Below are 240,376 nucleotides of genomic sequence, written 5' to 3'. Positions count from 1 at the left end.
CCGGATGTTCAGTGAAGGGATAAAGCCTGACAGGATGTACCTTCAGTTCCCATTATATATCCATTTAGCAGCAGCAGGTTTCCCCTGGTGTTTGTGTTTCCTCCACAGCCCTTTATGTGTGTGTGTGTGTGTGAGACTCTTCATTTGGGCTGTGAAATCAGATTAGTTCTCTGTGTGGTGTGCTGTGATGTGTTTGTGTATGTGTGTTTGATTTGACAACTAAGTGTGTGTATAAAGGTAACATCTCCATAGAAAGGACAGAGCACCTTATTCGGAAGACAACTGAAAGTGGGTGTTTGCATGTACAGGTAGTGGACAAAATAACTAAAACACCAAATAGTATATGATATGAAGTATAGCGTTCCCCTTCAAAAGAGCTTCACGTCGTCTTGTGCTGCTGCTGTACAAATCCTGAACTGTGGGTAACAGGATATTGGAGCTTTCTGTAAGAAGGAAAGCCTTACGTTCTCCCCAGCCTAAACAGGTTTAATGTTGTTTAGCTCTGGTGATTTGGGAGGTCATAGGAAGCATTTGAGTGCATTCTCCTGTTTTTAACCATGGGCAACTGCTGCAGGGCCCAGGATCTCGAGGCCAAGGGGCTCTGAAAGCTCCAGGCTTACTGCATGTCAAATAGATTGTGCTAATTTAACTGAAAATGGCTTGTTTTAAGAGCTTCATTATTGGTATATTAGTTTTGTATATATTTAGCATACTTCCAAATTTATATTTAATCAAGTTACCACACAGTAAACCTGGGGCTAGTATTAAAAGCTATATAAATTGCACAGAGAGTGAAAGGAACAAGGGCCCAACCGCTCATTATTTTTGCCCTTAGGGCCCCTAGCAGGTTAAGCCAGCCATGTTCATCATGATGAACAACATTATTTTTCTTGTAAGGGCTCCGGGTTTGGCCCGTTTTTGTTCTGTTCTGACCAGCACAAATACATTTTTTTTGTGTAATCAATTAATTTGTATAAAATGCTTTATTCCTGTTGATGAAGTTAGACTTGTGTCAGTGGATCTATTTTTTTCCCGAGATTATTTTTTGGGGCGTTTTTCGGCCTCTATTTTGACAGGACAGCTGAAGACATGAAAGGGGAGAGTGAGGGGGAATGACATGCAGCAAAGGGCCGCAGGTCGGAGTCGAACGTGGGCTCGCTGCGTTGAGGTGTAAACCTCTATACATGGGCGCCTGCTCTACCAACTGAGCTATCCGGGCGCCTGCGTCAGTGGATCTTTTATGGCAATGCAGTTGGACACAGTTTGACTTTTGGCAGTTTAGACAAATGTTGAGACTCCAGTGCGCCATGATAATTCTTAAGCACAGATTACACTATGTCTATTGAATATCGCATAACAGGATTAATCTGAACAGTGAAAAACAAGAATTTCTAACAGCTTTAATAATAATAATAATAATAAATTGAATTTGTATAGCGCTTTTCAAGGACTCAAAGTCACTTAATACTAAATGTAGATGCAAATGATGTACATTTTGAAACCCTGTTTGAACTGAACAGCAGACGCATTCCAAAAATAAATAGTGCCCACATCAGTTATATTAGGCTAATATTATCAGACCTCAGGGCGGCCTCTAGCTCACCCTATAACTTACTTACTTACTATAAGAGCGTTTGCCCCACATTGCCTGAGTCCTGCCGCGGTGCGCGTTTGAATCCGTCCTGCTGCCCTTTGCGGCATGTCATCCCCCATCTCTCTCCCCCTTTCATGTCTATCCACTGTCTCCACTACTAATAAAGGGAAAAGCCCCAAAAAATAATCTTTAATATTGTCAGACCTCTTTTACAGCCAACACACACCACTAATTGGTGCACTGGTTACTTTGCTGTGCAGCTGACCTTGTAATTATGATGATGTGACGATGAAAGCTATTTCTTTCATTTGAAATGTTTCTGTTATTTTGTCCACCTCCTGTGTTTACTTCTAATTTTAATTTCAACGTTTCATTACTTCTCTGACTTAAACCAAACATAAACAGCTTTGCAAAGGTTGCATTCTTTGCAGAGATGTTTTACTGAATTATACTGTAGAGGCTTAGAGGTTGTTTGACATCAGTTCACACTCTGTTTTTTCATGTTTCCCTGATAGATCATTACTTCTGGCATTCTTTTTCTCGTTAGCATACACTGTGCTGAAAAAGCAATATTATCCAAAATATGACTGAAATTCTAGCAGCAAAAAGCTGTTTGTGTTTTATTTTAATACAGATTAAATAAAATACCTTAAAACACAGTTATGTAAATGTATTCAGTCAGCCAGCCTATCTCAAATACAACTACATATTTTGAAGTAAACCGAAACTGGGAAAGTAGTCCCTAACAGTTTAAACTAACATGGTAATTTCAGCAAATTTGAGCAGATGTTACATAAAAGAACTTTCTTAACAGCCACTAAAACCTCTGTTTTTTCAGTTTTTGACTTGTATGCACATAGCATAGAAAATACAAAAGTGTTATGAAGTAGTTCAATCAAGGACACATGGCAATTTTTATAGACGATATAATCTTAACAGGTAAGAGCGCCAACTAACTGGTGATGTCCTTCTAAAATGGTGAATTAATTTCCCTCCAGTTTAAAAAGGTAATTTATTGCTCTCTATAGTTAATCTGGCCATGATGGAATTGAAACCTAAGAATAACCTTCAGGTGCTTTATTAAACTGCATTTTTAGTTGGTTTTATGAACCAGGCTCCTATTGAGAGGCTCAGTTACCAGGGAATCTAACCAGACTGCGACACGATTCACTGGGGAAAAAAAAAAAAAAAAAAAAAAGAGGTGAGAGGCAAATGGTCAGAGGGATAAAAAGATGAAGCAGAGAGGAAGAATAATGAGGGGAGCATGGAGGAATGAAATAAAGGGGGAGGGGAAAGGGGAAAGTCCCACCATGGAGATACAGAGGGAAGAGAGAATAGAGGCAGAATTGGATGGGACAAAGTGAGGAGTGCAGCGTCAGCTCTGCTTATCACTCATTTCGTCATTTAATTTGCAGAGGCTGCAGGGCGAAGCATGTTTAGTTTTTATATCACATCAAAAGAGGACCACTGGTCCTGGAGTTTAGAACGGAGGGAAAAGGGACAAAGGAGGAAAGACAAAGAATTACACATTTTATTTTATAATAACACTTATAGGATGATCATGTACTGTTGGTACCCATCTGATTTAACAGGAAAAAAATGAAAAGAGGGATAGGAAGGAAGAGAGTGTGAGAGCATGGGGCATTTCCTCTACATCTTCGCTAGGTCATGGACTTCTAAATCCTGATAATTACACACACACACACACACACACACACACACACACACACACGCTGTTGTGACATCTGCTGTGGATAGGGCCTGTCACACTGCAGTCTCTGCTGGGGCCAGCCGTCACAGATGTTCTCAGCGAGGTCCTCCCCTCCAGTCCATCCCTCCACCCTTGAGAGAGTTCTGAAGGGCCACCCGGAGAGACGAGGAGACAGGAAATCTGTTCTTTTTCTATTGAACAGGCCAGCGGATCCATATTACACACACACGTCAGACCTTACAGCCAAATTAAACAACTTGGATTTATTCAGGAGTGTGTGAGTGTGTTTTATGAATGTTCTGTCGCATGTCTCTAGGTAGGAGTGTTTTTTTTCTTCTTTTCTGTGTGTATGTGTAGGTGCAAGTGTGTAGGTGTGTGAGATCAAGATAGAAATTGTGTTTGTGTATCTGATATGTGTGGGTGGGATAATAGGAAGAGGGTGTGTGTGTGTGTGTGTGTGTGTGTGTGTGTGTGTGTGTGTGTGTGTGAGAGAGAAAGAGAAGGAGAGAGAAGATTGTGTAGGTGTATGAGATAAAGTGCTAACGTGTGTAAGTGTGTGGTTTAAAATAAGGGGGAAAAGTGTGTATTTCCTTATATTGTGTTTGTTGTGTGTGTGTGTGTGTGTGTGTGTGTGTGTGTGTGTGTGTGTGTGAGAGACAGCCTGGAGATCCCTGGTGCCTGCTGGTCATTAATAAACATGGTCATGAATGTTTAATCCGCATCAGCAGGATGGCAGGGGAACCCTCGTGGGTGATATTGACAAAGTCACACGCGCACACACACACGCGCGCACACACACACACACACACACACACACACACACACAGGACAGATTGGAAGAGCGGCAGGAGGGAGGTTTGAAGCGCTCAATGCGGGGTTAACTACTTGTGAGCGGGACATTGGCTCTCTTCTTCTGTCTTACCACGTAGGAAGAAGAGAATTTAACATGTTTTACTTTGAATCAATACATTTTGGAGATCAGGATCAAGAGAAAAATCTTCTGACTCTCAAAATGACATGCTTTGCTTTCATTATTATGCATTGTAGGGGAGATTTTGAGTGTCATTTCCACTCGAGTAGTCTATTAAAACTGTTGACAGTGTGTTCTGTGCATGATCAAAAGTAAATGGGTCATTGTTTCTGGAAATAGATAATGCTTGTTGAATTTTTTGAACACAATCTTTCAATTCTGTGAGTGCCACAAATAAAATCCCATTCATCTAAATTGCAGTACATCTCAGATCACATCTCAAAATCTGTGCAAATAAAACCCAAACTATTTGAATAGTCAGACACATCTTTTTTTTTTCTTTTTTTTTAAAAGAACTTCATTGTCTGCCTTCAAAACCCCCAAGTCAGTCCAACTCTACCTCAAACATCTGATATGACTCCATTTGGATTTAAGTAATAAACACGGTTCAAAAACATCAGTAAAAGACACCACAGGGTTTGATCACAGTACCTTGATCCTTACAAATCTGTCAACTCACCCCCCCCCACCTTCTGCGTGATTCTGGTGACTCAGGAATTTCCTATCTTTTTCATTTGACACCGTCTGCTCTGCTCAGTGACGCCTCCGACTCTCAGGAGGGAATCTGTTTCTTGCCATCGTAAATGATCAGGCAGACAACGAAGGTGCCTTCAGGGCTAATTACCAGCTAGCTGCTGCACCATGCTAACAAACAGCATGGGGGGGAGTAAAGCAGACTGGGGGCGAACAAATGGAGTCATATATGCGGGCAGGTACAGGTACACACACACACACTCACTATAGTACATAATGGAAACAATGAGGCTTGTTTTGCCGGTTGATGAACCAGGTGTCACATCTGCAGGAAGAAGCTGAGTCAGCCTTTAATAAGCAGCTTTTATAAGGTCTTCTTTCCAAATTATTACAGACCTGTGGAGTCTGTGGACTCTAACTGCATGAGAACAAAGAGGATATCAAATGTATGCCAAGTAATGAGGCTGTGTGGATGTGTGTGTTGTTGAGGCCTTATCACACACCTTCTGTAGCTGAGCGCAAGAATGAGACTTAATCAGAAAAGTGATGTAAATGCTGTGGGAGTCGGGTAAATGACTTGTGTATGACTGCAATATGTGCATGCACCCACTCTCATGACAGTAGCGCTGATGTAAGACCGACAGCAGGAGGCTGCAGTCTGTACCTGCCTGTCTTTACTGATTACATTTCATGACCCCCCCCACCCCCATTTCCAGGCACATTGTGCTGCACTGTCAAATGCATGCCCTGCTTGCTCAGCATCTTTGCACACCTCCCTCCCTGCATATCTCCCCTCTTACCCCCCAAACACACACACACACACACACACACACACACACACACACACACACACACACACACACACACACACACACACACACACACACACACACACACACACACACACACACACACACACACACACACACACACACACACACACACACACACACATATATCCCTTGTTTTTGTGTTGGCAGATTTAATAAGCTCCCTTCTCACCCATATTACACACAACACTCCTCCTTCCGTGATCCTGTCTGAAAATGGGGAAAGGTGTTTGTTGCTCGTTGTCGTCTCCTTGACTACCCTCTCCTGCATTTTCCCAGACTCCTCCCTGTGTCTTTGTGACCTTTGACCTCTTATGCCCCAATGACCCAACACTCACTCCACGATAAGTGCAGACAGTTTGGGACAAAAAGCAGAAGCACTAACAGAGCTTTTCTAATGAGACATTTTTTGGCAGATAGTCACATGTAAACAGATGATGTCTGTTTACTGATATTTGTGTTTTGAAATGGGGCCACTATCAGGAAAGATTAGGGACTAACAATGTTAACAATGACAACAGTTGCAGACATCAATCCTAAAATGTGAATGTACTGTCTCTGCCTGTGTAAACCCTGTTCGCACTAATGGGTTTAATTCTAGTTGCAATGCGGCACTGCTGACACACTGCCAACACACACACACACACACACACACACACACACACACAGCGTTAGTTATGTGTGTAGGAAAAGGTATTCAGTGACAGGCATGTAGACCACTGATAACGCAAACACACGCATGCACACGCATGCACACGCACACACACACACACTCTCAGTATGCAAATAAATATATACTACACAGGCTTTCTCTCGTCCTTCTTCTGGCATGATGTAAAAAAGAAAATACTTGCTACCAAATTTTTATTTGCCCCAAGAGAGGATGGTGAACAAAAATGAGACACATTGCTACCTTCAAAAACTATCAACGGCATTAGCTGGAAATAAGTCTGGATTGGATGAACCTCTTTTTTTTAATAATTTTTACCATGTTGTGAGCATTACAGTGTTATGTCACATGTGGCAGTATTACTTTATTTGTTTGAGGATGGTAATGTCAGCATGTTAAATTACTTATGAAAATTAGCTACTTAGAAATACATGTTTAATTTTAGCTCTAGGTATGGCAATACCAGTCTTTTGGTAGATCCTGACTTTTCATGTAGCGCCACCAGCAGGTCACTTATCCAGTGAGATATTATAATATATACTGGATGGATTGGCACATTTCTTTATGTAAAGACATTCGTGGTCCCCGGACATATATTCTAATGACTTTGGTGATCCCTTGACTCTTCCTGTAGCCCCAAAATAAGTTTAAAAATATTTGAGTCTCTGTCAAGATGAATAGCAGTCAGTTTGTTGATCCTCCGACTTTTCATTTAGTGCCAACCATCGGGGTCAAAGCTTTCATTCGTCTGAAATGCTGTTTTATGACTAAATGCCTGCGAAACTGACATTCCCATCAGCCTTAGCTGCACTTTTGTGTTAAGTGCTGAATAGCAAATAACATTTGCATTAGCATGCTGACACGCTAAACTAAGATGGTGAACATGGTAAAACATTATAGTTGCAAAACATCAGTCAGTAAGCATTTAGCTCAAAGCCCAGCTGTACAGCCTCACAGAGAGCATGGCTGTAGACTCTAAGTCTTGTTTCTGATTATTTAGACATGGACGTTCTATATTTCACATCATTTTTGTACAGTTTTAAATCATCAATGAAAAGCAGTACTAAAGGCCAAGTATTGTTGTGACGGAGGTGAATGTAAATCCAAAAATGTCTACCTCATGGAGGAACTAGAAGAGAAGTCAGCGGGTCACCAAAATCATTAGGATCCATCCTTTAAGCACCATGGATACATATACCAAATGTAATGGCAATCCATTCAAGAGTTGTTAAGAAAGATGTCTCGGCTACTAATACTGTGGCTAATTAAAAAGAACTCTGATGGATAAGTTTAGGAAGACCAAAACTAAGGGAACTAAAGAGGAGTTACATTACCATTATACAGCACACTTACAGAAGCAAATGACAGCAGATAACTGTACACACTGTGTATATGGGCTTCTTTACCAAGTAAAAAGCTGTTTTTGATGTTTCCATTAAAGAATACAGAACAAGAACATAGAATAGTCTGACTGAATGACTGAGTGTCAATCACCTGTTACATGTTAATTTGCTGTTTGTTTCTGTTTTTGATGAAGGCCATAATGGCCACAGCATCAGCTTCACATATCCCTGCAGTGTTAGGCCTTCTTTCCTTTCCTTTCTTATTTTAAAAGTCTAAACAATAATCTCCCTCTGGCTGCATGAATTAAAAGTCCTACTGAAGCTTCAAAGAGCCGCAAGTGAGAACCTGAAGTCCCAACGTTGGCAGGTACACACCCGGCTAAAGTGCCAATGAGCAAGCCACTGAATCCCCCAACAACCAGCTCCAGGGCTGCTGCTCTAACTTCCTACACTCACACTTCCCCTGCCTCTCTCAGCCAATTTGCAGCAGGGTGCAGCCGGCAGGGGGGACTCATGAGTAGGCTAAGGGAACTTTGGACACCTCTGCCCAGTCCTAAAGAGTCTGCTGGCCTGTGATAACGGGGAGCCAGGCAGACAGTGATTTCTTGAAGGTAGAGGAAATGTACACACACTCCCACAGTGGTGAGTAATTACTGTGGCTGCAGAGGGCAGGCTGAGATATGGGGATTCCTCTCCTGCATAACAAAGTCGACAGAAGATACTGTAGATGGCTATTTTTTTTTGCTCGTGCAAGCAGCCCCGGCAACGCTCTCCTCTTGGCGCAGAGTCCACCATGTGCAAATATGAAATCTGGGATATTTAGTCATGGCTGAGAGATAGAGGCTGATTTAAGTCCGGAGGCTTTAGGGGGCCTAATCAATAGCTTTAATCAATTAAGAATACAGCAACTGGGAAGCTGGAGAAACGGGCCAAGTTTCACACTAAAAGAACCTCATTCCATTTATCAAAGCATTCCTGTATCGATCTGGAAAAGGTATGAAAAGAGGTATCTGACGAATTAATTTCAGCACGATGGCACCGTGAAGATTCTGCACGCCAACAATTTTCTATGCCCTTATCCTTATCCCTGAGTCTGTTGTCGTTTCGAAGGAGGAAATTTCATGTGTAGCTATACATGGCCATGGCACTGGTGGGCTTTTATTTGTCTCAGTGAGAGGGAAGCACAGAAGGTAAGAGAGGTGAGCACTGCAGATTGTGAGCTGTCGCACTCCAAGAACCCCCGTCTGCACAGGGTAACACTCCTCTGTCTGCCATAATGGTGAGAGCTGCAGTACCACACTGACCTCAAATGGTTAGACGTGGTACTGACGCTACCGATGCACAGACTGTGGTCCCTTTTAATGGCAACAGGAGAACAAAATCGGTTGTGGAAATGTACAACTAGTGTTCAATATAACAAAAAGTAATTAAAATGCTCCTTGTAGAGTAAATGATGCCTTGAAGTTGGACATATTCAAGCAATATCAGACTAGGAGATTTTATGATTTCCCCACGTCACATTAAAACTCATTTACAAGCTAAATCTTAACCCTCATCACCCCGTCTAATTGACTTCCTCACAACAGGAAACTTCTCGGTCCCTGACCTACAGCAATAACCACACATTAGCACTACCACATGGGCAGGCACTGGCAGTGTATTATTATCCGATGCCATTATGGTTTACATGCGCTCATTAGCTGCCTGTGCTGGGGGTAATCCTCGATTAAAGTTCAGACCCCCTTTGCTTTGTTCCCATGGGCTTGACTAGGGGGGTTATATGGAGTAAACATGGCAATGATGTGCAAATGGCTTGGCACAGGACCAATATTAGATTCATAGTGAGTCTGGACTGTGCCTGTTGGTTATAAGGCTTGCAGAGGAAGAAATGCACCAAATCAGACCCTAATCCACATTGGCAAACAAGCTCTTTATTCTGCCACAGATTAAAAAAATTGAAGGATGCTGGCTCTCCGTTGTTGTTTTTTATTGCTGTCCGAGGGCGAGCTAGCCAACTGCTGTGTACACGTACGTCTGTTTCAGGACAGATAGTGGTTGATTCAAAGTCTCAGCCTGTCAAATCTTTCTGTGGGGAGGTCAGCAGGAGGCTCGACCTGGCTGACTGCTTGGGCCTTTGAGAGCTAGAAACGTATAGACCGAGTCATACTAAGAGACACACAAACAGAATGGCAGCCTGGCTTTATCCCTTAACAGGTTTCTAGATGCTAAATCCAGAGACCAACTAGGAAATTTGTTTTCTGTGTATTAGTGTTTGGATTAGCAGGCTAAGCTCCAGTGTTTTCGGAGGTAAAGGCATTATGCAGCACATCGAGCTGCTCTTCTCCCATTGTTTTCTCTCTATACAAATAAAAAAATGCTGAAACTGCATCAGTAGAGATCATGATCTAGGCGACCATTTAAATAAATCCTCTAGCTTGTGTTTTCTGACACTAGCCTGGCCATAAATGAGTATAGAGAAGTGCTCGCTGCTAGCATGTGCTGTGTAAGCACTTCCTCCAGCTGTAGCAGCCGGGGCCGACAGTGCTGGTTGGGGGGTGTAAAGGGGAGGCCAGCATCTTCTACTTCCTCCACACCTCCCTAATTTGTATATTCCCTCCTTACCCTTTTGTTCTGTTGAGGTAAGTGCCAGATGGTCGCTTTATAGGATTTTTTTTTTTTTGTGTGCCCTTGCTTGGATTCAGCAGATTAGTTGACGGTTTTAGAAGGAGGGGTTTTGGTAATCATCTACACCTTTATTATTAGTTGTGGGATATTGTACATTGCTGTGTTTTGACAGTGAAAAAGACCTTTGTTCAGCATCTTAGGTCTAATGCTGGCCTATGCTTGTCTAAAAGTACGTGAACCATTAAAGTATCTAAAAAAAATCAGTGCCTACAGTAGATGGTTTATATTCTTAGAAACATAGAAATAAGTATATGTGATGTTATCTCAATACACAACCTGGTATACTAGATATGCATGTCCCATAATCTACATTTTCATTGGTCCAAATTACTAACATCTATTGGGTCTATTATCTCAGTTTGAAGCTGCAGTGTTGGTGTTTGCAAGAAGTCATCTGATCGGCCTGAGTCAGGATTCATGACAATAAGAAGGGTAAAAATCTGATGCACCTTGAACTTTTATTCAACATCACAACTCCTGTAGTAGACATTTGGTCTGAGAGAACAGCAGACTATGGGTTTCTAGTAGTATGTCTCAACAGAAAACCACTACAAGTATGAAATGACAAAAGGGAGACAAGAAGGTTAAAACATGGCTCTAGGCCAGCATGCACAGAACGATGGAGTATATAGACTTGTTCTCTGAGTGCTGTACAAACCGGCCAGCTACTAGGGCTGTAACGGTACGTGTATTCGTCCCAAATGATCGGTTCGGTATGCAACATTGGTTCAGTAAGTCTTGTGACCCAAACACTATTTATATCTACTACTTGCACATGTGGAACAGAAATTGCGGAGCGCAAATTTTACCTGGAAAGTTTTGGCAGTGCACCAGTTGCTGTCTATAAGCTGTAGCATGCTAGTCAGCTTAGCCCAGTTAGCTGGGTTAATCAAGCTCAATGGAGATTGATTTGTTTTAAACTCTTTGCCGACAGTGTTCAAGTGGCGTCGGCTATGTCTGCGGATACACTTCAAACATTTCATTTACGACAGCATCATCAGTGTGTTGATTAGCAGAACGAGACAAAAACTCTCAGACAACCCCCGCCCGATTTGGACAGTGCCAATGTAATAACTAACGCTATGGAGTGTTTATTGCTGCCAATATGCGACTGTAATCGGTCGTAGAGAATACCGGATTAAGCATATGGCGCCAAAAACGTGCCTTCAAGTGTGCATTGTAGGAAGTCTGTTGTGCCTGTAAACAAGCACAAGAGGCAGACCAGTTCAGGAATTATCAACAGGTCAGAGTCTTTTGATGGAGCATTATAGCATTCATTCATCATTTATTTTAGTTATTTATATTTTCTCACTGACAAAATGGCAGTATTTGAATGCCTTAATGAGCCACTGTTGAATGATAATACTTCTTAAAATAAAAGAAAATTTTTTTTATTTAATGCATTGCTTTTGTTTTCCCTTGTTGTACCAAAAACATACTGAACCATGACCCCAAAAACAAGGTACATACCGAACCGTGAATTGTGTGTGCCGTTACACCCCAACCAGCTACCATTCAAACGGTAGGCCAGTCAATTCTGTGCAGGTAGCATTGTGTTCATAGAGCTGTCTGAAACTGAGTTGCACGCACAGTCTGGTGTACATCACACAGTAGTGTTGGGTAGCATCATGAACGACAAATCCATTCAAAAAGGCACAATCCCATCCTCAACAGTCACCCAGCAAAAGCTTAGGGAAACGTACAGGCTGAAGTCATCAGAAACTAAAAACTACAAGTTCCACGGTTGCATCCAACAAAGTGCTCTGTGGATGGATGGTATAGCAGCAACTTGAGTTACGAGAACATCAAATCGACTGAAGTGACAGCACACAATGTTTACGAGTCTGTAAAGCAGTCTTAGTTTCCCCTGGTCCTGGGTCAGAAAACAGTCCTAAAGCATGTGTTTTTTTTTAAACAGACAAAGCATGTTTATTTCAAACTAAAACAATATGCACCCAACATGAAAACATCCCCGTTCTTTTTCTTCCCCTTGGCATGTTATTTTATGTTTGTGTTCACTGTATAATTGGAAACAAATTACAGACATTTATTTTGGGGATACAACATTTTCGTGTTTTCATTTAAAAAAAATGTTCCTTTTTTTCCCAATTATAAGCAGCTGTACTGGTCTCACTGTATGCAGGCTATTTTTTCTGCGTAGAAACTGAAAGCATTGTAGGACACCAGAAAAGCATTCACTGAAAACTTTGCAGCAGCATTTAAAAAGAAGAGGAGACAGGAATGGGGCCAGCAACTGCCTTTTTCAAGTATTGTGTGTAACTGTATTCAATCCATTGTTGAACAGCCAGGATGTTTTACTCTCTTCCATAGGAAGGTCAAAGCGCATTTTCCCCATATACAATTGAAACATTTTGGTAGGCAATTCAATAAAATTCGCCAAGCTTAGATTAATTAAAATGGGTGGGGTGGCATTACAACTTAAAAAAGGAAATAAAAACACAAAAAAAATTGTCTATCAATAAATCAGCTATCGAGCCTTCTATTTAAGTACACTGGTATTGGTGAGAGATAAAATCATGAGATCAAATCATTTGTTATTGATTATAAGACAATAACTGATGTGAGTCAGTATTCGCCATGTCCCATGTGGTGGTGGTTTGCTGAAATGAGTACAGATAAGAAGAGACAACTTTACAAAATGATCTTTTACCTACTGAGTGATGATTATGTCCCCTCAGTGTCTGTGACAGTGTCTACCACTGGCTGACTCGCAGCTTCCTCCATGGGCTCACTCTGTTCATTGTCTACGTCCTCAGGAGAAGCAAGCTGCTCCGGTTCACTTTCAGGGAGCACAGAATCGGGAGAGGGCTCTTCAGTGGGCTCAGGAGAGAGCTCAGGAGAGGCCTCGGGTGTAGATTTGGCCACAGTGCTATTGTCCATCCCAGATCCATTGACCCACTGGGGTTGGGGTGAGGAGGCGCTCTCTTGTGACTCTTCCTCATCCTTCTGTGGGCTTTCCTGCTCCTCCAGAGAGTGAGTCTCTTCAGGGGGGCTGTCAGCTTGTGTGAAGGCCACAGGTGAGTCCTGGGATAAGGCCTTAACCAGTGGTGAGGCTTGGTTTGGGGCCTCAGTGTCCGGAGAAGCAGTGGTGTTGGAGGGGGACTGGGCTGGGGACTGAGATGGCGATTCTGTTTGTGGAGGGGTCTCAGGTTGTGGGGACGACCCGGCCTGGGTGAGAGCCTCATTCAACGAGCTCTGACCTTTGTTGTCAGATGACAGGTCAGGTGATTGGGCTGAGGGTGGGGACTGTGCCTGAGGTGTCTCAGACAGAGCTGGGGTTTCTGACTGGGGATCGGGCACAGCAGCCTCGCTGTGTGGTTGAGGTGGAGACTTCTGAACCTGAGGCAGTGGCTGATTCAGACCCAAGAGAGAGGGCTTGGCCTGAGCTTGAGGCAGGAGTGGGGACTGGAATCGTGGGTGAATCTGGGGGTTCAATTTGAGTGGTGCAAGCAGCTTGCCGTGGTTCAGGGCCAGATTGGGATTAAGAGGTGGAGTTGGAAGCAAAGGTGTAGGCAGAGGGAGAAGAGGTGTCCAGCTCCCACGTTCACGTTCCCTCTCGCGGTCTCTCTCTTTGTCGCGGTCTCGGTCGCGTTCATGCTCTCTGGGGCGGTCTCTGCCTCGCTCCCTGTCTCTCTCCCTCTCGCGTTCCCGCTCTCTCTCTCGGCTGTGGCGGTTGCCATTCATCTCCCTCCTGAAGTCAAAATCTCTTTCATCTCTGTCTCTTTGCCTGTCCCATGGGCGCCTTCGCTCATCTAGGTCTTGATGTAGTTCGCTGTCAAAGGGGGCTGCGGCACCACCACTTCGGTTCCAGGCTTGTGGCCCCCCAACAGCTCCAGTGTTGCCCGAAACTCCAGCTGCTGCTGCTCCTCCTGCTGCTGCTGCTGCTGCTGCTGCTGTCCCAGGACGGCTCTCAAAGCGGTTGGGGAAGTTCTGCCCAGGTGTGGGCCGCTCCTCCTGGAAGCCTTTTGGACCGCCTGGGGCCTGTAGGCCTCCTCGCATGGCATCTCGTTCATCAAAGTCCCCTCTGGTCTGGTTCCAGCGGCTGTCAGGAGTGAATCCCGCAAGAGCCTGCAGACGTCCCACTAGGCTGGTTCTGGCTGGCTGAGTCCCTGGGGTCTGGAGCAAGGGAGGCCTGCCTCCTCCACCGCCTCCTGCTCCGCCACCACCTCCAAGGGGCTCCCTATGCTCTGGTGGAGGGGTCCTCAGCAGGCCTGTGCTCTGCTTTTCCATTGGAGGGAAGCGGTAGTCCTGGTCTTTGCCCTCGTCAGCTCCAGAAGGAGACTTATCTTCTGTATTGGATACATTTTCACTGGTAAGGTTGGGGGCCCTGTTAAAGGGGTCCAGCTGAGAGAAAGGAGCCCTGGCACGGGCTTGAGCCTGGAGGGAACTCTCAAGGAGGCCAGCAGCCTGCTGGATGGGCCCCTGCTGCATGAGGAGCGGGAAGCGGGCGGCAGCCCCAGGTTGCAGGAGGTTGGGTCGCACATCCAGAGGTAGCAGGCCAGGCATTCTCTGCCCAGTCAGACCAGACTGATGCAGCTGGTGGGTGAGCGAAGCTGTGGGGTGCATACCAAGGAGACCCATCCCACTGCGGACTGCATTCTGCATGCCTGGGGACAAAACACAATGACAGAAATAAAAGTTAAAATGATTCTCAGTTCAACACAAATAAACCTTTATAACTACAAATAAAAACATTCTAAAAGAAAATACACTACAAGATATGATCAAAGTGTCCACCAGAAAAACATGTATTAGTCTCTTTCATGCAGGAACACATTAGCATTGCCTCACCTTGCAGTGTAAGCTCTGCAGCAGCATCCATACTCTCTGCAGACTGGGATGTTTTGTCATTGGCTTGATGAGTTTGGATTCCCACTGGGTTGAATACACCGGCCATGAAGCCGCCAGGCATAGTGCTGGTCGGAGGAATCATAGCACTGAATGGTGATTCCTTGACAGCTTCTTGGCTGGTTACCACTGAAGACTGCACTAGAGCTATAGGTAGGTACAGGAGAAAACAACAAATTTAATCCAAGCTAATACATTCAAACTAAATGCCTTGAAAGGACACATTGTCAATTTTTAAAACTATATGCATGTATTAGTTATAAGGGTAGCATGTCATAAATACTCACAAGCTGCTGCTGAGGCCATGGCTGCTGTCTGTCCTGCCTGCATAAAACCTGACAACAGAAAATATTTTGGTGTAAGCTTGTAAATTTATGTAGGTCTGATTTATATTCTTTACATGATTCTTTATATGACCGTTTGCATCATTTACCTGGCGGAGGATGTGAGGCATTGAAGCCAGCCCTTATGAAGGGTGGTGGCGGTCCATAGCCTGGTGGGGGTATGCCCATGGTGACAGGGAAGGTAGGAGGCACCAAACCTACTGCATTGGGAACAGCCTGGGCAACTGGGAGCTGGATGAGAGAGATATGAGAGAGTGTGCATCCAAAACACAGATAAGTTAATGATGTAATGGATAAGTAACATGGTACACAAGTTCCTGACTATGTCCCAGCAGCTGCTAGGGTTAGGTACCGTTCACATTTTTAAAATCGGTACCTGAAATTCGGTTCTGGTACCCAACGGTACTTTCCCTTTGTAATTACTAAAAAAAAAAAAAAAAATTCCAAACCTATTTATCCTACTTACTTAGAACATTATGCTATTTATTTAGAATATTTTACACTCTAAAAAAATTTAAAAATAAAACCCATCCCTCTCTCCTCCCAAACCCGTCCCTACAACCTATTAAATTGAATAATTATTAATTTCTTACTTACTGTAACTTTTATTCTTGTATTTGTATATTATTCTTTTTTCATCATGACACATCACGATGGTGGCACCCTTTGTGCACTGTACTGTTCACATTCTATTCAGTGATTGAGACAGACCCTCGTCAGTACCTGTACAGGCATCATGGTGACCTGCTGGTTGTAGCTCTCAGTCTGGGTGTTCGATGCTGCTGTAGTCTCAGCGCTTACCGGCTGACTTGTAACTTCCTTGGCTGGCTCAGCATTCTTGGCTGCTTCCCACTCTGCAGAAAAAGACATTAAGATAAAACAAAGTTATAAACTATCATCCAATTCTTAGTTTGGAGAGTTTAGCATTATTTTTTCAACTTAATCTTTGCCTTAATTTTTATTGAGGATGGAGAGTTCCCAGTGGGATTTCTTAAAGGATTTGGGGCATTACCATAAAAAAACAAACAACTGAGAGAATGGGGTAGAAAACAAATCCACTTAGATGATTAAATGCTAAGAACGGCAAGCGTTTGGATATCTGGGTTGTGTTTTCATCATGTATGTACAAAGCTGCCAGCGTATCCTACTTATATCTAAACAAGCATTGCTAATGTGTCAACAGACAGTGTTTGTTTGAAAGAAGTTAATAAGCAGATGGGTTTTCTTTTCACCATCATTAACAGTCTCCTGGTCAATGATTCCTCCCTCAGCAAAGTCATCCAGGTCATCCAGCTTCACCTTCTCCCAAGGTATGTAGGTGACGCCCAGGTCCACATCCCAAAACTGCTTGTACTCCTGCTTTACCCCCTTGTTAAGAGCCCATGCAATCTGGAACAAACACAAACACACAAAAAAAAAGGTTAAGTAACTGCATTTTACAAAGTCATTTCTGAGAGCATACAAGGATCCATGTGCCTGCAAACTGTCTCTGAGGTTTCATCATTAGAGGTCAATGTAAAATTCCGTTAGAAGAAACCGCAAGGAGAAAGGAAATACAATCTATTAAATTATAAAGGTAATGTGTACCTTGATGATTTTGGAGCCAATCTTAAAGGAGCCAGTGCTGAGCTTCTGGCGAGCACGGTATGCATCCTGTCTGTGGACCATACAGATGTATGCACAGCCTCTGGGAGGGATCATCTGCACACACACACACACACACACACACACACACACACACACACACACACACACACACACACACACACACACACACACACACACACACACACACACACACACACACACACACACACACACACACACACACACACACACACACACACACACACACACACACACACACACACACACACACACACACACACACACACACACACACACACAGTGAGAAAAGGAGAGGGCACAAATGTGTAGGATATGGAATGACAAAGAAATAAAAAGACGGAGGCCAGTATATGACAAATTGAAGTTCATGCAAAGGATATCCTTTTAAGATTCTGGAGATCAAAGAACTGGATAACATGCTGTAACTAAATTAGAGGGAAGGAAGTCTTCTTACATTGATAGACTCAATCTGACCAAACTCTTCAAATAAGTTGGTGAGGTCTTGCTGAGTGGCCTTTTTGTCCACCTGGCCCACCCACAGAGTTGTGCTGCACACTACGGATAGAAGGGAAAAGTATCATCAGAAAAGCCCCGACAGAAAACAACTATGAACACATTCTTTAAAAACAATGACTCTCATAATATCTTCCACTCGCCACTTAGAGTCTTGGATCGTATGGGAGGCAGTCCTTTCTTCTGCCGCTCCTTCTCTCGCTCTCGGGCGCGTCTTTCACTTGAGTAAGATCGTGATGACTTCCTTTTGCGGTCTCTGGAGCGTGAGCGTGATCGCTTACGGTGTTTCCGTTTCCGTGACCCAGAGCGGGACCTGGACCTTCTCCTCTTGGGAGACCTACAGAGAGAAAACACCAAAACATTTAGAAATTCTTTCCAAATTCTTTCTTTTGAGCATCGACACCTGTTTTCAAAGTTCAGAATTGCATTGACCATTTTTCCACTTCTTAATGCCCTACTGTGAGCTACTAGCCAGTGCTTGACATTAAAAGGACTATAGCAACCTAATATTACAAGCTTGTATAGGCAAATAATCGCCACTCTGCGTCCTCTATTTGAAAATTCAATCATGCACATTATTTGAGTTTGAAAACACAAGACTGAACTAGACTGAATCCAGATTTGGTACCCATATCATTTTCTGTTATAATGTGAAGAATAACAAGAATTATCGCCTTGCGGTTGTATGCCTTTGCCAACCAGTCAAGTTGCAGTTTAAATCCATGTCTGTCCAGACCCATATACAATTCATAGTGAAGACTTTGAAGCAATTTAATAAAAAACAGGTATTGAGTGCATTTCTTAGCGAAACATGAATGCTTCACACACATTTTCAACCCAGCAGCACAGAAGATCTATACAATCACCACAGTTTTAAAGGTGGGCACCCAGGATTAGTGTCTGCAATTCAGTATCCAACCAAACGTCTCCCCCTTCTGTTAATTATGGCGTTGAATGAATTTCTGAGCTCTTGTATGAATGCATTTATTTCTTAGGCCAATGGAGGAAACACAGGTGATTATGTTTGAGTCTTATGAAGTAAGAAAGTAAAGCTGTTTTACATATAGTAAGGAGTGGAAATATCAGTATGTTTTGGGTATTTTCCACAGGGCAGCAGTCAGCACTTTTCTAACGAGGTTAAAAGATCATAGCTTCTTTAACTTATACAGCACACACTTATTAATATTAGCAATATTTCAGGCACGTTTAGAACATTTTGTCACAAAATAACATTTCAGAAATAAGAGGGACTGACCTAGAGCGCGACCTTGAGCGTGTTCTGGAGCGTGTGCTTACATTCTTCTTCTCCTCTGCCTCAAAGATCTCCTCCTCCATACCGTCCAGGCCCTCATCTAGATCCATGTCCTAAAAAAAAGACGGTCATTTAAATTCCTCTCTACACAGAAATGCAAGGTCAGGTAGAAAATGACCGGAATTATGATCACATCACATCTAAACCTACAGCTAAACAAACACACTTAGTGCAGCCCTTTTTCTTGAGGCACTGATTCTACTTACAGAAGTAAATAAATAATACCAAGGAATAAATCAATATGATTTACTAGTTTTGTTAATGGCCCACTGGCAAGGCATACATACCTGCTGTTGGTTGTCCATGGAGTCATCCACCTTGTTATCTGGCTCAGAAAGCTGTGGCTGGCTGCTGCTCTGAGCAGTTGAGTTCTCTTGACCAAAGATTGAGTCCTGCCCTTCCATGCTCATTGCCTGGAGGAATAAAAAGAGCAATGTACCTATTATGTGTCATTTATTAAAAAGGAATCTAAACAGGCAAGTCTAGGCTTATTTATCCATAACTGTGATGAGAACACAACCATTTTATTTTCACATTTGAATTGCAGGCCTGAAAGGTATGTTAGGGACATAGTGTGGTGTCAGAATGAGACTAAGCCTACTGGATGTGCAGGTAACACTAAACGAGTTGATCTGATTTGAGTCATCTATTTGCACACCCGAACGTTATTTAGTTTGTAAAGCCACTTAAAAGGTATTTTTGGGGCGACTGTGGTTTAGGGGGTAGAGCAGTTGTATACCAATCGGAAGGTCGGTGGTTCAACTCAAGTCAAGCTCCTTCTCTACATGTCAAAGTGTCCTGGGGCAAGACACTGATCCCCAAATTGATCCTGATGCTGCACCATCGGTGTGTGAATGTGCGTGAATGTTCATCTTATGCGCACTTGGCACCTGGTATGGCAGCTTCGGCTACCAGTGTATGAATGTGTGTACGAATGGCGCCTGTAGTGTGTAAAGCGCTTTGAGTAGTTGTTAAGACTAGGAAAGCGCTACGTAAATGCAGTCCATTTACTACCTGGTATGATTAACAAAATATGTATCTGTTAAACCAGATCAACCTCCATCCGTCCTGAAAAAACAAACATTCTTTGAGAAATTGTAATCTGTGTGTGTACAGTGTGTGTGCACCTACCTTCTGTTGGTGCTGCTGGTGCTGCTGGTGCTCTAAAAGCTGCTTCTGAAACTGTTCCAGGTTCTGCTGTTGCAGCTGCTCAGCCAGCTGATGGAAGATGGAGCTGTTGATTGGCTCCGACACCATGGGCCTGGAAGTAGTCAATTAAATCAGTGAAGGTGCTTGACACAGTGAAAGGACTCAGGGTCACGATTAAGTCAGTTTTAGTGTTGGAGAAATAATACCCTGATTATAAAGCACAATGAACTCACAGTTGAGATGACGAGGAGTCCTTTTTGGATTCTTCACCACGTTCAGAATCATTCCCAAAATCAAAAGGACCCAGAAGCTTCTGCAAGGAACACAGCATAATCCCATTAGGAGGCAACAGATGAAGAAAAGAATAAAAAAAATGTTGCTGACTTCAACATTACCTTATTAAAAGAGGAGACCCTCTGCTCCAGGGGGTTGAGGCTGTTGGCAGTCGCGGCCGCAGTGAGTTGAGCTGTCAGAGCTTGCAACTGCACCACCAGGCCAGCATCCAAGGCCTGCAGCAGGGACGGCTGGGGCTTCTGCTGCTGCATTTGTAGACTCTGTACCAGCTGCTGCAGCTACAACGGGTGACAATACACATATGTGACACGCTGAAACGCCAACAGCTACACAAACTATTATTGTTTTACTGGAAATAAAGATTCTTAAGATTATTATAGTTACCCATAACCAAATAGTTTTGCCCTCTCCCTTTCTCTGCTTCTCCTAATAGTCGTCAGATTCATCTACCAACCCTTTGTACGCTGGCTCAGGTTTGCCTTGGAACAGCTCTTAGTTATGCCGCTATAGTTTTAGATTGCCGGGGGACTTCCTTTGACACACTGAGCTCCTCTCTCCTCTGTCTTTCCCAGTGATGCTTGTTACCAACTTAGCTCCGGGGAGCTTATTCTTCAAAATCATTATGTTTTCTCGCCTCACATTTTTTCTTGGATTGGGGTGGCACCCAGTGTTGTAGTTCTTGAGACCGGTCTTGGTCTAAAAAACACTTTTCAAAAGGTTGCAGTCTCGTCTGGGAATCAACCATATTTTTACTCTGCCTTATCTCGGTCTCGGATAAAGAAGACTTGGGATTTTATTTCAAGACCGGTCAAGACCATAACTTCAGGGATATCACTAAATTGCCTGTGTTTTGTCTGAGTTATGTCTTAACATCATTACTGTGATTGGATGTAAAACTTCCTGCTTCAAATGCAGCCATTAATATGCACTCAAAGTGAATTTGGCTGGCAAAACAGTCACAGTCCATACATTACACAATAAAAAAAAAAGTTATAATAAAAAAAATTAAAAAAAAACATTTTAAATTAAGAGTCAATGTAGATAACATATTACAATAATAATATTAAAATGTTACAGTGAATCATTATAGAAACTTGCTATATTGTTGTTACTTTGACCAGGTCATTGTCAAAAAAGCTAACAAGCACATTCATGATTTTGTCCATATTGAGATGAGTTGCTTCACGTACAGTGAGGAAAATAAGTATTTGAACACCCTGCTATTTTGCAAGTTCTCCCGCTTGGAAATCATGGAGGGGTCTGAAATTGTCATCGTAGGTGCATGTCCACTGTGAGAGACATAATCTAAAAAAATAAAAATAAATCCAAAAATCACAATATGATTTTTTTTTAAAACTATTTATTTGTGTGATACAGCTGCAAATAAGTATTTGAACACCTGAGAAAATCAATGTTAATATTTGGTACAGTAGCCTTTGTTTGCAAGTACAGAGGTCAAACGTTTCCTGTAGTTTTTCACCAGGTTTGCACACACTGCAGGAGGGATTTTGGCCCACTCCACACAGATCTTCTCTAGATCAGTCCGGTTTCTGGGCTGTCGCTGAGAAACACAGAGTTTGAGCTCCCTCCAAAGATTCTCTATTGGGTTTAGGTCTGGAGACTGGCTAGGCCACGCCAGAACCTTGATATGCTTCTTACAGAGCTACTCCTTGGTTATCCTGGCTGTGTGCTTTGGGTCATTGTCATGTTGGAAGACCCAGCCTCGACCCATCTTCAATGCTCTAACTGAGGGAAGGAGGTTGTTCCCCAAAATCTCGCAATACATGGCCCCGGTCATCCTCTCCTTAATACAGTGCAGTCGCCCTGTCCCATGTGCAGAAAAACACCCCCAAAGCATGATGCTACCACCCCCATGCTTCACAGTAGGGACGGTGTTCTTGGGATGGTACTCATTCTTCTTCCTCCAAACACAGTTAGTGGAATTATGACCAAAAAGTTCTATTTTGGTCTCATCTGACCACATGACTTTCTCCCATGACTCCTCTGGATCATCCAAATGGTCAATGGCAAACTTAAGACGGGCCTTGACATGTGCTGGTTTAAGCAGGGGAACCTTCCGTGCCATGCATGATTTCAAACCATGACGTCTTAGTGTATTACCAACAGTAACCTTGGAAACGGTGGTCCCAGCTCTTTTCAGGTCATTGACCAGCTCCTCCCATGTAGTTCTGGGCTGATTTCACCTTTCTTAGGATCATTGAGACCCCACGAGGTGAGATCTTGCATGGAGCCCCAGTCCGAGGGAGATTGACAGTCGTGTTTAGCTTCTTCCATTTTCTAATGATTGCTCCAACAGTGGACCTTTTTTCACCAAGCTGCTTGGCAATTTCCCCGTAGCCCTTTCCAGCCTTGTGGAGGTGTACAATGTTGTCTCTAGTGTCTTTGGACCGCTCTTTGGTCTTGGCCATGTTAGTAGTGGGATTCTTACCGATTGTATGGGGTGGACAGGTGTCTTTATGCAGCTAACGACCTCCAACAGGTGCATCTAATTTAGGATAATAAATGGAGTGGAGGTGAACATTTTTAAGGCAGACTAACAGGTCTTTGAGGGTCAGAATTCTAGCTGATAGACAGGTGTTCAAATACTTATTTGCAGCTGTATCATACAAATAAATAGTTAAAAAAATCATATATTGTGATTTTTTTTTTTAGATTATGTCTCTCACAGTGGACATGCACCTACGATGACAATTTCAGACCCCTCCATGATTTCCAAGTGGGAGAACTTGCAAAATAGCAGGGTGTTCAAATACTTATTTTCCTCACTGTATATTCATTGTAAACTTTGCATTTAGCTTTCAAATAAAAGTTGTCTAAACTCTGGGACAAGGCCATGTTTGTTTAAATAACTGCCATGCTCATTTTAAACAGACAGCTTTGTCCAGACAGATTTGTCTTCAGATAGCTTTTTACACCGTGGCTGGGCCATCATGAATGACAAATCGCGTTCCGCTATGAATGTACACACGCGTATTTGTTTCATCACAAACACGGTTAGTCATTGAAGGCGCAGCAGTAGCAGTCGTTGAAAACAAACTTATATGACAGAGTGAACGGACCAAAGCTATGTGATCAAATGATGACTTTCTTACTGCTGCTTGAACAGACGCTGCAAAAGCAAGCACCTGGCTCCCTTAATTTGTGGCACCAAGTCCTGAACGGCTTCCCATCTCCACTCTTTTCCTCTATCCATTTTCAGCGGCATTTGATTTTACTCTTTTCTCAACTAAAGCTGTATCTTCGCTAGGTTTGATAAATGTTGCCTCAATTTTTTAGCCGCATTACCACAGAGACCATACCCCACTGGTGTTTCTTGGCCCTACTTTGCCCTTGATTGGCTAGAGCTTGTTTCAGTGTTGTGTAGAACTACGATGATTGGTTAAACCCAGCGCAACAAAAACAAATCCCATGTGGACTTTCACACCAAATGCTTGCTCGTGGGAAATTGTGGGGCATTTGTAAATTATAGAGTGTGGTCTAGACCTACTCTGTAAAGTGTCCCGAGATAACTCCTGTTGTGATTCGACACTATAAATAAAATTGAATTGAACTGAGATGCTGGATGGACATGCTTACTAACCTGTTGTCCCTGGGGACTCTGTAGGATCTGTGCCACAGCAGCCACAGTGTCTGTGTTGGTAATCTGGGAAGCCCAATCAGGCAGACCCTGGACTAGGTTAGCTGGGGTAGCCGGAGTAGCTGGAGTGCCTGGACACGCAGAAACAGAGGTGTTGTAATATGAACCATGAAATAAGCACATCCCAAAGTTGTGTTAAACAAGTTATCTTGCCACATTATCAGAGTGTATGGTTATGTGTGTTTCACTCTACTCGTGTCTACTTTGACTGACCAGGTGTAGTGTTATTGACTGGAGCAGCACTGGGCATTACAGGTGTGATGCTGGGAGGGGCAATCCCTGCTGCCATGTCCAACAGAGGCTGGATGATGTCACTCTTGAAGACCGCATTCTTTTGCCACAGGTTCAGGACTCGCACTATCTTACTCTGGAAACAGATAAAGATGACAAAAGCAACTGTGACATAACTATGACACTATGAAAGCTGCAGCCTAAAAAAGTGCCCAAAAATCACTATTCAAAAACAAAGGCTTTATCAGAAACATGATTTTTTTTCTTCAGAGAGTTGCATATTTCCTTTGTCATAAAAAGGTTAACATGTGCCATTTACTAGTTTTTAACAATTTGTCATATTTGTCCATGATAATATGGGACAAAACCAACTGCCCTACACACATTGAGTGATAATTCACTCTCTTACTCCAACACTGCAATAAAGTGAGCCAATTGCCAGTCCCCGTTCCTGTGAAACTGAGGCATGTATCAAGGGGTCTAATATCAACTCTCATGAAACCATGACCAGCCACAGAGAGGAACACAAAACCTATTAAAAACTGTCTGACCTTATCATCCGAAGGGCAGCGGTACAGGTGCTGGAACGTAGCGATGATATTCTTGCTGAAGCGTGGGGCAAAAACATCCTTCTCCGTACCAAACTGGTGCCGCGACTGTCTGACAATTGAGTCGATGACATACAGCCCAGGGACCTTGTATTCGGGTTTGCACTGTCGATACAGAAACAAGACAGCTGGTGTTAGGACATATTAATAACAGTGAAACAATCATCAAATATGAAATTACTGTCTAGCCTTTTATGTATTACTCAAGTGATAAATGTACCTATTTACCGTGCTCTACACTTCAAGTAAATCACAAGCAATTTGGGAAACTTATTTGCGAAAGTGTGAACACTGCCTTTACATTGAATATATAAACTATCAGGATCATCTTCTTGCCTTTATCTACATGCCCTTTGTGACTGGTTTAGGGAAATCTAACTTTTGACTGAATTCACCTCATCATACTTAATGAAATGCCCTGAAAGAGTTTGTACATTGAGTGTGTTTTAACTCCAAAATCTTATTGCACTTGGCTGACAATCCTCTATTTAAAATATGACTCACCTTTTGAACAAACTTTTCCACACTCTGGACAACATGTTTGTAGAACTGAAAGAGAAGCAAAGGAAAAGAAACATTTTCAGTGATGGCAGTTTTATGAACTTTAAGAAATGTAAAATTAGCTGTGATTTAGAAAGTTCTGGCAAAGGACATATCATCAATGCTAAAGCAAAATTGTCAATTCTGGAGGGTGTAACAGAAAGATGCAACATTGGTAGTGGTGGCCTTAGCAAAGTGTCTTAAGGACATTCCTCAAGATATGAATAAGAAAACTAGTCTACTAAGTGAGGCTTGTTCCAGCAAGACCTTTCTTCTAGTCATTGTAGCCAGATATTTAACAAACATTCAGCATCCACCTGTGTTTATGTAAGCAAGTAAGAAAGGTAAAAGTATCTCAATTTAATTAAAACACATCTAAAAAGACCAAAACATCTGACACAAAAGATCACTTTCATTAGGTTGTTCAGTCAACAGCCCTGCTACATTCAGTCAATGTACTCTTTAGTCGTAGGGCCATTATAGGGGTGGACGATATGACCTAAAATTTATATCACAATTTTGTTTTCTTTGCGGTGACAGTATTATATCACAGTATTACAAAATTAAATGAGATACTCCACTCAAAACATGATTCTATTTCTTTTCACTTTATTTGCAATGTAAAGGAACATATCTTAAAGAAAAAAATATATATATTTTTTAAAAGCGGATGCGTTTATTTGGAGTTGGATTCATGTTTTGTCTTGCTGATTTAACTGTAGGCTATGACGCAGGGTTAACACAGGATTTGGAAGCGCTGCGATATATGTCAATTCTTGCGCGAGCAGAAGTCTGGCCGTTTACACCAGAAGCGCATTTCTCTGCATTGGTCAACAAGTGATTCACAGCTGAAAAATATGTGAAAAACACAATTACAAACAGCAGTAATACTAGGCTATTTCTAAAAAATATTGTGGAGGGGCAGATCTTGAAATTTCACCACGTGTGGGGTAAAATTGGGGTGAATTGAAACTCCAGGAGAACAGCAGGGAGAAGGGCAGGAAAATGCAAAGGGTTGGCAAGCATGGGATGCATTTTTTTTTTATTCATTTATCAGAATTGGATCATTTTTAAGCATGCAAAAAAAATACACATTTATGTAGTTCATATGAATTTGGATATGGTTTATTTAGGTGCCTACTACACTGAAATTTCACTGCTGCGCCTTGTTTACTACTAAAAGACACGGCTCAACACATTTTTGCCTGCAGAGCCAACGTCTATAAAAAGGCCCGTCAATGTCAGGAAATGTATATTCCTACTATGTACTGTGGACAGGTAAATATAATAATGACAATCACAGACAGTCCTAGTCAGTAGGCGATCTCCATGACTCCATGACTACACATGGTCCGCAGCAGAATGACTTTGTGTCAGGTTAAGCCATTGTTTGCCTTGCAAAAGCACCACCTTGGCTACTGTGCACAGATGCAATTGTCTGTACCCCTGCTACAAATATTTGGCCTTTAAAAGGTTTGTTCAAACAGTTTTCATCTAACTAAGAAGCTTACATTTGGGGAAAAAATACATAAACTAAATAGCTCTGCTGGGCTCTTGTGACTCTGTGAAAGCTAAGACCACTTGTCCAGTTAAGCTAAGTTCACACTACACAACTTTCCGTCTTGTCATCGTGAGTCTTAAAGTTGTTGTGGTTTTCACACTACACGACTGACCGGCAACAGGGGGTCACACACTACAAAATCTTTTACAAGGAGGAATCCCTAATGTGTACATCTGGTCTCCAAACTATGTTTGATCATGAAAACACACAAGAAGTGACATGGAACATAATACCATGCGCTTGACAGGATTGTTTTTCTCACGTGGTTTCGACATGTCAACACTACTTACAGCCTGTTTTCTCTAGGTGCAAAAACAACTTTGGTCCGTGTTGCAAAAGCAACACATATAGTAAAGTCCCTATTGTTACAGACGACCCCTCCCCCAGGTTTCCCCTACACCCATGTCTTGCGCTCCCATTGGCTCTTGCCTGACAGGTCCAGATATTTAGCCTGCTTGATACTTGGAATGCATCTCTGTGAAAAGTCTTTGCTAAAGTTTTATATTAATATGCACAACTAAAAGATTGCATATTTACCCTCTTCTTATAAACAGTAATTTTTTTTTTTTACTTTAAATACTTTGACTCAGATGGCTGGAGCACTACACATTTGGATTTAAACAAATAAAACAAAGTGTCTTTAGCCACACCCATTGATGTTGAATGCTATGACAACATCTTTTAATTAAAAGCTTGAGATTTACAATCAGCCAGTAGATGGAGTTAAAGTACAGGAGACAAACTAGACAGATTTTATGGTTCTTTATCACAGGAACCATATGAAGATAGTCTTTTAAAGTAAATAAAGTTAAAATACCACAGATGAAAAGTCTCAAGGAACTGCAGGCACGCTTGCAACATATTATGTATGCCTAGGATCACATATAGGTGAGGTATTACCTTCAAAATCAAAGCTCACTCTACTTAAGAGGTAGTTCTGTATGATACTGTTACAAACACATTCCAACTGTCAAACAGCAAAGCATAAAATATAAACAGATTTCCCTAATATTAGTTATTTGTATTTATTTATGAGTCCTCACTAAAATAAATATATATAAATATGATAATGCAGTTTAAAAAATAAACTTGTTTGTTTTATTGTCACAACAGAACAGAGGAACATCAAAATATATTAAAGTTCTGATAAATAAAATGTATAAAAATACTTAAGGGTTAAACACGAATGTTTCCAACAGGGACGTTGTAGAGCGCCCTCTCGTGGACAAACTATGCAAAGCCAACACTAATAACATGGTTGAAGGGTGTTTCGTCCGTTTTTATTAAATTTTTTAAATATTAATTTATCGCCATTATAAGTGCCAATACCGATAGTTTGGAAAATGCCTAATATCGGCCCGCTGATATATCGGTCTGGCTCTATATATTACAATAGTGAGTAAAATTACACATGCCATTCAAAAACAAAAAAGCATTTGTAAAAATGTGTTTTCAGTCAGTTCAAAGGAAACCATTTTTCCAATCAATGCCATTGTAGGTCTGTGACGGTATGGGTTCTCTCTTACAGGGGTATCATGGTACATGCGGTTATCATCACAGACCTCTACCATTGTCAAATAAATTCCATATAAACCCATCTAAAACGCCTTGCACAGATCTCTTTAGCTGAAGGAATTGGAAATAGTAATGATAAGCTTTTAACTATGCACACTCAAGGACAGCAGAATAGCTCAAACAAAAGCATTGACAATGTTCAGGAATTGCAATGCACCACTCATAAAATCAAAAAGAAACTGGTGTTTATATAGCCAATAACTCTTGCCCCACCCTTCAGACTATGTTGTAGTTAATATTTCTTTGTAATTTATTTGCATTATATTTACAAAAAATGTAATCCAGCCTAGAAACCATAGAAACATCTCACTTGCTATGCCATTTAAGTCAGAGACAGCTATGTCTATATTAAGGCTTGTAGTGAACATTAACAGTGAGAAACTGATTTGTGTGAAAACACTATTGACAATATAATATTTGGAGAGAAAGTATCAGCTGCCAACTTGCTGGAAAAGCAAAAGCCTGTTGTCACTGAAAAGATCTGAGACTGAGACCAATGACTCAATACTTTAAAGAACCCAACTCAATGACAACATAAGCAAAATGAGCCTTAGAAAGTATAAGTTAAACCCATCTCAACACAAAGTGCATCAGTAGTAGGGTTTGGTACCGAAACGCGCAGCGTCAATAGGGCACCGGTTCCGACGTAAACAGTAGTAACGAGAAGAAAGCAGAAGCATCGCTGCACGGGATGCTATGTTACCGTTAGCTAGTAGCTGGATTAAACACAATGGTTAAAATGCTGACAGTTTACGTTAAGCGGTGTAAAGTGTGACTGTATTTCCCTGTCGAGGATTCCAACACCGGGATGTAACAGTCTGACTGCAGCTGTTGTGCATTTTAGGTTATTGTAAAATACCCTTTTCCCATCTGGTGCTGGTTTTTGTGTGTGTGTTTGTGTGTGTTCAGGCATCGGCACCGTTTTAAAAAAAGTATCGGTTTAGCACCGGTATCGGGAAGGAAAAAAAACAATATCCAACCCTAATCAGCAGTCCCAGTAACTCAATTACAATATTGTATTTAACACTGGCTTTAAACACTGGGGGTTTAAAGACCTAACATTCTGTTTGAACTGAAGACCAGAGGAAGACCAGTTGTCTCTTTGCACTTCACTAAGTTGCGGCTCTTTCACAGTAGAATGTTGGGGATAACTTTACAGGATTAGTATGGGCCAGCACAAACACCGTCATATACACCTGTAAAATGTTTAGAAGATATAAAAAGATATATACTGCCCAAGCCTAGCTCACAACCCATCTCCGATAATTAGCCCACTAGGTAGGTAGAATGTACAGCCATGTTTAGCTAAATAAAAGCAGGGGCAAGTTGCGGTGTCTGTGTACTTTGTGTATTTACAGACAGGGTGCATGAAATTGGCTGAAAGGTAAGGAGGCGACTGCTGACAACACCACGGTCATGACAAGCCCACATTATAAATTAAAATGTGATATAGAATATTGGGCAAAATGCCATAATGAAAAAAACTTCATAACAAACACTTTTGACAAATTTTACATAGTGGAGTAAATTACATAAGTTTGATCATGATACAATATAATTATTTGGACGATACGATATTTGCTGATATCACAAAGTCAATCAATATGAGACAATATGCTCATTTAACACAATAAAGTTACATTTATCAACTCACAAAAAACAACTAAAATATGATTTGATAATTTTATTGCTGAGCTCTTCCAGACATAAGAATAAGTATAAAGTGGGAATTTCAAAATAAAGGTGCATCTCAAAGATTATATTTATCGATATTTACACTTCGTATCACTGCTCTAGAATCAATATATCGATCCAGATCGATGTGTCGTTACATCCCTAATTTTGAATAAAAATAATCTATAATGAAATAAAAATAACTCAAATTAAAGTCTTTTATTCTGAAAATTATGAGTTTTAATAAATTCTTAAATAATCCAGTTAGTGCATGTAAAAGCACTGAGTCACAATGTGAATTATATATTGAGAGAAGTCGTGACTGATGAAGAAATGAGGCAAATTTATTTTTATTTTATTTATTTTTTAAGAGGACAGCTGCACTGACTATTTAGTTAAGAGTCCAAATATAAAAATTTATGTCAGGAAAAGCCTAATTTCTTTAACTGAATTTTTTGTATCCCACCATATCAGGATCACAAAGCTCGATGATATATTGATAATAATGTTATTGTAAATGTGGTCATACAGTGAAAAAAGAAATGGAAATCAAAAATTGAGATGCATCGAGAATAAGGTTTTGAAATGAAATCTGTTTGTGAGATTCAGAGATACTGGGCACAGGCACGCCTCTCTTACACAATAAAAACACATGCTCATACTCTAGTTACTGCAGTGTGGACCTTTCTGTGGGCAAGTGATCTAGCATATTGCAGAGCCTGATTGAGTGTGCAAAGGATAAGAACTTTGCAATATGTACTCCTTAAGCCCAGTTCAGACCAAAGAGAAACTGTTTTAGAACGTTGCAGGGAAAAGTTGCAGCGGTCTGAACCGGCCCTTCTCAGCTCGACTCAAGCCAGCTGATGGTTTCGCTGCGACTCAGCTGGTCAAGTCACAGAGGCTGGTTTTAGAACGTAAGGGATGTCACCAGTTTCAACAGCCAATAGAGAAGTCAGCTGGTAGAGTCAGCTATAAACTATAGAAATAAAAATGTCCATAATCCATTTTATTTCTTATGTTACAAGTGCTGGTCGAAATGGCAAGAGTTTTAGATGGAGCCTCAACGACCGCCCGACAGCACGGTAACGTCATATGGTCAAGTGAGATAGAGAGAGCGTGCTCAACGGCGTTAAAACAAAGCTGTGAATCAGAGAAATAAAACTTGTTTTCGCCATTTCATCACTAGAAATGCAACTGTAGTAAGCATCTCAATATCACTAACGTTATCCACATTCATATTTACATGAAACAAATGATATATCTAGCTACAAAAAAGCCTAAAAGTCTGAAGTTAAAACGGAAGTACAAAGAGGCATTGCTATGGAGATGATACATTGTCTCGTCTCGTTGCATTGGTGTGACCTGGCAGGTTTCAGAACGCTGCACATTGGCTCGTTGTTGAAGTTGCAAGTTTCAACTCGCGAATCTTTGGTCTGAACTGGGCTTTATTATGAAGTATATTCAACAAATTATTATGAAAATTAGCACATTCAGCAATGTTTTTACCATTATAAAAACAGACACATAGGCTACCTTATACAATCTTTTGGTTTTACATTTCATTTTTGACTATTATGATGAGAAAAACAAATATCTAGACAGCAGCACAGGTAACAGCTGGCCAAATAACTTCAGGCACTGGTGGGATCCCTCTTCAACCAAGTGGGATTCTCCCAATTCTCAAAGTGATTTTAATGTAAAGCCTACCCAAGGCACCGCTTTCAGTTTAAACAACTAGGGATTTTAAAACTGACATTGGGCAAACCTCTTTCTACATAACTACTTGGTTAGCCTGGTATAAGTATTGCTACACAATAATCAATAAATAAATAAACTTTACATCTACAGGTGGTGACTCGAACAAAGAGAGAGAAACTGAAATGAGCAAAATGACAAAACTACACAGGTGACTGTGATAACAGTAACATAAGGTCTAAGTTGTCAGACAAGCCGACATGACATGATCAAATGAAACATGCAGTTTATATCCATTTGAAAACTTGACTTCATTCTCAAGCTAAGTTATTTTTGTAGCCTCATCAAAAGCTCAACAAACAGTAATTGATATCTGAATGTGTATAGAAAGAGAGTCCTGAGAAGAGAATAATCAGGCAAAATAAGTAAAAAACATCTGTGTGGGTGTACTATAGGTGTTTAATGGCAGTTACACACCAACCAGACAGCCAACCGTCGGCAGAAAAGGCAGTCGGACTGATCAGTCTCCCGGAGTTGGTCCAATAAGTGCCACAAAACACACCAAAGAGACGAGACGTAATACGTCTCCATAACAGCAGGTGGCGCTAATCTGTATTGTTGCCCAAAAAAGAAAACCGGCAGCTGATTGGACGAATGCGTCACATGGGTTTGTTTTCTCTGGAAGTTCAAAGCCAGACTGCCATGGTGGCTTGTTCAGAATACGATCTCATCCTGTACTAAAATAGTTCACTGAAACATGTTTCTGAAAACATTTTAAGCAAGAAATAGGCCATGCAGTTGCTGAATCTGTCTTCATTTCAGATCAACAAAGGTCAGTTTAAAAGATTTGTCAGATTTTGAGAGACTCTAGTCACGCTCATTCCGCTCGCCATTTCCAGGTGAGTCCCGAATGCCCTGTCTCCAACTGAACATGTCAGGTCGGCCAAAATAAAGGCTGACGACCCCTCGGACGGACGACGGCGCAGAACACACCGAACAGACTCGAGTCACTGACCTCGCCAGACTGTCCAACTGCCGATTATCGGGTTAGTGTGTCAGTGCCTTAAGGGCTCTGAGGGCTACACATACATTTCTTTTCCAACTGAGATGGGCTTTAAGGACTTGGCCATGAAACCTTGCTATATTGTGACAAAAAAATATATGTCTATTGGACCATGACACAGATGACAACCATGTTCAAATCCATTATGTCCATTTTAAAAATTTTAAACAAACTCAACATTATTTTCCCAAACTGTGAACGGCCCTCCAAAACCCCACAGGTGTTTTAAGTTATTCTGAATGATTAGGCCTATGCCTTGGCCAAAAGTGTGTGGTACTATGCTGAGAATTATGTGATGTTCCCAGACATCATGCACTAATAACAATAATAAAGATGTAATATTTCTGTCCCAAAAGGTGCAGTCGGAACAGATTTTTACTTGCTAAATGTACTTGCATGGTGTGGTGAAAAGCAGGTGGACAGAACAGCGCAAGTAGGATGTAGGCATTAATTGCAGGAACTAGCCTGGCTAGTGGGCTCTCTACAGCAGTCCACAATGTTGGAAATTATACCACTTTGTACCACAAACTTTGTTATTAACCTCTATCATTCACTCAATGCAGCATCCCTCTTTCTCTGTTCCCTGTACTATGTCGCTGAGCTGAGTCATATGATCAAGGACAAAACAATGTGTTACTTATAACATTAACAATGTCTTTGTTCTACCTAAGTGTGCTGGTATAAAAGTGAGCCAGCATGCACAACTCCAGGTCCCTGTAAATGAAGCAGCTAAATGGAGTTGAGCCATCATTCATTTCATTATTTACACCTATGCTTTTCCTACAGTGACGTGACAAAATTTCCGCTGTAAAAAAGGCCTATCAATATTTTCTAAATTACGTAAATTCCAACCCACTTCAAGCCCCCCCCCCTCAAACTGGCTGGCCATTGGAGAGGTGTGCAATTTTGCGTGTCAAAGTACAATCAGACTGAACTCTGCGCAAAGTGAAAGAGAATTTGTGCCTCGATAACAGGAGAGCCAGGAAAATGGCAATAACTCAGTCTGTACATGCTAACACGGTCCCGAGAAAAGGTCTAATCAGCCTAAATAAGGGGGAACACCTGTGGGGATGTACAATGGGAATGCAGCACCTTTATGTTCCTATTATATTATGGACAAAAGTAACAATTATTTTTAAGGGCTTTTTTCAAGAATATAGGAACTCATTGCTATTCATCTTAAATATTTAAATTGGGTGAAAATGATACAAAAATAAAATTAGAAACTCTAGAGGAAATGTTTAGGGATGCACCGAATATTTGGCCACCGAAGATTTTCGGTTTTCAGCCGAAATATTTTTATCATAGAAACAATACGGCCGAAATGTTGTGATGACACAAGCAGAAACCACGACCTGCAAGTGTGTCAGTACGCAATCTGTTCCACCTGCAAAGTGTCTCCTAAGCAAAGAGGTTGAGACGGACCACAGAGTGAAAACAATGAGAAGTACGCTCTTAGTCTGTCAGCACACGTTTCAGTGAGATCTATTCGGATCCTGTGCACTTCATCGCGACTGTACTTGATCCGCGTTATAAAGACCATTACTTGGATGCGGAAATAAAGCAGCGCGCACGAAAAAGGATCCAGGCCGCATGGAGACGGAGAAGCGCCCAGCACCGGAGGAGGAGATCAGAGTGCAGAAAAAAAGACTTGTCTCTCTGCCCCAGATGAGGGGCATGCACCCTTGATGTCTGATATGTTCAGTGAAATCCTGCAAGAAAGTGCCTCAAATAATAATAATAATAATAATAATAATAATAATAATAATAATAATAATAAGTAAGCTATTCTGTTCTTAGGCTATATACTGTATGTGACTATCATATTGTAGCCATATTACTGCTAGATATGTTTTTAATTAAACTTTAATATTCATTTATACAATTGTAATGCCTTGATTTTAGTAGTTAGTACACAGTCATAGCCATAAATGCAATGGTACTAATAATTGGCATAATTTCTTTCGGTGTTTCCGTTTCCGTTTTTTGGTCTTGGTTTCCTCTTTTTTGGTTTCGGCCAAGAATTTTCATTTCGGTGCATCCCTAGAAATGTTTTTGCAGCATTTAAAAAAAAAAAAGCATTTACTTTGAAGGACTCTGGTAAATAATCAGCTGGTCATTTGCACTTTCCCTACGTTTATCACTTCACTTTCTATTACTGATAGCATACTTTGAGCTGTCCTTGCAGCGAGAGGATCTCGTTTACTGTATGTCTTAAACATTGTGCATGAGGCCCTACTTTTGGATGCACAGGAACATCAAATTCTCTGATCAATTTGAGTGTGTCTTGAGAGCGCCAGTTAATATATTTTCAAACAGAGAATGTGAAATACCCAGTCAATCATCACTATTTGCCCTCATGTATTTAGTCAATAAACGTCACACTGGCTTTTAAAGTTTTTCCAACAAATAGACTAAAACAAAAGGAACAGATGCCCCTCATCCCTGTTGACAGCTCATAATACTGCTGCTGGTACATGTTAGAGCGGTCATTACAGGGTATAACTCAGGGAACAATTAAAGTACATCTGGAAACAAATCAAAACATAAACTGCTTTTTATGGTGGGTAAAAATGTTTGTGAGTCGAGTAATACTACCTTTTAATGTACATAGAACCTACATTTAGGTTAGATTCACCTAATTATGGATCCGTCACAGACTATTTACTTATAGGCAGGGTCCGAAATTAACACGTGCCAAGCGCCAAATGCCGGTAGATTTTCCGTCTGGCAAGTAAATCTTGTAAGGCTCTCCGTCACACTGGCAAGCACCGAGTCAAAGTTAATTTCGGACTCTGCATATAGGTTTTTTTAATGATGGTTGTTACAAAATGTACGGTGCATCAGAACAAGGAAAGATTTGTTCTTAAAATCTAATCAAATATCTTCATAAAACAGAGGAAATTAAGGCCTATAATAAGAATCCCGATTCTCTCTTCAGTTAAGCTCAATAAAGGCTCTGGACACTATTTGATAATGTATGGTAATTAGCTTATCTTTCAAGTAACTTGGGGACAGTTTTTATTAAAAAAAAAAAAAAAAAAAAAAAAAAAAAAAAGACAATTGATGCTAGATGAGTTCTCATACTTTGACATTGAAACTCAATAAAAAGCCATTTGCCAACACTAAATTTCAAACAAAAGCCAGACACTATATCGTATTAAGTTGCTGTGAGCTGTAAATTCACAACTTCTAAACAGAGGCATCACAGCCTTCATCTTTCCGTTTGCAGAAAAGAGGGAAGATACATAGAATACGGACCAGACACACAGCACACAAAAACAAAAGATACAGCCATCTTCAGCTGAAAAGCTGTTAATAGGAACTGCGTCTTAGGTCACATATTTCAACGGACACAATATACATCTGAGTGGCACATAGGGGTACTTAGCAAAAGGTCAAGGCCACGCCTCTTTTTGGGGGATAGAACACTGAAGGCCCTATAGATAATGATAATGATTTATTCTATGCATTTATTTCTTGTTATAGACAGGTCTAATAATTATTTTGTGACCTTGCCTGAACCTGAGGCTGGATATTGCTTATCTGGACATACAGGGCTCTAGACTAACTTTTTTTACTGGGAGCACTGTTTAGGGGCACAGGCAGAAAACTTAGGGATGCAAACCTTTGATCCACCTGAAACGCAATTTTTCACATTTCCCCCATTTTATTACTGATAAATGCCTTGGTAATAAATACAGAAACTACAATCTGCTGTCTTATTTTAGTTCACAGTTGCATCTTAATTCAATGGTGCTTAACAAATGCACATTCAGAAATGCAAAAAAAAGAAGAAAAAAAAAGTACTTTTACTGTCCATGTACTGTATTATTGCCTCTGCCTCAGACAGGCTATCTTTCCCTCCGCTCTGTCTTTTTTTTAACACTGAAATAGCAATCCTATCTAAAGTGATTAAACTTTCATGGAATGGGGAGTATCTAACTATCTAACATCCAGTGTGGGAAAGAAACTGATGAGCAAGCCAGAGAGAGAGAGAGGAGGTCACGACACTCACACAAGCACTATTTGTTTTTATGAGGTAAATAGTTATACATTTAGCAGCCAAGATGTATTATTCTACCATAGAAGTATCTGCTCTCTGCTGTCACACTTCTACTTCTCTGTGAGGGAGCAGTACCGCAGCGTTGATGTAAAAATGCAAATACATCAGTGAATGCACAGGCAATTAAGTGATATCCCACAGTAGTGGTGTTGAAATAAAATCCTCCCTTTTTGTCTGAGACCGAGACAACACTGATTAACAATGCGGTCGATTTTGTGACGAGCCGAAACAGCACTGCCGAGGTCTAGCAACACAGCTCCGCCGACCGGAAGTGCACACAAGCCGGGTTGAGACCGTAAACAAAGTGGGATGAAGAGAGGATGACTAACGTTAAGCTTAGGCTAACTCCTTATTGGCTATCACCACGCAGCATTTTCCTCACCAATGTACACTATAGCAAACAAAATGCACGATCTCCGGCTGCGCATCACCACTCGTAAATGTATTTTGGAATGAAACGTCATGATTTTCATGGAAACATGGTAACCTGCATGTGCGGACGATGAGTTTGAAGGCACGTAAGCGAGACACACAAATGTAATCACTAATCACTCACAGACACTCACCCTCTCACACACATTGGCCAACTCTGGCAGACTCTCTTCTCCTTTTTCCAACATGAAATAAAAAAAAACATCAAATTTGCAGGTTGCACATGTGCGAGTAGAAAAAATACTCGCACTACAGTGTTTCCTCTATGTTGATATTACCATGGCGGGCCACCAGGGTATCAGAAATAGGGCTGACGCACAACAGGGTTTCCGCTATGTACACCTCACACTGCCGCTCCTGCAGCTGTTTATGAAAAGTCATGAAGTTGCAATTACAGGACTTTGCAGAGCCGTGTGCTCAACTGAACTCAAGCAAACTGTCATCCGCTCTCCCGCAACTGGAACAGCGACAGGGCGTCATCACTCGCGAAGTCATGGCAACCAAATAAACAGGGCGAGTACACTTGTCATTCAATCTTAGGCAACAGCCGCGACATGAAATTGGCACTCATGCAGGTCACGTTAAATATGACAGCTACAGTTTATTGGAAAATAGCATTGTGAACACTGACTTTGATGAATTTACTGTTTATCGGACCCCAGATGAAACAAGAAGCTAACGTTAGCAAACGCTGCGGTGACAGTCCCTCTGCCTTTGACTCCCCGCTGCAGGAGACGCTGTATTAACGTTACGGTTTTAAAACCGTTTTCCAGATTAGTGGTCGTGCATACAGCTCAAAACAAACATGAAAAATGTAGCTAGTAACGTTCACTCAGCATTTTGTTTTGTTGTTAAACTGTGTAAAATGAGCGGAGACGTTAAATCACCAGTTTCAGGTAACGGGCACCCTGCGGTACCATCTATTTGCTGGAAGGTTTCAAGGTAACGTTTGGTAGCTAACATTAGCAGATAAGCCCGTTGACAGTGACCTTAAAGTGACTGAAATTGTGATGTGAGATGCTAAAAAGAAACTAGACGCTGTTTTCAGGTAAGGTTACTTTTTGACGTTCAACACCCTCCCCAGCTGAAAACAATTCTAGAGGAAACACTGCACTCTCTCAAAAAATGTGTCGCAAAATGTGGCCATTTGGTCAGTATGTCGCCCTGCTATACATATTTGATTGAATCAGTATTGTTTAATAATAAAGATGTTATTACTAGCCAACTTTTCTGTCATCTCTAGGCTGAGATTCAGTTGAAAACAGTCAGATGCTACTACTACTGTATATGTAGCAGCCTCCCACTTTAACGTTAGCTATCCATCAGTAGTAACTGTCACCATCATTTAGCGATTTACCACACCGACTGAATATTCATGTTCATCTTATGAGCCCCAAACTAGGTGTGAAAGTCTTGGTTAAACCACTAAACAACAGCTTTTCTGCATTTTCCCGTTTCTCTCCTGATGTTACAGAGCGATTCTTTTCCCCAAAAAGGAGCCTTGGCAATGACGCGATGTCGGTCTGGTCCATAGCTTGGAGCCATAACAACCATCTACCAGGACCTTTTTTTAGGACATGTCAGGGAGGAAAAGAAATCGGAGATCAGCATTTTCGGATGTAGTGTTGGTGCAACAAACTACACCAAATCTTCGGCAGAGTGTTATTAAATAAAAACGGTTTGTTTAAAAGTAAAACTTTGGAGATATGTTTAACTTCCTTTGTTGCCTTTTTACACTGCCTCGTGTGAGGCCACATCAGTTCTACAATATACTTTAGGATTAGGCTACGTGGGTTGCATTCAAATCAATAAAAAAAAAAAAAAAAAAAAAAATGTTAGTTCTCATTCATTCAAATTGGATTTTTTTTACTGTGACAGCCACAATTTATTCAGCACCTGAAATTCTGTCTTAAATACCAAAACCTGATCAGCAGATTTGACATCTTCCAGTCGTTTCACAACATATATGCCAATATGAAAAACACATCCACACTGTGTGTGCAGAAGACATTAACTCTGCATCACTGCTACTCTGTCAAAACAAACATCCAGGGTTTATGCAGTGTGAAACATACAACCCTCAGGGAATGAAATTACCATGTTAATAAATATTGTCATATTAATGTGATACTAACAGTGGCTTACTCTTGAATGATTACCACATGATTATAACTCTTGAAAATTCCACATAAGGTGTGTTTCATGAAGGCACCTCAAAAATAATATCCATCTTAAAGCAGTCCACCCTCATAAGCCTATGCCATATGAAATAAAGTGTATATATGTGATAGCCGTTGTGTGGAGGATTAAGCACTTTAAAAGAATTTGGATCCACAAGTCCACATTTTATAAATCCCCAATGGCAACTTGTCTATTTGCATCCTCACAAGTCCTGAATTTAAACCCAGCACCAACTAAATGATTGCTCAAGCTCCATCAGTATGCAGTATGAAGTGACTCAGGAAATGTTCTGACTTCAAGAAAGAAAGGTGCATCAATTAGACCACAACAAAAATTTTGTCATGAGACAAAAGAAAAAGAATGAACAAGACTGCACCTTCGACTTCCAACACAATCAAAGCATAAAGCCAACATCGACCAATGCATGATAACCAGAGGGGCGAGTATAGCCCACAGTGGCAAAAGCAAAACCCCCGCTTGTCTGGGTGTGTGCGAGCAAATTAGGTTTTAAAATTATTTTAGTCTTCTTCCATCTTCCTTGTGAAACAACCCATACTCCTACCTAAGCTGGTTAGGGATTTTCTTATCTCTTTGTAACTCTCTCCACCCCATCCTCCTGCTTCACTTTCAGTGCTTTGGGGGAGCTGGGAGAGCTGCTGAGGGAAGGGGAAACGGGCGTTATTCACAAGCAACATAAGGCACAGTAAAACCAAAAGCACATCAGTTCAAGAGTACAAACAGGACAAGGAAACAAACTATAAGAGTTATCGACTGTTGTCCTGGACTTGTGCTGTCAGGCCTTGAAATCTTCAATTAATTCACATAATAAATAATTCACATAAAGTATTAATTAATAAAAAAAAAATATAAATATACATTTGTTAAGCAAAATGTCTTCACTCTCAGCCTGCATCCCTTTAGCATCTCAGAAGAAAATGCTGAGCAGTATTGCATTTGAGGTGAATTACAACCACAGATAGTCATAGGGACTTGGTCAGTTTTGGTTGATCAGCCTTTTAATAGGTCCAGGTTTTAGGAAACCAGCCATTAGTGTAATGTAGTCGCAGCATAGGAGACAAATTACAGAAAGGGTCTTTTTGTCAAAATAGAGACAAATCTTGATTTAAAAAAGGAAAACTTGACTGTAATCTTTTAAAAATCACATCTATAAAACTAAATAAAAGGAAGCAGGATTTCATTAAGATAGTTTTTATTGCAGGTGAGTGCAATATTAGAAGATCTTATGATGTGAGCCTCTATTAAAATCACTATCCTTTTAAACACACCCTAGTTATGTCACGGTTTAGGAAAAACTTGGCAAACAATGTTGGGCATTAAAATGTTTCTACGTGCCAACAAGTGATTGAGTTATGGCTCATACATTGGTGTGTGTAGTTACTGACTCCATGCAATTGTGTCTCACATTTCTGTGTTAACTACTGAGAATTTTAGACAGGAAATAAAAAGGTGAAGCAACCAAAATATCAAAATCTATGGACAACTATTATTAAGAGAGTAGAGCAGCGCTTTCGGGTTTTTTGGTTTAATCTAACGTTGGTCTTAGAACAAAAATCGGTTCCTCAGTTGGGTAGCATTTTCAACAAGACCATTAGCAAGATTCAAAAGGGCAGACCATTGACTAGCAACTACATTTTTAGGATCTTTGAAATATTAAATACTAACATTAAATATTAACAACATTCAAACCATAAACGGATGACTGATATTTTTACCACCAAATGGTAGCAGTCACATGTACAATTAATTCCACTGTTGTTCTTTTGTCTATGTTGATACAGTTGGCCATTATGAAATCAACCAATCAACTCTAACATAACATTGAGCCTCTAACATGGCTTCCAATCAGAGTAGTAGCTCAAGTCAAACTCATTCAAAACAATATGTTCAAACATTAGAAAGAAGCACTGAGATTTGACATGTCACAGTAGGAAAAGCACCGGTGTAAATAATAAAAGGATTGATGGCTGAAATCAATTGGTTTCAATTTTGCCGCTTGGTTTCAAGGTCCTGGTACTGTGCACGCTGACTCACTGTTACCCTGTCCTGACCTAGTTGGACACTTCAGCGATCTATTCATGGTAGTCAAAATGTCTGCTGTGAAAATGGCCCTTTGCTATAACTAAAGCTAAGGGATTTATACTTGTGGTGCAAAATAATAATGCCATTTAATGCAAATTCAAATTTCCTTTTGGCATCATCCACTTTAGTTTATTTCTGATTTTCTACAACAGCATAGCTTACAAAAGATTTTTGTGCAGCAGCAGACTCTTAAGTGCCAAATGTTAGATCTTCCAACCAGCATGTGAACATGGCAGACTTTTCAGAGCGATCTGAGCCTTCAACTGCATCACGATGCACTGATAAGGCAACACGCTATAGTTAATATGAAGTCCCACAGGATCTCAATCCTGCTGCAGCCCTCTACCTAATACCCCCCAACGCATATGATCTGAGGTAAGCAAAATTTGTTGTTAGTCCAGTTGTATGAAAAATTGTTTGTGCAGTGCCAACATGATGGGCTCTTCTCATGGTCTGGCATAGTATAGGGCTGGGCGATTAATACAATTTTATTTTTAATTATGATTTTGGCTTCCAACGATTATGAAAACAAGATAATTGAGATAAAACTATTGTGTCGCATTCAGTTTCACAATGATGCACTCGTTTTGTCTTTGTATTTCTCATTTTTTTAATATGTTTTTCAGTTTAATTATAAAGTTCTAGAAAATCCACTGTAAAGTTCAATAATTGCATGATGTTTCCAAAGTCAAAGAGTAATCGTGTTAAATAATAGTGATCTTAAAATTGACTAAAAATAATCGTGCTTATGATTTTCTCCATAATCAAGCAGCCCTAGTGTCCCATATGGAAATTGGGTATTGAGAAAAACATACAGTACCTGGACTAATACGCATCATGCTTACATGTTTGGCTTCCTTGCTCGTTTCACCTCGGATCTAAAGTCCTTCCACTAACCCATCAACGCTTTTTCACTGCCTGCCGTATTTGTAAACCTTCCATCTACATGCTGGTGTGACATGAGTTTCAGTCTCAAGGCTTCACATAAAACAAAGAGGTACTTGAAGAACAACAGATGCATTTGTACTACTTTTGGGTTATGCAATCAGTGAATGAGAAAGTGTGTCCAAACTTTTGACTAGTACTGTATTTGTGAAAGGAAATAGTCATCAAAACTTGATACGCTCATACAAGCCCTTCACAGTCTCTTACGAGGCTGCATTATTTAGCTGTTATTAAAAAACTGAATTATTTCCTAGATATTGTACACAAGTTTTCACATGGATACAATTATGTAAAAAAAAAAATGAAATGCACTAGGTTGTGTGGATGAGTTTATCTGAGCGGATATAGATTTGTTATGGATCAAATCACTGCGATAAGGAGATCAGCAGCTTGTAAAGTACTATGAGGGCATACCGCCACTAGCATAATAATTTTAGTGTTGTATAATTGACATCACCCCACAGAGTCTACATTTGCATTTTTTCTTATCCTAGCTTGAGTTTAGTATTTTGTATTTCATCAACAACAAATTGGTCCTTATAAAAAGGTAGTATTTAGATGTTATTTGAATGATGTTTAAAAAACCTTGTGACATATGATAATGCAGTTTGTGACTTAAACACGTTCTTTGTTGGGAATAAAATATCTGTTTAACATTTTGCTTACCGTCTTCTCATTTATTACTCAAAAACAGAAATGGATGCCTTTAATGTCTTACTACATATTGAAAAACAGAAAAATAATGCCCATAGCTGGATGGTTATGCATATATATTTTTCTTAACTTAAGAATTTGAGAGCATTTCTTTATTCCCCATTACCTGCCTCATCCTTTAACACTACATACTTACTTTTATAGCTTTGATTCCAGACTTGGTGATCTGGGTCATCTTGGCCTTGGAGATTGGCGGCTTGTACTCGTTCAATGAGTACAGCTGAAAAATGAAATGAGACAACAGACAACATATTTTGTCATTAAATGCTACTATTAAAATGTTCTCTTAATGGTCTTAAAACGACTAACAGTTATATGAACAAGTAGTAGTCCAAAGCATCATGCCTCTAGTCTGCAAGCTAGAAAGAAACGCATCCTGACGTCACGCTGCAGTGGCCAATAATGTAACCGGCAATCAGACTTGGCAATCTGTTTTGAGGCGGTGTGAGAGTCCCATACAGTTAACAGTAAACATCACTGTCTCTATCGCTGCCAAAAGAGTTTAAAAAAACCATATACAGGCACTTCACTGCCAATGCGTTTGTGTAACAGCTGATTGTTTCCTGCAACAAGCTCCAGCACAATGCACTGTCGCTGATCTCGTTTATTTCTCTGTGAAATTAAACTGCCTTAAAGTGCGTTCGGATATATCGAGATCATAAAATGATCTGACGGAAAACATTAATTGTGAAATTATAAGTTACTTGTGCTACATTTGGGGGTTAAAGAACACAACAGGACGTCACACAAATTTAAGTGATCCTCTCACCGCTGCACAAGCCTGCGGCGAATCGCCGGACCGAGCTTGAAGGAACATTTTAAGTCTTTTGGCATAATAACGTTTGTTAATGCCGACAAATAGCTAGGTGCGCTAGCGCGACTAGCTTTATACAGTTAACTTAACGTTAGCTATGAAGCTATCTATGCAATTATAGTACTAGCTTATCATAAGTAAGGTTAGTTTATATTCTGTGCAACAGTTACGTTACACTAGGAAGCTAACGCTAATTCGGCCAGAATTGCATGGAAATAATTATTTGGCAAAAAGGCAGTGACTGCGAAGTATTTCACCCACGTCCATATTAGCTAGTTAGCTCACCAAGTTATCTCGCAACTGAGGCGGTTTTGCTAACTTGTAGCTAGCTAACGTTAGCTAGCTAGTTAGTTACCGTTAGCACCAGTTTGGGGAAAATATTTGCTCATAGACTTGCAACCAAACAGGAGATGTGTTAAGAAACATAATCTCTTAACAGCTAGTCCGTACAGTCAACATGAATTAGCTAGACACATAATGATTAAACGTTGTCGCTGTATTGTTGTGCAGACAGCGGCCTTGTGTGAGACTACCCTCCTCCCCTGCTACTTGATGCTAAAGTTAGCATACTGGCTACCGCAAATGTGAATAAGACAACATTTTCTACCATCAATGTGTTCAGAATTGTGTAAGGGTTTCAAACAAACCTCATTGTTAAAGTGTTTGACGGCCTCCATAGTTTTGCTCGCAGTTGGCTGTAAATATTTACAGATATCTCCTCAATAACCGGTTAGAGACATGCATGCTCGACGTTTAGTGAGATGGAGGAGACTGCCAATATGGCGCATAACCTCAATAGGAAATCTGCAGAGACCGACGACTCCTAGCGTCAGTTTCGGGACACTACAAGTAGTACCAAAATGTCTTCTCTGTACACAAACACACACTCATCTTTGGTGACATTGACCACATAAATAAAGTGGAAAATGTTCATTCTTGTGAAAACACTTTATTTCCCTGTATACAAACAAGCACACTGACTTTCATACCATAATCGATATCAAAGATCCATACACATCCATGTACAACTATTTACACCGAGTTAAACATTTAACATGCACAACAGATGAAATATAATTCAGAAAAAAAAAAAACATCTTTGTGCCTGGAGCTTGGTTGAGCCCCTACCAGTAGGTGTTGATGTCAGATAACCCTGCTGGCCATTCCTAAGCATGTTGCTTTCTGGAGCTGTGGCTGTGCTCCAGTGTGCACAGTCCCATTATGCCTGATGTCTGTATCTGAATGACCTCCTAATTATCTGCTTATGTGTAACTAGTACAGGGTTTGGGCCTGTTGAACTTGTTTGTAAGAGCCTGGGGTGGTCTGCCTTCAGGAACAATATTAGATTTTTTTATCCACCATCCATCCTGTTTATAAATGCAAACAAATACTGATACATCCTGCCTTAGGTCCAATAGACTGCATACCATTGTTTAGTAATAAGGTATTTTTCACATTTGCAATAAAATATAAATTAAGTTGTCTGTTACGGTCAGTGCTTGTGTTCAAAAAAAGTCCAAAGCATGTTCACATTAAGGTTGGAATTCATCATCTAAAAATAGTAGCCTATGCTTTGGTTAAGTAGAATAGATAATTACATAGCATTTTCTACTGAAACTGAGGTGATTTCTTATGTCTTGGCTTTAAATTACATTGCAGTAACAATGATTTGACATTTTGACTCTTAAAATTAAAATCTGAAATTATCATGACTTGTGACCAACATTTATTCAGTTCGTGCAGGCCCTGGTGTTCAGTTTGGAAAGTCTTAATGATGTAGTATTATGAAGCATTATGATATAATTTTTTGGGTGAACAAACGCACCAATCATTCAAAACAGTTGCTGTAAAAACCATGTGTAACAGGCAGTGATGGTGCATGGCACCAATAATTGACTGAAAACAGTTAAAATGTGTTCAGTGATTAAATCAGATCAATCAAGTAGATGGTAGCTACTATAAACACAAATGTTTCCATGCAGAGAACAATGGATCAATTATTACAACACAGTCCATCATTCCAAATATTAAAACAATTTATGCATATATTTATAAAATTACAACATAGAACAATCATTTGTAAAATGTGATCTTAGAAAACAAACTGTAAAAGTAATACTAAAACACATTTCACATTTTAATGTGACCTGCTAATCATATAATGTCTGCATCATCTCCATTTAGGAACTAAGAAACACTCTTCTTCATTCATCCAGTTACTTGTTGAATAGCTGATATGGAACAGTAGTCTCAATTGAAAACAGCAGTGGGTGTGTCCAAAGTACGTCAATGTGAAAGTCCTCCAAGTCCGGACACCAGTCATGAGGAGTCTTTATAAACTGGTCTCGACCACTGGAGCAGCAATGACTGATGCTGCAGCTTTTGTGGCCTTTGATGCCACCTGCTGGTCCTGTTTAACACAGATCTCCTGCACCAATGGTACATTGGCCTCCTTCCACTCTCTGAACTTGCCTGAGGTAAGCCCCGGGACCGACAACACCTGCTCTATTGCCTGTAGGTCTGCCTCTTTTGACTGCACCAGAAAAGAAGAGAGAAAAATTTAATAATTGCAGCTCTCCGAATCTAAAGAATCGACATAGTTGTGCAATTCACACACTAGCTGTACTGTAACCGTGTAGTATAAAATAAAAAGTGGAAAAACAAAATATGTACCTTTAATGTGCTGTTGAGAGTCCTGATAAGGTGCAATTTATCATTGACAGTGTTGTTTTTACAGCGTTTTATGAAGGAGGCCCTAAATTCCCTTTTCGTGGATGGTTTACGATCTCCTATTGGCGAGAGGCTGGCCTCTTTTAGACGAATATACAGCTTCTCCATCTCATCTGAACTGTTCCCATGACCCCCTGCAACAAGATTAGGTAATATTATATCATCACCACCATACACATCACAAAGATTTCATTGAGTAACTACATGTTCTGCAGGGATGAAAGGTTCCTCAAGTCATAGAGACAGCAACATGCATTGATCAGGCAAAAATATAACAACACTGCTTAACATAACACAGATAGGTCACAGACAAAGGAGGCAGGGTACAAAATATACTGTATTAAATATAATGAAATGTGCCAGCAAATACATTAACTGACATATCTTCCTTTGCGCAAAGATATTAATCAACGTTTTTAAAACAGGAAATGCTCTCTGCTATCATGTTTCCTTACGAGTGGAAATGATACAGCAGATATTAGAATTCGCAGTCTCCTTTATTTAAAATGAAAGTGTGATCAAAAACAAAACCAACTGTCTTCAAGTTTTTAAAAGTATAAAAGTCACAAAACCACAACCGATCAAAGGAGCAAAATAAAGTCTCACCTTCATTTTCAGCACCTGAAACAACCTCCTGTGACTCCCCCTCCGCAGCAGGGCTTTCCTCACTGGATCCCGCTTCCCGAGGGTCCGGGCGAGGCGAGCTCTCCGACGCCTGGAGGTCGTCCTCTTCTTCCGTTTCCTCCTGCGGAGGTCGATGTGAGTGTACTTGAGCTGAGCACACCACTGCCGTTTCCCCAGTGGGAGGGGATGCCTGCGAGACCAGGTCCAACCAGGACTGCCGGTGCTTGGCGAGCGAGGAGGTGGAGCTCTGTGACGTCATCGTGCTGACGGGAGACGAGAGCGAACCGTTGGCTTCGCTGGGGACCGCGGAGGAGTAGGGGGGAGGAAGGGTACCCTGAAAGACAGATGCACTATGGTCAGACGTAATACTGTACCATCAATTAAAAAAAAGGGTTTTGTTCAGTCGAACACGGCAGTTTTATTACGTATGGAAAGAAAGAAATCTTGTGCATTTTAAAACAAAAATGACCAGCTCCGCAAGAATAAACATAGATGGGACTGATGGTGCGGTGTCGACTGCTTGTAGAAGAGACATGACTGACCTGATGTGTGCTTCCAGGTGGACCGGACGCATCCACGGAGTCCCGCAGGGTTTGTTCAGAGTATGGTGGAGGGGGAATCTCTGTGCTTTCAGCTTCTTCATGGTCACTGGCTTCACTATAACACTCTGCATGGGACACACACACAGACAGACAGACAGACACACAATATATATTAACACAACACATACAACCAGAATCCAGAAGAAGATATTTAAGTTTAGAATTAATCTAAGCAGAGAACTCTCATTAAATAAAAAAAACGAAGAAGAACAAGGCGGCTTTTCTTCGTTACATTAATACATTTCTGAATGACATGGATGCTCACCGACGGCAGCGTTTCGTTCTGTTGGCTCATAGTGAATGGCGGCTAGCCCAAGCTTATTCAACCATCTGAAAAATAAAAAGAACCTTCAACTCAATAACATTTGACAGAACAAGACAATATATATATATATATATATTTTTTTTTTAAAACCTTCGAGAAATACATAGAATGTTGTACTTTAATGTGACTTACAAGTTCATCTCCTCGTGGCTCTCAGCGGCAAAATAAAACATCATGACGTGTGGGTGGCACGCTTTGAACGCACTGCATGAGGAAAAGTAAACAGAAAGCAGTTAAGACAGAATGAGAAAACAGTTTCTACTGAAATTTATGTAAACTTTGAGTTAAACTGTTTTTTCGACTTTATTGACCTTTTTTTTTATTTTATTTTTTAAGATTGTTTCAAGACTATACGCTTCCTTTCACTGTGTTTGGGAGCACATTCTATGTCCTAGTTCATTTTTTTTAATTCAAACCACTGGTAGTGTGTCTTATCTGAGACGTATGTATATGAGCTTACTGTTTCTTCTTGCACTCTATGGCTCTGTCGATCATGAAGTTGGCAAGGTCAATGTAGCCTTCAGCCTTTTCTGCCTGCAACGCACAGATTGAACAACAGTGAGCATTACAAACAAAAGGATGATGTCAAACCACTTCCTGACAATGACACCTGCAGTTGGATTGCAGTAGGCTCCTTCTTCTATTTTGTCCTGCCATGTAATGGTGACATAGAGTAGATCTGATTGAGGTCATCGTGCCAGTAAATCAAGCTCGTCAGTTATACGAAACACACTGACACTGCTTGGCGGTTCCTGCAGTGACCGGCTGGCGGGGAGACAGCTGTGACAGAAACAAGTATGACTCATCTGCAGCCGCAGCCCTGTACTTCTGTGACTCAATAAGTGTTGAAAACGATTAATGCCGTTTTAAGATTCAGTTTCATTTGGGTTTTGTTCCATTTCGCTAAAAAATAACTACTGTAACGCAAAAACTAGAAGTACTAAGAATAAAATTACATTGGATCCGATTACAAATGGATGGATCTGGGTCTACAGTTTTTTGATCGTTGCTTAAAAAAGGTGCAAATGATTCACTGCAGTACTTCATACATATGTAAATACAATGCACTCTGACAAACTGTGGTCCGAGTTTCATTTTGAACATAATGATGGCTGTTGTTTATAACATTTGTTTTTAAACCACATTTTCTTTAAGTCTTTCTTTCAGAACCTTGTATAGGATAAACATAGTTAGAAATATCTCCCTTCCCAATATTTTTAATAATAATAAAAAAAGAAACACAGTCAACATTTGACTATTTGTACAGATCCAAACGTATTTGGTTTAAATGCATTTCATTGCTTACGTCATCAAAGAGCAAACAGAAGTAAATTTATAACCATTGTGATAAGAGTTACTGAACTAAACACTATCTAAACCGTTTTTTTCCTGCTACATTGCAATACCCCTATCGTTTTCCAAAAACGATTACAAAAATATTATTAACGCACACCACATCTGCTGCTGAAGAAATGCACTTACATACATTTACTCCTGTCCAAAATGTTTGCTAAAAACAACAAAATAAGTATATTTTCAGGATCTGTTTTTTGAGCCACAGACAGGTCGAAAGTATTGAGAGACCAAACAAAGGCATTGTTTGTTATGGCCTTTTTATAGGATTTGTTGACATTAACAGAAATATTAAAAAGGTGTTTTGAATTTGGAAAAAAAAACAAACATGAATATTGCAGCCTTATTTTCTTAAAGCACAGCATAGAGAGAGGGAGAATGAATATGTCAGAGCATTTCACAGCCTGAGGTAAAACCTACATTCTACGTAAAAACCAGCGGAATAACAATTTGATTATAATATACTACAAAGTACAGTGCCAACCAGTACCAGTTAAGCAAATTTGAATTTGAGACAGAGAGCTTGAGAGTGTGCACAAGTGAGCAAATCATAGAGAGAACTTTACTTTATTGGCATTTATTTTGAGTACTTCTGAGTAGCTCAGGATTTGCAGAACTACAGTTGCTAACTTAAGTTTCTGTGAACAGTGATGAGCTTTGACAGCAGGTGGACATGTGTGCATCATAAATGGGTCCTGATAAAATGGGTGTTTTTACTCACCAGCTGGTTGTGGTACCAGTAGAGAGCCGTCTTCTTCAGCACAAACCAGTACTTCTTCCATTTGATACCCAGGAAGCCTTTGCTCTCTTTCTTTCTGTACAGCCAGCCCTGGTGGTCTGGTTGACCCAGCTCTTTGACCGATATTCGTCTTCTGCTCATTGTACCATTGCCTGTGCACAGAAAACACATGCAGATGAATGCACTGAGACCTCCTCCCCTTTGTCCACAGAGAAGAAAAGCCACAGTTAAGCGAAAGTACAGCATTAGAGGAAACAAGAAGTTGCAGAGTCTAAAATCCTAACACAAACAGCCCAAACTTTTCCATTTGAGTCAAAATAGGCCAGTGCATTTTAGATTCTGCAATTTCTTGTTTCCTCTAATGCTGATTAGAGCAATTCACCAAATGAATTCTAAAAATAACACTGAACAAACCCACACAGCATCCACATTTCAAAAGGGGCTATTCCACATTCAGCCTACCTGTTACAGTTATGAATCAGCCTGGCGTAATGATTATTGACAACAACTTAAAAACGAGGACTTGCGTTAGCTTCTAAGAAAAATCCAAGGCATTGTCACACAGAGACAAAATAGGGAAGAACGTAACTGAGCATTTATTGTCTAAAGCCCTCTGCACACACCAATTGACCTGCCACTTCACACACGCCCACAGAGGGTCCAAATTACAGTTGAGGGCACACACAGAGACAACGTGATGAGAGCTTAACAGTGACAACTTACCTCCTTGGGTCTTCTTCTTGGATTTGTGTCGGAGGGAGACCTTTTAGGAGAAGAGCAAAGGAGGCAAACGTTAGGTCAGAGGCAGCAGAGGAGAGGAACGCATTAGTTCTTCTCCAGACCCCACAGCTTAGAAGAAGAGGCTGCCTGGAACATCCTGTTTCTCACATAGTGTCACATGCATTTTCTCTCTGCTGTTCTCTCTATCTCTCCACATTAACACACCCCCACGCTGCTCTCTAACATCCTCCTCTGTAACTTGACTTTCTGTCTTTTGCTTTGTCTCTCTCTGCTCTAGTTTTCTCGTAACTTTCAAATAAATAAATAATTTAAAAGTAAAACCCAAAGAGAAACCCAACTAGACAATAACCAGCTAAGCACCCGGGGTGGATTATAAACACTTGTTGCTATAAATACTTAACTTTGTCATCATAAAATAGGGGAAGCAGAAGTAGTCCCCCCCATTAAAAAGGTTTGAATTCCATCGATTGCGAGAACAAAGCAACCTCGGCCTGTGTCGGACACAAAAAAGGAAGAAACACTTACAGGGTTGTAGTCATCAGCAGCCATAGAAGGGGGCACTGATATGGGGAAGGCAGCCTGTTGAAAGAAACCAAAAGATACACCTTATCCACAGATGTGTAGGTTGACAGTATTACTTCCCACAGATAAATGGGCAGAAAATTCTCATCAATTATTTGCCCGAATGTGACAAGAGGAAGTGATGTCATGGGCAAACAGCACAGACAATGTTTCTCAATTTTTTTTTTTCAGAGTGAAAAAAGGGAGTAGAAAAAGCAGCAGAAATACCTTACTCCTTCTATGGAAATTAATCAGTCAGAAAAAAGGCTGAAAACTGAAAAGGTTACTGCTCATGAACAGCACTTACCCACAGCTAGTGGCAAGATTGCCACTCTCAGCAATTCAGCGTATGACACATACCCACCTACACTACCTAAAAGTACTGACTATTAAAAAGCTTATTTGCAGTATCACATTTTGTGATGTCAAGCACAATGCAATGTCTCAACTGAAATGACCAGTGACATGAAAGGTATTGAGAAATAGTTGCCATTATGGACTAACTTCCTCTGCATACTTAAGTTCCTTATTTGTAAAGTGACAAAGCTTCCTAAGAGAGACAGAGGGAATATCACAGACAGACACACTATAATATATCTATAATATAGATGTCTATAATATAGACAGACACACAAAAATCTGGGTATAATTTCACAGAAATTAAGACTCTCACCCACCCATTATACTTCTGTGATTTGAAATATCTGCCCAAAAGTGTCTATTTACCATACAATGTAGATATGATACCTTGAGATTGAATGCTATACAAGAAAAACAGCCTTGAGGTCAGGACATATAAAAGCACAGGTCTGGTCACAGGGTCCCGAGTTCAAGTCGTGCTGCAGTTGTTCGCATTCAATCACTCACCACAAACTTCATCTACAAATGTCCACAGCGAGAACAATAGAAGAAGAGAGGAAGACACATACCTGGTACTTTAAAACGTCACTAATTAGTCCAAACACCACACACAGGTAAGTACAGTATCAGATCCTCTAAAAGCTTACACAATGACAGTAAACCATAGCCAACAGCTCTTATCTAAAACTAAACCGTTGTGTGTCAGTGTATCAATGTATGCCTGTGTGTCTGTCTGTCTTGCACAACACAAATGCATCAGTTTGTTTTCCGGGTTGTGAGTTAACTGGCTGTGGCAGCTAGATGATGATCACCACAGAAACCACAGCACAAGTCTACTTACGAGGGTGTTGGTGTTTGTGTTTGTGTGTGTGTGTGTGTGTGTGTGTTAACTTTAAGTTACAGATTTCCAGTTTCAATTTGTAGATGTGAAAGGTTATGTGTGAGTTCCTGTTGGATTTTTTTTTTTTGCAGATGTGAAAGTGTATTTTTAGTTCTGAGATCCATGGACAGGCTACTGAACAACTGAATCGGATATTTCTGGCTTCAGTCAGTTGGCAGCTATCTGCTAACCACATACACCTACACAGTTGTTTTTTTCAGTCCAATGATACCAGAATATAGTTAGCTTTACAGAACGAGTGGTAGGTAGGAACCGAAACATCACATTTTTAGGTTGTGAATGTGAATACAAAATAGTAAGTAAAATACATTTCACAAATTTAAAAAATGGAAAACAGCTAACGTTAAGACATAACAGGTTGTATCGTAGGTTCATTTTAAGTAGCCTAGATTTTTAAAACCAAAAACACGTTATTTTTAAAAAATATTAAATAAGTTAATGCAGACCTAAATGTTTTCAGTATTTCTAAAAACAAATTTTTTATCTGTAATTTAACCACTCAAACGGCACTTAAAATACCTGTCACTAACATTCAAATGCAATTTTGCCGGAGTTAAAAAACAACCACCTTAAACCCGTAAAAAATAGCTTGTAGTCTGGTCAGTCCCGTCCATAGACAGTATATAAGGTCCCGTCATGTCAAACACACGTATATGTTTTTTTTTCTAGTGGCCTAGCTAGCCAAAAACATCGCCTGTGAGCAAATGAATTAGTTTCGGAAATTTTAACAAAATCTATAATGTACTGTACCTGCCAGCATAACCTGAACGCCTGTAGACTGGTCCGGAAGCTCTGCTCAAAGTCTGCCCAAACCTTGGCGAGCATGTCGGAAAAGGACAAAGAAGTAGGCCCTAATTCAAAGAAAGCTCGGCTGGTTTCAGGTGAGTTCAGGACCTCTTTGGGTGTTACCCTCTTTCTTCACCTGAAAGTAACACCCAAATTCAAATTCGAGTGACATATTTTTTATTTATTTATTTTAATTTAAACGCAGCAACAACTTCTGACCTATTGATGCATCGTTATTGTAATTGCACTCAAGTGAAATTAATAGTTTAGCTCAGGAAGTCCTCGCAGTTCCTACCCATGGCCTCTAGGTGTCGCTAAGTTACCGCTATGTAACAGACTTTTGAGCCAGCAGAACAATGACAAAAACAAAAAATTGAGGATTAACTTTTTGTTTTACTCTTTAAAAACTAATTATTTGTGTTCCATTCACAGAGTAATAATAATAAGTTTAATGTCACGTATCACTAATGTAGAGTGTTAAGGTCAGGACCCAGCTGGATGGGTCCTGTATTTTTTCTTTTCTTGAATTGCTTTGAGACCAATTCACAAAATATACTATGGTTTCCTCTAGAAATAAGGAGAAAAATAAGTGTTTCACATTTAAAAGTCCACTCATGGCCCTAGGAGGCTATGGCCTGGGTATCAACACCCTTCACCGGGTTTGTAGCCATAACATCAATGCTCAAGCTGTATCTGTGCAGAAGCCTGGATGTTCTGGTTCTGTGTTGGCCTGTGCTGGGATGGCGGTAAACCAGCAGACACATTCTTGAGTCCTGCATTATTATAGTCTCCATTTCATGTCTGCTTAAATAGACAAGGGCCTCTTCTCTCTCCCCACTTGCTATTGCACTGCAGCGAGTGGAATGAAGTGACTATGAAGAGACCCCCTCCCTTTATATCCCTCACATTCACACACTGTAGCTTCCTCTCTACCTCCCCTCCCATTTGTCACCCTATCGTTCACATCCATATCAATAACTCCCTTGTGTTACCCCTAAACCCCCAAAAGCTTCCCCTTTAACATTTCAATTAAAAGTGTTGAATTAAATAAAGGATTTCAACACAATTCACACTCTTCTTGTTTCTGTGATGAAGGAAAAAGTCTCAGCATGCCACTTTAGGGTGATTTAAAGGGGCATTTCGCTGAAGCTGTGTTTGGGTGGAAGTGAGGTAATTTTGCCTGCGACTCATGTCAAAGGCCTGAAGGATTCACGGGAATGCAAATTGGTCACACCATTGTAGCGCTCAATCTCCCATCACGATCCATGCTGAGAAGTGTCACAGCACTTAGCTATTGCCCCAGAAACTGGGGGGGGCGGGGTGGGGGGTTGGGCAACAGAGTGACTATTATTCAGCACGGGTATCTCACACAGTGTAAAGGGGGAAGGGTGCCGAGCTGGAAATGATATCAAATTCTAGTTTGCTCAGTTTGATGTCACTGCATGCCCCTCACTTGCTGTTGGTGATAACTGCCCAGTTGCCCTGGCACTGGTCACCACCACCTCAGTTTAAATCATGCTGCATGTGCTCACTGAGTCATTATAGCTCTAAATGCACTATTGAATGACAGTTAATGAGGATTTGACATGAATTCGTTTTCTTCTATGCAGCAATGTTATCTGTCCAGGTATACACATAAATAATCCAAAGGAAACAAAAGCAGTAATTAAAGTACTCCATTCATCCCTGTATTCCTCCTTATATGCTGTATAGACTCTGACGGGGGGGTCAATGTTTTCTTGTTTGGTGCAACAACAAGTCACCATTGGACCATAAATCTGTACAAATTTAATTTGTTCACATGCCACTACAGACTATGTGCCATCTAACTCTTGTGGAGGTGTATGTATGTACCACTACGGGATTGACAGTGACTTATGGTACTACTGCGGTATATGGTCTCTATGCGTGTGTAAAGACAACAAAGAGATCCTTAGTTTACATTTGTGGTCATTTCATTTTTTACATCTGCCACAGCCAATAGATGCTGGATTAATTTCAACTTGCAACACAAGATGAGGAACAAGACAAAGAGTCTACAGCCGTGCTAGCAGCTCTGTGAGGAACTGCTTTGAGCTAACTGCTAATGCCAGCCTGCTAACATGCTCAGGGTGACAATATGCTGATGTTTAGCATCTTTGCCGTGTTCGCCGTCTTAATTTATTGGGATAACATTTGCTAATTAGCATCAAACATAAAGCAAAGCTGGTCCTGATGGGATTTTCAGTAGTTGTGTAGGTATTGGTAATTTTGAGCTAATAAAAATACGGCAAGATGAAATGTTAAGGAATCACCAAAGTTATTACAATTTATTCCAAGGGCAACATTAATGTGAATATCTAATTTCATGACAATCCAGCCAATAGTTGGTGAGACAATCTGGTCTGGACCAAAGTGGTGGAGTGACTGACAGACGGACATTGCCACCCATAGAGCCTCGTTACTAGCATGGCCAAAAAAGGAAGAGTTTCGGGCGCCTGGGTAGCTCACCTGGTGGAGCGCGCACCCATATACAGAGGTTTACTCCTCGACGCAGCGGCCGCGAGTTTGACTCCAACCTGTGGCCCTTTGCTGCATGTCATTCTCTCTCTCTCTCCTTACATGTCTTCAGCTGTCCTATAAATGAAGGCCTAAAAAATGCCCCAAAAATAAGGAAGAGTTTCATAGTGTTGATTCAGACTGACCGAGGCCTAATCCTCATTTAAGACCTGCATGTTGCATTGCTGTATGTTTGTGTCTGATAGAGAGCGCAAGAGAAAAGTGTGTATGTTGTCATATCTGTATGTGAAACGTAATGGGCCTGTAATTGAGGCACTCAGTTTCACCTCCTCCTCCCGAGGCCAGAGGCATTCCTCACAGTGCACTAACTCAGTCACTTGCACATACGTACATCCATTCTTTCATCAGCAGGATTGGTAGCGTTTTCTTTCAGACAGACTGACCCAACACAATATACTTACTGCTTGAGAGAAGGACCAGGATCGTATTTGTGGTTGATTATATCTGGAAGAACAAATTAGAGACGGTAAAAGTCAACACTTTAAACTGACCAGTAAAGCTGATGTCAAACAGTACCAAGAAGCTTCACGTAGCCGTCATACTTTAGATCAAACATAAGTGTGAACATTTCCAACACATACACATTGCTTCCCAGCCATGATCTTTATCTAAGTTCCAATCCAACTCACATTGATATTATGGCCTGAACAAAACAGATCCCATGGAGACTGTTTAGGAGATGGCATTTAGTTGGTGTACCAGTGGTTCTGATAATGCACTTGACAACCAGCCACAGCTGCATGGTTAGACACGAAACTTGTTCCCAAGGCTCAAAATACATGATTTCCCCTAAACCGGGCCTCTCCCTGCAATTTCAGGGTATGAAATTGTCTCTTGTTTTCCTGCCTTTCGATTGCTAACATTTTTGGTGCTCTCCTCCTCCTGTCATCAATCAATCTTCACGTTGTCGTCTCCTCCTTAAATTAATAGTTTGTTAAAGGAAATACTGATGTTTTTTGCAGGTGTTGCAACTTCAAATACTTCTGTAGACACGCTCTCCCGCCCACACATTCTGTTCCCCCTTTTTTTTTTTTTTTGTGGATAACCAAATTGATGGTTTTGACAAATGACATAGGAATCAAATTGATGCACCTTCACATTTTATGCTTTGTCATGAGGAAAAAAATGGGTTTGTTTTTAACGGATTAACACGCCAAAATTAATATGACAGTTGATTACATTTGCCGTCAATCAAATTCCATTGCCTGCATCAGCGTTGAACGTTTATAAACCTCCACCAACGATGAGTCAACTGCGAGATTTACAATAGCATCTCTCTATATATTCTAAATGTGAGTAATGTGTTTTGATCGAGCGTGTGACAAACACGGATGCCATGTGTTTGTATGCAGCTCTTAGAATAGATCTGCTGGGGAGGGCGGGGGGGTATTGTGCGAGGCATTTTAGTCATCGATCATGGTGTTAATGTGGGGAGTCACACCTCTTCAGGCCCTACATCCAAGACTAGAGCAGATACAGGGGCCACGGCTAAGGAGCCAGAGGAACAGCAATCCTCGGATGACGTCAAATTTAGCAGTGGGATGTGGTTATTTATAGTTGGAAGCGTAGAAGAATCCAGATTTGTCATAACAGTGACATTTCTAAAGATTCTGCAGCATGTGAAGGTGTCTTGTGGGTGGATGTCTAAGGATGGACATATTGGTGTGTGGGGGACATGTTAGAACATCCTGCATATTGGAGAGATAATGTCTCAAAAAAGCTCAAAAATAATGTAGCATTCAAAAGGAGTGAAAAGGTTGGTACTGCTCCAACATAAGGGCCATAATCTATCTGCAGAGGTTTGATATTGATATTATAAGTTGATATTAGTCAATTTTTATACTACAATTTTAAATACTAAGCATGGCTCACAAAGCACATTTGAGGATTCTTTGCTTAGAGTACATAGGGAAGACTATTAGGGAATAATTCTTTATTTTTGATTGTCAGGCTGAAGCAGAGCAGAGATACTTTGTCTAGGAAATTGCTTCTAAACATGTTGTTGTAGTTGCTAAAAGCCACAGGTACAAATTGACCAAGATTACTTAATACTCTACCTTACCATTAAACAATTGGTATACCGTCACACATGGATAGTAACTCTCTGGTTTTTACCCTACAGCTGTCACCATCTGTTTGTCTCTCTCTGTGCCCTGTATGAATCTCAGCCTGGTTGTCTTTGGGATATTTTCCCTGATCATAAAAGCAGCTCACCCACTGACCCTGCACCCTGTGGCTTGTTTTAAAAAGATTCCACGGTGCGTCACTGTCACTCCCTGTAGGAAAATTAGACCCACCCTGGTGTTATGTTTCTCATTTGGCCTATAGACTAAGCAACACAGTGCTTATACGAATGTGTGTGTGTGTGTGTGTCTGTGTGTGTGTGAGAAACTCACCGGTTGAGGAAATCACTGCTAGAGTGCCAGTCAGGTCCCTGTGATACATAAGATTCACGTGTTAACGCATGTTGGAGATGGAGTCAACTATTCTGGTGTAGTTGCTCTGAAAGCCTTAGTTGGATTGAGATATACGATCATACCCTCAAAGCTGCTGCTGATCAGTGCTCATTTTAGGATTATTTTGGTGTATTTGCTTCTAGTCATCAAACATATGACTTTATGTGACAATACTTAAATGTTTACTGTAAAAGTGCAGTATCTTATATTGTGGGCAGCTAAATTATAAACAAATGTAATAGTATGTGCTTTGAATCTCTATTACAAACTATTTTTTGGAAGTCCCCTCCAGAATAGGTAAAAAAAAAAAAAAAAGAAAAAGAAATGGAGAAACATAACATTCTGTCTCCATTTGTGATCATGATTAACTATTTTTTTTTTCCCCACATGCACAATCTACCAATAATTCCGCCCATCATTCCCGTATGACCATTTGTGTGTGCAGGCATAACATGTTAGTGGTTAGCAAACTTAGCAGTGGGTTAAACAGAGTGCAGGTAGTGTTTAGGCATACCACAGGTTTTCTGAAAGTGCAAATTAGTGAAGACCGCAGGCGACTATAGTTTGGCAGGCTTGGGCAGAGCAAGACACAAGGAAGAAGAAGTGGAGGAGAGATAAGAAAAAAACTCAGTTGATTCATGCAAAAAGAAACACAGGCAAAGAGGAAAGAGGTGAGAGTGGTGGGTCGTTCTTGACAGCAGTCCGATCTTCAATTCCATGATGAAAGGTGCTGATCCGTCTCAGGCAAACACTTTTTCAAATCAATGAAAAATCAATGAAAATGGGTGAATAGTAATCCTAACCTGGCTTTTAAATGTTTAAAAAGCAACATATGTGCAGGAATAAGATCCCCTGATGGAAAACCTGCTTTGACCATATGGTCACCCAGCTGGAATTTTAAAGTTCATCAAAGAGGGAAGTAGTTGCATAACCATCACCATCTGAGATACAGAGAAAAGGTAACTTGACATTAGCTATCCTGTTTCACCAAATGCTTAAAAAAACAGAAGTGTTCACCTCAAAAGGTCAAAGCAGGTTAAAAAGCCAGCAGGCTCAATAGGTTGGTCATATATTCAGTGGGAATTAATATTGACCAAACCTGCAATTGACTGACAGATTGTTATGATAAAATGTCATTTTTAGGTATGTAAACTGATACTAGAAGAGCATAGTTCACCAATGTAGTTTTCAGAATAAAATATCCCTCACGCTAGATTATAGTTAGACATTTAGCAGTAATTCCACATCCAATGGTAAAATAAAGACAATACAAAAGATCACTGACATGTGCTGCAATTTTTAATAAAACGCTATTCAAAACTTACAAAAGGCAGATTAAGCAACAATAGACACTTCTTCCCTGTATTTTCTTAAATAATACTGTCATTCTGTCTCATGATCTGTGAGCTAATAGAAGGCCATTTGACCAGTATGTCCTCAAAGATTGGTTCAAAACACTGGCTTAAAAAGACCATTTATTACAGTCAACCAGCTGCATGTATAGAGGCCCTTTAGGTGGGTAATTGCAGAGTAAACTGAAACTCAGGATATAAGTTTACTCAATAGAGTGCATAGCTTTAAAACCAGCACAAATATTTGCCAGTGACAAGATATAAACATCCTTTTACCAACTGATGCAGCATTGTCAACTACAGTGACTATAAAAAAATCTATCTGAAGTATATGCATAGCTTACAGGAGGCAACCTTTGGTAGAGGATAATGTAACTAACTGGTCACAAAAGTTTCATTTGAGAAAGAAGAAAAACAACATGTATATTTAAAGCACAGTTTAACTAACAAAATATGCTGTATTTTTTTTTTATAACTTATTTATGCAAATAAAATCAAAATCAGCAAATAGCTGAAGTGATATCGGGCAAGTTTTCTGAAGTTTTAAATAATGGTACCAGAGAGCATTTCAACTGAAACATGACATAGCTTGATATGTACAGAGGCGTCCATAGACAACACACAAGGCCAAAGTGTCCTAAACCTGAACAAACTGTTATCTTCTTGAGGCAGAGATGGGACTTGTAGTCAAGAGAAGAGGAGGGGTTGTGGGCAGTGTTAAAGGGGTGATGATGTAATGTAGTGAGTACTACAAAAGCAAGCCTTGGTTGAGGAGTAGTAGTTGGTAGTGGTAGTAACACCAGGGAAATATGGAGGTTGGGGAGAGAGGAGTGTGAGAAAGCCCAAAGCCAAAAAAAAAAAAAAACAGCTGGATGTTAAAAATCAAAAGGCACCGAGGAAGGACAAAAGACAGGAACAGGAAGCCCCGGACAGGAAGCGCATCATCAGTGAGTCAATAGCTTAAGCCGCGTGATCCAACTGACCAGTAGTGAGCGTTCTGCCGTTGCACGCTTGGAGGCGGGGCCTATGGGGGCCTTTTTCATGTCCTCCTGGTAAGGGATGGTGGCGCTGTTGTGGAGGTCTGAGTTGGAGTAGTAGCGGCTGCCCCTGATGTGGTCTACTCTGACGAGATGACGTTCCCCTGCAGGCCTGTAGGGAGGAGACACTGAGGGGACCTCCTCTGCAATAGTGGGGATCCTCTCGTTGCTCAGGTAACGGTACAGGAGGTCTTCACCTAAAGCCCAGAGACAATCAGAAGTCAGTTTATCAACAGCATTAAAAAAGGGAGGCACTGGGCGTTTGGAGCTCTCATTCTCGTACAAAAAATTAGATAATAGGATGAATCGCAAATTTATAATTGAGAACTGAACTTTTGAGACTAGAGATCTAAAATAAAAATGAATCAACAAGCAGTCAAATTTACAAAGGCTTTTAGCATATCTTGCCTTCAAATACAAATTCAGAACAAAGCAGTGTGCAACATGATCAGCGCTGTGCTTAAAGGGTTAGTTGGACATTTTGGGAAATACATATCTTAATAATCTTAATGGCTTTTCTTGCCGAGTTAGACAAGAAGATCGATACCACTCTCATATCTTTCGGTTCGATATGGCGCTGGAGAAAGCAGCACGTTAGCTTAGCATAAAGATTAGAAACGAGGAAACAGTGAGCCTGGCTCTGTGAATTAAAATATTGTATGCTTTATTAATTTAAGCATAATTTAAACATGATCTTTCATGAGATCATATAAGGGATGCATGTATTTGTCAAGGACTGCTATATATTTTTGAAAGTCCTTTTAATTGGTGGTAAATGTACCATTATTGGTGGGGAATATGTTAGAATTTATATTCTGGACTTGTATATTTTCTCTTGACAACTTGCTCAATGTGACGTGTGGGCAAAGTGATGACAGTGTAGTGTGTCATGCTTCTCAGTTTGTAGCTTTGTTGCTCATAATTCATGTGAACCATGAGTATGAAATAGTATGCTTGTCAAAACAAAGACGTAATCCTTCAAGTGATGTTTAAACAGGAAACTTGGAATAACAGGGGTTTCACCTGAAAGTGAAAGCATTGCTTGTAACATACCTTTCCTTCCCTGTGTCCAGGGCTTAGCATAGGGATCTACCACTCCGACACAGGTGTCCACTGGCATGGACAGGGGCCGGGGCTTCCCTGGAGACAAAGGGTTCACATTTATCATTCATTCATTTGAGATTATATTATTCAATATCCACAGGTTGATTTATTTTATTTTTTTAAGATTTCCTTGAGATGAGAGATTACTGACCATGCAAGGACTTGTGCTCCCTCATTCTGGGCTGGATCACGTTGGCCTCGATGGGACAGCCAACGCTTTGCTTGTCATAATCTGCGATGGTGCAGCGTCTTCTGCTCTCCTGGTCCAGATAGAAGTTGGGTGACTCGGAGCCCTTTGGTCTTTTACTAATGCTGCAGAAGGAGTCTGTTCTCCCCTCTCTGCATGGGGGAAAAAAAAAATGCTCATTTATTTATTACAACATCCCACTCCACAGTTTAAAGTACAACACCATCACCAAGGATGATTTGAAAGCGAATAATGTTATGTTACTGTAATTTCAGTGAAATAAAGATGCCAAGGCTACAAACTTCATTTTAAATTCAGTCTCTAGCATTTTAAGTGAATGTGACTACGTTCTCTCATCTTCCTGGAGGTGGAAGATGAAACAGCCTTTTGCATTAGGACTATAGTGGGACTGGTGGGAGCAGAGTGGGCTGAAGACAAGCAGAACAGAATGTGCAGTAGGAGGGGAGGGAGGTAGGCGATCAAAGCCCGGGACGCCTATTTCTTATACTCTAACTTTTAGAACTCAACTTCCAAAAATAAAAAGCACATAAAATAGCAGTAGCTCAGTCTGTAGGGAGTTGGGTTGGGAACCGGTCACTGGTTCAAGTCCCCGTATGGACCAAAGTACAGAGTGTGGGCTGGTAGCTGGAGAGATGCCAGTTCACCTCCTGGGCACTGCCAAGGTGCTCTTGAGCAAGGCACCAAACCAACCCTCCCCCCTCCCTGCTCAGGGCACTTGTCCAGCAGTCGCAGCCCACTCACTCTGACGTCTCTCCATCTGTGCATGTATAGGACCAGAGAGTGTGCGTGTGTGTGTGTGTGTGTGTGTTTGTGTGATTCAGGCCTGTGTGTACTGTAGTGTGTTTTAACAGAGTGTCAAATTTAAATTTTCCCACTGGGGTTTAATAAAGAGTATAAATTATTATTATTATTATTAAATGGGACAGCTCACCGTGGCGTGTACGGCATTGGAGGAGGAGGGGGGATGTACAAGTCCACGATAGCCGGCTTCTCCTTTTTGGTTGATCCATTAGCTGAGCCGCAGGGAGACTGGGCTTTGGTCAAGGAGGAATGGTTCTGAAAAAAAATGCAGCACAATATAAGTTTACTGTTGAAAACAAATGAATTCATTGCTCTCGGTTTCTTAAGACCAAACATGACTTGCTGGCAACTGGGAGGAGTTTACCACATGTGGGGAGACATTTAAGTGCTTGTGTGTGTCTCCTTGAATATAAACCTTCTTGTTTGAGGTATGGAAAGATTGTAAGTGAAGTCCAAAATAGCCCGCGAGACATGTACTTAAAACTGTACTCATTTACCACAGTTATGTTTCCCAACACTCAACAACATTGTGCCCTTGACTAGATGTACGACTCTTATCCAATGCCATTCTCATTAGACCTAAATGCTATGTCTGATGATACAGGGTAGTAGATGAAATATAACGACAAACTAAACATCCGATTTGGGACTATCCCCCCCTTTTCTTTTCCAAATAGCTCCCATGTGTACAAATTATACAGTATTACAAAGCCAGTGTCATTCATTCCTGAATCAGGGTGTATGATTTGTCTCTGTTTTGCCTTCTGGAGCCGTATTATCTCAGATAAACTGAGATGTCTAACTCTGATACCCCTGACTACTTGTTCAAACAAGATGCTGGCGATGATGTTGACATTGGCCAGCTTTGTGTTGAGAGGCTCTTTGTTGTTTTGAGAAACCCACTCTTATCTGATATCTTCTCATCTTGCCTTCTCAGGCTATAAAACAGGCTACGCATGACAAGACAATACCAGAGCCTGAAATTTGGTAGTCCCAGTTTACAACGGGCTAATTGTCTCCTTGTCTGTTAAAGGGGACTCAGGTGCAGAGATGTGGTTAAAAGCTAAGTTAAGCCTAATGTGTTCACATGAGGGAAAACAGCAAATTGGGTTACAGACATAACCTTATTAGCACAAACAATGTTCAGCTACCCCTGACCTTTCTTTGGACAATAGACATTTGGGGCGTTTGCGCTTTTGAAAAAAAAAAAAAAAAAAAAAAAAAAAAAAAAAAAAAAAGAGGGTGAACCCAGATAACATGAGTTTTAGTCCCATTGTCTTCTTTTGATGGCAACATCTGGGCAATTTCTGTCCTATAAACCAGATACAATCTAACCAGACTCCAACACTATAGGCTGCCAGCTTTATCGTTATAGACTGAATGACATCATGGGACTTTGTTTGCCTCTGGTGTTGTGCACAAAGAAACACTCAATGTTCTATTACATTCAGCCAGCAGCACTTCCAGGGTGGCTCTGTGACACTTGTCTGAACTTGCTGTTTTAGAACCAACTCCCTAAAAAGCTGATAATTGGTTGAAAATGACTAGACAACACAGGCTTTTGTTGGTCCTCCAAAACGAATGGAGGAAGTGAGTGAACTTGTGTGCATTTACCTGTGGTACTGGGGGCTTCCAGCGCATGTTCTTGAGCGGGGCGGGGGTGAAACCTGTTGTGCCTGTGGGCCTCTTCTTAAGGAGTAGAACCACACCTTTGGGGTCCTCCCTCAGTTTGACAACCAGGTTTTTCAGCTGCCAGCCCACCTGATTGACAAGAGTAGAACAAACACACACACACACACACACACACACACACACACACACACACACACACACACACACACACACACACACACACACACACACACACACACACACACACACACACACACACACACACACACACACACACACACACACACACACACAATTACTATTCCATTAACATGTATAGTGTGTACTCAAATTGACAGCATGTATGGTCAAATAGATATCCAAAGACAATAAAAAGGTTCCTACCACTGTCTGCTGGTTGACCTGGATCACCTCGTCACCAGCATGTATCTTCCTGGTCAGGTCTGCTGGTGACTTAAGAACAAAAAAAGTAAAAAAAGGTCAAAGCCTGATGAACCACTTTTATAAAACACTGACACTTGCTAACACACAACATACTATTTACAAAACATTGTTGAAATTGGAGCTACTTTAGTGCCACTACTGTCTGATTTCAACGGAGTCTGCCTTTAAAATTCTCTATCCAAAGAGCAAATATCTGCTGAATAAACAGAGAGTCCAATCCATGAGAAAACACAAACACTATCTGCGTGTATGAATATCTGTTGAATTGTTTTTACTGTTGCACGGATGTCAGACTTGATTAACTAGCCATTATTGGTGATGATTCAGGTCCTGATTCACAATTAAGGCATGGAGGAGTGAGGATTCAACCGTGGCAGTGATACTGGTGTATTAGTCACTAACTGCTTGTCTCAGTGTGGGGAAAGTTAGGACTTTTTGTTTGTTTCTGCACTCCAGTAACCAGTAAATATCACAAACAATTCCCTTTATGGATGAGCAGTTCTTAACTCCTTCAGATAAGTTAGTGTGCCCTCAGTAGAGGAGGAGGACAATGAAGAAGATGAGGAGGAGGATGAGAGCAAGGTGTTTTTTTTTTTAAGCAATATCAGACGCTTGTTCTTAAGGGTACAATGGAATTTCTAAGTTGGCCATATAAAATGAGAAAAAAATACATAAAATGGAAAGGGACTGAATGTATTCTCATACTTACATGTTCTGTGGTTCCCGTGATGACATGTAACCCATCGTAGGTAGACTTGATGTACATCCCCTAAGGGCAACAAGAAAACCCACAAGATTCTCAGTAAAAAAATATAATATTCCCAGAGGGAGGAGAAAAATGTATGACAGCGATGTGAGGGTCACAATTTGACACGCATTGCCTGCATTCCTGGCCTTGCAAACCCAGAAGGCAGACATTTGGTTTTAGGGCTGGAAAAAAAAAAAGGAAGAAAGAAAGAATCTCCCAGCATTCCTTACCAGACCCTCTCCCGGTTTGATATTGGTCAGCTGGACTTCATCCAAGCAGGCCGACTGGCTCATCAGGGGGTCAGAGGTAGTTCTCACGGTCTGATCACAGATGCTGTTCAAAATCTTAGACTGCAGAGGAAAAGGCAAATTAAAATGCATCAGTGAATGAAACAAGAAGCGCAAGACAATTAAACGTCTTATTCCAGTTATTACAAACTGTGTGCTAAATCCTCTAATGGTGTATTGTGCCTTTAATAACCATTGTGGGTTGTACAGGTTGGAACAAGTCAGGTTACACGGCTTCTCGTGACAATCATCACGCATAGACCTTATCCTTAATCAGTTGGTTGTTTTACTCCCTGTGTACATGCCCTCTGTGTGTGTGTGTGTGTGTGTGTGTGTGTGTGTTCATGTTTTGTGCAAGACTTAATGGGCTGAAAGGGACCATTATTGTGCTATTAACTGGACATACCAGTGCACACAGAACACTGAAATCAGTCCTTTTGCACACTATTCTTTCTGCTTTGTTCCTAGCTTGTCTCACAAAGAAAAACCTGTCATTTGTCATCATTACTTTTCTGTGACGTCTCTTCTCAGACACATGCATTTTGTTTAGAACACATTGTGTACACTTAATGTAGAGGTGAGCATGAAACAAAGACAGGGACAAAGAGATGCTCGGCTTTAATTTCTTCACTTGGACTTCACTTGGGTAGTCAGAGAGAGAGAGAGAGAGAGAGAGAGAGAGAGACAGAGAGACAGAGTGCTAGAGGAAGCCCAGTATTAGCCCAAGGGGTCTGGAAAGTGTCAGGAGCAGGAAACACTGATTGATGGCCTGGGCGTATTAGAGCCGCCTCCTGTGCTGGCAATCCTATAGACCTCTTTGCTCTATTCAATCAAAAAAATGGACCTCACCACTGAGAGCATGTCACACAATCTCTTTGTAAAAAAAACATTTACCCAAATGATTTACCAGATCTTTCCCACTATATAGGAACTTCAGGGTATTATTTAGTTTACATTATGGGAAACAAGGAGATACAGTATAAAGTATACTTACAACTTCCAGGATCTTCTCTTCCATCTCGTAAACGCTGCAGTCCTGTTACACAGTAGACAGCGATGACAGATTAGGCATGTGAGCAGTAAACAACAGGGAAAAGGAAGAGGTTATTGAATGGCTAGAGAGAAGAACAAGTATAGGGGTTGGGTAAATACGATATAATCAGCATTCCAGATATAGAACTGAGAAAAATGGAGAACAGCCTCAAATAAACAGCTTTTAGATTCAAATTACCTCTCTGCCTAAATTCTGGGGGACGCTATAATTGCATAATGCCCCGTTTGGGTCGGTAAACTATATTGAAACGTAAATACCATGCTAACACTCATATAGTAACAATGTGCAGATGACATGGTGAGAAACAACTGGAGAAAACATGTAATGATGTTCAGAAAGCCATCCTCCAAATAGTGCTTGGGTGATCGGCAAACATTTGGATGCATCTCTGCTTTTCACAGTTGAAAGTGGGTGGGCTAGTGGAGGCAGGGGTTTCTGAAAGTCAAATAAGACACAGTAGCTGTGTTAATGGTTGTTTGGGGGAAGGAACCAACAATAAAATCTGCTAAGTCAGCTGGAAGACTGTCCACCGTCCCATCCCAAGTTTACCAGCACAGCACTCATAGACTGCAGTTGGACTGGCCACAGCTGAGGCAACAGCCTCCCCTGACAACTGTGTTGTTGGCGGTGAAAGGGCCCCCCTGGCCAGGTCGGGGAGGGGGGTTCACAGTGCACGCGGGGTGGGGGGTGGTGGGGGGTTATGAAATTGGCTTGAATATGCTTGAAATGCCCCAAGGGGAACCACACATCAAAACACAGGTGAAATGCTTCTGTCAAAACTAGAAACAAGTCTACTTTAACAAGTCTCTTATATCTCCAGAGCCCTCACAAGCCACATGCCTTTGTCAATGCAAAATAAAGGGATACTGGTGTCGTGGCCCTCACAGTATTAGTAGCATGCACAGGCATGTGCCACATACAAAGCCAGCTCTGTTGCTCTTTGTAAATCCATTGTGCAGACAGCGAATGGGGGTCGAGCAAGTTTTTCCATATTTCCATAGCTTGCACATTCCACTGGGCTAAAGGGGAGCGACTGTTTTCAAATGCATTTGGCTTGTCATACGGTTAGTTTGTTTGCACTGACAAGATTTGAATGACTGTCTGTGGCAGTGAGCGATGGCTTCACATCAAAGCACAGTACATCCTAGGCTACCTAAATATTATTTTCCATCTGTTTGAGTGCTTGTTTGAGGGAGTAAGCGCTTTTGGTTAAGCAATATACATGACGTGACTTTTCCCCATTTCACTTACTGGGGGGAAAAATTAAAAACCAATATAAAACATTAAGTAGGAAAAAACACAATCATAATAGGTTTCATTTGACATATATTGGTCCTAAACTCTTGTTTCCCTACAATATATTTTTTAAAGTCAGCCAAGAATATATGGTGGTTTCAGAAAGAATTTGGCATTGCTTGCATAAACATGCAACTGCATATTTCCTTTAGTGACTGGACCTTGTTTGGATGACTACACTGTTGACTGAGCCAAGAGGGATGAGTTAAAAATACATATTTTGATGTTTAGAGGTCGTGAAACAAAATAGTATCATTAAAAGCTGCAGACATGGTTTGGCATGTCTCCCACCAAGTTTTAACATTTATGGAACATTTTCTCTCGTTTCATAGTACCATCAAATCATGTGAATACAATATCGCAGATAATCCCTCTGAGATCGGTCCGTGATATCCAAATGAATCCAATATCTTTGTCAAAACCAAAGTCCTTTTAGTAGACAGGAGCCAGATCGTAACTAAGAGCTGAGAGAGGCTGAGGCTGACAATTCCCTGGGTGTACTGATCCCTCACGTTATAGACTTGATCCCACAGCCGGTGTGGATCAGATGACTCTGTGTGCTGCTCTCTGGGGCTTTGATCTGCCATCAGAGCGGATTTGCATGGTCGAACAATGAAGTGGCCCGAGAGAGAGGAGCGCTGGCACAGTGCAGGAACCTAGAGTGTACAGGTAGCCGTCTTTGCACTTGAGTGAAATAAAGACTTGTCCTGTTATTCACAAGGTATCAACATATGATGGATACATATGTTAAAATGCAGTGTTTGGCATACATAATGGAATCTTTGTTTTGTTTTTCTGCTAAGAATAGAGAGATATAAACTTTATATCTCAGCCAACAATCCAGGAGTGGAAATCACGGATAAAAGACACGGGGGATTGATGAAAAATGCGTTCTTTGAAAGAGAATGACCTCTACGCTGACGGGTCAGCCAAGATGGGTGATTTGTTCACAGTTTTATGGCCGTGTCCCATTGTGTGTGTACACACAGGCTTCATTCAGGCAGAACACATCAATTTTGTGATCTGAAAAGCCCTAATTCTTGGTTGAAGTTCATGAACGAGCAGGGCAAACCTCACACCATCCTCCCCCATCATAAAACTAATCACTGTGGCAGTCTCCTGTGCAACCTATTTTATTAACCAGTGGCTGGACTACATGTTATGAATAACAAAGGGAGTCTAAATGGTCCAAAGAAATGAGAAAGGAAGCCAGCGTTTGAAGAGTCTTCAAACGCTGTGTCAGTTTGGATACTTAAATGATGTGATGAATTGGAAATAAGCCTCCTCATCAGTGTTTCTGCAGTTATATAAGTAGCTATGAGCTAATGTAAAACCAAAGGAAGCCCAAATAGCATGTTTCCTCCAGTTGTTGGAGGAAACTAATCTCTCCAGTCTTACAAAACTCTTTCAGCGCCTATCAGGAGTTCATTCTACACCACAACCTCTCCACTTCACATGGCAGTGTGGGAAATGTATACCCCCACTTTTCCTAGATGACCATGACCGAGAAACCCACAGTAAATCACCAGAGGCGCTGAAATCACTGACTCTGGCGAGGAAATAGGCACTCTGGGAAAGGAATTTATTTTGATGCAATAACCCTCTAAAAATGACACCTGCAGTCTCAGCAGACATTTTCACGGGCAAAAGTGTAAAATGAGTTGCTTACCGGGCTATGATTAAGTCAAACAAGGGAGAACAAATTGTACATACAAGCTGATGGCTTTGATACTGAAGAAAAGGCCACTCAACAGCTCCCTTTGTTCAAGATATATGTATGACCAACCACTACTGGTTGTATGAAACTGACAGAAGTAGACACCCAAGTGTACCATGATGCAATGCAAGAGCAATGCTCTGCAGAAAGTTGTGAAATATAGTGGTTGTACGCTGATGCTCGGTTCTAACTATCTATCTGGCAGTCAGATGGACCCCCTTCTCATCTCTGCATTAAAACTACACACAGGAAGCGCTTTCAGACAGTTTTGGTCTCCCACTGTGAGCATCTTGGAGAAGCAAAAACAGGAACCACATGGCTGAAGGAGTACGGCAGCCTGGGGAATGTTGGCAGCCACCTTTTAAAAGAGCGGCAGTGGGTTTTATGAAACTGGAAACACAAAAGCGACGGTTACCATTAAACGTCCCCGCACTAAGGGGGTCTCCTCATTAGCCAGCATGGAGGAGGAAAAGATCCCAAGAAAAACATCAGCATTTACTCAGACTGCTGGCTTCAGGCTTGTGTCATGGCTGCCAGACCACATTTCCCATAACTCTCTTCTCCTACACTTTATCTTGCATGTCTGTGCCCCTGGGCTGGTATGTCCTCAGTGAAAAACCTATTGTGCGTGTCTGTGCGTAGCTACATGTGTGCTGTTGAGCTAACTAGCGTGCAGACCTGTTGAACTGTGGTGGTGAGCTCCAGGCACAGCTGAATGATCTTGTTCTTGGTGGCTGTGAAGTCACTGATCCCTGTAAGAGGCGTCCTGCAAGCAGACAAAGAAGGAAAGGGAGAACATTAGGAACCAGTGCTGGGCTGCAGAGTTAGGTTGAAATTTAGTCATTCATGCACGGCCGCATCATTTTAAAATTGAAGCACATAGCAACAATATTTGATATTGATTCACTTTATTATTAGGGACATCTGTAAAAGCTCAACCATAAATTCTACCTTCACAAAGATAATAATTTTCATGTTTTGATTGACACTATCAGAATGGTATTCATTTAACTATATGTTTATTACTGAAGTTGTAGTTTGCAGTGGTGTTGAAGTAAACTGCTTTACACTGAGAAGTGTTTCTGACATTTTGCCCACCCCATTTACAAACACGAGAGAGCAAGAATATTGGAAATACATTTCAAGACAATGCAGTCCTGTACAACACCACCGCTAGCTGTGTCTTCAGTAATAAACATATAGTTAAATTAACACCTCTCGGAAAAAGTTTTAGGCTTCATTAGAAATCAAAATGTGGCAGAGCTGTTTTAGGTGGCGGTATACATACAGGAAGCGTATGCCTCCGTTTACTGCGGAGTCAGCGAAAAGCTACTAACCCTATACTTTATAATAGACCCAGTGAACCTTGCTCTGATTGCTGTGTTTGGGTGACTGGCCACGGACAGACTTGGTTGTAACTCAAGAATGTCACCATTTTGGCGCCACTTTATCTTCTTTTGTGTATTTTTATCCCCCCCCCTCCCCAACTCCATCTAAAACATATGAACTTTCGAAATAGCTATCCAAAGATCAGCCCGCAAGGACTCATGCAGTCCTTCAAATGTGTCAGTGTGGCTCATCACATTATAGACAGAATACCAGCTGAGATCAGTTGTATTGTTTTTTTTAACCAGGGCAGCAGTTTTCAGATTACATTATGTGCTTACATAATTGCAAAAGGGTTCTCCAATGTTTTCTCGGTTAGCCTTTTAAAATGATATCAGATTAGTAAACAGAATATATGTTTATGTGTGTGTCTATATCTATCTATCTATCTATCTATCTATCTATCTATCTATCGTGCTCTGGTACAACTAGCATTACTACTAACTATGGTCTGACAGTCTGAGCAGAGACCATCAGCTAGCATAAAACAAAGTCAGAGGAGTTGTTTATTTGAACAGTACAAATACATTGGTGATAATGATCGAATTGCTTTGACATCGACAATTGCCAAAAAAAATCCATACACAGCATTAGTCCAAAATGACTTTTGAAATCTTTTTGTAAATTTATAAATAAAGTATAACTGTGAACTACACAAACGTTATTTTAGCAAAGAACTTTTAAACACCGTTATGCTGCTCTCATCTCAACATCACAACTACCATTTAAATCGTGAGGTCATCTCACCTGCTTTAGGTGAGCATGCCACAAAAAGAGAAGCCTGCTAACACCTAATCCTGGCAACCTGCTTAATATGCTCTGCTTTTATGGTGTGATGTGGAGCAGGTCACCAAGAGAGCACTGAGGACTCTGCCAGCTCTGCTCCTAAAGCTCACAGGGGGTTGCATTTCTGCTTTAAAACTGTACATGTTACCTTGTCCAACAGCATGCATATTCCTAACTTTTTGAAATTTCTTTTTATGCCAAAGATGAATGCCCGTATCTGCTTGTCCATCCTATCCACATAAATACATGTATTTCCACTGTTCCAAATCTACAATAAATTCAATTCAACAAGTTTATTAATCCCACAAAAGGGGCAATTAGTTAAGAGCATATTAATAAATATTCAAAAAGTCGATTTTATCCATTTAAATTGCAGAAGGGATAAAAGAATTATAATGGTGATTCATTTTAAAAGCAGGTAAAATATAACAACGTCTTGATGGCAATAGGCCTGCACGATAAATCTGTGATTTGATTTTTAAATTACTTTTTTTCTCCTTGAATTAATTTATTGAAAGCATTTGACAATGACATGTTTTAATTATGTTAAGACATGTTCAAGGAGTTCAGATAGAGCCTGTATCAGGGTAATATTTAGTTCAATGTGTTATATGTCACTATTTTTGGTAGCCTACTGTACTTAAATGGCCAGTATGTACTTTATTTTCTTTATTCATTGTCTACAGGCTTGTGGTGATGCGCAATGTGCTATAGGTGCCAACAAAAAAAATGTCCATGTTTGGTACTACCAATTTTTTTTTTTGTCATGGTTCACGTGTGCAGTAATAATTAAAGAGAATCGTGATATCAATTCTAAGCTAAAAAAAAATCGTGATTCATGTTTTTCCCAGAATCGTGCAGACCTAGATGGCAACAGAGAAAATTCACTCTGAAAAACATGATCTGAAGAAGATTAAAAGCTTGTTGCTTTACGCAACATTTGTTGATTACAAAGAGTTACAATTTCTTGGTTTCACACCAATATTTTTAGAGCCGGTTTAGAAATAATGGAGGAGCACCAAAAGTCATACCCTCAACATTAAAATTAGGTCTTTTATACGATATGACCCTGCGTTACGCTGTATGGCAGAGAGGATCACAAGTTCAATCCATGTAATGGCATATTGGTGACAGTCAAGGGCCAAGAAAATTTTTCCACGTAGGTCCCTAAATCACAGTGAAGCTTGATCAACAGCCTAACGAGTTTCTGTACCTTGAGTTTCTACTCAAGGTTCTGTCATTTGAAACAATTCTGAAAACTCCTACAAAAGATATGGAGAATAAAGTTTCTCCATAAGTGTATGTGTGCAGCTAGTTTAAGTCGTGGTCTTACAGCAGCCCTTCTGATATCTGGTCTGACTCAGAGTGCACAGGTAGGTGATGGTTTAAAAAAATAAATAAAAATATTGTTATTACCTGTCAAGCCAAGCCAGGAGGCTCTTTGCAGCGCCGATCAGCTCCACCACAGAGGTGAGGAAGTCATTGGGTGGCTTGCGTGAGATACTGCCATCGTACGCGGGGCTTTTCCTGCGGTCAGATGTGGCCATGTGCAGACTGTTGGTGGCAGCTCTCATCCTCACAACCAGATTCTTCAAGTTGTCCGTCTCTACCCCATAGTTCTGAAACAGTAAAACAATACACCATATTAATTACAACTGATGATTGAAGCTGAAATCATTTTTATTGCAGAGTAGAACTCAAGATCAAAGCAAACAACCCTTCTACACAATCTTAGACCTGGGAGGCCATCATTTTTTTTCAACAGGTGAGTCTTATTCACAGGAAAACATGTTGTTTCTTGTACAATGATGAGCTGTAATCATTTCTTTGACATATATGATTTAAGCGCACTTGTCGGTGTGAAGAGCTCTGGCATAAAATTTCCCCTCCAGTCTCCAGGTTTGTTCCAGAGCGTGCAGGGAGGGTGTGCACATGTCATCACCTGACTCCTACCAAGCAGGGCAATGTTTGCATTCTTGAGCCTGGGTTGTTTCCTGCTTTTGCATTCCTCCAATTTATTTGTTATTTACATGCACAAGTCTCAAGGGTCACTAAGTACACTATAGACCCTGCTATGAACTGAACTACTCCAGGGTACTGAGCAGCAACAGCATTCACATTTCTTTTTTTCTTGGGGGGTAAAGTGCACCTCTGAGACTGTGCATGAGCAATATGTCAAATATTTGAAAGAGCTTGTTTTAAAGTCTTTGTTTTGACTGAATCAATTGGTATGGGAGTAATGTGTTGGTTAAAAGTAAGCAGCCTGGCTCTTGTCCTGGTAAATATTAGCTTACGCAGTGTTGCATTGCTGCCAGCAAGGCTGCTGTATGTGTGATGTGCCAGTAGCTAAATATGCTTAGCAAGGACTAAAACAGCACGTGTTTGGGAAATAACGGAGATCTTTAAGTAGTTAGTGTCTGCTTTTATTCCACTGCCTCTCTCCAACATGAGTTAAAAAAACAACAACCATACAAATCATTTTACTTAGTCAGTTCTCAACGAGTCACTGGAATAACTGGTCTAATCAAACAGTAGCTGAAGGCAGCCTTACTCATGGCACACTTAACGTGAAATGGATTGTTGAAACATCATAAAAGATAAGCAAACTCTGGTAATATACAGAAAAAAAGAGATTAAATAATTTGATGGTTCGGTTTCTCATCCAGTCTTCCACACAATGAAATCTGAACTGTAGCACAAAGGGGCAGTGGGAGTGTTTTCTAGATCAAACACCTCTCCTGGCTTTTTCATTAGCAGGCTAATCACACAGTCACAGCAGTTCTAACTGTCCCACAGATGTCCAGAAAGCTTTTGTCCCACACTGCCAGCTGAGTTAAAAACCATGTCTGAGCTAAATCTGGGGTTCCAGTCAAATGCAATTTTTCATTCTCATAACAACATTTCAAGCCAAATTTATGTTCTTTTCAGTGCCTTTCTATAGACATTTACAGTAGTTAATCTAGAAAAAAAGATTGCAGAGGCTTTTTTTTTTGGTTGGCTCTACAGTAGTTGGGGCTCGTTGAAGGGATTATATACTGGTAGAAGTGTCCTCGGGAGAAATGGAGAACGGCTATCACAACACAGCGCTTCCTGCCATGGATCTGACTTGACTATAAAAGATACAAATGCCTGTAGCCTAGACAGAGTGTGTGTGCATGTGTGGGTGTTGCTATAATGTGCCATCTAAGGTTAAGTGTTACATTATACCTTGGGACAGATTCCCCCCTAGGCGATGGTAAAATACATTTACAGCAGCTCTGCGACTCTGGACCAGGCGAGAGGATGCATCACATACCATATGTTCAATGGCTGCTGATTGCTAATGTGCGTTTGAATTTCATGCAATGCTCGTCTTAGTGCGGGTCGCTGGGGTCTGAGAATAAATTAAGAAGTGTTGGGTTTCAACACTGACTCTGCACAAGACATCATGGCTCAGAGAAGTCCAGTCAAATGAATTGAAATGTTCTCTCTTTGTCCCTAGACAGCAGTTTGCTCTTGATAGATTCCAGGTGGAAGAGAAGCATGAGTATAGAGGTTTCCTAAAGGGCTGTGGGGTTGTAACGTTAGGACCTTGGTCATTATGATATAGGTTCAAAACTACTAACAGGACAGCTCAGGTCCCTGATATACGAAAGGCCAAATCTTTATAATGCGTGCACATGCTTAAACGTTTAAAATTCAAGAGCAAAGCCTAGTAGCAAGGTGTCTCAAAGATGAATGTGACTGCAGCAGCAAGAAGTGTCTGACCTAACAGTAAACAAAAAGAGAGAAAGTGGAGGGGGGGGGGGGGGGGGGTGTGAGAGCTTGTGGGGGTTTTCGGGTGCTGGTGGCCTGTGTTTCTGTGGGGAGCAGTGACCTTGCCTCGGTTAAAGCTAATTGAATCGGGGGCCTCACTTCCTCCCATTCTTAATAAGGAAACCCCTAATGGACAAAAAGCATTTAGCCAGAGGTTGCTGAGAGTCCAGCAATCCTGGCCTAAAGTTCCAAGGGACAGAGATGTGCCAAAATACTCCAGTAATAAATTGCTTAAGACTAAACGGTGAAACGCACACAGACACCGTACTAAAATCTAACAGCTAATTTGGATGGGAGAATAAAGTTCACGTGCAAGGAAAAGGGTTCACTTAAATTTAAAAAAAAGAAGAAAAAAAAACATGCCGAGGATGCACTTTGGAGGCCAGATTTACGAAGCTGCTCAAGAGGAAAATTACTTGAAATTGTACTGCCATGATGTCAAGGTTTTAGGAATGAACAAAAATCTGGGCCTGCTTACGTTTAGGAGTAAAAGGGGTCATGGACCACAGAATGTACCATATGGTACATATTCTATGATGAGTAAATCTATCAAAACAAAAAAGGCACCCATGTATGTGCCAAGTGCTTCCAGGTGTCCACTTGCAGTGGTTGCATGTAGAGGAGATACTGTTAACAGGTGTAGGACAAGTTGCTCATCTTAGCTTTTTGCAGAATGAGAAACAATGGAAGAGTGTATTGATTGGGCAAAAGTTGGGTCTAAGGGAAGAGATGAATCAAATCTTTATACCCCTGTCCCAGGTAAACCTGTACACTGTCTGGTTTGACCTTGGTCATCAAAAGATACCCAAGCATAGATTTTAAGACTGTAGCTACAAGCTGCCATGTAGACTGTATGTTTTATGAGATGTGAGCAATGATGAGAGTTGTTTGCTAACGACACACTAAAATCCCACTTTCTGCTTCACACAGGATCTGAGGAATTCCATGCATGACTTCGGTGTGCTGAGGTGGCAGACCACTGACGAAAGAAATCACATTTAAAAAAAACTAAATTTGTTGATCCAAACCAATTTGACCTACAGCTTTCAGATCAGCATCAATGCAAGATGTGGCCTCGTGTAGGAGCGAGAAGATTGAACTTTTAAGTTTCTTCAGGGTAAAAATAACCATGCCCCAAACAATTAATGTAAAGCTTTTAAGAGAGCATAAATGCAGAAATGCTGACACTGATCAAAACGCAGGGACGACAATCTGGGACTTTTATAGCACAGGAAGTGATAAAACTCTAAATCGATCCCATCTGCTGGAAAACCTGGTTCTCTTTCAGTTAGAGCATGGACGGTTTTCCTCACTCTTTTCATGCTCACTATCTGAAGATATATACATACATATATACATTTTTTTTTTTGGCAGTTCTTCTGGGAGCTATGAGCTATGATGATGGACAAAAGGGCAACTGGTTCGCTCCCAAAGTGACTAATAAGAGCCAAACAGAGGATCTACATTTGAACGTAGAGAGATCATTTGAGAATGACCTCCCCATTTTTTTTTTGTTTAAGAACAGAGACCAAAAAACAAATATACCTTGTGTTTGTATGTATTTTGTGTGTAAAGGAGACTTCACCTGTAAGGGACAGTATGGAGAGAGTTCTTATCTATCCAATAGATCAAACAGTCACTTTTTGCTATATGATTACCATTTACTGCCTCTTATAATCTCACACAGTTTTTAACTGCCAAATCCAGCCCAAGGTCCCTTTGACCCAATCTGTCCTCTTCTTGAGTCACACTGCTGTTCCCCAATGAACTCAGGCTCCTTTGTGTGTTGCGGTGCCTCCCCACCCCGCTGAGCAGTATGGGAAATTATCGGCCTTTCTGCATCGCTGGTTCCTTTAGTTGCCGAACCAAGAAACTACAGGCTGTTTTTTTTGTATTTTTTTTTTTAGGGAAGGCACACTGAGAGCAACGGGGAGGGACAGCAACCAAAAAAAAGCTCCTGTTTTGTTACAAATCCTTCCTGAAGATACAGTCGTGTCCCGCGGTTATGCTTTTACCTATTTATCCATGCTACTGTATCTGGAATACACATCACATTAGCCACACACACACACTCGCAGCGGAGGTCTACTGACCAGAGCGCAGAGCAGATCGACAGCCTCCAACACCAGTTCCTGGTGTCCAATCCTGGCCACGCCAAGCTCCTCCAGGTCTTGATGTGTGATCTTCAGTAGCTGCTCCCCACTGATCTTCTCCCGCTCAAAGTTGCTCACATACTGCTGCAGGCTGTCATCCAAACCTGGACACACAAGATAAAAAAAAGGCAAATGGAGGGACTCATTAGACATTTAAAGAACAGATCAGTCTGCTCTGCTACCGTAGACAGTTTCAGTTCAACTGTCATCTGCTAAATTTATCTGCCCCATTGCAAAACCAAAATTAATTCAAATAGTGTGAGTGTGTGGATGTGTATGTACAGTGCAGATAAGGAACAGGTGGGAGTGCTATCTTTGCTAGACAAACAAACCAACAACAGTAACGGTTGAGACTTTTAGGGCTGTTGGTGGGTTAAACAATGGATGGCTATATTTGTGAGTGTATGGGTGTGTGTGTGTGTGTATGCGGGTGTGGGCGTTTCAAAAAAACGTAACAGTGTCAGGGGCGTCCCTGTGCTACTATTTGGAGCACCAATAACAAATGAGATAGTTACACTACCAACTGCTCGGGTCATTGAACATTCAAGGATGTATCTCACATAATTATACTGTGCAGTGTAGTGAACTGCAAAAGGCTTTTCTGATACTATGGAATACGTTATATACAGTGTGTGGATCTTCAAGTTAGACAACAGTGTGTCGTTTCTGTCAGTGTGTGTCTAACTGTGGGTGTAGAAGTAAACACCATCTTTCTTTCCATCAAAGAGCGCACAGAGAAGGGCAGCTGCAGATACATGGCCCTGCTTTTCTGAAAGACCTGTCAGCTGGAAAGACACACTCGCTCCCTCTAATCGTAACACACACACACACACACACACACACACACACACACACACACACACACACACACACACACACACACACACACACACACACACACACACACACACACACACACACACACACACACACACACACACACACACACACACACACAACCTTCTTCAGTGTGAGACAGGGTTGGCCAATCCATTTTCAGTTTGACATTCAAGCAAAAAAAATAAATAAATAAAATAAAACCTCTACTTTATTATGAGCATGTAACTTAATAGCAGATAACTGCATCCATATAAAATGTATGCCATGTAGTTATGAGTGAGGACCCACTGGATGTGTTCTGTGGTCACTGAGCCATTTTTGCACATGGCACCTCATATCTTTATGCCTCTGTGACACTCAGTCTGCATGTGTTGCAGAGTATGCAAATAAGGTGATACTGTGTGTGTGTGTGTGTGTGTGTGTGTGTGTGTGTGTGTGTGTGTGTGTGTGTGTGTGTCAGCATCAGGGTATACATAAAGGGTACACACTATACATACAATCTACTTTTTTTTTTGTTTAACACCAAATAATGCAGCACAAATCCTATATTCTGCATTGATTAATATTCTGTTTTGATAAGTTGACAAAAGAAGCACATGAAAAAATACAAATGAAGGTTTAGACAAACTGTTATTAGGCTTTAAAGGCCCTTATTTTACTCAATCAGCTTCTAACTGTGAGTGATGGACACACTATTTTCTGCCCATCCTGGAAGATTTTGATTATTTCATATTTTATTAGATATAGAGATTGATGCATTTTTTGAAAAATTGCACATGCTGAATAGATTTCAGCACAGTGCAAACACGGCTAAACAAATAAAGAACACAAGCCATGTTACTTGCTTTACGTTCCTCAACATTCCAGTATTGCAGTCTTTTGATATCCATTTTTTTGTAGAAATTGACATCACAGTAACACTACACATCTGAATATGCTGCATTGTGTAGCCCCTGGGCTCACACTACAGACTCCCCTTCAAGGCCATTAAAATTCCATTATGGCATCAAAGTTCATTAATGACAGCATTTTCAATCCTTGAGAAAATATCTGTGAGAGCTCAAGTCACCTCCACTGACTGAAAGGGAAATTCCATCATGGCTTGTTAACCATTAGCCTCTACACAAGTCAAGTCTAGTTAAGCTCATTGGATTTTTCTCATTCCTTGGCATGCTAAATCAGAAGCAAGACTTTGGAGAATTTTAAGCTTAACCCCTGACAGGCCAACAGTAAGAGAATCCACTTCACAATGTAATTAAGTACTGGCCTGATCCCACAACAGCACAAACAAAAGCCAAACACAAACACTGTCCCTTAATGCCATCAAATGAAAAACAATGACTTGGATCCAGAGGGGGCAAAGTTTCTCCTTCCTGCTGTGTTAAAAAGGCATTTCCTTTGAAAGGGTGCCACTCTCCTCACCCACAGCAAGAAGAAAGGGTAGAAGGAAAACTTGTGGTTCAGCTTACAATAAGACTTGCTGAGGCATTACACTGTGTGTGTGTGTGTGTGTGTGTGTGTGTGTGTGTGTGTGTGTGTGTGTGTGTGTGTGTGTGTGTTATTTTTAGCTCGGTTGTTGTAAACCACACAATATCATCCAGACAGACGCGCTATGGGAAAACAGTCTGGAAAGAAATGGTGGGAGGAATGAATCTGCAACCGCTAATTGATGAATAAGGGGCCTATCCTCTCCTCTAGGCTGATTTTACTTTCATTCATTCACTGGCAAATGTTTTCTTCTCACATATCCTAACCCTTAACCTAGAAGTCTGACCTCAGAGAGTTAAGAAATTCCAGGTCACTCCACTGGAACAATTGTTAAGTGTGTTTACGTGCATTAGAGAAAGAGAGCTACTACCTTAAGAGGCCCTAAGAGGAAGGTAGGACAGCAATCGTTCCCTCTGGACTCAACCATTGACACCTTCTGAATAAACGAGGGGTGTCTCTACCATGGGGCTTATAAAACATTTATTGGGCCTGGATCAATGGCAGCTGGGGTGTGTGAGACTATCAATTTTCATTAAAAGGTAGAGTAACTAGTAAAGGAGATGTAGTGTCACGTAATTGTGAATTGAGCAAAGTGGGAGGCACAAGGGAGGACTGTGTGAATGCTTTTCAAAAGCCTGCACAGGATGAAACGCTTAGGAGGAATTTTATGGCCTCTGTGAACCATGTGGCAAAAGTCCTCAAACTAGAGAAAGTGGGTGTGATTGTGTAGCAGAGGCACAGACACACAGTACCAATGTCAAATGCAATCACATTGCCAAAAAGCTGGACAAATATTCAAACCAGATAGCAATCAAAAGGCTGCAAAATCCTTTCAATTGACTGTATTATTTTAACAGTAGCAAATTAAATCCATAGATCTGGATCCAGATCTGAGCCAAAACGAATAGCCAATCAGTTATTACGTCAATTGACAGAGAATGAATTGCCAACTATTTTGATAATTGATTAGGTCAGTTATGAAGCACAAACGGCACAAATTATATCCTATTCCAACTTCTCAGATGTGAAAATTTGCTGTGTTTTCTCCAGTTCATACAATTAGAAATTGAATATCTGTTATGGATTTATTAACTATTAGTATGACAAAAAGACTATTTGGACTATGTTCTGACATTTGATAGTCAATTTAGAATCAATTAATAAAAATTATAAATCAAGAATGGTCTGATAGTAGCATTGTACAAACTGTACAAAATGGAACTATAATCAATTTGATTGCATTCCATTATAAACGTTTTCACATATGGTTAAAAAAGACATGCATGAGGAAGAAGAGGGCATCTGAATGAAATCTGTCAAAGTCTGTGACCAACAAACACAGAATAGGAGGTGACTGGCAAATGCCAGTATCTGTGTCTCAGTATGGCACCTGCCGTTCACTGTGGGGTCTTTCTTACCACATACCATCTCCCATTCAGTGAACATTGATTATGTGGAGAACAGATTATCAACGCAACAGTTTCAGTGTATAGATGGATACTCGTAGAGACACAGGCATATTTCTGGACAGCTGGGAAAGCAAGAAGCCCAGATTCTGCAGCCTGGATGCAACAAGTGCAACCAGATCTGTTGGAGGCCTTCGAGCTCTACAGCCTACTTAAAGGCTGTGTAAGCACACATTTTGGCAATGTAAACAACAGGACCCTTCCGCTTGCAAATGGATGAGCTATTTTTGTCATAAGCTCTAACAGCTCCCATGTGTACAGAAGCAAGAAAAACAGCAGATTGTGTTTTATATGGCCAAGTGTGTGAGAGCTCAGGACCCATTGAGTTTGTGTGATGAAAACGTCATTAGAACAGGTTTGTTCTATGATCAATTGTGATCAACAATGCTCTCAGTGCAGCTTTTGGTTGCCAACTTTTCGTTCTCAGGGGTTCGATTACACCAGAAAAGAGCCAGCAGTCTTTCACCTCCTACAGAAAGAACGAAACCAGCTCCCTCCTCTTCACCTCCCCCATCTTTCAACCCCACCCTGTGCTCCCAGTGGGAGCTTCAGCCTCCCTGTAACACACAAACACACACACAAATATCCCCACTGGGCTGGCAAGTGGGAAAGCTACTGGGTGTAGAATAGCAAAGCCACTGTAACTCTGCTGTCTTTATTTGTCAGCCCGGCCTCCAAACCTGCAGGGAACAGTCAGGAATTTGACTCATTGTTCTCCGCTGAGCAGCTCCATTGTGGGAATTCACAGCACCCTGGCACAATGGTCTCTGGACGGCCCAGGCCGTGCTGTAATTAGAAAAAAAAGAATCTCTCGGCTACTGCTAAGCTATCCTCTAATGCATGACTTCACAGGAAAACAAAGCCTGTACACACACACACACACACACACTGGGCTTCCAATGGGAACTGGGGATAGGAGTTACACAATGGTGCTCTACATCTCTCCATCAAGCATGTTGTGTCCTCATCTGAAAACAGTAATGTTACAGTCTTCTATCAGACTCTTCACTCCTAATCATCTTGTTTTATGGTTGATTTTAAAATCAGTTGTTTTTCGAATAGTACGGCAAAGTTATGCGTTATTGTGCCATGTTTCAAAATACTGGCAGCTGTTTCCGTGATATTCCTGCAGCAACTGAAACTGCACTGGAGATAGGTTTGGATATTGACAATAAATATCTCTGACAGCTTAACAGGCTATGACCCTGTGTGACCCATGTTTTAATCTTATCAGTGCTTCCTCCAGCTAACAAAGAGTGTTTCACTTCATGTACCCTAATCTTAAAAACAGACAACTACAAAAATGGCAGTGACATGTCCCGAGTGGGATGCCTAAGTGAGAAAAAGCAGCTGAAGTTAGTCCCTGCACAAGCAGACAAAAGCAGCTCTGTCTCTTACAGGGTGATGGACGATGACTGATGAGAGAAAGGGGGGGAGGGATGTCAGGGTTTGCGGGGCTGTCGTGGTTGAAGCACATCAGCAACTATGAGTGCCAGCCCCTGGGCTCAGTTAATCCCCAATTCTAGCAGCACTCAACCCCAATCAAATTGCTGGTACCCAGTCAGATTTCCAAGTTTGAGGGGGTTTTGGATCGCTTAGTTAATGTTGGCGAGGTGAGAGGTGACGTCTGGAGGCAAAGCAGATCAGAGGCCCACGGGGAGGTCATTAAAGGGTACTTTGGCTGTCACATGACCTGATACATGATGACTTCTGGTCATAAACAGATCAGGGGAGAGAGGGAAAAACAAGGTAGAAACCGTAGAAGAAGAGATAAAGCAGACTGCTGCAGGCACATTATTGACTGTCTTTGCATACCTGCATCAACCAAAACCGTTGCTTAAGCTAAGGGCGTGGAAAAAAACAACAAAAAACTGGTTGTATGGGTCGATGAGTTTGCAACCCAATTCATTATTTGGTTTTCTCTCGTCTTCCTGTCCATACAGTTTCTCAAGATCAAACATGTGGCTTGTCATCTTTTGCCACTGTTCACTAGTAATGGTATGTATTTGTTTGGTATGCCTTCGGTCTGGTACACCCGGTGACCCAAACAATTACTGTCAAATTAGTCTATTAATGTCTACTTTCTGTGTGAAACGGAAATTCTAGATTGCAGTTTTTTTAACTGTATAGTTTTAACACTAGCACCAGTTGTTGACTATCAGCAGAAGTCAGTGTTAGCCAGGTCCATGTAGCCAGCCGGTCAGGCTGGCGATCAGATCACCCATCTGCGATCTCAAGTGACCACGATTGGACGATTAGAAAATGTCAGCGATGGCCCAAGTCTTCTTCACGTTGTGCCTGCCCTGTATAATCGAGTGCGAGCTGCAGAGTCTTACGATAAAAGCATTACATTTACATTACAGGCATTTGTGATATTTTGGTTTTGTATCGTCTTCATGTAGTCGTGATTTGCATACTTATAATTGGTGGTAAACACAGACATATATTTGATTTATTCATGGGTACATCAGCAAAGGGATATTCAAGGACAGGTTGGTTAAGCTGCATGTAAACAGCTTCCTGACTATGACATGAGTCAGTGTCAGAGATACCGTGTGCAGGTTAGCAACCCAGTGCTTACGTGTAGGACAGGGGCAGGGGTTGGAGCAATAACCTCTCAGGCCAACATAAACACATATCACTCTCCAGCCAGTCGGCCGCCTGGCCACGCTGCAGCTCGTTACCACTAGCGTAAACACCCACTAAAGAAAGCACCATACTCACCCACCACAGTCTTTAGTCTTTCCTGGCCCCTCCAACGTTCATATTGTCGTGGTTTCGCCTGTTGAAATCTATCCCGAGATAGTCACAGTCCTTGTGTCTTGAAAGCGCACAGTACAATAGAGACTGTCACTTTTGGAATCTGGGAATGGTCTTGTGTTTTCCAGTTTTAATCCCAATAGGTGTTAAATTAGAAAGCAATAAGGACACTGACTCTGTGTGGCCTGAGCGTCTCAACTAAAATGGGATGTGGCATAACAGATTGCGCTGTCTGTGTGTCTACAGAATCTCTAAAACACTCACTTTGCTACAACCTATACACCATTTCCCTAAGACAAAAACTATAATTAAAGACCGTCGTTCTGTATAAAGAGACAGAGATGGAGGGAAAGAGGCCAAAAAGCGGGGGAACAAAAGGCAGAGACAAAGACAAAACAGAAAATGACCACTTTTAAGAGTAGACATCCCCCATCAAAGTGAACCCATAGGTCCAAAGTCATAGCCTGTGAGACACAAACATGTCACAGAAAAAAATAAAAAACACAGGGAACTCAGTTAAGTTCTTTTATCACCATCACATGTATGGATTATGACCAGGGTGGCCCTACACCCTGATTACAGAGCAATTTACCAGCACCATAATAGCTGCCTATGGAAAAACCACAATTAAGATGAACAAGGTTGGGTGGAGGAAATATGCCCCACTCGTTTAGTTTGCCATGGGAATAGTGTGCTAGCACTACGTGTGGGCATATTTTCTTGTAGAGCCAAACTTAACTTTGCATCTATTGTGCTATTATGTTGTATGATAATGCTTTTATTTGGCTTTTAAGAAACTGAAAGATATGACAGACAAAGATAGCTTCATACCGCCCCTGTGGCTGATTGTAGTACTTGCTTTATTCCTAATGTGGATCCCTATAAGCATCTTTGGATAAGAACCTGCTAATTGCCATAAATCTCCCAGAGGGTGACTTCCCCCCTCAAAGCTTGTTAAAAAGCCTGGCTGAAAAAGTAGAAAGAAAGTCCACCGCCAAGCAGAGGATTTACTCGATTAAAACCGACAGCGGGTCTATCTCTGACCCTGGGACAGTGGAGGTCCAGGCCTGTCCACACGCACATCTTTCTACCAGGGCTAAACCCAGCAGGAGCACTTTGCTGGTGCAGCGCAAAGTGCTACTGGTGGTCACCCCCTCAGTCATAATGGTTGCCAACAAAAAGCAGAAGCATTGGCTGGACCTCTAAATAAAATTAAGGTTACTCTGGTAACAGGGGAAGTGGGAAGAGGCTGGCTGGGGGGGGGGGGAATGAAGGTTTGAGAAAGTTAGAAGAGGCTGAAGGGGGGAGAGAGAGAGAGAGAGAGAGAGAAAGCCGAAGGCGAATGAAGGCTTGTGGAAGTTAGAAGAGGCTGAGGGAGGGAGGGAGGGGGAGAGAGAGAGAGAAAGAGAGGGAGAGAAAGAGAGAGAGAAATCCAAAGGCGAATGAAGGCTTGTGGTAGTTAGAAGAGGCAATCCAAGGATTTATAGCTGGCTTGTGTCCAGGTCAGGGGACGAGGAGTGGGGTCAAAAAGATTGAGAGCATCATTAGTCCATCTACCCTCTGTGTAGAAGACCAATAAAAACAACAAAAACACACACACGCCTCACAAAAAGACACTCCATTCAAAACACAAATCAACAAAGTCAGCTTTCCCACAAAAATTCCCAATGACTAATTTCTCTTAATAAGACAAAAAGGAGCAAATATAACCAAGAATTATGCAATGTAAGACATAGGCAGCCTACGGGGCGCGTGCAGCGGATCCCGTTCTCCCAGCTGTGAGGGGGGTCGGTGAGTCATCCTCAGTGAAAGGTAGCGAAGAGCGTGTTACCCGCAGGCCAGGACAGGGCGCCTGTGACGCAGCACCCAGACCATACAGTCTTTCATTCAGACACACTGCATGCTGTGCTCACTCTACTGGCTCTCCGACTTTCACGGTTTAAGATGTGTCTCTACATTTATTTCATTTATAGAAAGGACAATGCACATTAAAATCTACTTTTCTGTAAATGTGCCAGTGTTAAGTGGCACATTTTCAACTGTAGATGTTTTGAGACCAGAGCATTTAGTCTTGATGCTTCCTAAACAAATGGATTATTTATAAAACACTCAACAATGACCACCCACACCCACCCACAAACCCACCCACCCACCCACACCCACACACACCCACCCACACACACGATTAGCGAGCTTGCCAGCACCTGTTGTGCCATGACATGTTAAGAAAGGGACAGTCATGTTTCTATAAATGATAAATGTAGTGTTGACTGGAAAGGGTGCCACATACAAAACAGATGGAACACAGGTGAGAGGGTTTTCCCAGGTGTCTGCACCAATTTAAACAAAAAGGACGGAACAGAATCTCCTGTCATCGTTTCTTCAGGTCGAGAAATTTCTCAAAGAGGAGCCGCCACACCCTGCTTAAACAAATTCAAACCACACATTTTGCTCTTATATCGTTTGTACAACTTATTGAATTGAGATCAAGGGAAGAAAATTGTTTTGAAGATCTTTTTCTTTATTCTGAAATGACAGTGGATAGACACGAAAGGGGGAGAGCGATAGGGGATGACACGCAGCAAAGGGCAGCAGGCCGGACTCGAACCCGCGCCGCCGCAGGACTCAGCCGACACGGGGCGTATGCCCCCACTGGGTGAGCCAGAGGCCGCCCTGGGGAAGAAAATTGTTTTGTTTGGAACTTTCTAACTTTCAGAGATATGACGTGACCTTTGTCAACTTCCAGCCTTCGGCAGAAACCTAAGTGGTTTTCAACTTCAGTGGTTTTCAACTTCAGTAGGTTGAGAGATTTCACAACAAATTCCAAATTTGACAAAGCACGTCAGGGTGGATCTACCACAGCTGACCTGTACCCTGATGAGTTAGCTTCATGTTAGACGTGTTGCCCGTTGGAAGAGCATATAAGAATAAACACCTGTGATGGGGGGAGTCCAGAGGAAGATGGACAAACAGTATAAGAGATCCTTCGAATGACTTCACTGCTTTTGTTTTGTGAAAATGTCTCTCGGCTCCCTCGGGGACTTTCAAGCAAAACAAAAAGTAAAACAGAAGCTCGGCACAGTTGTGTCCTCTTATCAGCTGTTTGACCTTTCCATAATGGAGTAATATACACCTTGGTGTGAAAAACAAAAATAACCACGAAGAAAGTGCGGGGCTTCCCCTTAATCATCCAGGTGTTTTGTTTTGTTTCCTGGTTAAAAGTTAAAACAAACACTTTCATCCATCCAGGGTGCCATGGAGCCATGCTGACAGTGGCCCTCAAGGCTCATCAATGCACCATCAATGCTGTGAAAACACAGACTAACCCATTACAGCTGCCTTATCTATCAGCACTCTGTAATGTAACACGTAAACAAGAGAGTTGACCGACTCTGAGACACGTCACGGCACGTGAAAACACGAATAAAAGCATGGAGACCTACAAACCATGATAGCCCCCCTCCATGCAATAATTAATAATTGGTATTGCATGGAGGCTATGATGTTACATACCAACACAACGCTATTGTGCAAATACAAACATTGGAATGTAAAATAAAAGACAGTAGGTTCTCTTACAGTTTAACCATAAGATTGTATTTCCTACAGGGACAGCAAATTTAAACTGTGTGAATAGCTAGACAGGAATTCATTCAGTCGCTGTGGAGGAGTGGGAAAATATGGACTAGTCTGAACATGTTCTTAACAAGCTCTGATCTGGCATCCGCCCAAGTGCCCAGCTAACCCCAAAAGTGGGTAACAGTTCATGAAACTACAGATCACTTCATAATCATAATGACATTACACTCCATTACAGAGTAAGCTGGTGGCAGGATGAAAGAGCTTTGTGTGTATTTGGTCAGCGAAGGGTACCATCAACCCGACTAAGTTCAGAATTTTAAATCCGTTAAGAGCAACTGGTGGCCCCAAATGCAACAAAGGACATGTGTGACCTGTTTTGACAACTCATTCACAGAGCTGCTGGTTTGGTAGGGGAAAAAAAAAAAAAAAACAGCAGTTGACTGCATTCCTCTAATGTTCTGTGGTTATTTGAGCATAAATGCATTAGCAGTGCTTTGACAGCAATACCAACACAGCCATTTACATCCTTTTTCCTTCTCTGCACGAGTTTGAATCATCATACAATCACAGATCTGGTGTGGTAGCAAATTAGGACTTTAATAAATAAAAAAAAATAAAAATAAAAAAAACTTAAATCCCCTTACTGTGAGAGTGAGCCTTGAGGCAATGACACGCAATACACCATTGAGTGTGAGCAGGCGCACATATTCCTGCACGAGAGGTCAGTCAGCGTGTGACCCGTATTTGCACTTGCACCCGCTGTGTCACCTCTGGTTGGAGCTTTTATTCCCATGCCTTAAGCATGGCACTTTGCCGGCCAATGCTCTTAGGGAAGAGCAGGGCCAAATAGCTTGCAGGTCCTGCTAAGCTGAGATCATCTGGGATATTTGCAATGCACATTTTAGATTTGAATAAAAAGCAAAGTGGCCGAGCCCAGGTTGGCAGGCATATGGCGTGACACTTGGTCTTCCTCGCCTGGCACTGAGAGAAGAACTGTTGGCTATACATGCAAATACAAATGGATTTTGGTTTCCTGATAATAAAGCATCGCCCCTGTTAAGTGCTGTCCACAATGATGCACTCACGTTTTTAAGTTGATGAAAACACAGACTCTTGTTTTGTCTTTGTCTCCTCGTCGCTAGATTAGAACAATGGCATTAGCCATCGATGATTTCTGTAGAAGTCCCCATGTGTTAAAGCTCCTGAGGCTCTAAGGCTGGGACACCGGGCCATGTGAGTAACCGGCCGCGGCAGGGTCGACAGGAACGAAACCACAGCAATCCCTTTCAGTCAGCTCTCCCCAGGGGGCATCCTCTTACAGTACTTCCCCTGAACTCTAAAGGCCTATAAAAAGGTTTTCTATGGAAAGGTAACATCTGCCCATCAATGGAACACAATGGGTCAATTTTAAAAGCTAAATGGCCGGATAACTGGAAACTGGTAAATGACAAAGAGAGGAGTTCTAACTAAGGGATGTCAAGATGTCAGATTGACTTTCAATTAAATAAATGATTTCAAATGCGTTACTTCCTTGTATATGTGAGGCCACTAGAAGGAGCATGCAGATTTCCGCTGTTCTTAAAGCCAACGTTTAGATTATTTTTAAGACCTGTCCTCCGTGATGCATACACACAGCCTACAGAATAAGGGTTGCTAAAACGGATTAATGATGCCTGTGGAGGCTATCCAAACATAGAACTCCGCTAGTCCGATAGCACCGGCACTAAAACGGAGGCAGCGGATGCCTTAATAAGGGTGAAGTGTCTGCACAGCGTCTGTTCACACTCCAGTTTAGGAAGTCTCTTTTAGGCAGATAAGGATCATGGGCCATCATTGCCCACACCGCACTATCATCTCTATTGATAAGGCTGCTGAAGGTACCCATCAGTGGAATCATTTAATGTGGACTCGGACACAGTGCTGTTATTTTTCCAAGCACCCACTTGGTCAAAGACAAAAGCGCATTCAGCACGTTTGCCACCTCTCTGACAAGCTAATTGCCTCCTTGGCACTTTGGTGTTATTTGAGAGGCAGGATACAGCCACCCACACTCTTGCTACTACTCTTATGTTTCCAAACACATGACATCAATCGCGCTGCATGACGTGGTGAAGGAACACGTGTTCAACCTTTATCTGACCATTCACATCCGACTTCTGGTTATGTGGTAAAGACACGACACATCTGGAACTGTGGCTCCATACACATCACTGACAAGCTAATAGAGCCAGGCCTTGTATAGATGTGTGCCAAACAGGGCTGCTGGGTCTGAAGATGAGATGTGGGCCACTAGATCAGCAGGACTTCTTGCTCAAAATAAACCCATCACTAAAATCCCCATGACTAAGCTATGTCCATATACAGGGCTTTGAAATTTGATTAGCCAGTATTTAAGTAGACCTATAGAAAATGCTGGAGGATATCCAGCAATATACTGAACTGTAGAGTCTGGACTGGATAAAAGCCACTCAGTCAGACATTAGTTGTGCAGGTTTGCATGTTTGGGATGCCTTGTTCAAACTTGGCAGTCTTACCCCAGTAACTACAAGGTGGACAAGTGCGGAAAAATAAAATGTAAGTGTGTTTGGTAAATTACAAACCATTCAGTTGAGTTGGGGCTAAATATGTCCCCGACAGTGCCAGCCGTTTACAGCTAAAGCATTGCCCATGTGGATTCAGTCCTATATTTAGAGAATGACTCGCAGCATATGACTTAAACTTTTGACTTTGTGGACATGGGTATGTGGGTCACTGTATTAATGTCACTGGATATAGTTATTCAAATCTAACCATAACTCAATTTTTTTTAAAGTGTCATACACAATCCCAAAATATTAAAAAACGTAGCCCTGTGACATCCATGCTGTCATTAAGAAGAGTGCATGTTTCCCCCAGGGTAAGCAGTGACATGACATATGGCATACCTATCACACGACACCACAGGTCCAGCTGGAAGATCAGAGATTGTGGTAAAAGAAACGTGCTTCAGGGCAACTCCAGTTCCCAAACAAAAAACAAGTGATTAAAATGAAAGAACCAAACGCCCTTTCACTGGCAGTACACATCCACCAACCACCGCTTGATCTCCATGAACAATGCAAGTGATTAACAGCAGCCTCAATACACACAAAGTCTCTGTCCTACTGAGGAAAACGACCTGAGGCAAATGAGAGCGAAGGTCTTCCTACAGTGCTTTCTGGGAGTTTAATTATTTTTTCTCTTATACAGGCGCAACAACTCTTAAAACCCCCGTGTTTGCGATTGGTGTCAACAGGTCAACGCGAGGCCACGACCCTGCTCTCGACATGGGTTTTACTTTGGTGTGATGCTGCTTATCTTTGGTATGGAATGGACTAAACAAGTTGTTTTCATCCAACGACATCAGTGATTACATGCTATGTTGTGGCTGTGTACTGTACAGCTGTCACTGACGAGTCGACAACACAAGGTCTTTTCTCTTCAATGAACGCTGTTGGCGACTTCTGGCCTTGTGCACCAAGATGTTAAACACGATTGTGGAGCACGAGCTGATACAAAAGTTAATTAGTCTTAAAAACATGAATTAAGACTTGACTGACCCGGCAGCTGGAAATCACACCAATTAGTGAACTATGAGGTGGTTAGAATTCAGACAAGCGGTGCTGTATTTAGATTTATTTTTTTGTGTGGCTCTGACTGCTTAAAGGCAGATCCAATTTCTTTCAAAGTAATTGTAGTCTACGCCCACCAACAATGCGTCCACATGGACCACAGACAACACCGCAGTGACCACTTTTGATGAAGTTAAATTCATTACAACCCTGTTCAACAATGAGAGAATGACCTGATACTTACCCATCACTTGGTATGATCAAATATAAGTTGACCCTGTGTTTAACACCCCATGTTCATGCACTGGGCTTGTATCTGAATGGGATATATGAAATATGACTATAAATGGTCTGCTGTCATTTCAGTAAGCTCACTTCTACCATGTTTGTAAGGACCTGAAAATCCACTGGTTAAGACCTACAGAGACAACTGCTGAGTCAGATTGGCAGGAGCCTGACTGACAGCAATGGGGCCTCTGTGTAGACAACTAATCCCCCATCCATGCGTGCCCTGGCCGAGGCTCTTTTCACTGGACACACTGACACTAACCCCTCCACAATCCCCTTTAGCTACAAACTATAGATGATCGCTGGCAGGCATGCCTCGATCAGCAGATACTGCCCTACAACACAGTCATAGTTCCAAAATCATGACAAAAGAGCTTACCCTGAGATACAAATTATGAGAATAAAGCAAAGGCAAACAACTTGGTTCCACCACCGGCCATATTAACAGCCCATTACTCCTTTTGATATATATAATACACACTTTTTGTGTTTGGGACGATAGATTTCCATCCATACTTCACATACCATTTGGTGTCCGTCACTAGACATACCTATGCTGTGACTGAACTCAGATTCAAGGCGTACTGTGTGATGTCATTACCATAGCAAGCACTCTTCTTAGCTCTTTAAACATGTATATGGCTTATATGGAGAGTCAGAGTGGTTGCAAAGTGCTTAATGGAGTTCCAATCATTTTGACTTTCTCAAAGAGAGCAAGCGACACCAGGGCACTGATTTCAAAACGGAGTTCAACATTAAAACGAGTAACATTCCTGGTTACACATAGCCGAAGTATTACTTTAAACAATGAATGACAACAATGAGTGAGTGTATCTAGACTGTGGCTGTGTTCACGTCATCCTAACTAGATCAATAGACAACAAAACTGGTTTTAGATTTGAGATCCTGAGGCAAAACCCTGCCAGATTAGAGTCTGTGCTCTAAAATGTTACTGGCATCGGGATTTGTGACATAAGTTAACGTTTAGAAACCAGTGCATTAGTGACTGAATCAAACACTTCTTTATCCCCAATAGTGTTGAAGTCAACTAAGGTTAATGCTCCTCAATAAGAGCAAAGAGGGACCACACAACACGATTCAAACGTTCCAATGAACAGCAATTTATCAGACGTATTCATATTGGACAGGCTATAGGGCTAGCATAAGTGAAATAGCTCATCTTGCTAACATCACATGCAACGTTAAGTGAGAGTAAAAAATGCAGTCCCATTGTTAAGTGCTTCGGTGGAGGTATGTTGTCACCGTCAAACAGGAGCAGTTTCAACGAAACTAGCTCGAGATAACCGAGGAGCGACCGAGAGTTAAGACACAAAGAAAAACTTGAAGAGCACTTAGTTATTGCGTTAATTGGGTACTGTTTCTGTCAAGAAAATGCTAATTGACGTTACACACGAAGTGTTCCAGACTTACCTCTCATCCAGTCGACAACTTGCTTTGGCGTCCACTTCGTTATAGGCTCCATGGCTTCTTTAACACAAGTACAGAGACAAAAATGTGCCCAAGTTTGGCGACGAGGTGCTACAATAAAAAATAAAAAAATCCTGTCACATTCTTCGCAACAGGTCGGTGCTGTTCGTCTGTTTGTGTACAGCCACTAAACAACTCTGTACAAGCGTGAGTGGAGACTGGATGAAATCCCCCACTGCTCCTCACCGCTCGGTCTGGGATCAATGCTGCATTCAAGTGCTACCGGGAATACTGGGAAAATTTGGTTGCAAAATAACGACCAAGCAAGCCCTAAAATAAGGTTGCATTTCTCAGCCACATATAAACTGGAACAATATTATAGATTATGTTGTTTTCATTGTGTTTATATTTAAATACTTATGTATTGATATGTTTGTTTTTTTTTTGTTGTTTTTTTACAATTGTGCGTGCTTATCGAAAACAATTTTATCACGATGTATTTCCTCCTTTTTTCGTCAAAGTAAGTCTTTTTCGATTGATTTGCCAATGTTATATCTATTTCTGAACAAAACCACTTCACCACAGTCTATTATCAACGTTATTATACGTCCATGAGTATTACCACTTCGTTCGGGACATGGAGACCGGAGTTTACGGAGATCACCTGAAGGTAGTGTATGATGTCGGAAGTTTCTCATCGCCCTCATTTGGTAGGTGCAGATATCAAACTGGCTATAAAACCATGTATCAAACGCATAATGTATTAAGAGAACAGACAGCGGTTTATAATTTCTTGCTCCTGAAAAAAAAAAAAACTATCCAAGAATACAGTTTATACCGTGATTCTGTCAACATCATTTAAATGGCGGATGGTGCATCACAGGTAGAGCATATTTTTGTTCAATGTGCATTACAAATTATTTGTCTATATTCTTTATTAATGAAAAAACACTGAAAACGCATAACTGACACGATATAAGTCATTAGTGTGCTATTAGCTTCTTCTTTTTTCAGTAAGCAGTCCCGAAAAAATATTATGTAAGAAAATCATCCATACATCAGAAGAAGCATGGACGTTTTCTTTATACAACTGACTGTGACTCATGGCTGCTCTCTGTTGGTAACTTGCACCATTGCAAGTCATGTAGCCGGCTGCCCTACAACTCCCCCCACACATGGTCACAAAATCAAATCAAAATCAATTCACAGCCACCCCCAAAGAACCAGTTAGAAAGATACTCTAGTCTTTTATTTTTCAGTGATTGAAATTTCTGAACTCTGAAATGACACTGCTGCAGTGTTAAAAGGGAGAAATGTATACATTGGACCAAACATCATCTTATTTCCTTGCTCTAGGCTGATATGGTGATATATCATAACATGATATAGGCCAGGATTAGTGAGAGAAACTGGTTTACTGTGTGGCAACAGCTAGCTACTACACAAAATATAAGAAAGCATATCAGGTAGTATTAGGAAATATCAAAATAAAAAAGGACCTTCTTCAGTTGAAAAATGAAGGTGGATTTTAATGTATATTTATTTCATACAAGTGTTAAAACTCCAGCATGTTTATATGTGACTTCCTTAAGAGGCTTTGTAAAGTTAGTAGTTTTACAATTGTGGCTTGTGTTTCCTGGTTTATTGTTTTTTAACACTCTGAAACACACCTCGCATGGGCAAGTCCCGGCCCTTCCTATCACTCCACTAATGTACAGCTGGAAGCTGTTGCATATTCTGCTCTATAATCAGCTGCAGATTAAAGCTTGGCTGTTATTAAACCTAGGCACGCATCAATTTGCAATTAGACAAAGAAATACTGGATGCACCAATACAGTGCTCTACAACAACTACTACTCTTCTTTCTCCTTGTTCCAGCATGCATGGTTTCCTTGCTGGTTGGACTAAGCCAAGGCATTTTGAATAGTTCTTTAGATTAAAGTAAAAAATGTTTTCTTCACTGTAGCTTAACCGAGTAATTTTGGTGATGACTGACAGGTAGAATGCCTGAGGTAAGCTTTTATAGAAAACACAAAAGAAGTGAGGATGAGTGTGATTAGCACATTATAAGACAAAAAAGAAGAAAATGGATCTCTATAAAGCACTGCAGGTCACGAAAGCTTTACCACTGTATTTAAAGAAAGTTTTCTCAACTTTCTGGAAACTATACAACACATTGCAGTCTTAGGTGACTAATGGCCCTTGAAGCACTTATTCTTTTTAGTCTCCTTAAAGACAAGATATATAGTATGTTTGGGTACATTGTTGCCAGGCATCGCAAACATTTCAGACTGCAGCAAACGGGAGAGTCAGATCCACGTTCAGTTCTCATGGGAGTGGGCTGGATTAAAGGGGATCTGGGTGGTGTGGAATTCAGGGGAGGTCCTCCCTGATAGGATTAAGTGAATCACGGGATTGTTGTGGAGGTAAGGCGGAGGGTTGGAAGGGGTGTTTGGTCTGTTGAAGAGGAGAAGGCCCAAGCTTTTAAGGTTGAGAGAGGAAGAAAGACTTGAGCACCAGATGGAAAGCTGGAAGAACTACATTAGTAACGCTATTGTTTTAGGTTAGAATTAGAGAAAAAGTTAACATTTCCTCATACAAAAGGTCACCTTAGATAACCACTAGGATCATCATCATGAGTGTCAGAGTGACTTTTTTATTCACAGTATTTAACAGTAAAACAAAGACTCGTAAAGATAAGCAAACTCTGCATGGTCTCGCTTGTATTCTGAATCAACATTTATTTCAGCTTCAAAATATAGGAAGTCCAGTTTTGGCACTGTATATTATTCTGGGATTTACATTAAGATCGGCCTACTGATGTGATTTCAACAAAAGCAGGCAAAACATCAGCACAGGAAGTTATCCACTTCACTATCTAAGATGACAGGATATGAAAGGCTAAAGAATATAAACCCACTTCCTGCCCCTGACAGGTTTGCTCTGAACACATTTTCGTAGGAGAGCATATGTCACGTACCCTAGGCTGTAGCTAAAACACATGTCATGTGTGTTGCCTTATACTCTGCTCTTTTGGTAGCATCATGTGGGTGGCCATATTGTATATATTTATCACACATGACAGGTCAGAGATTCTGGATGTTATTACACGACTATAAGCAGGCTACAGCGGTTCCCATAGCAATTCAGGTTCAGGTTCAGGTTCATTTATTTGTACCCGTAGGTAAATTAAGTTCCAGAGAACAAGTTCAGGCTATTTCTCAAACATATAAACAACAAACACCATACACACAGAACAAAACGCTAAAATCACACTAAGACAATTTCCCCATCTTATTGCTATTCATAAAATGTATCACTAATGGGACAAAGCTGTTTTTATATCATTTTGTTGTACACCGCAGTACTCTTAGCCGTCGATTGGACGGCAGATACTGGAACTCATAATACTGCGGATGAAGCTGGTCACTCAGGATTGAAATACCCATGCGCTGTACGTGCCTAGTATACAGCGAAGCTGGGTTCAGTAGTGGTTCCCCAATCAACCTACTGGACCATTTCACAATCTGGTTAATAGAGTTCCGGCTCTTTAAAGTTAAGTTCCCGTACCAAGACACCAGAGAAAAAGAGAGTACGGATTAAATAAAAGCACGATAAAACATACTCAACAATGTTTTCTCAATTTGAAATTTGCACAGTTTCCTTAAAAAGTTGAAAAGACATTGATGCCCCTTTTTATACACCGTTTCACAGTTGGCTTCAAAACTCAGCTTGGAATCAATGATTGTCCCAAAGTATTTGTAAGACTGCACACACTCCACTGGTTCACCCTTAATGGATGTGACTTCATTCATAATGAAATTATCACCAACTTTGGACTTGCAATGCATTCACTTATTTCAATGTTGCCAGGGAAATGAAGGTGGAAAAATTAAGGCTGTCATAGCATTTTAACTGCTTACAATTATTTTCTTTAACCCCTGCGCTGTGCTTTTTCCTTCTCTTTGAGGCACCATATCCTAGACATGAGCATTGATGCCTCATCACAGTGTAAAGGAGGGTTTGAAGCCGATATAAAGAGAGCAGTGTAGTAAAAAACACACAGGAGAGCCTGTGTGCTAGGGACTTAAGACCTAAAGGCAAGATGAAGCTTCAGAATCTTATGAACCCATTTGGGAACAAAATACATTTCACGTACCAAAGTCCAAATTTGTTTAGAAAAAGATTGCAAAATAAAAAAAATGTGGATGTAGATGACATCAAGCATCTCTAAACATATTCTTTACGTAAAATGTTTTGTGGGGCTGGCACCGGTCTGATGTGCAGTGTTGAGTCTCAACCTCACAATTTAAAGCTCAATGAATACATATTGTTGGTGTTTAAACAGCATCAAATACAGTGTATTCCTCCAGTCTATAAAATAACAGCTGAAGATCTTTACTACAGTGAAACATGAAAAGAAAGTTGTCAAATTGGTATGCTGGGATTTTTTTTATGGGGCATTCTGTGGGTTTGCAGGGATGGCGGGTCTGGCATTGAGGTACTCCAGAACAAAAATCTGCAGGATCTTGTTGAGGTTCTGAATAGTGGAGCGATCCAAGTTCTGCTCGTTGTCATCAAACGTGTGCCACACGGATGGGAAGGGGGAGGGGATGAGGTGGAGGATGCGCACACCTGACAGAGAGGCACAGAATGAGGGTCACCCGACAGAGCTACACAATATATGTAACCATATTTTGCGTTAGTTGTGTTACTTGGTGTGTTTACCTCTGTTTAAGAATGGTATATGATCATCTTGTACATGGCCAACAGGTTGATTGGGCCAGAAATATTGCACGTTGTTATGATCCACAAGCTGGTTCATGGAGTGTAAACGCCTTTCTGAGGATATAAGAGGGAGGATAAAGTGTAGAAATAATATTATCCATCTGTTAGTTCAGTTTAAAGAAAAAAACAAACATTGTACAGGTATAATTTCTTAATTGTTTGATAAATCAATAATTTGCTGTTTTGCTTCATCAGGACTGTGTAGGTGTAGTTTGATCTCTCTCTCTCTCTCTCTCTATCTCTCTTTCTCTCTAATAATGCTCTATTAGCAATTTAGCAAATCTAAACATTTTTTATATAATTAGGATATAATCTCCACAGTGCAGTCACAACAGCACACGAGTTGCAAAGAAGTGACAAATGTGCAATAATTTGACTCTCACCACAGATGATGACTGTCTGAACTGACTGAATATAACTGTTGTATTAATGACTAGTGATTAAAGTGACTCATGTTTGTGGCACACAGTCACTAAAGTAAACAGACTTACAGAGTGTTGACAGGGATTATTCTGATTATTTACCAATGCTCTGCAGCCTGGAGAGCCAGGGTGTTGTGCTGGGGAACTGGTTGCCGAAGCGTGGGCTAGGAGCCCCGATCAGGTCCATCAACACAAACAGATCCTGGAGGGGAAGAAACAGAGAGAAAGGAGGGAAAAAATGCTGGTGACTATCTTTTACAGTGTATTATGTTGAAAGTTTCTAATTTATTAAATAATTGCTTAAAGCATGTAAACAAAGTTTTGTGTTGGAGTTTGTAACATTCCAAAATCTTAATTTTTATTTAAGATTTTCATTAACTGCTAATAATCGGTATCGGCCATGAAAAAAACGTATCTGTCGATCCCTAATAATCACACACACACACACACACACACACACGCAGATTCTGTCTGCTTTATCTCTGTCTAGCCACACAGGAATGTCGACATTTGTAGATAGCTAGTTGCTCTAGCTCTCCATGGTTAGGATACAGAAATATATACCAATTAATGTGACAACTTGTTATCATAGACTGTAAAAAAAAAAAAAAAAAGATGTTTGATATCAGGACAACCAAGCCTCCCAGATGATAAAATGGGTAGCTTTGTGAGTTGAGATTTCTTCGAATTACAAAACTATTTAAGACACGCACCTCCCTGGTTGAGGGGTATTTGTGGGCTGTGCGTGTAAGACGAGATCAGGGCTAAGCAGATTGTATTGAGCTGGGATGATCTGGGGTGTGATTAGGGGGGTTAGGCAAAAAAGGTGTGAGTAGAGAACTGTGGTGTACTATGCCGTGTAGTTGGTTGGTGTCTGTGGCTCCGGCGGGGTGTGGGGTGCTCTCCATCTTCTGGGCAAGGTGGCGAGAGCCATAAAGGGAGTCTGTGCCCGTCCACTGGAAAAGAGCCTCCTCTCCATCAAAGAAGAACAACTGCAGAGTCAGGTCGGGATTGGAGCTCTACATGAAAGGGGAGAAAAAAAAAAAGACAGTCAAGGCATCCCCGGAGTTATGCTGCCCTCTAGTGGTTTTGAGGTTACAGTGACAAGAAACCTGCCTGAGGTTTTCTCAGGTAGTTTTTATGTGAAATATTTCTTTTTAATTTTTTGACACCCCAAAAATAAGCTTCTGTGATGGTCGGTTTACAATTTCTTCTATGTCATTTATTGGCTATGATATTGATTATGTGTCCACCTCTATGGCATCTAATGTATTAGTATTCAATGGGATTCCTATTCCCACTGTGACAGACAGCTGAGTCTGATAAACATCTCTCCCTGTCACAGGCCCTGTCATTGCCCGCCCAACAGACAGGGCTCTGAGCTCAACTGTGAAACAGGGAAAGGCAAAGGAGCAAGCTGCATGAATACAAAGTGTTTTCCTTATGATTCACTTGTTTGTGGAGCAATTTAATGTTGTTGTTGGCAAATTTGTGTTAATTCCCATAAAAACAGCACCAATAATTATAGCTTTTGTACTCAAAATGTTGTTGTTGCCAATGATGTTGTGTTTGAGCAGAGGTTTGTTCATACATAAAAGTTCATGGTAGTCTATAAATTATACCTAATATGACATTTTTTTTTAGATTTAGAGAATTTCCTTAGGCCTTCACCTACAATAAGCAATTTTTTCCTACATTTAGCAATGAAAATGCATAAGGGATGAGGCTGGCAAAATTCTACATATTTCTTATTGTAAACAAATCACAAGAAAAGACTAACAATACATCCTACTAACAGGTGTTTTGTGTGTGGCTGAAGCCTGATTTAGAATATTCATTCATATATGAGCCACAATGTTGCACTGGTTGACATGTCCCTTCATTACCATTACCATGGACACTGTATTTATTTTAAAGTCAATCGCACAGGGATGTGTATTAATCTGCAGCTGAAAACTCCGGTTTACTCTGGTTTAAGTTTATGTTTGCTAAAAACTACGCTGCCCAGCTGTTTCAGGAAATTACAGTTTTAAAAAATAATGACAGACTAATGCACAATTGGTGTTGGTCTTTTTGTGGAACACTTGTCATTTTTTCTCATGTTTGAGTGACATGAAGTCAAGGAACCCAGTTCTTGGAACTGTCTGCAACATGTTTGGCCTTGTTTTCCCCAAAGCTTACTGCCATTAGTCTTGTTGTTGTATGACTTGCCTGTGATTCATGGCAACAACACAAGTCAGTGCACAACCACAAAAACTAAAACACATTTGAGATTGGATTTGAGGCATCTACACATAGTGTCACAGACAGACAGATAGGCCAGTAGCCTAATGTATAGTATGCCCTTTAACTTCAGGCGCAGCTTTAGGTCATGCTAGGCCACCACCTTCTGAGCTTTCAGTTCTTCATCCAGGGCTCGTGCCAGCTCCAACATCATGGCACAGGGAACAGCAGAATCAGTGGCGCCTTGGAACTCCCTCCCGTGCCATTGTGGTGGGTAGTACTTGGAGTCGTAGTGACAGGCCAGGACAAGGCGGCGATTGGCTGACGAGTTGAGGGTTGCAACTAGGTTAGTGAAGGGCAGGGTGCCATAGGGTGTTTCTGACGCGAACTTATCCTCTGTCACCTCCCAGCCTGCTCCGAGGGAACCAAGGGTTGTTTTGATATGCTGTGAACACACGCAAAGATTACTTGTCAGTAATGAGCATTCAGTCCGTACCTCACCTTATCACCACCTTACTAATTAGATGATCTAAGGCTGTGGTAATATAAAATAGTGTTTTCCCATGAAGCAACAGTAACAGGATTTTGACATTTTTCTTTCCATTTATTGTCAAATACGTGTTACGTGTTTTCTGTCCAACTGTTTCTGTATTTGAAAATGGTCCAGCAATGATCATGTAAATAAATTCACCTGCTGCACAGCCTGGCTGCCTGCAGAGCCTGGGTACCTGGTAACCAGCAGCGGCCTCAGGTCCCTCAGCCACATCTGCTCCAGGTCAGTGTGAGACAGGGCGGCACTGATCTCATCTTGTGTTAGAGTGACAGCTCGGTGATGGAGCTGAACAGAGCGAGAGGAAACAAACAAAATAGTACAAAATAGATGAGAAATAGCATTTGGTTCAATTGATAATGTACATGTAGGAAGGAATTAAGGGTGTTCAGACAGACTACTGCAATACAGCTAGTAACATCAGTGCTGTGATCTGTGGTCTACTGTGAAGCACTGCATTGTTGCAAACAGGGTATGGAACATAGCATATTATTAAGCAATAGTTACTCATGTTTTCAGTCAGTGTCTGCAATGTCAACACTTTCTTAGTGTAGGAATATGGAAGTTTTTCTATGATGCATTTCAATTAAGCAGCAAAGAGCATGACTCAGCATACAGAACAATTTTGTCACAACACTCTCATATTACTGGAAACCACTAACTTGGGTCACTGTCAGTTACTGTAATATCACATCCTATAACAATGTCTAAAAAAGCCACACAGTATGTTAACATAAAAGAAAATTGACGAGCGTGAATAGACACTGATTGAATGTCAAAATACACACAGGGCTACTTTAGAAAAGCAGGAATCTATAGAATAAAGAGGCAGAAATGTGAAGGGTGCTTGTTAACATGCTCTCCCTTGCTCTAGGAAATAGACATTATTTAAAAAAGCAAATCAACCAGTTTGTGTAATTTAAGAAACACAATATGGATCTGGATTCAGGTTTTATGCTGTCAATTCAATGTGTGCTAAATTACAGCGACAGGTCAAAAAAAACACATTGATTCTTCGATCCCTTGGCTCTTTTCATTTGGTCTCAAAGTTCACCTGCTGAGCACAATGGTTGTCCTGGTAACAAACTGAACCGAGAGGAAGGACAGAGAGCAGGAGAGAAACAGCCGATGGTGAATATCAGAGAACAGTCACAGCCTGTTTTGTTTGTTTTGCACTGCTCCAGCCTCTCCAATAATAGGCCCTCTGGGTAGAGTTGTGGCAATGTGATATATTGAGATTATCAAATTGATACTGCCAATTATTTTAATTATCAATTATTTTTTTGATCAACCATTTGGTCTTAAAAATGTCAGAAAATAGTGAAACATGTCCATCCCATCTACCCAGAGCCCAAGGTGACGTCTTCAAATAGCTTGATTTGTGCCGTTCAAAACCCAACAATATTAAACTTTCAATGACATAAACAGCAAATTATCTCAATTAAGAAGCTGAAACCAGCAGATTTCTGATGTTGTTGCTTGATATGTAATGTAGGCTATATCTTTTCTATTTTTATAGAAAATCACAGAGGACATTTGTTCCCCCTAATTTAGTTTCACTTCACTGTCTCAGACAATAGGGAGGGAACATACTTAAATCTGTTCATCACAATTGAAGCATAAACATTTCCTTACAAAACCTGTTCAGTGAGTTGGGCCAATACTCTCTCACACACCGTAATTACAGAGCAAGATGCATAATTATGTGGTCACAAAGATGGAATATAGTCATCCCAAGCGCTAGGGCTCAAAGGGGGTCCAATTAAGGTCTATAAATACCAAGACCTGCAATTGGAGGATCAATGATGATGACTGTGCTGCCATAGCAACTAGGGAAGGAGGATAAGAGAAGAAGTATATAAATGAGGGACATGAATGGCCAAGCATACCCAGGTGCATCTCAGGAGAATTACACAACAGTGCTGGGAAACAGTGCAGAGTGTTGCTGGAATATCATGAATTAGCTACATATTACATTACATATATTATGCATATCAAAACTGTTTTGGGCACTTATAGATTTCCATTTCTCATAATGAATATTCTACTGGGATATTACCATTTTAAAAGGGAACAAATGAACACACAGAGACACCATATACACAATTGGAGTGAATCATTTTTCAGAGGTTTGAGTTAATTGCAAGCATTCATTTGAGCCTTGTCAAAAATAAGTTACTTGATGCTGTATGTGGCAATTTTTTAAAAATTGTTTCACTTTAAGAGACGGTTTTCTTAATATCTAAACGCACAATTATGACTGCCTGGCAATATGTTAGGATAACAAAATGTGACAAAAAAACTTATTCGACTTAATCGACTTACTTTTTCTTGTGTCCAGGGAATTCCATCGGTGCAGTGAATGAATGTCACCCAGATGGCCACAGTGTAAAATAAACGCATTTTGGAGGGACTGTGGCTTCGCTCAGCCATCGATGTTGTCGCTCCTCTCAACATTCCTGTCTCTCCTCTGTGAAAGCTTACAGATCATGTGAAAAGCAGGAGGGAGGACCCGAAGCTCTCTAAACCACAAAGCGTCACTGCTCTGTGTGTGTGTGTGTGTGTGTGTGTGTGTGTGTGTGTGTGTGTGTGTGTGTGTGTGTGTGTGTGTGTGTGTGTGTGTGTGTGTGTGTGTGTGTCATCCACTCCCAAGAACCACATGGGTATGACACAGGGACACCATATATCCCTTTGATAATTGCTCGTTTCAACAACAGACAACCCATGTATTGCATACCTACACATGTCAAGACATAACCCAGTGAACCCATTATAGTCTTCTAACTACTGGTTAGCGTTTAAATGGGAGATTTATATTTAACAAAAAAACAAAGAAATTCCCCCAAATAAATAATAGCGTATATTTAAAGATATCATTCTTGTAGGTACTTAAATGGGAATGCTTTGTTTAGAGATGTGTGCAGTACACGGAAGCTTTGGTGGAGTACAAAACGTTTTCTTTTTCTAAGAGTAAATAGCATCAAATAGCCTATTTGTTTACTTTTTTTTTTTGTAAAGTAGCCTAAGAAAAGTACGTCCAGACCACGTGACGTACGACCAGTGGTTCGTACCATAGGGTTCGCACGCCACCCACCACGTGGTCTCATTGTCACGTGGTTAACCCGGAAGTTTGTACCGTGCTCTTCATGAAGTTCTTGAGTTACATCGTAGCTAAATAAGAATTGTAGCATCTTTTTTCATATACATATATATTTACTGTGAGTTACGTGTTTTCTTAGTGCCAGCAGCCATGGCACAAGAGACGCGCTGCTTGAAGGCACAGCTCGAGGAGAAAGAGAAAGAGATCGCAGCTCTGAAGAATAAACTGGCACAACTGGAAAAAGTACGAGTCTTAACGTTACTGAAATTACTGTACATTCTGTTATGTTCCTATATAAATGTTTTATAATCTATTCGCCTCATTTGTTATCTAGCAGTTTAGCATATATGGTGTATGGTAGTATCATTTGTAACCAAGCAAACATTGCGTATAGCCTCATTTTACTGTCTGTGCTTATAGCCTGTCATCGAACATAAACAGCACGTTTGACGTGAACTTAAACGCTAACGCACTCCTCCTATCTTAAAATGAACCTGGACACGTGATAGACAGCTTACTAGCTTGTTAGCTAGCAAGTGAAATACATAATTGTCCCGAAGATGATGTGTATCTGAGGGAAAATTCAACATTAAAACACAGTAAAACATAAACCTTGTATTATATAAAAATAGGGACGGCTAACAAACACAGAACATATACAGTATATGCAGACGTTGTTGTAGCTCCTGATGTCAGTCATCATGAGGCATTCGGACATCCACATTTGCATTAACTGATTATATACATTTGAGGAAAATATGCCCAATAATTAAATTACAGGGAGTGGACACATAATACCCTTGTGAATATCACATTAACATTAAAAGTAGAGCTGGGCAATATATCAATATTATATCGATAGAGATGAGACTAGATATCGTCTTAGATTTTGGATATCATAATATGACATAAGTGTTGTATTTTCCTGGTTTTAAAGGCTGCATTACAGTAAAGTGATGTCATTTTCTGAACTTGCCAGACTGTTGTAACTGTTCTATTATTTGCCTTTAACCACTTAAGTCATTATATCCACATTACTGATGATTATTTATCAAAAATCTCATTGTGTAAACATTTTGTGAAAGCACCAATAGTCAACACTACAATATCGTTGCGGTATCGATATTGAGGTATTTGGTTAAAAATATTGTGATATTTGATTTTCTCCATATCGCCCAGCCCTAATTAAAAGTATACAATTAAATGCATATAATGCTATAATTACATTCAGACGTCTTTGAACTAACAAATAAATCAATGGCAATGTGCCTTCAGGGAGACAGAAAGTTTTAAAAATTCCAAAATAAATCTGGATATTTTAAATAAATAAAGAGATAATGCACACTTGACTCATTTAATCTTACATGCTGAATTGAATATAAATAAGCATACAGTATAAGCCACTTCAATTTTTCCATGTGAAGAGCTTTTCCCAAATAACACCTTCTGTCAGACATATGGGGTGGAGACATATGCAAAGAGAGCTATAAATGTAGCTCATTATATTATAGAGGCAGGCTGTTGAGGGCTGTGATGCCACCTGGCTCAAAACTTAACTTAAAACTTTTTTTTTATATCTTGTGTAATAATTTCTCCCTGATGCGATATAAGAGCCATACCTCAGGACTGGAGCTGTATGAAAAAGTCACACCCCTAACCCCCCTGAAAGCCAAAACAGCCCTAAGCAATGAGGACATCATGCGGTACAGCAGACAGCTCCTTCTGCCTGAGCTGGGTGTACAAGGTACGGATGGCTACAGACAGTGATATTCTGATATACAATACAGTTAGCATTCTGTCAAGTGAGATTAATGGCATGACTAAACACAACAAAGTGAATCTTGATTGCCCATAGGTCAGCTAAACTTATCCAAGACCTCAGTGCTGATTGTGGGCTGTGGAGGACTGGGCTGCCCCCTGGCACAGTATCTTGCAGCAGCAGGCATCGGTAGGTAATCTAGTTGATTAATGCTCAGGATGACCTTGTGCCAAACAAATCAAATCATTAACCTTGAAATAAATCTGCTGTATGGGTGTGAGTAATTGTTGAGCTGTCAACGGGTTGTCTTTTCCCTTAGGCAAGGTATAAAATAAGGAATCTGGCTCACCTCCCAGTGGCTGGTAAACTAAATAAATGTACCTGTGGGGAAGAGGTTTGCAGCCATTAATTTCCATTTCCAAAAAGAAATATATCACACCACCCATTTTAGTCCTGTTTAATGATTACAATCAGGTACACTGGGAAATCTTAGATAAAGAGACAAGAGTGTATTCACAGCGTCTTATTTAAGACTTACTTATTTTGTGAATATGTTTTTCTTCTTAGTCAAAATTTTACTACCTGCTGCCTCAGGCAGGATACCCAGGGCTCGGTTTACACCTATCGCCATTTCTAGCCACTGGGGGACCATAGGCAGGCTGGGGGAACGCATATTAATGTTAAAAAACCTCATAAAGTGACATTTTCATGCCATGGGACCTTTAAGGCAACAGAGAAGAACTGCAGATAAAAAGTGTCAAATCTTACAAAACCACACTTTGTTAAATTTGTACCCGAATGGTTCGCCGACGTTATCCAGGTTTGACATTTTTTTCTAAAGCCTTTCTGACTGACTTTGCGTCTCTGCAGGACGCCTGGGCCTGCTGGACTACGACGAGGTGGAGCTCAGTAACCTGCACAGACAGGTGCTTCATGGGGAGGAGAACCAGGACCAAGCAAAAGCTCTGTCGGCTGCCAATTCAGTTAAAAGGTACCGATTGGCGCCTGCAGACATCTGATGAAAGAGTATAATGTGTGGTACCTAACAGGTCAAAAGCACCATATCAATATTATCTAGTAGAGCAAAAGTGTTTTGGAGTATTTGAGATGTGTAATCCTGCATACAGACAGACTTGAGACAGAGAAGTAACTTTTGATATTATTAGTAAATGTTGTCTAACTATGATAAGTGCTGTGTTTCTATGTGTTTTGTGACCATTTGGTTGCAGTGTAATGCATGCTGGCGCTCTCCAGTCTCACCACAGGTTATATTTGGTTGTGTATTTCTCCCGAGTCTGCAAATATTGTGTAAACATGTTATTTTAGAGACAGCTGTTTTTGGTGCCTTTCTCCCTCACAGTGGGCCTACTGTGGTTCACACACACACACACACACACACACACACACACACACACACACACACACACACACACACACACACTGTATAGCCATGACCACATGAGGGCGCCCTTTCTCTTACTAGCAAATATCTTATACATTATTTTGATGCTGTGTCTCAAACATGCACCTTCTTACTTTAATTACTGATAATTTACTACATACACAATACAACTTGTAATATAAGAGTCTTGAGTTGATTTTGATAGTTGGAACAGACGGTAAAGATTAGGAGGGGGAGAGAAGAGCAGGAGCCATAATGGTATTAAGGTCCCATGTCAGATTCAAAACTCACATGTTGCCATTTGTGGTTTGTTCTTGGATTAACCAAACCACCAATATGACCCTAATGCTTGTTTTAAGACTTTTTGTTTGTTAGAAATACTAATGTGGTTGTAATAAAGCTGCTAATTATGGAGGACCAAATTCCAGACTTCTTAGTAAATGAATTGATATTTTTGAATGTGATTATATGTCTCCAGGTTGAACTCAACAGTAGAGTGTATCCCCTACCACCTGCAGCTCTCGTCGGAGAATGCCTTGCAACTCATTCAACAGTATCCTGCTGCAACCTACATCTGTTACACAGACCTGCTTATTCTTTGTCATGAAACTATCTTACAGCTGCCACCCCCTAAGTCTTTTTCAGGCCTGTATTGCTTATATTGCACGACTAGTGTTTTAGATATTCAGTTAGGAAATGTGTACACGTGACTAACCAGTAATATGAACTCTGTTTGTGATGACACTTTGACTTGCTGACCTCATATATGACATTGTGGCCGATTGTTCAGACAACGTCCCCACTCGTTATCTGGTGAATGACGCCTGTGTGCTCAGTGGCAAGCCTCTGGTGTCAGCAAGTGCACTGAGAATGGAGGGACAGGTAAGGTAGAAAGGCTTTTGTGCATCAATGTGGCAAAAGTCCATCAGCACCTCCAGATGTGTAATGTTACCTTACCAGCGTTAAAGCCTTCTTACTGTGTGTGTGTGTGTGTGTGTGTGTGTGTGTGTGTGTGTGTGTGTGTGTGTGTGTGTGTGTGTGTGTGTGTGTGTGTGTAGCTGACAGTATATAACTACTGTGGAGGCCCCTGCTATAGATGTCTGTACCCAGTACCCCCACCACCAGAGACTGTGACCAACTGTTCTGACGGAGGGGTGTTGGGAGTGGGTGAGTCTCGTCCCCTTACTTGCCCAGGAGCCATTAACTTTCCACAGAGTACATTCTGTGTAAATGATAGTTGTTAGTAACATGTCCCACTTTTCTTTTTAAGTTCCAGGGATAATGGGCTGCTTCCAAGCTTTGGAAGTTCTCAAGATTGCCTCTGGACAAGGCTGTATCCTTTGGTTTTCCATTCTGAACTCCCACATTACATACAGTACCTACCTTGGACATCAGAATTTTCTGCAGAGTCATCTGGATGACTCAACAGAGAACTGCTGAAAGGGCTTTCATTGTAGCAAAGTTAGCGATGGGAATGGTGTTTTGTGCCTGTCTGATAAAATATGCACTCTGCTGACTCTTCATTTGCCATTCCCATGAGAACTCTTTTGAAGCTGTTGTGGTTAAAGTGTTCTCATGCTAACACTGAGACTCACATCAGAGAATAGACTTCCCCTATCCTGCCCTCTGTCTTGCATTGTGATACCCATGCTAACACCTGGCCCTCATGCATCAGCCAGGGAAGTGCCGTACTGTTTTCCTATCAAAACGGCTGAATGTTGCTATGGTGCTCATACACAAATGGGGGATGTGGCAGCCGATTCTCTGAATCAAGCAATGCGGTCATACTTTTCAACAAAGTAGTCTTTTCCTTGACACGGCGTGCCAGCTTCCTGCGGCCAACAGCTGGTGATGTTTGACGCTCAAGATACCAGATTCAGGTCCATCAAGTTGCGGCCCAAGCAGGCCGGCTGTGCAGTGTGCGGAGAGAACCCCAGTGTAAGCCAGCTAGTGGATTATGAGGCGTTCTGTGGGTCTGCTGCCACTGATAAGGTTGGTCATAAGAGTCAGAACTGCTGGGGTACCCCGTATTATGGGGTTGTGCACATTTTCACAGGAATGTTTCTTTTTGTAAGTAATAAAAAGTGTTTCTTACATCAGCTGGATTTCGCCATACATGTCATTATTCTCTTAATCATAGGAAAAACCTCTCATTGCCTGATATCATGTGTTTCAGTGCCGCAAACTCAACCTCCTTTCCAAAGACCAGAGGATCACAGTACAGGTAGGGAATATATAGTCCAGAACAGTTGGCCATTGCGTGACTCCCTGTATTTAGTGCTGTTTATTGTATGATTACTCACAATTTTCATGTGCATTCATAAACTGATTACATCTCAGCGCTGACCCAGCCCCAAATGGGAAATGACTTAAAATGTGCCTGTAGATTTTCTGTGGGAAAGAATAACATGTACTATTTGGCAGTGAGAGCAGTGGTAGTGGATTGCATCTGTTCCTGGAGAATTGGTGCTTTGAAACCCGCTGAGTCATTAGGCACAGAGATTGGGATCATGATTGATTGGGCTGTAATCGAGATTGTGCAAAGGGTCTCTATTTAGAAAACAGTTTTGTTTCCTGTGATTTAAGGAAAAGCAGTTAAAATGTTCATATTACTCCACAAATCCAAATCCAGGCAACATTTCAACATTTGCTGAGAGTAATTTAGGTTTCCCTGTTTAACTATAGATATTAATCAATGTCTTTACCCAAAAGCTAAAGCCACGCCTCTCTCTAATTATAAAGTTATTAGTATTTGTGCATTAAGGCCTGTTTTAATGTAATTCCAGGATTATAAATCGATAATGGACAATGCGGAGCCCCATCTCTTGTTGGATGTGCGCCCTCCTGTGGAGGTGGAAATATGCCACTTACCTTTCTCTCTCAGTATCCTTTCAGTGATGGAGGCACAGCATCGATCTCCTATTTCCCATTTCTGTGTGATTATGCTCCTTATATTGTTGCCAGACATCCCCCTCTCAAGTTTAGAGGAGAGGAAGAGTGAACATATGCAATTACTTCAGAAGAGAATCAGCCAGTTGAAACAGCAGATGGAAGGTGACTGCCGGCCTCCAGGTAACATGTCAAAACACCATTTAGGGTCTGTACATGTTGTTTGAAACGAACAGGCACGTAGAGCCACTTGTGCATATTCACAGTCCACTGTGTGGTCTCATACAGTAGGGCCTGCAGGCTTATTTTGGATAGCTAGTAACATGTTGTAATGGGGTTGCTAGGTGACCCCTTTTCCAAAACAAGTGTGGTCAATCTGAGCAGCTGGCCTGCTTCAGAGAAATTAATATTCAAAATGTTATTTTGGTGAGGTTCTGGGCATTCACTGTGTTGAGCTTTCTTTATCAATGAGCTAAATTTAGCTATGTGGCTTTTTAGCTTAGCATTTAATACAGCCTTGGTTGTTTATTATTTGCACAATCAACTCTATGATTTGAAGTAGATCACTTAATGTAATATTTGTGTCATTCAAACTCTTTGTGTGCAGCTTTCTGTACCTTACAGTGTTTCTTTGTGTTCTTTCATCATAGTTAAAGCTAAGTATATTGAAGTTAATTAATACTTTGAATCTGGTGCATATTGAGTCTTTAAGATTCACTGGTGTTGCCAAACTAATCTCTCAGTGTTTTCTCTCTGCCGATTCCTCCAGTGTATGTGATCTGTAAGCTGGGTAACATCTCTCAGAAGGCGGTGCAGGTTGTTGAGAAGATGAGTGGATCAGAAGTGGACAGAATCACAGTGAAAGACATCAGTGGAGGCCTCATGGCTTGGGCAAAGAGAATAGACCCCACGTTTCCACAGTATTAATCCATTGTAAATGCTTTTTTTGTCAATAAACTGCATTCTGTTTGTCATCATTGTTGATTTTGTTTTCTTCTATACATGTGTACTAAACATCTCGCAGGTGAATTGGCTTTAATGTCATTACTGAATAGCAAAATCTCACATACAAAGTGTAACAATAGACCAGTTCCTAAAATGTGTTCTGTAACCTGCTGTGTACAGATCAGTTAATCTAATAACATGAGCTGGCAGTTAGATAATACGTAAGCATCCTTGCAAAATCAAGTCCCTCTTCCTGTTTTTTCTTTCAGTTCTTAGAATCAGTAATAGTTAATTGAACAGATGGCATCCTAATTTCAAAGGAAATAAACATACACTTTCCATTTCAGGGTTCCTGAAGCAGACACAATGGCCCATATAGCCCTGTTTTCCCTTCAAACCTCTGTTAAGCTGTTTATAGGTTGACAGACAACAGTAGAGACTTCAACTTTCTTGTTTATTTATTAAAGTAAAGTGAAATCAATCCATTTCTCATTTTGCTGGGGACATTAAAAGGAACCCGTTCAAGGGCCCCTGAGGACTCCTGGACCCCACTTTGGAAACCAGTTACAAACCGATCCGGGTCGTGTAGAATAGAGTTTTGTTTCTTGGCATGGCCAAGTTGAAATAACGGAAAAGAAAAGCACATGCGCATTGACTCGAGCTCCATCGGAGGCGCCATTGCTTCACATCGCTGTAGTTCAAGTTTTCCTCCCCACACATGGAAAGTCAGTTATGCGGAGAAAATAAGAGGACTCCAAGCCCCAGCGACGGTCGCTGCTCCTTTTCTCGTCAAGCAGGGGGAGTAGACACAGCTGGAGGGAATAAAGATGCGCATGAATTTACAATCTGGAATAAAAGATAAGAGAAAATAAATGGACGGCTCGGTTAGTCTCAGCTCGCCTGTATGTAAAACTAATGTCGGAATTTGTTACATGTAAACTACGACGCTGCGCTTTTGTGTGTGACTTCCATAAAGTGCAGAATTTGAAACTTCAGACTCCGCTTTCCTCAGTTGATGGAGTTACAAAGTTTGTGCAGTAAACTCACAATGGAACGAAAAGCGCCCTTCGCTGACTGTGAAGGTAAAGTATCATTTCAGAAATATTTAAAGCGACGTTTAGTTTTAAACGGGCTTCACGTGAAGACATATCTAATTCAACTACAAGTCCTTCTGAATGTGTAGATTCAGGTCTTGTATAACTTGTTTTGCTGGCATTCTCGACTCTCGGGTTGTCTTCTGCCAGCAAGCCAATCGAAAGTGGGAGGGGTGCAGATGTTAAGAAGCCTTGGTTCCAGATGTTTGTGGAGTTTGAACTCTGTAAACACAGAAAGGATAGGCTTTATCAACGTATACGTGTCTTTTAGGCTATATTGAATTGTTTTGCGCACGAGCAGGCCTGTTACTATAGTTTTGTTAGTTTACCAAATGTCAAAACGGTCGATACTAAAGTTTAAACTTATGATATTATACACAAAAGTACAAGCTGCGGCTCCTTTAGCACGGTCCATTTACAAAAAGGCGTATGAGTTAGCTTAAAGCTAACCCTGGGAAGCATTTACAACCAAAACAATGCAAGGCAGCAACAAAACACAACACAAGTTAAAAAGGCAAAAAATCTAAAGATAGTCTAGGAAAAGTACAAGTTCATGTTTTAAGAGACAATTATAGCAAGTATTAATATTGATAAAGATTCTGTGGTCCTAATTTAGAAAAATATGTATATAAGCTTAACTAACAATGTGATAGTTGGTGGTGAAATCCTTGGTGAGTTGAGAAGGCAGATTGGCTGAAACATTTGAAACATGTTTTTCTAAATGAATTCAACTAAAAAGTGTTACAATGGGAAGAAAAGTAGCACTTTCATTCATAAAGCCAGGCAGAATGAGAGCCTCTAATGTGCACCACTCCTTTACTGTCTCTACTGTATTCAGATAGGTGAATACTTTTTTTTCATTATTAAGAATAGCACTATGTGTGTTTGTCTCTGTGTGTGTATGTTTGCGGTGACAGGCTTCCTGTGGTCAGAATGGATTACTGACTTCAGTAAGGAGAAGGAGCGCCACTTCAGGATATGATGCTCTTTGCAGTGAGAAGTCTGCGTATTGTTCACAGACTTTTTCTCCATCGTCTGCCCATCTAGTGAATGAGTGTGTGTTCTGTGAGCTCAGGTGGGCGGATCACCTATTACCCCTCTTAATTCATGATAAACAATGTCACTTTGATAAAAACATATATTGCTGACTCGCTACCACTGATGAAGACCAAAGATTTCCCCGACCAAGAGTCAACTGTGCTTTTTTCTGCCAGCCTTCACTAAAACCTCCAATATTCAGCATTCCACGTTGCCATTGGAAGAAACCCAATGTCTGCCTCCTCTCCCCCATCCTTACCTCGAGCCTTCCTCCACTCTCTCCATCCGCACCACCCATCCTTGTCGTCCGCCCCGTCGCCGAGCCCTCCCGGACCGCTGTACACACGGCTGTCCAACGGCAGTCACAGCGTCCCCAGCCCCACTAACTCCCGCAGCTCTTTCCATGGGGTGTCCTTCCTGCTGCAGATAGGACTGACCAGAGAGACGGTGAACCTGGAGGCCAGTGACCTGTCGCTGTCTTCTGTCAAGGACCTGGTGTGCTCCATAGTGGACCAGAAGGTAAGCGACTTATCGAAGCACCCCCTTTCATATGATTCACACTCTGTTGTCAGTTAAAAAGGACATCTCTCATCAAACATTGTTTCTCCAATGTCGTCTGAAGTGAAAGGTTTTCCACATACACATGCAAACCGATTACAATTAGCTTGTTTTCAAACTTTAGCAGGAATACCCAAGGCAGCGGAGGACCAGCATGATGCACGAACATGTGTTTTGCCATCTTCTACCATATTCATTTAATTTTCAGACATCTGGGCCTCGTGCCCCAAAATGAGTCAACACCGCAGAAGCATGCACACAGACAGCACGGATGCTCCTCCAGTTACAGCACACAATGTAGTAGTTATTTACATTGTTGTGTAATGTTACTGGAGTGTTGGACCTATTTTATTTTCTATGACACTGGTAATGTGTTGTAATGACAGTGGAGTGTAGCCTCAGCATAAGAAGTGGCTTTAAATACAAGTATAGGCTTCATCATTTGCCATCTCATATATTGCTTGTGTGAGAATATCTAAAGTGCTAATCAACGGCGCCAGCTTTAATTTGCCTGTACTTGTTCGTTTGTGCTGGAAGTGGTTAGGCCAGTCCTGATCATGGTTTGTGTCTGTCTGTTTATAACGTGCAAAGTAAAGAATGAGGATAACACATGACATTTTTCTTTCTAAATTGAAGTGGCCCCATATAATAGTAAGCATAAGCTACCTCACCACAGATGTTGTGCCTTTCATATGAAGTGGTTTTGTCTGTCAGAAAAATATGTTTTGCACTAGTGCTAACACCAAAAAAGTATTGCACATAAACTGGAGCGTTAAACTAGCAGTACATTTGTACAGTAAGTTATACAATAAGTATTTTTATATATTAAAATTGGAAGTTGATAACATCTTTTATTTATCTACTAAAATAATATTATTTCTAAACATATGTGCAATAGGTGCTCTAAACCTCTCACTCAGTTATTGTCTTTTTTGAGCCCTTGCATGCATACTTCATAGTTGTGTGGGATTAATGGTGTGCAAAGCCTGTTGGAATAATGAAATGGCTCCTGTGCGCATCCACACATTGCTTTTTTTTTTCTAACCTCTTGTGAATAATGATGATTACTCCCTTTGTGTCTGTAATTATCATCGACTGGATAAAAAGAGGGTGATTAAGAGAAAGCACTTTCATCACCCACCAGGATCTGAACATTTAGGTCGGTCAGAAAGCTATGTTTGTGTTTGAGATGATGATAATGGAAATAAGGAAACAAAGATTGAGGAACAGATTTGTGTTGAACAACAAGTGGAAGATAGTAAAGGAGCTTTCTGTATTGAGCCTGTGTCCTTTGGTTCCACGTTGTCCAAGATGACATTCCAGAGGAGCAGGGTAATGTTGTTGTTCTTTACAAGGTCTGCTGATTCTCACTAGCTAGTTATGAACAGTTCTGGTCTGCAGAGCAGAAAATCTCATCACTGCGCATATTTACATAGATCCTGTAACATATTGGCATAGTTGCAAGAATCTGTAACAGGAAAAGGGTGGGAAATATGATTTGAACACAGCCTGTAAAAGAAAATCAGTGCAGTGCATTCTGTGTGAGTGGGTGCTGATAATGTGCCAAATTGAGATCAAGATCACCTATTGGCTGTGTATCATTTTGAATCATTCATTTAAAGATGCCATAATAATATATGACAGGAAATTATCTAATTTATGGCCATGAGAACGTTGAAAAGGCTATAGTATATACAATTAACATCTTAACATACTGTACATCCTTTTTATTATAATATACTGTCATCATCACATAACATATCCAGCCCGTTCATCCACATTTCCTCTATTAAACACTGCCAAATGCAGTGTACTGCCTCAACTATTTCATGAAATCCAGCCACATGGCTTTGATATCAATGGAAAATATGACTGTTGGCCTTCTGCGCTCTCCAGTCCATCCCGGCCTCACTTCTTGTTCTAAAATATGCATGACAATGGTGAGCCTTTTAACAAAGTCCGCTCATCCTGGCCAACTTTTCCAGCTGAGGATCCCTGACCCGGGCTTAGCCGTTGACAGTCGTCCCAGGATGTCTCCAGTCAGCAGAAGCTCAGGTGTCTGTCAGCAGAGGTGAGACAGGAAAACGCTTTAGACTTCATGTGGTAATATCTGCATGGAGATAGAGCAGTGACTGTAAAAAGAGATAAAGTCTGGATGGAAGTGTATTCCCCCCTTCGTGCTGCTCTTTCCTCCGCTGAGAGCTGGCCTGCTTCACAAAGTGACTCACCACTCAGCCATGCAACAAACAGAGATTCTTATTCCCACTTAAATCTGTCCATTCAGTGTCATGTTTTCTGCTGTGTCGGCTGTTATGAACTTTTACAGTGGGATTTAGTTGTATGTAAACCATGATCATGTTGGTATCTTGCTAGCTTTCAATCTTGTGGCTGAGCAAATTGTCCATCCTTCTGCTGATTATGTGGGTCCCTGTGCCAGCAGGGCAACCTAGATGCACCTTTCATGGCATCCCAGTGTGCATTCAGGCATGCTGGTAGATTTAGTTCCTCCAGTGTGTGCTGTCTCTGCTATGGGTTTCCCCCAGTACACAGTACCTACTCTGTGAAGCAAAGAGATGCTGGGCTACAGACATACTTAGTTACTGGAGTTACATCAAGTTAACTTGTAACGTAATTTCAGAAACTTAGGAGAAAACACAAGCAGCCCGTAAGGTGGTATCTCTGTCGTATGTCGTGTATAGTAAGATTGAAGTGAAATGAGGTGAATGTCATCTGCGTTGGTATGTCGTAGCCCCTTAACGCATTAGTATACTGTATATCCAGCTTAACATTCATACTTTTCATTGCAGACAGTGAGCCCAGCCATTCTACACAGAAACCTCATTTAGGCTGCTTGTATCTGCCATCTCATTCTTTCACGATGTTTTCAAAGCTTGTGACCATAGCTTAAGGACAGAAAGTGGAAGTGAGTGCTTTACTTTGTTGCACGGTTGTTGTTGTTGTTGTTGTTGTTGTTGTTGTTGTGGTGGTGGTGGTGGTGGCTCATTTTTAGTGTTCCTCTTTTGAGCCTATTCCTTCACTGGCTTGTCAAACTAGAGTGTGAAGATGTGTGAGGTCTTTTGATGTATAGACAGCAACAACTTGACAAACTAGCTCATGTCCAATTTTCAATGAGCCTTTGTATTAATGACTTTACAAACCATAGAGACAAGCCTGTATGCCATAGCAGATGCAGTCGGACAGCTGTAAAATTTCCAGATGTTTGCTTGCGCTCTCTTTTACTGTATCTAATGTGTAATGGCTTCAAGGTTGACATTTCAAATCTTTCCTGAACACTTTAGTCTTGAATCAGTGTCATTGTTTGACGGGGAGTCATGCAGCCTGTTATAATAGCTGTGTATTGTATAGATTTTGTACGGCTCATGCGCCTTCCTGCTAAAGACTCAACCACATGACTTGGCCAGCGTCCAGAGTAGATTTGCTTTCTCTCTGTTCTCTGTGCTGATCTGAAGTTGGTTTAAATAGTAGTGGTTTGGACCTAATTCACCAACTTTAGTGATTAAGGTCAACCTTAGTCCAGGGCAACCTGATCTTGGTAGCTTCAGTCTCAGTCTTTTAGAGCAGCTATTGCGGTCACTGCTCCTGCAAAATACTGAATACTTTAAAATATGACCGTTCTAGTGTCAGCACATCGACTCGAAGCCAGGCTCCTTGAGGACTGTGAGAAAGGATTAAGGGAGCCAGCCAATGGGTGGTGGAGACCCTCCCAGTCGGGTACCCATCTAACTCACAACAGCGCATTGACAACCCCCTTTGGCTACATGCAACTCCAAGACGGGACAGGCTTGTTTTACTGGTCAAGTCGTGACTTTTCTGTCTGGTTTTGGGGCTTGATGAATGGCGCGAGATAAACATCCATAGCTTCCACTTGTTGAGCGCTTCCTGTTTGGTGTCGCCCAAGTCCTCTCGTGCAGCCAGCAAGGGAGCAGTGGCGGGACAAAAGTTCATGACTCCCTGAGAATGACTCCCAGTTAGCCAGCTGGTTAGCCTGGACAGCCAGCCAGCTACAGAACATTCCTGTTCACCCAGGCATTTTTGGAGGATGATGTGATGTTGCTCGGGATGGGTGGGATTAGACTGCTAGGAAACTGAAATATTTGAAGCTAAACACTTGCTCTGGTAGTACTGAACATCTGACAAATTTTAATGGATGCTGTAATGGCGATTGCGCGATCAGTGCAGTTTCGTTTTCAGTCTTTATGGGTCTGTTATTAATATCCTACAAATACATAGTGGAGATGCTTTTTGGTAAATGTTGGTAGAAAACATGTTTTATATAAATATACACCGTAGCTTGGCATTAGTTAAAGGTTTTTCTTGCTATCAAAAAGGAATGATGAAGCTTAGCAGGATAAAGGAATTTCAAAGTTCTTTTGGCATACGTAATGGAAAAAAAAACCATTAAACCTGCGCCTCAAATGTTACTTTTATGAATACTTTACTTTTAGCGCTTTTCCTTAGGATGTTGCCGCAATTTGAGTTGGAAATGCAGTGAAAGGCAGCTGCCTCAGCCACAGGTTTCCCTACTGGTTTTGTCAGTGCTGTAACTCGCAGTCTCTGGTTGAGGGCTGTACAGCTGCCTCTGTAATTAGCGAGACAAAGGCCTTTTTGAGTCAGAAACAGGCTACGTTGGACAAAGTACAGTAAACTAGCAGAGTATTATAAAAACGAAAGGATTTGGATTGTTCTAAACCTTTGAGCAATCTCACTCGCATGATGCAACGTAACACTTGGCAGAGAAAAACAGATTGGCTCAACATTCCTTCTTCAAGATTAATTGAATTGAGTTGCAACAGTAGAGACAGCTTTTTTGGTCAGCATTTATACAATTCATGATGGTGTTGTATCTGCCTTTAGGTGCCGTTAAGGTTATTGTGTCCAACTGTGTTTAGAAGATTTAGCTGTGGTGATTAAGCTTTTGAATATATTATCAAAAATAATTGTAATCTCATCAGCCCTTTCACCTAAGATCTGTGTGTGGTGTTGCGGTCTGTCATAAAGATAGACCTTGTGTGGGTATCTACTGTATAGTCATAAGGAGAAGAAAATGAGAAGAGAAAATCGCAAGAAAGAAGGGTGCAGATGGAAAATGGAGAGACTGCAGTTCACATCGACCAAAACTAACTGAAACACGCGGGAAATAAATCACCACCATCTCCCTCCCTCCCTCCCTTCCACAGTATAAGCTCACATCTGCATGTTCCTATGGAGCTGGCAGCCATATTTCACCCCAGAGCACGTCCCAACAGCACAGGGCTTTCTGTGTGATATACATGAGGCCAGACGTTTCCTGGAAAGCACATTCAGCTCCTTCTAAAAAAATAGGTCACCTTTGAGTCAAAATATTCACTGTTGGTATTGGTTCTTGGTTATGGCCTTACCCTCTTTCTAACTTAGATGGTTTTCAGTGTTCATTTCCAGGCTTTCAGATGTATTCCAAAGCCACAGAGTTGACTAAATTGATATCACAATTGGGATTCCTGACAAAAAAAAAACCCTTCCATGTACAACTCAAAAGCCTACTTGCACAAGGAATCTATCAATTTCCCAAGTCTTGGAGTAATTTGTGGAAAAGGGAGAGAGAGAAGAAAAAGGAAGAAAAAAAAAAATCTCTGAAGTTAAGTGAACTGAGTAATTTCTACCATCTGTAGTGCACATTTCTGCCGCCTTGCTCTCCTCTAAATGTAAAGTGGCAAGGCAGAACACAGGGCCCGGCCACAAGACTTAGAGAGAATGACAGAGTGGAGAAGAGTGGTCCTCTCCAGGGACAGGGGGACAGCCCTATTGGCAGGCCTTGCATGGGGCACAGAGGGGGTTGCGGCCACCGTACGGCTGACGTGCTGCCGTTCAGTCTGTGCCAGAACAATCAATAGAAGGCCGCTCCTGCCACCAAGTGTGGCTTTGCTTTGGATTTTCTGCCCAAATGCCCTTCACCATACTTGACCTTTGTCAGTGGTGGGAGATAATCTTGAATCACTCCAATCTCTGTTAATGCTGGCTGAATGGGCTTTGATTGTGATTGTATTGAAGTGGTAGGCAGCAGTAATGTTGAACCATTTAATACACAGGAATCCTGGTGACTTTGTCCTTATGAAGCCAACCACATGTGGTGATTTAGGAGCACTTCCTGAGAGACTCCATTCATAAATTTGTAACCGTAGCATAACACAGTTCGCTGAAAGAGGATATCTCATTTCCCTTATTAATTTACTCATTAACGGCTTGAGTTTCTCCTCTCCTTAGAGTGGTGTTCCTCCTTCACTGCACTCGCTGACAACCTCAGCACACTTAGAGGACTCCAACCATGACAAATGCTGAAGAGGAGTGGCCGATTGACATGCACGCTGCCCTCTTCAAGATATTAACCCTCGCTTATTTGACCTGGTTAATCGCTAATGTCACTGTTCAGAACTGAAGAACTCAAAGGCTAGTACAAACAGATGTTATAATCATGAATTTAGCAGATGTTTTAACATGCCAATGTTTCCAGCTTCCTGCAATGCAGATCACATGGCGTCTGTTGTAGCTACACAGTCATATCAGCGTGGCATTATTGATCCCTGCAGTAGGAGCACGTTGCAGAATGTCTTATTCTGTTGTTTTCTCAGCACTGTTTGCCTTTCCTGTCTTTCAGCGCAGTGAGTGATCGGTCAAACTGATAGGAAGGTGGCAGGGGAAGTGCAATTACATGTTGATACAAAGAGAATACAACGAGAAACCTACTGTGTTATGAAGGGAATATGTCTTTGCCACAGGCCAAATGCAAAGAAAAGTAGTTGTATTACAATTGCACTCTTGTTTGATTGGCTTGTTTGAGCATTTTTAAACCCAAGGGGAAACTGGCAGCCACTCAGCATGACTCGTTTTGCCACTGTGTCTCTTTCTGCAGCCATACTCGCTGTTCGGTTAGTTCCCCTCAGAGCCGCTCCCTGTTTCCATATTCTCTCTGCTCCTGCTCTCCAATCTGCTGTGGTCGGTCGAGCAGCACAGCCTGTTCAGTCTGTGTGCCTGCGTTCAAATGGCTTTTCTCTACTCTGCACTTGCCGTTATTCTTGTCTGTGTGTTTAAATGTTCAGCGAAATTGCCTTTTTGGCGTCTATATTTTGAGGAAGGTGACAGCTTGAGTGTTGGAATTTGGCTCCACTGAGTATTTGGTATAGTTTTGTTAATGTAGTTCTTTTACATAGGTAAAATTGTATTCCTGTGGAAACGCTAATTCAACAAAAGAACGTCTGTAAAAGCAAGTCCTCATTATTAGTCGTAAAAAGAGAGAAAACCTCAAGCGGGCCAGTGCCTGCCCATTTTCTGTAACATCGAACCCACAGCAATTATTAATGTTTCTGTTGAGCAACAGCAGCATGTTCCTGCATCCTGCTATTACTGCTCACCTTTTGACCTCCTGCTCTGCCAGAACAAGAGAAAGTGCAGTCGTAATCAATCTCACATAAATTCCTCCCAGGTTCACCTGTTTATTTGCCCCGTGCGGAGGTGAATCTGGCGGCTGTCCCCTGCTACTCCAGGCCAGAGAGGGGAGATGGAGTGTGTACTGCAGTGTATCTGTGAGGCGGAGGCGCTGGCGGAGGATCGCGGCAGGGCTATAATTCATCTGCAGTGTGCGGGGGCCTGGCCAAGCATGTCTTAGATCACACTGCTCTCTTCCTGAGAGGCCTTAGATCCTGTGACTCAGGCTTCCTCTTCTCTGCGTCACCTCTGGACACTGTTAACGCATGCAATACACACAAAACACAAACACACACACACACACACACGTGCAGTTTTCGAAAAGAGATGAGACAGTTTCTGTCATGTATGTAAAAAGAAATGGTGCTATAAGGTCAAACTCCACCTGGCTCTCATTCTCTCATTGGGGATACAGTGGCTAGTAACCAAACACTGACCTCATCACCATTATCTCTCCACTCCACTTTAGTGCTTTTGTACTTCAGGCCAAATTACCACAGAAGACTATTGTTTCTCTGGGTTCAAATAATCAAAAGCCTGGTGATATAATTGCGGGATTTTCTTTGGAGAGCAGCATTTCGTAAAACCAGGATAGGGATTTGGCTGGAAACCATCAGCCACTGTGGTTGATGTAAATTGGGTAAGCGGTATAGCTTTGTTAGCGTCTCCTGATGATTGAGAGAGGTCTAGGATGACAGGTGTAGAGTCTCATACTACGCTGTGGTCTGGACAAGGCCCTGGGCCTAAGCTCAGTGGTTAAGAGTTGTGATTCCACCTTGTCTGCACCAGAAATGGATATACACACATATGCTAACATACGCAGTTCTCAGTTTACGGTAAGAAGTAAAACAGCAGTGAATTAATTGCATATGAACACTTGCATATGGCACTATTTCAAACCCACTATTTCAAAAGGAAATAAGTTAGTCAGCCTGCAGAGTGAGAAAGTAACAGCTTTTCTTGCCGCTCTCCCACCAAATGAGTTTCCTTTCCGCTGCATGTGGCTGCTTCAGTTGGTTACACTTAGTAGAGTCTTCCTTTTTGCAGCGGAAAATACGCTGACTTGACTTCAGGAGGAACACATGGTATGAATGTGTGTATGTTATGGAGACTGATGGGATGAGTTTGCTTGATCTGATCCTGCAAGTGCACAAAGATGCCTGCTTGAATATAAACCGTATGAGGGTAGTGCCCCCCACCTCCTCCCCCTTTGCTCTTTCTGCCTCCAGCTGTAGTGTGTTTTTCTTGGCCTGCGCCTGCAAACAGAGGAGCAAATAGTTTTATCTAATGTACCATTGAAATGAAGCCGTTCTTTTCATGCACTGGCTGCAGAGCAGAAAGGAAGCGCATTATATGTAGGTGCTAGAGTTATCATAGATTGTGGTCAGTAGATCTACAGGATATTGTAGCAACCTGCAACATCATTTAATATGTGTTGCTAAGCTAATAGAACAGTGGGTGTTGTGGTGGGTGCTGTCACATGGCATCATCAAGCTCTCTGATTTTAGTAAACGTTTCACCTGTTGCAACTGAGCAAAACTCTCAAGTTCTCCAAAGACGAGCTCATTAAAATTGGAGCTAGACCGATAAATCCGCCGACCTAATGTAAGAAGTTGAAGTACATGAAATAATTGTTGGAGGTAATTTAGAAATAGTGTCTTTATCACAAAGTTTATCCACCAGAAAGAAGTAACAAGTATTTTTCAAATGTAAAGTATGTATTACATAACATGGTCATAACCCTATAATAACCTAATTTAAGGGCTCCTTATTGTTTAATGTAAAATGTATTGTTATCATTTATTTTTTTTAAATATCAATATCAGTATCGGTTTGGCGCTAACAAAAATGTACTAGATCTGGGACACACGTTAAAGAAATAGTCCAACATTTTCCTGCCAAGTCAGTTAGTTATTTCTGAGACCACATATTGAGTCATTTCTTGTCTCCTTCCTTGTACTCATGGTGTGTTTTGCATCCTAATTAGGGGTGTAACAATTCAAGTCACTGAATCGTTTCGGATCGTATCGTTCTAAATTAACCAATATCGCCCTTGAATCGTATCGACAACCACGAATCGTGATACGAATCGAATCGTTGTTAAAACGAATCGTTACACCCCACATCCTAATACATTTCTCTAGCATGTTTTAATTTAAACAACCACCGTTATTTTGTGCTTCAGATGTGGAATTGATGCTTCTTGTGTGCTTGTGGTAGCACTTCAACACACTGTGTAAGATTTTCAGTTCATTAGGTTTGGAACTAGTAAAAAATAAACAAAAGTACAGTGAGGACATTTGCCCCATCATAGTAAATTAGTTAAAAATCTTACAGCCAAATTACTGTATATGGAAACTGTTAATGGAGGACCAAAACACACTTCATGTTGAGCAAGACAGTGGAAAACCAGAGTGTTTCCAGTGCGCCTTTTTTTTGATGCCTCGCTCCAAGTGACAAATGACATATGTTTATGCCCGCTTCTAGTCATTTTTATAATTTGCTGAGCATGTGTTTCTCATACCATGCTGTGTGGAAAACCTTTGCTTGGTATTACATTAATGATATGTAATGAAAACAAATACAATTCCACTGTTGACTTTAATAAATTAACACAGTTTTCCACACTGTGTTTGATGTGACTTGAACAAAGTAATTACTCAATTTTCCCCCCAAGGTTCGCGTGAGCACATAATTGGATTTTCCAATGCATTCGCTAGACGACTTATTGAAGTATATTTTCCTCTGTTGTGGGCATTAACATACACCTCAAAGTCAAACGGTTTCCCCATTGTTTTGACATCAAAACTGTTTTCCTATTTGTGAAGCCCTTGCTATGGCTCAGTGGAACTTTCATGACTTACTGTGGAGCATTCAGCACACATGGTGCCCATTAAATCTGCTGTACATTAAAACTCATCAGGTCATGCTTGGAGTTATTTACCAAGTTTGAATGTTCTCTTCTTAGTTTTCTCCTTTTAAGGGCTTCTTAAGGGTTTCTCTTTAAGAAATCTCTCTGTTCCAGAGAGAGACAAAGAGAACATCGTGTGTTTTCTGGTGGAGGATCTCTGGGGCAGTGTGATCTGTGTCGTGGTACTATTAGATAATTGCAGGGTTATAATGGACTTATTTATCTGGTGGTAAAAAAAACAAAAAAACACCTTGTATCATACTGATCTTGTGACAGTGTGTATCTTGCCACCTCAAGCTAAATGAACAACAGCCTTATACCTCCTGACTCTGGTTAAATGTTTCACATGAACTCAGTACCTTGATGAAAATCGTTAGGTTTTGTCCTCTGCAGAGAGGTTAGATAATCCTCTACTGGATGAGTACCTTCATTCACTTTTGCACATTCATACCTGGGAGCCGACCAGTACGACAGCAGTCTTCAGCCTGGATACAGGGGCACCTCAGAAGTAGTTGTGTTTTGAGTGAGAGTCTTGTTTATTCACTTTCAACCCAGTTTCCCAGCTGGAAACGAAAAACCCTGTCGAATGTTTTCCATCATCTCTTGAATTTTTTGTTTTATTTTTTCCAGGTGCACTGTCCCGTTCAAATGCCAAAAGAAAAGTAATATGCGTAAAATCTCCTACACTGGGTAAAGCGGTGTTGTTTGTTGTTCAGTAATCTCACATAGCAAGACACCTGGCTCATCGAGTTTGAAAAATTGGTGTTGGTTGGTTTTTCTAATGTAAATGTATTGCTTTGAATAATGTCAAGCTTACTTAGTTGTGCTCTTTTCTAAACTGATGGCCAAGTATTCCAGAGTAAAAACACTCCATGATTATCTTAAGTCAGTTTTAGTGAGAGGTTTGTCACTTATCCATGACATAAAGAGATTCTTCCTTGCGACATATGCAAGCGTATCGTAATCTGCCAGAAGTAGCACCAGCAGTTGCATCCTTACTCGGGTGACCCAGGAGCAAAGAGAATATGAAAAACCACACCAAATATCTTTCCCATATCTTGCAAAATATCCATGCCTGGATTTTAGGACAGCGCCAGACACATTGAGAGCATTTATTTTTTTACTATTGTCAGACATTTTAGACCAAATGATTAACAGGTTAATCGGGAAAAAGTGTATCGTTAGTTGCAGTTCTACATCAGTGTGCACATGACCTGCAGCTAGCTGTTGTTATGAATAGCATTGCTTAGCTACACATTAGGGCTGAACGATTTGGGGGCAAAAAAATCTAATTGCGATTTTTCTGCCAGATATTGCGATTACGATTCGATTTGCGATTTTTTTTTTTTCAAGTTTAGCTAAAGTTCAATATTCACTGGGTAACAGATAACACTCCTTATTCTTATGCAAGGATGAGAACATAGATATGTATGAAGTGCCAGCAATAAGTGTACTTTTTTTAATAAGCATGGAACAATCTGTGATATGTAACAGTATTCCAGTATGTATCTTATGAAGTAGTACATATAATAATAAAAAGCGGAATAAAAAAATGTTAAACCAAATGTTACACCAAACATTCAACACAATATTTCACATTCGGATCAATCGCGGTCTTCACGATTAGCTAATCGCATTCTTTCAAATCGCGATTTCGGTTTGAAAACGATTAATCGCTCAGCCCTACTACACATGTACAGTGTGTACAACCCTTTAGCTCGTGCAGATGGATCTGGAGAAGGACTCTTCACTGTAACTGTCCTCCACATCTGTCTGGCCTGCTGCCAGGCTAATAAAGGTGTGAGGCAGCCTGAGGTCAAGCAGCATACTTTTCCTTACTGTAATCACATGGCCATCTGTCAGAGACTGTGCTCACCGCTCTCAACACTGCTTCCTTTTTGCCACCCACCTCAGGCACACATCACACATGCACCGAAACACAAATGTCTAACCGCATAATCATGTGAAAACGATTCTATTTTGACAAAAGCTTTTATTGTCCTATGACTGAGTGCCTTCACACATTGGTTATTCTACTGTGAAAGCGAAGAAATTCATCAAAACATTTGACACAAGCCACAGCTATTTTTTTCTTCTTCCAGCTTTAATGTCACATTCTACATGAGTTATGACTTATGAGTCATTTCCCTAATTTATCATTTTGAGCTTAACAATGCAACTGATTGCAGGACTAGCTATGCAAAAGAAAGCATCAATATTCCTCAATGCCAAATGGCACACTTGGTTATTCAAACCAGATCATTTCTTCATGGCTGTCTTGAGGTAATTTGTTTTTGGCTCTCAATGAATTAGTACCATATTTCAGATCTGTCCTGCTCCCCCCCCTCCACCCCTCCCCCTCTGCCCCCACCCCAAACATCTCCCTCCTTCCTCTTCTCTCCTGCCTCTCACTCTCTTTCCTTATAACAGGATTTAGCATATCAATGGCGGATTAGTTCGTTTAACAAAAGCTTACTACTGCAAAGCCCCTTTCCACTCGTCTTTCCAGCCTGACTTGTGGACCTCACACACAGCTCCTCCGCGCTGGGGTCTTTGGTGTGCGTGTGTGGTCGCGGCTGCTCGGCTGAATGGATTTGCGTTTGAAGATGACAAAAGACATGCTTAGTCACTATGGGCTTCGGAGATGTATGCAGTAGCATGTGTGGGTGATGGTGTGTGCATATGTGTACAGGAGCACGGTGGAGGTTTGTTTTTACATGCGTGTGTGCTGGGAGCTGACAACATGTGTGAACAGAGATATTTCTGCTTTGCACACACAGGTTCAGCCATCATCAATTATCACTTTATCTGTATGATCTGAACAACATACTGTGTCCTAAACCTGCCAGTCTATTGTTCTTGTACCTCTGGCTTCCTCCTGCTTTAATGGGGCATGGAAAAAAGTAGTGTCCTCTGCCCTCACAGCCGTTAACGTGCTGGCCTGCAGATTCTCCTGCTCTGGAATGGGACCAGTTCTGTACAGTGGAAAGTGTTGCACGGAGGTGCCAGGAGGAGGTGACTCCAGCTGGCTAGATTTGGGCATCGACCCATGTGCGTGCGGGGTTCGAGAGCAGGCGAGTGGAGGAAAACCCCACCGTGACACTGCAGCCGGCTCAGGAAGGATGCCCCCCTGCCTGTGTGGTGTTTGTTTGAGCCACATAGCATTAATCACCTCAGAGGGTGTCAGGGTTTAGGATGTAGGTATGTCAGAAGGAGGGGGCAAGTTGGAAATGTTCCATTATAAAGGCACGTGCCTTTGCGTTACTATCAGAGCTTGGCAAAACTTTCTCCTGTTAGCTTCTCATGTTTGTGTTTGCAATAGTTTTGATGCAGTGGAAATCATCCTCACACGCAGGGATTGACTCCTAATGTAACACATGGAAGGATGAGGGTGTCTCTATATACGATGAATTGTTGTCATAAAATATCCTCATTTGGCAAAAACACATGAATACTCAAACACAGGCCCACGGTGTTTGTGAAGGCTTACCTATAGTCTGTCAGTAACTACCCAGTCAACCCATCAGTATCATGGTAGAAATGTGTGTATGTTATTGTAAGTATATGTCAGAACGTTGTGATTCTATTTCCAAAAGGCCTTTTACTTGTGTGTGTTGTTTTTTTTAGTTTGTACTGGTGTAATAAAAAAACATGCTGTACATAATTTTACACTATGAATGCAAGCTTTAACCTCACACAACCTCAGTACACCAATTTAGGAATGATCACTCTCGCAATTATTTGGGTAATTTTGAGATGGAAATAATGCAGTAATTCACCACTCTCATTCAATCGCCATATTTATTTAAAGGGTTCACCCAAATTACATTAAAACACTTTTTTTCTAATAAACCCTGAGTAGAATCTAGTAATGCGGAAAGTTTTGGTTTCGAAAATACCTGGCAGTGCGTTATCTACCTCCAGCCCAATACATTGGCGGTGAATTGAACATATATCACATCTGGAACGCGCAACAGCAGTGTATCATTCCAGAAACAATATCTTGGTTACTGACTGATTGGTCCAATATGCCTTACATTGCATTGTGTGCAGTGCAAGGGTTGCATAATAAGTGTATAGAGGATTATTGCTGCTTCAGTCACATGTTCTTTATTCTTAGAGTGTGCCTATAGACAGTTCATGAATGCTATTCTAATCAGGGTCTTTCATGGGAAAAGCCCCCTGCTGTACAAGAAGTGATGTTATGTGTTTTGACGCCGTACTTTATTGATCCCTGAAGGGAACATGTTCTCAGAGTGTAGGTTGGGGGCAGGGGGACCAGGTCCTTTGTGTGTTTCTCTGTCCAACCACTAGTCCACTGACCAGAGCAGGCCTTAATTGTCATCAGTTTCTGTGCAGAATTACATTTTTGCCTTCTGACGGCTCATTCTTTTGGCCCGTGTTTTCCTGAGCCATCAATCTGTCTCGCTGTCTCTGTATCTGTGTTTCTTGGCAGTAGCAAGGCTCCAGGTGTCTTGTGTGTCCCGTGCCCAGACGCTTTGCCAGCCCCCGGTGCTCCTGGGCCGTAGTGGCATTGTTCTAAGTGGCCCATTGTGCATGACCCTGGTTCAGGGGAAACAGCTGGTGGATCCTCCAGTACCCCTGCCTGCTTGGCACCGACGACTGGGCCCAAGCCATGGTGTAAAATGACTGCGCCCCACTTCCCACTTTTGATACAAACCATGCACGACAGCTCTGAGCATCCATTTACTGTTGATCGGCTTTTTCCGCACTGTCAGGTTTGCAAAGTGGTGTTATGCTGTGCAGGACAGGAGAGCTGGTATTCAAAGCAGGAGTCTTCTTTGTCAATTTTAAGTGTATGGGTACAGTTGATATTTACATAAACAGCATAAGTTTTGTGCATGTGTTCATTATCGTTTGGTTGGAGCCCTTTCCTGGTGTCAAGGGCTGCCCTCAGTACAGGAAGTGACTCAGTATTGACTGCCGCTGCACTCCCTGTGAGCTGATTCTCCCCTACTCCTCTCAGGATGTTTACCTCCTCCTCCTCCCCCGTCTCCCTCTCCCACCCTCCTCTCCGCCCCCTTCCTTGATCACATGTTTTTTTTTACGTCGGTGCGCTCAGCTCCAGGCCCGACCCGGCTTGTCTAGGTTTAGTTTGGCCCAGACATAATCAGTGACGGTGACTGCTGAGTTGGTGGTCTTGGTCATGCTGAAATCCTGATTTTTCATTGTGTACGCTTAATAAACAATACAATACATTACTTCACTGAAGGGTCCTTTAAGTGGTATTTCCTCCTTCTTTATAGTGGAGAGTCCTTTCTGAAGGGAGGAAAGGAGGTCTGAGCAGGTGCTCTCTTCCTGAGCCACTGGGTTCAGAATACTCCAGTCCCCATACTGGTGGTGATGTAAGCCACTGGAAATTATGTAATATGTGTGTGTGTGTGTGTGTGTGTGTGTGTGTGTGTGTGTGTGTGTGTGTGTGTGTGTGTGTGTGTGTGTGTGTGTGTGTGAATACAAGTCAGAGTAATGGGGTTGATCTTCATCTCTTTCTTTGTCTCTTAGTTGCTGTATCAGATGTGGACCCGCCACAGTGCATTATCCATTCATGTCCAGACATTCTGCTTACACACTACATCTGTGTCATTATTTATTAGGTGTATAGCTTCACTAATATCTTTATTTGTATCTCCACTTATCTGCAGTTCCCAGAGTGCGGCTTCTTTGGCATGTATGACAAGATCCTGCTGTTCCGCCACGACTTAAACGACGAGAACATCCTGCAGAGGCTAACCTCGGCGGAGGACATCCATGAAGGAGACCTCATTGAGGTGGTGCTCTCTGGTATGTACGCTGCAGTGAAACAAACAAATGGATGCATAGTGTCTCACCTTGAATGCGTTGATTTAGCGCACCGTTTTTTCTCCAGCATCTCAGATTAGTTTGAACATGAACAAAGTGGTACTAAAATGAATTGCTACTTAGTATTTTTGTGAAGGAAAAAACAGACCTTTTTGAACTGTTGCTTTTGGCAAACACAGAGGTACATAATGAACAAGTGGTTTTATTCATCCATTCTCAAGAGCTTTCACCATTTTAATGTGAGTATTTTAAATGTTTTTAAATTATATCGAGAGACCCAAATAACCTTTTGCCCGTCATCATTGACTTAGGGTCTGAGTCAGGAGGAGATATGGGGGATATATTTATTAAATGTTGAAAGCAGTAGCTTGAAATTAGCTGCTAACATTAAACATTTGAACTACTGCATAGGACAGAAACCCAGCAGGAGACTTTTAGCATATGTGTCCTGTATATAGTATTTAGAAAAGTGGAAATTTAGATAATAGAAATTGGTCACTTTTGACAGTTTTTTTTATACATCTTCTTATGCTCATGTCAGTTGAAATATCAGCAAAGATTGCCCAAAGAAACTAAGACTAAAGGTCTTGCTTCTTCAGACTTCCAAAACTGGATAAAAATGGGCATAAAATTCAACCGAGCAGTACAAACCATGTGTTTTAAAGTCCAAACAGTGGTCTAAAACTAATAAACTGGAGGAAGCTTCACATGTTTGATTTTTTTGTGTGCCTAGTCATAGTTGACACAACCTCCAGTAAACAAAGCCTGTAGTGTCTTGTTTGAGGGAACTTCAGTGGATAAGAGTCCGTTGTTCTCACTGAAACTCTGCCGTCCAAACGCAATATTATTCTTGTGCAATTCGATGTCGACAACTGAACGACTGCAGGTGAATCACCCGATACTCCGCCCGCTCACTCACCTGCTTTTTATTTTGTTGTTAAAACATTTTTTCTTTCTTACTCGTCAAAGTTTCCATCGGATTGTCCACATTTCTAGCGGCTTCGCAGGTGTTTGGCTTTTCTTTGCCGTTTTCCTGCGATGAATAAGTCAGCTTCCTGTGCACTGCCGAGAGCAACAAATGGCTTAGAGTATCTGTTCCGCACTAATCTGTTCTCCTGCTCCATCTGTCTCCACTGGGAAGCACCTGACACCACCTGTGCTGAATATCTCCCCCTCTCTCCTGGGCTGAGAGTACTGTTTAAGGGGGATTTAGACAGGGGATGACTGTATAGGTTCAGGATCTGAGGCATCTTCAGGCATCAGTGCTGAGGAATGTAGACTAAAGACTGGAGAACTTCCTTCTTTTTGTTTCTCACTGTCTGTGTTTGTCTTGTGCTCTCTTTTGTGTCCGTCTTTGTTGCTCTCTTTCCCTCCTCGCTTTCTCTCATTCTAATCCCTCCTACTGCAACAAATCCATCTGCAGGTGTAAGCTCTAGCATGAGAGCTTGACAGAGCCTGAGGTATACCTGATGAAAACCGTCATGCAAGTGCCCAATCTCGGATTTGCTACACATGCTGTTTATTTCTTTATTTCATCTAACACTTGGCCTTCTTCATGAGAAGAGGTTTGCATGTCAGACACTTGATCTTTGTTTGAGAAACACAAGCTGAGAGATCCATGTTCCCAAGCCCTTCATTTGGTTCAGAGAAATTATAAGTCTTGTTTTTCCCGCCCCACAATTTGTCTCCTGTTTTCTTCCGTTAAGTTTTCCTTAACCAACCTGTTGTTGGATTCCGCGGCTGTGGGATAGAGACTGTCTTCATATCTCTCTCGCTGCGAGAGGGAGGCAGAAGTGGCTTTTTCTTGGCTGTGGGCTCAAAGAAGAGGGTTTGTTTTTCTTGCAGTAAGTGATTGTAGTAGACCCGTGGAGTGTAAACACGCTCTGATGTGCGGGGCGGCCCTGGACACAGCGGACACTGTGCAGGCCATCTCGCCCCATGAGGTTTGAGGTTTGGCCTGACCGATTGTCCCTTTGTTCTGTTTTTCACTCCCTTACGTTTCCCACCCACTTTCACAAGCTCCCTATTCACCACTGCTGACAGTGTGAAATTGATATTTTACAATACCTTCTGTTTGTCATTAATATGACAAACTTGTTTTTGTCAGATGAAAACTTGTGGCCTCCAAATGGAAACTCTGTGCCTCCAAGCAAACAGATAACGCATTCATGTAAGCCTCTCCGCCCGCGAGAAGTGCTGCGACAAACGTGTGGAGTTTGTGTTTGGTGTTGTTTGATGCTAATTAGCACGACAAGCATTGCATAACGGCGCTACTGCTAAGAAGCGGGCAGTTGTTTGCAGACGTGTGTAAAAAAGCTCATGAATGCCGCCTTTCATGTGTCTGTGCCAGGAAGCTATGTTCGCCCCATGACATGTGATCTGCCGGAGTTCTTTCTTCTCTTTCAAATGGAACCCAAACTGTGAAAATCACCCCACCAGCCATTTTATTTCTCTGAAATGGAGAGAAATGTGTATTGATGGTGTGCATAGATATGAACATCTCAGATAATTTAATAGCAGCGGTCCCGGGAAATGAGTTAAAAATTAAGAAAAGGTTTGTTTCACTATTTGGGTTGACCCTAGAATTGACCCTTGACATGTCCTGCCGGTGGAAATGTTGCATTCTTCCGTCAAATGAACAGATTGGTTCAGCGCGAGTGGCTTTTTTATTTATTCCTCCAAATTTTAAATTGATTTATTGCTTAAAGGATGTTCTCTCTATTCTTTGTATTGAGCAGATTCTTAGCAAAAGAAAGTGTTTTGTTTTTCTTACTGGCCACTAGGCCTGCACGATTCGGGAAAAAATATGAATCACAATTTTTTAGCTTAGAATAGATATCACGATTCTCTGCCACGATTTTTTTCTCACAAAGTGTAATGTTTATTGCACACGTGAACCATGACAAAACAAAACAAATTGGCAGTAGACAGACAGTAAACATAGATTATTTTGGCACCTACAGCACATTGCGCATCACCACAAGCCTGTAGACATAGAGGCTTCAATGAATAAAGAAAATAAAGTACATACTGGCCATTTAAGTACAGTAGGCTACCAAAAATAGTGACATATAACACATTGAACTAAATATGGCCCTGATACAGGCTAGATCTGAACTCCTTGAACATGTCTTAAAACATGTTAATATCAATGTCAAATGCTTTCAATAAATTAATTGAAGGAGAAAAGAAAAGAAAATAATTTAAAAATTAAATCGTGAACAGGGGTGAATCGAGATGGCGATTTTATAACAATTTATCGCGCAGGCCTACTGCCCACATTGCCATACGTATATTGTTGTTCAAGTCTATATTTCATCACGGTCACAACTGCTGAGATTGTCCTCAGTTGTCCTAGCACAAATGTGTTGGTTGAATCACCTAAAAGGAAATGACCTAAACACACAGCACACTATGACAACATTATGGTCACCACACAGGTTTTGCAGCTTAAACCGAGTGTTAAGATGAACCGTTCCCTCGTTGGTCACTGCGGACGCATGAATGATTGCACAGGAACACGTTGCTAATGCAAGGTCTGAAGCTTCAGTTGCACACACAGGTTTTGGGAAGCGGTCACCTCCATATCTTACTCATCTTCACATCTTTGATGAGTCACAGCCAGGATTAACCAGCGCTTGCTTCCAACAATGAGCTCAGTGTGTATCTTTGACACAAAACAGTAAAGACACAAAGCAAAGATAAGAGAGAAACAGGAAGTGGGACAGCTCTGTTGGTTTTAATTTTGTGTTCTTAATAACAAAGATGGCCTGATAAAACAGGATCATTCTGCATTTCTCTGGTGTCTCATGGGTGTGCCCTATCACTTAGAGTGATGAAATTGAGTGTCTTTGCAGATGTGGCGCCCTCTACTGCAGAAACGTAGACATACACATACCAATATTTATTTGTTTGTATCGGAACACTTGCATATTAGATTACTTATGACGAGGCTGTGTATCGTCTTCAATATTGGTTTTATATTAAAAAAACTGTGTGAAATAGCTGTGAGATGCGTGTGATAAATGGCTGTTATCTTCTTGTCTTTTTGATTCCTTTGCCATCTTTTCTCCTCAATTGTTTTTTTGTAGTTGTTGTTTTTTAATACAAACTTTTTTCCAGATTAGTTTTGCTTTCGCCAACTTTTAGTTGATACCACTTGTTTATTGATTCTAGCTCAAGCCACAGTTGAAGACTTCCAGATACGACCCCATGCCCTTTATGTCCACTCCTACAAGGCCCCCACCTTCTGTGATTACTGCGGGGAGATGCTATGGGGTCTCGTCCGGCAGGGGCTCAAATGTGAAGGTTAGACACACACTCACACACACACACACACACACACACACACACACACACACACACACACACACACACACACACACACACAAACCTTGTTGAATACTACAGAACCGTGCTGTGTCATCGCGAGGTTTTTAGCTGTATCCACACACGCAAACACACCAAATCTCTGACTTCAACAATGTATCAGGGAGATATTGAAGCAAAAAAGACAGATTTGGCAGTGTAGCCAGTGAAATGCTTAACATTCAGATCCCAGTGGAATTATGGCATGTTGGCTTGCCTTTTCATTTTTTTTTTGGTCCTCATTGGATCAGATTTGAATTTTACTCTTTCATTTTCATGTCATTAGGGTGCAATTGAAGTCCCATCTGACCTATGAACTAAATTGATTTATTTACCAGTGAAACATTCATAGTCATAAATTCTCCTTCCAAGCCATCAGTGGGGCCATCATGTGGCTGATTTGCAAGGTAAAAATATGTTCACCCCTTATTCTCCTCACAGGTTGATGTACTGTAACCTGTAGCATTTATACTACCTTAGTGTTTGTGACTGATGTCATTTGTGTTTTCATGTTTTAAGGATGTGGGCTAAACTACCACAAGCGCTGTGCCTTTAAGATCCCAAATAACTGTTCTGGTGTCCGGAAAAGGCGATTGTCCAATGTCTCACTGCCTGGGCCCTCCCTCTCCGTCCCCCGACCGGCACCTCCCGAAAATGCCGTGGTCATCCTGGACGAGGTGAGTTCTGATTGTGCTAGGATAGAAGTGAAAAAAACCTTCAAAGAGCGCTGTGAAAAGTTGGAAAAGACATCAGTCTCTGCTTGTCCTCTGAATGAAAGGGGGTGATGTTTATTATCCTCACACATGAAAATGAGCTGGCCAGAGTTCAGACATTATTCTAAATCAGACTGCGAGCCAGGTGATTTGAGACAGTCAATTCACATGCTGCTCACAAGCTTGGTTTCATCTGTTAAACTTATCAAATTTGGCTCGTTTCCATGGGTGAATCTCCTGGGCCCTGTTGTAGAATACCACTGATGCAGAAAATTGAATTGAGCTGCACAGAGCTTAGTGGAGAGATCCTTTTTATGACACAGTTTTTGCATAAGACTGCACTGGAATATTCCCCTCTTGTCTGTGTCGCCACTAAAGGTCATCAGGAAATGTAATTATACTAATGACATTAAAAGTCCAAGTTTCTGTATCTAGTATCTAAATGAAGAAAGCTTCCCTCTCCACTTCTGTCAGAAGCTTCCAGACTGCTTGATTTATTCATATAAAAAAACTAAATGCTCATACATGGTAAAACATGACAAATCTAATAACCGTCTTCAGACCACTAGGATCGTGTTAACTACGCAAAGTCATGCTAACTCCGTTTGACAGATTTCTTTTTTCCCTTTTCCACTTATGTCTTTCTCTTCTTCTACTGCCATATCATTATTCACTCTGTCTTTCCCTATCACTCAAATACTCCCTTTGAGGCTGTTGTTCCTTTATTTTTCACTTCCTTCCTGCATATGGCTTTTTAATTCTCCCCTCCCCCCATCCTTCCATCTCCGCAGCAGAGGTCCCATCAGGAGGCAGGGAAGCGGATCCTGTCCTGGAGTGGCAGGCCTATCTGGATGGAGAAGATGGTGCTGGGGCGGGTTAAGGTTCCACACACCTTCGCCATTCACACCTACACTCGTCCCACTATCTGTCAGTACTGCAAGCGTCTGCTCAAGGGTCTCTTTCGCCAGGGCATGCAGTGTAAAGGTACGACTATATATGAAGAGTTTCAAAGACAATGTGTCACTATTTGGTGATGCTTTACTATAATTCTAATGTGTTTGAGCCATTTTTTTATTTATTTCATCTGTCAGATTGCAGATTTAACTGCCATAAGCGATGTGCTTCAAAGGTACCTAGAGACTGTTTGGGGGAGGTGGACTTCAATGGAGGTAAGTTCTTCATCCAAGTTCACAGGATTCCGATATTTCCGATATTTGCAATTTTTAAATATTTGCATATTTAATGTATTTGTGTAGAGCCAGCCAGTCCTGGCCCGGACTCGGACACTACCATGGATACTATGGAGGTGGACAGTGGCGACATGGATGGCGGCAGAGGACTGGACGACCCAGAGGAACCCTCCACTCCAGATGAGAGGATGTTCGACATGGATTCTCCCTTACTGGATCGAGAGAAGGACGAAGAGCCGATCAAGACAATCAGGTATGTTTGAAGATGTTGCTTTAAGTAGAGGTTATCCAGTTTGACATTCCTGCATTTTCATGGCTGCAACCCCATTCAGAGACAAACATTACGGCTGATAATGTGCCATTGTAGATTTTCTGTTGATGAAGAGTAAGTGGCACCGCTCTGGCCTGATTCAAACCGGGGACTTTGCGGTTATGTTTTAAACCACCAGGTCTAACTGCGCAATTCCTCTGTTTATTCTACAACAGCAGTGTGCGTTTTATGTTTCCAGTAGTGTTGCCACTGCTTCAAACATAAAATGCATCACTTCCTGTGCAGGATTTCTGTTAGGAAAGACCTAGCAGACACTGGGTGGTTAGAAAAACAAATATAAAAGGTTTCATAAGCTGGCTACAGGTCAATTGAAATGTAACCTGTTACTGTTTCAGTATATTTAGCCCTGACAGAGTAAGTAATTGCCATATTGATTCATGAAATCTTAATTTTGTGTGTATGTCTAGCCCTTCCACTAGCAGCAACATCCCTCTGATGCGGGTGGTCCAGTCCATCAAACACACCAAGAGGCGGAGCTCCACTGTGGTGAAGGAGGGCTGGATGGTTCATTATACGAGCAGGGACAACCTGGTAAGACTGATAACCCCAAAAGCCCAACAAAGGAGCCCAGTCTGAAATGGGCTGTGCTTAGCCTGTATGCTGGGGAAAACTCCTTCTCCAAAGCTGTTCACATGTGTTGAATTCAGCACAGAAGGTATTTTCCTCATGAAACTAAACTTTAAAGCACTGTAATGTTGGTAGGTGATGTGTGTTTTGTCGTTTGGACTAACTTGGCGTTCCTTTCCCTCTTGAACAGCGGAAGAGACACTACTGGAGGCTGGACAGCAAGAGTCTGAGTCTCTTCCAGAATGACACCGGAGCCAAGTTCTACAAAGTAAGCATAAAACTATCATCTCTGCCTTGTTCTTGGAAAATCATGTCTTGTCCTCCACATCAAACACACAGAAGCATTTATTAAACTGTCAGAAAATGGTAGCCTGGGAAAACCCTGACGAACTTCCGGCAAATTTGAGATTTGCTCTGCAAGTCATTCTGGCCAAGAGCCCATTCAAGCCCATTTCCAATTTTTCCAAATCGAGGCACCAATCACAACCGTTGAGGCGGGCTTTACACCAATCACAATCGTTGAGGCGGGCTTTACACGATGACGATAGCGCAGCGACGGCGAGCAGCTTTTTGTTTACATTCAACATGACGGCCACCGAAGCGCAGCAACCCGTTGATGCCGCTGTCGCTGCTACGTCACCCGGATCGTTGGTCTGATTGGTTGAAAGACTATCCAATGCGCCCAGAGGCATTTGAGCAGCGTCTGTTGGTGACGCCCCTTTGGAAATGAGCTGCGAATGAACCTTGTCCAGACCCACTCTCTTTTAGAGCTGAGAAGGGTCTGGTGTAAGCCAGGCTAACAAAATGGAGCAGCTGGATGCAAATTGCTTCAATGTTGAGTCCCCGAAGAATAATATCTATAAAGTCCCCATGATAGCGCCATAGTAGTGACAATTTACCATTACACTACTTTCTCATGATTCAAACGTCGTGATGTTGAAGTCATTAGGAGTGATTATTTTTCATATCCACGTTTGAATATTGTCTGTCACACTTATGAGAGGTATGTTAATGCAGTCTAACCAGTGGTCGCTGTGTGACTCAGCTTGAGGGCTGTCATGTTGCAACTGTAGACTACCCTGAGGTCAGTTTGGCCCACTGAAATTTTCCCCATGTGGTTTATCACCGTGCTGCCTGGTCTCTTTCCTTCAAGAAGCAAAAGGATCAAGTCACTAACAGTCACTGTCTTTAGCTCCTGTATATCAGATCAGATGGGACATTTGAAGGGGTTTTGAAGAAAAAAAAATGTTTTTGACAGGCATTCCCAAGTTTCAAAAAGAAATGTGGACTTACAGGAAAATTTTGATGCACCATTATTCCATAACCAGACGTGTCAAAAGTATTCACATTCATTACTCAAGTTGAAGTATAGATACTAGGATTTAAAAAGACTTTTGTAGAGGCATCAACTCAAGCTTTTTACTCAAGTAAAAATGTAAAAGTACTGGTTTCAATGGCGCAATTTATCTGGATAGGTTTTTGTTTTTTTGTGTGTTTTTTTTTTAACGATGACAAGCCAGAATGAAAACAAGCCAAACTGAAATAGGAGTAACGAGGCTTTTTTTTAAATGTAAGGAGTAGAAAGTACAGATAATTGCGTGAAAATGTAAGGAGTAGAAGTAAAAAGTCTTCTTGTTACTACCTGTATTATTGTTTCTGTCTTGTCATTGTTTAGGTCGTACATTATATAATTTAGCATGTTTCTGCTTAAATAAGATTTTTTTATTTTTTATTTTTTTCCACCTTTAAAAAAGTGCTGCCTACTTTTACAAAATTAGTAACTTGATGTTTTTTTTTTTTTTTAAAGCAAATAGGAAACTTGTTGACTTGGTAAAAAGAGCCAATTGTTTTTAGTTATTTAGCTGTAGATCTATTTTATTTATGTATTAGTTTTTCATACATTTAAAAAAAATTATTTATCAAATAATTATCCAATGAGTTATTTCTGTATAATTATTTTTTCCTCCTATTTCTTACCTCTCCTCCTTCTGTAACATGACTTATATAATACATGTTGATACTTAGAAATGTGGTTGGGCATCTGCTGTTGGACCACTATACCCTTTTTTGTTTTGTTTTGTTAAGGAGTATGCTGTAAAATAATCACTCCAGTAAAGTACCCAAAATTTCTACATAAGTAAGGTAACAAAGTATTTGTACTTGGTTACTTGACACCTCCGTCCATAACATGGTTGAATTCTTAAAAACTTGACAATTAGTTTTAAATTGGAGTTTTAATCTTTTTTTTAAAATTGTTTTATCCATTCCAAAATAAGTGGTGGCTGTGAGTGAACCACTGTAATTTCAATATGTAAAACCAGTTGTGTTGTGTGACACTTCCCCGCTCAGTGCCAGCACCGTAGTCAGTCATTACACTGCCGCAGGGGCTTAATAGCACAGTAATTATACACTGAGGACCGAGGGAGGGAACTACAGCCTGCAAGGTAAAGACTTCCACATGTGTGTTGGTGGTTGTGCTTGTGTAGGGTGGGGGAGGTAATCATTTTATTGTTCATGTCGCTTTGTGTGTTTTTGAGACTTTGACACTTCCTTGAGCTGTGGTCAGCCTTGTGTTGCAGTGGGATGGTGTGTAGGATGCAGCAGAGTTTCCAGTGCGAGAGTCGACAGGTTCACTTTTGAGTGTGTGCGTGTCATTCAAACAGGTGGTTTGATACGCAGCTGTGTCCATAGTCCTCTTTCTTACTATCTCCCTCTTATGCTGGTGGTAAAAGAAGCCTGAACAAAAACTTAATTCCTTCACCCTTCTCTCCCAATTACTCTGTCACACCCTGCATCCCCTGCCACTAAAAGCCTTGGAGAGGAAACCTCAGCAGGACTCCTCAGGGTGTGTTCACTGGCAGCTTTATGTGGTTCTTTATTATCAACTTGGCACTCAGCTATGTCTGAGACCTTCAGGAGGCTAATTCAAGGCTAGCTGTAATTGCCTTCTTTTCATGCTTCAAAGTTCGATCTTTTGTTCAATGGCCGCTGCCTCAGGGTAGCAGATTTTTTTATCCAATGACAGATAACGTGAGAGGATTTCCTGCACATACATTAGACAAATGTTCTCTCAGGGGTTTCTTCTCTGAAACCACAGATTCTCCATATGCTCATGTGTGTATACGGGGAACCGTCTGTCCTGGGCATTTTCCTCTCATTTCTCTGAAGTTTCTAGCCTGCTGCTCATCAGTGTGTGGCCACTGTCCTCCCCTCTCCTCTTTTCTTTATAACTCCAATCTGATTAGTGGTGGTCGCGTGGTGGCTTGCTTGCCAGGCATGGCAGCCATTTTCTCCATTTGGAAGCCATAACGGCTCCGCGTTTGAAGATGAGACCCCTGTACTTGTGGCTTTCTCTGAAGAACCTTTTATGGGGTGAGGGGGCTTCTCTCTGTCCCTGCCAGTTTGAGATCTGTCATACTCAAACGTTGCACACACACACACACACACACACACACACACACACACACACTGCCCTGCGGAGGAACGGTAGTTGCCGTGTCTTTCGTCTCAGTGGCTAGTGGTAGCGCCAGCGGCTCGTGCTCAGATGGGGCCTCTGGCTGGCCCTGCCTTGTAATCAGGGAACCAGAGCACTTCAGCCACCGCAGGGCCCGCTCACGTGACCCGGCACCGCTAACCACAAGCACTTCATCTGATACTCTGTGGTGAGCCACATGGAGGAGACAGCGTGTGCCTCTATGAGCCCCCATTGGTTGGAACTTCTCTGTGTTTTTTAATTTTTGACCCTCCCTCCTCTCTTTGATTTGACAGTGAATTTGAAGGGGAAGGGCGGGGGGACTTTTAAAGTGTGCTCAACTGGCCTTTCTGTATGTGCTCATAAGAAAGAGAAGAGTCAAGGAGAGAAAGTTAGAGCTGGGACTATATAATCAACACTGTGATTACACCCAATGATTTGGGAGACTTTTGGAGTGCGTGAGTGTTACTACCTGTGTTATTGTTTCTGTCTTGTCATTGTTTAGGTCGTACATTATATAATTTAGCATGTTTCTGCTTAAATAAGATTCTTTTATTTTTTATTTTTTTCCACCTTTAAAAAAGTGCTGCCTACTTTTACAAAATTAGTAACTTGATGTTTTTTTTTTTTAAAGCAAATAGGAAACTTGTTGACTTGGTAAAAAGAGCCAATTGTTTTTAGTTATTTAGCTGTAGATCTATTTTATTTATGTATTAGTTTTTCATACATTTAAAAAAAATTATTTATTGAATAATTATCCAATGAGTTATTTCTGTATAATTATTTTTTCCTCCTGTTTCTTACCTCTCCTCCTTCTGTAACATGACTTATATAATACATGTTGATACTTAGAAATGTGGTTGGGCATCTGCTGTTGGACCACTATACCCTTTTTTGTTTTGTTTTGTTAAGGAGTATTTTTTTACGCCAATATATTGTTTATGCCTCAGGTGTATTGGTTGACTGGGCAGGCAAGACAAGGCAAGGCATATGTATAGCACATTTCAGCAACAGGGCAATTCAAAGTGCTTTACATAAAACATTAAAGAGCAGTTAAAAAACAATTAAAAAAATTAAAACATTAAAGAGCAGTTAAAAATGATTAAAAAATTAAAAACAGGCAGGACCATATTTTTTTACCATCTCATCCACCACGGGCCCCGCAGGAACATGTGACTTTATACTCTGTTACCCATAACAAGAGTGGAAATACTTCTCTTTACCTACAATATAGCCGTCGCTGTAAGGCTTAGTTTAATCAAGGCAAACTTTGCAAAATCCTAAACAGTTCCAACTGTTTTCCCTTAGATTTTGTCATAAAATCTATGTAACACCCGCGTTGGAGAAATTTTCAGAAATATGTCCGTTATCTGTTCAAAAATACCACCAGATAAAAGACGAGAATAAAATTGACAGTTCAGTATAAGAAATTAACAATTATTTAAAGAAAGGCAACATCAAAAAGAAAGGTATTCCGCAGGCTCTCAATTGATGAATATGTTCTGGATCTCATTTATTTGAGAAACGCAGAAGATAATATTTTGTGTAACTAGTTGTGATCTCTGTCCCTCACCCGTCCCACAGGAAATCCCTCTGTCCGAGATCCTCCAGGTGGAACAGTCCAGAGACTACAGTAATCTGGCCCAGGGCAGCAACCCACACTGCTTTGAGATCATCACAGCCACCATGGTCTACTATGTAGGGGAGAACAACTGCAGTCACTACCACAGCCCCTCTCTGGCTGCCTCAGGAGTCGGTATGGATGTGGCTCAGGGCTGGGAGAAGGCCATCAGACAGGCTCTGATGCCTGTCACCCCTCAGCCCAGTGTGGCCAGTGCTGCTGCCCAGGGCAAAGATCATAGTAAGTACAATATTACAGCTTTCTTGTGCTTAAGAATGTGGAAGAAATGGAAAAAAAACTTGAAATAGAATTAACATTTTTTTTCTTCTTGTAATTCAGACAACTAATCGTATTAAATTAGACACTGGAAAGTCAAAAAGCGATTAAGAGCTCTTACGTCATAAAAAGCTCTTTTATGACGTTTTCAGTTAATATAGTCCATTATGGGATGGGTAGGATCCACACCAAGCCATATCCAAACCTTTTGGCTTGCAAAAGTCATTTAATTTCTGAAATTAAGACAGATATACAGTATAGTTTGTAATACACATCGGTGAGGTATGTTTTCAGTTTGTGACTGTGTGCTGTGTCAGTGATAACTTGTGATATCACAGGGTTTTTTCTGACTCAACATGGGACTAAGTAGGTAACTTCTAGGGCCACAACAAATGAAAAGTCTTCCTTTTCCTTGATTATGTGTGTTGAAAAGAAGGGCCCTCTTCACACCACCTTGGCTAAAGCGGTCAAAAAAACGTTTAGGTAGCCAGCATTAGCTTTCGATAGGCAGGGAAACCCCTGCGTTAGAGTCTAAAGGCTGAAGGAGGCTTTGAAGCAAGTCACTGTTAGAAGATGAAAAAAGTGACACACGTCTGACATGACTATACAGAAACTGAGCCTCCCTCACTAGTCAGGTGTTATAAGTCAGAGAAGCTTAGTCCTTAACATAAAGACAGGAATTGACAATTAGCGGTTTAAAAATGTCCTTTTCCCTTCTTCTGTATTCATTTATTTATTAAGTATTTGTACATGAACTGGTAAATGATATGGCTATTTAATCTGCAAATATTGCTGTTATATAGGTGGTCATTTCTCATTACAAAGTAGAGCGTGTTTTATCAAGATTGAAATTAAATTTTTGTGCAAAGCATCAGCTAAATGATCACATCATGTTTTCCACTTGTTTTTATGTCTGGCTTTTGTATTCATTGGGCTAGTATGCAGTATTAGCCCCTGCGGCTGTTTAAATTCCCAGTTATGAAATGCATTGCATGCTTGCACCATTTAGTCACACATAGTTTCCCAGATGAATTTATAGCCAATTTATTGTGTAATAAATGTTTCATTAAGTGGGGCAGTGAATTATTGCATGCAGCTGCAATAAGCTTGTTGTGGAGAAAACAATACTAGTATTTGAGCAATGACTTTGACTACGATTAAAGATTCATGCTTATGCTTTGGTACAGTGACGTTTTTTGAATTGTTGAATGTGGAAACATCATGTCTTTTCCTCTCCAGAAGAGCTGTCCATCAGCATATCTGTGTCCAACTGCCAGATCCAGGAGAATGTGGTAAGTGGGGCTTCTTTTTTCTTAGACGCTGTTGCACAATTTCCCCGCACAGTCTACACATGCATGCATTCATGTGCTATTAAAGTATCTGTTGTGGTAAAATCAGAAACTGTGTCCTACTGTTTCTTTACCAAAACATCCAGGGGAAGCTTTTATGCTGCACAAATAGGGAAGCGGCTGACCCGTATTTTTGGTAAAGGGGTTTTCATCTCAGTTGCACTTCTGCATTGAGTGAAAGTTAGTTGTTTGGCAATACCAGAAAACATTTTTGGAAGAGCAAAACCTTTTTTTCATCTCCGGGCTTTTAATGATGTAACCTTTACTGATGTAAGCATGAAGAAAGTCAAAGAAAAAACACAACAGTAACAATGCAAATTATTTCTGTATAGGATATTGCCTCAGTGTACCAAATATTCTCTGATGAGGTGCTGGGATCCGGCCAGTTTGGCATTGTGTATGGAGGTATGTTTCACTTTTGATATGGTACAACTAACATTTGATATAGTACAGCTCTACTGTGTGTATTACATTCATAGGCTATTTACTCATTTTACCGTGTCCCGTAATATTTTAGGCAAACACAGAAAGAGCGGCAGAGATGTGGCCATCAAGGTGATTGACAAGATGAGATTTCCTACTAAGCAGGAGAGCCAGCTAAGGAATGAGGTGGCCATATTACAGGTAATGACAATAATCCATCAATAATAGCACACAATGAAATCAAAGTCTAGCATGTACTGTCAGTATGAGAGGCCTTGGTTGAAGCCTTTCATTATACAGTACATGCTACAGACCTAAGTTGTACCCCCACTATTCCTGAATCAGGGTAAACACGTTGTCTTTCTGTGCTTTCCCTCAGAATCTGCATCACCCGGGTATCGTCAACTTGGAGTGTATGTTTGAGACGCCGGAGCGGGTGTTTGTTGTCATGGAAAAGCTTCACGGCGACATGCTGGAGATGATTCTGTCCAGCGAGAAGAGCAAACTGCCTGAACGAATCACCAAGTTCTTAGTCACACAGGTCCGTGTTGTAGAAACACACTTCTCATCCCTTTGCTCAAGTCTTCAAGACTAAGATTGCAGTACCTGACGTTACTATATTCTCTCTGAAAACAGACACATATTATTATTTGTTGTGTTTTATTTTGTATCATAGCTTCATTTCCCTCTTTCCCTGTCCTTCCTTCTTTTTTTTGGGGGGTGGTGTGTTAGCACACTGAGCCTCTGCTGCAGCTCTGGGGCCTGTTTATTCTTGTGGTGAGCTGATTGGGGGGAATTGTTTACGGGATTGGTCTGTATGCATCACGGCCTCCTCCCTGGCCGTGGATTACAGTCTGCAGTGTGCTGGTGGCTTTGTGGCCTGATTAGAAGAGCAGCAGGCCCCTGGGCCTCCGTGGATCCCAGGTCCCAAACAGGAGCCGGGTCATTAAACAAAAGCCCCATTAGCTGCGGCGGGCCTGGCTCTGATGTGGCCGGGAGGACTTCTGTCAAAGTCAGAGTCAGGCTAGGGGAGCAGGCGCACTGTGGTTTTGGTACAGGGCCATAGGCAGACATGCGTTCAGCGCCAGCTTACGCCAGGCCTCGTGAATATAGAGATGGGATGATGAGATGAGTTCATGTGTCATTATGTGAAGGTACGGGTCAGGATTGAAGTATTTAAGGGCGTTTGTATGCTTATACTGCTGTTATTTTTCCATATGGCAGCATCATAGATCCTACAGCTTAGATTATACAAACATTACCCTGTTTATACCAGACACTCCATGCATTAAAAAATGTACATGCTGGAGTTTATATTATTGTCATCTGGATTTTTTTGTGTTTAGCTAAATCTGTGCTTTTTTTTTAAACTTTTGCTTGCAACAGATCCTGGTGGCCTTGAGACATCTGCACTTCAAAAACATTGTTCACTGTGACTTGAAGCCCGAGAATGTACTACTGGCCTCCGCAGAGCCCTTTCCTCAGGTACAAAACAGATATTTGTGCATACAGTTTATGTATGTTTTTGTTTTAACCATATGCGCGTGTGTGTGTGTGTGTGTGTGTGTGTGTGTGTGTGTGTGTGTGTGTAAAAATACGCTGAACATGTTTTTTTCTGTCTTCTCACAGGTAAAGCTGTGTGACTTTGGCTTTGCCCGTATAATTGGCGAGAAGTCGTTCCGGCGGTCTGTAGTTGGCACTCCGGCCTACCTAGCACCAGAGGTGCTGCGCAGTAAGGGCTACAACCGCTCCTTAGACATGTGGTCAGTGGGAGTTATTGTGTACGTCAGCTTGAGCGGGACATTCCCTTTTAATGAGGACGAGGACATAAATGACCAGATCCAGAATGCTGCCTTCATGTACCCCCCTACGCCCTGGAAGGACATCTCTGCAGAGGGTAAGAAGACGTAAAACTGTTTGTTTGTTTGTTTGTTTGTTCCCTGAAGGTTAGCTAGTCTGTCCTTCACTCTTGTCAGTGCTTGGCGGCATGGTTGCACCCGTAGTTTAGTGTCAGAGCGAAACTCAGACATGTAGCCTCAGAGCTGTCCTCACCACCTACACGTCTGGGGTGTCTGTACTTTGATCTGACTTGTCTTTGTCTGTGGTTGTGATGAGTCACTCTCAAAGCTCCCCGGCTGCCCAGGCTGCAGCTCCTCCCACACACAAAGTGAAATATATTACAAGGTGAAACAACTGATGAAGGTGTTGATGCTTATGTTTAGTAATCCAACAACAGTAACTGCTGTTCTTGCTGAATCTGAATCTTTTGCTGTGAACGGCTATTGCCCTTTTAAAAAGTCACCTCCTTTGCTATGCTGTTGGTATGAGATTATATATCTTCATCTATGTACAGTCTGCACGTTATCTAATTCCCTCACAGAAGGGGCGCCTGGGTAGTTCACTTGGTTGAGCGTGCGTGCCGTGTGCAAAGGCTCAGTCCTTACCGCAGCGGCAGCGCGTTTTCCCCTTTCCTGTCTTTAGCTGTTCTGTCTAATAAAGGCCTCAAAAAATAATCTTTAAATTCCCTCACAGCCACAGATCTGATCAACAATCTTCTCCAAGTCAAGATGAGGAAGAGGTACAGTGTGGACAAGTGTCTCAGCCATCCCTGGTTACAGGTAACATATTACCTTATTTTCTTTGACCCTTTAACCCAAATCACACTCTTTCTTCTCCGAGTCCTAACTCACTCAAATTTGAACACACAGACATGATACACATACTGTTAGAGTCATTATCACTTACACTTTCCGAGGATATTGCCTCATAATCATCACGTTTGGAAGTTTTTTTCAGTATCAACTGATACACTTTATGTCAGGAACACCTCCTCACTAAGGAGTACATTGTGCTGGACTGTTTCAAAAGTTCATGTATCTTTCCCTCAGGACTATCAAACATGGCTGGACCTCAGGGAGTTTGAGACGCGGCGAGGCGAGCGCTACATCACCCACGAGAGCGACGACGCACGCTGGGAGGAGTACGCAGACGAGCACAGTCTCGTTTACCCCAAACACTTTATCATGGCTCCCAACCTTGATGACATGGAAGAGGACCCCTAGTGGTACAGGGGACTTACTACACCACATGTATTAAAGGACAAGGATTGTCACAGGGACTTTTTTCAAGAAAGCTGTGGGAGCGGCGGATTTTCCCTCCAGAACTGTTTGTTGTGGAAACGGATCATAAGCCGATCAGGTGGAGAATCACCCTCCAGAGGCTTTCAAAGTGGGGAAAAGCCAACAGAATTTGTAGCATGATGCACAACTGCTACAAGCAGTATGCAGGTAGAGATGCGTGCCACAGAAACGCATTAAGAAACTGTCCGGAGAGAAGAGCGTTCGTCTTCTGTTTGCACGATATCAAAACATTCCATGAACTTGCTCAAGTTTGGTTCATTTGGTCACAAACCAAAACAAGGTGAACTTAATAGTTTAGTTGTTGTACACACAATTTTAGATAACTTTGAGTAATAATATGACTCTGTTCTTTATCTTTATGTGAGAGAAGAGATCGGAGACCGTGAGCTTTCCCCAGGAGTAAAGGGCACTTTTCACAAGGGATTTACAGTCTGAGGATTAAAAGCGTTGAGTTTTGTTCTCATTTCCCAACTGTTTGTGAGACTGTCCTTTGGTATGAAACTGGAACTATCACATATATTTGTATGTTTTAAAAAAAATATATATTTGTGGTAGATTTTTGCACTATTGCAATTGAACATAGCATTTGAATAGAAACACTATTCGCTGCTACAGAGAGCATCCAGTCTAGGTGCAGAGTTTTACCCAGAGATAATCAGCAGAAAGTTGATGCAACTCGCGCGGTATTGGCTGCTTTGTCACCATTTTTTTTAAACAAACCTCTTCAGGTATTTCCCACCAACATGTCATTAGAGTATGATCTGTTACTGGCAGCTAATAGTGTGCAAGTTTGATCAACTTTCGCCTGGAAACAGTGACCAACAGACCCTGACCAAATATGTTCATTTTAATGTTTCCAAACCTTTTTCTAAATTTACATGAATTTCTTGACTCACTGAATTGTCAGTAAATGCAATAATGGAGCCGTTATTTTTTTTCTGTTCAACATGAGGCTAAAACAACATGGGCTCTATGTATGTTAGAGCATCATGATTCTGTGTATCTTTCCTGCAGTATTCTTGAATGTGACTTTTTAAGCACTCCAATTCTGGATTCAATGTGTTTTTGATGCTCCTTAGGTATCTGAAGTGTTGCATGGCCAACCAAGGTTTTACATAGAACAAAATATTGGTGTCAGTTTTCATTGTTTATTATGTAGTCTGGACCGTTTCAACAGCCCTTTTTGTCTAGACAGTAGACACAGTAAAAACTAGGTATACTTAACAATTTGGTTCACATGGGATTTTATTGTACTACAGTTTTGTAGTTTTCTCTGTTGGTGTGTTTTGGGAGTATGTTCCTGTTTCCTGTTGTCCTCGTCCTGTCTTTGTTGCCGCTGGATTGGCAGGTGTCAGTGTTTTGTATATTTCAGTACATACCAATGGAATAAAAACTCATCTTCTCAACTGAGATTTAAACGTTTTCTTCAAGCTCTGAATGTCTTTCTTTTGTATTTCAGTGACTTAGCTTAAAATGTTGTGTATGTTGCATCACTGTGTGTGGTTGTGTGTGTGTGTTTGTGCGTGTGTAGTGGTTTAACATGTCAGATCCCATTCTCAGCAGCTGGATTTGATTGTTCCACCACACCGAGCAGTTTGCAGAGCCAGTCGCTCACCACAAGGGAGTAATGACATAGTTAAAAAGGGTGGTGGTGAAATGGGGGCTTGTGGAAGACTTTGAAATTGCGATCATGGAATCCCTGCCAGTATCAAACGTGTGCTTAAGTTCTAGCCGTATGAATGAAACGTCTTATTCCTGAACTGTACTTCAGAATGAGACTATTGTTTGAAGGTACAGTTCACCGTAAACCACAGAGAACAGACAGCCGTCATTAATTTACCAACATCTTTGAAGTGTGCTTTCCCTGATTCCTCCACAAATCTTCTCTGCATTTACCAAAGATACTGACTGACCACTGTTAGCAATCGCGGCTAGCATTATTGCAATGCTATCATCTAATAGCCACTGATGAGAGGTTGGAGATACTCTTTTTCATTCACTAAATGATACTCAATACTGCTCTCCTCCTGCATCTGTTAGTCTGAATGTTTTCAAGATGTGGATCGTCTTTGCAGGCCAGACGACCCCATTAACCTCTGTGGGGGAGACTTTTATAGAGTGAACAGGCACAAATACAACCGAACTGTTAGAGTTCACCGAGTTGGTCCTCACACATTACGCAGTGAACAAATAAAACCCAAACTAAGCCCACCGTAACATACCACATATTTTAGTGTAGCTTGTGTTAGTCAAATTTAAGGATTCATGGTGGAATGAGGTGTATACCTCAAAGAAATAAAATAAATTTTTTTCGGTATAGTGATTTAGAAGTAAGGAGATTAGAGCAAAAACTACTAGGGAAATAAAGTGCAATGTCTCCCTCCTCTGGCTGGACTGGGGTGTAAAATGTTCATGAATCCATGCCTTTTCTAAAACACTGATTTAAAAAGGTTTATGCTATGTTGACAGTTTATACTTTATTAGCTACACCTGTACAGTCTAATCCAATCCAATCCAATATAACTGTTATAACTGCCATAAAGTCTAACTTTAAGTTTTTTACACCGTCATAGAGGTGCTAGTGATGTTTTGTACTGGACTGCCTTATATTTCTCTGTACTCACCTTCAATCTTTAGTTTAAGACGTGCATGATTTTGTGACATAACCAATTTGGAAGCAAAAACGTGATCCAACATGCAATTTACACAACTGTGATGTGGAAGGGTGAAGCCTTCAGTGCACATAACACAGAATATGGACCTTTTAGTGAAGTAGGAGACATTTTTTGTCTAATAATTCAACTTTTAGAATTAGAAATATTTGCATATTCTGGATATTTGAATTAGGAGAAGGAATAGGTTATTTTTTTGTGGTAGAGTAGAATCATTTCAAGACTTTTTAACAAGCTAACTGAACATGTTTGTGGAAAACCCATATCAAAAACAAATGCAGATTCCAACAAGAGTATTTTAAAAACATGCCTAAAGGGGGTCTTTAAAAATATTGTAAATATAAGGACAAATAAAAATATTCAGGCTCAGCAATAGGTGAAATTTATATAGTTAATAATGCAATGAAAGGAAGCAAATGAGTGATATAGGTGCCCGTGTTTGTTGTATATATTTATATAATGTCCCATGGGGACAATGCATGTACAGTAGCACTGTCAGAGGGCTGTCTCCACTGAAACAGGCAGTTCTCTTTGCGACCAGAAGGTGTCACTCTCTGTAGGTTAATAAAGTGAAATTGAAATGGAATAATCTCTGAAACAGTGTGTGTGTGTGTGTGTGTGTGTGTGTGTGTGTGTGTGTGTGTGTGTGTGTGTGTGTGTGTGCGCGTGTGTGTGTGGTGAAGCATTTGGTTATCTTAAAATGAATACAAATTAATTTTATACATATAGAGCGTCAGGCATGTGCACTGTTGTCTACAACATTTAAAAAAATGACCTGTGCCAGCTTGTGTGCCAACTTGTGTTTCACACATTATAAGTTGATTCAGCCTAAGAAATCTCCTTTAGAATCAACTATAAAACATGTTTGAAAGGTCCTTTTAGAATTTACATGAATCAAGCTGTCAGATGCGTGTCAGAAATAACATCTGCTGAAGGATCAGAGACAGCAATCTGTCCTTGTTGCCCTGATCCTGGGGGCGGTGTATATTTGTTGAGCAGCTTTGCCTGGTAGCTTCTCTGCAGGCCTCTCGTCACCTCAAGGAGAGGTCTGAGTGTCATGCATCCTCTGCTCCCCCCCCCCCCCCCCCCCCCCACCTCTCCCTACCTCTTCTTTACGTCCTCCATTCCTCCGCTTCTCTTCTCTACTCCATGCTGGGTATCCATGGGCTCCAGACCAAACAAGCAAACAAACAGAACAACAGAAAAACCCATCACACAGACAAGGAAGAGATGGGGATAGATCTTGTTTGCTTTCTGGGCCAGTTTCATTTCACTATGATGGCATAGAAGGCCTCCCAGGACACAGCTACCCACACTTCTGTTTGACTTCCAGGGGGGACCAAGGTGGTCCTCGGCACTAAAACATCATCTTCTGACCCGATACACAGCCATGGGCCTGTAGCCTTTACCTAAGCTGGCCCTGTCCTGTTTAGCTGTGAGAAGCTTGTTGGTGTGACATTCAGCTGGTGGCCTTTATTCCTCAGAATGCTGTCTCTTAGGCATGATGACCAGTAAATATAATGATTCATTTGATGACTTAACACTGTCATCCCATATAGCTTTCATATAGCCATCATAATATTACATTAAATTGTCAGGAATAAAGAAAGTGATTGTATAATTGTTAAACTGTTCCTTAAGATACAGTAAGTGTCCATAACTAAAGTAACAAATACATTTATTCTACAGCTTTAACATTGTAGACTTATGCTTTTGCTATTATTATCAGTCCCTCTGCCTGTAACTGACTATAGCCAGACTGTTTTACTTTTGCTTCCTGTGTCCTTGCTAAAGGGCACAAGTCCCAAGAAACACTCTATCTTCAATCTCTAATACAATCTAACAGCAACCGCAGAGGACATTTATGCCTTAAGCATGTGTGTATTGGGGACAAATGTGTCCAAAAACATGGCATGTGGTCGACACGTCAACTTTCAATTTCTCTGCATGTTTACCTATTACCTGATGGCCTGAATCATGGAAGTTATGCGTGTCCATTTTCAGGGAATTTTAGGGTATGCTGATGAAAAGATAGTAAAGGTAATTATGTCAGATAAGAGATGTCTCTAAATCAGAGTTTTAGTGTATTCCCGGAAAAAAAAGTCAAAGCTATGTGTATGGTTGCTGGTAGGGACATTAAGACGTTTTGTTGTAAAAGCTGTGGAGAGAGGAAACGAAAGCTGGAAATGGTTTTCTAGTCCGGGAAAATGCAGATGAGCCATAAAGGTATGTTTGATTTGCTGACTCCAGCTGTGCCTGGAGAATTCCCCTGTCCCATCCTATGGACCTGGTTGCTGTGTGAGGCCACATGTACCACTGTTGCAAAGCAGGCAAGTGCAATACGCAACCCCCTGCCTGAAAGGGCTGGCCATTGAACTCTCAGGCAAGTGGCAATATTTGCTCACCTGAAATACACAGATCTTGCCAATTGGGGTCGGGGTGGGCTCAGGGACTGGGGAAGGACCCCTTGATGCAGCTGTGGCCTGGAGAAAGACCAGACCAGGAAGTTTTGTGGCTGGAGAAGGGTGGGGGCTCTCTTGGTGGGGGGCTGTTTAGCGGTGGCGGCCCTATTGTGTCTTAAAGGAGGCTGGGACCGTATTTGTTCGAAGCTGCAGGAGGCTGATGAGGTGCTAATCTGTTGAGTGGCTGTGTCATTGGGCCCCTGTTCCCAATAGCCTGTTAGCTGTCAGGGCCTGTAAAAAAAATACACAATTTACGGGCCCCAGGCCAGGACTCAGCCATCGGTGTCCACGGGTAAGCAAACACAGATTGAACACTTATGTTGTTGCTCTGGTAGGGCAGGCTTTACCACCAAGCTCCTGGGGTGACACGTAGGCAGCCTCTTTTCAGCCCTCTTCATGAGTTGTCAGCCCCCTCTTTGCTCCTCTGTAAACACTACAAATTAGCCATCTGCATATGGATGGGTCCTCAGTCCATACAGGAAGGAGACAACTGCCTGGTAGAAGGGAGAAGATACAGGCTCTTCTCTAATGCAGACCAGATATACATTCTTCAATATCAGCTTTTAATTTCTACCCTCATGCATATGAAACACATAGCACATTCAGGCACAGTTTTTTTTTTTTTTTTTTTTGATATTCCTGCTCAAGAGAGTGTGAGAATTCGTTTTACAGCGCTTTGAAGCATGAGGATAATGAAAGAGCAGGGCTGGCCGGTTTTCCGAGATGGGTTCGGGTCAGCAGTCAGAGGTAATCCCAAACTTGAATTTCCCCATCAGCCTGGAATACAGATAAGACAGCACCAGATATGACCCTCACTCACTGACTGACTGAGTGGCTGATGGAAAAAGGAAATGGACCAAAAGCCTCTCTCTGATGTAGAGCTGAGATGTGTGTGTGTGTGTGTGTGTGTGTGTGTGTGTGTGTGTGTGTGTGTGTGTGTGTGTGTGTGTGTTTTCTCAAGAGGTCTGTCAGTGATGGTTGAGCATTGTGGTCATCAAAGGGAGATTTGTACTAAAGCTTAACATTATAACAATTCAAAACAAGATCAAAAAAGTTGATCAGTTAATTCAACTACCATGAAAAGGATGCTCTAGGTTATGCCTATGTCCCTTGAGTCAGTTAGGATTAGAAAGACCATTACTGATACATAACTTTTTAATCACAAGGCCAGGTTTGCCCTCTTGCCCATGCTGGATGGATCTGACAGCATGACGGCCGAGTGTGTATGGCCATAGCTCATCATGGATTATGGCATCGGCTTGATTGTAGTGATATTTAGACACAGAGCTTCCCATGGGAGCCTGGCACTTTAATTAACATAGCACTACTGCCCCCCGCCCCTCTTGTTTTAATTGCCTTCAGTCTGTGATTAAATGTGTATTGACTCTGCAGTTGGTCCACTAATGAATAACAATGTGCTGATTTGGTGATATTAAATCTTTTGGCTCTAATACACATCCCATCCGCGTTGCTTAAAGTTCAGACAAGGAACAATGGCATCCGAGCACATCTGTGTCAGAGTGGAAGCGATATACAATTTATAAAATATATCACACAATCCACATAAAGTATAGAGTTTTTCATTTTGTGTCAATTCATTCAATCAATCAACCAATCACCTTTTTTTAGTGTTCTTATGTGTGTAGTCTTAAATCTTAGATTTGTACTGTAAATTACATCATTTTACCTGGAATGTTTTTAATGATGCATCCAATTGAACTTCTCTTTTCAAATAAGGTGCTCTTTAAAAAAATATTAGAAGTTGCACCTAAATGTTATAATTCTAAGCCGTTAAAAAGAGCGACATTTGGGTTACGAAGGTGTTTATCCTTTCTATTTGGTAATAATGGAGTTATAGTATTAAATATATAATATTGTTGGTAATCCATTAATATATGTTCATGGGTGGCTCACTTTCAAATAAGCCATCATGTTTGCAGTTATACATGTTGGTAAGTTGTTATTAAAGAGATTTAGATCCATAAATAATGTGGTCTAGCCAGCCAGAGAGTTTTTACAACATTGCAACCTGAAAGCTAGTCCTAGTAATGCTTATAACTGATCTATAAAGAATTAGAAAATAATTTATTAGCCATTACTTAATTCACATAACATAATTCCTTTACAAAGGGTATCTTTTCACAAAGTGGTCCCTTCATTTGTTTTAAACTTTACATTGCAACAATCTAAACTCCTAAAGACTCTAATTTAGTGCACATGCATTCTTTAGTGTCATCTGATCTGTGCATCTCTTGGGATGCAACTGTTCCCACTCTACTCCTGTGGTCTAATAGATAAACTGTCACCTTGTTTGATAAACGAAGGGCAGCGGTCAACATAAGGTCCTTTACCATGACAAGAGAGAAGTATTGGAATTGCAGTGTCCTGGATACAGTCAACATAAAACATATCGAATGGCATTCCTCGCCACATTCCTCTCAATATCAAAAGGTGTGTATTTGAGGATATCCTTAGTGCGTTGACGCCTGTGTTTGCGCCCTGACCCACTGGGGCCAGTGCAATAACTTTGGACTCCCTCCCACACTGCATGTCGTTGCAATGACCACTCTCGGTTTTTATTTAGCTGGGTTGTGTGCCTTCCCAGTCCAGCCGCTTTTCAGATTCATTTCCAGGTAAACACAGTGTGGCCAGCCACAAACCTGCGGCCAACAGGCGTTGTCACAGCTGTGGCAGATAATGGCAAGTCCAAACTCCAGCACGGCTCTGGAATGTTTACTGTCACCACAGGCAAGTTGGCAGCAAACATTTTTTTCCAGCACTTTCTAAGAGGAAGACTCTCTCGTTATTAATTTTATTTTGATGAATTACATACTTAACCCTTTGCCCTGTGCTGTTTTGTGTGACTTGGTGCACTCAGATGGATACAAAGGCAGGAAAAAAAAAAAGTGGACATGCTTAAGGGAATCTTTCAATTTCAGTTGAAAACAAATCCTCACTTTGAAAGTTGAAGCTTAAAGTTAACACATTCCTGCCAACAACTCCTGGGTGTTTGAAGGAATGCTAGAAGAGTTCCGCCTTCCTCTCACAAACCAGGGTACACCATGCCTGTTTCCACCCCCCGGCCCTGCACCCAAGAAAACCCCCCAGACACCCAAAAGCATCCGTACCAGAAAACTAGGCTTTGGGTGTCATTTTGGCCTCGCTCATGCAAGTGTTTGTGCTTTCACTTCTTTAACTGACTCATTAAACTTTTATCATTTAGTGTTTGCCCTTGTCATAACCAGTAAAGGAATGACACCTGAATGTGTGAAATGTAACACTGATCATCATGTAGGCTAATTAATCAACAAAGTGTCAAAACTAGCCTTGAAAGAGGAGACACAGAGGGCACACCACTGGTCTGGGTGCTGGATATGTATTCTTAGTCGGAACAAGTCAATTTTACAAGAACGCAGTGTGCTACTTCAGTTTGTTTTTTCCTCATCCTTGTGAGAGAAAGTAAATGCAATCCTCCTTTCCAGTGTATGCTTAGGGTTGTGAAAGTGTGAGCTGGGATGGAACAGAATGATCAACAATAAATGCAGCAGCATTTAAAATCACAACTTCAAATAAATGTGCTGAACTATTCAAAAAATGTCTGTTTTTATCTTAGTAGAGCAGGTGACCAATTTAAATGTCATGTTAATAAAATAAAACATAGAAGAAAAGAAAGAGATTAATAGAAACGAATTAATATCTATATTTAACCATAAGTTTACATTATCTGCACCTTGTTATTAGCCTGTAATTTTCCACAGACATAACATGATCATAATATAATTATAAGAGGATTGTACTGTCCAAAACACAAACAAATCCTGTCTATTAAAAGTTAATCATTAAAAAAATGTTTTGTAATTTACGTAAAATAAAAAAAATAAAATCCATTAATGTGTCCTAAAATGTTGCTGCTGTTCAATAACATCCATTTTCAGTTTGTATCTGTGGCAGAAGTGCAAACCTTAGTATTTCATCATTCAACAACAGGCCTACATACAGCATGTGTAATTGTTGCCAATTGTTAAATCTGGATGTAATGCAATGAAGTTGGATTTCAGTCATTATTTGACTTCCAACCATGCATGCTCAGTGAATTAAAGCTACTCTGACTTCAGCCCAACCACCAATGTTGCAAGTTTAAGAAAACAAGTGGTGCTGTTCGTTGCTTTAGTGATGCCTAAATTACTAAATGTACTGGCATGTTGTGATTGCAATCACAGATGAAGAAAAAAAAAACTGTTATACCAACTTCTGATGGTCTACACTTGTGATATCTTCATTTTATTTTTTAATGTCATTGATTTTTGTATGAGCTATGCCTCTAGATAAACTCTATGGTCAAGCTGACACGGAGTGATGACCCTCAGAGAGAGATGTTGACGTTGCCCAACATTATTGTTCCCCATTTAAAAAACGTATAAGGACCATTATTAGTCCTGGAGTGCCTCTCTTTTACACATGTGGTATAGGGACACTCTGTGTATTAACACACATTACAGAGGATACATGAGGAATATACACAAAATATGGTGACAAGGCCCAGTTAAAGTTTTTGTTTGTGACCAAATCCAAAATGTGACCTTCACCCATGTGAGAGGACTGTGGCAGGTTGATGATTAACTTTGGAATTAGCAACATGTCTCATTGACGAACATAATGTCATGCAGGTCAAGGACCATTTTAAAATACTGAGGATTTGGTGTCTTTTCAAGCCTATTGATTTGTTAGGAACACGGACGGTTAAGTAAATATCCACCAGAAGAGTTTTTAAACAGTTGAGTAAAAAGTGTCCTATTTTTATTTTTTTTTTACATAAAAAAAACACCCAACCATATATGCTTGTGTAATAGCAAACTAAAGTGTAGACATCTCAGGCTTAGTTGTATGCAACAGAAATACGACTAAAAGGAATTTTATGTAAATGTTCTAATATATATATATATATATATATATATATATATATATATATATATATATATATATATATATATATATATATATATATATATATATATATAACCTTACGTGGATGATTATTATTATTAATGAATGTATGTATGTATGTTTATAGACATGCAGATGTATGTAGATCCATAGGCTCAATCCAAATAACAATATTGCCCTATAACAGGACTGCACTTTTATTTTCAACACCTCGGAATATCTGCCCATAAATATGTACCCTAACATAAATAATATAGCCAATCAATAAATGTTAGATGGCTATTTGCTTGAACTATCATTATGAAAGTATATTGTCGTTTTTAATTATTTAAAAAAAAAGCTTAAAACGTGTGTTGACTGCGTCAAACCGAGAGAGCGCAGATTTGACCATCTCCAGCTCTCCGGTCAAATCCCCAATCCTCAAACACACACAGAGCTTTTTCTCATGATCTCATTTCCAAGTTAAGCAGACTCTGTTAGTCCCTCGTCAACACGACAGGTTTACTCGCCTTTACTAATGGGTCTCTATACTGATAGTTATGCTCTTGCGTAAATATGCAGTCAAATAGATATACCACTACTGACACGTGTCTGGCACCGGACTGCAGCCTCACCTTGATGTTTGTGTCATACAAATACTGTACAGGGCAGGCTGCGAGAATTAAAGGGCCGCATCAGCCCGGAGCTATTCCGTCTGATGTTGTGACGGTAGATATTTAAACATTAGGTAAACTTTCACCATGACAGGGGTTCCACAAGATAACATGATTATTATTTTGCATCTATTTTGTGACAAAAACTCAAAGAAAATGTACACAAATTCCATCGTTTCTAAAATGTCTCACCACCACCATATGAAAGAATGAGGCTGCTTTATGTGCCACAAAAAAGAAGAAGAAGCAAAGCCAGTTGGAGGCAATAACCGAGAGAGGGCGCTCTGAAGCTATGCTTAGCATATTTAGTAACGCTAATTAAAGCATTTGGAAACAGTAATTCTGTCACCCAGGTTAGTAAAGAAGGATACAATCTCACTTTTTGTTGTTGTTGCAAATAATAGCGAAATCGTTTAGAAAAACACTTTAATAGTGACAAATATGTAGAAACCAACTGATATGTATTAGAGCGTGATTGTTAAACAGCTGGGGCAAAGTGATGAAATGGCTTTTATGTTCACCAATATCAAAGGAGCTTTCATCATTTCAATGTAGTGATCATGTGCACATACACATGCATTCATGCAGGCCCACATCAGCCATAAGATAATTATTCTCTCCAGGTGGCCTTTAAAAACACACTGTTACTCTTTGAGTATCACATAATGTGCCTGGAATCAAACCTGCAACACAACCCTGGCAACATCCTGCAATACAATACATTTGCCTAAATACATTCCTTTAAGTGTATTTCTATTGATAGAGCAACCTTTATCCGATTCATAAATGGTATTTTAGTGTAAAATAAAACAACAGTTTTATAAATTCCTTGAACGCAACGCAATAAAAAAAAATGCTTAATAATTTCAGATCAGTTGAAGTGGAATAAGCACGTTGGAGGATGTGCGTAATGAAAAGCACACCAACGAAGAGCGCCAAAACATTCCTTTTTATAGCTCTTTTATGTTGCCTCGGCCAAAATACAATAAGATTAGTATATAATGAAGCTTTTCATAAGAAACTGTTCTTTTCAGCCAGTGCAGGTGTACAATTGGGGGTGGAGGAGGGGGAGCTTGAGGAGTCTCACGCCTAGGTGCGAGGAGATTATTCAAATAGGGCCCAAGGCGTAGAAGTAGGGATTGGAGGCTTGCCTAGCGCACAGAGCTATATCACAGCGTTAACAGGCAGCACGGAGCGTCATTTGAACTCCAGTCACTGACAGACGCATTTCACGGCTGGCTCCATAAGACACACATCAACGCCAGTCCTTGACGAAGGGACACACCGACGACCTAAATACACTCAGTGGTCCCCAGTCACCTGCTATTAGAGAGACTTTCTGCTTTTCCCCTGCTGGGAGACGCTTTGTAAAAGTCCTCCATGATGCTTGGAGCAGTTAAAATGGAAGGACACGAACACACCGACTGGAGCACCTACTACGGAGAGCCCGAGGTGGGTACCTTAAATATATATTTTTTTCCGTCTAAAGCCAATCCCATTTTATACAACTCAATATTAGCCCTGAGATAATATTAACTTTGTGATCAAATATTGACTTGAGGCGCCTCCAAATCCTCCCCCATCTCTACGCAGGGCACTATCCTAACAAAGTTACTTGACATGTTGGGGTGGGGGGGGGGGAGGACTTTTCATTCGGAATATAATTCCATAAGTATATACGTATCTTTACTAAATCAGATTTTTTTGTGTGTCATTTTTACACTCCACAAACATCTGAGCTGTTTGGTTTTGGGGAGATTGGTTCAAATATTTGTATTGCAGTCGCTGTTTTGTGTGTCACATTAGGTGTCCACATTCTCATCGACATTGTGCATTTTTCGCGTCTTATTTCACTTAAATTCTATTTGCCATACCAGTGGCATTAAACACACATGCAGCTATGTTTTTAATTTTGAAACTCTTTCACGCGGAAGCAAAATCATATAGGTCCATTTCAACCTTTTCGAGCCCGTGCGCTTTTACAAAATAACTGTTATCTTATTTTGAATGAATGCTTTCATTGTGATTTGAAAGATCTTCTGTGTTTAGCAATTACAGCTGCTTTTGAACTCCTCACTGTAACCCTTGTGCCAGATGAAACTGATGATTTCCCCTTTCCCTCACTGACAGTGTTACACCTCGGTTGGCAACATGAACACAGGCCTGGGAATGAACTCTATGAATTCCTACATGAGCATGTCCGGCATGGGCACCACTGGCAACATGACAGCCAACTCCATGAACATGTCATACGTCAACACGGGCATGAGTCCCTCCATGACCGGCATGTCACCGGGCACCGGAGCCATGAACGGCATGGGCGCAGGCATGACGGCCATGAGCGCAGCCCTGAGCCCTAGTATGAGCCCCATGACCGCGCAGCCCGCATCTATGAACGCCCTGACATCCTACACCAACATGAACGCCATGAGCCCTATGTACGGACAGTCTAACATCAACAGGTCCAGAGACCCCAAGACCTACCGCAGGAGCTACACGCACGCAAAGCCCCCGTATTCCTACATTTCCCTCATCACCATGGCCATCCAGCAGTCTCCCAGTAAGATGCTGACACTGGCCGAGATCTACCAGTGGATAATGGACCTCTTCCCTTTTTACCGACAGAACCAGCAGCGCTGGCAGAACTCCATTCGCCACTCGTTGTCGTTCAATGACTGTTTCCTCAAAGTGCCCAGGTCGCCGGATAAACCCGGGAAAGGCTCCTTTTGGACTCTCCACCCGGACTCTGGGAACATGTTTGAGAACGGCTGCTACCTGAGGAGACAGAAGCGCTTCAAGTGCGATAAGAAGACGAGCAAGGATAGCGGGCGCAAAGGGGGAGATGGCGGCTCCTCTAACAGCAGCTCGGAGAGCTGCAACGGAAACGAGTCCCCGCACTCCAACTCCTCCGTCAGCGAGCACAAAAGGTCCCTGTCGGACATGAAGACGAGCCAGGCCCTGAGCCCGGAGCACGCCGCCGCCTCCCCGGTGTCGCAGGGCCAGCACCTCATGTCTCAGCATCACTCTGTCCTTGCGCACGAAGCGCACCTGAAGCCGGAGCACCACTACTCCTTCAACCACCCCTTCTCCATAAATAACCTCATGTCTTCGGAGCAGCAGCATCACAAGATGGACCTAAAGACTTACGAGCAGGTGATGCATTACTCTGGCTATGGCTCCCCTATGGCCGGGGCTCTTTCCATGGGCTCCATGGCGGGGAAAGCCGGTCTGGATTCTTCATCCATACCTGAAACAACTTACTACCAAGGCGTCTATTCCAGGCCAATCATGAACTCCACATAAACTCTTCAGCCCTCCATCCGATGTGGACTTTCTTCCCCTTTCAATTTGTACATTTGTAAAATAAATATAGAGTTTGTGTACAATATGTATTTCCGATATTTTTGACGTTTCCAACCGTTTTAGTTGTCGAGTTTGTTAGTAGCCTAATTATTTTAAGAGAGGATGTTGATATTAATAATTAAAAGTAATGATAATGTGACGAGATCTGTTCAGAAGTCGGCTTCAGGAATGGACCCCAAAGACAAACATCAACTTGCTGTATAATAGCCACCATCTGCATAACCGAATTCCTAAATGAATTTAAATGCCTCACAGGATTTCTTCAATCATTTGTGTAATTCCTATTTATGGCTTGTATATGTGTATTCTTGTAGTGACAAGAACAGAATCTATATTAAAGTGTTAATGGTTTTGTTTTCTGAATATGATGTTGTGTGGTAGTTGTTATTATTATTATTATTATTATTATTATTATTATTATTATTATTACTACTACTATACAACAACAGTAGTCTAAATGCAACCATTACAGCAATTATGTTCCTAGGGTGCACTTAATATGTCATTAATATCAATATAACAGAAAAAAAAACTGTAGGCAAAAATATTTTACATTAAAGAAAAATATAGCCTGCATTTGAGTTAGTTTACATCAAATACACATTAAATGTTAAAAAATAAAATGTGTAACGAGAAAGACAAAAAGACATGATTTAGTTTTATTAGATGCTATTTAGACCCAGTTTTAGCTTTGCACAATAACAAACGAATTCCATATAAGTGCATACAATGAATTTCACAATATTTCTTATTTATTTGAAAGAATATTCTTATCCATGTGCTTTTATAATAAGGCGAATCTTTTCAGCAGTGATAAATAGCTTTGCTGGACAACAACGAGAACAATGCTCTCAATCGGCAAGCATCATTAGGAGAAAAAAAAGTAAACAAAAAAGATAGGCCTACGGTTATTAATCCCATACGCAAAGTGAGGTATTTATGGGTTAAAAATGTATCCAACACATTAACCACTGTACTATCTTGGTGCTGAAGTGACGACGTAGACAGCCCATAAGCACTTTAGAAAGAAGGAAACAAAACACACATTTTACTTTTTTTGCAGACATGCAATCAATCCAAAGAATCGCTAATGCACACTTGGTACAATTTCATCTACCTAAAAATCCAGCTGCTGCAAAGAAGAGTTGGAGAAAGAAGTGTTGAATAATGAAGCTATTTAAATTCCCACACGTACAGTGAGACACTTTATGATTCAAACCTATCTAGCACTGTCACTCAAACACTATGCCTGCCTGCCACACACACACACGCGCACACGCACGCACGCACACACGCGCGCGCGCGCACACACACACACACACACACACACACACACACACACACACACACACACACACACACACTGCAAAGTTTAAATCAGTGAATAAGATTAAGTGTCATTGTCACATAAAACAGCCTCCCCACGGAGCAGGAGAATAGTTCCTGGAATAGGGGGCTGATTTGGGAACAGAGCCGTCTGAATGTGATGCTCTAACTTCTCTCCCCACAATCTGGGGGTCCATTGTCTACTCCCTACTTTTAAAGTAGTTGGACCCTCCCCTCTTGTTAGATAAAATAGCCTAGTTGTTGTCCAAATGAATCGATCCCCCCCCCCCTCTTGCACGCCCTTCCCTGCTAAACTCAAATCCAAGGCCAGGGGAAATTTCTGCTCCCCTTATAACTAAATGACACCCCTTCGCCTTCCGAACACGTAGGGCCTAAAGTGTGCGTTTATTCTCCAGACCCTCTTTACAGATCGTACTTTAAACAGCGTGATCTGCGAATAAACAAAGCCAGTAAACAATAGAGTGGATGCTATGCCCGCATATAGGAAAAGTACACACACACACACACACACACAATCCAAATTACACAAGTGTAAACTTTGAATAGGACGCCGCAGCTCTGTAAATTTACACAGACATTAAATTTCGTTCTATTCATTTTAGACATATAATGCTAAGCTGATTTTTTTTTTATATAGCGCACTGATCGATATCTCTGTAAAATAATCATTTTTTTTTTTTAACTAGCGGGGCAGTGAAATCTTTGCTTTGTGCTAAAGTCAACAGTGACAGAGTTTGAGCTCAAATAAATGCCGTGATGTCTGGAGCCCTTTGCAGAAGGCAGAAGGCGAGCTTCTACAATGGGCTCCTGTGTGGCTTGCCAACAACAAGCACCAGCTATTTTGCACAGGTATGAAGCTTTTTTATCTTCTATAACGTTCTCTTTTTTAAAAAAAAATCTCTGTTTTAACACAGAGGGAGATGTAGTTTGGTGGCCGATCCCGGACATGCACGCGGAGGGGGTGGTGGTGGTGGTGGTGGTGGTGGTGGGGGGGTGGTGCTGCTGCTGCTCATGGCAGAGGCTGATATCCTAAATTCATGAGAAAGGAGACGTATTGGATTTCACGACAGGGTGGTGCAAAGAGGCGAACTGCAGGTTGTGTGATGGAGGCTGCTTCAAGTTTCTGTGTCTTTGAATCGCGTGATGGAGAGCGAGCCTGCTGCCTTGCAATAACTAACTGTCACTAACAGGTGATTTAGTCTCGTTGCTGATTTAAAATGTAACTTATAATGCGAAAAAAAAGAGAATGGGTATTTCACTTGTTTTTTTTTTAGGGCTGGGGATTCCTTAAAACAAAATCATCAAATAATATGACTTAATTCTAGAAAATCTATATTGATTTTACACCGAAAACAGGTGAAAATTGCGTATCTCAGATAAATATAAGTTATTATGGACTTAATTCCTTTTTGAGTTGGAGTTATTTTTTTTTTTGCAGTGTGCGGCTGGCTGATATCATCGCTGCTGCACTGATGTCATGAAAGCGAGTTGTGCTACAGAAGTGATCCTGCGAATGCTTTTATATCATACCAATAGGTACAAATCGATTCATTTTGTTTTTTTTAGGTATAATTTTTATCAGTAAATCTCAAGCCTGAGCCCACATTGAACTGCTCGTGATTGTGATGTCAAGCCTTTATTAAATGAAGGTAATATGGGCTACATGTTTTTTCTTGTTCAGAAATTAAAACTCATTGTAGCGTATTTTATATGTTAAAAGTAGCTCTAATAGCGATGCTCATTGATAATCCTTAAAATATTAATCGTAATTTATCACTATTTGATTAAACAAAATACATCTCAGTGAAATACTAATATTAATAATAAGCCTAACAACAGGCCGAATAATAATAATAATAATAATAATAATAATAATAATAATAATAATAATAATAATAATAATAATAATAATAATAAACCGGAAATAAGGGTCCCCTAATATTTCTGCAATGATGTCTTTACAAAATAATGTCCAAGAAGCCATATTTGGACAACTTGTTCTTTTAAATCTTAAGTAGATGGAAAGCCCCCCCAACATGTCCATTAGCCAATATTAAACAACTGTATCCGGACGCGGCTCTCCTCCGATCCTTTGAAGGCGGGATAACCCCAGTCAAGCCCTCTCTGGCGCACGCTGAGATGGGAATGGCCTTTTGGAGCTTTGCCGGTTCAAAGGTAACCAACCTCAATCTGTACTGGCGGACAAAAGTTCGCCGAGGCCACATCACTGCACCTTCCTCATCTCCTAACTTTGTACAGGCTTTCCATCAGGGAGGATACCTCTGCAGCTCCTATAGTCGCACCATAGACGAGCCCATCTGTTGTTATAGCAACAGAATAAAGGATAGTCCAGCCTGTTGATCCCTTTTTACTCCGCTAACCTGATTCCTCTGCATTTCTTGTTGCCGTATTTGCATATTTCTTGATTAAGGCCTGAAAATCAGACCTCCTTTCTCACAGACACAAAGCGTTCAGACGCATCTTTTCTCAGGCAGTCTGACTCTGCTGCGGATTACTGACGGGTCATCAGCATACTAAATGTAATATAAATATGATAAAGGTGTGTTAAAACATGGCATGCATTAAAATAATAAAACAACAAAATAAAATAAAAATAATAGCCTATAGGCTACAGATTCAAACAGGTCTGCTATTCAGTGTAACCTAACAATATAGGCAATTTACTTCTTTTTTTCTTTCTGCATGTCTAGCATCTAATTGTACCAGACCTCCGAAGTGAGACATTTCCCCTACAGCGATGCATTTTAATGCCTAGGCGAGTTTGGGCCTCTATTTTCATGGAATGACTCAGTACCCTATAAGCCATATGCGCATCCACCCATGGGCGTCAACTGAATTACATTACATTGCGTTACACGTCATTTAGCTGAAGCTTTTATCCAAAACGACTTACAATTGCTATATATCAGAGATCGCACAGCTCTGGAGCAACTAGGGGTTAAGTGTCTTGCTCAGGGACACCTTGGTTGAGGTATCGCAGTGGGAATTGAACCCAGATCTCCCACACCAAAGACACGTGTCATATCCACCGCGCCATCACCACCACCAATAGAGCAGGGTAAGGGCACTACCATTCCTAACAGGAATTGGATGCATGAAAGAGGGGACATCATATAGCCTTTAAATGTAGGCCTAAGAAATATTAAGCTATATGAAAATTCCCATCAGGGGCGCAGCAGCTGGGCAACAGATCTGTGCAGGATAATTTGGTAATCAATCCTCCAATCGGATAAAACTCTTCAATCATCAGTAATAGCTCTTCAGGCTATGTATCTGTCGGGTGTAGAGTTATTTCATGGAGTCAGATGGTGTTATAGGCTAGGCCTATAGTCTACAGCAGGACGCCTGCCGCACCTATAGGCTCTACGCTGCAGCCCGCGGAGTGGAACACCCAAGTAGATCTGTCTCCATGGCGACGGCGGGACACCGGTCCAACAAGCTGTAATTCTGTCTCAGCCTTTTGCAGGGGAGGGACCGTCCACACTAGCCCGACTTAACTCCTCTTTCAGCAGAAATACTCCTAATCCCATATCTTAGCAAGGTAAACTGCCGTCCCTCAGTATATTAAAGGGACGACAAAGTCAAAACTCAAAGCCACCCATGGTTTCTCAGCAGGCGGCCCGTCCTCCTGTCCTGGGACGCTCCGTCAGCCAGTCCGTCCAACGAACGAACGTATGTGTCTCCAATTACGATTTTTTTCAGTTCGAAAAATGTTTGAAAAAACAACAGGACATACGATTATATTAATATCAAATTTATGCTAGCCTATAGGGACGATAAGGAAACAATTTAAGCAATGCATGAAAATATTTGAAATAAAATTGTCCGTTGATCTGACCCGAATTGATAATTATTTTGGCCTCTATTGCAACTTTGTTTATTTTATTATCCTGCTGTCAATATTATTGTATTATTGTATATTATTATTACTACATAAAATTGGAAAAACATTTTTTTTTTACATTGTTTAAATGTATACTGCGTTGCTAATTTGCAGGCTAATTCAAACAGTCTGTTGTCATATTATAGGCCTACACTAAAAATACATTTGGTTATGAGAGTTAACAAATAGGCTAAAAATATTTTCATACATTTATGCATTTATGGTAATGATTCTTTTTGTATTTATAGAGAAAATATGAATATGAAGAATACAATATAAATTACATTCAAATTGTACATTGATCAAATGATTTAGTGTATATAGCAATGGAATTCAAACTTTTTGTTCACACAGTTTTATTGCATTTGGCCTCCTGGCAAAAGCTTAACAATGGACTGTTTGACTGTAATGGACTTTACATCCTGTTTAAAAAAAAAGTTAATTCTTACATGAGTTTTTAAATTCAAGTTAAAATTGCCATCATTTGCAAATAATGCATATATGTGGAATTATGACTACCACTTAGTTAATATCTAAATGGTTGGTTAAAATTTGTTGTGCAGTGAAGATATTTTACACAATTTTCAAACAAAACAACAAATTTGTTCTTCTTCTGAAATGTCATTTTAGAGTATAATCAGGGATTTACAAATGTGTACAAAAGCCATCAACAAGAACAGCCGAAAGCCACACTCTTCAATTTTTTTTTTTTTGTCTTTCTGCTTGGGCCTTTTTTTTTTCTTGAAACAAGAAGTAGATTTGTAATGGTCAGTGTTCACTTTTTAAAGTTATTGAAGATGACACTTTAAAAGTTTTACACTTACCAATAACTGACATAAGTGGCTGTTATTAGAGTACATCTGGATGTATGCAGGTCAGATATGGTTCTGTTGTGATGGAAAGAAGAGGTGTGTGTGTGTGTGTGTGTGTGTGTGTGTGTGTGTGTTTAAGAGAGAGAGGATGGACAGGGTGAGAATGCAGCCGCTGACTGTGATGTGTCCGCACTCTTCTGACACAACTATGTGACATTCCAGTGTAGGACTCCTTAATGTCCTGAGAGAGAGAGAGAGAGAGAGGGAGAGACAGCGAGAGTGAGGTTAACCAACAATGCCCATTGAGTACTGTGAGGCAGCAGCTGGTGGGACGTGCAGTGACCAAAAGGCGATCCATTCAGGCCAGAAAAGGGTGCCTCTCATTACCCTGCTGCTTTTATATGCCTGGAAGTGGATGGATGGTCAGTGTTTATCCTTGTAAAGTATTGCAACACAGGTCTGTCATCATACGAATGGAAGAGAAGTCAGTCCCCACCTTACCAAACCGATCAAGGTTTCTAAAGGGAACAAACGCCCATCAAGGGGTGATGGAGATAATGTACATGTCTGAAGGAAGAAATTACCATCGTATTTCAATGTGGTGGAGATAAAATGGGGATGACAGCAAAGGCCTTTGTTTCTCGGGAGAGCTGAAGTGAGGCTCAGCCGCACATTTGAGGAAAGGATTAGCTTCTCAAGGAGAAACATAAAGCGTACAGAAACACCCCTCCATGCAAGATAATAGATGTGTGATCATCCAGGCAAAAAGATAATATATAGCGTGGAGATTAAAGATGCTCAAAAATATGAAGTATTGCTTGAGTTGACTGCTGGAAACATTTGTGTGCATGCACGCACTCATGCTTCCAGCTCCTCTTTGGTAATTCCACAGACATTTCCCAGTGGGTCTCATGCCTGTCTTTGAGATCAAACCTTGTTGGCAAAGTGACCATAAAACGATATGTCAGTCAGCTGTGGTAAAGGGATGCCTGCTTGATTGATCTGCCAAGGTTTCTTTATTCCCCTTGAGACTCGATACCTCCAGGTTTTAGATTCAGTGGTTGCCAGTGCTGATGGATATCTGGGGCTTCTGCTTTGGAATAGTACCACGTTTTATCCCCTCTTCTGACCCATTTCCACCCAGTGTGGCACATTCAGCAGCACATGGCCATAACATGGAAGCCAACATGCTGCAATATCTCCTCACTTCCCCCTCAGCTCCAGTTTCAGGAAGTGAAGGCAGAGCATTGCCAGCCAATCACAGCGAAGGACACCCAACTCATTAAAAGTTAATGAAACCTATAAACGTGGTGCGCCAGCAATTCATTTAAACCCCCAATCCAATCTCCTCTCCCAGCAAAGGCAAACAAGCCCGTGTGCCCCCAGTGCCGTCCTCGGAATAACAAACTACGGAATATTTTGTCCTGCATATGTTCTCCTATGCAGACATGTGCACTGTGATAGGCTATCTTACAATGGGACTTGTCCAATTTAGAGAATGCCAAGATGGTGTTCTACAGGGGTGAATTCTGTAATCTGCATCCAAGTTAAATTTAATGCCTTTGCTTTACACCACACAGCTTGTCAGGAATGGCAGCTGGATAGATTTGCCATTTCAACATTCATGAGAATCACTGACATTCAAATAATGGGCTTATTATAATACCGTATGAGTGGGAGCCAAATATGTGTGAAAAACCTGTATTTACTTCCACGCTGTCATGCGAGTGTCAAGAACTATTCTTGATCCATGCAGACAGACAAGGCCAGATCTGAGCCCTCTTTCCCTTTCAGATAAACCCTCTCCTTCCAGCATGGTCTGTCAATTTCAGGACGTTCTCACCTAATAGCATTGCTTCTCTCAATTTGATAACAACCCATCAACAACAATAAAGCACCACCTTACAAGTTTCCAAATCTAATGTGTAAAACAATATCCCCCCATTGTCTTTAAGACCTCCATTTCAACGGGGCCCCAGTGCCCCATAGTGCTTCCCTTGGGGGATTCAAATTAAATTCCCCCGATGTATAGAACCACTGTCAGTCCGCTAATGAATTCCCATACCCTGACTTGAATCAAATTAATCCCCAATTTAATCCCATATAAATGGCTGCGTTATTTATAATGGCTGAAGGATTGAGGAAAGCTGGGAGGTGTCTATAGGGCTGTTGAGCAGATTATGGTGAAGGATGAGGCCTGTATGTTTTCCCCGCTGCAGAGTAGTCCCCTGATACACACTATTTAACCCTCGCCTGCTTGACGCTGACAGAAAAATCACATCGTTTGTCACTTAATATCCTTTCAGATTAAGGAGTCAACTGGCAGATTTATTGGTCAGAGCTGGGATACCCTTATCTTGAAGTACCCAACAGAAAGATCATATATCAAAGATATATATCATGATTCATTTGGGCCTTGGATACAGTTAAATTAGCTGTGGGTGTGGAAACCGTTTGAGGTCATAGTGTCACGGACAGTTGTGTTTATGTATTTATACAAATTTCACATGGACTTCCTTTCATATGCAAAAACTTTCATGTGAAAAGTAGTTGCATATTTTTTGGGAACAACCGCAGAGGACTCGAACTGTTGTAGTCAGTGATGGATGAATGACAGGTAGTTCGTTTGAGGGCTTACTTATACAAACAGCCCAGCATCATGCGGCATGATGAAATATTGCAAATGCTTTTAAGATGCAAATATAATGGTTCGCTTTGCCGTCTGATGCATTTGTGTAAAGAAAGTCCAGATGGTTTCTCCAGGTTCAATTACTGGTGTGTAGCTCTAAAGAGTGGAACTGTTGGACGGCCTGCTCCTTTGTTGTTTTTGGCCAGAGAATGAAAACACAACATCCAGATATGGCAACATAGTGATGTTTATAAAGACTGCAGCAATTTTCTTATTAAAAAAACCCCAAACAAATCTCTGCATAGGATAATTGGGATATTTAGGATTGATACACTGGATCAGAAAGTGTGTTAAGAGCCAAAAAGTTTTCAACTGTATCAGCTGCATGATTTTCACAAATAACAATACAGATATTAATGCATTCACTTGAAGGAAATTTAGTGCAAAGTTTGTCTTAAAACTGGTTGTTTAAGATAATAAAGTAGTTTATATATGGAGTATACAGTATAGTTTGCAGACATATATAGGAGCTTTGCAGATCCAAATGTATTATACTGTGTATAGTAATTAAGTAAGCAGTAGCATGGGATGGATATGAGGATGACAGACGGTTCTGAAATCAGTTTGGCAGTTCAGAGGACAGTTTGGAGTCTTTAAAGCTCGGGCCACCAAATGTCTGAACAGCTATGGTTTATTGAGGCATCTGTAAGCTTACTCATTTTATTGCCAAAGCTTGGCTCGTGTACCCACCGTCATGGAGGAGAGAGAGAGAGAGAGAGAGAGAGAGAGAGAGAGAGAGAGAGAGAGAGAGAGAGAGAGAGAGAGAGAAAAAAAACACACACAAAAGTTTGCTGTTTGCCTTCATTCCACCAAATCCTTGACAGCCGTGCTATAGCCCATCACTATTCACACCATTGTGCTGTCACAACAACTAAACACATCATTTGTGTTGCAGAAACTCATCCTGTATGTATCCAATACCAAATGTTTGGCGACTAAGAGAGGCGATGGTGGGGTGGTGGGGGGTGCGCTGCATAATTTGCTAGGAAACATTTTACCGAACATTTGGTGATAAAAACGCCGGCGTCGGCCCTGAGGCTTAAAGCAATTAATTCAGGATCCTGACATAAACTCTCCAATCCTTTGACAGCTTGGAGCTGAAATAAAAATGCTAGTTCTCCTGGGAACGGCAGGAGATAGCTGGCTCTTTTCTGGACTGTTTGCTCACTGGCCCTGAGAGCAATCTTCCCCAGTCAGAATGAAATGCAAGGACACAAACAATGTACCGGCGAGAGAATAGGAGATGGGGAATGAACAGTTTGGACTATTTGCTCAGCAGAAGGGCAGCCACAATGGCCGGCCCATGGCTTTCCCATGCATCAAGCCTCTTAGTCTTAGGCCTCCCTTTGTTGCCTGGTTTCTTCTTCCCTGGCCAGATAAGAGCCCAGCTGCCCTATACTTTTAATTCCCATTGTACACCATACTGTATGGTCATTTATCTGTCCACATTCTGCCGGCCATGACGGTGTTGTTTAATCGAACGGGTTATAGCATGTGTATCTCTGTTCACCTTAGCATGTGCACTCGTTTAGGGTTTGAATCGCTCTCACTTTGCCATGAAAGGCAGGGTGGGGGCAGGGGAGGGGGGATAACAGCTGACCCCTCTTCTCTTCTTAGAGGAGGCAGCACAAGTCAAGCACAGAGTGCGATAACGATGCCCAAGTGGCTTTTTTATTAACAATGGAAAATATGATAAAGAGTTAGATTTGGGATGCAAGAAAAATCAAAGTGAAGAGTCCCATTTCTAGAACCCGACAAAGATGTACTTTTCCAGCCAAAGGCAGAAAGCTTCAGAGGGCTCTTGAGGGAGAAATGAAATGCGGTCATTATATGACCTAATGGCAACTCCAGCCAGAAGAGAGGGCAAACAGAGCAAGTGTAGTGGCTGTAGCTGAGAGAAGGATCCATATTGTGCTCTTTTGTTTTGGTTTGTTGGTTTGTGTTTGCATTTACATTGACCAGTTCTCCGCTGAATGTGTATTCACACTCAATACATGTAATGTTGTCTGTGTGGCAGGAAGTAAGTGTGCTTCCCTGTTGAAGTCTGCCGGGAATATAATAACAATAGTAAATGTATCTGAAACAAACAAACACAAAAAAAGTAGTGGGATGTCACAGGAGGATCAATACACATAAGATGAAGGAGCATATTCATGCATGTGAGCAGACACTTGCCTAAACACAAACACACACACACACACAGACACACACACACATACACACACACACACGCGCACACACACACACACGCCCATCCCCCTCTGTAAAGGTTGTGGTGTCAGGGACCCCCTGGGTGGTCAGACTGAGGATGATTTCTACACAATATGTTGTGAACGAAGACCTTTGAGAAAAGAGATTCACTGGCTGTTTCACATTTATATAACCACAGAAATATATAGTTTTATCTTTAAAGTTGTAATGTATTTAAGGAAAGTAACATCTAGTGCTCTCTCAACTCACACATACACTGCAGGAAAACCAGAGTGAAAACACAACCCATGATGATTCCACAATGGTTTATTCTAATGGCTAAGCTCTTAATCTATCAGATCAGATTTCAAAGTGCCAGTAGCTGTGCCAAGACAGGTCCCAGGAAGGAAAACCCTTTGGTTTGGGGCATGAAATCTTACATTTAAGATATATATATATATATATATATATATATGTGTATATATAAAGGTATGACCTGTTACGGAAGCAATACCTCAAAGAGCAACATCATTAAGAAACAGTAAGTGCTTGTTTTCACATCCACCTTTGGTGCACCACCGGCGTTTTGCCAGAATGTCAGACCTCAGGTATGGCAAGATAAATAGCTGTCTTATTTGTGCCTGTGAGAGCCGAGCTCCTTGTGGGGTGGTGCTCTCAGCTTCACGCTCCACCAACACTGAAATAAAGCTCTGTGCGAGGCATTTCAACACCGCTTAAGATTGTCGGTGGCCGTGTAATTTATGAGTTGAGAGGACTTCGTTTTTAAGTTCACTATGACCTACAATCTTCCAGCATTCATGGGTGGAGAAAAGAGCTGTGTGAGTCATACTGTAGGAAACTTACAACACCCCTCCAATTACCTTAAACAATGGCGGCGTGAGTGATACCTGTAGCGTTCTGGTGCGTGGTTCAGTCCCTAAATGTGATTTGACCTAAAGTAATTTTAGATATAGGCACTTTAACAGGTTAGGTGTTTTGTCACCTTTAGGTCAGTTTAAAGCAGACGGAAGGTGGTTAGAGCGGTTCACTTTATGCCCCGTATTTCTCAGTGGGTGGTCATATGGACAGACAGACAGACAGAGAGAGAGACAGAGAGACAGAGAGAGAGACAGACAGACCGACCGACAGAGACAGAGAGACAGAGAGACAGAGAGACAGACAGACAGGCAGACAGACTGACATGCTGACTTATGCTTGCTGGCACTGGTTGCCTCTTTGGCAACCTACTGCAGAAAGAAAAGATAGCCTTCTCAGAGAATTACTGTGTTTAGGGTTTTGGCATTTGAGGTTGAAAAATAGAGTTAAAGAATATAGTCAAAATTTTGGCACTTATCAATTTTTATTGTTGAGATACTTCAGACAAGTATACCTTGAGATATATGTAACATTTTAAATTAAACAATAGCCTACTTTTCCTTTTCTGTCTGTGGAAAATAAGAATATTCCAATATTTGTTAAATAGCATCTACAATGGCCTCTTTCTCAGTTTTTCATGAAAATATTAAATTGTTCATTTATATATAAAAAAGAAGCAAAATACTTCACGAGTATTCATGATTAGAAATCTCATCATATTTACTCAGCACATCAAATAATTTATATTATAAAGACAAACTGTGTTTTAAAAAAAAGTGGAAATTGGATTTAAACTGTTAAACATTTATATTTACATATCTTGTGTTTGCCCTTTGCGACAATGAGTGGATATATGACTTGATCATTGGCTTTTATTGCTAAGCCTTCACATAAAGGGGAAATTAAACCACACATTATCAGGTTAGTTTTATCAGCGGTTCCACACGTTATTCCACATCATGAAATTTACAATCAGAGTCATTATAATTTTGTTTACATTTTAACCAAAAAAAAACAACAAAAAAACAACAAAAAGAAAATGATTTATAGGAAAAAAAATTAGACAAATATTTGTTATTGTCTTTTTAAATTATTATCTAATTGTGTAAGTATAAAAAACTATGTTATTTGAAAAATACATTTTGCTTGGTTGATACTACTGATCCAACTAATTATCTGTTGTCATGGAATTCAATACATTTAAAGATAAAGAAGCACAAATTATCACAGGCTGCATTAAATTAAATTTAAAACATGAAAGGTTTTAAAAATATGCAAAACAAACATGTAAAACAAAAAATAAATTATCATATTTGAAAAAAGTATCTAAATATGTAAATATATAAATTAAACTATCATATATTTGAAGTAATGATTTTTAATTTATTGACAACATATTAAACACAAAAGCAACAGCAAAAAAGCTAAAATTAACAAAAATATCAAAACATTAAAATGTGCTCTTTATAGTGCACATATCATGATTTACAATTACATCATTTTTTTTACTGGCAGTGTAAAGGAGATATTTATTTTAATGCTTTTTAGCTTAAAAATGCTGCTGCAATAATAATCATTTTTCTTTGCATGAATTTTGGATTAAATAAAGAATTACAGAAGTAAATTGCGGAAGTGTTTTCAACTTCTTTATTTAAATGCCACCGTTCATGCAGGAACATTTTGACTAAATGTCCACGTTTCATATTAGTTTTGTTAAACGCTTTCAGGGCCCAGCGCAGCCACACATGGCTACACTATTCACATTACCTCTCTGCCAATGTGTGAATGTCAACACCCTGTAAACACCTTTGACACACATGCTTGAATGCAACGGGCGAGTTAACTAAACATTCCTGGGTGTTCCCCATAAAGGTCTACCACTCATCCACCAGACTGCACTGACCCGTCTCCCACGCTCTAAACTGCAATCATGGAGCAACCTGGATGGCTTTTCCCCTTCGTATATTCACATTCCCCCCCTATTTATCTTTTACATTTACACACACACACACACACACACACACACACACATAAAACACATATAAAATAGAAATTGCAACAATTCCCTGGTCCATATCTGGCAGTTTTCGTCCGGTGTGTGTGTGTCTTAAAACGCTATGGAACAATGCTCTATAAGGATTTGGGAATTTGGGAGTATAATTCCAGCCCCGCGCTTATCGCCACACCCAGACTATTTGAGTGTTTTGAGATGCGAGCTCCCTGAGGACGGATCGAAGGCGTCCTAGTAGAACTGCACATCAAATAAATAGGAGGATGGGATTTATATGGAGGCTGTGTCTCTGTCAAACAGGGCTCTGCTGACTGAAGTGATCCCCACGGCCTGAGTGGAAGAGTGGAGGGAGAGGAAGCCTCAGAGGGAAGAGGGATAGCTGCTGAAGAGCTGACACACACACACACACACACACACACACACACACACACACACACACACACACACACACACACACACACACACACACAATGTCCCTCTCAGTCCTGGGTTGTGACCGGCCCATGGCATTGGCCAGGTATGTCAACTATGTTTGCCAAGCCATCCATCACCCATGCACCTTCCCTCCTGAAACAGGAACTTTTGTTTGAAGCATACACTTGTTAAGCCCATCCTTTGACTCCGCTCAACCTAATTTATTTCCTCATAGCCCAGAAAGAGGATTTATTAGCACCTATGTTTTGTTCTTTATTTTCCTCTTAATGTAGGTTGCACAGTGCAAACGTGTTGGTAAAAACATGGGCGTGCTGTCACTAAGAGAGATTGCAAGCTATACAGTTTAGGGACACCAATGGCCCTTATCGTCGTTGACCAGGGTTAGCAAATAAACACACTGTACTGAGTCAAGCTGAATGTAAGAAAGGAAAAGATTTATGGCTGCATGACGCTCACACGTTCGAAGAGGATATGAAATGTTTTTGTTTTCTGTTTGAGTCTCTGGGTCATGCAACAGCAGAATGAAAAGAAAATGTATATTTCCATGATGCTTAGAATGTTGATAATTGCTCTGCTAATTAAGTTTAAGCTATTTTCGTGGGCATGTTATCTTATGTAGAAAATAAAATTTCATTATTGGTCTAAAAGAACAAGTATAAAACAAATATGATAATCTAGTATGTTGGAAATGTTGAGAGGCAAAGAGGTTTGTTAGTGCAAACACCTGAGTCATTTCTCTATTGTTGGCCAGCTTGAGAACATATTGTCTGAGTGAAACTCCGACATGATGACCGAGCCACAAAAACCTCTCAAAAGAAACCTACGTATGGGCTGGTATGTTTGCTAAAGCACCTAAGTTGGAGCCTTACTTCATTCCCTGGAACATAACCTTCATTTATCTTTTGACTTCTACTCAGAGCGAGAGAGCAGATATCACTAAAAGTGCTACGTTAATTATTGACTCTGGGTGCACCAAGCATCCTGCGTTGAGTGGCCACATTGCCTCCTCTTGTGCTGCATTTTCAGCTGTAAATGTTTGTGGTCCCACTATCCTCTCCAACTCCCATACAGTATTATTAGCAATGTGTAGGGGTTAGGTTAGGGTCATGACTAAACTTTCAATAAAGAACCATTGGCATGCTGAGGTAAATGGGAGATAAGGGTTTGTCTCTTACCCTTTTAGTGCTTTATAAGAATGTGGCTGTGTAAACTTAATCACCCCTCAAGATAAATTCGGCCCTGCTTTGTGAAAGCAAGTTCATGCATTGCTTTTTTTTCCCTGTTCTAAAGCCCACTTTGACAGGCGTGAAATGAGTCCTGGACTTTTCATTGACAGTTCAAGATGGAGAGCAAACTGAGATTAGGGCATGTTAATTAATTGTGGAGTCGGTAAAGTGGCCTCCCATCCCATGGAAGACGTTTATTGCCGTCCTGCCAGTCAGTGATAATAGTGTAATCATGAGTTTCTCGTCCTTATTCTAACTTTCTTGCTTTGGAAGGGTAGGATTTCCAGTGTAATTAAGCACACTTATTGAGCTTTTATGTACAACCTGCATGTATTGATGCTCTACTAATTAGCACTATTACAATTATGATATTGTAAAATGACATATGTCATGTAAGATTGACCTGTGTGTTCTCTCTCTACAGATGCACATGGCTTTCTTTGAAGGACTCTTTTCCACTGCTGCTTTCCATCTACGTTCATCACCCTGCATCAAGCGGCCTGAAAGCACTTCCCTGTCGATGTGCTTGGCTATATCTATGTCTGACCTGTCTGCCATATGTAATATCAAAGCCTCTGTCAGCGTGGAGCTGAATGGGAACAAAAGAGAGGCCTCCATTAATGATTAACTGTTCTAAAAGCCCCGGCTTTTGTATTCCCATGGTGCCCAGGCTATCTGGCCACCATGTGACATGCTCACAGCATTTTTCGAGCAGATTGGGGGAAAGCTAGTGAGCAAACACAGGTGCTTTGGAGCAGCGTTGCCGACGCTGTCAGGGACAACCACAAACAAGAGCAGCTATGCCTGGCTAAATGAATCCCCACCCCTCCCAACACCATCACCATCACCACCTCCATCCCCCCCATCCCCATCCCCGCTCTCTGTCGCTAGCTAACTTGTTTGCGAGCTCCCCATAGCTTTCTCCCCGCAAAGCCTTCCTTCTGGAGAGTCCCCATGTACCCCCCCCCCCCCACACACACACACACACAAGTTCAATGCCCGCTACAGCCACAGCTCCACAACTTCTCACACCCTCCAAAGAAACAAACAAATAAAAGTGAGGACGGCCGACCACTTCTTTGAGGTGATGGCATTTGCTGTGGTCATGACTAGTGGGAGAGCAAACAAATTAATGGTATTCGGGTTTTCACTTTCCAAACCAAACTAACTGTCTTTTAGTTCAAGTGGGGCAATTCCACTGACCCTGGTGTCAAACGCTGTATAAGGGCTGCACACTCTTGCACTTGAAATGCAGAGAGGAGGCCGTAAGAAATTAAACAGGGCTTGAGTATTGGCCAACCTGGTGTGTTGAAACACCTTAAAGTGAGAAATAAATCTTGAATAAATTGTGTGTGCAATAAACACTTATGTTTTATTGTTTATGTTTGTGTATTTTGACTTTAAGACGTTTAACAAGAGGTGTGTGGAGCACTTAACCTTTTCATCCAGGCTGACTGATTGTTCAGAGCGACTGGGGTGCTGTGTCTCGCAACTTTGATAAGACAATCAGATGATAGGATGGCGTTATCTTAACATGGCTTTCCGGCTGGTGGACAAATGAACAGTGTGTGATAACAGGAACAAAAGCTTGGCTCTTATTGGCTGGCTCTGCCAAAGAAAGGAAACATTATCAGGATGGAAAATTCACAATAGGTGCAGTTTATTTCATTTTCAATTTTCTACTTAGCCCAGGTCACAGGGACAGCTTTTTTTCTAATCACTCAGATATTTATATTGTCTCTTATTGGCATTTTGGTTTCACAGCCTGCAATTACCTGCTCCTATAAATCCGTTATTGTCACCGTAAAGATGATAAAACATTTTTTTTAAACAAACAATTTTAATCAATCAATCAGGAGAGGAAATGAAGTTGTAAAAGTGAGAAAGACCGATGTAGAAAAACAATGACAAGGAGTGAGTGAAAAAGATATATATATATATATATATATATATATATATATATATAGAGAGAGAGAGAGAGAGAGAGAGAGACCGATGTAGAAAAACAATGACAAGGAGTGAGTGAAAAATATATATATATATATATATATATATATATATATATATATATATATATATATATATATATATATATATATATATATATAGAGAGAGAGAGAGAGAGAGAGAGAGAGAGAGAGAAACACTGAAGGATAGAAAAATGGCGTGTGTCTGAGAGAGGAAGAGATGGAAAGATGGAGAAAGAAAAAGGTCAAAAGTTGTTTCTTCAGAGACCTGCTACTGATCAGTAAAACGTGCACTTCTGTCTGGGTTTTCTGACGTTTGCAGCACAATTCTCAGAGTAAAAGAGAAAGGTGTGTATACTCAAGGATTCACTCAGTGCTCTGTTTGCTCTACTGCCCAAAAATGATTGGAAAAAATATTGCCGCCCTGGCACGAAATGATAGAACTTTCTTAGAACTTTAAAAAACCTTGCAACTGTGTAGAAATTGCATTAATAAAATATATATTTAAAAAAAGGTAAATTGTGTTGTGTTATTTGAAATGTAATTTTCTCTGAAAAGATCTTTTGAATGTACAGTCCTCAATTTTGTTAAAATAGGCATATTCTAAAGTTTAATTAACTTAAACCATTCTTTCAGAGACTACCAGACAGGGCTTAAATAGGCAGAAATGTATTGGGTGAAGCTCAGCTCATCCCCTGTTCTGCCGTTGGTTCCCTGCAGGGATTTAGCCTCTGCTGGTCGTGAGCTGAGTCTGATCAGAGGAGTTACAAATCCTCACTTTTAGGGGTCTTACTGTAATTCACAGGCCTGTTGACCGCTGTCAAGCGTGGGGGCCCAACATCTCGAGAGGGATTTGAGACAACATCTTTGTTGCCTCCTCATTGTGTTACGGTGAAAGTCGTCCAGCCCCATTGTCTGACCAAACTCCGCTCAGACCTCGGCTCAATCAAAGAAAAGTTTTCCAGTAATGAGGTAAGGCATGAAAGCTCATTGAACACAGCGACATGTTGAAAAGGCCCTTTTGATCTCACCAGGCACAATGGTAAAATTTGAAAAGAGCAAAGTGTGCTTTAAGCAGCATTGCACTGCATTAACCTTGTCTTTTGACAGGCCCGCACCTAGAAAGAAGTAATATTCCGTCTCAATGGAAAATGTAGTTCATGAGTAATGGCCTCCTTGAGCAGAGGGGACCTTTGTGCTATCTCTACCTGCTTCCATTAGAAATTGGCTGACTAAGAAACAGATAGAACTGGCCTGTATTCAAAGCTTTGCCACACAGCAGCCTTTCTTGTGTCTTCTTCAAGTCTTATATTTTTCACTTATTCCTAACATATCAAGGTATTTTTTACAAGGATGTAGCATTGGTAGTAGTGAATTTAATTAATGTTACGGCCTACAAAGTGGCATCACAGTGAGTCAAATCTTTAAAATTCGTCCCTTCAAGTGACTCAAGATCACAGATTCAAGAGAATGGTACTTCAAAGTTGCCCTTCTTGTTTTATGAAGAGTGATAAAAAAACGGAATGGCAGTGTGCTGCAGCTGACTGATTACCCAGCAGCCAGCTGTGTCTGTCATGGGTCAGTGCAGGGACGACTCTGTCCCCAGACTCTGTTAACTAAGTGGGCCGGCACTATCTCTGCCCCATCAGCCAGCCAGTCTGTCGACTCCCTGAACGCTAATAAAATATACCTGCCTCCTATTTTGAGGGTCTGCTTTATTATTTTGTCTAGGTTAATTAAATGATACACCAAAGGCCTTTGGAAAAACAAATCTCCAACTTTAGAGAATTTTAAAGCTTGCTCACTGTGATTTTTTAACCATTTAGCAGACAGACTACGATATGATCAGAAAGAAACCAAAGAGCAGGTGTTATTTGCCTCAAAAAAGGTACTAATAGTCAGAAACCTTCAACACACACTCCCTCTGACGCCTGCTGTCCTTGCCTGCTATAGTGTGTATTCATTTTCCACATGGAGCTATAAGACAAAGGTGGTCCTCTCAGGTAATGGAGTGACTCAGAACACAATCTGCTCAGGTGGAAGACCTCTGTGCTGCCATCTTCACGCCTGAACTGCAGTCAATGACAGACATACAGCCCAACGCCTCTTTCAGAACACAAACTACTAGAAGCTTCTCGCTGCTGTTCCAATAATCCTCTATTCACTGAATTGTCTCTCTGCCTCTTTTATGAATACTGCCTGTGTCCCTTGTGTTCAATTACCTGAGTCAATATGGATGTATTGAACCCCCAACATATGAGTCAAATAAAGTGTATATACAAGAACAGGCATATTATGGCCATCTCAAAGGGACTGTGAAAATTACACTGGTGATTTTCAGCCCAGGAAGTAAACAAAGTGGTAATATATGAGGGTAATAACACACAAACATGGTTCCAGTGTGGACAGCATCTGTGCAGTGTTGCTGTTTTTCACCAGTTCGACGAAGAAAATGTACTTCAGATCATAGCATCTTGTAAACGGATTTAAACTACTGGTATGCAATAAAATAATAGTCTATATGCCACAATAATGTCTGTGTGAATGGGTTCATATGGGACCATGTGTGCATTGCGTGCATGAGACAGCTGCTGCTTTTTGGCACACGCACACAAACACACACACACACACACACACACACACACACACACACACACACACACACACACACACACACACACACTCAGGTAGCAGCTGGGCAGGCTCACCTGTCAAATTAATAAAACCAGACAATCCCTTCCATCAGCAGCACAGCAGCAGCAGCAGAGGCCAAAGCAGACAGAGCGACGGAACAAAAGAGCGCAGCGGCGGAGAGACGTGAGGGAGAAAATGAACAGGATGAGAGGAGGAGTTGGTAACACTTTTTGTGAAGCCCATATCCTCAATATATTATAGATACCACATTTTAGACCTGCTGTAACACCCCATAATGCATTATCATGTCTAATAATCAGAATCTTAGGTTAAACTTTTACAAGCTCATAAAACTATTAAGCGTTTCATGCAAAATGGTTAGAATGATTTAGAGGAATTATAATAGTTATAATTATGAATAATAAAAATAAGTATAATGACTACACATATGATGTCTTACTGTAAGACACGAGGGAACATATCAATATAGTACTTAATGAATATTGCAATTCCTACAATGCATTTGTAAATGTTATAGTTCATTATGTATATAAACAGACCGCCTTATATGTATACATATGGGCCTTAAATAAAGTGTTTGTGTTTAAAATCAAATCAAAAAAGTATATTGATTGATTTATTAATTGGTTTATTTAAATGCTGTGCACAGCCCGTATGCTTGTAAGACACAATGAAGCAACAACCAAGATGGTAACATGACAAATCATAATATAAAGTTCCACACATTCAAAAAGAGACCGACAGAAGTGTCATATCATGATGGATACTTTATTCTGTCTCAGACAACTCAACCCTATTTTCAAACAGTGGACACCTCCGATCACTGTACACCCACAAGTTCTCAAATGAACATGCAAGAACCTGTGATTTAAATGTTATATATGCTGAGCTATGCGTGTAGTAATCTTTCATTTGAATGTCATTCCTAAACCTTGGATTATTCCAAATCTCCTCAAAATTGTACTTGTAAGTATAAATTGTACCTTTTTTTGGGTAGTCACTGAGCAATCAGACAAGAGGATTGGCTGTGGATGATAGAGCGATGACAATACTGATAAGAAAAGAAAGCCCTTTAGAGACTTGCTGATTGTGTGTGTGTGTGTGTGTGTGTGTGTGTGTTCTGTGTGTGTGTGTGTGTCTCCTCTGCATCTTGGTCTGCTCCTGTGTCTGCCTTTATGAGTGTGTGTTGGTGTAAGGGTGCATGCATGTTACTGCTTGCTTGTGTGTGTTCTCTTGGCATCAGAAAAAGCCTTGGACGGAGTGAAGAGAGGGCCCAGGGGAGAGAGAGAGAGAGAGAGAGAGAGAGAGAGAGAGAGAGAGAGAGAGAGAGAGAGAGAGAGAGAGAGGCGGTTGAACAATAAGGGGTGGTGGAAAATGACAAGCCTGGTAAAGGAGGGCTTCCTGAGAGCACCACATCTAACAGAGGAGGATGTACCGCACAGACGTTACCATCCTCCTCCTCTTCCATTAACCCCTGGAGCGCCTGGTTGCCCAGGTAGAGGCTGATTCATTGAAGGCACTGACAACTGCTCCATGGGTGGGATCCTGCATGTTTACTTTTACCTGTAGACTCAGAAGACTCATCCTAAAGCCAATGAAAGCTCTAATGTGTCATAACTGACAGCAAAATGAAAACACTGTCATGGACCCACAAGATCATCTGACAATACGATGAGATTGAAGTTGATTAATTTAAATCTATTGCTGTCAGCACAAATAAAAATACAGTGATTGATTTTTTTTTCTCTCCCCCCTCATAAATTATTAAATTAGTGGAGCACCCATTCTGCATCATGACTGAATCATTGGTATCCTGGCAGCCTCAAAATCAGGCGAGTGTGATTAGGCTGATTACCTACATGGGTGAATTGACAAAACGTGTCCAAGGGAAGAAGTAGGAAATGCTTCATAAAGAATCTTTTGAGACAGACTGACAGGGCCTAGTGAGTGAGCGGCAATTTATGGACGGAGGCACAAAAAAGAAAGTTCCCAGTGTTCATCGGAGGCCAGTGAATCCAAAATGAACTCTTTTTATGAGGCTGACTTTGCCTCTGTGATGGCGCTCGCACAAAGCAGCCAACAAAGGGCGGCAGTAAAGGGGGAGTTGTGACAAGATAGCGACACAAAGAGAGAATCAACTTTCACGTGGCTGAATGCAGGCAGGAGCCCAGCCCAGCTGTTTTTAATGGCGATGCATTGACAGGAGGGCAGGCTATTTTTAATCGCGTGCACTTCTTTCAGGCACACACACAAAACCACCCTTTTCACCGAGCTTTGTCAGTAACCTGCGGTGACCTGCATTCAAGGCTACGTCAGGGTCCCCTGCACAAAAGACGCTGGAAGACAGGGGTACAGGGATGTCTGCAGCTAAATGTCCAGTCCAGAGCCTGGAATGTCTCACTAGACCCCCACAACCCTCCAGGATGGAGAAGACTTAGAAAAGTGTAGTGTAGTGAAACCATTGGAATAATTGACATAAGAATATGTACAGACATGTAAAGCCATACTAAGCTTGTTACATTTGAAACTAAATAAATGTCTATAATGTCTCTGCAAACACACACACACACACACACACACACACACACACACACACACACACACACACACACACACACACACACACACACACACACACACACACAAATAATGTACAAACAAGTCAGAAAAAACAAGGGCTCTTGTAACAGGGCTTGGGATCTTGATGAAAAATTCAAACAATATTAAATTGGGAGTGTCAACAGCAGACACACTTCTGCTGAGGGCCCTTCAAACAGACCGAGTAACTCGGTACACACATTACGCCGCCACAGTTCAACCCCTTAGCGTAATGATGATGGCAGCTTTAACTGGGGCACAGCTTTTAAAACCCCTCTCCTGCAAACACTCTCATACAATGGGGGGGTAAAAGCTAAGGTTTCTGGCTTAGAAAAAACAAAAAAAAGGAGTAAGGAGTCACTTTGTCCAGGCATGTCTTTTACTTCAGATATACCTGCCCGGTGATCGTCACAGGTCACCTGGATTCCCCGCGACCCCCCCATCCTCTCCTCCCTCCTTTTTTAGTGACCACTTCATCAGGAGTCACACTCCTGAAAGACGCAGATTAAGATATCAGTGATGAAGGATTCCAACTGTCCTCCTGCACAACATGGATCAGTAATGCCTCCTGACAGGTGAGCTTTAGAGCCAGGTCTCAGATTCTCTCACATCCATCAGTGATCCCTCATCTTGGGGAGTTGGAAAAAGAAACAACTCACATAAATATGTTGACTTCATTGCACACATGAGGAAAAAGTGGACAGGGAAAGGATAAAGGACCACTTTCCTAAAATGTGACATGTATGTGTCTGCGTTTGAAATTATAAAAAAATCCCCAGAGGGGCCTAAAAAGAAAATGAAAATGTGAAGTCTCCTTGCCTTGCTCTGTACGTTTCTGTAACAATTTAAGCCTTTATTTAAATACTGCAATTTACACATATTGTAAATTGTCTTTTTTTTTCTCCAGTTTTTAGTTTCAGTTAAATGTTGTACATCTTTACATATTAAAAAGCTGATTTTTACATGAAGTTGTTTGGTGCCTAAATGCCTTGCATGATTGTTTGAATATAAACAAACTACCCTAATGTCATCAGGGTCACTCACAATATATAAAAAAAAGATTTATTAGCATTAATCTTAAAATGTACAAATTGTCCTTTTTGGTTTTGACACAGATGACAGACTACTGTGTGTCCATGTAATGCACAGAGATGCATGAAGCTAGACAAATAAATACATAAATTATAAATAAAATCAATAAGGAAATTCTGTGTGCGATACCAAACTTCATCTATGGCTTACATATAATTTAATTTCATCTAATTTCCTTGCGGGAGTCATCCCAAAGGGATCAATAAAGAGAAGTCTAAGTCTAAGTCTAAGTCTAAGTCTACAATGACTCAATTTGAGTGCAGTAACACATTTATTAATAATTGGACATTACTAAAAGTGTGGTCAGATACATACAGCAAATCATATTTAGATATATGTATCCTGTGTACGTTTCACTTCCAGTTAAAGGGGGTTAAGAATGCAGATATGTCCTGACTTGTTTAGCTCCAGAAATGCCAGATCCTACATTTCCCATAATGCAAATAACTAGGGTCTTTAACGTGACACCATCAGTTTTTCTTTTGATTCTGGAGAGCTCCCTCTAAATCCACAAAAGACCTTATTCAACAGTTTTGACAGGCTGAGTAGTACTCCTCATGACAAGCAAACTGAACTTAATGGGTAAAATTGGTGAGTGCCCCTTTAAGGCAGTATTTGGAATAGCCTCCTCATTCTTGGATAGGAAGAGTACTACACATAGCTAATCCTAAATAAAAACACAGTCATTATAAAAGCTATTTGCCATAAGTGTGTTTATCTGGCAGCACTGCAGGGTCAGTACCTCCACCACCACCTGTAGGCAGACAACAGTGCTGACTGGGAGGAGCTCGACTAACTGTGGTCAGACACAGGAAGCGGAGACAGCAGGTGCACTGTTATCACCTCCATAGAAAGGTAATGAAGCCACATCACAATCAGCAGGAAATGAAGCAGCACAGCTGAGTCTGATAGCATACTCTACAACCTCCAACAACATTTTAAACATCTACCGTATATGCAACTGTACATGATCTGACAATTAAGAGTAGCTGATTCTCACTTCTAACTCTTTGAAGCTGTCACAGAGGACTTAACGCTCTTGATAAGGGAACATCTTCCATATTTTCTGCTTTGCAGTTGTATCCCTTTTGTTTATGAGCGCTCAATGTATACTCAAAGTGGTGTGACGTTTACGGGCGCCTGCTTTGAAGAGGAGCCAACTGCTCTCTAAGCAGTAAAAGAGCCACCTGCCTCACCTCACCTGCCGTTCTATGAAGGCTTAGTGGATAAAAACTCCCAAAGTTCCAGTGTCAGCTAGACCCTGCCCAGTAGCTACTGTACAGTGCTGCACACCTTCAAAATCCCCCCCAATTTTGGCTCTTGCAACAGACAGAAAAAAGGATATAAAGAAGGAGAGCTGTTTTCTTTTCAGTGTCTCCCCCTGGCTAAGTCTGGGGTAAGCCCACTAATCCTGCTTGGTGTTATGACTCACAACGGGTGTGGCCAATGTGTTCCCAAAGATATCTTTTCCACAGTCTGAATATCAATAGGAATGTTTATGTTTGCTTTTTGAATCATGTTGTGTGGCATTTAATAGTTTCTAATAGCTGCTGAACAGCTCTTCTTATATGTTTGAACCATAGAAAACAACTAAATCAGAAACAAAACCTATGTATCATTTCTTACATTTGTGAGTTGCTGGCAAATGTAGTGTTGTATGAGTGTGTGTGTTTCCAACATATGTGTGTGTTTTTGTGAGAGGGAGAGAATTGGGCCAGTGTCCCACCTAATTGTTATTGCGTCTGTGTTTGGCCTGGAGACAGTCGATAGGAATCAGCAGTGAGCCTGGTGGTGGTGGTAGGGGGGTTGTGGGGGGGGCTGTGTCTCCCACTTCCCAGTGTCTTAGTTGTAATGCATCCCTCCACTAACATGGATCAAGGTATTAGGGATTCAGGTTATTTGTATTGATTTTATGTGCTGTCATGCCAGGCTCGAGGACGCCCTCATATTTGTGGAAATTGCAAATTCCACCTCGGAAATGTCACCAGCATTTAATCTCGTCCTGAGTGGCCAATACGGGACCATCGCTCTGGTCCGACAACGTTTATTAAAGAGAGATCAAGCGTTCCCTCGGTTACCATGGTGCCATGCAGCACGGAACGGGATTGGTCCAGGCTGGATGGTAACATGGGAGTGAGGAAGTGGAACTTCAATATTAATAACTTTTGATAAGATCTGTGTCAATGGCTGTGAGAGGTGAATTAGGTGCAGCACATGGAGGAGTAGTCATACAGTAGTTGGATTTTGAAGGTCCGTAAACTTACCTGATGTACTATAAGTCAGTGTGGTTCACAGTATTGTACTTTCAAAAGACTTTAGCTCTTGTAAAATAAGTATTAAACGAAGCATTTATCTCCTGACATCCCTGCAAACCTACAGCTGTACGACTAGAGTGTACAAACTAAGGTCAGTGTCATTATTCTAAGAGGACTCTTCAAGGTCCGTAAAAACAAACTGCTTTGTTGCATCTGCCAACATTTGCATGCTATTATCATCTTTGCTTTATCCGTGTCATAGCAAATGTTTCTCTTTCTCTAGTGTTTACAGGAATGACCGAGCCACCCCTCCTCTCTCCATTCACCACAATCAAATTTACTCTGGCTTGAGTACACGTTTAGTGGGGACCATTTGTTTGAGGCAAACACTTAGGGCCCTCGTATGTCATTGACCAGTGTCCACAAATATAATCCTATCAAGTTCAATCTTAGGATGTCCTACGGTATTGTTTTCCTAATGCAATAAATGAAAACTAATCGCATCTGTTTTGTTTTAATATAGAGCCATCCATTTTTTTAGCGCTTTATGAACTTCCTCAAGTTCATCCATCTTTTATTTGTTCAAGTGGGTCTGTACAAACTCCTTGAGAATATTGCGTTGATTTCACTGAAAAATCCTGCTGTTGACATCTACAAGCGTTCAAGTATTAACAGTACAAGTGGAGGAACGGCACAGCTAACAAACATGAACCTGCAAGGGTGGACGGCATGCATGAACGCACACCCTTTCTTGCTTGTTGATAAACCCCTGCTTCTTCCGAAAGCCCTCAGTTGACATGTACCTACAGAGAAAGCCTTAACAAAACAAGCAGGACCCTTGTAAATATGCAGTGCCCAACAGTGGCACACGCAGTGTTGGCTTACATACTGCTAGTGGTGTTTTTCTTTTTACCTCCAAATTTGCTCGGAAAACTAATCATGGTCTGATAAAGCCCATGGTAAATATGGGAGAGATTGACACCCACATGTCAAAGTTTACATAGCCGAACCAAGTGTACATATAGGGCAAGGGAACTGTGGAGCCAAGCGGGGCTGGACTTGTCTGATCTCGGTGAGTCTGGGCCAATGAAATAGACACTTTGTGAGAGAAGCCACAGAGGATGTAGACTACTCAAAGACCCGGGCCAAGAGGGGAGATTGTTTAAAGATAAACTTTTCATCTGCACATTGTGGAAAAACTGAAAGAAATGCACACCATTATTTGTGTATCATATCAGAAATCTCATGGATAATTTTTTATATAATCTTTTTTTTTTGGTGCATTAATTAATGTGGTTGTAATGCCTCTGCTGTTTTCATTTCACCTCTCCTTTGAAAGACTTGAAAGATTAAAATGAAGACTGTGGATGGCTTCCTTCTTGCCAGTCGCTGTCAGCCTTCCAATTGCTTGATAATCCACAGCAAAGACAGTGCAGCTAACAGAAAAGGTTAACCCCTGACTGATGTGTCTGATGTTAATCTATAGATCAATTAGGGAGAGGCACACTGGGTCAAGCTACAGATATTGCAGTGGCTATTAGTTCCCCTATCTGCCATTATTACACAGTCACATGCTCAAACATTGCGCTGGGTTGGTATGCTAGGCACAGATGCCTAGGGTAAACAGACAGGCCTACAAGGCTTGCACAAAATATTGATCTGACAGCAGATGGGAAACTTGATATCAGCCATTGAGTTTTCCTGTGTCTGTGTATTCGTATGTGTGTGCATGTGTTTGGAACATTTGTGGCAAATGTGTTTGGGAAAATATTTTTAAGCACATATTTGTTTTTAAGCACATATTTGTTTTGACGTTAATCCAGAACATTTTACTTCCAATTTCAGTTTTAGCATATCATAGTATGCTTTGTTCTTCTATTAGTAATATAGATAAATGCATATGGGCTGACTTTAGACATTTATTTTGAAGTAATAATTATTGAGTAATAAATATATATAATGATAAGATATCAATATAATTAGTATAATATATACATGCAAAGTGCTTCAGTAAAAGTGGCATTTTGTATAGTTCACACTAAATAGGGGATCACATTCAGTTCATATTTTCACCTGTTTTGCTGATTAAACTGCTACCTACAACTTCACAGACAGTATTTTTCTGGCCCTAACCCTAACATTAGATCACAAAAGTTGCAAAATCGTTGCAGTGGACCCTTTGTGTACTCTAATGTCCAAGATAATAAAGAAAAAAAACTACTAAACATAAGATGGATGCAAGTCAGGAGCAGCAGTTTTGAGATTTACATTTTATATGACGTTCTTTGACTTTGTTCCACATTGACCTTTTACTCTATCTCATAATTATCCACACCTAGAGGCATTTTTTCTCTCTCGAAAATACCAAACAAAGCATGAAACACATGCATCATCCTCTTTTGTTGCATTAAGCTGCGTCTAAAAGAGGGACGGGTTGTCAGTGAGAAAAGATGGATTGAAATTTTCCATTACTTCATTCAAAGCTTCTCTTTCAGTTTCAGTGAATTAGCTCGATGGTATAATAACTGAGGGATGAAATGATACCTTGTCTGTCAGCAGAATGACAGAATGAAGTTCTTAAATCCTCTTTCTTGGTGCCTGAAATCAATGATATTATGGGTGATCAAAATGGCGCATGCTGGGAAAAATGTCAACAGGAATGACCCATTTATTGGCAAGGGATTGTCCTTTCTTTTCTAAAGCTGCCAATAACATTGAAGCATCACGTTATAATGAAGAATTGCAAGTGCTCTTAGCTGTTATGAATAGGCAATCTCTATATATGAAATTTGAATTTCCAGAGAGGGTTAGGCTGGGTGACATATTTCTTCAGACTATCATTGTGTGCCACAATGCAGCCAACTTGTCCAAATAGCACTGATGGGTAATCCAACATTCCTCAATCCTAAAATCTCAGGATCATCACAGCAGGAGTATGGAGGCATATTCATGACTAATTATGTTTCTATATCTTTCTGCTCCGCCTTTCTGTGTTCAGAGCTCCATGGTGTGTTGTGGCCCTGGGGATCAATCACTCTGAGCAGCCTGGCCAAACACCATTGACAAGGTGGAAGCAATGCAAAGCTGGTCCAGGGCCTCCATGGCATGCCACCATTCAATTAGTCTTGGTCAGCGGGAGGCATGATTATTCCAAAATTAGTGATTATTTCCCTGGGTAAACAGGCCAGATTGGGGTGTGTCATCTCTTGTGCGCCTTGCTGGTCACTGGGCCTCCACAAAGGAGGCTGGGGCCTGGAAGAGAGGCCAGGGTACAGAAGACTGCTTCCCCTGAAAGAGCAGCCCGCTCCCCCCTTCTCATTGCTGGACCCCGCGGCTCGACACAGCCCTCCCTGATAAAGTGGTATTTCCCGCATACAAAGGCGGCATCGGACTTAATCCTCAGCCGACCCACACCCCCTTCTTTCTTCCCAGCAAGAGAGCACAATGAGCGTGGACCTTGTCTTAATCCAAAGGTGGGCTATCACGGTAATCTGATAATACATGCTGATCAAAGTCTATTCAATGCTAATCAGGACAACAGATCACCATTATGATCTAATTAGGGACACCCTATGTGCCACTGAAGTGAAATGCCAGGGCATTGTTAATGGTAGAAGATGGCATTGAAATGCGAGTGACGAACCAAAGGGTGAATGTAATGCTCTGGTATAATCCTAATTTAAAGCTGTACTGCTAAATTAACCAGATATCAGTGAGTTGAATGAGACAGAGTTGAATACATTTCATTGTGTTAAGATCTGAATCATACCAGATACCATATAATGTTCCTTTACAAAGGTGATTGTGTTGTTTTTTTTCAGAGGTTGTACATGTTTTTTTTGCAGTTCCATGACAGTAAGTGGCCTGACAAGATGAAAAGGTCGGAGGTCACTCATGGTAGCGCACTGTCTCACAACATGTCATATGCTCGACCTCCAGACTCAGTAAGAACAAAAATAGCAGTGCTTCCTTGCTTTCTTGATCAGTAGGGCACAGGGCTATATTCATCAAGGCTTCTTGATAGTTTTGACTTGTACAGACACATTCTGTACTTTTGCTGATATTGACACTCGTGATATACCCAATTAGCCATGAGCTATTAACAAAGCACCAAATCAATTACCTACTTGCCTTTCGGAAGTTGTTGTCCTCCTCTGGGAGGCGCATCAGTCACGCCTTGCCTGCAGAGTCATCCCCTGCAACAGCAGAAATCTGGGTGGCCACGGCTCTTTCACAACAGCACAATACAGCTCCTACATTTGGATAAACTAAGTCTACTATAACAAGGCTCCTAGCAATGGCTAATCCAATCAAAATGGACTCCTTTTAGAAAAACAATAAAAGCAAGTGCCCACTGACGACTGTGATATGTTTTCGACATGGAATGCTGGGAAGGCAGAAATCAGTGTACAGCGCCCTTCCACCTGGGTCTAAAACAACAAAGTTTTTGGATTCAGCACTGTTTAGATACTCCTTAGCTACAAAAATAAAGGCCAGATGTGCAGGCAGGAATCTCATGTGGCTACATGTAGGCTACTTGTGTGTGACGACGAAAGGCAACCTTGTCGACAGCCATTGCTTTGCAAACTGACTTTCCCTTTCAGACAGTGTACAAAGAAAGGTTTAACCCTTTAGTCCTAACAAAATGTACAAACATCACTGACACTGTGAGAGTTGAACTTGGCAGAACTTCAGTTAGATGTTTATGTGTGTGATGATCTACAATATCTGTTACGTTTTTCAAAATATGAAATTCGAGGGTGGCATGTCTAGACAACAAAGTAGATTAACTGGATTAGTCATCGTACGAATATGATGACTTTAAATGAAAAAAGTGTTTAAAAGTGTTTGACAGATTAAAAGACATTTCAGTTTAACCCCTAAGTAGCTTCTAAGTTGCTTGAAGTTTAGATGTTGTCCTGTGTGGGTCAGCTCAAGGCACTGCCCCCACCCCCATCCTTAGTCCCAACTCCCACACACAGGCAGGAACAAAAAGACCCACCTCAGTGTGGCCCTATCAATGTCACCGCTTTGTCTAGCAGTCTTTCAGGGTACATGAAGTGTCTTTAGCCACACTGAGATCAATAGCACGGCCAACTGTGCAGCAGCTAGCGGCGGCAGCAGCAGCAAAGCTGCAAGACAGAGAAGATAAAGCTGATCAGACTCGACACATTGTCAGATCTGTATCTTTGATCTACTTGTGCGTGCTTTGCTTTTATATAGCTATATATAACTTTTCAACGCAGTTGCATTTTTTTTTAGCAGGAATTAGAATACAGCAGTTGAGGTGCAATATTGATGTTCCATATCTCCATTTAGTTGAAAATGTCCCCGGGGACCTTTCAAAGTTGTCTGTGTACTCTGCTGAGCCGGATCTTTCCTGACAGTGACCTCAGTCAGCCTATAGGTACACTGGATTGGACAGGTCAGTTGCATTGATTTCCCATTCCCTCTTGGCACAATAAAGACTGTCAACGAACCACAGAGATGTGTCCTTGACCAAAGTGTAACCCACGCTGTTTTATCACATCTACTTTGAAGCTTTTATCTCAGTAAAAGGCTTGTTCTTGATGCAATGATCCGTTGAAAAAAATGCAGATTTAACTGTCCATTACCGCCACTTTGATCGTTCCCTTCTATAATCATGTAAACTGTAGGTGAATATATCATTATGAATAAATGGAGACCACCAAGTTAGACTTCAGAGGTTTCTCTTCTTTTTCCCAACAGAAAAAGTCCAAGCCTAATTTGCCATCATCAGCTTCTTTTGTTCAAACAGGGACTGGTATTTGAGAATAATCCTCCTTCCATAGATGAAATAGTGTCTCGACAGGCAGTGGCAAGACTCCGTCAAAACCTTTTCCAGAGGCGAATCTTTGTGAGATCTGCAATGTTCTAGGCAGAAACATTTCTTTTTAATGACAAAACAAGTGATGTAAACTTGCCATCTGGCTTTGGATACAGGAAATGTGCAATTAAAGACCAGGCAAGCAGTAATAAGTTTGCTGTTGCGCTCAAAGCTTTCCTCTTCTGTGGACATTTTTTATATCCTTATTACACGTAATTCATGTAATTCATTACTAATTTTCTATTATTTAGAAACACAATTCAAGTTGACCCAACATGAAAGTAAAATAGATGCCTTTACTTTATATTCAGCGTCTAGTTATCCTTCCAAAATGCCATGTGTAATGTCATGCAATATCTGACAAAATGACCTTAATTTAAAGGGCTGCCATTGATGTCAACACCAGGTAAATACCAAGTTGCAAATGTGCATTGATTGTTTAGATGCTCCAAGTGACACCCTGCCAGTAGAGAGAACTTTTGTTTACCTCTCAAATTTCACAGAATGTTGAAGTGGCACTAAAAAACTATTGACATATTGCTAAAGTGTCTGTGCAAAAGAGGGATTGCAAAAGCGTCAAGTTAAGTTATTTTTTTACACTGTTTATATGAAGACTCATTGCAACATACTGTCAGGTATTTACCTGATGAAGGTCTAAGACGGAAACGTATTTTCTAAATATATTATTGCTTGCGTAATGGTCAGTGTGCAGGACTCTTTTTAAACATACTGTCATTAAAATGCATTTTAAGTTGTGAACAAAGAAACCATATAAACATTTTTCCAAACATCATTAATGTTCACAGCACTTAAATGTAGGCTATACATAAAGCCATATGTAGTATCCAGGCATCCTCGCTATCCCTTTGGCTGTCTCACCAACAACCAAATGGCCAGTGTGTACGGTGCAATTCAATAAGGAAATTAGATGCAAATGACTCCATACATCTACAGCATATTTTAGTAACGTTATTCAGGGTTTTGATATACACTGTCTTTTTGTTAGTTAAAATGTACAAACTATTCAAAAGATTTCTTTTGTTCTTAACCTTTGTGGGAAAGTGGAGAAAATATTTGGAATGCATTAAGTTCTGAAAACCGCCTGTCATGGCCGACAATAAAGGGTAGCCTAATAGATGTTAGCAGTGATGGTGAAGAGGACAAAAAGAAGCGGCTCTCTGTTGTGCACAAAACTGCCTGGCCTAACTAAAAATGAATCAATTTACTTTAGACTGTTTACTTTGTACTTTTGGCTGTGAAGTCAAAGAAAAAAAAAAAAAAAAATTCACGAGGTGCAGGAGCCAAGTCCTTTTTCACGGGCCACGTTTTTTCAGCTTTTTAAAAACTCACACGCCAAGCGCCCTGGCAGCCAGCGCTGACAAGATGCAGGGGAGAGAGAAAAGACGGAGCGAGGAGACAAAACCAAACACAAAAACAGTAACATCTGCAGCCGCTTCCAGCCAGACAGTTTGATGTGAATAACTCAGCACTTTGTGCCCTGACCTTGGCGAACAAAGAGGGGGGTGGAGGGGGAGATGCCTCAGGAGTGCAGCGAGACGCCCCGGGAGGCGAGCGCCCAGAGAGCACCCCTGCTCGTTTCGCTGAGTTGGAGTTATTGTCCCCCCAGCAGGGCGAAGAGGTGCCACCTGGGCACCTGGCGCTGCATGCCACTTGGACTGTCATAGTATCAGCACAAAGATGGCTGCTTGACAAATGAAGCAGAGCTGTGCAGGAATAAAATGTCATTTTCGGAGTAGGGCATTGTTGGGATCACCATGCCATATAAATGCAGATCAGGGTCAGTCAAATAACCATAGGAGTGCCTTTTAAATAGATCAGTAAATGTAGAGATAAATCTGTGCAAGAGGGACTAGATGAATATTTATCAATCCTGCCAGAGGATGCTAATATATAAACAGATTTATTTCACCTCAGTCCAAAGTTAGAAAAGGCAAATTCCTCCCCCTCAAATCAAAGGGAGACACAACAAAGCAACTGTGTACTTCAAGACTTAAATCTTACAAGTTCCTAATCCTTCTGAAGTCCACACGGGACCTTTGGTCTCCATGGCAACGGCAGAGCATTCAACCAAGTGATTGCCTCCAATGAATTTCAGATAAGACAAAATGGAAGTGAATTGATGTGATTTTAATGCAGAAGTGAGCGGTGGAGGGGAGGTCCACTCGGTTCATATTTGAATAAAGCAAACAGAGCAGACAAAAGGCTGACAGCCGTAAATGACATTGTCAGTACAAAAATTATCAGCCAGTTTACAATCTGTTTGCTCATGTAGAACAAACAGAATGTGTGTGGCATCCCCGGGCTTTGTGAACGGCAGGGCCGGCAGCCGCCAGCGAAAGAAAAGCAGATATCAGCTCCCCCTGCAGCCCTGCAACAATTAGATAGCCATTTGACAGGCACACTCAAATGTGAGTTTGTTGTTCTCTTCCAAGGGCACCATATCTTTTTTTTTTTTTTTTTTTTTTTTTTTTTCTTTTTTTCCATCAAAAGGAAATACATAATTGAGGTGTTGGGAACAAAGACAAATTGTGTGACCTATGGCCAGAGGACTCGCAGGGTGGGATATCACTGGTGTAGGGAGACACATTCCAAACATAAGACCCTCAGTTACCTAGCAAGGACTCAAATCAAGGTCCCCTTTTCTGCCCTGCCCTCCTTTGGTGGTAGGGAACCAACAGGGAGATCCTCCTTAAAAGACAACCCCGTTAGGCCCTGTTCACTCCCTGCTGCCCTTTGTTGCATTTTGTCACTTGTTTTGTTTAGAGCTTGTTAACTTCTCTATAGCCGCATGGACAAGCAGCAGCTGGTGGGCTTGCGGTGGGCTGCGAGGCATCAATTTTATCCTGCGACAAGGAGGGAAAACAGGCCAGGCTTGCTTTTGAGAGCACCTTGAACCTTCTCACTGTAATGCCGTCTGTCCATGTTGCCAAGCAGCCATAAGTCTACTTGAGTCCGGCACAGATTAGTGACCAGAGAGTTGTGTAAAGGTACTGAACCACAAGCAATATCACCTCATATTGGTAATGTTGTACAATGAGAGCAATGTTATTAAAAAAAAGTTTCTAAATTTATTTGCACTTTTTTTGTTTTCAATATGAATTGAAATAGAAAAAGTTCGGACACTGACAGGTTCACTGACAGTTCTAGTGTGTTTGAGTTATGTTTTGGAAATGCAAAAGAAAGGCAAATGTATTTAGAAGACGTCAGCAGCACAGTCCCTGCAGCAAAGGTGTGAATTTAGCTGTAGCAAACAAAGCAGCTCTGGAAGACGTCCAGCGGAAAAGTGAAGTCCAGCTAAGTGGAGTCTTTGGCTGCTGATGAGCAATAAGTAGCCTAAACATGTAGTGGATGTGACCTCGTGAATCACTGCTCGCCTGACAGATCTCAAAGCAGCAAACAAAGTCAGCTGAATCTTCTTGATACTGTGTCAAACTTCTCATCGCAGGAAAAACAGCATGTCAGAGTGTTAATTGATATTCATCCCAAGATTCCCCTCCCTGTGCTGTGAAGCCCTGCTCTGTTCTCTGGCTGCGGAGATGCCGTTTAGTCTTATTAAAAAGTTGTTTGATTAGCCGGCCCTGGAATGGAGGCTGTGGAAAGGTCTGGCAGCAGCAGATAAAAGGGGAATGATAAATAGGCGAAAAGCCAGCCGATTGCCAGTCAGCCACTAGAGCATCAAAACACATCCATTTCTCTGCAAAGTTGATCCAATTATTGTCAGCCACTCACAGATAGCTACTATGCTTTACTCCTTTCATTCCAGGCTAAATTGCTCTTTCCCTTTTTCGCCGATACGGCAATCGGTCATAAAGGGCCAGCCATCATTAGTGCTGTTTGAATTGGAGCCCTGTAGTGTTTGGTTAAGAGGGTAAATGCAAATTTGATGAAAGAATAAGGCTGCATTTACATATCAGCCTCAGCTCACATGGGGAGGGTAAACATTCTGTTTATCTCAAGTGTCATTTTATGATTTCAGTTGAATATAAAACCGACCTTGGCCCAGTCGGAGCAAAAGAACAAGGAAATTTACTGTTGTTTAAACAAAATGTATTCAAGTAGAACTTGTCAACAAATCTTCTAGAACTTGGCAAATAAAAGAAGAAAATCATGATGTTGTTTTTTGCATCAGTGTATCCCTATTTTGAAGTTCACCTCCTATTTGTTTCTCTATTTGATAATTGCCCAACCTAAATAATAATAATGGTGATCATTTTAAAGTAATATTCTTATTTAATAAATGTGAATAAAATTATGTCTTTAAGGGAAATGAGACAGTGGCATATTTAAGATATTTTTTAATTAATAACATAATTGACATGATTCATAGCAAAATTATGAAAACAACATATAAGAGCTTCTAAAATAAACATTTGACACAACATTTACATTTATTTCCACTGAAACAGGTAACTGAGGGGAATCACTGTGTCACATTACAAGCCACAAAATGACTGACATGGTTACAGTACAAAACATAGCTCAATAAGTAAAGTGTATGACCTGATGTGAGATGTAGAATTTAAAACTGTAAGAAGACATACACGGTATATGAGACACTCTTATCAATGTACCATGTGAAAATCACTATTTTATATTATATTGTTTGATTCATTTAGGAAATTTACCTTAAACATTTTAGAAGACCAGACAAAACTGTCAAATAAAACATTTTAAATATACACTTCAACCAGAAAACATATTCCACACAAACATTTTTTTATTTATTTCTGCACAGCCATAGAGCTGAGTGGGCTGTTAAAAATAAGGCAAAACACTGCCATCTATGGCTATGTTCCTAGGACTGCTGAGGTCTTGTGCACCCAGCACAAAGGCAAACAACTATTCCTAGAAAAAAAAAAAAAAAAAAAAAAAGTGTATGGCTTAATATTTGTAAATAAGATTAATAAAATATAATTGTAATCATAAAATTGTAAACACATGACAATTCTCAGACTAGTAAAGTAAAAAAGTGCTTTGGAACAGTGTTCACACCAAAGTTTCTAGCATTGCTCATGAAGCTGACACGTTTTTGGCTTCTGAAATTGACAGATTAGACTGAAACCTAGATTTTCATCCAAATGGGCATCTGGTGGCCATATCCTTTAAGCAACACAATTCTGCACAAATCAGGGGTTCTGTCAGAGCTTTTCGTACCACCTGCTGTGTATCTTCCCCTCAAAATGATTGAGCCTGCCTTTATTGTTTCATCATAATTTTATCTTTACAGTTTTTTGGCCAAAATGCAACACACATTGCACATTTTGTACTTAAATGGGCATATAATGATGCGGAAGGCGTCATATGCTGCATGATGGTATAACGTACTGTATATCTTATGGTAGATACTTCATATCAAATAAATTTAAATTGGCAATAAAAACACATATCAGGACTAAATTTTGACTGTGATTCAAGAGCGCATTAAGGCACAATAATGAAGTGCATATAGCTGCCAGACTGGGGTAGCAGGTTGGCGGTGAAGCATAGAAGAAAGCCAGATGTCAGGGCTTCTATAGCTTAGGCCTTGACCAGGCCTTCGTCTGCGGTGGCCCTTTATGTAGCTCTCTGTGTGATGCACTGGTCCCCTATGGGAGCCCCAAGGCTTTACTGGTGATGAGACGCGATCTGTCCCGTCTGTCACCTCTCTCCAAGTTATTCATACACCATCCATACAGTTAGTCCTCCAAGGCCTCTAATCCCTGTCTCCCGAGGTGGAGTACAGACAGGGAAGCAGACAGGCGGGTGGGTTGCATGTCTGTTCATAAGATGTTTAACACGCTGAGCATGACAGAGCATTTCATATTTACAAAATTTCAGGCAATGGTTTCAGCATGAGGCTGCAGAACAGTGGGTTATTTCTGCAATCCTGATTCATACAATAATGTGCAAATGATCCAGAAAGGGACACATACTGGATTTCACATGTAACTTTTGCAAATGCTTTGAAACAGGTTTTAGGGTTAGGGCTGGGAAAACGCTTCAAATTCTGATTTCGCAACCACATTTAACCTGTTTTTGATGAATGGTGGGAAATTAATTTCATATTTTCATTCCAGAGAAGTTTTATTCTTCTTAATTTTTATAAATCTGGTCCACAGTGTTTACAAACTCATCTTCAATTTAAAGAAAAACAGAGTTTAAGTAAAATCTACAAATGGCAATATGCATTAAAGTCCTTAGCAGTTAGTTGGCATTATGAATTGGAGCTATTTTAGCACCCTTGTGACCACACAAGAGTAAATTTGCTCAGCACGTCATCTCCTGATGTTTACAAACAAATACAGAAAGAGTTTATGTAATGCATTTATTTAAACAAGACCTAAGGAATAAGCAAATAGATCATTCTTAGGGAGTCTTTGCTTTGCAAACACACCTATTATGGATTAAAGTTTGACAGTATGCCAAAGTTATCAAGGTAAACTAGAGCTGTGACTGACAACTGAAAGTGGTTTCTCTTTGTTCCAGTGTGTGTGTGTGTGTGTGTGTGTGAGAGAGAGAGAGAGAGAGAGAGCGAGAGAGAGAGCGAGAGACAGCTAGAAAAGCCAATAAATAAAGCGGTTGAGCAAGTCTCTCTATGTGGCACTTGTTTTACCTCCCTCCTTCCTGGAGACACCATCAATTTAGCAGGGACGACTTGACCACTCCCTTCAAGGATCAGCACAAAGAGACTGACCTGGGACAGACACACAGGTTCACCTCAGCGCCCATTAATCAAGTGTCACGGTTGTGTGCGTGGATGAGGTCAGAACCTGGCATGTTGTGTTGCAACTGCTAGGTCACACACAGGGCACTGGATTAGATCCACAATATCTTAATAACTCAAAAAAAGAAAAAAAAGTGTGATTTCTGTTGCTGTTTTCCCGCTGAATATTGATTCACTATGTGTGATCAGGAATGTTTGTCAAACTCAAATAGTATTGTTTTTCCTGCAGAGATTAACCTGTTTAATGCAGAGAGCAATCACCCATTGAGGTTGCACCACAGTGTAGGTTGTCGATGTGTGTGTTTGCGTGGGTGGGTGGATGTGATGTTGTGTGTGTGTGTGCGTGTGTGCGTGTGTGCGTGCGTGCGTGCGTGCGTGCATGTGTGCGTGCGTGTGTGCGTGTGTGTGTGCGTGTGTGTGTGAGACAAAGACCACCTGTGCAGTCGAGAGAGCCAGTGAATTTGGAGCCAGAGTGCGCTCTGTCAATTGGCATTTGATTTGTCACTCAGCAGACTCGGGCTCCGGCTGACTCACTTAGCAGGCCACACCCGCCTCTCTCCATCTCTGCCTTTCCCTTTTCTTCTCCTTCCACACAAGGTGTATCCAAGGGTTCACCTCAAGGCCAGCACTGTTGACACACATACCTTATTGCGCGTGGCTAACACCCAAGTCTTTCAGTGACTTGTGTTACACTTCAGCCAAAAAATCATCATAGAATGTAAACTCTTCACTATTAAGATTTGGCGTTGATTCTTTCTTGGAAAGATTCTGAGCAAGAATATTACTGACACGAAGCTTTGGGAAAATGATCTCATTATTTTCCCACCAGGTTCACACACATTTACGAGACCACAGTTTTTTGTGTTGCTGTATTCTTCAGCCACATTTAGCTCCAATGTGACCATCTGCACACTGAATTGTGGTGAGACAGAAATATTTATATTGTCCTCAAATCATGAGAGACTGCATGTTCCAAAAAGGGCTTTTATTTCACGCACACCTACCAATGTGAGGCACGTCTGAGTCTGAAATGAGAGGACCATAGTGCAGGTATTAAGTAAAAACCACATCTGAGCGGCACTGCAGGGATACAGGTGGCAGTGACAGTAGCACGCTCAGAAAGAGTTGAATGGATACCGCAGCCAAAAAAAAGATCACAGATGCACACAGAAGCCTGTTTATTGTACACGTCATGCCTTTGAGATGGTAAAAAGGTCTCTGTAACAAAATAATGTAAAGCAGTGATAGATAACGTGCTGTGTGTCATTTGAATCGGTATCAAACCAAAGTCAAAATGTGTTCTTTTACATCTAACACATTTTCATTATTAATCAAAAGCCTTCCAGCAGTACAAAACATGTCAGCTTAGCTATATTTAAGTATATCAGTCTTACATGGAAAACAAAAGAAATGCCTGGAAATTCCTGACTGAAGTTGCGTTCTGAAGTTGCTACAACGGGCTCATTCATGAAGGTGAAGGGTGTGGAGCATCAAACACTTTTATGATTAATTGATGAGGTGATGCCAAAAGGGGGGTGCAACATGGATTGTTAGTGTGAGACTCAGTGTGACTGTTCCTCTGAATTCTACCTCAACCTTCATCCCACGCAATGCAGCGCCAAACCTGATTCCAGTTCGGAGTGCAACACTAACAAACAGCCCACCACTCCCTTTGGTAACAAAGCACATCTATCTGTGCCAGAGCTGTGTGACAAAAGGGACATGTAATGTCTGCACTGTACCAATGGGACACAGAGGAGATCTCTGAATGATATGAAACCTCCCAGGTCAGATGACAGTTTGGTTCCCGTGACAGAGGACAAGTTTGGAGGCTTCAGACAAAAGTGTGAGATTATTTAGACTGTTAAATATTTCTTTGAAAACCTGTTAGTCACTCAGAGGATAGCAAAACAAACTTGGATATAGCACACAAGCCACATTGCTGCACACCTGCTAAGAAATCTGTAGCTTGAAGGACAAGTTTTAAAAACAAGGGGCCATTTTCTTCTGCCTGACTTTAAGAGAAAAGCGAAGACAAGCAAGAATGGAAGGTGTCCATTGCAGTAGAAGCAGCTAATTGATAGGGTGTCCCAGACAATAGGTGGGTGCCACCCGGTCACATTCCTCACATGCCAGTCAGTCTGTCAGTGACCCTGAAACGGAGCCCACTTTCCCAATTAGGGTCATTACTGTGAGTCAGTAAGTGCCCCAGTCACACATGACTGCAAACCAGGCCCACTTTGGCACTGTGGAAAGACCCCAAGCAAAACAGCACAAAAAAGGCCATCTCAGTATTTTCACCATGATGTCCATCAATGCATTCAGGGGTTATTCAGTTTAGATGCAAGTGAGATTTGTTTCCCCAATTTGGGGACCCGAAGGGAACAATTTTGAGCGTCTGAACATTTTGTAAAAGAAGAAAATGTGCTGCATTAATGATTCTGTGCAGGCCTTACGCATGTGAATGAGATGGCAGTTAGAAAGCTGCTCACGGCTGAGTTAAAGGCACCAGACTGACAGTTGTGGCAGTTGCTTAATTTCTCACTATTGTAGAAAACAGCAGACCACAAGACTCACCATAGTACGTTGTGTTTTCATGGACATGATCCAGTGAAACACCTCCTAACCGCCGCTTCTTGTCGGACCATCTGTATGAGCTTGTGGGCCTATTATCATTCCTATGTCATATGGAAATAGATATTGATTCCTTGAATGATATTTTCCTATTCCTCACAATAGTCATCAGACTGATGGAACCATTTCTAAATCCTGGAATTCAAAAAAAGAAAAGGAGGCATTTACATCTGCGGTCACATCGTTTTTTTGTATTGTCTCTGGAAAATATTATGACGTTAACGTATAGCAGATGTTGTTGCTCATTTGACTGCTATTTGGTTAGTCACTTTAAATGTAGCTCAGAAACATCCGTTTATGGATATGAGGAAAGCGATGTTGTGTGGGGCCAGGATCATCAGTGTGTGCGATGTGATTGGCGGTTGTAAGACAGCAGGGATGTTTTCTGTTTTAGCCTTCTGATATCTAAGCGCTCACCCTGAAACACTTACAGTACATATAAAATATTCCACACTGGGAGAAAGTGTGTTCATAATTAGGCTGCAGCATCATCACACTTACTATTTGCTGATGCTGGCTGGATGCTGACGCCGCTGCCTCAACACTGGACTCTGTGTTCTTATAGTTTTCTTGGAGAATTTGACAGGGTTTAAGCTACATATTGAGTACTAAGACTAATTTAGCTGGAATTAGCAGACAGTCTTAATGTTAAGCTTGTTTTATTTTGTTAGGTAGCATTAGCAGCACATTTTCTTAAAAGTGTATCCCGAAATTAGTTGACTTAATTAGAAATTTGCATGGAAACCCGTTGCCTTAAACCGTTTACATTTTTACACAAGGTGAAACTTAACAGGTCAAGTTGTATTAACACAGAGCGGTAAGTTGATGCAGCGGAGAAATCAAGTTAACATTAAAAATCATTAGTAAACATGAGTCGTGGTGTCTAAAATAAGCATGTTAAGTTAAAGCTTTAGTGCGTAACTTTTTTATATTAATGAACGTTACATTCAAGCCATTGCCAAATGAGTTGATACAAAGCTAATTAAGACTATCAGCTCCACAAAACTCTCTCTCTGTATTTCTCAGTATGGCTATGTTAAAAAAATGTTGTCGTCTGGTGACTTGTTATCCCAAATTAGTTGACTTTACTAGAAATTTGCGTGGAAAACCGTTGCCTTAAACCGTTTCCACAAGGTGAAACTTAACAGGTCGTTGTGTCACAGATTGGTAAATTGATGCAGTAGTCAAATCAAGTTTACATTAGTAGTCATAACTAAAAACCATTAGTTAACTGGTTTCTTTCATTTAAATACATAAATATGAGACACTATGCCCTACTTACCAAAACTATAGAAAGAATTTATTCCACATTAAATGTTTTCTCTTTTGTAACAAAATTATTTCAAGATCAATGCATTCAATGACTTACTTCCAATAATAAAGAACGCATGACAATGCAGAGATTGCAATTACCAGCTTTTGTGGAATGCGGGAGATTTCACTGCCCAGACCCCATCAGTCCCCACGCGGGTCTCGGTCATGGTGCAACAAACCTGATGCAATAAATGTAGATAAACATGAACACTAAATCAACCACACAAAACTAAAACCCAGATAACATAAATACACACCCAAAACTTTAACAGAACATTATTAAAACACACTTTAACTAGGACAGGAGCCATTTCATTTTTTTTTACCATGAGCCTTTGCACCCAAACAAACCTGCCCTTCCCATATAGAAATTTAACAACCTTAGTTATCTCTGCATGATCTGTGCACTGCATACTTAAGCTGACTATTACAAACAACTAATGTGATTAGTAATGAATATGGTTTTTAACATATTCGTTTCTGTCATAGCTATAGTGTGTTTTAATAATGTTCTGTTAATATTTTGGGTGTGCATTTATGTTAACTGGGTTTTTAATTTTGTATGGTTGATTTAGTGTTCATGTTTAGCTACATTTATTGTTGCACCATGACCGAGAACCGGGTGGGGACTGATGGGGTCTGGGCAGTGAGCATAAACCCAGTCACCCAGAATAGAAACTAGTAACTTTATTTCATGAGTAAACCCTACTGCACATTACACTACATTAGAAAATTAAAATGCTGAGTGTGTAATGGTATGCTTTTTAAAAAAAATATTTTATGGAACAGAACTTTTGAGTGTTTTATTCATGGAATTGTATTGTAATAAAGTGAAAAACAAGTTTACATAGAAATATTATTTCTAAAGTAGTGATAAGTGACCTAGTGTTTTGTATTTGTTACATTTCTTGCATGTTTAAAGCTATAGTGCATTGTTTCTGTCTCCAGCATGAGGAATTTTATGTAATGACAACAAAACTGTCGGCGCATCCACATGATACAAGCCTTCTGTGGTCGTGCATCACCTCCACCCCTCCTCCATGCACTTGCTTGTTGCCAAGGAGGACACGAAGGATTTAAAAAAACATGATAGACTCTTCAGAAGAGGTCATTATCTTCACTTGATTTTCTACGTGCGAAAGTCGCCTGAAAACACCAGTTTCTGAAGTCTGCCATACTGAGAAATACAAAGAGTTTTGTGGAGCTGATAGTCTGAATTAGCTTTGTATCAACTCATTTGGCAATGGCTTGAATGTAACGGAATATAAAATAGTTACGCACTAAAGCTTTAACTTAACATGCTTATTTTAGACAACATGACTCCAGAAAAAAAAAGTATGTTTACTAATGATTTTAGTAATGACCACTAATGTGAACTTGATTTGTCTACTGCATCAATCTACAGTACCGCTCTGTGTTAATACAACTTGACCTGTTAAGTTTCACCTTGTGTTAAAACTTAGATGGTTTAAGGCAATGGGTTTCCACGCAAATTTCTAGTAAAGTCAACTAATTTGGGATAACAGTGTAGAGTGTGCTTTAGGTTTATATCTCTGTGGTTGTAAGGATTTAGAAAACATGCTTTATTTCTCCCCGCTACGATTTGCAATGAACACAATGTGCACCTGCATTCACTTCAACCATTAACAGGCACTGTTTTTTATGTTGAGATAAGGCACGCTGAGAGATTTGGAAGGTGGCAGAACACTAAAATAATCAGTCATCAACTTTCACATTCAGTGAAACAATAAAGAGAAGTGACTCATAGAGAAATCAGTAGAGAGAGAGAGAGAGAGAGAGAGAGAGAGAGATTAGTGTGAATGCTGTTGCCAGGTTCGCTGCTGAAAGGAAGCCGCTCTACCTTGCAGCTGGGAGTTGTGCAGATTCATCAGGTTGAGATTCAGATAGCAAGTTGAGCCAGCTAGCAAGGTGCTGAAAGGTGCTAAAGCCCATGTAGAAAACATGGCACATCCCTATGTGCTGTATAAACACTAAATGTTTCTTACAAATGTCAAGAAAGGAAAAAAAGTCTCCAGCTTAACAAGATAAGGAAAAAATACAGAATGCATGTTCACATTCAATTGGTCTAATACTGAAGCGTTATTGCAAATAGGAAACATTGTTGTTTGTTGTGAAGGCAATAAAGCACACCACAATACATAAAAAAACTATGTCAGCACTGCAGTGACACATAGCAAGCTGTAATATACTAATGTCAATACATGCTCTAATAACAACAAATCAGATTGTACAGAGTGAGCGTAGGCTACCCAGTGCCTTTAGTGTGTTTGTTTGATGAGTTGACTGGCTTGTAGTGTCTGAAGCCACTTACCTCACTCTCTGTCATAAAGAGGCTGTTTGCACAGAGATCCTCAGACTTACTGCACATCACGCTGGAAAAGTAGAGCACTCAAAAAAGCTAGCTGTTGATCTGTTGATCTCAGTGGCATGTTGGTAAATCAAAGCAAAAATAATCAGCCGGCCCTGTTTGTATAACTGCTCAGCCACCCAAGTGTCTGCAAGTGAGTGAGTACTGTTGTGTACAACTCCAGCAGTGATAACGTGCAGATAAACGGACAACAGCGAGCCATATTTGCTTCATGCTACAGTTGTGTGTTCATATGCTGAAAAAACTCTCTTGAGTTAATTTAGAAGTGATGAGTTTTAAAAATTTAAATACCTTAAAAATTCCACCGCTCATTAAAAAAAAATGCCCACATTACTAAATGATATTTTTTTTAAATTGAAGATACAAATGAAAAAGGTTCATATTGTAGTAAGCAACATTGCCCTCCGTTGGACATTTGGAACTATAACACACATTTGCAACATCTTTGTAAGAAAATATATATTTATTTTTTATATTTATATATATATATATATATATATATATATATATATATATATATGATATACTATATATTATTATTATATATCTTTCGATAAATATAAAACACCTGCTAACTTTTGTTACCATCTAAATGCACACACGCACACGCACACGCACACACACACACACACACACACACACACACACACACACACACACACACACACACACACACACACACACACACACACACACACACACACACACACACCCTTTATTACTAAAGCCATATCCAGTGCTTACCAATCTACCACTACACACAATCCCTCTTATTGTCTTATCTTTGTTCCGACAGGTGGTCTTACCTGGCTGTGGCTGGGAAGCAGGCAGATATGAAGGGGATGTGTAGGGCAATAAAGCCATAACCGGCTGGTTGTATTGAGGGGACGTTACATACAGAGCACCACCTGCTAGATGTGAGGGCTCTTTATCACCAGCTGGCCAGTGTTTTATAGTACTTCTTTTACAGTGGTTCTGATTGGCAAAAAAGGTCAGAAGGAAAATGGAGAACCTGTCATCGTGTCAATGTGGGACACAGGGTTCTGCTATCTGTTAAAACACACATTATGTCAATCAAGCTTTACTCTGTGTGACAACAAATGGTGAGCTAAAAGTGAGTCTCTGATTATACTGTATGTACTTCCTCCAGTGAAGGAGTGAAAGAGGTCTAAACACACCTTATTCTGTAGCACCACCTTGTGTTTGATATGGTGTATTGCAATAGATCCTCTGAATAATCCCTTTGTACCTGACCCATCGTTATTATTGTGGGTTTCTAAAAGGACAGAGTACCATGATGGTCTGTTTCAGACATGTTTCTGCACTGAGGACAATTCCACTTTTGGAGGAATTATTCTATTATGTATTTTATTGTGTCGATTTACAGTAAAGATAACTGTGTCTGTAAGGCTCAGAGAAGTGTGTTTTCTCAGTGACAGTGTTAGTTAACTGTGCAGATAAAAGCAACAGGCATGTTCAACTGATAATCATGAATGCACCTTTATATACATAAAGACTTCAATTTACAGTAGTAAAGTCGGAATTTCATGTCTTTTAGTTGACCATATGACTAATTTAAAGAAACCTCCACTACATCAGAAAACAACAACAACGATTTAGGTCTAGTGGTACTGTCATTTTACAACTGTCAACTCAGTTGGTTTGGCAGTGATAGCAGTTTTCAGTTCTTCTGAGTTATTTGAATCACAAACTCAAGGCCAACCATACCATAGTAACTGACTCCGAGGTTAAGTTACCTCTCTTTCTGGAACGGAAAACCCAGAGCTTCCCTCATCTCAGGGTTAACAAACTCAGAGTTTTCACTAAACCTTCTTTCTGGAACGGGCCTCTGGACCGACTGGGTACGCGGTGTGGATTGGTAGCTGGAGAGATGCCAGTGCTTTGAGCAAGGCACATAACACCTAACTTCTCATGGTGCTGTGCTGTGGTGGCCTATCATTCTGACATCTCTGGTAGATTTTATGGCCTTTAATTGATAGGATAGCAGCAAAGCAGCAAAAGACTGCAGGTTGGACTCAAACCCAGGCTGCTGTCATGGACTCAGCCTACATGGGTGAGCTAGAGGTCACCCCACATACTATATATTGAGGAGGGATGATGATAAAAGTTTTTTTTAAAGTGGTGTACAAAGGAACACTTGGAACACACTCATTATTGTTTTAAAATACACCTGTGCTTTTTCTACTATGACAAGTCAAACTGTCAGGAGGCCGGTTGTACATTTGAATGAGTGGTTAACTGATGTACTAACTGTACATACTTACAATTACAACTTCTGATTTAATTACAAAGATAACAAATGTAGATTGTATGTCTCTAAAATATTACCAGCAGGACTTCAGAAGCTTCCATCTAGTAGGGCAGCACAAATGCATTATTCTTTTTCCCTTGGATGAAACAGATGTGAATCAGATGATCGAAATTGATTGAGAGAAATCTTGCAGTCCCAACACAAATGTGTAAGCAATTAAAGACATACATATGATTTATTTATATTTGATTATAGGGACAGGTCTATTTGGATTTATGATGCATGCAGTCAAGTTGCAAGTGAATAAAATAATTGTAAGTCAAGTCACAAGCACTGATTGTTTAAAACGGAACTAGCTGGGTCGCAGCAGCCACCGACTAGTCATCATTTCTGTTCTTCTGTTTCCATCCTCCTACTGACTTGCAATTTCTCTACATCTGCTTGCATCTTCTCATGAACCCTTTAGCATTAAATTGGTCCCTTTAAACAATAGTAGGATGTTTGATTAATGTGTATATGTTTTCGACCACAAACATACTGTGAAATGTCCACAAGAGAATGAATTAATGCATTACTGTCAGATCCAAGTGGCATTTCCTCCCTTGCTTTTTATACAACGTGACAGCTCTGATATGGCTTACTTCCATTATCTGCCTTTCATTTTACACTTAAGTTTTAACCGCACAGACCTTGGTAACTTTTTGTCCAACAATGACAGTAATATATTTGTAACCAGAAAAATTTAATCTAATCTCACACTAAAACTCAATATCTGTCACTGCTGAAAAAAAAAAAACTTTCACTTATATATCTGTGCCATATAGGGATGGAAGATCTGCCTGTTTTTATTGACTCAGACTTTTCAACTCTGCTCACCCATCAACTGGCTATTGTGTCTCCCCCAGCTGTTTCATTTGAGTATTGTAGGTCATTCATTTTCATTTTTATGTTTTGTCTGATCATTTTTTTGCACTTCTATTACTTACATTTACAATGATTATATTCTGAATAAGATTAAAGAACACTTGCACTCTAAACAACAGTAAGGCAATGAACACAACCCCTCACAGGTGTTTTCAGTTATTCAGGCTGATTGGACCTTTGCTCAGGAGAGAGTGAGATGCCAATCAAGTACAGTCTGTACATGTACATTTACTATTAACATACCTTTATTGTTAATTGTTACCATGTAGGGTAAAAGCTGAGATTGGTAAATGTTTGTAAGTAAATCTGTCTGTAAGATTACTTTATTCACCCTCCCCTTGTCTTTGATCCATACACTTTTTCTCAATCACTCTTGTGCTCATGCATTATTATGCTGTGAGTTTAAACTCTCTCCTGGTTCACTTCATCCAGTCAAATACGACCATCATTACTACGCCTCTCTTTATGAGCCAATCACTGATCTCCAAAGTCTTTATTAGTTCAATGACCTGCACCTCTGTCTAGCTCCTGACACTGATGTTCAAACATGAGCAGCAGCACAGACTGAAGAAGAGTCATGATTTTTGGAAGGTGTTATGTTGCTGACCAAATATTAAGAGCTCCCAATAACTGAACATTGACCCCAGATTTTTTTTTTAGCAACAATGCTTTGTATTTCTTTTCTATTATCAGTGTCAGTCAAACATTTCCTAATTGGTGGCCAGAAAATGTCTATAGACCTACTCAAAAAATCAATTAAACACTATGACTCTCTTAATAGAAATGTATTCCTGTCAAAAAAATATCCCCAATCTTCTTCATAGTTCTTTTTATTGAATTTTACAATGTACATAGATTAAAGCACACACCAACAAAAACAACAACATTCCCACCCCAACCCCCTTTCTGTCGTTCGATGAATTGAGACTCTGGTTAATAGAGGAATGTGTAACGTAGAATGCAAAAATATCAGTGTACAGAATGCAAAGACAGAACGCAAGGCACTTAGTTTTGCACAGTGAAGTTGAGATATGAAAAGTCATTAAGGCACATCCAGTCCCAGAATGTCAAGAGTCACACCCAAGTGCGTAAGGGTCAGACATGATCATTTGAACATTTATTCCTGTACTAGTGTGGAGGATTTATAAAAAAAAGTTAAAAAGATCTCCACACTTTAATACATTTCTTTTCAGAGCCCCACAAAATATCCCCAATCTTGTAGGACTGTATAAAGCATAAGGTGTGACTCACTGCCATTGCTTAATGGGACACTAGATAATAGAAAAGAGCCATCGTTAATGTTATAAGTAGCACCTGTGCTTCTCCTGCTATAACGTTCAAAATGTCGTTGGCCTGTTGTGAAAAAGGCCTACACTGAGGTTAGGTGCTCTCGCTGCGATGATAGGTGGTTAAGCCTGAGGATGTAATGACTGAATGACGGAGACCAAATACTATGCTGTGATCAATCTGTTTCTTTAATTTAAACACACTCATGAAAGGCCAACTAACTGATACCTACAGTATTTACTCAAAATCAGTGTAAAAATCTCTTTATTTCATTGGTCCACTGTTAGTGGCTGGCATTTTCTCAAAAACACACCATGTACATAGTGCAATTCAAACATTGTAAGATAACAAGCGACCCTATTTCTCACAGTGTGGAACATGTATACATCTGCTGCTTTAACCATATGCCTTTATTGACACAAGTAAAGAGGCACACAATGAGCTGTTTTGGCTTTTAATGGTGGAGCTGGTGGAGTTAAAAGGCTGACACACTGCACCTTCACATCAGCAACACAAAGATGGCAAGATATCTTTGGTCATTTTAGAGCGAAACCAAAGAAATGTGAAAATAGCTTTTGGCTTAAATCTTGGACACCAAAGCATAAAGAAGATGTCTATTGATTTGGGGATTTTTCTCTCTTCATTGTGTCTTCCTCATCAACGTGATTAAACATGATGTAGTGCTCTGCAGTATGCCATAATGCAACATGATGTTTAATGGTGAGTTGTTTTCAACTGCCCAATAAATTCAATCATGAAGAAAGGAATGTCGGGTCAGTGTTCATGATCAAACACAAGAATCCATCCATCCATCCATCTTCGTCCGCTTATCCGGTGTCAGGTCGCGGGGGGAAGCAGCTCCAGCAGGGGACCCCAAACTTCCCTTTCCCGAGCTACATTAACCAGCTCCGACTGGGGGATCCTGAGGCGTTCCCAGGCCAGGTTGGAGATATAATCCCTCCACCTAGTCCTGGGTCTTCCCCGAGGCCTCCTCCCAGCTGGACGTGCCTGGAACACCTCCCTAGGGAGGCGCCCAGGGGGCATCCTTACCAGATGCCCGAACCACCTCAACGCAAAGGAGCAGCGGCTCTACTCCGAGCTCCTCACGGATGACTGAGCTTCTCACCCTATCTCTAAGGGAGACGCCAGCCACCCTCCTGAGGAAACCCATTTCAGCCGCTTGTACCCTGGATCTCGTTCTTTCGGTCATGACCCAGCCTTCATGACCATAGGTGAGGGTAGGAACGAAAACTGACCGGTAGATCGAGAGCTTTGCCTTCTGGCTAAGCTCTCTTTTCGTCACAACGGTGCGATAGATTGAATGCAATACCGCACCCGCTGCGCCGATTCTCCGACCAATCTCCCGCTCCATTGTCCCCTCACTCGCGAACAAAACCCCAAGGTGCTTGAACTCCTTCACTTGGGGTAAGGACTCATTCCCTACCTGGAGAAGGCATTCCATCGGTTTCCTGCTGAGAACCATGGCCTCAGATTTAGAGGTGCTGATCCTCATCCCAACCGCTTCACACTCGGTTGCGAACCGATCCAGTGAGTGCTGAAGGTCGCAGGCCGATGATGCCATCAGGACCACATCATCTGCAAAGAGCAGCGATGAGATCCCCAGCCCACCAAACTGCAACCCTTCCCCACCCCGACTACGCCTCGATATCCTGTCCATAAATATTACAAACAGGATTGGTGACAAAGCGCAGCCCTGGCGGAGGCCAACCCTCACCTGAAACGAGTCCGACTTACTACCGAGAACCCAGACACAGCTCTCACTTTGGTCATACAGAGATTGGATGGCCCTGAGTAGAGACCCCCTCACCCCATACTCCCGCAGCACCTCCCACAGTATCTCCCGGGGGACCCGGTCATACGCCTTCTCCAAATCCACAAAACACATGTAGACCGGTTGGGCATACTCCCATGCTCCCTCCAGGATCCTTGCGAGAGTGAAGAGCTGGTCCGTTGTTCCACGACCAGGACGGAATCCGCATTGTTCCTCCTCAACCCGAGGTTCGACTATTGGCCGAACCCTCCTTTCCAGCACCTTGGAGTAGACTTTACCAGGGAGGCTGAGAAGTGTGATACCCCTATAATTGGCACACACCCTCTGGTCCCCTTTTTTAAAAAGGGGAACCACCACCCCAGTCTGCCACTCCTTTGGCACCGTCCCAGACTTCCACGCAATGTTGAAGAGGCGTGTCAACCAGGACAGCCCCTCCACACCCAGAGCCTTGAGCATTTCTGGACGGATCTCATCAATCCCCGGGGCTTTGCCACTGTGTAGTTGTTTGACTACATCAGTGACTTCCGCCTGGGAAATCGACGACAATCCCCCATTATCCTCCAGCTCCAGCAAACAAAAGAAATTCCCCATAAATAGTATTTTCTTAGGTTGTATAAAACAAAGAATTTAAAGCTGTCTGTTTATTTTAAAGACCTTATTCTGAATTGCAACTAAATGCATGTAATTTCAAGTGTGTGTGCCATCATGTATTAAGGAGCATCTTTGAATTACAATCAGTAGGAGGCAATTAAAAAGCGCCTTGGTTCCCCTCCCCTTGTTTTTTTCCTACAGTCATGTTCTGCTAATAGCTTTGGATCATGGCTAAGCCTTACCTCAAATGGCTCTTAATCCAGTGGGCCTACGTTTGGTTACCTGAGGGAAATACTATCCAGGCTCTCTGCTACCCCCACTGCAAGCTTCCAGATTAGTCCAATATATATTAATCCCCCCATTTATCTTTGTCAACTAAGGGCCAAAAATAATTTGAGAGTGAGTAAATAAAAGCGAGTGCAATAAGAGAGGCATGCCTCAGACAGAAGGCAGGTGCTTGCCACCTCATACAACTCGTCACTGGGATTGGCTCTCTAATGAGCCTCTCGTACGGTAAATATGGCTCTGCTCATTTTGCTCATCAACATTTCATGGGTTAGGTGATTATCCTTTTCAAGCAAACAAGGGATGTTTCAGAGTTTCTAAAATGGAAAACGGTCATCAAAAACACATGACTCCTCCAAGCCCAAGTGTTTGCTCATGAAATGAAAGTAATAGAGCATCTTTGAGAAAAAGTGATATTCCGAATAAGAACCAAGCCTGCTGTTGAAGAAAATGGAAGCAAGAGAATAACCACCTCATTGGAAATTGACACAACATCACACCTTTTTTATTAGCTGAACCTTTATGTTGCCTGAACTTTCTTCTCATGTGCTTGTACACACTGAGCAGCCGAACCCTGCAGGACACGTCCAGAGTTTGACATTTACTGTTAGGTGGGAGACTAATAAATACGACAGCAGAGTATATCACGGTAGGAATGCGTGTGATGTTTTGCCAAAAGATCCAAATATGATTTCAGCATGATTTCAGGAGGTTATTAGCTTCAAACATATATATTTTTTTAAAGAAGCTGTAAACGTCAGAAATAGGAGATACAGTCATTGGGGTATTTCTTTACTGGAGAGTTTTTGGAGACGACTCAGCAGAAATGAAAGCCTCTCGGAGTCTACTGTAGGGATGTCCTTCTGTCCTGCTAGTGGAACTCATTACAAGTGGTATGCCTCTGCAACACACCCACTGAGACGCTGGCGCAGCGCCACAGTTTCCTGACATGGTGCAGATACACCATCAAAGGTAGGGATACCGTATAAAAGACCTGATGAGGACCAAGTATGCTACTGGTCTGTGCTTTCAGCATTTCATGGGCTTCAGGATTTGTGAAAAAAAACTGGAAATAATATCTTCCTTGACTGATGTTTCTTAATGGTTCATATGGATATGATTGATATGCAATTCAAAAAAATAATGCAGTGTTGCAGATGTGCACCACTTTTACCTATGCTTTGCTTGTGTGACTTTGCTGGTTGGCAGATTATTGTCAGTGGAAATCACTGTAGGTGTAGTATTGATTGTGAATAACCAATCAGCACAGCTTTTGTTTACATAGGACTCATAGGCTGCTTAGTAATGACATTGCAAAATTAAGTTATACATATTAACCATTTGTAGAAAGCCTTACAGGATCAGCAGTTGTAAAGTTTGGAGTGTGTCTTTAGTCAAAAATCCAAACAAGCTGAGTCACCAGAAACCGTTGAAGCTGCACTAAGTAAAATTCTTCATCTGATCAGTAGGTCAAATGACTACATGTACTGTGAAAGGGGCCGCATGTAGTGACAAACCCACAAAGAGTTATCTCCTGACTCTGCAGTTTCCCTGAGCTCTATGGGCACTTTAATATCTTCAACCTAAGTGTTTTGGTTTAACGAAACGTGACCCATTTCAAATGCAGTATGTCAGCTGTTTTCAGCGAAAAAGCTCTGATAACACCACTGTACACAGCCCCCCTAGCACCAAGTGACTAGCTGGTGAACATAGTGGAGTTAAAGAACCAGGGCTAGAAGGAGAGCTGCTAATGTTGCCCCATGTCTGCTGGATGTGTAAAACTGTTTGTAACAAGTTGACCATATTAACTGAATATGGAGATAATATATTCAACGTATCTTACTTTTGTGTGTTATCCCCCCGTGTTATTTTGTATTAATTTTTCCTCCAAGTGCCCCGTGGCCAAAACAAACAAACAAACAAAATAACTTATTGCAGCTTAAAGAAATATTTTTTATAAAATGACTGCTTTGTTTTACTATGTTAAATGCAACTGTCCTGGCAATAGGAACTAAGAGGGAAAAGAGAGAGAAAAATCTTTGATAATCATTTCTTATAAAATCTTTCACAATCGATTTTAATGCACTCTGTCTTAAATGCGCTGTTTTTGAGAGTTCATGTCATGACGTGCTTTGAATGCAAAAAAATATTGAAACTTAAAGATATTAACTATATAAACTAACTAAACTAAAACTAAACTAACTAAACTAAATAACTAAATAAAATACAATAGCCCAATGTTGACTTACTTTTTTTCTGGAATAAAACTACTTTTGAATTTTTTATTTTCTCAGGTTGCAAATGTGCCGTGAAGTCCCCAAAAAAAGTAAACAACTTTTCCTTTTTGGCAGGAAAACCTCACCAAACCATCTTTTTGTTTTTGAAAAGTATTTATTTTCTGATCCAAGATTTATAAGCTACCACATGCCTGTGGGCAACACTCACATGGATTATTTACCCAAAGAAAATGTAGCGGTGAAAAATTCATGTCTGCGTGTCAGTCTGACCCTTGGTCATCTCCTGGCTCTCCCACCTCCTGGATGAGAAAAGCCCCTCAGTGTTGTTGAGTGATGGGGGTTAGAGAGGAGGTGGGCCAGATGGTCATCTCTCTGCAGCCTGTGACATCCTCTCCTACTTTCCATTGCCCCCTTTTCTCCACATCAGAAGCCATGACCGCCGCTGACAACCAAACATGTACATCTCTAAAAGTGCATGTGAGTGGGAAGAACCATAAAAGTTTATGACTTAATGTTTAAAATGTTATTTAATTTTATTTATTTTCCTTTATTTAGCATATCAAAATAATTTGTACACAGTAACCAATCCATCATATAAAAACATGTACAAGGAAGACAAGAAACCCCAAGGGGCTTACAAAGTGTCTCCCTTTAACATAGAGTATGATTACAGTTAATATGAAACAACAAAGTAAAAGACAAAAGAAAAACCAAATAACAGAACAAAATATACACATCAATAAGTTTGTGTGTAGAAAAAAAACGAGGAAGAAAAGAATATAAAAGAGAAAAGTAAGAAATAAAATGAAGTAAACCAACAATAATAGAAGAAAGAAAAGAAATATAAAATTTGAAAGAAAATTAGTTTGTTCAAGTACTTTGCCTACATAAGGTAAATGCTTGTTTATCTCATGCATCATTTCAAAGAGCCAACAACTGTTGTACAAATAAAGTGTTATGACATATTAAGTTAATTACATGTACTACATATCTATAATTTAAATGTGGTTCCATAACATCTTCCATATTTTTGGTGTTGGTGGTATGTTGGCCAATTGGGTGTCCTTATTTTCTGTAACATATATTTTGTTTTACCCTCTGATAATCAAATTTCATAAATCCCACTTCATCAGTGATTAAGTGATGTAAATACTTCATCCACAGTGAGCATATTGTGCATTTTATACACAAGAAAACAGGCTCTATCTTAATGTCTTTTGACATTTATGATCATCAAGATCATGTTGTACTTCTGCAGCCTCTGTGTTGATCTACATTAATCTCCTTGGTGGAGATATAGGACATTGTGTCACTACAGTAAGGCCCCAAGACTTGCAACTAGCATTAACTGTCAAGTTCATAAGGAAGTCAAATATTCAGTCTGAGGAGTGAAAAGGAGCCCTGTGCATCTGACTAGCTGAAGTGGTGGGGGGGGGGGGGGTTGGCCTGCCAACAGATTTAAGTGGTCACTGAAGCCCATATGACGTGTTCTGTGTATTTCATATGAAAGCAGTGTTTCCATAATCCTACATCTCTCTGTTAACCACTTGTCTAAATAGTCATAAATCACGACAGAATTCCTGCTTTTATTTGGAAGGCAGGCGCTTCCAAAGCTGCTGTAGGGAAACCTACAGCGAGACCGGAAAAAAAGTTCACTACATTATCTCCTTTCCAACAAAACAAAACATGGATTTATGTGAACAACAAAACATGCAAATGTGTACTGTCCTGCAGTAAAAAAAAAATACCATGATTACAGTATATTATTGCCTTGTTTTACGTGATTGAATCTCTCTTTATGTACTAGAAACAAATACACACACACACTCACACACACACACACACACACACACACACACACACACACACACACACACACACACACACACACACACACACAGGGCGGCGTTTCTCACCTTCCAATTTTACAGTAACTGTTAATGTCCTTTGGGAGAGGAAATCAGCCACCAGTTAGAAAAGAGGACTTACTGAGTGATCCAGTTTCCCCTCCCGCAGAAGGGAAAGTTAATAGGTTATATCCTCGTCCTCAGCTGGGATTGCCATTTCCTTTCCCTTTGACCTGTACATCAGATGGTAGACTCTTACAGGAATCAAGGTGCAGAAGAACAAACATAAACGCTGCAAACTGGAAGGCTGGGCCCTGCCTGAGGTCTTGCTCTGCTCCGCTCTGCCTGCCTGCCTATAAGGGAGGATCGGAAAAGTCATCAGCAGGCCTCAGGCCAGGGCCCCACTTGAACACGGGTGGCCACCAACACAGAGACTCCAAACAAATGGCTTTACATGATGTGATCACTATCTGATGCGCTGCAAGGGAGGGCAAACGCAACATAAATGGCACTTTCCTGTTGAAAGACAAATCATGGATGATGTAACAGCGCTGTGTTTGAGGGTGGCCAGAGAAAACAGAGATGAAAAGGGCTCTGTTTGTCTGCTGCCCAGGCAGGCGGCCTCAGCCTGGGTTGCCTTTCTGTATTCAGAAAGTCAGTCATAAAATTTTGTGTAAGGTAAAAGACAGAAGTGGTTTTGCGGCTTTCTTCATGCTGAGTAAAGGGGTCAGTCAGTGTGGTGTCAGGGGAGAGGAGACGTCTGTCAAGCTAAAGTAACTGCAGCATGCTGAAGAACAACTATGAAACACATCCACTATGCATTATGTCATTTTGCCATTTGGAGCAAAAGAGAACAATTACCAACCTAATTTACGCATTTGGATCATTTGTCATAGGGAAGACTCATGCCAGGAAAATACAGAGCAGCTTGAATATGACTGTAATAAATATAATGTTTAGACCTGGCTCCAGTTCAGTTCCCTTGAATATGACCCTTGCTACAAGATAGACACGATTCCCTAAAATAAGCTAACAGTGGAGTTGGCTTCGTGCAACAAATTTTTTAGATCATATGATTTGTAAGGCCGGGTTGCCACAACTTCTGCCCAACATGCCCAATATTGTGTGGTGCAGCATATTTAACCGCTGATGGAAACCAGTTCCATACGGCACAGTAATGTAGAGTAAATAGAAAGACCACTAGAGGTCGCAACAGCCACATCACTGATGACATGACAGGCCTGCACACTCCTTTATAGGGTTGTCCTGCAAAAAAAGGAAAAAAGAAAAAAAGGGTAGTCTTGCATGACATATTCCTCAGTTCAGTGTCCACAATATAAAAATATAAAATTTGCAACTTATGTCAGTGAAAAATACACTGGATGGAGATGAAGAATTAGGATTTAAAATCAGGTTTATACTGCTTTAATAACTATGAAATAAGAATACACATTGTGATGTATACTTTTTCTTCCTCTGGGAAGAATCCACTTCTTTCACCTGCAGCCACATGTTGCCCCCCTCCTCCAGCTTAAAGCCCCCTATAAAGACACAGCTCTCTGCCCGCTCTTTGTGGTTCACGTCCCTGACCGTTGGTCCTCAGGTCAGACCACCGGTCCCTCAGGAGGAAGGTCTTCACCTTTCTTCCTTAAAAACAACAGCAGAGGCTGGTTCAGCGCTCTGTTTTTTACCGACATTTCCTCAAGATGGCTACCAGCAGGAACAGCTGCAGGTAGAGAACTTACAACAGCTGGTGCAGAAACATTAACACTATGATGAGAATGTTATAAAACATTTGTAAAATTGTAATTTCTCCTCTCTTAACATTCAAAAAGGCTTGGCTAAATACACAAATTACAGCTTGTATGGTCAATAAAAAAGCTTAATGAGAGGACTTGACAACTCAAATCAAATTTGTATGTTTTGGTAAGTTGCAAGTTGGTTTTGCTATAAAATGCCTACTTGTATTTTTAGGTACCAGTGTTTTACTGGACTAGTATTACACTTTGTGTCTGCCGGTCTCATACACGCTCGCACGCACGCACACGCACACACACACACACACACGCACACGCACACGCACACGTACGCACGGACGCACGCACACACACATGCTGACGTAGAAAATATATGTTCACCCTGCTCTCTCTTATTTTTGGAGGCACATTGAGGTCTTTTGCCAAATACAGCTTTATACTGCCTGGCCTCCACTCCAAATGGCTCTATAACAGTTAAGAAACCTCCAGGGCCCACAAAGACCAAAAAGAAACAGAGGAAAAAGTGCAATTGGCAGCCAACCACACATATTCACTGAGCTCATCCCACCAGGCAGCAGTAAATCATTATGAAAGCAAAAGACATTGTGGTTGATGCTATCATCTAAGACCAATAAAGCGCCCATTTGTAGGAACAGCCTCCTCACATATAACTGTCACTAACTGTCATGTCAGTAGACATTTCTATGCGTTGATCACAGTGTTTCTGAAATGGGACAAAGGTGCAACAAGGCTGGAACAATTCTCATGTAAAAGACGGAGAAATTAAGCTCTTTTCTCTTTAATCCGATTCACCCGTAGAACTGATTGGCAGGGATTTGAAATGGTGATAAATTGGTTCCTAACAAATTGAGGGCTGCACTCCTGATGGTAGTAGTAATCAGCCTTACATTTATTCAAAATGGAAATTGCGTGTTCCTGTTGTTAGAACACAAATGTGGTCTTCAAAGACCTCCTGTAAGAGGCCAATTGGCTTGCTCTTTTCTGTGCTCCTGGGACATTATTCCCCCTTGAAAAGTTTGATGTTCAAACAGCCCAAATAAACAAAAAGAGAGGATATGATTAAGGGGCTCTGGTATGTAGGACACAAGAGATTTGGTTGTGTTAGTTCACTTGTTTTAATTCAGTATTTCCCCTAGTTTTGGCTCTATGATTTAAGTTGCTACTAGAAGAGGGATACCACTTGTTTCAATAAGTATTGCATGTGGCATGTGGCACCGTCCCATCATGCACTCTGCCTGATGTCCTGTATTAAAGGGAAGGAAACCGAGGGCGTCATCCTGTGACAGGGGCTTCAGTAGGCACCTCATTCCCTCTGGGCCTCACTTCGCCTTCGGCTCCTGAGGGGCGTGAGCGGTCTGTCTTCAGCTTGAAAGACGTGGTGCTCTGCCAAGTTCAACCCAGCCCAGAGACATCGACTACTATTAGCTGGCTTCCTGACCAGGACAGGGAGGGCCGAGGGTGGGTGATTCACAGCGGGGCGTGGGTGGGTGGGGGGCGTGATCGTCCTCTCCATCTCAAGCCTCTGTCCCGGTGATCTGGAGGCAAGCTGAGATAGCAGAGCCCCACCGTTCAACCACAGTTTACTCTGCGAGCGATGGAAGGGGACGTGGCTATGCAACAGTATTTACTCCATCACTGACTTCATGTGGGTGGTCCCCCCTGGCTGGAATACAATGACTGCACCAGACACTGCTCACTCACATACTGTCCTGCCTCATTGGGAAAAGCCATAAAACACGAGTCATCCAGGGCTCCAAGGCTGTGCATGATATATTCTGAGTTTTCTGTTTCCTCACAGATTACCTTACATTTGTTGGTTCTCTGCCAGAACACTGAGTGATATTGATCAAACTTTGTCCGTCAGAAAAATCTTCTGTGCAAGTAAATGTGATCTAACAAATTTAACTCATTATAGTTCATCAATAACTGCTTCTTATAATTTTTGTAAACATCTCAGACATTCCCTGATGTTTTGAAAAGCCCAGTGGAACATTTTCTTCTTCTTTTAGGTCCCATTTAGCAGCTTCTAGGGTGTCATTATTCTGGTAAGGCTGCCATGTGAACCTGGAGGTTGGTGATGATACCTAAACGTAACCCACAGAGTGTGTCTGATGTGATTTTGATGTATAGATAAGAACAGAAATTCAGCTTTGTGAGCGATCTGTTTAAGACTTGCTATATAACCTGAGGCAGTGGAAATGAAGCAGACCAACTTTGTAATTTCTCCGAATTGACATCTGACCAGAGAGGAAATCTGGTCTAGTATGGCTTAAATTATTTCACTTCCATTTTTCATGCCTCACCGGAGATGGGAAGCTGCACTGTAAAACAAGGTCAAATAATCAAAGTGTTTTTGTCATACATGTTAAAGGAAGTTGGACAAATCATCTAGAGCATTTATCAACAGCAAAATCAGCAGTGTAATACGTTACATGTACAGTACACAGCCTTGTTTTACTGTTAATCTAACACGCCAGTGACAGTTACTCATTTGGATATGTTTAACAAAAACCTCTTTTAACACTAAATTTTCACAGGCTTCTTCCTTCATTCCTCTTTAAACATGTGCAGAGATACACACACACACACACACACACACACACACACACACACAGTAATGGAGATGTAACTGGAAGAGTTCTCGCAGCATATGGATGCCATTTGTAAGCTGCACTGAGAATGTATAGGTCAGTCTTACCCTTTGGTATCTCTCTATCCATCTGTTTTCACATTACTTGCAAATTATAGTGTCCTCCAGACCCAAATGAACATAAATCAGGCCAGTGAAAGTGCAGAAGTTTTCCCATCTGTCATAAAACAATGATTTAAAGTACGGGTTGTCAAAATACGGCGCTGTGAATTCGCCCCGCTCCCCAGCAGTAGGAACACAAAGCACCATCTCATCGGAGTAATTTATGGCCTCTGAGGGAACGGAGGGTGATTAGAGCTTAGGCCACCAACAGCCAGAAAAACAGTAGGAGCTCCAATAAGGATGGCTGGAAAACCTTAGACCAAATTTATCAAACAATTCAGCGAAATCTATTTCTGTTTGGAGAAGAGAGCGAGATATATGGCCTGTTTAGTATACTGGTACATCTTTGGAACATTTGGTCATACTGCATTTGTGAGTTTTGGAGATTCTACATTAAATAGTCGTAGCCCAGGACATGTGATGTATTGGTCAGTTAAGGTGCCAGAGGCCAAATCAAATATACAATGGGACGTTCTTGGATTTTAAACAACATATTTGTGTAAATTATGTCACCACGTCTCTATAAAATTGTTTCTTTTAAAGGTGGAGTTTTAGGGTGAAAGCGGCTGTGTTCAACAGTGGCCGTTGGCGTTTGGTATCCACAAACAAATGGACTAGTTAAAAAATGCTCGTCTTAACCGCCTTTACCCTAAATGGCCTTTAAAAAGTGAAAGGCATAGTTGGTAACTAAAACTGCCGGTGGGACACGGCTTCCTGTATGGTCAGTTAATATATTATGATTAGCTCAATACCAGAGGAAATGCAGGGGTAAGGCGATTGCATTAACAACAGGGTACTGTTGAGGTGAGGTTGGGTAGCACCCAATTAATACTTTTGCTTATTGACACTTTCATTTGTCTCTAAATAAATACAGATTTCCTGTGAACCAGAAAATCGGTGCAATAAAATGAGCCTAGGTGGTCATGCAGCTATGAGGTGGCCACATATCAATATGGTGTTTTTCTGTCCACCTCAATGATGTGAGCTTTATAAAGAAAGGCTTGTCTTCCAGGCCTGACTGACCTTTCCCAAGAAGTCTATGTAAAAATGGAGGTTTGCCGAGATTCCTTATTCATCTACCTGAACCAAAGAGTTCCTCTGCAGTGTTGTGTTTGAACTAAATCCGATCAATTCGTCTTCACCTGTTTCTCTCTCAACATGGGAGGCTTCTTAGACTGGGCAGGTATTGCTTTTGCATCTATTTTTACAACTGCTCCTCTGGGTCCCTGGCCAGTCATTGGCTCATGCCCCATTGCCCCCACACAGCGTACAAAGTTCAGAGCTTCTGCTCACAGAACCACAGGTGTTTTGCTAGTACTGTACAGCCTCCTTCTAAAGTCAAACTGCTCACAATATCACTCTAAGCTCCAACATACATGCTGTTAAATGTCATTATTTATACGTCTACATCTCTAATGCTAGATTGATTCTTTTTGTCTTTGTCTTTTGGTTGGTTGTTGTAGTCCACTAATGTGCATCTCTTGTGAACTCCTGCAACAGTAGATATTCTTCATAATTTGAATACTTAGAAAGGGCCTGATGCACATTAAGTCATTCTTCACAAGCTTATTTGAGCTAATTGCATGGCTGCCTGGCAATCTCCTGAACCACCCAAGCATTAGCTCCCTGGAGGATGTTCTGCATGTCCGCTAACCAATCAGCAAAAGGGTTCTGCATCACTGCTGGCGGTCCACCCTACGATCCAAAGGCTGTTCTGGCCAAGCAGTTGCTTATTTCTCAGGAGAACTCCAATGCCCTCGCTGGGACTCTTAAACATTCGAAGTGGAGCGAAGTTCAGGGGCCTTTGCAGCCGTGGCCACACAGGCCTTGCTATCTGTTTAAACAGCAGGTAGTCCCCAACTCTCTTCTGTTTGTGTCCGTGGCTTCCTCCAACGGTTGGGGGGGATTTTCCCATACACTCCATCGTTCCGAAAGGGCCTTGAAATATGTTTTCCCCGGATGGAGCTTGATGGAAAAAAAAACACACATTTCCAAGACGTACCAGAATATTATCATTTTCATTCATTATTTGTACCAGAATTGAAAGTGATGTTAATCAGTTAAATTGATTAAGTCACAGCAGAAATATCACTTTTTACTGCATGCACTAAAGTAGGCCTACTGTAACAATTGTTGGTCCTATCAAAAAATAATAAGTGTTTTTTTTTTTTAACGTAATTTTTTTTAATGCTTTTGTTGAATCAATAAAGCGAGCGATCAACAGAAATAGAGCAAGACAGAAAAAAAACTAAAGGTCCAACATGTCTGGAAGTAAATGTGTACACTGTGTCTATTGATGCTGTCTGCACACACAGCCCAACAGGTCGGCTCCATCAAGGTGGCCTCAGTTGGGGTTCTATTGCATCCCACGTCAACACCACTGACAGCAAAAAGCACTTAGGGACCAACAGATCACTTTACCATTCGTCCAGCAGGAAGGGAAGCCTCGAGGTGGGCGGTGGGAGGTTGGGAAAGGGGCAAAAAGGATTGCAGGGGCTGCAGACTAGCAAGCACTGGCCAGTAGGTGGGAGTATTGATGCTAGTTTACTCTAATAGTCCCACCACTGGATGGGAATAGAAAATGTGCAGTGAAGATTGTACAGTAACATTAACCTAACTATAGGAGGATAGTCATTGATCTTAAATAATACTGCTTATTATTTCATATTGTTTACAATTCAACCCATTTGAATTTGTTCTACTTTCGTTCCTTTAACATATCAAGATAAAAACTGTAAGAATTGCTGATAATACCTTTCAATGTATAAGTAAATCTAAATATGTATGGTGTGTTCAGAACCCTCAGTTCAATGTATTTCATTTATCATCTCTTTTGAGAAGCATGTCTCCCAACATTTTCACTTCTTTCAAGTTAATAGCTTAATTGCCAACATTATGGGTTGTTCTGGGGTACAACTGGAAGACATTATTTCATTTCAATGCTTCATTTGCAGCTCGGTAAATATAAAAACACCTATTAAAATGTTTCCTGTCATGGTGGATGTTTGCGTCCGTGATACAGTTCTGGTGAAGTGGGGGTTCCATGAAATGGGACAATTAGAATTGGTCACGATAGTAGAAATTGGAAATAACATTTACATTTTATTCTTGAGGCTCTGAAACATCTGTCAGATTTGTATTTAAACATTATTAAACAGCAATTGTACTGAACTGTAACCCACCTAAACTGATTATTTAAAGTCAAAAATATAATGTAGTACAAGTGATGGAACTGTTGGTATTTTTCCAGCATTTGACCACACATTACATTACAACAATACAGTGTACCTGGGAGGAACAGGTCAATGAAATGAAATCAAGAATTCCCCGAACTTTTAAGTGTTAATGAGGACTTCCAGCCTGTTTCGGCACTTACGTCAGGCAGAAACCAGATCTTATTTGCGTGTTTGCTTTCAAGTGGGGTCACCCTCAGTGGATCTCACCAAGCTGTATAATTCAGCCAAGAGCTACCCTAAGTCGGTGGCCCACCGCTCCCTGTGTTTGTGGGTTACAAAGGCGAGCACACTCCCTGGGGTACCACACACACACATGCTGTATGCACAAGTACAATATATGCTTAAGTAAATAGATGCATTTAAATAAGCACCCCCAGATCCCTCTATACTAGAACACACACACACACACACACACACACACACACACACACACACACACACACACACACACACACACACACACACACACACAGACAAGTTTAATTTGAAACACAAAGCCTTATTTAACTGTCTCTGGTGTGAACTATAAAATTTTTGAATTTTGTTAAGAATATAGAGGGCAAAATTGCCACTAAATACAATAATAATGAAAGCAGGATTTAACATATAAAACATGGCAGCGAACCATCAGACTGGCGAACAAATGGAAAGCACTAAAGTGTGTGTATTTGGCAGCACTCATATATACATTAGGAGTGTGTTCTTGGCTATGGAGATTGTTGGCTTGACACTGGTGAAGTTATGCAGCCAGGTGAACAAGGCGCCAGTAGAAGTGACAGTCTCACCTCCACTAAGCCTGACTCTGAAGATGTCTTTTAACGTGGGGAAATGTGGCCATTCACGGCCAGCCGAGCGTTTCAATGAGCCACATTAGCGGTTGCGCCATTGTTTTTCAAAAGGCAGCTCCGAACTTGCTTTGATGGCCAGGAAGCTGGCCCACGCTTCACTATGTCATTCTGATGAGTATTTCTTCATTCTGATCTGCAGAGTCTTGCAACCTCAATGATATAGTAAGGTGAACCAGGGCAGGATGTGGTTAGTTTCTACTTCAAATTGTTTTAAAAATTTCTTTAAAGCTATTTCGTTTAAATGTTCAAAAATGTGAAGCAAAGATGTGATGTATGATACAATTTTTGGAATTAATTCAGCAAAAACATTTAAAAGATGGAGCCACTTTCTCACCCTCAGAAGTTACCATTTATTTCCAAAATATGACATTTGATTGTGTCTTGAGAGTGAAATGAAGTTTTGTTTTAATATACTACCGGGGTTGGGTATGTTCAATGCGTGTGCTTATGGCTCATGAATCCCTTTGAGCATAATTAATATTCCACAAAGGGGATGTTGGCCATCTCTCATGTCCTCCGTCACTCATTCACAGCAAGTCATTTGTAAGTCACACTTTGGCTTTGAAGGGAGTCGGGCACTCACTAGAGAGGAATCCCCTCTGAGGGCAAAATCCTCTGAAAGAGACCTATGATTATATCTATATTAATGGCTCTGTAAGTCTAGAAAGATGTTTTGTCTGCTAGATCTTGCAAATAGAGCTTTTTCACAAAGAAGAGGGTCATCTTAAACTGATTAGGGTGCAGAAATATCAGGTTCTTTTTGAAAGCTTGTGCTGTGCCTTTGGTCTTGTTGTGCAGACCCTGATGCCAGATGCAATAAATTATTAGTCTAAATCAGAACAGAATGCCAGCTACATCAGGATAGTGATCCATGTCAAGGAAAAGAAACATTATGTTTGAAGCAAAGCAACGACCCAGTGTCAGGGTCTATCCCAGCTAAGTTGAGGCTATTATTTACTATTTCACATGGAATCAAACACATTGGGCTGTTTGTGAAAGACTATTGCACGGTAGAGCTTTGTGGGGACTCAAATGATTTCGTATGTTTTATCCTCAGCAAAAACACAGAATTGGCCAAGTCCTACTAAAAGAAATGCAGCAATGGTTAATAAATCACACAGTCGGCTTTGTGGCATTTCTTTTTTCAAAATACATAAAATATAAGATATATTCCATATATTACCAAATGCCATGCTACATTGTAATGTGAAAAACAGATGCAACGCAAATGTTGGGCACAATATACAGAAATAAGCAATGCAATCTTTACAAAGATTAACAGCAATATCAAATTTCAGCCTTGATAACTTTTGCATGGAATCCAAGAAATAATAACACGAAACAAACCCAACTCATATTGTGCAAAGTTAAAATATGTTTTTCTCATTAAAGTTATACTGCCTGGAATAAGGTGCACTCTATTGCTACCCCCCCCCCCCCCTACACACACACACACACACACACACACACACACACACACACACACGCACACACACACACACACCCCCGCAAGGCCACAAAATATGTAAGCGGTCATCGTATTAACATGGGATTTGTGGACCTTATCTAAAGGGCTGTGTCATTTTCAATATATCTGCAGACCATTTACTGCTTCTGCTCTGCTGTTATAGCAGCACAGAGAGGGACCAACAGGAGATATTGGTTTCTGCTCTCTTTAAAGATCTATTCAAAATCTGTGCTCACTTTCATTTGACTATTTGTCTTTGTAGAAGCCTATATAACTGAAAAGCAAAAACTTGAAAAGCTTATCTTCTTAGCTGTAATACTCTTCACATACTGTACAATACCTGTAGATCCCTGAAAACAACTTCATAAAGTCATTTAACTTTATTGCTCTTTCATGTAATTATCTTTAATGGCGATTATAAACAAGGTTTAGACTTGAATCAACATTGATAACCATAAATTACATTTGAGAATAATATATAGACACCTACAGTCTGACTTTAATAACAACCTCCAGTATTTTTATGACATAGAAGCAAACTAAAATATTAATTTAATTAATTTAATATTTTAAGAATATTTGGCTAAATACGGCAGTAGCTACGTTAATATGAATGACCATACAGCCTATATTTATATTTTATCCTATACAACACAGCCTGTATGAAAGCAGTATAATATGATTCAGGCTCAAGAATCATATTCAAACAGCTCTTCACAGTTCAACGACAAGACAACACTTCCTCTTATCTGGGACTAGGAGTGACTAAATAGCAGGCCTATGCAAACATAACTCACACTGTTGAAAAACTTCACAAGTGTCATCTTACCAAGCAACATCCGTGTCCACATAGCAGCGCAGTGCTTCCTGGATGTACCCATGAGCCCCATGGGAGCTGTCAGGTCAGCACGTATTGGGCAAGGGATATATACGAACACGATTTCCAATAAAACAAGGCAACTCTGACCAGCATGCAAGCTGCAAAATCAGAACCAGCTGAGCTGCCCATGTTCAAAACTATCAAATGAACACCAGATCATGATGCACTTAGGGTGCATATGTTTTCCCTCCTCTCTAAGCGCCACTAAAAGACACACAAGTGATGGGCTACGTTTAGCAAACACTGCACCTTGTTAGCATGCGAGCATGTGAAAATGGAACACAGCCAAGGAGAAAGATGTTTTACTGTACAGCTGTATAGCTCAGTCCAGTATCAGTCCAGGCCAGTTCTGTCTGAAGCAAACCTCAGATGTGAAAATGCTCTCAGTATGTCAGCTACACCACACTCTTATTATTTCCTCTTATACCGTATATCATGTTAAGTCTTTGGCCTTCAAACATTTCTGTTCATTTGAAATGTGTGGGTATCGCTTGTCCCAATCAGACAAAATGTGACTTGAATAAGGTGAGGTGAACTGTTTAAGTGATCATGCATTTGCCATGAAATATGTCCTCATTAAGGATGAAAGATTAGGTTACCTTTCTGCAACCAAAACGGTAAACTGAGTCGAGAAGGCAGTCGGCTTTCAAATGTTTTCCTTCCAGAACTGTAATGCAATTTTCTGCACAGAAGAGGGCCATATTCAGAAATAAGCCCGAAGACATGCAAAAAGGGTACACACTTTGCCTGGGGTCAGGAAGGAAGTACCTTGCCCCCGAAAAGTGAGTTAGGAATAATGGAAAATAGAAAAACAATCAAAAGAAATCTATTCTGTATATGTGTAGCAGGAAACTGTTAGATGTTAGTATAGGACTGTTGTGCTGAGGGTTCTTTTTTTGAACTTTGCATATAAGATAACAGACATTTAAGAAAGCCAAAGTACCACAGATGTGATGTAATGACACTTTAAATCTCACTCTAAAAATACTAAAAGTTCATGTGAAGCTGTGTGAATCAGAGGCCCAGTAGTGTCTATGGCAATGGAGGTGGTGCTGACAGATTTTAATAGTGTTGCCAGGTTGAACATAGTTCAGTGTTAAAGGAATGATACTCAGAGTTTCTGGATGATTGACCAACTTAACTGCTGCATGCACAGCATATATGCTAAATTCATCCATGTGTCTGTGGTAGATCATTCTCTGCTGTACTTAGCTAATGTGTGATCATTTACAACAGGGTTTTTTAGAGGCAAGAATGGTGTTATTTTAGCAACAAAAAGGTTTTTTGGAGGTTTATTAAATGCTGTAGGAATGCAAAGATACTATCAGCACTGAAACAACTCAATCCATCAATCAACAAGAAAGTTACAAAAACATTTCTTTTAAATTGATTCATTGTTTCTTACAGTCAACAAATCCCATTAAAACACCAAAACCGATAATGAATTATACTTAGTATAAGTATTGTCTGTGGAGCCAAAGCTTATTCTTACATATGCTCCGTTGCTGTAAATACTCACAGACACCAAATGTGTGTTAATCCACAGCTGAAAATAGTTCACACAAATGCATTTTTAACTAATGTTTGGGTAACCTTTGCTAAAAACTACAGGACCCAGGTGTCATAGGAAATTATTTTGCCTTTTTTAAAATAAAAATTAAACCTATGTGGCCAGGTTTAAGGACTAGGAACCACATTTTACCTTAATAATATTACATTACCAAATAGCATCCGCAAATCCCCTAATTTCCTCCTACCCCGGTGAAGATGTTTGAAAACTCAACTTTCAGCTCTGTTGAGGCTCAAAACTTTACCTGTGATCTGGAAAGGAATACATGGAAACAACTAAATCAGGAGTAGCGTCTTTTAGAACAGAATACTACACACCAATTAGCTTCTACACGATATGCATGTGGCCAAAAGAACTTGTTTTATACTGCCTTAAGATGAACTGTCTGCATTCTATTTTGACCCTTTTAATCAGTAAACTGTAGGACACAAAATTTCATTATTGGAGTATTTAAAACTCCTGACATGTATTCCAATGTAAATCCATTCAACATTGTCTTATCAGTGAGTTTAATCAGTTTTATTATTAGAAATAGTGTGTGTAACATCCTCTGTGAATATTTCTTACACTATTTACTCATTACCGGAAAAGTTGCATCACCTACGGTAGCTTCACCTGTGTGTGCACTGCTTTGTAAGAATATGTTTGTATATTAAATTGCGTTCCTGACAGGATATAGGAGAAGTGGCCTAAAGCTAGGTCAAAAAAAAAAGAGCAATCAGATTAGGATGTAGTGACATCATCATCAAAACAGGTTTTCATGGATATCACCGCACTCGGCGACACAAAGCGTTGGAGTTGAGGACATGAAAGGCCTGTGACAGCATTTTCTCATTTGAAGTAACTTAAGCTAAACTTTCACCTCTCACTTGTGCTACAAAAAAAACCTGTTGTGAGAAGTCTGGCACGGTCTGTTTGTGGTTAAGTTGGCCATGGGTACCCCTGAGGCAATTTCATGTATTTCCTTCACACTTCTGTCAAAGCTCGTAATATGTGACAGACTACACCCCCAAAGAAGCACTGGAAGGACAAGTAGGCCTACAACTTCACCAAAGTTAGAGTATAGTATGTGTTGGTGTATATCCCTCTGCTATCATTAGTATAGCATGCAGCATGTGACTTTTGACTCTGAAGACACTGTCCTTATGTTAGTCTGTTTGCACATTTAAAGGCTGTAAATGTGTTTCAGTCCCTTTTTCCCCACCTGATTCTGCTGCATACTGCTGGAAGATGCGCCTTTTTCAGTATGTCACTCACTCAGTAAAATAAGTCTGAATATTAAGTCAAAAACTTGCAGTTAAATTAGTACTTAGGCTACTCTATTTAAAAAAAAAATCCCTAAACACTGTTTTTAATACTTTTATGAGTTACAAATGCCAATTCGAAAGACTATCTGGTTGCCCTGTTTTAGATGTTCCACTCTTTCGTTTATATCTGTCCAATAAAACCTGATGTTCTGTGATTTGAACCATTTCAATTTCTGCAGCTTTTGATATGGCATTGGTTAAAATAAACAAAACTTTTAAATAACTCAAGCAATTATGCTGACTGCGATATTAAACCTCTGTTAGCCACATGTTGGTACTAAAGTAAACTATGCAACTAACTGGGTAGTTTATATAAACACAGTGAAAATGGCTGCTTAGCCCAGTAGCAGCAGCAAATCCCTAAGTACTGGAGCCTATGATTAGACCCACTCAACCTTTGGAATAATAAACTTCAACTTCTGGTCGTCCTTAATCGGACATTTAATCTCATTTTTTTTCTAGATCAGGGTTGGTTCAAAAGCTCCTAACTGTCCTTTAATGCCCCTTAAGTGTTTGTGTTGAGCAACTGTGTTTCATGTGCCGAAGCCAGCTATTCATAGTTTAAGATAGGGGATGGATGAAGCAACTTGTCCAATGTGGGTGATTCAGGACATGTTAAGTTAGTTTCATTACAGATTCAAATTCATACTCTTGTCCAAATGGACCAAATAAGAGTACTATTGATAACATTTTGAATAATAATTTTTTGATAAAACACATTATTCTCTTGAAAGACAGAGTCAGAAAGGCCCCCAAATATATATCTACAACAGACCTGCACAGTAAATGTCCACTCTATCATTTCCTACAGCTGCACACAATCATAATGATAATTACTCCTATTGAGATGGGTCCACCTCAGCATTTTGTGCTGATTTAAGATAGTAAATTGGTTGCCATGTTTGTTTGCTTCAGTAATGTCAAACAACTGAAGAAATATATCTACTGTCCCAGTCTGGAGCAATCAGGGTGTATTCTGTTTGGCATGCTTGAGTGCTCCTGAAGTCCACTGGGTGAAGGGGAACTACACTGGATCTCAGCCCAGCTGGAAAACTGCCCTGTGAGCATCTCATCAGCTGTGAAATGGACAGTCTGCATTTAACTGTACGAGCACTGATGAAAAGACAAGACAAACAGGCCGACATCTAAAGACTTAAAGTTAAAATACTTAAAAAGCCTGAGGCCTTTTTCAAATGCAGAGACTAAATCTTTCTGAGTGAAGCAGTGAGGTTTTGTTCCCTTCATATCATGTTTATTTACACAGTGATCAATTGGTTGCAAGACTAGCAGTCAGCTACAAATTATGTGTGAGCACGAGTGCTTACCACGCCGCACTCACACTCAGCTGGTTTTGATGCAGGGATGGGTTCATGGGACAAGTCTTGGACGGCTGTGAAAGGGCTGTGGACTCTGGCGGTCTGCTGCAATGCTCTGTGGGTGGGAACACACACCAGTGTCCTCAGCTACCCAAAAGCAGCCCTATGGTACTGGAATAAGTAGGCCCGACCCCGTGGCCTGCGACGCAGTGGTCCAACGGCGCCTGTCGGCTGAGCCCAAAACACCATTTCTACACCAGATGTATTTCTAAGATTTGGTAGTGCAACAACTTCAAAGTCCGACTTGATTGTTTTTGATTGTATGATTATTCAATGCTGCCGTCTTTTTCTTTTATTTCTGGGGGGAAAAGATATTATCATTCAACCACACTTATTTAATTGCGGCAATTGGAGCCACTCTAATTGGGCCTTGCCTTTCATCTGTAATGATAATGATTATGCGATTGTGTTCTTGCTGAGCAGTCTAGTCTGATGAGTAAGAGTGGAATGATATGACTGCTTTAACTGCGATCTCATCCGTTATTTTTGAGTGTTGTATTTTAGAGTTCTACTATGCTAGACATAATCTCATTTATTACAACATGTATTTCTGTTTTTGCAGATATCAAACAAACCCTTCGTGCACTCACATTGTTCTCCATCGTGATGTTTGTAGCTGATTTGATCTTTGTAATGGAGCTCTTGAATAAGTAAACAGTGAATGCCTGTTCACAATGTCAGCGTGCTTTTGTCAGAGCCACGCAGACATTTAAAGAGCATCTTATCATGTTGATTTAAGCAATTAAACATGAAGTTGCCCACTGCAAGCTCCGACTGACTGTATCATCTTAATCATTATCTACAGAACCTTATCCTCAAAGCATTTTCTGTGGCCTGATTAAGGGGACTTATCACGGTCATTACGTGGTTAAACGTCTGGCTATTTAAAAAAAAAAAGTTTCAATTTGGGAAAAGTTAGACACAGTACAACCTAGCCTTTAATGTGTTTGGGTATGGCGGTTTACAAATGCTTTCAGGTTGCACATACAGTATGATAAACAAAGTAATTAATCCTAAATGATACCGTCTACTCTAATCATTTTGTGTGACAAGCAGGTCTCGATTAAAGCAGTGTAAACAGACTGTGCTTTGACCCAGGAAATTGTTAGTGGGGTCTGAAAAGCTGCTAAATAGGCAGATTAGTATAATCTTTTTTTGAAATATGGTTTGAAAGTTCATATTAGTACATTTCTGACTGAGTGATTTAAGATTTGCCTTTAAAGGTTTTGATCAAAAATCAACTTTATTATCAGTAGCAGTAGTTGTTCTCCTTTCATCCAGTAGTAAAGACACAACTCTGTAGCTACAGTTGTGCATGATAGTACTAATATTCATCCTATGTGACTGTCTTTTCCCCCTAAGTCAACCACATCCAGATCACAATCTAATCAAATGTGACAAAGCTTTGCAGGGAAAGATGGGCAGCGATCTGGGCTTTGCCCATGCCAGTATAGGAGCTGTTTTGACAAGGATTATCACTTTCATCACCAGGTAATTTATAACAACCCCCAGCTTCTACAGACCTCATATCTCTCCTAAAGAACTGTGCTTACAAACACGAGAGCAATGCTGGTAGCTCGGTTTCTCACCTTCTGCTGAAGTAGGAGGGGGAAAAAAACAAAACATTCAAATAGCCCATATTGCAGGCTGACTCTTGCACAGAAGCCCAGGCCATGAGTGTCTTGGCAAAACAATCACCTGCATAGTAATGCAAAAGCCAAGGAATTTATCCAGAAGTCTTCATAAATCATCTCTTTACATTAAAATAAACTCTGCCCATGCAGCTTTAACAGGCGGCGAATGAATTCTGGAAATTCTAAAGTTGTGCAACCCTTTTTATTTATTTTTTATAGTTTTCAGTTTTTGACATGTTCTCAAAAATATTCACACAATTTTTTCCTGTAATTTTGTGCAGTAGAAAAGACACTATGACATGCATGGGCAAAAAAGAACAATGTATTTAAATCTGATAAATGACACCACACAGCATTTCATAGCACGACACGTCTTGTAATAAATTACAAACTTTAGCGTTGGAGTGAAATGAAATGTCTTGACTATGACAACAAAAGTTATGAACAGATACACACACAGTTCATGCAAGAATGGGCAACAGTGGATTAACCTGAACTCTAAATCCAGAAGTGGATATGAAGACTGTTTATGATGTAAGCAAGCTATCTTTTCAATTTGCCCAATGCAAATGTTTTCACAATGTAGTGCTATCATAACAGCATCTGAAACAACGCCTCCACCCCTTCCTTCAACATTAACAGAATGCTCAGGTAATCCAATTATATGGCGCCGGTGGTTTTGCAAAGATAAGCAGTTTAGAGTATGAAAATAAATTTAAAATAAATACAATAATTTCTTAAACATGTATGTTAACCAAAGACTGAATTCCTGCCTAACAGTATATTTACCATTTATACGTATATCCAATACATCAGCACCTCCAATATTTCCTAAATGTATCTTATAACATAGAGACTATGCACAGAAATCAGCATGGATATAAATAAAGAACCAAAGTTAAAGCTCCATTATTATTTTTTTAAAAAGCAAAAAAAAAAAACTATTACCAGCTATTTGTTACTGTGGTACTGGCAGATTTCTCCAATTTCTCAATAGATTACTTTTAAATGTTAACATTTGCAAGATGTCGACTACATTAGAGATCTACCGACCACAGAGTAATGAGACTCAGTCCAATGGAATCCTTGTAGGAATGCATGTTAACATACAGTATATTCAAAAATCAAAGACAGAGAGGCAACCAGAGAAACCACCCGCCAATGCTCTAGTCATGTTCTTGTCTGCCTGCTTTGGTTAAACAGCCCTGAAAGGATGCTGTGCTCAAGCATTACAAGGGGTATCCTACACCTGTTTGTTGTACTGCAAATTGAACATTATCACACAGAATTTGCAAAAAGGGCGAGAGAATGAAAGCAAGAGGAAAGAAAACCAAAAATGTGGCCGCACATGATTTTCCGCATAGCTTTTTTGTGTGCTTAAACTATAGTTCCAAAAAGCCACCCACGCTTCACCGAGTATGTAGGGAGAAACCAGTCTCAAACTGGCACCTATTTATGGACTTCACTACTGCCAGAAATTCCTCCTACAGAGAAAAAAGCCCATGTCTAGCTCATCCATCATTCTAAAGCCATTGGCTTTCAAACAGAAGCAGCAAGGCTACTATTTGGTAACACACTTTGCTTTCATTGGTTCCCCACTTACGCTTTTGACTTCCCTTTTCACTTGTTTCCTTCAAATAAAGACCTTCCCCTCTGCAATACAACGTTTGCATTAGCTAAACTATCATATTCTGAATTTCTCTTAGTTCCTTCCATGGCTGAGTTTATGGCCTTCAGATATGTGCAGTATTTGCGTGCAAAGGTTGTGTCGTGTGAACTCCTCACTGGTATGACAAGCAGAGGAGCTGACGTCATGAACTCCATTTCACCTGGGCAGGCTGCTTCTCATGCAAAGAAGGATGTGGTGGCCCCTGCCCTACCTGCTTTGATGCCAATTAACTATCTTCTTACCGGTTTATAGAAGTATGTAAACACTATTGTGCTATCGGTGTGAAAATCAGCCCAATAGTCAAAATGACGTCTATTCAGCACGCTAAAAAACAAAACAGGAGAAGCATTCCTGCACGTGTCAGGGTGAGCTTTATTGTCGATGTGATATCCATTCACTCTGTTATTTATGATCCACTGAGCAGTCATGGCAGCCATTGCTGAAGCTGTGACTATGCACAGTTTGACTTTGGCAGCTACTGTTATTATAATCATTTAACCAGTCATAATCAAGACTGTGTTGCTTAACTTTGCAGAATGCTGGGAATCATTCATTGTTTATTTGAGTAAATAATATGGATAATCATGGCTGCCTAGAAAAGCCTGTTTCAACATAACAGCTGAAGATATTTAAAATAGACTGTTGTTGTGGATATAAATTTATTTTATTTCCTTCTGGCAAAAGCCAAGTCCCCCAGCTACTGTAAGTCACTGCTCAGTTAAGCTGACAAAAAAAAGTATGACCTTTGATGCTGACCACTTTAGCTGTGCAGCCCCAGTGTGCTGGAAACGGCACAGACAACAACATGGACACATGAAAGGTTTGGCACCGGTGGCCGCAGTAAGGGCTCATTGAATTATTGCTTCTGCCCTGAATTTTCCAGAGATCACGTCACTCACTTACAACTGCAGAGACAGCATGGGACAAAGCAACCAGTAGTTATACATTGTCATGTAGTCTATGGCAGATAGGCAGCGACAGACAGCAGAGATCTTAGTGATATGAGCACAATAGGAAACTGAGCAGAGTTCAACTTTCAGCTATGCAATGCCATGTGGTATATTTAGCATGTTTGGCCTCTTTTGACCTTAGTTCCCATTTGTCTGTTCGTATAACTGCAAACATAGCAGAACAAGCTAATCACAGCCACTTTCTGTGTTGTATACAGTGTGCCCTGATCGATTTACGGGAATAACAGCAAAAAGGATAAAGCACAGAGGGATGGATCAGAGCATCTAGGGATACCTGGTAAGGATTTTAACAGGAGTTGCAAGTTGGTGATGCTAATGAAAAATATTACACATGAAATACACAAATTAATGCTAATTAATTAAACAATCATCTATCATTCTCTACTACCATTGGCACAAGGTTTGTGCTCCTCCTTAAAAGCTACAAAGATTACAGTCAGTCATGCCAGTCAATCATAACCCAATGAATATTTATGTTACATCAAGCACTTTGAATTGCTTTTTTGTTAAGAAATGCTATACAAATAAACGTGCCTACAATGTAAAAAATGTTTTATATTGTTAACACTGATACAATGTTATAACAACTTTTATTGTGGTAACCGAAACAAACACAAGAATCTGAGCAGGGCACGTGGCATGAATATGAATCATACAGAATAATTTTCAGAGAAATTAGATATTAATACATGAGCCGTATATACAATCAATACTCTACAATAAAGATATGACAACCACAGACAGATGACACAATGATGCATCTGGGCCTTTAAGCGAAGCAAACGAATATTATCAATCAGGGTCAGTGTGCTGCGGCTGGCGCTTGTTGGATGGCTATCAGCAGGGTCTTTCCTCCAGTTCACAGCTTTAACAAGTCTGATTTGAGTGACCTGGGGAAACGGTTTAATGACCGTTTCTAGACTGTGTTTCAACACTGTGTGGGTGGGTGGTCTGACGCGACTGGGCAGGGACCGTACACTGATGTACAGTGCTATAAATGGATGTTTCGGCAGAACAACAAACACTTTTCTTTTCACCGTCCCAGGAAAGTACCAGATAAGGTCATGTTGTGTATTGACACGGTGGTTCTAAATTGTTTGTTTTCTAATAGAGGTTAGTCCGATGATTTCCCACAGATAATGTTTTGTGTCATATTTTAGGGCTTTCTGATTCCTGTAATTTTACTACACCTCCTGAAGCATTGTCTTAACAGTGTAATGTCAGCCACATTTCTTTTTTTCCCCATTAGGTTAACCTAAACATGTAGGAAAACATATTCAGTATATGAGAGGTGATTTTGTCCCCCCTATGCCAACCTGCATGATGTCTTCTGAAGCTACTGTAATCCATTTTCACTGGCCAAGTCTTAATAACCATCACAGACTTTTATGGGAGGCCCGGCGCCACATTTCTCTAGTCAGCTGTGCTCCTTGAGAACATTTCCTTGGAGCCCAGTGTCCGAGTGTCATTTGTTTCATCTGCAATTAATCAACCATCATGTTTATTATGAGTTTGTTAGGTTTACCTCCCCATCCCTCCCCACAGCTCCTGCCAGGTTTATGGTCAACACAGAGCCGACGCCAGGATTTAAGAGAGTTCTGCCACTCAACATGCTTTTCAAGTTTTTATTTCCCTGTAACACTCTATAAATAGATGACTGAGTATAGCAACATGTGATCTTTTTTTAAATGCAATGTGATTTTATTTTTAATTTTACAGATTAGATGTTTTTTTTATTTTGGTACATATATGCACTTGGAAGATTACATTTTTCTTTTTAAAATACATATATAAGCCATTGAGATAGTGACACAATTAAGCTAATTTCTAAACTATAAAGCTGCTCTAATCAAAAAAAATTATATTAACAATGGATCAAAC

General features: G+C 40.9%; 7 protein-coding genes across 11 annotated transcripts; 3 read left to right on the top strand and 4 right to left on the bottom strand.

Moving 5' to 3' along the window:
- Window positions 1–10,776: 10,776 nt before the first annotated feature.
- Window positions 10,777–45,112, bottom strand: scaf8 (SR-related CTD-associated factor 8). The gene is made up of 20 exons (XM_028565464.1): window positions 44,952–45,112; window positions 43,627–43,710; window positions 25,449–25,493; window positions 24,888–25,049; window positions 24,319–24,472; window positions 24,049–24,176; window positions 20,549–20,725; window positions 20,387–20,466; window positions 20,136–20,265; window positions 19,292–19,417; window positions 18,948–19,057; window positions 17,836–18,029; window positions 17,634–17,734; window positions 17,138–17,251; window positions 16,783–16,939; window positions 16,274–16,404; window positions 15,640–15,781; window positions 15,494–15,541; window positions 15,150–15,353; window positions 10,777–14,965 (listed from the first exon to the last, which is right to left on the bottom strand). The coding sequence occupies exons 1-20, from the start codon at window positions 44,979–44,981 to the stop codon at window positions 13,023–13,025; spliced, it is 4,260 nt and encodes a 1,419-aa protein (XP_028421265.1). The 5' UTR covers window positions 44,982–45,112; the 3' UTR covers window positions 10,777–13,022.
- Window positions 45,113–46,319: 1,207 nt separating this feature from the next.
- ipcef1 (interaction protein for cytohesin exchange factors 1) lies at window positions 46,320–54,286 on the bottom strand. Of its 4 annotated transcripts, none has more exons than XM_028565612.1 (11): window positions 53,991–54,286; window positions 51,944–51,997; window positions 51,401–51,440; window positions 50,660–50,829; window positions 49,046–49,119; window positions 48,718–48,789; window positions 48,526–48,590; window positions 48,201–48,325; window positions 47,641–47,992; window positions 46,978–47,168; window positions 46,320–46,837 (listed from the first exon to the last, which is right to left on the bottom strand). In XM_028565612.1, exons 1-11 carry the CDS (start codon window positions 54,063–54,065, stop codon window positions 46,637–46,639), a joined length of 1,419 nt encoding a protein of 472 aa, XP_028421413.1. In that variant the 5' UTR covers window positions 54,066–54,286; the 3' UTR covers window positions 46,320–46,636. The 4 variants fall into 4 exon arrangements, with proteins under 4 accessions (XP_028421413.1, XP_028421414.1, XP_028421415.1 ...); XM_028565613.1 differs by lacking the exon at window positions 53,991–54,286 and adding an exon at window positions 53,809–53,946; XM_028565614.1 differs by lacking the exon at window positions 53,991–54,286 and adding an exon at window positions 52,909–53,244.
- A 6,032-nt stretch (window positions 54,287–60,318) lies between these two features.
- Window positions 60,319–94,564, bottom strand: cnksr3 (cnksr family member 3). The gene is made up of 13 exons (XM_028565611.1): window positions 94,287–94,564; window positions 78,782–78,945; window positions 74,310–74,512; window positions 71,400–71,487; window positions 67,649–67,690; window positions 66,598–66,717; window positions 66,329–66,388; window positions 65,560–65,628; window positions 65,158–65,304; window positions 63,674–63,798; window positions 62,686–62,873; window positions 62,484–62,570; window positions 60,319–61,627 (listed from the first exon to the last, which is right to left on the bottom strand). The coding sequence occupies exons 1-13, from the start codon at window positions 94,336–94,338 to the stop codon at window positions 61,338–61,340; spliced, it is 1,635 nt and encodes a 544-aa protein (XP_028421412.1). The 5' UTR covers window positions 94,339–94,564; the 3' UTR covers window positions 60,319–61,337.
- A 2,434-nt stretch (window positions 94,565–96,998) lies between these two features.
- qpct (glutaminyl-peptide cyclotransferase) lies at window positions 96,999–104,806 on the bottom strand. The gene is made up of 7 exons (XM_028566817.1): window positions 104,592–104,806; window positions 102,408–102,554; window positions 101,880–102,161; window positions 100,345–100,512; window positions 99,596–99,695; window positions 99,012–99,125; window positions 96,999–98,918 (listed from the first exon to the last, which is right to left on the bottom strand). The coding sequence occupies exons 1-7, from the start codon at window positions 104,721–104,723 to the stop codon at window positions 98,737–98,739; spliced, it is 1,125 nt and encodes a 374-aa protein (XP_028422618.1). The 5' UTR covers window positions 104,724–104,806; the 3' UTR covers window positions 96,999–98,736.
- A 557-nt stretch (window positions 104,807–105,363) lies between these two features.
- On the top strand, window positions 105,364–112,393 carry mocs3 (molybdenum cofactor synthesis 3). The gene is made up of 13 exons (XM_028565972.1): window positions 105,364–105,609; window positions 106,978–107,110; window positions 107,222–107,314; window positions 107,996–108,116; window positions 109,006–109,080; window positions 109,292–109,409; window positions 109,586–109,694; window positions 109,798–109,860; window positions 110,356–110,519; window positions 110,704–110,751; window positions 111,314–111,410; window positions 111,492–111,599; window positions 112,186–112,393. The coding sequence occupies exons 1-13, from the start codon at window positions 105,517–105,519 to the stop codon at window positions 112,341–112,343; spliced, it is 1,380 nt and encodes a 459-aa protein (XP_028421773.1). The 5' UTR covers window positions 105,364–105,516; the 3' UTR covers window positions 112,344–112,393.
- A 617-nt stretch (window positions 112,394–113,010) lies between these two features.
- On the top strand, window positions 113,011–150,135 carry prkd3 (protein kinase D3). Of its 2 annotated transcripts, none has more exons than XM_028566512.1 (19): window positions 113,011–113,443; window positions 114,373–115,012; window positions 131,105–131,243; window positions 135,438–135,569; window positions 136,149–136,306; window positions 137,137–137,326; window positions 137,434–137,511; window positions 137,599–137,785; window positions 138,271–138,394; window positions 138,621–138,698; window positions 143,487–143,763; window positions 145,039–145,091; window positions 145,481–145,553; window positions 145,666–145,772; window positions 145,951–146,112; window positions 146,958–147,056; window positions 147,201–147,468; window positions 148,104–148,189; window positions 148,460–150,135. In XM_028566512.1, exons 2-19 carry the CDS (start codon window positions 114,725–114,727, stop codon window positions 148,631–148,633), a joined length of 2,673 nt encoding a protein of 890 aa, XP_028422313.1. In that variant the 5' UTR covers window positions 113,011–113,443; window positions 114,373–114,724; the 3' UTR covers window positions 148,634–150,135. The 2 variants fall into 2 exon arrangements, with proteins under 2 accessions (XP_028422313.1, XP_028422312.1); XM_028566511.1 differs by having other exon boundaries at window positions 113,012–113,443; window positions 137,134–137,326.
- A 10,528-nt stretch (window positions 150,136–160,663) lies between these two features.
- foxa2 (forkhead box A2) lies at window positions 160,664–162,745 on the top strand. The gene is made up of 2 exons (XM_028566138.1): window positions 160,664–160,894; window positions 161,573–162,745. Exons 1-2 carry the CDS (start codon window positions 160,823–160,825, stop codon window positions 162,743–162,745), a joined length of 1,245 nt encoding a protein of 414 aa, XP_028421939.1. The 5' UTR covers window positions 160,664–160,822.
- Window positions 162,746–240,376: the final 77,631 nt, after the last annotated feature.

The sequence above is a fragment of the Perca flavescens genome, chromosome 20, assembly GCF_004354835.1.
Source record: "Perca flavescens isolate YP-PL-M2 chromosome 20, PFLA_1.0, whole genome shotgun sequence".
Classification (NCBI taxonomy): domain Eukaryota; kingdom Metazoa; phylum Chordata; class Actinopteri; order Perciformes; family Percidae; genus Perca; species Perca flavescens.
This window is presented reverse-complemented; position numbering and strand designations above follow the sequence as displayed.

Coding starts and splice junctions, on each gene's coding strand:
- mocs3 (XM_028565972.1), top strand. CDS start 105,517: ATGGCACAAGAGACGCGCTGCTTGAAGGCACAGCTCGAGGAGAAAGAG. Junction 109,081..109,291: donor GCCTTGCAACTCATTCAACA/GTATCCTGCTGC, acceptor TGCTGACCTCAT/ATATGACATTGTGGCCGATT. Junction 110,752..111,313: donor ACCAGAGGATCACAGTACAG/GTAGGGAATATA, acceptor ATGTAATTCCAG/GATTATAAATCGATAATGGA.
- cnksr3 (XM_028565611.1), bottom strand. CDS start 94,338: ATGGAGCCTATAACGAAGTGGACGCCAAAGCAAGTTGTCGACTGGATG. Junction 74,513..78,781: donor TCGATCTGCTCTGCGCTCTG/GTCAGTAGACCT, acceptor TTACTGTTTCAG/AACTATGGGGTAGAGACGGA. Junction 65,305..65,559: donor AGGTCAACCAGCAGACAGTG/GTAGGAACCTTT, acceptor CTTGTCAATCAG/GTGGGCTGGCAGCTGAAAAA.
- foxa2 (XM_028566138.1), top strand. CDS start 160,823: ATGATGCTTGGAGCAGTTAAAATGGAAGGACACGAACACACCGACTGG. Junction 160,895..161,572: donor CCTACTACGGAGAGCCCGAG/GTGGGTACCTTA, acceptor CCTCACTGACAG/TGTTACACCTCGGTTGGCAA.
- prkd3 (XM_028566511.1), top strand. CDS start 114,725: ATGTCTGCCTCCTCTCCCCCATCCTTACCTCGAGCCTTCCTCCACTCT. Junction 143,764..145,038: donor TGCCCAGGGCAAAGATCATA/GTAAGTACAATA, acceptor TTTCCTCTCCAG/AAGAGCTGTCCATCAGCATA. Junction 145,773..145,950: donor ATGAGGTGGCCATATTACAG/GTAATGACAATA, acceptor GCTTTCCCTCAG/AATCTGCATCACCCGGGTAT.
- scaf8 (XM_028565464.1), bottom strand. CDS start 44,981: ATGGAGGCCGTCAAACACTTTAACAATGAG. Junction 20,266..20,386: donor GACTCCTCGTCATCTCAACT/GTGAGTTCATTG, acceptor GACTACTTCCAG/GCCCATGGTGTCGGAGCCAA. Junction 17,252..17,633: donor GTCAGATTGAGTCTATCAAT/GTAAGAAGACTT, acceptor GTGTGTGTGCAG/ATGATCCCTCCCAGAGGCTG.
- qpct (XM_028566817.1), bottom strand. CDS start 104,723: ATGTTGAGAGGAGCGACAACATCGATGGCTGAGCGAAGCCACAGTCCC. Junction 102,555..104,591: donor TTCCCTGGACACAAGAAAAA/GTAAGTCGATTA, acceptor CGCTCTGTTCAG/CTCCATCACCGAGCTGTCAC. Junction 99,126..99,595: donor CTCCAGGCTGCAGAGCATTG/GTAAATAATCAG, acceptor TTATATCCTCAG/AAAGGCGTTTACACTCCATG.
- ipcef1 (XM_028565612.1), bottom strand. CDS start 54,065: ATGCTCGCCAAGGTTTGGGCAGACTTTGAGCAGAGCTTCCGGACCAGT. Junction 47,169..47,640: donor TTCAGGTGCTGAAAATGAAG/GTGAGACTTTAT, acceptor ATCTTGTTGCAG/GGGGTCATGGGAACAGTTCA. Junction 46,838..46,977: donor CTCTCAACAGCACATTAAAG/GTACATATTTTG, acceptor TTTCTGGTGCAG/TCAAAAGAGGCAGACCTACA.